This window comes from Sceloporus occidentalis, unplaced genomic scaffold, assembly GCF_023333645.1.
Source record: "Sceloporus occidentalis isolate IW3139 unplaced genomic scaffold, rSceOcc1.0.p SCAF_9, whole genome shotgun sequence".
Classification (NCBI taxonomy): Eukaryota; Metazoa; Chordata; class Lepidosauria; order Squamata; family Phrynosomatidae; genus Sceloporus; species Sceloporus occidentalis.
Genome location: NW_028316989.1, coordinates 44,241,583 through 44,483,488, shown reverse-complemented (window position 1 = coordinate 44,483,488; position 241,906 = coordinate 44,241,583). Strand labels below are relative to the sequence as shown.

The 241,906-nt window shown below is 41.6% G+C and overlaps 5 protein-coding genes and 1 long non-coding RNA gene across 8 annotated transcripts; 1 reads left to right on the top strand and 5 right to left on the bottom strand.

The window, feature by feature from the left end:
* Positions 1–509: 509 nt before the first annotated feature.
* Positions 510–75,539, bottom strand: LOC149307432 (chondroitin sulfate synthase 1). Its single transcript, XM_089539152.1, has 3 exons — positions 74,214–75,539; positions 63,408–63,903; positions 510–3,429 (listed from the first exon to the last, which is right to left on the bottom strand). Exons 1-3 carry the CDS (start codon positions 74,543–74,545, stop codon positions 1,837–1,839), a joined length of 2,421 nt encoding a protein of 806 aa, XP_089395278.1. The 5' UTR covers positions 74,546–75,539; the 3' UTR covers positions 510–1,836.
* Positions 75,540–84,488: 8,949 nt separating this feature from the next.
* Positions 84,489–90,788, bottom strand: SELENOS (selenoprotein S). The gene is made up of 6 exons (XM_089539148.1): positions 90,670–90,788; positions 88,744–88,872; positions 87,777–87,883; positions 86,869–86,958; positions 86,703–86,778; positions 84,489–85,517 (listed from the first exon to the last, which is right to left on the bottom strand). The coding sequence occupies exons 1-6, from the start codon at positions 90,728–90,730 to the stop codon at positions 85,432–85,434; spliced, it is 549 nt and encodes a 182-aa protein (XP_089395274.1). The 5' UTR covers positions 90,731–90,788; the 3' UTR covers positions 84,489–85,431.
* A 1,993-nt stretch (positions 90,789–92,781) lies between these two features.
* On the bottom strand, positions 92,782–100,193 carry SNRPA1 (small nuclear ribonucleoprotein polypeptide A'). Its single transcript, XM_089539147.1, has 9 exons — positions 100,060–100,193; positions 98,641–98,788; positions 98,296–98,374; positions 98,146–98,192; positions 96,685–96,787; positions 95,969–96,048; positions 95,433–95,508; positions 94,587–94,680; positions 92,782–93,018 (listed from the first exon to the last, which is right to left on the bottom strand). Exons 1-9 carry the CDS (start codon positions 100,139–100,141, stop codon positions 92,960–92,962), a joined length of 768 nt encoding a protein of 255 aa, XP_089395273.1. The 5' UTR covers positions 100,142–100,193; the 3' UTR covers positions 92,782–92,959.
* LOC149307428 (uncharacterized) lies at positions 99,974–133,083 on the top strand. The gene is made up of 6 exons (XR_016282383.1): positions 99,974–101,241; positions 102,999–103,066; positions 125,196–125,539; positions 126,367–126,440; positions 130,416–130,532; positions 132,978–133,083. It is a non-coding gene; the product is annotated as an uncharacterized LOC149307428 (long non-coding RNA).
* Positions 105,083–115,287, bottom strand: LOC149307429 (uncharacterized). The gene is made up of 6 exons (XM_089538163.1): positions 115,186–115,287; positions 114,821–114,999; positions 114,111–114,210; positions 111,414–111,942; positions 109,654–109,704; positions 105,083–105,174 (listed from the first exon to the last, which is right to left on the bottom strand). The coding sequence occupies exons 1-6, from the start codon at positions 115,252–115,254 to the stop codon at positions 105,083–105,085; spliced, it is 1,020 nt and encodes a 339-aa protein (XP_089394289.1). The 5' UTR covers positions 115,255–115,287.
* On the bottom strand, positions 125,413–208,278 carry LOC149307427 (proprotein convertase subtilisin/kexin type 6-like). 3 transcript variants are annotated; one of them, XM_089539144.1, is made up of 21 exons: positions 208,154–208,278; positions 189,334–189,438; positions 183,782–183,892; positions 183,442–183,585; positions 182,896–182,972; positions 178,998–179,086; positions 168,702–168,874; positions 166,293–166,505; positions 165,368–165,468; positions 161,694–161,797; positions 158,683–158,803; positions 152,691–152,879; positions 151,820–151,956; positions 148,997–149,176; positions 146,022–146,124; positions 143,361–143,557; positions 141,797–141,884; positions 134,624–134,727; positions 128,654–128,783; positions 126,743–126,855; positions 125,413–125,510 (listed from the first exon to the last, which is right to left on the bottom strand). In XM_089539144.1, the coding sequence occupies exons 2-21, from the start codon at positions 189,343–189,345 to the stop codon at positions 125,413–125,415; spliced, it is 2,484 nt and encodes an 827-aa protein (XP_089395270.1). In that variant the 5' UTR covers positions 189,346–189,438; positions 208,154–208,278. The 3 variants fall into 3 exon arrangements, with proteins under 3 accessions (XP_089395270.1, XP_089395269.1, XP_089395271.1); XM_089539143.1 differs by lacking the exons at positions 189,334–189,438; positions 208,154–208,278 and having other exon boundaries at positions 183,789–183,878; XM_089539145.1 differs by lacking the exons at positions 125,413–125,510; positions 126,743–126,855; positions 128,654–128,783; positions 134,624–134,727; positions 208,154–208,278 and adding an exon at positions 138,546–138,702 and having other exon boundaries at positions 189,334–189,423.
* Positions 208,279–241,906: the final 33,628 nt, after the last annotated feature.

Genomic DNA, 241,906 nt, shown 5'->3' with positions numbered 1-241,906 from the left:
GCTTTGGAAAGTCACATCTTTGGACAATTCCCAGAATCCCTTATTCAGCATTATCAGGGGATGATTTGGGGAGTTCCCATACCAAAAGGTAAGATTTTCAAGCTCTAAATGGTGTGTAGCTATAGGTGTGGCTACTCATCAGATACCCATAACATTTTTTTGTCACACTGACATCCTGCAACATTACAAAACCTTCAGCTGAATCATCTAGAGGCGATCTTACCTGTAACAGGCAACCAGGTGAGTGGCAATTTGAAGAACCACCTTACCATTCTGATCCAAAGCACCACTCTCTTCAGTAGCCATTTTAACAACTTTGCTTCCATATGTAGACTCAATAACTTTATGCCGAAGCACAACCAGAAATGAAGAATGTAGTACAGGAACATATTATTTACTAATTTTCATTTTCTCTGGGGAGAAGTAAAGCTTGCCACACACTGCCAACATGGGACTGTACTATAGACCCATGTTCTGGAGCCACTATAAGGTTGGTTTTTTATTCAAATGCATTGGGATATGTTACGCGCACTATATTTTTAAGTTTCTATTATGATGAGACACAGGTTTTCCCACAGTTTCTATTCCTGAAATCTGAAGGTTTCAATGACTCCTTTTAAAACATAATTCTTAGAAAATAAACAAGAACAATTTTGAGAGACTCTTTGGAGATCGGTTTACTGCAAAGCAAGATGTAGGCTATCTTTAACAGTAAGAAAATGCAATACATTCCTAAGATACATAAATATTAATATTAATGTCTAGCCGTTATTAAAAATAAAAAAGGACAGAAACCTAAAAACAAAGGATATTAAATAAATTAAAGGCCTACCCAATACAGAAAGCAAAAAAACCAAACTAATTACGCAAAGGAAACAGAGTAAATTGTTCCCAATCCAAATACTGTAACTGGTTGGGGGGGGGAAATAAAATATTTTCCCAACACCTTGAATTTGGAGTGTCTCAGATTTATGTTTGTTGCTTTTTGCAGCAAAGAAATATCATTTTTCCCCTCTATAAACTAAAGTGTTCTTCTTTGTCATCCAGGCACCTGCCCAAAACATCGGATTTAGAAGATCTCAGAATCTGCTACGGATTTTTATCTAGACATTTGATCCAAATATGGACCAAAAAAAAGGAAGTACTTTTTCTTTTCTTTCTTTTTGTTAAAACAAAGGTACGGATTATCAAGGTTGTGCTCAATTCCCCTTTCCTTTCTGGTTGCTCCAAATACAAGTGAGCAAAAGGTACGTTTTTAGGTTGAAATGTCAACCAAAATGAATATTCCTGTAAGCAAATTGGCTAACACTGTTACTGTATATCCTTTTCTTTGTTCTAATACTTTTAATTCAAGGAAAAATCCATTTATTCTGCTAGAATCCCAAGAGAGGGGGAAACCCCCCCAAACATTAAGCAAATCTTTTGTGCCACTTTGCATTGCTGGAATAACCCAAGCACCTAAATGAACAGTGAGGTGTCGCATATAGAAAGGGAGGCATTTTTAAACTTTCCTTTAACAAAAAATCTATCTAAAGGGGAAGGGGAGGATTTATTTCAAGTTGTCAGAATCAGGCAATTCATAATACTCAGCCACTGATGTTTGTTCGAAAAGGCAAAGGTTGATCATCACAGTTTTGTTCAGAAAAAAAGGTCTAGAAGATCCTTGTAAGAAAACGATGGTTTCTAAAATATACCCTTGTGCGGTCTTTTCTTTTTAAAAAAATCTACTATCAAAATGTTTCCAAAAAAAGAAATGAAAATAAAATAAATTAGGGCAATAAAAAAATTGAAATAGGTAGTTTTTTTAAACTGTTTTCTGCCCAGCATAGCTGGATATTAGGCTGTCCTCAGGGAACCATTTGCAATGCTGTTCTTCCCAAAGCCCGGTTCGTTCTTTTGTAGCCACAGTTCGGCCAACTGCGGTGCCGACCCATACGTTGACGCTTTGGACCCCAAACACATTTTGTACTGTTTTGGATCAAGATTCGGGTCACAGAAGACAGGATGATGCACATGGACTACTCCAACCTCTTGGCTCCGGAAAGTCTTTAATCCAGCCTGAATAACTTTGTTGAACAAGTCCACATCCTCAAGACCCCAACCTTGGATAGAAACATCAAAACCACCAGCTTGGATAAGATCGCCCTTGTAAATACAGGCAATCCCAAAGCCATAGTTCCTCCAGAAGCCAGTTTTCTGGGTGAAGGCAAAATGATTATCGCTAGGAACTTTTCCACTATAGACAATCTTTGGATCGTACTGGCTAAAGATGACTGGGAAATAAATTTGTCGCCCCAAAACTGTGTTAGCTCTACACCGCTGGAGAAACTCGGCTGTAAACACCAAGTCTACATCACAGAAAAACAGCAACGATTCATTGTTAAACTGAGAGGATCCAACTTCTAGGGCCAGAGCGCGGGAAAACTCGCCAGATACTGGCAAGATCTGCATGTCTGCCTTGGGATACTTCAGGCGATAGTCTCTCATCAGTTCAACTTGCCTTGCCTTGTCCGGGTTGGAGTCCGAGTTGAAAAGCAGGACCACCAGTTTGACATTCTGGTTAGGAATTAGGCAAGTCTTTTCAAAGTTTACCATGAAGCGTGCAAACATGTCGAAGCGTCCAGAGAGAGGAATCAAGATGTTGATCTTTTTATCTTTGGGTTCTTTCTTTTCTGCTTTCGACTTACTTAACTGGAATGGGACGAACATCTTCAGGGAATTGGAGAGGAAAGACAGGGACCCTGATTCCTGGTTGATTTTACTGGCCAGCTCTTTGGCGTCCATCTCTTCATGCTCCATAAACTGAACTTTGCTAAAGGTCTGCTGCAAGTACGCATGCCTCCTGACAGGAACTGTCATTTTCTTCCCCTTGTGCTTCTTGTATAAAAGGAGTAAGTCAAGAACATACTCTGCCCCATACATTGGATTGACCCTACGATAGCCATACTGTATCTCCTTGAAGTCAATGATCCGCCCTCTGGTCTTGGCATTTGCATTGATCATCTCCATGACTTGCATCACAATATCATCCAGTGCCTCATGCTGAGAGGAGTCCATGCCTCGACGCGGTGGCTGCCCATCCGCAGCAGAATACAGATACTTTCCTGTGAGGAACTCCCATTCCAAGACCTCCTCGCGCTGATGTGGCTGGAAGCGCATGAACGAAGGTGCGATCCCTAGCTGGAGATCATCTCTGTGGACCTCTGTATTGCTATATTTGCTCATGAGGACAATTTCTCGGTGCAGTTGTATGGTCCGGTAACGCAGCTCTGCTATTTTGCGACTCAGCATATAGCTATGGAGTCTATACTGGTAGGGTGGGCTCTTGTTCGGGTGCAAGGTGATCGCTCGGTGAATCTTGCTATTACGGAGGTCTTTGATGTAACCTTTTTTGTTCTGCTCATAGTTCTCATAAAACAGCTGCTGCATCTGAGGGGGAGAAAAGACAGAAAAGAATGTTACTAGATGATAATGGATAAATAGCCAATCACTCCACATATGCCTTCCATGAACAGAAGGGCTTTGGGGATAAGCTCTTCCCTGCCTTTAGGCAAGGGTTTTAGTAATATCAGCTGCTGCTTTAAAGGAATTAAGAGGCTTATAGACTGCAGACCAGAAGAAAAAACAAACATCCATCCCACGTTGGGTATTACTGTCACCTGTCACCAAGACTGTCTTTCCAAGAAATTGTACAAGGAGCCTATCACATATCACAGTTTTACCATTTCTGTTGAGTAGTGAGTAGTAATGGTGGGGAAAAAACTCTCAGAATATACAATAAGATAGAAATAGGTAAACAAAAAATCCATGGTATAAGGCCTCCTGTATTTTCTCTCACTTACAGGAGCCAAGATCGAAGTGTGTCTCAAGTTTTAATTCATGGAGGGAGTGAAGTGGTTTCATTGACTAGAAATCTGGGAATCACCACTAGCTTAAGTGCACTAATATCTTAAAAGGGGTTTTCCCCCTAAGTAACTCTAGAAATCAAGATATAGGACATGGATGGTGAGAAGAATCTCAAATACCGAGGGGCATCTCAAATACCAAAGCAGTGCAGGTAGATGCACTCTGCATTATATCCAAGGATGTATTGAGTGTTTTCTGCTGGTATCAAGAAGCAGCAGTGGGAAGCACAGGTATCTCGAAGCCATAAAATATTCATGGGAGGAGATAAAAATCAGGGCTCAGGTTATGCCCAGTGGCATAAATATTTATGACTGAATGAATTTAAACACCTGCTAAGCTACAGCCAGCAAACTTTGCCAGACAAAATGCATTTAAGAAAATACCAGGTATGTGTCTGGCAGCTAAGGCTGTCTCAGGGTGTGATTTTAAAGATAGCATTGGTGGAGCCACAGCTGGGCTGAGATGGAGCCTGGGTTTCTGGTGAGCAGGCTATGTATATGGCACCAGGGCCTTCAAAAACCTAGCCTCTTGGTGTAATTGGACATCCAAAAGGGTCTCTGTTGAGAATCTCCAATTTCAAAAAATAACGGGAACAGAAGGGAAGATATAAATGAAACAACAAATGTGAAAGAGGGGAGAGTAACATGCAGACCTCCCTCTTCTGGTTTGAAAATGACCATCTGGATGGCAGGACAAAAGAGGACATGGGAAGGCATGGAACCTCTTTGTTGTAGTGATGGAGGGCAACAAAACATTATGAAGAAATGCAGGAGAAAAATGAAGAATGGAGGGAAATACACAAAGAACCAAAAGAAAACTCTTAGGTGAAAAGCTAGAGGTTCCTTCCTCTGCTGTTGCTGATGTAGTGGACACAGGGCATCTAGGTGGGAACCTGAAAACAGGCTTGTTGGCTTGCTCTGAAAGCTTCTCACCAGTTCTGCACAAACACAAAGTGTATTTATTTATTTATTTCACTTCTATCCCACCTTTCTCCCAAATAAGAGTATGAGTCAGAGAAACCCTGAAGAAAAAGAGGATCATGCTAAGCAAACCATTACATACCCATGGCCTAAAGATCTACAGAGCCATTGTTGTATCATGGGAAAATAGTGTATATTTTCTTTAACAAAGAACATGTGCCAGGGAGTCTTTTTGTAAAGGACGTTCCTGTTATTTGGATTATAACAATTATGACTATGCCTAAAATATCCAAGACTACATGTATGCAATCATATAGCATACATATGTAAAAGAATACAGTTAGCCCTCCATATCCACAGATTCTGCATCCATGGATTTAACCATCCACTGCTTGAAATAAAGTTTTTTAAATTACAAAAAGTAATATTTAAGGTACACCATTGTACTACACCATTGTATATAAGGGAACTTGGTCACATAATGGACATTTGTATTCTTTAGATCCATTGGGTCCTGAAACCAAACCACAGTCGATACCAAGGGCCCACTGTACCTTTAATCACGTATACGCAAGGGAAAGCCTTTGTGTCAGTTTTGAAACTCAAGCTCCTCAAGCCAGAGACATGTATTTTTATGCTCCAAAAATATTGTCCACATTGATAGTATGAAATCAACAGAATAAATGAACACAACAACCACCCCCCAAAAAAAAAAACAGTTGCAGAGGAGCAAACAAGGCATTTTTATGCTATTCTCCCCCTCCCAAATTTCATTAATTTAGATTACCTACAGCAATGTTCATTTTGGCAAAAAAATATTTTGAAATGCCATTTATGCTTTGCAAAAGAAAGAAAGAAAGAAAGAAAGAAAGAAAGAAAGAAAGAAAGGCATGAGCACAAAATCAAATCCATTCAGCCCTGGAGCACTGCTTCCAACAAGCAGTTGATAGAATCTGCAAACAGTCCGGACAGGAAATTAAGAGAAGACGACGCACTTGTTGATTACACAACTGCATTCTAACAAGCCACTGGTGGATAGGAAATGTCTAGATGTTATGAAACCTGAGAAGCAAGGTTACACCATGGGCAGCTTGCAAGACGTTCCTTTTCACAAATGACAACTGCTGAGCAGGACCACACGGGAAGAAATGAACCAATGACTTTCACAGTTTGGCTTTCCAGATGTTGGCTTTCCCCTTGCCCATGCACAATTTAAGAGGATCTGGAGAACAATTCGAAAGGGTGTTAGACAAAGAATCCCATTTCTCTGAATATGCCAGCCACAGATGCAGGCGAAATGTCAGGAATAAACTCTTCTAGGACATGGCCACATAGCCCGAAAAACCCACAAAAAACTATAGTCCCATTTCTCCTTGGTATCTCAACAGAGAGAAATGAAGTCCACACCACCTCAGAGAACCAAGCAAATTTCGGACTGTTGTGTGCTAATCTAAACAGCCTAAAGACGTGAGATCCTGTCTAATCTTGAAAACTAGGCTGGTTAGTATTTGGATGGGAGGCCACCAATGAATACCAGGTACTGCAGGCTATATTTCAGAGGAAGGATCTGGCAACACCACCTCTGAGTATTCCTTGCCTAAGAAAAAAATAAACCTATGAAATTCATGGGGTCACCATAAGTCGCAGATGACTTGAAGGCTCTCTCTCTCATACACATGCAAAAGCAAAGAACTGCCCTGCAAAAAATTAATTCTGACGGAGTACCAAGAAACAAAGAATTGGGCTCCTATAGTCAATCAAACTGAAACTGAGCAGGGAGACAAAGCATGGTTTTTCTTTTTTGACTAATTTATTCTGATTTTCTATTGTATTGTGCAACGATTGAGCACGCTCTGATCTGTTTTGGCCACAGAGGAGGATGAGGAGCAAAGAACCTTCAACCGCAGAAGAAAACTATTCCATATCCCCTGTTAAATTTCATTTGGCAATTCTCTTATATTTTCAGCCAAAGGACTGGATACATTTCCTCCTCCCTTTCAATGTAATTTGACAATAACAGGATGCTGAATTCTATAGCCAGTACCAGATTCTTCACTCTTGCAATAGTTTAGCACATAGAAAAAACCCAAGATGGGTTACATGTCCAAGACCTAAGTGTTGTATTTTAAGAGAATTAATTATTTAGTTTTTGAAAAGAAGACAGCTGGCCATTTAGAATTTCAGAGGTTTGGACTTTTCTTTTTACTGGAAGGTATAGATATCTTTTATTACCATCCCATAAACGTGACTTCTGGCCACCGCAAGTCCAGCAAGGGAGGAGGAATCAAATGACGTGGAATGCATACAGTTCTCCGCAGACAGTGACACAGAAGCTATTAAATGACTAGCTAGCTACAGGATCCATCCCAGCACAATGTCTTTTCCAGCCTTACACATTTTTGGGAATGCACTTATCCAAATTGTGCAGTTAAAAGACTTGCACATAGTCACGACCGCAACGGAGCTAACAGTCCAACAGAAGGAGATGTCTGGAAAGCATACAAATACAATGAACCTCTGGTCAAAGTCGTGTGGTTTTTCAAATGTTTTATATTCCAGGAAATTGTCTGACACTAATCTGTCTGCCAGAGAAGTCCTGCACAATGGACATGGAAGGCCAGTGTCATGAAGAGGGTTCTGGAAACATCTCAGACAGGAGCTGTAGTCTTTCAGATATTTATGGACTACAACTCCCACAGTCCACAGCCACTATTTCTCTATGTTGGCTAAGACTTTTAGTAGGTGTAGGTCAAAAATATCTGAAGGGCCATGGCTGTCCACCAGAATCTACAGCACACATTGAATTTTTAAAACAAGATCCATCTGGCTTGTCTTAAACATTCAATGTGTGGCCTAGATTCTGGTGGACAGCTGTGCACCTTCAGATGTTTTTGGGCATCATTGCTGATCCATTTGACCAGAATTCATGACCTAGAACAGGGCATCTCAGGCTATCTGATGTGGGGGCTCGGCAATTATTATTTTCCATTGTGCCACGGACTGGCACTAAATTTGTGCCCATTGGGTACAATTGTTTCTTTAATTCCTGGACATTTGCAAGGGAGCAGCAGTCAATGGATCAGGGACCAGCACTGGCCCTTGGGCCACCACTTTGAGTAGCACTGGCCTAGAACAAGATATTCCATGTTCGTCTCAAGATGAGTGGCAAAAGAAGGATGCTCTAGCTAATTGGCATTCCTTCCTTATCTGACACAGAGTGTGTAAGAACAGCAGAACCAGCTGGCTGTCTTGGCAACAGACACAGACCTACTTAAAGGCCATCTTTCTGCCTGAACCCTTTCAAAGCAGCTTACAAAATAAAACAGATAAAATCAGAAAACATAGCAAAAAATAGAAGAAGAAGAAATGAATCTGTAGGCATGGCAGTTAGAGTGGAATCACAGTGTTACAACTGTACAATGAAAAAGGGTCCTAGGAAATGCCCCACTTTGCTCCAGCAACTGACATGGAGAGACAGACCATAGTGGCTGTAAACTTTACCAACAGCCACAGAAAAAACGAATTAAGGCTGCAGCCCTATAACTGGGTACCCGAGGGAAAGCCCATTTAACTCAGCTGGGTTTCTTTCTGTGTAAACATATTCAGGCTTACTCTCTAAATGCATATATGGTGGTCTATCCAGAAGGAAGCATTTCACACCCCACAAACATGGAAACATGGCAAGGCTTCAACTCAGCTGTAGTTATAGGCCAGCTGTCTTCCAGGGATGTTGATCTGTTATTACTAGTGTTCTTGTTTAGAAACTGCTGATAAACCTCTTAGGGTTCCCAGGAACACAGTCTGAAACCCAGTGGCCTAAAGTTTGCTCTTACTGAAGCCTTAATTTTTTCTTCTTCTTACATCAAGACACTTCTCTTTATGACGGCATCATGAGAAACTGAATATTGTTCCTCTAGGAGCCATTGGCTCCAGCCCAGAAAGCTTTATTGGGAAGAGTTTGTGTTATGTTCGTTTCCATCACAAAATTGTTTTGCAGGGTGCCTTAACCCAACCACTCCTCTCCTTTTTATCATTGGAGAAATCAGAGTTTGGGGAAAAACAAGGACAGAAAATATAGGAAACAGAGAGGCAGCCAAAGAAGAGCTCCATATTTTATCTCTTCTAAGGTGTCATTCAGAAGACATCTGAAATCCTGCAGATATTCACTTTCGAACACAAAACACCTTTCTAGCTACCCTTACAAATAAGTTAGTAGCCATCAATGTTTTTCTTGCCTTTCTGCCCATTTGTTGGTAGCTAAATAGGAGCCAGAAAAGCAAATGGGAGAGAATCAAATCTGTTCTCTGCTCAGTTATATTGAGCAGTGCTCCTTGGGTATCTGATGTGGGGGTCTTGCAATTATTTTTCCCAACATGCCAGGGATTTGGGCTCGTTGGCTACAGTCAACCCTCCATACCCACGGGTGGATTCAACCATCTACGGCTTGAAAATATTTTTTAAAATATAAATTCCAAAAAGCAAAACTTAATTTTTGTCATTTTATACAAGGGGCACCATTTTATTATGCTGTTAATGGGACCTGAGCCTCCATAGATTTGGTATCCATGGCGAGTCCTGGAACCAAACCCCAGCAGATATCAAAGGCCCACTGTACACTTCATATCTTCCTGGAAATTGGCCAGAGACTATCAAACCATGGACAATTTAGTTGAGGGACCTCCATTTCCAATAGCAATTGTTTCCTAGAAGGCACTTGGAAGTGATGGGCTTTCCCCCCCCAATGGGTGCAACCCTTCAAAGTCTCCCAAGGGACTAGTATGACTCCTGGCCTCTCACAATTGCCACCCAAGGTATATAAGCATGAAGATTCGTAGCCCCCAACAGCCTTACTCTTTATAAATTTGTACAGAACCGTTTGGAAAGTGTCTAACCTGGTGGCCATTACCACCTCTTGTGTAAAGCTCAGCCTCTTTAGTCCAAAAATTATTCCAAGGGGAATTGTTATAGGTCACCAGAGAAAGAGGTAAAAGATGGCAGGAGAACAGGGTAAAAACCCATAAATGAGCTTTTAAAAAATACAGATAGAGCATGTGTCACATGTATTTGCCAAAGAACTGCCCCAGGCTAGGTGCAATAAAATGCAGAGAACCTGAAACAATAAAAACCTCCAACATTAGATAAAGCACCAGCCAGAATATTCAAGCAGCTGAACTGAAAAAACCAAGTACCAGCTCACACCACGTGAAGAGACGTCTCCATATGACTTCTATAAAGCAAAGTCAGCAGTTTTAGGCTGCCCTCCGAATACTGCGGGATCCAACTCATAGCAAGGTTTTGGAAAGATTCATTATATATGTTATAAGAAAAAGGACTTTAGGCAATGAGCCATGTATTGAGAGTGTGGAGGAGAAAGCAATTAAATGAGCACAAAACTTGGTGTTTGGAAGGAGTGAGCTGTACTTGGCAGAAGAAACGGCTTTTAACAGTAGGCTATAAAACAGCACTGGTGGTTTTCTTCTTGGTCCCTGTAAAAAAGGAAGGCCATCAGGACTTGCAGATTTCTTGAGCTTCGCGGAGTTGCAGCCTCCAGAGAAGGAAGCCAGCTCTCTCTGAAGACACTCTTTACAGTAAGGCAAACCCAAGGTCACTCAATTCCCAAGGCATTTCAAACCCAGCTGTGAATTAGAGAAGCTGAATGAGCTCCAGTTTAATCTTTCGTTCAAATTATTAGGCAGTGACTTCATTAAGCTATAATCTCTCCTTGTCCGGCGAACAAACAGAAACGCCACGGCATCTGCATTTACTTGAAAGCTAATTGCTCAATTACGTTAAAACAGAGTTTGCATCTAGACGTTTCTAGAACCAGAAAAATGACAACAGCGTATTCCCAGTGGATTTGCAGAAGACAAACGTCTCCCTTCCCCTTCAAGGTTAAGCCAGAGGATGCGCTTTCGCTAACGCACACCAATACATACTTCAAGTTATTAAAAAGGACAATTCATGAATCAGGAATAAACTCTTCTAGAACATGGCCACATAGGCCAAAAAAAACACAAAAAAACTACCATCAAAGCCTTTGAATTCATGAATAAATGGTCACTGCTGATCAAACAACAAAACGATGCTTAATTTTTAAAAAGTGCTGTGAAACTTAAATGCTCCCAATGTTAACCTAAACCACCATGAATTGACCCAACGATTTCCCCTGTCTATTATTTACTGTTTGCACCTTAGAGTCAGCATGTCATAGTCCATCTCCTAAACATATGCAATTGAAATATTTAGTTATTTGCCATTTGACTTGTCAAAAAAGGTCTGAGTAACCCAAAGGCTTACACAGTTTAAATCAGCAGGAGTTGGCCTAAACTACCTAGCCAAATTTCCACATCAATGAAAATTTCCACGTCATCTAAAACCAGACGCAGCAGCAACTGTGTCTGGCAATGGAGGAAAACATAACCCATTGCTGGGTTTTTATTATTATTATTATTCTGAAACTAATTCATGCAATGTCTCCTTTTCTTACTTGGACATGGTCTCCAAACTCAAGAGCGAGAGATGAGACAGCATCCAGCGCTCATCAGTAAAAGCTTGGCCGCATTGTGGAAAGTGCCTTTTAAAGAGAAACCCACACCTTCTGCCAAAAACCAGAGTTTGGCAAATGCCAAGATCTGCAAGAGAGGGGAAAAAAAACCCACACAAACTCCCTCATTATGTGGGAGACATGCTTGCATTGTGTGAAGAAACCACACACTTCAGCACCCGCCCGGTGCCATCCTTCTTTCAAAGCACTGCTGACACTATAGTATAATGATTCCATGATGGAAAGCCATCACATTTTCCTTGGCTTCAAATTAGAAACCAAAATTAACATTTGCATATGGTGATGCCAACACAGCTTGGATGTCTTCGGGAAACTAGAGGGAAAGTGGGAAATTCAGAAAGGAGCATTAATCCACTATTTTAGGTATCTGAGGAAGTAGACCAAGTCTATGAAAGCTTATGCTACAATTTCTTTTGCACAGTTAGTCCCAAAGATTAACTTCTGTGCAACCAAAACTACTTTTATCCTAACAACATTTCCACATTGTGAACAGAACGGTTTGTCATTCATTTCAAGGAAATCACTTCTATGGATATTTTTTTATTATGATTGTTTTATTAAAACAGTATGACACTTCCTTGAGCTTTTGTTTTCTTTTCAGGAAATGCCCTTATTATAAACATTAATAAATGACCCCATAACGAATTTACTAGACAAAGGTTTTAGGCAGTTTTAAATTTTGATATCTTGGACTGGCAGAGGGTCAGGCAGTTATATGCAATATATTGCACAACATGTATTAATTTCCCCTTCCTTGGTAGATGAATACGTACGCTGCAGAAATTGTTATAAATCTCCTTACAGTAACTATAAAAGTAGGCCAATATAAAATAAAATCCAGACAGGGCAAACACAGATGTTCAAACCCTGCTTTTCTCCTCAAATGAGTCACCTGAAGTCTGGTGTGTGTGTTTCCTTTTAAAATATGGATCTGAAGAACCTTCTCTCTTTTTCTCAGTTGCCAAAAATTTAAATCAACTCAATTGCTGGACTCATAAAGACAACCAAACTACTCCCATGACTGCTTCTGTTTAGACTGATTAATAGCTATCTACCAAATACTGAGGATATCTCAGGATATCCTAGCTAACTGCTATCCATAGTTAATTAAAATGGTGGTCCAGATGGACGTACCAGCATCACCTGACAAGTAGTGAGAATTTAGCCAGTGTGTACTAAAATGCTACAACAGCCTATAGTTCAAGCCGGAGAGTATCTCACACCAGAATTTGAAGGTGAGAGGTTCCTTCCACCTCTGCTTTGATCAAGAGTCCCTGAATGTAAAAAGTATAACAGGCTCACAGTTATACAGGTTGGATCTTCCTTATGTGAAATGCTTAAGAACAGAGGGGTTTTGGATTTTTTTCAATTTTGGAATACCTGTATTTGGTTACATGAGGTATCTTGGAGATGGGACCCAAGTCTAAATTCATTTATGTTTCATATGCACTTGGAATCTGGAATTCCAAAATCCAAATCCAAACCTGTCCACACGGGTGGCTGAGATAGCGACACCTTTGCTTTCTGATGGTTCAGTGTACACAAAGTTTGTTTCATACCCAAAATTATTAAAAGCATTGTGTACAAAATTACCTTCTCACTATGTGTACAAAACTGTCAGAGCCACATATGCCATAAACATGATTTCATGTTTAGACCTGGGTTCCATCATCTCCAAGATATCTCATTATGTATATGGAAATATTCCTAAATCTAAATCCCAAATACCTCTGGTCCCAAGCATTTTGGATAAGGGAGATTCAACCTGTATCAGATGATTTCAGGTTAACATACAAACAAGATCAATTTAAATGTTTTAAATCAAATTTTAAAGTTTTAAACAGTAGCAGATCATCTAAACTGTCTCAAAATATCACATGATTTAACAATTCAAAACGTTTAAAACCATGTATATGTACAGATTTGGGCAAAATCATTAGCCGCCCCACCTCACCCCACCCAAGCTTTAACAAAAAGACATTTTAACTTAATGCTATAATAATGCTAATGTAGGTTTCCACAACACAGAAAGCCCCTCTCATGTGTCCTCATATGCCTTTAATTGAATCTGAAACCTGCATGAAAAACAAGGGATGCACCAATGATCAGGGCCTAAAATCATATGCTTCTATCAGCCTTTAACCCCTTATGTATGATCTGAGGATCACCAGATGTAAAGCATGAAATGTAGATCATTAAGTAGAAGAGAGAGATACTGGATGCAAAATTGTGATTAGTAAAGAGGAAATCTGATGCATCAGTTTTAAAACCTAGCTTGAACCTTTTGAATGCACCACAACCTGTTTGGCATTAGCATTATAAAAAATGCTTTACAGGATATTAAGAAATATAGATCAGGATATTAAAAGTAATCCTTCCCTTAACTGCTAGCAGAAAAGAGCATAACATTGTCAGACCGCAAACTTAATGAAGCCTAAGAAATAAGCATCAGAACTTAATTTGAAGCATGCTGAAAAAGAATCTTGTACAAATTCCAGTAAAGCCGTTAACCCCTTTCAAGGATACTGATTACTTGCTCACAACTGCGCACAGAGGCAGAAGTATGACTATCATGTGAGGGCATGAATTCGCATACGGACACTGCAGATTTGCACAGCAAGGATACACCATCAGCTCTAAGCACGTGCTAAGCTGTGCGCTGGCCATGAAGTTACCAATGAAGTTCATTTTATCTATAGTGGGTTTATAGTGGAAGCAAAACAAGTAATGTGCATGGACACGGAACATTAAAAATCTGCCTTATATTGAATCAGACCAGTAGTCCCTCAGGTTCTGGACTGTCTAAAATGAACTTCAGGTTTTTTTCCTCCTCCCAGCCAGATCTGCTGGGTATTGAACCTGGGATATATAGAATAGCAAAGTATCTAGTTTTCATGTATTAGAAAACTCTTAGTTCCCACCCCATGGTGGGACTCTTTCCTTACTATCTACCTAGGTACTCTTTCCCTCCACTCACCCATTTTTTTCTTTCCTGCTGGCCTCTCTTTCATTACAACCAAGTGTGCATCCAGCTTTCCCTCTTCTACTCCCTGCTCCCACTCCATTAAATAGCTGAACGTCCGCTATCTATCTATCTATCTATCTATCTATCTATCTATCTATCTATCTATCTATCCATCCATCCATCCATCCATCCATCCATCCATCCATCTTTTTGAGAGGGCCCTGCAGAAGGATGCTCTCTGACTTGCCTAGAGTCTCCCCTGAGAAATGACTATGTTCAGTCCAACTACAGCTTCCTTTGCACTGGTTGGGAAGTCTACCACCTAGTAACCAAAGATTGTACCGCAGGCTACAAAATTAATTAAATGAATAATAATAATAATAATAATAATAATAATATCCCTGATGTTCACATGTCCAGTCTCTGCTTAGTATGCTTACCAAGTATCAGAGAGAGGCCTTAAAGCTATTGCAGCAAGGAGGAAACAGAGACAGATGCACACAGTGTGGTTTAAATGTTCTATTTAAATAAATTCAATTAAAGTTTTACTAGGAAATGGCTTTTTATTGGAACCTGAAACACTTGTAAATATTTTAATAAAGAACAACTTAATAGATTCTAAGGTTAAAAAAACAAAGACACTGAAAGCATACTAATTTTAGCATGACTGAAGAGGTTGGCACATAAATAGGTTTCCTGGGGATATAAAGTGCATTACAACTTTTATTTTAGATTCAACAGATATTACATCCATTTCAGTTGACCAGTTTCAATGATAATGCAACTTGTTCCAATAGAAAGCTTTCCATCCAACATCAGCGAATAGCAGAACATCATACCTGTGGATTTCCCTTAAAAGGAAGGTGAAGATTAATCACCAAGACACCCAAGAGCTTATTGGAGGGATTTCATATACTTCTTTTTAAAGACTATGCGCTGCTGTAAATTAAAACTGGTTTTCTTTTTGTTATTGTTATTGTAGTTTATGACTTATGGCAACCCTAAAGTGAACCTATCATGGGGTCTTCTTGGCAAGATTTTTTCACAGGAGGTTTGCTTTTGCCTTCCACTGAGGATAAGAGTGAGGATGGCAATGGCAAACCCATTCTGAAGAAACCTGCCAAGAAAACCTTATGATAGTCTTAGGGTCGCCATAAGTAAAAAATGACTTGAAGGCACACAACAACAAGGAGACGTGTTTAAGTTCATGCTTGAAGTCATGCAAACAGAACAAGCAGATAAAATGGAAAAAAGTATTAGCTGCCTATCCAAATCACATACAACCTTGCCCACATATGATATCCATATTTTAACATGGGTGACAGCAAGTGAAGGAAGGAAGGAGAGGTTTCCTACCCAAGAACAACACCTGAGCATCATCTTGGAATTGCTATGGATGAAATCTGGGTTTCACTGTTCACAAAGAAGAAAACTGTGTTGATTATCAGAAAATAAATGCAGAGGTTACCAATACAGTACACACCTAGGGTCACTAGAGATATGCAGATAATGGTCCTTCTCTTAACTGCAGGGGAGAGTCTTCCTCTTTCCTTGTAACTACACTTAAGCATTATGTAAGTACTGATGTATGTCAGCTGTGGCTATAAGCTAACCGTGGTCTCTCTTAAGGTATTTTAATCAGCTTTGACCCCATAATTGTAATTAAACGTCACTGGTTTAATACCTAGCTGTCGCTGTGAGTGGGATTCATGTCTGTTAGAATGCCAGAGGGGGCAGGTGAGCTAATCCCGATTTCTCAGACGCTGTTAATAATTTGAAAATCTGTATTTGGTGGCAGCCGTGAGTTACAAGTAATGTTGTTCCCTTTAAAATCATTTTTCTGAGTAGCAATAGTATAATGGGAGTATCATTTTGAAAACACTCCACCAATTACCTTTTTGTGTGATGAGAACCAGTTATTCTCCAAAATTACTTTGAAAAAATATTTTATCCAGCATTTTAGAGTTCTCTACCATTGTCTTACTGTTTTTAAGGTTCTTTCCACTTCAAAAAGTAAAAGAAAGTAATGGAAAAGTATGACTCTGGAGAATAGAGTTTTAATCTTTGCTCATCCATGAAATCCACTGGGTTGCCCTGGGCAAGTTGCATTCTCTCAGCCGCAGAGGATGGCAATGGCAAGCCATCTCTGAAGAAGCTTGCAAGAAAACTCCATGATAGGTTCACTTTAGGGTCACCATAAGTTGGACATAACTTGAAGGCACACAACACAACAACAACAACAACAACAACGAGAAGTGTAACAATTGATATAATAAATTAGCTTTCCCGATCAGTATAATGAATATCAAGTTACTCTTTGAACAGTTGGGAAATCGAATGAATTAGTTTTGAAAAAGTAACTTTCCAAGCCCTGCTCAGCACTGGTGAACCATTAGAAAGATATTTGGAATACTGGTTGCCATCTAGTTTTGCTGAGAGGGCTATTCTTTCTTAGGAACATCCAGGCAAGAAGGCAATTGTCTTATAGATATTTCTGGGAAGCCCAGAAATTGAATATAATAATAATAATAATAATAATAATAATAATAATTATTATTATTCAAGGCACATTACTTCCAAAAGTATCTCACTGGTATTGCTTGTTGCTCACTATCTAACAAATTACTATATAGAACCATATTGTTGGTACTTGCAGCCTAGACTTGAACCTTCCAATTGTGCTGGACTTTGACTGCCATGATTTCCAGACAGCATGAATATTTGTTATGCCACCTGGGGATAGTGGAATTAGTAGTCCAACACATCTAGCAGACATCTGACTTGGTGAGGCTATTTTGTCCCCATCCTATACACTCAAGACAGGTAGTATGTCTTCCAGATGTTTTCCCTAGATTTGATACCATAATTCTTCTTAACAGGAGATGCCAAGGATGAACCTGAGGCCTTTGGAAGCAATGCATTGTTATTCAGCAATAACCACTCCTTTCTTGCCTTGGCCCCTTTCCATCTCCCACATCCCATCCATGCCCCAATGCAGGATCCAGAAAATAAGGCAAAGAACCTTAATGTCTGGACCAGCCAGGCTTTATAATGCAAAACCAATAAATCTCATTGATGTTTCAGTGCACAACTGCATACATAAATCACTCCCCCCCAAAAAAGACAGAATTATCTATAAAACACTATTGTAAAAGTATATCAGAGTGGTTTATTCTGGGTTGCCAAAAAGAACAGCACAATATGTACTATATGAAAGAAAGATGTACATTTATTAGGTGCATCATCCTTTTTAGTATCTAATAGCATCCCACCCACCAAGGCCTCCTGGTGCTAAAAAAAGAGGTTGCCCACATTTATTTTAAGAAACCAAACAGTGAGCCACATTATCCAGAAGGGTGAAGGTAGATGCCCAAAATAATAGGCTTTGCGTACCAATTCAGTTGTGAGATGGTGCACATTTGAGCAATAAATGATGCCTGAGGGACTTGGCACATGACAGCACTTAAAGGCGTGCTTTACAGTCTTGCCTGTATTTAGAAGTACCATAGTGCTTAATATTAAGTGTCACCATTGAGCTAGATGATATGCAGAAATACACATCATACAAAGAATTACTGAACTCCATTGGTCTTTTTGATGGATGCAAGAGAAAACTTCAGTGCCCAGCAAGCCACCGGATTGGGAGGAAGTGGCTACATGGCTAATGAGAACAATATATTATTAATACAGAGCTAAGCAGTATCCATTAATCACTCAAACATCACAAGCCCATTTGAGAAGTATGTACTAGCTCAGAAATAAGAAACCTTTGGCCCGCCAGATGCTCCAGCTCACATAAGTCCCAGTCAGCATTACCAGTAATGATGGAACTGAGGAACTGAAGTCCAACAGACCCATCAGAAGGGCCAAATATCCTATCCTTTCATTAAGTTTTCCATGTGACTTCCAGAGGCAGTCTGCATAAAGCATATTTGCACCAACTTCCCATGGTGCACAAAGGCAAAAAACATGGTACACATAAATAGACAGGTGACATTCCTCTGAAAACCTGATGCAAGCAATAGGGGAAGCCTATCACCTTTGCAGCCAGCTTGTGAGTGCCCTGGGAAATATTCTTGCTCAAAATGGCATACTAAGGGATTGGCCAGATGGTTCCATGTTTTTGCAAAAAGAAATGCAAATGCCCTTTGTGTGTTTTACCGAGATACCAATTACTCAGAAAAATACTGGCCAGAATCCAGCTGGAGATTTATATCTCCATAAGTGGACTGATGTCTGTGAAAATTAGAACTAGGTGGTTCTGTAACATCTGTACCTAGTAAGAGGCTACTGTTATGTTACTACATATGGGAGCCGGCAAAGTGACCGTTGCACACTGGTCTCAATGCACACTGGGACTTGATGTGCAATGCATTGTGTATCGAAATACCAGCCAGGGAGTGTTGCTGTGTATCACAACACAGCACAACACAATGCATATCAGGACACCTTTCAAAGCTCATACATCAAGGAGACTGAGATACAACTGAACACAAAACAGTAAGGTGTTTCAACCTTTTCCCCCCACTTGGGCTCATCCAGCATGGGAAGACCAGCTCCACTGCAGGTCACAAAAATGAAGGGAAGAAACACTGCATGAAGAGCCAAGATTTGAATGTCTGCTTTCAAAACCATTGAAAGATTATGGCATGCATTCCCTACTAAGTCATTCAAGGCTTTTAGACTCATATATTTCTCAACTACTGGACACACTATTTAAATCCAAATGTTTTAATTTTACTCTCGTACAGTCAGCGCCTCTTGCTCCCCCAACTTCTTCAAAGCAGTCCAAGTTGGCAATATAGAAGATTATATGTTCCTCCGGGTTTTTTTGGGCAGGAGGAGGAGAAAGAGTAGCCTTTTTCTTCTATTTTTGTCTTTAATTCACCGTTTTCACTTACAGCAAGGCTGTGGGCAAGTCAACAAAGCCAAACTAGCAGTTTGCTGTGTCTGCTGGTCTTCCAAAATTACCATCTGCCTGATGATGATTCACAGACCAGAATAAGACCAAGGAAGAGAGACACTCACCGGAGAAACCCATTTCCATGAGGACATAAAAAAGAAAAGGAAAAAAGAACACGTTTGAAATGTGGTGCTGGAAGAGAGTTCTACAAATACCATGGACTACTAGAAAGAAAAGCAAATGGGTCCAGGAACAAAGCAGGCCTAAACTCTCCCTAGAAGCCAAACGACTAAACTGAGGATGTTGTACTTTGGACATAATTTGATATGATGTGAATTGCTAGGAAAGACGAAAGACTGCAAAGTGGAAGGCAATAGGGGAAAAGGAAGAGTGCATTACAAACGGATTGAGTCAATCAATGCTGTATCCACACTGCAGAAATAACCCAGTTTGACACCACTTTAACTCTCATGGCTTAATGCTATGGAATTCTGGGAATTTGGTGTGGCACCAGAGCTTTTCTGACATAGAAGGCTAAATGTCTCACAAAACTACAATTGTCAGAATCCCATAAGATTGAGCTATGGCTGTTAAAGTGGTGTCAACCTGGATTATTTCTGCAGTGCAGATGCAGCCAAGGAAGTGACAATTCCTGTGTTTGCAAGACCTCAGCTTGGCAGCTGGTCTCTCACTGACATACTTTTTCAAATCTGACCTGATGGTAATTAATTCAGGAAAGGTATATTTGATTCTGATATAAATTTGTAACTGTAGTGGGCCCTTGGTATCTGCTGGGGTTTGGATCCAAGGCTCACCGTAGATACCATAGATACATGGATGCTCAAGTCCCATTAAATGCAATGGCATGGTAAAATGGTGTCCCTTATATACAATGGCAAAATCAAAATTGCTTTTTGGAATTTATATTTTTAAAAATATTTTCAAGCTGTGGATGGTTGAATCCATGGATAAGGAATCGATGGATAGGGAGGTGTGACTGTGCAACTTACAGGATTTCTTTCTCAGGAGAGACACAATCAGTCACACTGTTTTGGCCTTGTGCATACACTAGGAACAAATGATAGCATAAGCAACCAAAAAATAAATCACAATCCCAGACTGCAGACAGTTTTTACAGTCAAGGTGGTTACCAAGGAAAGCCACAGGTTGGCTCATTGCAGCTGGCAAAGCAGACCACAAGATTTGGCTCTTGGTATTGACCAAGAAGGCTCACCAGCCCTGGATAATGGAAGCACTCCCATCCATTTTTCTGCTTACAATACTTGACAGGGCCCTTTGTCTGTATTTAGTCTGCCCATGAAGCTGACGATTTTGATACATCCCTCGTCTGAAAGGAATACAAAGAAGAAACCTCTTTCCTTTATTTCATCATCTGGAAACAAGACCTTTGGCTTCCATTAAGTTTTGAGAGAAGTTACACCCATCTAAATTCTTAGGAAGAATTAAAATTAGCGACTGCTTTGGAAAAGTCTAACAATTTGTTTCAGCACTAAAGCATTCACCTCTCCCACGGAAACAGTGCTAGCTTCTAGCCTCTCAAGTCAGGAGGGAAATCCTTCACTCTCTTTTGTCTAGACTTCACTCCCCAAACTTCTGGAAAAAGGAACAGGTTTACAGACTTGAGCATCCACTGATTTGGGTATCCATGGGGGGCCCTGGAGCCATACTCCAGTGGAAACCAAGGGCCCATCGTATGTACACTGGAAAAAGAATTGTTAACAGTGGTAGCATATACATTTTTGAAGAAGCATGTGAATGAACCATTGAAATGGACCCAGTCAAGTCTAGATGAAAACCAGACAGGTGAGAATGGGCTGCTTTTTTGGTGATAGCGTGCTGCAATAGAAGATGCCATTTGGCTGATAACAACAGGTGAGCCAACTCCTGATACCTGCCCATATGGTATGGACACCTTCTTGACCACATTTGACCACTTTCCATCAGCAGCTTAGAGAATATCGGCTTCTGCTTGCAGTTGGACGACCCATACACTCAACAAAAGCCAAAGGTCAAAATGCATGGTAGGGGAGCATCATACAAGAATGGACATTTGCCAAGGGGCGAGGATGAAATGAGCAGGCCCAGACGGACACAAACAGAAAAGTATGTGCAAGTCTGGACTTCTCTTTGTAAACTTCTTAACTGGAAAGCATGTTTTTTCCAGCCATCCCAGACACAAGTGCACCCCATGTGTTTGCACCATGAGCAAGACGGGTTATGAGCATTTTGCTTAATCCCTTTGGCAGCAAACACTGTCTGAAGCAAGCAAATTAAATGCACCATGTGCAAAGATCCTAATTTGAAAAGGAAGGGGAGAAAAATCTAGCTTTTTTACATTCAGGACCCAGATTACGATGTTATTGCAGCCTCGCAAATAAATTCACAGAACTCTGCACCCATTTTTACTAGTCTGCCTGCCAGAATATATTAATGGGAGGCAGTGTGGTGAAGGGATTAGAATACTTGACTTGAACCAAGGAGACCCAGCATCAAATCCCCACATAGCAACTGGTTATCCCATCTCTCAACCTACCCAATCTCCCAGAATTGCTGTAAAGAAAAAATACAGATGGGGCACTACACACCCCACTTTGAGCTCCTAGGAGAAAAACAAGGTTATAAGTATAATGAAGCAATTAACAAACGCAAAGTATTTTCTGCTAGGACTTTCTGGCTTTTCTCCAAATTCATGTCAGTCTTCTGCCTGTCAGCAGGATTTCATATGATTTTAGAATGGCTGGATGGCAGAGCAGCTTCCCTGCCTTCAAATGGTCCCAAGTTCAGTCCTTGGCATTTGTAGCTAAAGGTGAGAAAAATTCATGCCTGAAATCTTGGGGAACCAACTTGCTAGTCATGGATCAGAATTAACAAGGGGATCTCCTTGCCACCCTGTTCACCTTCCCAATTTGGTGAACAAGTAGAGCAGATCTTTTGTCCCCTGTGGGCTGGATTCAAGCTTTCTATGAATCAAACATTTCCTTCCCTGATGTCTATCTATACTAAGCCTGATAGACCAGTAGTCCATATGTTCCTAATACAAGCCATTTGTAGCTCCTCAACAGTCCAGGTAGGGTGGGAAAAATTCCCACGCAATTTTCAAAACAGTCCCCTATATTTGCTCATCTGGAAGCAATGATTACTTTGCTCTATTGAGTGGCTATATAAAAGCCTCTGCTATTATGGCCCCATCTAACATCTGATGTGTGAGTAGCGCACAGAGGTATATTTAGAGCTACCCAACTGTAAGCTAAGCAGGCTGTCATGGCTATTATGCATAGCTCTTCCCACAATTATCTTGACCTCTCACATCTCAAAAAAAGTGCCACGTCCCTCACGTCTGTTTCAAAAGGGAAAAAGCAATTCTGTGAAGGCAACCACTCCTAGACTTCTTGCAAACAGTGTGTGAGAGCGATGCATGCTCCTTTTCATGACTCAGATGTTAGAAAAAGAAGAACAGTCTTCCTTTGTAAGTCTTATACTAGTAGTTTGAAAACTGTATTCTGAGGAAACTTGCAGTTCCACAGCAGCTTATCAGGAAAGATCACCAATCGTCAGAACAATTGCCCAACAGAGTGAGCCAATTAAGACAATTGTCACACTACATACAAGCCATCGAAAGGTGGCACTTAAAACAGGAGACTTTCTACAGATTCCTAATTTGCTGTCTACTTTGACGAGTAGTATAACCTCCTCTCAACAAATCTTGCCAAGAAAACCCCCATGATAGGTTTACCTTTGGGGTCACCGTAAGTCAAAAATGACGAAGGCACAACATCATCACTGTTTGTGCACATTTGCAATTAAGATAGAGCACACAGATGCAAAATGAGCTACTATTTTTGTGGCACTCAAGACTGACTCTATAAACTATAAACTAAAGACATTGTCTCCATATATGTTCTGTGGAATCCTAGGATTCCTTAAAACTATATCAGGTATTCCAGACTGAGTAAATCATTCATGACCGAATATGATTTGTCCACTGACACTACCGATTTTCACCTACAATATGCAACCATTAGAAAAATCAGCACAATGCAGTGCTTTGAGCACTGGAGTATGACGCTTCAGATCGGGGTGTGATTCCTTGTTGGCCATGGAAATCCATTGAGTGACTTTGGGCAATTCACACTCTTCAGCCCCTGAAAACTCCATGATGGGATTCAAATTGGAAATGACTTGAAGGCACAAAAGGAGGAGGAAGAGAATGAGAGGTACGCCTAGTATGTGTATTAAGAAGGAGAAAAAATGAAGGCCCAGCAGGCCTGACCATCACCCCAAATTAACTCTATGCTTGTAGGACTTAGGACCCTCTGCTACAATCCTCTGCAATGCATGGCTACCACATTTGGGGCAAATTATGTGTCTCTTCATTGGTTCAAGAAAACTCATCATCAGAAGCGATCCTCTGGAAACAGAAAGCTAATCCCAGTGTTAACAGATCATGTTCAGCCATATCATCAGATCAAAGGAGTTAAGTGTTTTGTATAATCAATAGCAAATCTGTTGTATTGTAATTTATTGCACTGAATATACTTTGCTGCAGCATTTTGGTTTTCAGACTGCAGTGGACTGGTGCTCTTCACGTGACCATTTCACACTCCCATTCTCCTTTTCTCAAGGCAGCCTTCCAGAAACCATTCTGGCAGAAATAACAAAATTGCTGCAAGGGCATAAGATGTACACTCCAACAGGGGCATGACTAGAGGGATGCGGGCTGCTCCAGGTGGCACCATTGCTTCCCAAACATCTGCCTTTGGCAGAAATGGGCGATGGTGCTCACCTGCCTCCCTTGAAAACAATAGAGCTCAGCAGAAGAGATGGTGTGAGTGGGATGAGGCTCAGCGGGAGGAGAAAAGAGAGGCCTTGGTTATTGTTTTTTCAATTACATTTAAAATTTTACAATTTTAACCTTTAAAAAAATTATTTTAAAACATCACATTTTGCCACATTTTCACTTTAACCACATGAAACTATGTACATGTAAATACATTTAGGCTCTGCATATGATATTGTTATCTAAAGGTGTAATTTTAGATTTGCTAATTGTTTGTGTCCCAACTATTTCCATTACATGCAGCGATGTACAGAAACTATGATTTATGAGTAACAGTACAAAAAATATTACTAAGGATTCAGTCTAGTGTGGGATGGGAGGAGGTCAATGGGGGGGTGACACTGTGAGTTATTGCACCGGGTGACGCCAACCTTAGTGATGCCACTGCACTCTAAGATAGGAAACATACAGAAAGATGTACTTTATGTACCTCAGCACTACCCTGGAACAATTGTTCTGAATCTGAAGCCACTTTGAAGCCCAGAAGAGGTGGGAGAAAGAGTATGACTCACATCCTGACCAAGAAGATCCTCACTCACTCTTGAAACCAAAATGGAAAGGTAATAAACTCACAAAGCTGCTTTTTCCTGAGTCAGACACACAAAGACCAAGAGTTTCCAACAAAAAAGCCCAGAAAAGAGTAAAGCGGAGGGTGCGTCTCCAAAAACAACATCAGCACCCAAGCAAGAATCTTCTTGAGAATACAAGACTTCTGTTTAACAGTCTGCAAGGACAAAGGTCTCTTTTGTCTCCCTTCTGGGTTAAGATTACAAAATGTGTATTTAAGGGGCATTATCAAGACTATCGTTTGGATGCAGCTGTGGAAGAAGATAACTGTATCCAGCTTCGCTTTAAGTATTAAAAAATGTATCTATTGCAGAACATTTTAGTGGATTTTCCTCCAGCTGTGTTTTCTCTAGTGCTGCTCATGGAGAAAGATTTCAAAACAGACTGATACGCTGGCTTCGTGAACTATTTTGCTATTGTTGAACTATCTTTTGTGGACAACAAGTCAACACAACCCATTTCATCTAGCAGCAAAGCCCTTCATGAGTTGGCTTAAAACGACTGAATCATGTTGCTTTTTTGACCTTTCAACATTTTAAAAAATGCTAGTCATGTGTTGTTTTAGATTTGGACAATATATTCTCTAGTACACCATTTTTTATTTTCAGGGTGTTCATGCCCGTCCTTTATTTTTTCAGTTCTGGTACTGAAAGCAAATCCCTAGATTTAGGATGTGCTCAAAGGTACCCTTGTTGTAGGTATGGGTTTCTTTTAAGTAGCTCTGACAACCCTGAAGTCTGCTCACTTGTATTATATTGAATGAAACCATTCTCTTACACCTAAAGCAGAGCCATCTTCCAATGCTGGCAGGTACATTTTTCTCTTCTTCTTTCTCTGAGACTCTTACAGGAGCATAAATGTTTCTCTCCATGCATTTTACCTCTAAAATAACTCAGAAGACTTGGGATTTGTTGTCGTCATGTGCCTTCAAGTTGTTTCCACCTTATGGCAACCTTATCATGGGGTTTCCTTGGCAAGTTTTTTCAGAGGCGGTTTGCCGTTGCCTTTCTCTGAGGCTGAGAGGGTGAGACTTGCCCATGGTCACCTAGTGGATTTCTATGGCTGAGCTGGGATTTGAACCCGGGTCTCCAGGTTCTAGTCCAACACTAGAGCCAGCACACTGGCTCTCAAGCTGGTTCAAATAAGACACTTGAACAAATGAGTAGAAACAGTGGAAATCTGAATCCAATCTTTCAGGTATTAGGAACATAGGAAAGTTCATTTTGAACTACAGCTCCCAGAATCCCCTACTTAGAATAGCTTGTTGCCATACTGGTTTTAAAGCTGGTAAACTGTGGGCAAGGCCATGCTGAACTCAAAGAGAGCTCATCGATGGTGACTTCTCATTCTGAAGAGAAGTGACAAGTGGGTGCCACCGGGCCCCATATTATTCAACATCTTTATAAATGATTTAGATGGTGGAAGAAAAAGCATGCTTATTAAATTTGCAGATGACACCAAATCCTGTCTTCTTCTGCTCATACTGCAGAACAGGATCAGAATTCAAAGTCACCTTAACAGATTGGAGAGCTGGGCTAAAACTAACAAAAGGAATTTCAACAGAGGTATATGCAGGCAGGAAAAATGAAATGCACAGATACAGCTTCACAGCTGCAGAAGTGAAAAGGAACTAGGGCAGTGATGGTGAACCTTTCAGAAGCCGAATGCCCAAACTGCAACTAGGAGTCTTAACAGACCACAAGCTAAACATGAATGCAAAGAGTATGTAGCACATTTGAGACTAACTGGAAGAAAGAGGTTGTAGGCCAAGCTTTCCTAGACCCAGTCTACATGTTCCCTCAAGAAAAAGGTCACATATGAATAAAACAAAACAAAACAATAAATAAAAGCAAACCTTGGTTTCTTTGATTGACTTTGGAAGAATTCGTGGTTATAGCAACAAACTGAAGAATCACAGAATCGTAGAGTTGGACAAAAGCCATTTAGTCTAACCCCCCTGCCATAGTTAACAGATTTTGCTCTGTTGTTGTTAATATTAACATTTATATGGTGCCTTTTCTCCAATGAGCTCAAAGCAGCATGCATGCCTCCTTCTCTTTATCCTCACAATAACTCCATAAGGCAGGTCAGGCTGAGAGCGGTGAATGGCCCCAGGTCACCCAGTAAATTTCATGGCTCAGTGGGGACTAGAAATGTGTTGCAACTTTTTTTATTATCCAGTTTTTATCATCTTGTTTTAGCTTTGTTGTAAGCTGACTCGTGTCCCACGTCAGGAGAAAAGCAGCATGCTGAATAAAGAAAGGAGAAATCTGATCTTCCAAATCTCGGTACAGAACTCTAATTGCTACTCTACACTGCTGTCAACATAAATCATGGCTCATGGTTTTCTATATTACAATAGGTGTTTGTGTCCAAGGGAGGAAGGGAAAGAGCAAAAGCACAGTTAACATACCCCTACACATTGCACATCTAGGTCTTGGGATCTGAATATAGGGAATTATTCGGATTTTCTTGTTTTTAACACAGTGGTGCAACCCAATTCCCCAATGTCCCTTTTCAACCCCAAGACATAGAAATGGGATGTAGGAAAGACAAGCCCCATGCAGCTGTTGTGCAGAAGGAACTCGGAAGACTGTAAATCTGTTTGCAAATTAACAACTGTTTTATAAATCTTTCCCAGTATTCATTTACAAGAAAAAGAGCCCATCTTTAAAGCTAAATGGGGCTATTAATCTATACAGCAAATCTTACGCAAACTACCGTACGCACAAAACTGACACATAGCAAGGAATCGCACCTTATATATCGTACCCTATAAAAATATACACAGAAAAATGGGCTGCTGTGTATTTTAGGTCTGGCTGAATCGAGCATCATCTACACCAGCCTGATGTATCAGAGTCCTACCTATGGGGTTACTGGCTGTGGACAGTGAAAGATGGAAGTTGTAGTGCAACATATCATAGGTTGGGGAGGTTTAACATCTTTCTGCTTCTATCATTCCAAAATTAAGCCATGTGCCAACATTTTCCTCATCTATGATTATATCCTTCCAATTCTCTCATCCTAACCCTGTACCTATTTGGAAGGTACAGGGTAAGGATGCTCTTAGAAACTAAGTGGAGGCAGCCCAGGTTAGAACCTGGATGGAAGATTCTGCATGGAATGGCTGTTACATGCAGAGCAGCCATAGGTGCTGATTATTAAAGTTTGTGCAAGCATAAAGGATTTCATCTGTGCCACAGAATAGTTCAGGACCAAGACGATTTTTGCAGGTTTTAAAAAAAGGACAGCAATCCTAAAACACATTTGATAAGTTGTTTAAAAAAAACAACAAGTTGAAGGAAGATGAATGGATACATTTTTGGCAAATGGGGTGCAGATTGAGGATGAGAGAATCGGAAGAGTACAATCATAGATGAAGAAAAGCGACTTTAGCAAAGGGCAAGAAAGCTTATTCCAGGAAAAGCTTATTCCAAAGATCCAAGAATAATGGAACAAACTATAATGATGAAAAAGAATCAGAAGTTGAGACTCATTTGCTTCCCAGAGATTTCCTCTAAGCTAATGCGATCCACTAGGAATTTAACCTATACCTCATTCTGTGGTCTCCATCTCCGACTTTTAAGTGTTTCAGCACTGAGTCAATCTTAACCTTCAGGCTGACAGTTATTTGTACTGTACTCATTTCATCACCACCACATCTTCAGGAAACTTTGACTGTCATTCGACATCATTTCAGAAGATCTAGAGAATGCAGTTCAAGATACAGAATTAAGCAGCTTCAGAATCTCATTCTTCATTTAAAAATGCAGTATCTAACCCTTGCAGCCTGAACAGACAGGCCAAAATAAAGCTGCTTCGGGTCACTTGGGAGGTAAGCTGTTTAAATGACACAGAAATCTTAAGAGGCCAGAAGTTGTGCCAACGCTGCACTCCAGTCTTTAGGAATGAAGCATGGCTTTGGTAGGGCTTCTGGCCTCTTAGGACACATGTATCATTTAAACAGCACACTTCCAAAGTGGCCTGAAGCAGCTTTACTTTGGCCTGTCTGTTTGGGCCCAACAGCTTTAAAAGCATATAGGTAATGCCTGCTGAAATTTCAAAACACAGAGGTATGGGCTGAAGAAGGTTCACTTTTCAATTCTCTGATAATTCCAGACAGGGCAGGAAAGAAGTCTTATGGGAAGCCTCACTTTTAAGCTGATGTATGTAATCCACTCCAAACACAGGTTTGCCATTTAAATGACAAAAGAGCCTCTGTCCTAATTTCCAGGGTTTTTAATAAGAAACACTTTGCCAACATTTAATACAAAAAAATATAATTGTTTTCCTTTGTAGCTCTGTTCCAGACTAAAGAAAACAGAGCTGGTTTAGATAATGGTCTTCCATTTTATGCTCTTGTCCTTGCTATAATTCACAAGAGCACATAACTGAAAGTTTTTCTCAGGAGTGCAGCATTAGAGCAATGCCTGAAGGTCATACATAAAAGATACTATATGTTATGTTAAACAGACACAGGGACAACATATTGTGGGGCTGTCATTATGAAATGGATCACAAGGTTCTTGTGTAGAAAGTCTTAGGTTTAAAAAGATTTCATCCAGCAGAGACTGGCAAGATGCTTTGCCTAAGACCTTCATTCCACCCTACATGGGCTTGGAAATCCCATCTGGATATAGACTGATAGTGTGTTTCTCATCACACTCAAATGAGATAGCAAAGGACTAGGTAGACAGTTCTTGCTCTCATAGTTTTCCCACAGCATTTTCCCACTCATTTTACTACTGAACACACACACACACACACCATCTTAAAACACAACTTTGCATCTAACTCCTCGGTGCAAATGACCAAGAAACAGTCTATTATTAGATCAACTTCAGTTCACGTCAAAGGGCTGAGACTTTCAAGATACACAGGACTTTTCGCTAGCAGATATCTCTGTGCGGCTAAAGCTGGCTTGTTTAGAGAGCCCTGTGGCTCACCAAGGCAAATATTTTTGATCAGATATCTGACTTGTTGTTCCACTTAGTCCTTTCTCCCTCCCCTTACCCCTACGGTCATCTTTTCTGAGCCCTCTTTCAGGGAAAGCCCTTTGCCAACACAACGAGGATATTTTTAAGACGGTGGAGTGCAAACACAAATGGAATTACTTTTATTTCAGTGAAAAACACAACTAAAATAACTTTTATAATTACATCGCTTTCTGTTTTCTGATAGGACCTATTGTCCAGTTCTTGCAGAGAGGGAAACCGAAATGTTACCCTAAGCTCACACATTCTCTATGAGTTTAATCCCAGACTCAATAGCAATCCAATAACTATAAAATGTCATGTTTGGGCTTTCATTTCTCCTCACAGCAAGGGGCATGGCAAGGCAGATAATCGGAGAGCTCACAAATGCAAAGGCTCGCTCTTTTTTCCCCTCCCCATGAACAAGCTGGAAAGGTATGTGTGGCCATACACACCAGTTAAATAGCTTTCATGATATTTTGTTGGTGAATCTGCTCTGGATGTTACTCTAAAATTTAAAGGAACTATCCAAAGGGGTGAACCTATTTGGGAGATTGAGACCTGCCCCTTGGACCGCTGTATGTGCCAAAAAAAGAGGATAATGCATTATGTTTCTATTTCTTTGTATTACTTCAAAATAATATCAGTTTTGGCCCGTCCGTCCCAGGCCCTAGTTTCATCCATACATCAATAATGACAACAACATTTTAGTAAGTAGACCATTATTTCTTGTAATTCATTACTTCCACTTTGTAGCCAGTAATGTTACCCAAAAATCAAATAGCAACTGTAGCAGGGCAATCCCAAAAGTAAAATTACCATAATAAACTTGAAGAAAGCTTTTATTACAGAGGAACCCCAAACTATTGTACAGTTCACATCAGCCTTGTGCTCTTAAAATGTTTATAGCACTGTGCTATATCTTAAAGGGAAGAGTTGCAGATTAGAAATACCAGATAAGTCCCTTTGAAACCATCAATTGCTTCATAGCATTTCCAAACACGGCCTTCTGAAGAAAAGACAGTTAAACCTCTAACGGTCGCTACACCTATATTTTAGAATAAAAGTGGGGACATTTACTTGTTTCAAATTCCAACACACCCGACATGCCAAACCTGTGGTTTCTGCAAGGGATTCCGTAGATCCCTTCATTCTGCAATGCAGTTCTCCAGCCAAAGAAATGTGTACAAAAATGAATGCATTTGTCAAAAACTGCATACAAAAGTGTCTACACAAGGAGAAATTCAACCGAAAGATGCACGGCTAAGGTTAAAATTTTGCTATGTGTGTGTGCATGTACACATATACCAATTTTTATATTATCTGTGGTTACACTTTTTTTTTTCATTTTTAAAATGAAAAACTAGCACCATGTTTCCAGCTGCTCAATGTACTTTGGAGTTACATGGATTGCTCAGTAAAAGGTGCAATGCAAACCTGGCCAGGATACTAAGTTTAGACTTGCTCCCAAGAGTTTGTTCATCCCTGCGGAACGGTGAGGAGTTTTTAGTCTGAAGCAGATGACTCTAAAGTCCTTTAAGTGCCAAGCAGTGTCAGAAGAATGGAGAAGGAATACCAGCCTTTGAACACTTTCTCAAGGTAGCAATGTGGATTGAGCCTAAAAGAAGAAAGTATGCAAACAGAAAGTGATAACAGTAGTAAGGATGAGGTGGGTCCTACAAAGGACATCTTGCCAAAAGGCACCATTCCCCTTGAGCTGGAGCCAAACCTTCTGCAGGCAGCTGCTAGGGTAAGAACCAGGACTGCACAGCATGGGATAGGAAAGAGACCATCCAGAGTCAGACACTGTTAATGTGTTTGAAATGTCATTCAAGTCTAGCTAGGAAACATTCCTGCCAAAGCAAAGAGGGTGTGTACAAGCTGCTACATCATTGCACTCGGAAACACTTGGGAAGGAAAACTTAGCTTCTCTGATAAACTGTGTGGGAAAGACTGCAGAGCAAAAACAAAAGAAGGAGAGAAGAACCACAGACATTTGCAAAGCAAGCAATCTTGTCAGAGTGCTTAAAAATATTTGAGTGACTTTAGGAAGAAGGGGGGGGGAATTGCACAAGAAGTTGCTTGGAAATAATGTCAAGCATCTGACTTTAATACAGAAGAGGTTTCAGTCTGGAATTTCCTTCTTCACTGCTCCTCTCTCCTGCAATCAAGAATTTCAGCGCATGAGATCAACTTGCAACACTGCAAACTCTGTATGTAATGGAATGCCTAGAGCCACAGATTGTGTTCAAAAAGGCAGGGGTGAGGTGGAGAAGAAGAAGGAGAAGGAGAAGCCTGAAGCAATTTTTGTTTCTTTTACCTGCCAGTTCTTGAGGGGAACTTCGTTCAATGACATTTTCTGTAAGGTTGCCTAGCCTAGACCAATGGCTTCCATTCAAATTGTATTGCAAGGAATCCAGAAGGTTCATAGGAAGTAACACATTTGCTCATCTAGTTCATTGATTTCTCTAGCTGTTGTTAATTGCCATCATGTCAACATTGACTTGCGGAGTCCCCATGAATGAGAGACCCCCAAGTCACCCTATCCTCCATAGCCCTGCTGAGACCATGCAGACTCAGGGCAAACATGGCTTTCTTGATGGAGTTTATCCATTTGGAATGTGGTCTTTTTCTTTTCCTGTTGCCTCCTATGTTACCAAGCATTATTGTCTTTTCTGGTGAGTTGTGTCTTCTTGTGATACATCCAAAGTATGACAATCTCAGTTTAGTTATCTTGGCTTCTAGGGGAGTTCAGACTTAATTTGCTCTAGGAGCCATTCATTCGTCTTTTGAGCAGCCTACAGTATCTGCAGAACTCCTCTCCAGTACCCCATTTTAAATGAGTTGGTTTTCTTCCTATCTGCTTTCCTTACTGTCCAGCTTTCACAACCATACATAGAAATTGGAAATATGATGGCACAGACAATCCCAACTTAGTACAGTGGCCCTCCAAGGTCATGGATTCCTTATCCATAGATTCAGTCATCCAGGACTGGACTGAGTAATTGGCTTCTGGTCCCTGACAAGCTTCCTGGAAAGGAAGAAACAGTTGTACCCAATAGGCACAAGTTTAGTGCCAGTCCCTGGCAAAGTGGGGGGAAAATAATTACCAGTCCCTCACATCAGATTGCTTGAGTAGTACTGTTGTAGGTCACCTCTTTGCAACGTAACAATGACGCCCAAGTGTCCAGGCAAGCACCATAAAGAGTTGGCCCTCCATATCGGCAGGCTGGCCATCCATGTCCTTTGACAATAATGGGACTTGAGGTCCATGCTTTCCAGAACAGACCCCCACCCCCCAACATACAGGTCTGACTGTAATATATGAAATGACCAGGCTCACCTTTGGTGTGCACAGGAATCCTGTGGCAGACTTGCAGAGATGCCCAAGCAGAGAGCAGTTGCTCTGGAATGTATTCCATCTAAACCAGGAGGGGATAAGCGCAGGCCCTAGGGTTCAATGCAGCCCTATAAGCTTCTTCAGGCACATAGCACACCCATCTCCTTGGCAACATCCTTTGGTGATTTCCCAGCTTACTTCCAAATGATAAGTTAAAATTTGCTGGTATTTTTGTTCTCACTCTTTTTCCTTTGGCCCACTCACTGTTAGACTGGGATCCCTGAGAACTTATCAAAAATTGAATGTGGCCTTTAGGCTGAAAGAGGTTCTTCACTCTTGACCTAAGCATGAATGTTATAAAACCATTGGTTGAAGCTACTAGGATTCATCTAGCAGTCCATGCTCCAACCTAAGATAAGTCACACCAAAAGTGGTAACTGTTTGTTTGTTTTAAAAAACAGAAAACAGAGGCTTATAGCTACTCAAGGTGCTATTTCCTAGACTGGTTGTGGTCGATGGCAAGTTTCCAAGAAATAAATTAAAAATGGTAACCAATGAGCAGCAATGCAGTGCCAGTCTTTTTGATTCATCCCCAACCCATGTGTTTCGCCCAGTGGGTGAAATACCTCCAAGACTCCTTTCCTTCCACTGCTCTCCTTAGATCCTGTAACTTCATGCCCGTGTTTTCCTTAATAGAGTCCGTCCATCTAGCATGTGGTCTACCTCTCTTTCTACTTCCCTACACCTTTCCTAGCATTATCATCTTTCCTAATGAGTTGTGCCTTCTCCTGATGTGGCCAAAGTACAACAGCCTCAGTTGGATCATCTTGGATTCCTCTCTGGCACTCTGGTAAAATATAATTGTTGGTTCCCCCATATCAGACAACCTGAGATGCACAAGCTTAGGGCACATACAAGCTTAGAGTCCAACCTTAACTACAATTATGAAAACTACAGGAAAGCACTTAGCACCTGCTGGTTTCTGGAATTCCTGCAAAGAATGTTGAACTAGATAATTTTCATCTGGTTCAGTGAGGCACCTCTGACATTCTCTAGCAAAAGCATCATCAAACACTGATTAGTTATGCCTTCCCTGAGCATTAGTGCTTTGCGAATTTAAACACACTCTGTGGGGCAACTACTTTGTTAAAAAGTAAGCAATGCAAGACCAAATTGAGCCCTCCCAATTAAGAACTATTCAGGAGTCTTGCCTCTTAGCATATCTGTTTGTTAACTGCTTTACAAAACTAGGCAAGTCAGCTTTCTCATGTGTTGTCCAGACTTGCTCCCAATTGCTCACCGTGTGCAGGATTGGAAAGGCCTTGAGGAGAGGCCTTGTAAAAGGTCTTAGTAGCCGCAGGGCAAATGAACACCCATAAAGCACAGGAAGTCAAACTCCATCTCAGTGTAGCTAATCAGTTCAGATCATTAATTTTCCATGGTATAATCATGTTCAAGCAGAAACATGTCCATTGCTGATCTCTAGAGTTACTAAAGGGGGGTGAGAAGGGAAAGGAAAGGAAAGAAAGAGAAAGAGAAAGAGAGGCCTATTTGCATACCAAAGCATATACTAAGCATATACTAAGTTATGCTTATGCTGCTAAGCGCTGCAACTATGGCTCTGAGCATTCAATGTAGTAAAATCCAGAACTCAATTATAAAACATCAAACTCTGAGATCCACAGACTATGAAGCAAAGAAGACACAAATGAAATGTAGCAAGAACTGTAACAATGAGAGTTTCCTAAAATGAGCCAACTCTCCAAACAAAACCAGGACTATTTTAAATGTATGTCCAGTACAGAAAACGGCAGAATGGTTGGAGGTGGAGGGAGGACTGCAGATAGCTGAAGCATTCCAGACATACAACATGCATCCTCCCGCTTGGAGTGGGTATAAACACAGGTTTATGTTGCCAAACATGAACACAGGTTTATGTTGCTACAATTTAGAGAAATTTACCATAGTTGCAATTTAATCTAGTCCTCCCAGATACAAAGCTCAGTTTGAAATCAAATGCTGCCTGTTTCCTCCCCTTTCTTTTAGCAAATGCAAATGCAAAAAGACTGAATCTGGCAGTTTATTCATGCAAAGTAAGGCCTCCCCAGACCTTTTTGCACAAGGACCTGGTCCTTGTTCTCTATTATGCCAGCTCTCAAATCTCCATGGGGTGTGTGTAGTGTAGTGTGGTGCTTTTATTTCTGGAGCTAACAGAGCCACTGCAATTTGGAGGCCTGCCTAGAATGCAGTTACACAAGGGGCATGTCTCCCCATTGGTCTGTCCTGTACATGTTATCATGGAGGACAAGAGATTCATCTTCCTGTTCTTGCTCATATCATATTTTGGCTGAAACACTGGTGCTGAGTCAACAAAAAGTGCAGTGAGAAAAGAACATAGAGGGGAAGAGCATGGAGCAATCATATGTGAATTCCTTCCCATGCAAGCATATGCAGACCCCACAGGTAGTCTGAGTACACTTTTTCATGGTGGATAAGTGACTTAAATCTGCAATTTAAATAGGAATCAACAAAGGCAAGTTTAGATATATGCACAAATTACTAGAGCCAAAAAATGAGTTACTCTAATTTAAATAATCACTACAAGATTTCATAAGGATGATCAAAAATGTAGCATGAGAGGAGAGGAACTACTATTCCTTGCCCCCATTGCCACAGTCTTGATTGAAGTCTTTGCCCCACAGAACCACTGACCTCAGAAGATTTCCTTCAAGTTACACAGGTGGGGAAGGGGGATTTTTATTAGGGCTGCATTGCATAAAAAGTGTTACTCCTTATCCTCTGGTCTTGATCTTGCTGGCTGCCCCTTTCCATGGCAGCTATTTAAACTCTGAACATTAATTGCTTTTTGTGCAATAAACATAATGTGCCACTTGATCTTGAGAGGTATTGCCTTCTGATGTGAAGGAGAAGCTCTCTCACAAGTGAGCCATACAAAGATCATTACAAGCTTAGAGTGGGCCCTTTCCATATACATGGTTTTGGTTCTGGGTATCCCTGCAGATGGGAAAAAATGAAGATGCTCACTAGTTCTTCCTAATGCTTAGGTAAAATCTCTTCTGAACAATTCCATCTATTAGATGTCACTATATGCATACACTATCTCATGTGTGGAACGTTCTTCCTAAGCGCATATATATATATATATATATATATATATATATAGTGTTTATTTACTGGTCCTTCTTTCAAATCAATCTTCAGTTAGGAATAACTCTTATTCTGAACTGCGATGTAGTTTTAAAGACTAGCAACTGTATTTTGTAGATATTTAGTCTTGTTGCCCTTGTCTTCTCCATCCCAAACTCTGCTCTTTGCTTTCCATTCAGATTCACAGCTGAATAGGTATTTCATCCTGGGCTTCTCCCACCACAGCCATCTCTAACCACTGTACCACTCTGCATTTTCCTTTTTTTTTTCCTTAGCAAGACTGATAAACAGCCATTGTGAATGGCAGTATTAAGTTTCATGTTTGGCAAATTTTGTATGAAAAAGGCCTTGTATCTCTGCAAGATCGCAACACTGCAGAGTTTGACTCAACCCTAACACCTCTTAGAAATTCAGAAGTCTGCAAATAGTCATTTAAATGGTTCTACTGACTTCACTGGGATCGCAGGAATGTGCCTGCATGCCTGATGACACTAAGCTGAGACTCTCATACATTCATTATAAACCGAGGATGATAAAGATTTCTTCTGTCAAAGGCTCCATTCCTTTTTGGGAAGGCAGTAATCTTTGGGGGCTGCAGGCCAGGAGTGGCTCTAGCTCAGCGATTGCTAAACTCTAGTCCTCCAGGTGTTTTGGACTTCAGATCCCATCTTGGCCAAGGGTCTGGGATTCTGGGAGCCAAAGTCCAAAACACCTGGAAAGTCAGGGTTTGGGAATCAATACTCTAGCCAATGCCAAAAGTGAACGCTCACCCACTTTTCTTCCCTCCCTTTCTGTCACTCCCTATCTCTCTCTTCCTCCTTGGCCAGCAGGCTCCCAGGGGAAGGCCCAAAGAAATCTAAACTGATCATTTGTAGAAAGCATTTCAAATTAGGCCATGGGCCACATGAAATTAAAATGAGAATCTCTGGGACCCAGGTGGTCCACCTGAAGTCTCCATTTTAGATTTCTACGTTCCTTGGAGAAAGAAAACCCTCCCTCCCTCCTGTCAGTTGCCACATACGCTGATGGAGCTGCATAAATAATAAACGAGTACACGCAAGATCACCTTCCAACCAGATTAACTTGGACAGGCCAAAACACAGCACTGAGAAACTTCAGAACCAGGTCCTGCCTCTTTCTGCAAATATAGCTGTGCAAAGAGTTGAAGACGATTTGCAGTCTCAAGGAAAGCAAAAGGAAAGGGCCAAAAGGTGAGTCACAGTGTTGAGGAGAGAGACATCCAAACAGGTGTATGCTCCAAGACCTGGGGGTATAAACTTCCTCCCAAGTCAACTGATGGTTTTTACATTTGCTAGAATGTCAACCAGGCAAACAATCCAATTCAAAATTTGGCAAAGTTAAAGATATCCTCAAGACTTCCCCTGTGGATAATTAATGCATCTTCTCTCACTTCCCCCAACGCACTCAGAAATCACCATCTTCAAACATACGCAAGGACCGGACAAAGCACAATATAACAAAATATTTAAAGATGTCTGGGAAGACAACAAAAGCCAAACAGCTAATGCTTAGCTGCAGAGGGCTTCAGCAGGAGACATCAAATCTGGAAGCATTAGAAGACTTCATAATTTCAGCAAAACAACAAGGGAAAGAGTATCTGCACGCAACAACAAGGCAGAACCTTTGAGAATCCTGGTTTATTGGGGATGAAGCTGCTGGCTGATGCCTTCTGACACATCACCTCCACAAAAGCAGGAGCAGTTAAACAGACAACAGACCTTTCATCCTTGACTTGGTTATCATGACATCCGAACCCAGCACTCTGGCTTGTTTCTTCACTGAGCAAACAGAACAAGCCAAATAAAAAGAGCAACATGCTAATGGGAAGAAAAAAATGATTCAATAAATGCACTTCAATATAAATGTTTATTTGTTTGCTTGTTTAAAAATTAAGATCAGAGACCACTCCCTGATCATCATATACTTGGATAAACCATTACTTAAAAACAAGGCAGACAATGTTTAAAAAGCTGTACAAACGGCTGGATAATGTTTACATAATTATATTTTTTAAAGACGGTGTACACTGTAAGTTATGGTTTAACATTTTGATTCTTTTCAATCTTTCACTGAATCAGTTTGTATATTCAGGCTTGACAAATGCCTTAGAGACCCAATTGAGGCCCTAAAGGCCATTACAAAAAAAATTACCAAAAAAGCAAAGCTTGGCAATACATAATTATATTATTATATTAATAAGTGGGATTCAGGTTTTTTTCCCATTAAAATGTGAATGTTTAAACAAACAAAGGTTTAAACCAACAAACAAAACACCATTTCTCTCAAGTTGCAAAATCCGTTAGACGATCCCTTGCATGCGTGAATTTTGATCAGGGATTGGGGGAAGGCGACCTACGTCAGGGAGCAAAATGTCACAGCAGTCCTTCCTGAGGAATGAATTTGCTCTCTGATTTTGGGGAAAGATTTCAGCCTTGAATGAAGAATAGCAGCTTTTGAGCTGCAGGCGGTTCAACCTCTTTTGGCCCCTTTGATTTTTCAGAGGAAAACCTGCATATTTTGCTTAAGATAATTTTTTCCTGTCTTCATGGACCAGGAAAGCTTCTTAAAAGGAGGTGGCCTTACAACTAATGATACCATTATCTTCTTGGAAGAAGCTTTGCTTTGTGATGGGAGGCAGAAATTTGGAAAGACGCCCATTTATCAACAGCTTTGAGGCTGAAAGAGGAATAAATGGACGAATAGAAGAGAAATCTGCTGAGTTTTTTTTAAAGCTTAATGCATTTCAGCAATGATCTTTTTTTAAAAAAATGCAAAGCGTGTAGCTGACAGAATCACAACAAGACAGAAAAGCTTACGATTTAATGGAGGAAAATGTTCTTATTAAGATATTAAGTCAAAAATACTCCCCCTTGTAGGCTTAAATACCCTAAAGGCACCAGATCCCATCTGATCTTGCAAGCTAAGCAGGGATGGGAAACCACCAAGTAACCAGGTGCTGCAGGCTATATTTCAGAGGAAGAACTGGCAAATCCACCTCTGAAACTGAACAGTCATTATCTTTCTCCTTAGAACTAAAGGGAGTTTAATGTATGGAACAGGAATCTCTTTAAAAGGAAATGAATAATGTGTGGTCCTCCAAAATACTGCAACTTCCAGCATTCCCTCATCGCTGGTTATATGGTTAGGGCTGTCGGGAGTTACAGTCCTTAGTCATAATAGGGTTTTTTGTGTGAACAGAGCTTCTGTTTCAGATTGTAGTAAGGGAATTCAATTGGATCCACATATGTGATATTAATAGTGTCTGATCAAAACTTAAGTGAGTGCCAGGATCTGTATTAGTGTCAATGGACCATTGTAGAGAAAGGTTTAGTGGCTGATGATCACTACCAGCCACAGAATGGGCTGCGAAAAGACAACCTTGTTGACCTAAATGAGTTGGAAATTATTACATAACTGACAGTCTTTGCTCCAAAATTATTTATTATCTGTAGGTAAATTCTTCTTGTGACTTATCCAATTGGAATCCAGCTTAACTATTAATGAAAGAAAAAAAGATAAGGCCAAAATTATTAATCTTCATATTCTTATACAGTGGACCCTTGTTATACACTGGGGTTTGGTTCCAAGATCCCCCGCGGATAACAAAATCCGTTTATACTTAAGTCCCATTAAATATAATGACATAGCAAAATGGTATCCCTTATATAAATAGGAAAAATCAAGGTTTGATATTTGAAATTTATACCTTTTTTTTTTAACATTTTCAAACTATGGATTCTTGAATCCGTGTATAAAAAATCCGTGTATAAGAAGGGCTGACTGTATTTCCAAGTTTCCAAATCTTTGCATATCTCTGAAGGGCTGTAATTACAGTCCAACAAGACCCACAGAACCTTAAGGTCCCAGGGAACCATGATTGAGAAATCTTAGAGCAGTGATTCCCAACCTTCCTAATGCCGCGACCCTTTAATACAGTTCCTCATGTTGTGGTGACCCAAACCCATGAAATTATTTTCATTGCTACTTCATAACTGTAATGAAATAGGTGTTTTCCAATGGTCTTAGACGACCCCTATGAAAGGGTCATTCGACCCCCAAAGGGGTCCTGACCCACAGGTTGGGAACCACTGTCTTAGAGGATCTGTGACAATAAAATTGGTTGAACAGATTGGGAAGACCCAGTAATTTGGTGTCCATTCTCTAACTTGGATTTATTCCCCATCTCATAATGTTAGGATGAAAGGGACGATCAAGACTTCTGCTGAGGCAATGAAGAATTGCTCTAGAGTAGACGATAACTAACTAAACAATGCAGTGACCTGACTCAGGACAAGAAAGCTTCTTCATATGTACTTTTATAGTGATGCTCAAAGGATATACAGTACTGTCCGTTTAGAGGAATACTGCCACTTCTCAGTGTGAAAACACATTACTGCAGGGGAACCCTATAAAAGCCGCAAATACTGGGCAATAAAGTCGCCACCGTTTATGAGCAAAATGGCTGTCCTAGGCTTTGGGGATTTTTAAACAAGATTTATGGCTTCCCCTTGAGCCATTAGAATTAGGCCAGTTTCAGAGTTTCACCAGAGAGGACAGTCTGCATACAGATGCAGATAAAACTGCTCAGAAAAAGACACGGTTGCCTCCCTGTCTGCCCTAGTCACCTTTTGAAGCAGGGGCTGGAAATGGTGGTTGGTCTGGGGACTGGGTTTTCTGCCCCTGAGACCATCCCAGGATACCATATGGGAGAAAAACAGGATATAAACTATATCGATCAATCAATCAATCCATCCCAGGGCTGCATGGACTCCCCAAAATGCCAGAAATGCAAAACCAAAAGTGACAAAAAATCATTTCTAGTTTTGAAAAACAAGGGATACATACATATCTATATCTATACCTGATATGACTACTAAGGGATCTGGATTTCCAAATGCTCTCTCAGTGATAAAATGCACCCCAACAGCCTACCTGCCTAGAAAACTAGTCTGCCAAGGAATTGCCTGCCTTTGAACACACTGTACAGTCTCATACATCTTACTTTTGCTGAATGGATGAATTCACCCTGAAGGACATAATCCACCTGAATGCCTTTCTTTCAAAACAAAGAGATGGGAATAGGTAGCGCACTAAAGGATTTTAGTACAGCCAGTTCCACTGACAGTACAAAAGGCACCACACAAGCTATTTTAAGGGGGCTACTATCATTGTGCACTCTCCACTCAAACATATTGGCTGAGTTACTAGAGAGGAGAGTGTATCGTATTTGCAGTGGGGAGATACTTGGCACTTGAATCTACTCAAACCTTGCAAACCTGAGTTATTAAATCCATCCATCTGAGAGCAGTCCTCCTTCTCTTCTATGACCTTCAGTTTTATCAATTGTTAGCATCTTTTCCAATTGTTAGCATCCTTTCTATCATTGTATGGCCAAAGTATGATAGCCTCACTTTAGTAATTTAGGACTTTATCACACGGGAGGACTTTCTCTTAATTTCAAATGAAAAGAAAGTGGGGCCAGAATGCATTTACGTGAATTCACTAGTTCAGCAAATTGAGTTCAAACTGGCTTCCCGTTGCCCGAAAATAGCATGCCGTTGCCCAAATTTGCGTGTGGTAGTCTATCACGCAATAACGTTAAACCTCATGGTTGCGTTTGGATTGCCATTGGATTATACTTCCAATTTCCCTTGTCTGATAATGTCCTTAGTCTAAATTTAGTACTGCCACTCCCAGTGGTGCAACTGCATATTCCCATGCATTGAGAGGCCATGCTCAAAGTGGCAGTGCTACTGACAGAGTCAACCAAGTTAGATAGGCTTTAGCCGAAGAACCCAGTCAAATGTGCCAAACAGCTACTAGGCAGCAGCAGTACTGCAGATGACAACGAAAGAGGATTTCTCAGAAACAACTGCAATGGCATTTTAGCTAAATATAGCAGAGTGGCGTAATGGCTTTTGGTCTTTCCTGTTTCCTGAGGTGAACAGGGAATGCTTGGGTAGTGGAGGTAAAGGGCCCAAGTCATGCACTCGTGATCCATAAAAGCCATAGCCAGTGCTGAGTAATATATCAGAGTAATACAGTTGGCTTGCCGCATCCACAGATTCATTATCTACAGATTCAACCATCTATGGCTTGAAAATATTCCATATATATATATATTCCAAAAAGCTTCCCAACCCTTTCCCATAAATAAGTGAAGATGTTTCTGTTTTGACCAGGTGGCCTTATACAATTTGCTGGTTTTTCCATTAGCTATTTTGGTTGTGCTGTTGTGTTTTTTATAGTTTATATTTTAACTGATTTTAATGTATTTTGATTGCTGTAATTTTTAACTATTTTTAAAAAATATTTTCTGGGATAGAAATAAATGTGATGATGATGCATGAAAATCAATTATAACCCTGTTGATCCATGGAAAGAATAAACATAAGATCCGAGCAATACTTTTCTCCCCAATGAGACAGCCGTCCTGTTCAATAAACACAGAGCTGTGATTTTTAAAAGACGTAATGAATTTTGTAGCAGAAACCAAATGCTAAAATTGCTACGCACTTCCTGTTAGTGCATACATTTCTAAAAGGGGAACTGTGTTTTCTAAAAGGGTTTTCAGAGTCAACAAAGAGCAAGGTTCAGAAAAGTTGCACAGAGAAAGATTTAACAAAACCCTTCAAGTGCAGGAAATGCCTGCACTTATAAAAGGGGGGGAAAAGAGAAAGAGAGAGAGAGATAGGAGCTCATAAGACAGTCAATCCTTTGTGGTTTCAACTTTAAAAGAAACCACACATACAAGAGAGTTTTAGACAAGACACAAAAGCATCAGGGGCAAAGCTCTCTGTATTTAGCTGTATCTGTTGTCAGAATACAGTTATTTTCTGTCTTTATCACAGGAAGTTTCAACCTAAAAAACCACACACATAACACAAAGCAAGTACACACATGCAAAGAAATCAAGACTGGTTATCGCCTAAGAAAAATGACTCTAATAGAGGGCATCAAAATAAACAGGTAAAATAATAGATTAGATTAAACATGTTCTGCAGTTTTTATTAATGCTTCGTAAGTAACATGATCTATTTAATTCTATGAAAATATACATACTATTACTGTTTAGACTGCCTTAATTTTTATTCTGAATCCAGGGAGTTGATTCATCAATGCAGTACACAGTTAAGATGGTTAAGGGGCCAGCATAGACATAGCTAAGATGTGATGGGTTAGGTATAGAAGCAAGCTGGCTTGACATTAGGAGTCAATACCTCAGGGCCACTTCCAACAGCCTACCTTGCTGCTGGCTCCAAGCACCAAAAAATAATATCCACAGTAGAGATTGGAAATGTTTGGCCTTCTAGACATTATTGGACTATGGAAATTATCACACCGGGGAAAGTGACGGGAGCATACCTGATGCTTCTGAAACTACCGACTAGTGTGCTAAGATTATCAGATGATATTGCACGATGTCACTATAATCCCATCATGATTGGGTGAATAAAGTGGAATTCTATGGCCGCTTTTTACTGATGGGACTTTTTAATTTACAGGACTCTTTATTCGTACGAAAATGACAGGGCTATGGTGACGTCACGCAATCTTGTCTGATAATCTTAGCACTAGCGCAATAGTGATGAAAGCATCCTGGTAAAGTCCTGTTACTTTCCTGGGTGTGATAATCTCCTACAGCTCCCATCACCACCAGCACCTGGCTGGGAGTGATGGGAGCTGGAGTCCTACACCATCTGGAGGACCACAGATTCCACGCCCTATAGCCTATCACCTATCAATATGAGCACCTTTGAGGCTGTTTCTGTTAGCAAATGTTTTATTACAGAGCAATGCTAGGCTAGGGCCCCAGAGGCATTGTGGAAGAATTAAAATAGTGGATGGCACAAGGGATAGTTCTTACTAGCTAGATTAGCTTTTTCCCCCTGAGTACCACATAGCTATGGGAAGTAGATGGTGTCACTACTAAGAAGCAATTCTCAGGGGGACTCTGAGGGTGCTGCCAAACCACAAATCCATGCACACTATGCTAGCGGTTCCCAGCCTTTGGTCCTCCAGATGATTTGGACCTCAGCTCCCATAATTTCTGTCCACTGGCCAAGTTGGCTGGGGCTTCTCGGAACTGAAGTCCAAAACAAATGAAGGTCTTAAGGCTGGGAACCACTGCGCTACATAGTTATGGAGCTATTGTTCCAATTTTACTGCCATGGTTCTATCCCACTGAATCCTCCAATTTGTAGTATAGGGAGGAAAACTGAGAATGATCAGTCAGAGTGTCCTAGTGCTTCATCAAACTACAGATCCCAGGATGCCATAGGCAGTGTTCTGTGTTGACCTCTGTACTAAGGAATCCCTGGGCATTGCCAGGGATACTGGGTAAGAGATGATAAGCAATAAAATACAGAAAGCTGTCTTCTCGCCTATCAGATCATTGACCCCTGTATCCCAGTACTGTTGCCACTGAATAGTGGTAACTATCCAGGATTTCAGGGAAGAATCTTTCCTAATTCTACCTAAAGATGGCACAAATCAAACCGGAAACCTTTTGTGTAGAAGTGCCACTGAAATACAGCCTTATTTTCTTATTGGTGAACCAAAGCTTGGAAACATTACCTTTTTGTCCTATGATTCTGAGGCTCCTCAGCCAGTGGCCACACTTTTGAAACCCACATATAGTGGTTTGGTTTTCAATTATGTTATCTAGGCAAAATGTGCAGCACACAAACAGAGCTGGAAAATCTAAAACTCATTCATGCTTTCTGCTTGGAACTTTATAGAAATGTTTTCTGAATAAGACAGAAATTGGCCTTATCCAGAAAGGTGAACCGCATACCATTTTTGCTGAAATAAAGTCTCACTTCCTGAACAAAACAGTGCGTTCCAAGTCAAGACATGTCCAAGCATTCATAAGTCTTTAATTATACAGAGTAATTCTATTCCTCCATTTACTGTCTTATGAGCCTCTCTGTTGACCCCACTGCTACAAAATGATCATTTGCTACTAAATCCTAATGATCTGCAAATCGACAGGGCTAGTTACTATGAGTTAACAAAAATATTTGTAGTAGGAAACAATACTCACGTCTTCCACCGAGAATGACTGAGTCCTCACTTCATCCTCCCTGAAGACAAGGCTACTGTCTGTTTGACCAGTTCTGCTTCTATGACTTCTAACAGTAGCTTAAAACACTGATATTACTTTCTGTATGCCAGGAAAGTTTCCTCTGCCACAGTTCTGTGTTGGGCTGATTCTTGATCACAGCTTGTTTACAAAAAATACATAAATGGAAACACAAATTTGCTAACCAACAGGGAACATGCATTTTCTTAAACTGGTAACATGGTATTATGGATGCCAAATGGGACCTGTAACAAAATGTTGCAGGATAGACAGCTCTTATTCCTCTATCCATCCAGCCATGCCTTCTTCCAAAATAGTCCACTCCATCCCACACTCATTTGATGTGTGGTTTCCTAACTTCCCCAGCAGTAACCAGTAAGTAGTCAGTTGGTATGTCATGGCCATGAAGCATGCTCAGTCCTTCTTGGGTTGTATCTGAGACTTTTTGCTTCCTTAATCTCCCCAGTACCACATACACATATACATAAATAATTCTTTGTGGGTCTCAAATCCTGCTGATATTTACCTGATGGGCATGAATGCTGCAAAAGAATAAGCACTCTTAAGAATGGAGTTCACTCTTAGTGCACAACCATGGAGGGGCTGGAAAGCTACACAAATGACTCAGTGGGTCACACATGCCTGGTTACCTCTCTTGAAATATATGATACTCTAATAAAAAAATCAGCTTCAGTATGCATAGTGCCAATCCTTTTAGACCACTAATTTAATACACACACACACACACACACACATTCTCCAGATGTGTTGGACTACATATGTATTCCTGCATGGAAGCAGGCTGGATTTGATCTCTTCCAACTCTATGATTCTATTCTATGATTCTATGTCCCATCATGCTCAACCAGAATAGCCATAGGAGAATTCATGATCCAGCACCCTTTGGATATATCACACTGGGGAAAGGTGGTATATGCCAACACTCAGGAGACACACTCATGGTTAATAGTGAAGGTGCCGTAGCTTAGGTTTGCCTGGAAATTTCATCATCTAACTTGGAATCCTCTCTCCAAGCTGACAAATGTGGGCACTGGAGTCACTGGTTACAATTACTCACAGCTTTCTTATACCAGCCAGGTTTGAAGTGTCTAGCCAGTGATGCTAAGGAAGATGATGCTGAAACTCTGACTTAATCCATACAGCCATCACATGCCACAAGTATCAGAGCAACAGAGGATCTCAGAGGCCACATCCCACATGTTTACCATAGTTTCAATTTCTAATTGCCAATAACTAAACCTTAGGAAAGGGATGTCAATCTTTAGGAATGGGAAAAGCCTGTACAACTGCTGGGAATTTCATCTTCAAGAATTGGTTGTTCTGCTTTGCTGGATGCTGAGAAAGTATTACGGCTGAAATGTCATTCACCAGCAGTTAATTTGAGGCGGATAAAGAGCACAGGTAGTCTGGATGTGGTTTTGCTTATTTGCTTTTAAATCTTTAAATTCTTAGGCTTCTTTAAAACACACATTTTAACTCCAAAGAGAGACAATATTTGCAATGCATTTTAAAAGCAGTTTTAAAAAAAAACTTGAGAGACATCTTGAGAGAGAGGAGACAGTTTTTAAAATGCAGCTAAATCCTCAGTCACGTGTTTTCCCTATAAAGGAGGGCTGGCTGTCAGTATAGCAATGGTTCATTCAGGATTCAGGGGGGAGTTTGCTCCAGCTCCGAGGGGGCGGCCGCCAGGAGTTCTGCACAGTAACAGATCTGTTACTCTCATGAATCACCCATCGTCGCGACTGGCTGGCATGACTTTGCATTGGCCAGAAAAGGGACTTTGCAGCCGCCACAGACAAAGACTCTTTTGTATCCCATTTCCTAGAAATCAGTTAGCTAGAAATCGCATTGCAAGCTGTATCCGCTTACAGCTCTGGGGCTCATTTTTCTGCACAAGATCAATGACAGCCTACCTCCACACCTCTGCCTCCTTCTCCTCGGCTGAGACCCACACATCTTCATTTACCACATTTCCACTTGGCGTTCTGTCATAAAGTCTTGCTTATTCCTCACTGACTCAGTGCTTTTCTCCAACTAGCTCACACAAGGGCCAAAATGAAGAAATCGGGGCTAAAAACTCATAGGCCAGTTGCAAGGTTGCACTTCTCCATCTTATGTGAAAATATAAGCAACTCTAGCAAAATGCATCGATACATTTATTGCCCCTTAGAGGTCTTCTGGATTGCTTGTTTTAAATTTTGCTCATACACACACACACACACACACACACACACACACACACACAGAGAATATCAAGTTTTGGTTGCTTGAATTTTAAATAGAACTGACAACATTTCAACATTTCTTTAACGGATATTACCTGCCTCATCCGGAGAGGAGAAGGAGGCTATAAATCTTAGGGTAAATAAATAAAAAGAAATACATTCTTCCCTCCTTCCTCAACCACAGTTAAGGACTATGCTGACCATCACTAAACAAAGTTATGGCTAACCAGAACTCCTGTTTGACCATAATATAACAGTAGGACTTAAAGGTGGTTTCAGATGTTAACACCACCTGCATTACTGGTGCACAAGATTCACAGCCAACAGAATTCTGTTTGGGTGGGAGATCTCCTTTGCCTGCTATGTTAGGCTGAACACAAGGCCTGTTAAGTTATTCTGGCAACTGATTCAATCAAGCACGCATGGCTTGGAAATATTCAAAAAAAAATGTATAAATTCCAAAAAGCAAACCATTTTATATAAGTGACACCATTTTACTGTGCCATTATATTTAATGAGACTTGAGCATCCATGGTTTTTGGTACCCATGCGGGTTTCTGGAAGCAAACCCCAGTGGATACCAAGAGTGCACTGTATTTTAACTCACTCACTCCAACATGAATGGTACAGACTCTGCTCCAGCAAAAATCTTCACCCCACTCTGAAGCCACCTCTGCTGCACCTCAGACTGCTTTGCCTCCTAGGACAACAACACTGCTGTCCTCCTCCGCCTTTCTGTCTCCTTTCTTGGCCCATACCTCAGCAATATCAAAGGTGCCTCGGAGGAGGTGACAGGCAAGTGCCTTAATGGCCTTTGACAGAAATTGTGGTCTGATGTGATAAAAGATTGTGTTGGCTTGAAACATGAGCTTCCTGCAGTTAATAGTGAAGTTGTAGAAATGGGGAAGGCACTTGACTTTGATGACAATGACAGAGACAATGTCCAGGATTTATTGGATAGCTTTGATGGGCCACTAGCGAATAAAGAACTGCAAGAGCCAATGGAGAAACAAAGGGCACAAAAAAGCCCAGGCAATGCATAAAACAATGAAGATGTTATCCCAGAGTGAGTGTTAACAACAAAGATTGTGTCTGATTGCACAAGTGAGACTTCTCGTGCCTTACATGTTTGGTCCGAAATGATCCTGACTTTATGGTAAGGTGAACTATGCTCAGAGCTTTAGCCTGCCACAGTGAGCTGTTACAAGATATGGAAGAAATGTAATGCAGATATCACTGGATGCATTTTGGATGTGGTTGTCAAGTGGTTTCAGAAAGGTCCGTAATGTTTTTGTTCACTTGTGCCAGGTTTATCAGATCTGGTTATTTCAAACATCCAGAGGTGAGCCCCTCTCTGACCCAGGAAGCCTCCTTTTAACCATCCATTAAGAAGCCAAGCCCTTCCTCCAGTCGATCTGCCTTGGTCCAGGCCTCGGAGGTGGAGAAGAACTGCTGGACCTGATCCCATTCCCCACCACCACTCCCCTCTCCTTTTGTGTCGTGTCTTTTAGATTGTAAGCCTGAGGGCAGGGAACCGTCTGACTAAAAAAATTATGTACAGCGCTGTGTAAATTTACAGCGCTTTATAAATAAAGGTTAATAATAATAATAATAATGCATATTGTTAAATGTTGAATAAAAACTTTGTAGAAACATGTTGCTCTTTTTATACAGTTTGAACCTGTTTTTCTCCTACTAATTCTACCTCTGCTACTAAACTTTCTGCTAAAGAAATAACGCCCAGGAACCTTATCTACTTTGTTAGCAGAGGCAGTTGAATTTAGGCTAGTGGGACCAATTTCCTGACCCATTACTTCCAAATTATCTTTTATTCTGGTCTTTTATTCTATGTTGAGTAATTTACTGAATAAGATGCTTTATGCAGGGAAGATTAAAAGACTGCAGTAAAATAAAACAATAATTAAGACTTTGGCACTGATGGGCTGAGTTGGTGTGAATGCATAGAGTAACCAGTAGCTCAAGGAACAAAGAAGCTGAGAATCCAGCTTCTTTGTGGAAAGGAAAAAAGCTGTTTACCTGGAATGAAAACCTCAATATAAGACATAATGAGATCTAAAGAAACATCAGAGAATACAAGGAGGCAAAGAAGAAGCATTTAAAGGGGAAGAAACGGAACAAAGAGATGGAGTAAGCTCTGAATTTTAAAGGAAGGAAGGTTAAGAGAAGAATAAGATTCAAGGGGAAAAGGCAGAAAAGAGAATGGATGGAAGAACAAATTAATGAAAGAACATTGTGGTCTGCTCCAAAGAAAATTCACTGTGCAGGACTTCACTATGTAGGGTAGGAGACAGATATGCTAGAAACTGGTCAGCAAGAGACAAGGCACCTAAAAGAAGTGGGACAGACAGAATGCCCTGAAATTTTAAAAGGTGAAGTAGCAGTAGGTGGTGAAAACAAGCCACTAAAGAAAGAATGAGCCAAGATAAAAGCAGGTCTGAGGCTGTGTGTAATACTGCCAGGAAGGAAGTGGGGAAGCAAGACAAGTTAAAAGGACTGTGGTGGGTTAGTGAACACATTTCTACAAAAGCTGATAAACAATGTGGTTTGAACTGACCCAAAATGCTCTGAAAACATCCCCAAAGGCTTTTTATTTGAATATTCTGCAGTTACCATCACACAACCGAAAACACATTGCTACCACGAGCTATAGATCAATACTGGCAAGACATTGCTTTTCGTGGCATCTTAAGACTTGAAACAAAGAAGAAAAGAGAAAGTATCACTAGGAATTCTGTCAGGCCCAGTCAATTCAAATGCTATGTTCACTTGTGCTGCTGACACCATTCAGAGGCCTACAGCCTAAGAACTGTGGTCAACTCTAAGTGAATGTTAGCACTCCCCCATTTTCCTTTGGCATTTGAAATGCTGGCTAAGACATAATGTTTCAGCAACAGCAGACATTGCAATTGGAAGAGTTACTCTGTTTAGGACATGGTCTCTTGCCTGATAACCATATACCATAGAACAACATTTCAGGAAACTACAGTTTCACATTTAAAAATTAAAACAAGTGTTACATATTCTTATTTCCCCTTTCCAGTTAGAAAAGACTTTGAAATTCATGATAAGAGCATCAGTGCAAGAAAAACATCCACTAAGACACATTGGAATTTTCTTTGCTGTAAAAGGATTGATGTTTGAATCATACATGAGACTTTTAATTAGGCCGCCTGCTTGGCCAAAATGCTAAATTAAAACTACCGTATTAGAGCAATTGACCTTTGGTCCTTTCCATTTCCTCTCATGCATGCATGAGTCTAGGAATAGCAAACCAATCTTCCTAAGCAAAGTTTTTCAAAGCCTTCTGGTTCAACACATGGAGTCCTCTAATATGATCACTTGTGCGCTATCCTAAAATGTCAAGAAGTCCTATCCAAGAGATCTAGAATTCTGCACTAAAAGTGAAATAAAACGTGACAAATTACAGAAACGCATTTCCATAAACCCATTGAACTGGCATGTTTTTACATCACAAAGTCTCACTGGATTCAATAGGACTTCCAGGCATGTATGGATATAGAATACTGTACATCCTAAGTTTTTCATATCTTGGCTAGTGTTTCAGTGTCTGAAAGTCAGTTGGACAGTGTCCATCTCAGAGGCAAGAAAGGCCCAGGTCCGATCCGTGTCATTGCTGCCCATTTTCTTTACTATTTCTGGACACTGTACAGTCAATGATTACACCATAAAACATAACCACAAATGCAAGAAAATCAGAAAGATTAAGCAGGAGGAGATGGAAAAGACCTTTGCTACAGAGCCTGGAAAGCCACAAGTCAAGAGAAGTAGACAGTGGTGTCATTCAAAATGTGTACAGTTGGCCCTCTGTATTGGTGGACTAGCCATCTGTGTCCATTAACAATAATGGAGTTTGAGTTCCTGCAATTTTTAGGATCTGCATTGGGATCCGGAACCAAAGTCCCACCAATACGGAGGGCTGACTGTATATGTTAAGGAGGATGAGGTCCAAGGGCTGCAGGGCGGTTACAGCTAGAGCTGGCACAGAGCTTTATGTTGCAAGCAGTTTTCTTATCAGTAGCAGGGGCTCCTTCATATCTCAGAAGCTTCTGCTGCCCCAGGGTCCAGGAGAGGAGAATCCTCCTGGGCAGCATCTCATTAGCCTTTAGCCAGGAATGGTGGAGACAGAGCAGTTGGGACACAGCGTGGCTCTTTCTCCAGCAAAGTGACCAAATATATTTGTGTTTGATTCCTGATTTAGTAGAGTGGGAGAAGCTGGAGCAGAGGCAAAGGAGCCATCGTGGTTTCTGTCCTATCAACTACTTTCAAATATTTACACATGAGTCATATAACCTTCAATGAATCGGGCTCATAACCCCTATAATAATTTATTATTGTTTTCATCTCACTTAGTCTGTAGAACATTTAGCAAGCTCCCAATAATTTTAACGATTTTGTGTTTTCTGTCCCCAAGTGGTTTGACAAACCCAACACATTTTAAAAACCAGTTTGGGTGAAGTAGTAGAAATCAACTGAATGACTTCAATGGGAGTAGACAGTATTGAGCCAGAAGGATATAAAATGTGACCCAAGCTTGTCCTATAGCAAGAATTGCTCTAATCTATTGGTCTTAAAAGCAGAGCTCTAGCTCAAGCAAAAATCGTTATAAGAGACACTGGAAGGCAGTAAACTTTCTGAATCTCTTTGCAAACTTCCTCAAGGCCATTTGCAAACTCCTTAAGGCCATTTACAAAAACAAAAGCACAAACTACCACTGAAACCCTCCATTGGTGTGTTTCTTTGCCATGTGTGAATGCAATTAAGTGCAGATTTCTAAATTATACAACATTTTCATCAATGCAGTGCCAAGTGAAGCAACAGCTGCATTCGGCATTCCTGCAAGTGGACATGTAGATGACTTTGGGGAACAAATAGTCAGAACGACAGTATAATCTGGAAAGTGTATTGTGTGCATCTACCCCAGAGGAAAGATAAATACATCGGAATTATATTCAGAGATTTACTATCGGGGTGTGTTTAATATATATATATATATATATATATATATATATATATATATAAAATGAAAAGAGCAAGGTACTGCAAACTATATCCGCTGAAAAAGGCAAAACCTCTGGCAGTCAGAGATACTAAAACAGATGTGCAATGGAGCTGCTACAAAAGAGCCTTTGTGTCAATCCCAGAGGAACAAGACTATTTCTGCAAGAGAGATGTGCTTCTCAGTAGCCCAAACAGAGCTGACTGGGACAGTCATTCGTTTATTTTTAACACTACCTCTGGAATGCCTTCTTTTCTTCTGTTCATCAACTTTGACTCCACTTGGCATTAATTTTAAGATTTACCGTTCATGTTCTAGATTTAGGGCCCTTTTGTTCTATACAGTTATAGCACTATATTTCCAATTATAACACTATGATTCCACCCAGTATAAAAGTATTACATAGTTATTATATTCCTCAAGAATGATGCAGATTAATATAATCGTATAATGTCATACCTAGCAGTGCTTTTTTATCTACAGTGTGCCCTCCGTATCCACGGATTCTACATCCACGGATTCAACCATTTGGCCAACATTTCAATTTTGCTTTGTTTCCTTTAAAAAAAAAGTCATTTTAAAAAATTACGTTTTAAATACATATACACTGAACTTAAAACCTGTACAGACAGATCCCACCTTCCACATTCCTGGTTTAATTTTTATTAACAGATTGAAGCAGAGATATGATTTCTTCAGGTTTTTTATGTCTGGTTAAAGGTAAATCCGTGTCTGTCAGTGTGGCAGAGCCATCAATGTTATGCATCTGTTAGTAAAAGATAGCACGCTTGTGCTGAGATTTGCTTTCAAAATCCAATATAAATAAAAACATCCAATTAAAAGAATAATTAAAGCACTGGTTTTAATCCACCCCGAAATTCATCAGCAATTATAATGAACTGCAAAGCAATCGGTTTTAAGTACCACTCTACTCAATCAACCAATGATCCTGGGACCTTTATGATCTATCACTGATTATATATCTGCACAACTTCAAATCCCAGAAAATGACCCTTAGCTGCTGTTTCCTCCCCTAGATATTATGGTGGCACTGATCTCTGCACTAGAAGAACATAGACTTACACTTTCTACGTCACCACTATGCAACAAAGCAAAGATTGTACTCTCAGACAGTCACAACAAAAGCCCCAAAATGTATTTGCCAAGAGAACTACTATCTGCCCTAACATACTACATATACTCATGTATAGGTCTAGAAATTTAGGTCAAAAAAATTGACCCCCAAAAACTGAATTGACTTATCCACGGGTCAATATAAATACTGTATCTTAATTCTTATTTAAAAGAAGGAACCATCTCCTGATGAAAAGCAAACGTATAATAAGTGAAGCACTGACCCCCTCTACTCTCTCATCCATCCAATCTTAAGAATAAGCACATAGAATTAATTTTATAAGTTCTTTGACCTTGTTTTGCTTTGCTTTCTCCTTTAGATCCTTTGCTACGTGCCCCTAAGTTTTACCCTCGACTTATCCATGGGTCATAGCAAAATCCATAATTTTAGCCCCAAAACTTGTCCTTGACCTCATGTATAAGTCAGTCAAGTATATACAGTATGTTCAGATCTAAAGACTGAACCTACAGTTGTTTTAGACCAGGGTAGATAATGATCACAAACTTACCTCTTTCTGTAAATGGAGGATGGGACGCGGCAATTCTATTGGGCCCATGTTATCTTAACAGATTGTTCCTTCACAGGAAATTTGCTCTCTCTCGGCTCATGAGAAAGACAGCAAGAAAGCCACAGCTCAAAAATGTTTCTGAACGAAATCCATTGCCTTGGGTCTTTTAAAATGTACCGTTTTTAAGCATGTGTTCCCAACAGAGATGGGAGAAAAATAAAGCAATTCTTGCTTACAAAAGCTTGGCCGCCAAGCCAGCTCACATGCACACTCATCCCTCTCCCTTCCCCAAATTTCATTTCCAGAAACACTGTTTTTACAATAATGGGAAAGCTAGGACACTTTAAAATACTCCTGAAAAGGAGCTGCATCGGTAGAGTAATGCTTTGCAAGCAGAAAGTCCTAGGTTCAACCTCGGATATCTCCAGTTAAGAGCATCAGGCAGCAGGTGACGTGGAAGAGGTGGAAGATGTCTGTTTGAGACACAAGTTACAGTAATCAGTCGGACAATTGCTGGTTTAAGGCAGATTCTGATACACTTATTAAACTGACAAAACAATGCAGCAGCCACCAAGCTGAGGCTGAGGTTTGAAGCACTGCTAACAGACTTCTGCAGCTGCCATAAATCACTTAAAAACATCCTGACATGCCTATGTTTAGCTTCCTTGTATTCTCCTTTTCCTCCTTCATACACATCCACTCTTGCCACCAATGGTCCAGCCATCTGCTCAATACATCCCTGCTCTTGATAGAAGAGATTCCTTATTCTTAGCCTTGATGCTATTAGCAATATACGCCTCCATATCTCTTCATTTCTTCTTTACTGTTCGCTTTCACATTTGTGTTCCTTTAAAATACATTTATTTATTTCAGACTATCAATTTACTGGTTGATAACTAGAGACTAGGGTTCAATTCCCAGCTTGGCCATGAAACCCACCGAGTGACCTTTGGAAAGCCACATTCTCTCAGCCTCAGTGGAGGGGAGTTAATCATCATTGCAATACTATGCCCTGATTTTGCTCCTCATCTCAAGATTGACTTGAGGGAGATGGTGTTTTGGTCCTAGTACTAAATTACTTTTGGAGGCTGATATTGTCATCCGTAGGAACTGTGCTACGCAGCCAGACTCTTTAACCGTTTCTGGGTCAAGACTATATTCACTATCAAACAAATACCTTCAACAGATGCTGAAGAACAACTGTTCTTCAGCATCCCACACCAACATGATGGGGCAAAGCCAATAGCCCATGCATTTTGGTTTAGTTCAAGTAAGGTTTTTTCCAGGGACTTGTTGCCAAGTAATCATCACAGCCAAACACTTTACAGCTTCATCAGTGTAGAGGCACTATTCACAGAGCAATGGCTAGCCACTACTAGCAATGCATTGCTTCACTAATTCTCTTCTCAAAGAAATCAATGGGTAATTTTAACCATTTTCTTCCTGCTGCAAGAAAGTCTTTGAAAACGACATAGATCCTGAAGCCCATTCGCAATTCAGTTCAACATTTAAATACAGGGGTTTTTTTGGCACAGAAAACAGCCTTTTTTTTTTTTTTTGCACAGAATAATTCTATGCAGAAATATTACTTTCTGTGCAGAAAAAGCTGTTCCCTGCACAGAAAAGGTTGTTTTCTGTACAAAACAACCACATGCAAATTTTATGCAGAATAAGGGTATAATTTCAACATGTTCTGATAACATTCTTATCAATCCAGGATTCTTCTCATCGTGGTTTATAGACACATGAAAATATAGACTTTGTTTTGCAATTAAAAAAGAATATTTTGACTATTCTTTCCATTCCATCCTAGACATCAGTTTTGTTAGTTCTGAGTTACTCACTTATCCAACTCAATAAAAGGAATACTTTCACTGATGTTATTCAAGAGAAAAACTTTCTACTTCCTTTCAGGAAGGCATTCTGACAGGAGGACTTTGATGACCCTCGGTTATTGTTCAAAGGAAGTGCTTTTTAAAAGTGTTAACATTTTTCCCATTCACATTCAGAGTTGGGCACCTGTTAGGAGCAAGGATAAGAAAGAAAGAGCAGGTTTTACTTAGCTGTTGGAGTATAATACAAAGGGAAAGTGAAGAAGGAACGAACCAAGGAGACAGATCCAGAGTTTTGATGCGAATAGAGGGGTTCATTTGCAGTAGGTTTTAGTTACCAGCCTTCATCACTCCACCATTAAACATACAGCTACATTCAAAATCTGCTTCAGTGGGACTATTACAAAAGCTCCTATAAGGATCAGAACTGGATGGTTTAGCAGGATGACATAGTTTTTAAAATTACACAGACGACTGACACCAATAGGGCTGTTCTTATCAAAGTGTCAGTAGGTCGCAAGCTTAGTCGACTATGTATGGTCCCAGCTGAGTCTTTTATTTCATTGCTGTGAATCAGATCTTCAGCTGCTGCACAAAAACACTATAATCTCCCTCAATTTATTACTGAAAACAGGTGATCTTTGACAAGGACACTTGATTTTGTCTATACCGGAATTCTGTATAACTGTTTTGTATCGTGAAATGAAATAGAACTTCAGAAACTTCATACTGTATCTTAGGACGCATACCAGCTGTTGCATGACAGAGCCACACAACACATTGGTACATGAGTCTTCCAAGGGAATGGATGACTTCAGAAGCATCCCAGTATTGGGTATGCACTATATAACATCGGGGTAAGGGCTGCAAAAGAATTATAGTGCAAATTATAGCCAACAGCACTGGAATACATAGACTCCAAAAGCCCCAGAATGATCCAGTGCAACAGTTGTGGAAGGATGGCACAGAGAGCATAAGGAAAAGAGTAGTATTGATTTAGAAGAAATATATTTGTGGGGATGGGGATGCACAATTATGGTTGGCTTGGCAGGAAGGGACAGTCATGTACTTTGTTAGCAACACTAAATGGTGTTATAAATGGTGCAGCATATTCTGGACCCTGTTCTTGGTTCGAATATTCCCCTAGGAAAAGAAAATCACATCTTGCATGACGAAAAATAGGATAGCAAACAGACGCAGCAATAAGAAATAGGCTCAGAAAAAAAGGCTAGCTTAAACTTCCTGCTGTACTATAGGTTTACATCCGAAAGTTGTATTTTGAGTTGTGGAAATGTTTGAATACTCCCCAACTACAACTTGAAGTGACACATCAAGAAATGGAACAGCTTTCCTTGGTGGGGAAAAATGTTTTGGACTATAACTCCCAGAGTCCCCAAGCCAACATTGGCCATGATCCTGTCATTAGTTCACCAAAATGAGATGGACATTATGGCAAAGCTGGTCGGGAGATTCTGCAAACTACTGTCCAAAAAAAGTCTAAGCATATGGCAAATGCAGAAAAAAAAACCTTTCCCCCATCACACTTGATACATAAGCTCTAACCTCACAAAATTTTAAACATCTATTCTGAAAGCAATTTAAGAAATGAATACCTGACCTGCTAAAAATAAATGATGGTTTAAAAATAGCTGTTACCAAAGACTTAGGAAAATGGAGCTTGTCCAGCATTCTCCGCCACTGAAACGAGGCAGGATTGAGCAAAAGTGGGAATATCTGGTATTCGTGTACAAAGGAAGAGATGAACTGTTCATATATTGCTGTAAAACAACAGAACAGATCAAATCTTTGCTAACTAATAGGATTCAAAGGGTCATTATCTAGCAAAATAACTTTTAAATTTGAGACACCCATTACTTCAAACAAAACCAACCAGCTGTTTGAACTTCCTCAAAAGTTCAACCAATATTTGCAATATTCCAGCTTTGGCATCAGAGCCTCCAAGGTCACTTTGTCCCTTTTCCCTTTTACACAATTAGGATTTTTGGCAAGGCTTTGTGAAGGCTCCAGCTGGTTGCCAAGAAAGTTCACACCGTCAGGGGTTCAGATAAGCTTTTGCCCAGAGGAAATTACAGCTAAAAATGCTGCTAAAGTCTTAGAGCCCAATTAAGGATAAACACAGCAGCTCAAGCACAGAAAACACCCAAATTCATTTGCTGAAATCAGAGAGCTCCAAACAAGGCAACCATTTAATCCCTCTCTTGAATTATTTATCAGTCCAAACCACTATCAGGTTTTGTGCTAATTGTCACTGTTATGAGCCTCCAAGTCAACTCCAACTTGCAACTCTCCTATCATTGGGTTTCCTTGGCAAGATTTATTCAAAGGACGTTTGCCATTGCCTTCATGGACAGATGAGAGAATACGTTCTGCCCAAGGTTTCTACTGGGTTTCCACTGCTGGACAAGGATTCAAATCCTGCCTCGCTTCTCATCACTCTTGTCCAATACTCAAACCACTATACCACACTACCAGAGATGTAAAATACTTGGAAGATTTGAAGCTATGGGAGATTATTTTTTCTCCAGGGTGGAAATGGGAAAAATGTGATGCTGGTATCCTTTATGGATTGAATCCCATTTTGCTGCTTAGGTAACATAGGTCCAAAGCACACTGCAGAAATAATCCAGTTTGTGACTGATTTAACGGCTCTGGCTCAGTGCTAGGGAATTCTGGGAATTGTAGTTTATTGTGGCACCTGAAAGAAAAGGCTCAATGACTGACAAAACTACAGTTCCCAGACTGCAGTGTGTTTTGGACCTCTATTGGATACATAATATGATACAATCATACAATTTTGTTTGGCATGAATGTGTCATGTTTGAATATTAAAAATGCAGTTCAGTCAGGCGATAGACAAGGGCTACAAACTGACAATAGTCAGGCAATACAGTAGTTACAAACTGAACTCCTTTGCAAAATTATTATTATTATTATTATTATTATTATTATTATTATTATTATTACAAATGAAGCTACAAGATCCTAAAGTGCAAGGACCTTCTGATGCTCTGCCACTTTATTAGAGGAACTTAAATACTGGATGCAATCTTGCAAAAAATGAAAAGTCTTCCTATCAGAAATAATTTGGGGAAAGTAAATACATGAATGCATAGAGCCAGCGTGGTGTAGTGGTTTGAGCGCTGGATTAAGATTTCACAGATCAGGGTTCGAATCCTGGCCCAGCCATGGAAACCCACTGGGTGACCTCAGGCAAGTCATACGCTCTCAGCCGCAGAGGAAGGCAATGGCAAACCCCCTCTGAACAAATCTTGCCACAAAAACAGGGTTGCCTAAGTGTCCATAAGGCAGAAAATAATTCGAAGGCACACAACAACAACAACAACAAATATATGAACATCTTATCTTAACCTGGGCAAGGAAATCCAGTTTGCCAAAGGATATCCAACTAAACCCACAATTGAGCAAGAAAAGGGATTCACATTTGCAGTAACCCAGTGAGGTTGGGCGACTTCTAGGCCCTCCAGATGTTGGTGGAATCCAACTCCCATCAATGGTCAGGGCTGATGGGAGCTACAGTCCAACAATAAACTGAGTACCACATGATTCCCACTCATGTATTTCACTGAAACTTGTTTAATATATGGTTTGTTGTGATTTCTAAGCCTGCGACTATGGCTTGTCCCTGACTTGTTTGCCCAACAGTCAACCATAAAACAAAAGCTAGCAAAAGAGATGAGAGAGAAGCAAACTAGAAATGGGGATGATAAGCCAGTTTGGTTGGTTATCTACCATGCAATTCACATTTTAAACAACAAACTGAGGTTAACACAAACCATGGGTTGTTGTGATGTCCGAATGTGCCCTGTACAGTCCTGCAAAGAGAACAAAATGTAACCAATGTGGAACAGGAGGAAAGACTGGAATCTAGGAACACATCACCGCACACAGCTTAGCCCTGAACCCTTGGCAGTTCATTACACGGGACTGCAGCGCACTGACTGCTAAGTTTCCAGCTCAGTTCCAGCAACTCTTAAGACTGCCACAACACTGGCAGCAGCTACAGTGCTCAAGGTTCAGTGTAACCTAAGCCTGTGAATGAAGGATCCTGAAAGGGTACAGATGAGTGGATGGGATTCAGTTTGGCAGCCCTTGCACATTTTGCCAGGAGACAGTCTGTGCAAGAGTTTCCATCCCAGTCATAAGGCTCCACTTTTGTGGGAGGGAAGAGAGAGAGCAAAGGAGCTTTTGGAAATGGCACATGCAAAACTGAGAACCCTCACTGCAAAGGAGACACTTGGCCACCACCAACACCTTTGTAAACCACACGGAGGTTTATTTTCAGCAGATTCACTTCCAGCCATTTGTTTCCATTTCCAACTTCAAAATAGTTTTTGGACTTTTTTTTGGGGGGGGGGGGGGAATTCAAAAGCACACACCGCTAAGAAATACAGCATTTAGAAATAGGAACAAACCATTTTCGGTACTAAAAGCTCAGTATGAAGAGGAAGAAACTTACTCATAAGAGCATTGCTTCTCTTACTTTAAATGGGAAAAAAACCCCAAAACAACACAGTTCTATACTATTGTGCCTTATTATTAAACGGCAACATTAAGACAAAGAACATTCGAGACCTGGTCCCTGGACATCATCTGGTCATCCAATTTGATACTTAATAGTTCCCTAGTGTGACTGTATTTAAAGGATTTTGTTATTAGTCTTGCAAAGACTGGAGAAGATTGCATTTTTTGCTTTTAACCCGCAATGGAGATTTTGGTGGGGCCACTGTAGGGTATCTACTATGTATTTGGGGGTATTTTAGACATGCCATGTCTTTTGGATTATGGTGGCCTTTTGGTGTAAAGTTTGTAAGAAACTGATTTACATGATATTAGATAGGTTAGATGAAGAACCATGCACACATGTATCTATATACTTATTGCAAAGCATCACCACTTCATAGTCAATTGTTGTTGCCTTTGCACATACTAGCAATCTCTCACTTCCAACAGCTTAGTCTCTTATGAGAGGTCATTTAACTAACTGGAAGCAGATTAACTGTGCATCTTCTCACGAAAGCCAGTCTCCCCTTCTCCCAGCAATTTACCCCATAAACAAACCCAATGCACTGTTTGCCCTCTCCTTCCTATTACCATCCCAGGAAGGTCAATCATAAGACAATCAAGATTTAAAAGTAACACAGCTGAACTAACACAGAACAGATTGTCTTAAAATCACTGCTGCACAATTCCTTTTATCATCTCTGGTGAAAGGAAAAGCTACTTTCTCAAGACAAAGTTGACCAGATCAGACACCGTCACCAGCCAGTAATATTATAGGCTTGTGTAGAGATAACATTGATGTGACACTGTTTAACCACCACCTGCCTACATTATGCTTCTGGCAGCATGCAGATTCCTTTCGCTACGATTCTTAATTGGCTGTTAGTTAAAATCCTACCCTCTAGTAACTGCTCTTTAACAGGGAAGATAACTCCAAAATAGCCACGCTCTTGTTGCACCAGCCCTTTGTCTCTATTCTCAGTGCTTGGGACAAAAGAGTGAAGAGAGTTCAGGTGCAAGAAAGAATTTGGGGGACTTTTCCTGCCAATATCTACTTTATTTACTGAATGGGTGGGAGGCAGTATATGAATGCTGAACATCCATTTATACCTCATTTGGTCTGTAGAGAGGTTTAACGCCAAAATCAAACTCCTTCTTCAGACTTGCTCCACACTATGATGGCACTGAATATGTGTTTATCAGGCATGCTTTATATATGCTTATTTTCTTCTCTTATTTTCAGATACATGTTAAGAGACTTGCCTACTCTTTGAAGCCTTTCCAGCGAAGTTCAGCCATACCACCAATTTTATGGGCTGTATGAATGTTATGATTCCGTACATTGCTTTACAATTTACATTGTATGTTTTATTCCTTTATGTAAACTTCTTTGAAGGCTTCTAATGCCATATGCTTTATAAATATTCCTAAATAAATAAATGAAGGTTTTCAGCTTCAGCCTTTCCTTTACTACTTTGTTCAAAAAATATGCAACTAAGTGTGGTGTGTACCATAAAGACAAGCCAAAGTTGAAAGACAGAGTATCAAAATTATGTGGTAACTCAGGCACGTTACAGACCGCCAAAATGTGGTGGTCTGCTGCCGCCGCTGGTTGCTACGTCCAGGAACCGCAGCAGCCAAACGGAGCGGTTCCCGGACACAGCAAAGAAGGAGCGCGAAAATTGCACTCCTTCTTGCTCCCCGGAAAAGACGCCGCGAGGCGCTAGTCACGCACTCGTGGTGTCATTTCCGGGGTGTGACATGCAGACGCAGAGCGTCTGTTACGTCAAGATGGCGGCGGCTGTGTGGAATGGCCACCGCCATTTGTTACGGACTCAGTCCGTGGTAGGTTTAGGGGCATCTGGAAGAGACGCCCCTTTCTAACCTTAACACGGACTGAGTCTGTCCTAGGGTGCCCGTTTATAACGGGCCTCAGTTCCTTATTGAATTGTAATACTTTTTCTAACTTGGTCTTCTCCATATGGTTTGGACTACAGGTCCCATCTTCCCTGTCTGGACAGTGATGGGAGCTTTGGTTTAAACATATGGAGGGTGCCAAGAGGGGAAAGGTACTCTTAAAGCAATTAAAACTAAAGGGTAAGAATTATACTAGTCCTTACACTGGATCAATCCTGCCATCATGGACTAGGTATACAAAAGATACAAGGGAAATACAAAAACATTAATTATTAGTCTTCTCCAACCTGGAGTCTCCAAATGTGTCAGATCCGCCAGCTATCATGCCCTTAGGTTGTTTGAGATTTAATATCCCTGTCTTATCCTAAGAGTTTTCATATACAAATTCTGCAGCTAGAACAAACAGCAGGGTTGCTGTCTTCAGCAACATGTCAGTAAAGGAAGCGCAAACTGCAGAATTCTCCTTCAGTTATCCTCTGGGTGTTCCCTTAGTGCTAAAGAGCTTAAGACAATCTAGAGGCTTACTAAGCTCCAATGAACTCTTACCTGAACCGAGTTCCAACAAATCAGAAACAACAGGATGGAGCACAGGGACATGAATGTCAAGCCACAACTTTTTTCCCCTGCTGACAACTGCAGAGAGGATTATTTTCCAGATTCAAATTCAACCAAAATTTTGCAAAACCAAAACCGTGAAATCTGAAAGCAGATTTTCTGGAAGTCCTCCAGCGTCATTCTCCTTTTGAGGAATTTTTCAGCCCACATGTTTTGGGTTAGAAACAAACGAAAAACAAAGCATGCAGATTTCCAGATGACTATGTCACCTAATTTGAGATTTCTCCTAGCATGACAATAGTATTGACTGTTTTTTTAAAAAGCACTGAATATTAAAAGCAGTCTCCATTACCAACGTACCTCGTAAGACCACACACACTGCACTCCTGCAAATCTTCGTACACATCTCCCGATCTCCACATCCTCGTGGGTGGTGTACATCTCTCGAAGGCACTCCCCAATGTGAGGGACCATCCTCCGCAGCACTTCCCGGCTCATGATCACACCTGGGCCCCCCATGCAGAAATTCTCTCCGGGTTCCAGGGCCAGTTTCCCCATCTCTTCGGTGGTACCCAACCCTGTCTGTCCAAGGAAGAGAGGTTCACTACTATTCAAACTCCGGAGGAAGTTCTCCAACTTGTCCCCTTTGACGTAAACATCATCGTCCGCCCGCATGAACCATTCGTATTTGTCCAAGTAGTGGTCATGCATGTATTTGAGCATCATAAAGGATTTCTTCTGGGGTGGGTAAGAGTCATCTACACCAGGCAGTGGCACTATTGGAATTGGAAGAGAGGTATCCGAACCCTCGCTGGAGAAGAACTCAACCTTGCCAGGGATGGTGCTGGACCACGTTCTGCAGAGCAAAAGACCAAAATCAATTAGGAAAAACCTCTGGTTACTTATTAATGAAGACTGCTACTTCCAATTGTTTTGATCTGCTACCGTTTTCCATTTAAGACCAGTTCTCAAATTTATTCTCTAGATCTACTTCCAATGAATTTCCAATATGGTTTTCAATTGGGATAGTCCAATGTTCCATATAGTTTTGTTCTCTACCACTGAATACAAGTATTTTTGAAATATAAGATCCTATATTTTCAGTTAGGAAAATATCAATTAGGAAAAGCCCTCTGGTTACTTATTACTGAAGACTGCTACTTCCAACTGTTTTGATTTGCTACTGTTTACCATTTAAGACTGGTTCTCAAATTTATTCTCTAGATCTACTTCCAACTAGTTTCCAATATGGTTTTCAATTGGGATAGTTCAATGTTCCATATAGCTTTGTTCTCTGCCATTGAATGCAAGTATTTTTGTATGTGCAAATAATGAAATACCTGAAATCCAAAACACTTCTGGTCCTAAGCATTTTGGATAAGGGATACTCAACCTGTACAGTACTCAAGAGATGAACTGAACAACTCCTCTTGATTAAAATCCACCTTTTTAAAATCTGGAAGGCCAGAATTTGGTATTGTTGATCCATTTAGGAAACTGTTGTTCCCCTCCCATACATACGCAAATATTGTTTTGTGGGAGAGACCATACTTCTCTCCCTCCTTCCTCACCCATGCCAACTACTTTTAAATCCAGACAGACAGGGCTACAGTTTACAGCAAGCAGCTAGTAAATGAAAGGAGACGAGAGAGAATTCCTCATTCATTCTTAGGAAATCACTTCCAGGAGATGGGTTCCCCTCTCCTCCAAATTAAACAAAACTAAAACCAAAACAAAACTGCTGCTCCTCCACCATCACCACAAAACCCAGAAAGAGACAAACAAACATTAACTCTGGGTCATTTTTGTTTCCCGAAGTATCATCAGGAATTTTAAAACCTAAGCAGAAATGCAAAGAAGAAGCTGTGAAGAAATGCCGTCCCTCCCCAAATCCAGCACTATACATCCGGTGTTGTGTTTTTTTAATCTGTCCCTGAAAGCTGCTTTCACTGTGGTCGATGCAGCCCTACCTTATACCAAAGAGCACTTCCCCCACCCAGACAGATTCATCTGATAAAGTGGCAAGATTAGGTTCTCCCCAGCTATTCCCGTTAATGACTTCCCTTTGCAAAAGCCAATTAATTATCTGACTTGCTTCCCAGCACCATGAAAGATTAACTGCAAGGGACAACAGTGAGAAAACATAGTCCGGCGGTTTCAATGCACAAACACCACATTCAACCAAGGCAGTTGCTTTGAAAGTTTCAAAGGTTGCTGATTTCCGGTGAGGCACCCCCCACGGTCTGCTATATAACACTAACATACTGCACACAGTTCTGTCACCAAAGTATTGGATGCTCCATCACACGGTCAGTGTAGCTTTCTGCCAGGGTAAGCAGAATGTAGATCTTGATCCAGTGATAGATTCCTGGGTGAGCTGCAGCAAACGATTAGGACTTCTAATTCATAATAGTTTCAGGGGTGTCACTAGGTAGAGGCAGGAGGCTCACAACACACCAGATGACACCCTAGAATAGAATCACAGAGTTGGAAGAGACCACAAGGGCCATCCAATCCGAGCCCCCTGCCATGCAGGAAATCACAATCAAAGCATCTCTGACAGATGGCCATTTATCCTCTGTTTAAAGACCTCCAAGGAAGGAGACTCCAATAATAATAATAATAATAATAATAATAATAATAATAATAATAATTGTTATTGTTATTGTTATTATTTACACTCCGAGGGAGTGTGTTCCACTGTCGAACAGCTCTTACTTTCAGGAAGTTGCTCCTAATGTTGAACTGAAAACTCTTTTCCTGTAGTTTGTATCCATTGCTCCAGATCCTGTTCTCTGGAGCAGCAGAAAACAAGCTTGCTCCCTCCTCAATATGATATCCCTTCAAATATTTAAACAGGGCTATCATATCACCTCTTAACCGTCTCTCTTCCGGATTAAACATACCCAGTTCCCTAAGTCGTTCCTCATAGGGCATGGTTTCCAGACACTTCACCATTTTAGTCACCCTCCTTTGGACAGGCTTTGGACAGGCTTTGGACAGTCTGGAAGCTGCGCCAAAGCTGCTAACCAGTCCTTAGGACTAGATTGTGGCTTTGGGGCAGCTACTGGACTTTAAGGACGCATGCAACATTTAAACAGCATATCTTCAAAGTGACCTGAAGCAGCTTCATTTTGGCCTGTCTGTATGGGTCCAAAGTCCTACATGCTGTGTGTGATGGTCTAAAAACTTTAATATCTTAAGAGGTCTCACACATTTTGGTCTTGTCACCAATTGGCGTTCTTCAGGAGCTATTATAAAATAAATAAAAGTACATTTATTAGAGTGGGTATTATTTTGGGACAACACATAAAATAGTCTTTTAAAAATTTCTTTCTAAAAACATATACACACACACACACACACACACACACACACAGGGTTTTGGCATGCATTGTCCATACAGGACACTATGAGGACAGGGGGAACATGGACCTTTTAGCCTGTGTGGACAGCCCCTAAATCAAAGCTCAGTAAGTAATAAAAACCCTCCCCCATACCTCTAAAAATCGATCTATTTTCATATCCTACTAACCTATTTTCTTTAACACACAATATATATATACTTCTACTACACGATATATTCAAGCTGCTGCTTCAACCCATATTGAATTAATTTAAGTATTCAAAGAATTATTTTTGTACTCCAACCTTTAATAAAAAAAGGGACAGAAGAGATTCATCAGTAAATTCACTCATAAAATTTTTATCACACCTTATCAATTCTAACATCTGCTCTTCCAATTGCCAGTCATTTGCCCCTTCACCTTTGCCTTGTTAATCTAAAATTACCGTAACACCCGACATATTGTATGATTTAATTACTTATTATACTTTTATAAGTATAAGTAACTATATTTTAAATTCAAATCCTCACTCAACTTAACAGTTCTCACTGGGGGGAAACTAAGCTGCCAGATGCAATCTCTCAACTTAATCTACCTAACAGAACTCTCGTGATGACAAAGAAGGGAAGGCATCATTTACATCACCAGAAGCTACTTCAAGTTAGGGCAAAGTAAAAAGTTAAATAATGGAAGAAAACGGGAGGCGGAGGGTTTCTGGTTTGGCACCCTGAGACATTACTAGAATAACAACAGCCTCAAACTGTGGAGAACTGTAGCTACTGCAAATAAATCAGGGCAGGGAACCTGTGGTCCTCCAGGTGTTTGTTCCTGGATTGCATCTCTCACCATTACTGACCACTGGCAAGGCAGACTGGTTCTGATGGGAACTGGAGTCCAACACCTGAAGGGTAACAGGTTCTCCATGCCTGGGTAGACATTGCTGAGCTACATGAACCAAAGGGCTGATTCAAGGAAAGACAGCTTCCTGGGTTAAGTTACTGTAGAAACAAAGGAAGCTGTCTTGCATTGATAGGCATGATGTGGTCCTCTAGTTTTCACCATAGATTCATGTCATGCAACTTTTCCAAACTTGGATCCTATGGGAACAACCAGGGAATCACAGATTTGTATACCACTGTGAAATGCTTTCACAGATTTGCCAGCCTTCCTTTTTACTGCCTTTCATTGGATGGTAAGCATTTCTTTACTCATGCTAACTTGGTTGGGCGAGTTGCATTTTGTATCAGTTTTAGCACTATGAAGTCAAAGGCTTTCATGGCCAGCATCCATAGTTTTTTGGGGGGGGTTGGGCTATGTGACTATGTTCTAGAAGAGTTTATTCCTGACGTTTCGCCAGCATCTGTGGGTGGCATCTTCAGAGAATGATCTGAACATTCTCTGAAGATGCCAGCCTTAGATGCTGGTGAAACGTCAGGAATAAACTCTTCTAGAATATGGTCACAAAGCCCAAAAAACCCACAAAAAACTATAGTTTTAGCACTGCTGGTGCTTGCTGTTTAAAGTATCGGCCTTAGCAGTGCTGCTTTTTTAATGAATGGATACTGGCACTAATTACTTGGGTTTTTCCTGCTTTGATTTTTATTTGAATAATAAAGCAAGATATAAATCTGAAGGTAAAATAAATATGCATACCATTATTTTGGACAATACAGAATTCCCCGCTCTAATTGTCATTCAGGTGGTATCAAACATGATCTGCCTTTGTCTGTGTGCATATAAATTTCACAGTATGACTCAAAATAGATTTTTCATATAAAGGACTTTGTTTTTCAATTCTCTCCTTCAGCTTCTTCAGCAATAATCTATAACCTCGCAATCACTTTTTACTTATTAACCAGAGAGAGAGAGAGAGAGAGAATTGCACATTTCAGAAAGAAAATGCAGAATGCTAATAGCACAGAGGCAGTGTAGTATAATGGTTTCAGTGCTGGATTGGGACTCTGAGAGGCCAGGGTTCAAATCCCCACTCAGCTGTAGAAATCCATCCAGTGATCATGGGCAAGTAATACTCTCTCAGTATCAGAGAAAGGCAATAGCAACCCACCTCTGAAGAAACCTTGCCAGGAAAGCCCCAATAAGTTTGCCTTAAGGTCACCATAAGTCAGAAATAAACTGAAAGCACACACCAACAATAGTACAAACGAGATCAATGGAGGTGAGATGATGATGTTTGATACCAATTTAACTGCCATCTTACAGAATCCTGGGATTTGTCATTTTGTAAAACTACAGTTCCCAAGATTCTATAGAATAGTTACAGCTCTTTAAGTGGTGTCAAACTGCATTATTTCTACAGTGTAGATGCATCCTAAACCACAAGTACGGTCACCCTTCTTTGTGGGGGATCGATTCCGGACCTCTCCACGAAAATGGAAAATTGCCAATATTCAAGCCCCATTGGCTTGAACAGCGGCACACAACCCATTGTGTCTCCCTCCATTTGCTGCCCGCGAATGGGCAAGGGATGCGGTCCCCAAGTCCACAAAAAAGGAGGGGTGACTGTACTTCAGTTACACAGCTATTGAGAAGGAAAAGGGAGAAGGAAGAAACTTTTACTGAAGGCAGAACTGAATACTTTGCTTAAACGGAGCTGCCTTGGAACTGACCTACCAATGCACAGAATTAGGAAGTTGAATCGACTATTCCATTCCAAATAGGTGATACTATTTTTATGCTCCCAGAGCAAATAGACAGACAGACAGAGAGAAATAAAACCCCTGTAACAAAACAAAAAAAAAGCACAGCATGCACAAATTCTATTATATTCAGCCTGCCTCCTGCTTCCTTGAGTTCCAAGATAGATTTTCTCCCCTTATGGTGGAAGGAAGGGGATTTTTAAAAATGTCTTCCATGATAAAGTAGAAGGCAATAGGAAGAGATGAGGAAACGTTACAGATGGTTTCATTCAACTATGTGTTGCAAGATCTTAGCCAGGGCAGTTGGTGACTGGAACTCTTAAGAGGTGTCTCCTTCATAGGACTACCATAAACCAAAGCCAGCTAGATGTCAAAAAATAAGAAACATGCATGCACTGAGAAATATCTCAAGGGAGAGATACACAGTGTTTCCCAAACTTTGATCTTCCAGGTGTTTGGGACTTCAATTCCCAGAGACCCTGGCTAGCCTAGCCAACAGTAAGGCATACTGGGGACTGAAGTTGAAAACATCTGGAAGACCAAAGTTTGGGAAACACTGGGCTAGATAGACCATTTCATTCTGCTCAGGTATAAAATGAGATATGTTTAGGTTCCCTCCTAAACATTAGGAAGAAGTTCTGTACAGTGGGACCTCCACATTCACTGGGGTTAGAGATACAGGAATCCATGAAAGTGGGAAATCGCAAATAAAAAACCCCACTTATTTAAAAACACTGAGAGAACACCTCTCTAGGAATGTTTAGGTCCTCCAATGCAACTTTCTGGTCAACATCCACCAGACGTTGACCAAAGAATTGTGCTAGAGGATACACAAATCTCTATGTCCACCCGTGCAACCTCTGGAAAAATTGGCCATAGAGACATGTTGGAGAACCCAGAGATGCCTAAAGATAACCTATGAATCAAATCTGCAGAAACCAAAGCCACAATTGTGGAGGGCTGACTGTACTGTAGGAGCTATCCGACAATGAAATAGACTTGTTTCAGAGAGTGATAGACTTTCTTTTGCAAGTCCATGCAACAACGGCTGAGTGGCCACCTCTCAGGAGTGCTTAAGTTGTCTATTCCTGCATGGCAAACAGTTGGACTAAATGGCCCTTGTGGCCCCTTCTATGATTCTAAATTCAAGCCATATTGAGAAGAGAGTTCTGGTACAATGTTTTGGGGTTTGTATTGGGATGTGAGCCAAAACCCACCCACAGTTTACAAACTTTTGCTTGGTTTAGACATTGTTGTGGCCTCCAAATCCGCAACAATGGCTAGTCTCTGGATTGTTTCCACAACTGCACACTCTTAAGCAAGGACTGATAAAAGAGGTGAGAGGGAAGTAAGAAAGCAAACCAGAAATGCAGAACACAAGGTATGGCTTGTTGTTTGATCATCTGCCATGCTCTCTCTGACTTATGCAATGAATTGTAGTTAACACAAACCCATGGTTTGTTTTGCTGTGAAAACACTGTAACTCAATGAAAAAGCACCCATTTTGCACCATCAGCCAAAAGAGCTCAGACAACAGAGTTGAGAAAAACCATCTACTACCTACAGTCTTAGCTGTTGCCAGTCAGAGCAGTCAATACATAGCCTAGTGGTACCACATAATGAAGGTTCAAATGTCTGTATATAACACTGTGAACATACTGGTGATGTGTTTATTAATAGGACACCATTTTTAAAAAAGCAGCAGACAATCCTAGGATTGCCGGAAATCCTCCGCCAGCAAAGCAGTTTGTTCCCCAGAAGTGCAACTTTCTCTGCCTGCTGGCTTGCAAGAATAGGGGCAAATAATTTCTCAATCAATTTCATTTAAAAGCTTCCACTTTGTTCGAAGGGGGAAATGAAAATGAGCTGGTTTCAATTACAGACTCATTTGTGCCAGATTTCTTGCCAAAAGTTATAATTCAGTACACGACCATTAGATGTTCTGCGTCGCATTGAGAACAAGGACACATAGTAGGTGCCACATAAATGACTCAGAGCAAAAAAGAACCACCACAAACAAAGGAAACTTTTTAAACCGTTCTTTTCAGGTGACCCACACAACTTTTAACAAGTCAGTTTGTGCTCCAGTATATGCTTGAATAGCAAAGTCCAACCTATTCCTAAAATGAGTTTTCTGCTAAAAACCCATTCATCTATAATAGCTAGACCTCAGCTCTCTGCTACGTTCTCCTAAACTTCTTCATATGACCAAGGGTGCACCTACACTGTAGAAATAATGCAGTTTGACACCACTTTAAGCACTGCAGCTCCATACTATTGAACTCTGGGACCTGTAGTTTTACAAGGTTTTTGGTCTTCTCTGCCAAAGAGTGCTGATGCCTCACAAAATGACAAATCCCAGGATTCTGTAGGACAAAGCCAAGCCATATACAGTGGTGTCAAACTGCATTATTTCTACAGTGTAGTTGGATCCCAGGAAACAGAACCCGAGAGGAAGGTATTCAGACCAAAGCTGTGCACCATTTAAGAGTAGTCTCTTCCACTGAAGGTTTCGCTGAGTGTTTCCTTTCTTCCATAGAAGTGAATGGCTGCCATTCATTTGCATGGGAACTAAACGTCGTGGCAGCTGTGAACATCATTTAAGTAGCCAAAGCCATCACCTGCTGGCAACTTAGCACTGAATCCTTCATAGGAGTGTGATATAGGTCTTCATGCCACAGAGTATACCCATGATAAAGACACTATAGCTAGTATGATCTAGTAGCTGGATTGAGACTAAGGAGATCCAAATTCAAGTCTCTCACTGAACTGTTAGTCGGTGGGTAAATCTGGGAACTCTAAGCTCGATCTCCCTCACAGGGATGTTGTAAAGATGAAGTGGGGAAAAAAGAGAGTCAAATTATTTTGAGTTCAATGGCAAAAAAATGCAGACTACAAACACAACTGAAAAAATAAATCGAACCGCCCTACAGGACATTGTTATGGGAGCTGAAGTCAAGCCAACATCTTTGCTTTAGGGGTTAGGAAACAGATTGGAACTCTCCATCAAATTTTATAGGCCTTTGGCATTTGTGAAACAAGTAGAACACTTCCATACTGTATATACTCATGTATAAGTCTAGAAATTTTAGTCAAAAATTGCCCCAAAGGGTCTGAGCCGAGTTATCCATGAGTCAATGAAAGTACTGTACTTTAATTCTTATATATATAAAAAGGAACCATTCCCTGGTGAAAAGCAAGAATATAATCTGTCCTAGAAACACAGTCCCTCTTCTATTCTTTCATCCATCCAGCCTTCAGTGTGAGCACAAACAGTTATGTCTGCTGGAATTTTGTGTTCTTTGGCATTCTCCTTTGCTTCATCCTTTAGATCAAACCTTTGGGCCTCCAGATGTTTTGGACTTCAGTTCCCAGAAGTCCCAGTCAGTCTGCTCATTGCTGAGGAATACTGGGAGTTGAAGTCTCAAATATCTAGAGGACCAAAGGTTGAGAACCACTGCTTTAGATCCTTTGTTACATGCCCCTAAGTTTTACCCTCGACTTATCCATGGGTCATATCAGAATCTATCATTGTGGGCCCTGGATTTGCCCTCGACTTATAGTCAAGTATATATGGCATACAGACCCAAGGAATACGATGCCTTCCTTTCTGAACAAAATGCCAATTTAACTTTTATATTTTCAAAAACAAGAGGAATGATTTGACCTAGAGCACAGGTCATGCTCCTGTGAACTCCTTCCCAGCAACCGTTTTTTGCAAGAGCAGCCGCCTCTAGACAGGAGAATTTCACAGCTCCAGGTTATTCGGTGTCTAGCCAGTCATCATCACCTCCCACCCAAGCTGTTTCAACTCAGTCATTCTCCTGCTGCAAGCCTCAAGCGAAGGCAGAGCCTCCAACCAAAGAAGTAGCAGCAGCTGGGGGAGGAGGAAAACCCATTCAAAAGAATGTCAGAACGTGACTTCAGTCTGGATTAAAGGCGCTGGGTGCTGTGCATCTGAAATTTGCTCCATTTTAAAAAGGAGGGGACCGGCCAACATTTCAGTCTTTGTATACTCATGTATACAAAACAGTCTGCTTTATTTTTTCACGGATGCAGAACACATACATGTTTCCTCCACCCTTTTCTGACAAAACCACTCAACCTGATGGTCATCCTCAGGACGGATTTATCCATCCAAGGTGGAAGCTATCCATGTAGGATTTCAATCGCATAAAGACGGCAATACAGCATGCGTGGAAACCTTAGAACAGTGGTTCTCAACCTTCCTAATGCCGCGACCCTTTAATACAGTTCATGTTGTGGTGTCCCTCGACTACAGAGGAATGGTGTCTCGGTTCCTAAGACCACAGGAAATATGTGTTTTTTGACAGTCTTAGGCAACTCCTGTGAAAGGGTCGTTCAACCCCCAAAAGGGTTGCAACCCACAGGTTGAGAACCGCTGGCTTAGGACTGGTTGCCCCTCAAGACACAAGAGAGGCCTTATCAGTCATGACAGTCCTCTGTCTGTCTGTGCTTAGAAAGCAGGTATGCCATAAGAAATCCCTCCCACCCGCAAAGATGAATTAGGCTTGAGGTGCTTATTGGAAGCCAGAAGAGGCCTCAAACCAGATATCCTTTGTCTCTAATGCAATCCCTCCTCTTTTGGCCAGACGGAAAGCCAACCAGATGCACAAAGGAGGCGGGAGGGTCTCTTTTTCTACCCACGGCCAAACCCTTCTCCAAATGGGTGTGCGTTGTGCTGGAAGGTAAATGTGTGTCGTGTGAAAGGCAGCGTTCTGTATCCTAGAGATAGTTCTTTTCGAACAAAAGGTGGCCCAGAAGGAGTGGATCTTGCCCATCGAGGAAGAAATAACAGACAAGCATGGGCAAGCCTCAAATCCTGAGGGGGGAAAGGTTAGGCATAGAGGCACTGCTCCCCATTTATTATGCAAAGAGACAGGCTGAAGACATGCCACATAATTATGGAGAAGGAAAGGAAGGCGAGGGGTGCAAATGAGGCACTCCCTGCCACATACAATATGGGCATGAAAGAGAAAAGCAGATGCAGACTAGAGGTGAATGCCAAGGCAGGAGACAGATCCGGGAGAGATGACAAGCCAGCTTTGGAGGTGGCAAAGGGGCTAAGACCTTTTGCCGTTTCGAAGGGGTGTGTGTGTGTGTGTGTGTGTGTGTGAGGGTGTCTTCATGCCAATGCTCACCTGTATGCCGCCACGGCTCGATTCTGCAGGTACTTCTGAGCCGTCATGACCCCCACGAAGAGAAAGTTCTTGGCGGGCCGGATCTCGCCTTGGCGCTGGGTGGTGGTGGCCGCCTCCTGGTGCCAAAGCAATGCCCCCCGAGAGTCCCGGTGGAGCAGGAGCCCCCCGCCTCCGCCGCCTTTGGCCCTGCACCCTTCCAGGCTGGCTTTCCTCTGGTGCCCAGCTTTCTTCAGCTCCGAGGCTCGGGGCAAGATGAGCCGGGAAGCAAGGATGAAGCCCAGGACCAGACCTAGCAACACGCTGAGCCAGGAGTGGCGGCTTCTGCCAGCCATTCCACACCCCCTGCCTCAGCACACCCCCAAAACTCACCCCTGGGGCCAAACACTCTGGGCCTGGGACACCCCAAATGTTGCCAAAACTGAAACAAGAAATCCCCTTTCCTTGGCAAGACACTGTGCGGGGGAAGCTTATAGCTAGAACTAGAGAGGGGGGCTTCTTTCTTGCATCCTCCAACCTCTTCTTTTTGGGGTTGCCCTCCTTCCAGCCCCCCAAGTTTCAACTGCAGGAAAAGGGCCTTCTCCTCACCACTAAGGTCAAACGTTCTGGGTCCAAATGGGGGTCCTTGGGGCCAAAACTGAGCCAACGAAGCCCTCAGCGCATGCGAGGCAGACGCTTATGGAAGTCTAGACTCAAAGACAGGGCCTTCCTTGCATCCTCCAACCTCTTCTTTTTAGGGTTGCCCTCCCTCCTGCACCCCAAGTTTCAGCTGCAGGGAAGAGGGCTTCTCCTCGCCCCTCAGGTCAAATGCTGGGGCCCAAATGGGGGTCCCTAGGGCAAAACTGAGGCAATAACACCCCCAATGTGTGGGAGGGAGGATCTTATGGAAGTCTGGACTCAAAGAGAGGGCCTTCCTTGCATCTTAAACCCTCCTCTTTTGGGGGTTGCTTCCAAGTTTGAACTTCAGGGAGGTTTGGGGGCCCCAAAGCTGGCTTCTCCTCGCCCTTAAGGTCAAATGCTGGGCCTGGGGCACCCCAAAACTAAAGCAACTGTGTGTGTGTGTGGAGGGGGGGAGAAATCTTATGGGGAGTCTAGCCTCAAAGAGAGGGGCTTCCTTGCATCTTCAGCCCTCTTCTTTGGGGTTTCAATTGCAGAGGGGTCTGGGGGGTTCCTAAAGGAGGCTCCTCTCCCACCTTCCCTCCCCAAAGCAACCTTCCTTGCCCCCCCAGGCCTCCTTTTTTTGTGCCCCAAAAGCAGAAGGGGGAAAAGCCCCAGCCCCTCTCCTTCCTTCCTTCCTTCCTTCCTTTGCCTCCGAGTCCAGCTGGCTCCCAAGGCGGAGGGGGGCTGCCTCTTAGCCGGCCAAGCTGGGCTCCCCAGGCGGAGAAGGAGGAGAAGGAGAAGGAGGCGAGGAGGAGGCTGAGGAGGAGGAGGAGGAGGCAGCCATGGGGACCCTCTCTGCTCCTGGCTCCTCCTGCGCCCTGCAGCCAGCGCAAGGCTTTGTTCCTCTCTGCAGCCGGGGCTGGGCTTCAGGGCTCCCCCGATGGCTCGGAGGCTCCTTCCCGGCTCCAGCTCTGGCTCTCCTGGGGGCGAGGTCTCCTTCTGCCCGGCAGCCGGGGAGAGGGGCCGCAGCAGAGCATCCCCAGCCGGCCCTGGCTCCAGGCTCCAGGCTGCTTCACTTCGCCATGGCGCGCGGGGCGGAGAGGGAAGGAGGAGGAGGAGAGGCAGGCAGAGACTAGAGAGAGGAGGAGGAGCAGCTGGAGGAGGAGGAAGGCTCCCACCCAAGAAGAAGCCACCCCCTCTCCCCTCAGAAAGAAAGAGGGCCCTTCCTTCCTTCCTCCTCCTCCAAGCCCTCCTTGCCTCCAAGAGCAAGGGCCACTCAGAGAGGCTGGAGGAGGGCCTGGCCAAAGCCCAAGCCCCCAGCCCTCCTGCTCCATGGCCAGGCCCCAAAGGGGCCCCAAACTGGAGCAGGGCCTGGCCAAGGAAAAGCTCAGCCCCCTCCTAGAAAGGGCCATCCAGGCTGAAAAGGGGAAGACATGGCAGAGAGGCTGCAGGGCCTGGCCAAAGCCCACCTGGGAAGGGCCACTCCTGCTCCATGGTCAGGTTCCAAAGAGAAGGCAGAGCTCCAAGGCCTCCTGGAAAGGGCCATCCCTGGTTCTTAGTCTGACCCAAAGGGGAAGACTTGGCTCCAAGCCCTCCTAGAAAGAAAGTTCCAGTCGAGCTCAAAAGGGAGGACATGGCCAAGAGAATGGAGGACCCGGCCAAAGGAAAGCTCAGAGCCTCCATAGAAATGTCAGCCTCTGCTTCTCAGTTAAAGCAGAGCTCTTGGAAATGCTAGGTTCATGCTTCCTAGAGTCAAAATGGAGGACATGCCAGGAAAACAGGAAGACCTGGCTCTCCAAACCATGCCATGCATGCTTCCTAGTCAGACTCAAAAGGGAGGACATTCCAGGGAAACTGGAGGCCCTAGCCAAAGCAAAGCTCCAAACCCTCCTGGAAAGGTCCATCCCTGCCTCCTGTGTGTTGTGTTGCATGCCTTCAAGCCCTTCCGGACTTATGGCCATGTTAAGGTGGACCTTTCCTGGGGTTTTCTTGGCATTAAACTGGCCAGGAGGGAATGGAAACTGAAGAGGAAGGAGGGCCAGATTCTTGAGGAGATTGGAGAGGAAAAGGGTGACTTGGCCCAGTTGGGTGAAGCCCCATGCCTTGCCCATGATCCTTGGCAACCTGGATGAAGGGTAAACCCCACCCCACAAACACACTCACACAAACCTAAGGTGTAGTGGTTTGAGTGTTGGACTACACTCTGGAGAGGAGGGTTCGAATCCCCACTCGGTCATGAAACCTTCAAGCGCTCTCAGTCACAAAGGATGGCAAGGGCAAACCTTGGTTCTCATATTGGGAGGAAGGTGGGATAATACGTAAATATAGACAGGTCTGCATTTATGTTGGGGATGTGTCCCTGGACCTACAATGTAAATTGAGACTTAAGTTAACAGGGGAGAGCCAGGTCTCCAAAAGGAATCGTTGGAGACCAGGGGGATGCGTTCCGACAGAGATGAAGTAGCCACAAAGTTAGCAGTGTAAACCCACCGGGTGACTTTGGGCAAGTCGCACTCTCAGCCTTAGAGGAAAGCGATGGCAAAGACCAGCTTCTGCGAAAGGCCAAGGCTTACTTACTCTTTGCTGGATCAAAAATAATGACATTTCTGAACATGTCTTGCCAAGAAAATCCACCCCATGACAGCTTCCCCTTACAGTTGCCATAAGCCAGAAACAATTGGGCCCAAAACAACAACAATGCATTTTCTCTTTTCAGCATCAGCCCCTGTGAACCTGCTCTCTGAGACACGAAATATAGCCGGGGGACAAAACCAAGCTGTTGGTTTGGATATTTTATCAGGACGTTATCTCCAAAGACCCTTATCTTAAGTGTACAACACTGAGGTATGATCCTGTGTCTCCGTTCCTGGTTGGCTTTTGGGCACAATGCAGCTCAGAGATTACAACAGTCAGACTCTCGATAGCCTTTCCTTCACCTCTCAGTGCTGTCTCCAAATAAGGTCTAGCATGCCATTTGTTTCGGAGGAGAAGAAAAGGAGTGTGTGTGCGCGTGTGAGAGTAAAAGGGAAACACACACTACAAGATGTGCCCATTTGAAAATAGATTACTTAGAAGCTGTAGAAGAATGGGTCTGGAGTTACTAAGTAACTGATCATAAAATTACGTTGCTTGCCCTTCGGCCTTGGCTTATCGCAGGCATATACAGTTTATTAATAAGGCAGCATGTGCAGTTTTGCATGGATCATAACACCCCACCTTCAGTCTCTTAATTTGGATTTGGTATTGCTCCACTGACGTCACTGTGTTCCCCCCCCCTTTCTGGAATAGAGCTAAACTTTTACTTAGGAGTAAAAGGCACATGTCGAGTAGAGAAAGTGTAGTAGAATTGCAATAAAAATAAACAGCACCCACTTAAGAAATTTCATTATTAGGATCCAGCAAACCGTAAACATGCTTTGGCCTCCCACAGAAGGATGCTATGCAAATCACAGGCATTGGCATCAGGAATCCAAGTTTGTTGACGAAGCTAGAAAGTTTGCATTTGGTGTCAAGTCTTGAATCATAGAGTTGAAAGAGATCCCCAAGGGCCATCCAGGCCAACTCCATTCTGCCATGCAGGAACTCACAATCAAAACAACCCCTAATAGATGGCCATCCAGCCTCTGTTTTAAAACCTCCAAAGAAGGAGACTCTGCCACACTCCGAGGCACGCATCTTCCACCAGCCAACAGCTCTTATTGTCAGGGAATTCTTCCTAATGTTTAGGCAGAATCTCTTTTCCTGTAGATTGAATCCACTGCTCTGTGTCCTAGCCTCTGCAGCATCAGAAAACAAGCTTGCTCCTTCTTCAATATGACATCCATTCAAATATTTAAGCATGGTTATCCACAGGGTTGCCATGAGTTGAGGTCAATGTGAAGAGAGTTAATAACAACATGGGCAGGTTTACTCTTATTTTATTGTTTATATGTACAGTGCTGTGCAAATCTACAGTGCTATGTAAATAAAGCATAATAATAATAATACTAACAGCAACAACAGTCATGTTACATCTTAACCTTCTCTTTTCCAGGCTAAACACCCCTAAGCTGCTCTTCATATGGCATGGTTTCCAGACCTTTTACCATCTTGGTCGTACTCATCTGGACACATTCAAGGCCTGAACTAGAGTTTTCAGGGTACTCTGAGAAGAGATTTGAGGGCTGAATTAGGATCTTGGGGGAATTATAGTTCAGAGGAATGCACTAGAGCTCTCTAGCAGACAATTCTTAAACACCTCTCTATTACAAACCCCCAAATTCTGTAACATGAAGCCACATCAGTTCAAGTGGTTTCAAACTAGTATAACTCTCAATCCACAGGGAAAGGCAGGGAAATATAAATAATAATTTATTATTATTATTATTATTATTATTATTATTATTATTATTAACTTCTGTTGTAATCTGCCTTGATTCCTTTGGGAAAAGGAGGAATATAAATAAATTAATAATAATAATAATAATAATAATAATATAATGCAGATAGACTTTAGTTCCTATTGAACTCACTGGGATGTCTACCCAAATACTATTGTATTGTATACTTAGTGCTATTAATGTTCCGATTAGGGACATTTACAGTGGCGGTGGTGTATTTTTACAGCCAGGGAAAGGAAGAGGTACTTGTCATGGTTTTCCACTTCATATGCCAAAATAAATGGGCTAGATTTGGATACCTTGACTGCAAAGAGGGAGGACCATTTTTTTCCTCTGCCTCAGGCAGCAAAACTTCTTGGGTTGGCCTGAGAATTATCCTTATATAAGGTGTGGCAGTAACACGACTGATGATTAATACCATCCACAGGCTACCTTTATTTATGTCAAAAATATTCCTCAAGTGAAAGCCACTTTTTGGAGCTCTAACCCAGATGACGCAATTGCTCCTGGAAGGCTGATGAACAAAAAAGTGCAACTCTTGCTCTTCTTTCCTTAAGGGGAAAGTACTGCAGCTTTGTGACAAGGCTTGTGTTTTGCATACAAATGCCTGGAGCACAGGTTCAGTCCCTGGAATTGCCAGGTGCAGCTGGGAAAGAAACCCAAGAGCTGGAGTGGAAAACTCAGCCCTCTAGGTATTGGGATTGCAACTCCCATCACTCTTTGCCATTGGTTATGCTGGCTAGGGGTACATATTTGCTAACTCATGCCCTAGAGTCCTTCCTTGGGATGGAAAGGATATTTTAAAAAATGGATAAAAAATGTTCAAACACATATTTTTTGACTTAGTGAAATCCTGAGGAGGAGAATCCTGGGCCTCATTCCCACTTATAAATAAATTACAATCCGAATTGATGGCTTGATTCGACAGCAGAGTGTGGTTCCCACTACATTTGCCTCGATTGCATTTTTTCCCCTGTAAAATAACCCACTTGTGGTTCACATCCACAAATGAATCTATTCAAAATGGACCCGCTCCAGCTGGTCGAAGGCCAAATTTAAATCGATTCAGATCCCCATCTGGTTCACACTTGCACAGAATCAATTTATCCAAAAAGATGCAGAAAAAATCAACAGCGAAAAGATGCGGGTTAAATAATATAGGTCTAGCGCATGGCCCCCCCGTCTCTGAATCACTTCAGTGATTCAGTTCAAGTGGGAACCAGGGTCATTTGAATCGGTTCAAACCGATTTGCGATCTGGTTTAAAAGGTAGTAGGAATCAGGCCCTAGCAGATGAGAATGGGGGAAGAATCACAACCTCACTGCTGCTGGTCAGTACATGCCAGGGTTGGGAAATCTGCAGTTCCCCAGCTATTATTAGACTACACTTCCCATCATTCCTAACCACTGGCCATTATGGAGAGCCAATGGGGGTTAGAGCATGAAGAAAGAGCTTTCCCTTTCTGGTTCAGATAATATTGATCTGCAGACTCTTTCGCATGAGCCTCATTCTTGCAGCAGCCATGCTACTAAAATAAAATTGGGACATACAGTTTATGGCTTGACAGTGGGAGATAGCTTTTCATAGGTTAATAATACATGGAACTAACCTCTTTTTAAGATAGGACAACCTACAATAAATTGCTATGAGTGATAATAGGCTAATTACATATATATAAATTTAATGTGTGTGCGTAACTTTAATTAACACATTATATGATGATGTACTTCCTTTTATTGGCCATATCAATTTATTGCAAGTTCTCATGTCTTAAAAAGAGGTTAATATATACAGTGTGTGTGTGTGTAAAATTAATGCACCTCCTTTTATCAGCCATATCAATTTATTGTAAATGCTCATGTCTTAAAAAGAAATTAATTCCATGTATTAGTAGCCGAGATAAAGCTGTCTCGCATTGCCACACCATACAAAGAAAGTCATTTGTTCATTGCAGTGGAAGAGATCTAAAACTCTGCCTGCTGTCACCTTTCCAGCTCCACTTCCAAGTCGCTGTCTAGAGTCTCGCCTCTTGAGACACACGGATGTGATGCAAAGTTCCCTGAAACCAACTTTGTTATATAATGTTACCGAACTTCTGCTTCCAAGCAAAACTGTCTCTGTCTCCCACAGTGCTTTCCAATCGGTAAAAATCTCCCAACCTATACAAAGAGTCTATTAATTCCTTGTCAGCTTCTTTATTTTTTAAAGGGGAAGAAAAATTAGACTTTCATCAAAAGGTTGCAGTATGCTGAGCTCCTGTTCTGGGTGCCATCCAGCCAGCCAACCTTGCCCTCTTTCGGAGTAGTCCATTCCATTCTCATAGTTTTCCATCCTGACTCTCCAAAGACTCAAATCAGAATTCCATTTGAATCTGCACTGCAGAAATAATGCAGTTTTACACTGCTTTAACTGCCATGGCTCAATGCTATGGGATTCTGGGGTCTGTAGTTGTGTTCACCTTCGCTGTCAGAGAGCTCTAGTACCACAACGAAGTAAAAATTCTGGATTTCTAGCAGTGCCAAACTGCATTATTTCTTTAGTGCAGATTCAGCCCAGGCCTCCTTTGTCTCTGTCTCCTTCTCCATTATTTGGATGTCTCCCTTTGACTCCCTACTATGTTAGTCTGATAGATAGAAAAGAGGTATTAGAGCCCTGGCCATATGAGTCATGTATCAACTGATATTCTGAACAGCTGTCTTCTAATTACTAATTTCTTGCTATCATAGTAAACCTGCTTTTGGATAGGACTACAGTGGGCCTTTGGTATCTGCTGGAGCATCTGTGGACGCTCAAGTCTCATTAAATGCAATGGATAGTAAAATGGTAACCCTTATATAAAATGGAAAAATCACAGCTTGCTTTTTGGAATCAAATAAATTGCATGCAAAATTTTGTATGTGCATTTTATGAGTGCATTCCTTTGGATAATTTTCATCATATTCTCACAGGGACCACGTTCCTCCCAAATGTTGCAATGTGATAGAGAATACTTTCGAACAGAAGACTGTCCTCTGTGGCATAGGACACGTGGCTACTTTATGCCATGCCCACAGCAGCTGCCAGTCTGCTGTCAGCTCAAATAAGGCTTTCCCATGGCTCCGTTCTCTTTTTCCTATGAGACTCAGCCAATGGATAGAGATGCGTTGCCCAGCCACATCCTCTGCTGCCTTGAAAACCACAGTGGCTCTTCACTTTCCATGATCCTGATTGTGCATTTGGTTGGCCCAATAAAGGTATCATTGTTTGGATGTTATTGGATTAAACTTTTTACATTTGTGTTAAACAAAGCTGTGTTACTTTGTTCTTGTTATGTTCCTTCAACTCATTTCTGTCTTATGGAGAGCCTAAGGTGAACCTGTCATGGGGTTTTCTTAGCAAGATTTCCTCGGAGATGATTGTCCTTTGCCTTCCTCCGAGGATCAGAAAGTGCAACTTTTTCCCAGTCACCCAGTGGGTTTCCATAGCCAAGTGGGGATTCAAATCCTAGTCTCCTGGAGTCCTACTCCTAACACTGAAACCATTACACTACATTGGTTCAGAAATTCTTTACTCTATCCAAGTATTATTTTGTTTAAATTGAGAGTTAGAAAAGCCACCTTTTCTTAGCTCAAAAAAATATCGTCAGGGCAGATGTGGAAACGTTCCTTTGGAAGCAGGTGCCTCAAACAGCCCTTTAACAACCATGCAGACATTTTAGTGGGGGGAACATACCCTTTTGTATATTCAAGGTAACAGAGTCACTGTGGAAAAAACGCACTGAGAGAGCAAAAGCAGTTGTCTCTGTCACAAATATTTCCACTCACTCTCTTTTCCCCCCCTGGAAGACGCATATGTCTCACGGCTCCCTCCAGTTTTCCAGCACCCAAAGCTGATCTGGATGGCCTTTTCTGAGCCAGATGTTTCAGAAAGTCTTAGCTCGGCTTGCTGTTGGGCAAGTATTAATCAGCCTTCCCCTTCTTGCATGGCTGGATTAGCAACTGTTGGTGGCACTGAGCGACTCCTTTCAAAATTCAGACCAATGCTGCCCTCATGAGGGCTTAGCATAAAAAGGTACTCATGGGCCTTCAACGAAAGGAGACAAAATATTTCCCTGTAGTGCAGAAAGGAGAGTTCTACAACCTTAAATTGGGACTTGATATTCTGAGGGTTCACTCCAGACAAGGGTGAAATTGGGTTCACTCCAGACAAGGGTGATGATACAAAGATTGCTCGCTAACTATAAAAAGGCCAGTGAGCTTTGCACTGGTTAGAAAATGTTTTCTGAGTTTTGAGATGAGATTGGGGTTTTTTTTATTACGAAAACAGAGTCAAAATGGAGGGAAACTTCAGCTAATAGCCACACCATAATATTCCACATCATAACATTCACTTGCCAGAATTCAGCTACAGAACCCCACCAATTCTTATATTTGTTGTGTGCTTCCAAGTTGTTTCTGACCCATGGTGACCATAAGGGGTTTTCCTGGCAAGTTTCTTCAGAAAGGGTTTGCCACTGCCATCCTCTGAGGATGAAAGAGTGTGACTTGTTCAGGGTCACCCAGTGGGTTTACATGGCCGAGCCGGCATTCGAACCCTGGTCTTGTGTCACAGTCCAATGCTCAAACAACTAAACCACACTGGCTCACATATACATTCTCATATACATGTGTTTTAAGGTTCACAAAAAAGCCCCTCTTGGAAGCTTTCTTCCATTTATGCAGCATGGTTTAGAAAAAGTAGGGAGAGAGAAATCTAATCTGCAGCTTCTGTTAAAACAACTGGCAATCAGAAAACTCTTGGTGACCTACTGCAAGATGCCATTTGACCCATCTGTCCATGTCTCAGATTTTAGGTGATAAGCCACAGACCAGCAGTAACAATAAATATTGTGAGAGTATTTTATACTTGTTAAGTCACAACCTCTGAAGGCCAGGTGGGATTAAAATGGTTTAAAATAACTAAATAAATATCTTCCCCTGGGAAAATTAAAATTGCAAGCTTCCCAGGGTAAATAAGCTTTTGCATGTGTGTGCGCGCATTGATGCTACAGGGCAAAGAGTTAGGAATATCTCTGATGCTAAATAAATATATTTTATTAAGTAACCATTTTGAGAGGGGAGAGAGACCTGTTCAGAACAAGCTGCACACCAACAATGTAACTTGCTTTACAGCACAGTAATATACATGTTTACTGAGAAGTAAGCACACACAGTTAAATATGGCTTACTCCAAGGTAACTGTGTATAGGACTGCATCTTAAGACATGTTCATTAAACTAGAATACATACTTCCCTGTATAGAAAAGAACCACAGAAAGAGATAGGTTTCAAATATTATTTAGTTTTTGTCATACAAAGCAGAAGAAACAGAATGAGGATATGGCAAGAAATGTCCCCAGTAAGCTGTCTAGCTTCAGAGGTCCTCAGTGATGTCTCCACCATTTATAAGGACCACGTCATTTAAGGCTGCTTGTTACAGGGAGTTTTATCAGAGAACTATCACTTCACCTTTATGAGGGGCTGAACCCCATAAGCAAACTCAAAGATTTTATAACATGACCTCAAGGTACAACTGGCTACATCTGCCAACAAGATGAGGGCATGGCACGGCCAGTTTGGACAATGTTGGCAGGAGATATCCAGGGTCTCAAAATCCAGAGCAGCACCATTTTAAATTCTTCTTCCTCCTTATGGAATTGCACTAGCCCGACTACTGGTCATTTTGCTTTCCCTTTTGCTGGGTGTTTGGTTATTATCCTATTTTTGCAAGAAAACCCAGCTTTGCTGTCTAAAACTAACCCCGCACCCCAAAACGAAGTGGAGGAAGAGTGAACTTGCCATTTCCAGCAGGTAAGTCCCTGTAGAGCCCATGGCACTTCAGTCCCAAGCGCTCTGGACAAGATAGTTTAGATGTTCCCATTGCACAGAAAAATAATCTAAGGGAACACACAGATGACAGTGCTTCAGCCTCAAAAAGAAAAGCCGCTTGTACTAACATATTGCCAAGCAAGGGACACAAGGCCCCTCTCACAAAATAAAGGTATCCCTCATGTCACCATTTCCTGTCAGCTTCTAGCATTCTCTCCTACTGCTTTCATGGCATCACCAGTTGTATTTACATTTTTATTTTCATGTCTCTCTCAGGCCACTACAGTACTAACCTAACCCTCCACTAAGAAGTCCCTGTGCCAAGCAACCCATAGACAGCTACATTTATGGGGCCAATTAATACCTGCCAGTGTCCAAAGAAGACACCAGCAGAATTTATCCTCATCCGCCCGCTGAAGGACCTCTGCGTCCTGGTCTCCATGAGCACGTCCCACCACCTTCTCCAGACAAGGGGTTGTAACCTGGGATAAGAGGGGAAAAACTTCAGCAACATGATCATTTAGGAAAACCAGAAAGTTGTTCAACTGTTATGCCTTTATTTTAAATTAAAAATTATACTTCTGTTTTAAATTAGAAAGATGAACTATAGATTCCATAAATAATTAAACAATAAACTCAAGAGAAGTGAACGAAAATCAGAGGCATTCTAGCAACAGCAGCAAAGGCAAATATTGCCGGAAGAGATTTGACAGCTGGATACACCGTCCAAGTCCAAAACAGCACTTAAAACTAATCTCATCCGGGTGATTTTTAAATTATGAATTTTAAAATTTGCATTGCATGTTTTTTAAAACATGCATCAGTTTTATATACTCTTTAAACAGTTTTATATGTCCTTTTAACTGTGTTATATATTTAATTTGCTGTTGTTTCTTGCCTCAAACCACAGGGAGAGGTGGGTAAGAAATATTTATGATCATCATCATCATCATCATCATCATTATTATTATTATTACGGTAGATGGGACCCCTGTAGCTAAAATAAATGGCTACATGTTTCTGTGAAGAAACTGTCCACTTCATCTAAATGTTGGTGATGTAATGCAGAAAATGCTTCTTTGTGGCATATGAAATTGGCATGTCCAGCAGCGGCTTCGTTTTGGGATGGATGTCTTTCACCTTATTAACTCTGTACTAGAAAACTGACATCTGCAGATGCACATTTACTTTTAAATTATGTTTCTGACTTGGAACTCAACTGACAGCCTAGCTGCTGGAAGAAGGTTCATACTACAAAACTAGAAAGGCAAAGGATTTGCCATTTGCTCTGCAGTGGCCAGAGGATGTTATTGCTCTCTAACTGTGCATAATGTGTATCTTAAGAGGTGCCAACCAAAACCAAACTTTTCCTTGACATATGGTCAACTTATATTAATGTACATGCTTAATCCATTATTATATCCTATATGCCTAGTCCATCATTATATCCTCCTCCCCTTATCTTTTCACTTTATTACTGTATTTGTAATGTTTTAAACTTAAAAGCAAAACAGAAAGTTGTGGACCAATACACACACACTGAAGAGGGGGTCTTAAGGAAATATAGACGGAAAGTGACTGGGTAGAACTAACCAAACAGAAAATTAGGAAGAAACCTGAGCACTCCTCCCCAACTCCACAAACAGCCACCCAGATCTGGAACTTACCTCCTTCTCGTAAAGGTTTTCTTTTTGGCTTTGGCTTTGGGACATCAGTTGATGTTGGAGCTCCAGCCTCAGGTTCCTAACATTCAGAAAGAGTTGTTCAATACTGTTTTCTGCTCATCTTCTAAACTAAAACATTTCCTCTCCATTTCTGACCCCAAATACTAACCTGGTTCTGTCTGAGAGTCTCCTTGTAACTCTTGCCTTCCTGCATACTTTCCCACATTGCTATCTTTAGTCTTCTCTTTTCCTCTTCAAGCTAAGAGGCAAACATAGATTTAGAAATTAGACTGATGTGATATTTAAGCCAAACTTGCACAAGCTAGGTGGCCCACTAATTGAATGTAACTCACTAGGGGCTGATCTTTCCAGTTCTGCTGCCAGCCTGGTATTTCACTAAGAGGAATGGTGTTGAGAAACAGATCACCATTTAGCTCTGGATGAAATGGATGGGGAACCTTTTGGACTATAGCTCCCACAATCCCTCGCTACTGGCCAATGCTGAGTGAGTCTGATGGGAACTGCAGTCACAAAGGTTCCCCACTTCTGCTGTATCATCGGAAGATTAGCATGCATTATTTAGGCAAACAAAAAATTTGAAAAAGGGATCCAGAATCAAGACTGTTCATGATCTCTCATGTCCTGAGAACTCTCAATTCAGCACAACCTTCAATTGGTTTTTTCATTGCAAGGAAAAAGAAACATGGATGCTGCCTGTACTTCAATACAGCTATTTCCATGGCCACATAATCAAAGCAAGCATGATCTTTCATAGCATAGCTCAGCTTCAGACTTTCTTCAGGGAGGAAAGTATAAAAGACATTGGCTGAGACTAAGGCAATTGCTCCTTTGGAATACAAACACCAAAAATTCCATAAAGAGAGTTACACAGGTGTAAAATATCCAGGATTCTGCCCAACGCCAAAAGTACTAATCTTTCTAGATGAAGAGTATAAATTAGATTTACACATATTTTGTTCTGTTCATGATTAAGAAACATATAATTGCTGACCATTTGGCCAGCTACAGGAGATAAATGTTGACCTGTACTGGTCAGATGCAAGATTGAACCATTACCTTTTTCTGTTTCTCCTTGAATTTTTCTGCTTGTGCATTCAGCTCTTCTTGCATTCTCAAACGTGCAGCAAGCAGAGCCTCTTGTCGTTTAACCACAGCATCAGGTTCTAATGAATCACAGAAAAGAGTCAGCGCTTCCAAGGAATCTAAACAGACATACACTACCTTATGAACATTTGCCTGTACCCGACATAAGCCAACCCCACATTTTATCAATAACGTTTAAGATATATACCATAGATAAATGCTTCCCACTTAACTGAACATTTCATCCAAATAATCCAAATGATTCTGGCATAGGAAATGATTGTTAATTAACACAAAAGTCTCTCCTTGCCAAAACAAATGTTGGGATGGAAATTAGTATTCTGTTGTGATCAAGAACACAGTGAAGATACCTCTGTACACTTACTGAAATGTTTGGTGTCCCTAACACACATACTCCAAAAAGGTAAAAGTGAGATGGAATGGTGTGTGTGTGTGTGTGTGTATGTGCATGTGTGCACATTCAGGGAGTGCAACCAAAAGGAGAATATCTGCAATGTCTCATGTGGGCAAGTAAAGTCTTTAAGAACACAAGTAGCTTTTTGGATTGCAACAAATTTTTCTGGGGGGAAATTGTAGGAAGACAAGACACTTCAAGTGCTCTTTCACACAAATTCTCTGGGGCAGTAGTCAGGCAACCTCAATGAGGGCACCCATGAATGATTTTATTGCTTATGTGTATGTACAGCCTTTCTTTCAGTTCACAGAATGCAGTGTTCATGACTCACCATGTACAACACATAATAAAATCAGCCCACATTATATAAGCGGTAACATTTGTTGTCCTTCTATGGATATTTTTCATACAGAGCTAGTTGTGTAAAGTCTTGTAACACATACAGAAACCACTCTAAAGGTAAAAGAAAACGAATGGCAAGCTTTCACTGAGGATCAACAAACCCTCTCCCATCCCCATACAAACCAATGGCTGCTGTGTCCACGCTGGGCCTTCTGGTGCCTCGATATGATTTGGCAAGTTTTTGTACAAGTAAATAAACAACAATGAGGCTGAAGAGGATGTACCAGCCATAGTCTGACAGCAGTGAGCCCACTAGAATAAAACACAAAGAGATGCAAGAATTAATTCACAGTATTGAACACACGATGGAGTCTATAGAATAACCATAACATGAACAATAGCAATATCACTACAGTATCTTATGTAGACATTTTCTTGTCCTGTCACTTCTCACAAGCTTACAGGCATATCACAGTTAACAAAGCATCTGATAAAGAAGCATTCATTTAGGAAGTCTTTTCACACCTATGCAAAGTCCCTCTTTCTCACCTTGGGAATTTTGTTTTAGCAACATGAAGAAAGGTAAAGGGGGGAGATTTTCAGTGTCTGCGGTAAACAGCAATAAATCTCAAGCAGGTAAAGAATGGGAGTCTATTCTAACCAATCCCGCTATATGTATGCCTGCCTATAAGAGGCAAGATAAACAGCAGCTGCCTCCAGAACCCTTTAGTGCTCATGCATGAGGAGTAAAACAGAGAGCTCTGGTGCCACACCTGGAATAATTTTGTGTCCAGTTCTGGGCACCACAATTTAAAAAGGATGTCAAGAAACTGGAGCGTGTCCAAAGGAGGGCAACTAAAATGGTGAAGGGTCTGGAAACCATGCCCTATGAGGAAAGACTTAGGGAGCTGGGGATGTTTAGCCTGGAGAAAAGAAGGTTAAGAGATGATTTGATAGCCCTGTTTAAATACTTGAAGGGATGTCATATTGAGGACTGCTCCAGAGAACAGGACCCGGAGCAATGGATGCAAGCTATAGGAAAAGAGATTCCACCTCAACATTAGGAGGAACCTCCTGGCAATAAGGGCTGTTCAACAGTGGAACACACTCCCTTGGAGTGTGCTGGAGTCTCCCTTCTTGGAAGTCTTTAAACAGAGGCTGGATGGCCATCTGTCGGGTATGTTTTGACTGAGAGTTCCTGCACGGCAGGGGATTGGACTGGATGCCCCTTCTTGGGGTCTCTTCCAACCCTATTGTTCTATTATTCTAAGTGGGGAAGGACTTGAAGCCACACAACTGCAAAAAATCTCTGGAAGGGAGCAGTCACCTATCTCTGGAACCATAGAATCAAAGAGCTAAAAGAGATGCCAATGGCCAATCCGCCTGCCATGCAGGAACTCACAATCAAGCACCCCTGACAGATGGGCATCCAGCCTCTGCTTAAAAACCTCCCAAGAAGCAGACTCCATAACACTATGTGGAAACATGTTCCTCTGTCAAACTGCTCTTACTGTCAGGAAGTTCTTCCTAACGTTGAGGTGGAATCTCTTTTCCTGTAGTTTGAATCTATCGCTCTGTATCCTATTCTCTGGAGCACTAAACTACTATTGATGCAGCCTAGGATCGCATTGGCCTTTTCAGCTGCCACATCACACTGTTGGCTCATGTCCAACTTGTGGTCTACTGGGACTCCTTGATCCCCCCTTCAGATGTCGTCTTGTTAAGCCTCTTTGAATCCCAACTTTGGGGGAAAGGGATAAATCAATATACTAATAATATAAAATCAATATAATAATTATAATAATAAAGCGTTGCAATGACAGTGGGTCTAGACCAGCCTCCAAGCATCCCACCAAAGACTGCCTAAAAGCCCTATAAAACGTCCTGGGTTTTGTGGCAAGGCTTTGGATGGAGGGAGAAATCCTTGCCCCCTCCAGCTCTTCTGGACTACAACTCCCATGATCCCTGCACACTGGTCATATTGGCAGGGAATTCTGGGAGCTGTAGTCCAAAACACCTGGAGGACCACAGAGTTGCCCCTTTCTGCCTCTAAGCCCCCGTTGGCCTTTGGAGCTGTGGGAGGTTCCTCCCCTTCTCCCTCCTCCTCACCGGTCTCTAGCAGGCCCTGGACCCCTTCTTCCTCCACTTCCGGCCTCATCCCCGCCGCCATTTTGCGGCTGTCCGCCTCAGCTGCATCCGGGCCCCTCCCGCTGCCTAGTCACCGCTGTTGACTGGCGAACGGGGAAGCCTGACGTCACAAAGCCCTGTTCTCGCCCAATCAGGGATCAGGTACGCTCGGGCCAATCAGGTGGAGAGGGTAGGGAAAAGAGGCAGAGCTAAGGAGAAACAAGGCCAATCAGGAGAAAGGGAGGAGTAATGGGTGGGCCTGCAAACGAACGCCAACGTGGCGCAGAGGTTTTAGCGTGGGATTAGGACTCTGGAGACACGGGTTCGATTCCCGGCTTCGGCTATGAAGCCCAGATTAGGAAATCACATTCTACACTCTTAATTAGTTAATTAATAATAGTAATACAGTTTATTTATGCAGTATACCGCCTTTCCAAAGGATCAATGAGTGTTGTTGGGCTACGGCTCTGGAGACCAGAGTTCGATTCCCAGCTTCGGTCATTAACCCCACTTGAGCAAATCACATTGTAGAAATAATGAACTTTGACATCTTGACTCTTAGTTTATTAATTAGTTAATTAATTAATGAGCATTGGGCTAAGACTCTGGAGACCAGGCTTGCATACCCAGCTTGGCCATGAAGCCCTTTGGAGCAAGGCACATTCTTACACTATAGAAATAATGCAGTTTGAGACCATCTTTAAGTGTTGTAGCTCTTAGTTAATTAGTTAATTAATTAATGAGGGTTGGGCTAGGACTCTGGAGACCAGGGTTCAATTCCCGGCTTCAGCTACGAAGCCCACTGGAGCAAGTCACATTATACACTACAGGTAGGGTTGCCATAATTGTCCACTTTTACCAGGGACAAAATGTGGAACAAATTCAAGACCAAACTGTAGGACAACTGCAGGACAAAACTCAGCCCAAAATGTAGGACATTGAAGAAAAATGGTGGACCTTAAATGTCCTACATTTTGAGCTGAGTTTTGTCCTGCAGTTGCCCTACAGTTTGGTCTTGAATTTGTCCTACATTTTGTCCCTGGTAAAAGTGGACAATTATGGCAGCCCTAACTACAGGAAATAATGCAGTTTGACACCATCTTTAAGTGTAGTAGCTCTTAATTAACTTAATTAGTGTTGGTGGAGGCCAGGGTTCCACTCCTAGCTTGGCCACGAACCCCACTGGAGCAAGCCACTCTACACTGTGGAAACGGCGCATACAGAAACAGCGCAATATAGAAAGAGTGCAGTTTGACGTCACTTTTTAATTGTTGTTTCTCCTAGTTAATTAATTAGCTAGAATCACAGAGTTGGAAGAGACCCCAAGAAGGGCCCTCATCCAGTCCAACCCCCTTCTGCCATGCAGGAACTCTCAGTCAAAGCATTCCCAACAGATGGCCATCCAGCCTCTGTTTAAAGACCTCCACCATCATCCAAAGAAACACCTTCCATTGCTGAACAGCTCTTATGGGGCCTGACCAGAGCAGAATAGAGTGGCACTATTACTTCCCATTCTAGACACTATACTTCTCTTGATGCAGCCTAGAATTGCATTGGCCTTGTTAGCTGCCGCATCACACTGTTGGCTCATGTCCAACTTGTGGTCTACTTGGACTCCCAGATCCCTTTCACACGTCATCTTGTTAAGTCCGGCTTTCCTCCTTCTCCCTGTGCAGGGACTAATTAATTAATTAGTGTTGGGGTAATGCTCTGGGGACCAGGGTGCGGTTCCCAGCTTGGCTGTGGAAACCCACTGGGTGACTGAGCTTCAGGGAAAAGCGATGGCAAACCTCCTCTGAACAAGTCTTGCCAAGAAAACTCCATCATAGCTTTGCCTTAGGGTCGCCATAAGTCAGAAATGACTTGACGGCACACAACCAACAAATATCAGAGGCCTAGCATAAAATCCGGAGTGGAGAATTCATGGCCATCCCTTAGTTATTAAACTAACCGCTGTTCCTTGCCATAATTATGCTGGTTAGGACTGAAGGAAGCTTTGTTATGCAGTTGCAACACTGACACACATGCAGATTGGGAAATAGTACAGTAAGGCTCCATTAGGATTCATTTCTGGATCAAACACTATTGTGCGTTTGCAAAAAAGATTTTTATTTTCCTTCAAGACGTACAGTATAAAATTTACAAACTATAACCCAAATACGTTAATGGTGCTCTTTGAGCAAAAAACTCAACAAAAACATTTTGTCAGCAATAAATCAGAAGGCAAATGGTACAACAGTCTTCTTCAGGACGTAAAGTAGGAAAATGCGTTTTAAGACCCGTTGGCAATTGAGTCTTCCTCCATTTCTTCTTCTGTCTCATCCGAAGGGCCTGAAGAACAGTAACATTTTAATACTACTGACCAACAGATACGGTACTTGTACAAAGTTACTTTTTCATTCCCAATTATGTTTATGGTATCTCAAACACATTTCACTCACTTGCATTAAATCAATTTGCAACGCCTGAATTTGTTTCTTGCCTCATTCTGCAGTTATGGCTCCATTACTAATCACCATTATTAGGAAGACTCAACATTTAATGCTTTTTAATGCTGTAATATGTCCTTATCATATATCTAAGTGCAAGAACTCAGCATCACTTTTTCTAGTTTTAAAGAAGAAGGATGTAAAGCCATAGAGGCATCTCTATAAAATACTATTTTTGTAGTTTATTTTTAAACAATACTACAACAGCCATAATGCAATGAATAAATTGCAATCATTCTCCCCCATTTGTTTCAAACGGACCCACCCCCTTACAAGAATATTATGTAAAATACTATCACGCAATGCAAGTTTCCATGTCTGGATCTTAATAAAATGGCAAATCTGGACCTGCTCTATGCCATATCAGAATACAAGAATTCCCTCATAATTATTCCCTCAACACGGAAACTTAGCACTTCTAAAAGAAGGTCAGGCTAGACCCTTCTCCGCTCCCATGGTAGCTTTCTACGTGGAAAGAACAATTTAATACCATGCAGTATTCAATCATCTAAACCTAGATACAAATCAGAAGTGCTATAGCCCAGGCACCAGATGCCCAGTTCAGTAAACACTAAACTCTGACAATATATTCTGCAGTAATACACTTCAGGCATTGTTCCTTTACTCTAGTCTATTTCTCTGTTCTCAGCTGCGTCCAGTAAACTGGAGGTCCAAAAATCTGGTTGGTTCTGGTAAATAAAATTCACACCAGGATCCTGTCACTGTCTGACACTGCTTTACAAGACCAAGGATGATCTACTTTTCTGCCTTCTTAGAGGAAAGGACCAGGAGGAAAGAGTGGGGCTTGTGTTGATGCTGGACTGGCAGTCGTTGTTTCAGTGGATCTGCTATTTAGCATCAAAACCAGCATGCCCCAGAGATACTTTTATTTTGTAATCCACTTTGATTCCATGAGGAAAAAGCGGAATATAAATAAATCTTTTATTATTATTTATTATTATTATTTAAAGGACATGGATTGCACATGCAGCGACACTGCGCATCCGTGCTTGTCTCCATTCCAGCTTAAAGCTGTGGAGGCGTCTTCGGGCTCCTCTCATCCCCCTTGTCATGGCATGAGTTCTGAACCAATGTATATAGTTTCCCTTATGAATTCACCCTCAGGATATTATATTTCAATAAATGCTCTCCAGAATTACTTTCTCAGTTTCTCCCTTAACTATATGAGAAGTTGCCACCTTCAGCCCCTCTGCAAAAGATCCTTTTTAGTAGAAAATGAACATGTTAATATTTTCAAATGACAATGCCACTACTGAAGAAGCCATCGACTCTTTTGCGTTAGTCACGAAAGCATGAACCTCCCAAAATAATGATAATAAAAACATCTCTGTCACCAGGTTCAAACAACAAGTACAAGCTACAAGTATAAAGATTTGGCCTACTCCTTACCTGCTTTACGGTCTCTACCAGGTATCTGCCCAGCTTGCAACAAGCCTTTGAGTCTCTCTACTTCAGCCAGAGTTGTGGCATTAGCAATGGCATTCTAAAATGGAAAGGTCCAAAGTTACTCAATGTCAACATACAGCCGAATGCATAAGAATGCTGAATCAATGGTCCCATACAGACTGCCAAAATAAAGCTGCTTTGGGTCACTTTGGAGGTATGCTGTTTAAATGATGCATGCGTCCTAAGAGTCCGGAGGTCACGCCAAAGCCACAATCCAATCCTAAGGACTAGAGCGCAGCTTCCGGACTCTTAGGATGCATGCATCATTTAAACAGCATACCTCCAAAGTGACCCGAAGCAGCTTTATTTTGGCAGTCTGTATGGGGCCAATATTTCACAAGGATGTTAATAATAACTTAAGTGATTTAACAGTACTAACTAGATTGGTTTTCACATTGAATACGGTGGCAGAGTATTAAATGTAACCCAGGGATGGGTTTAGTGTCTGTCACATTTTTGCTTTAGTTCCATGTTGGGGACACTTATTTTAACCTTCTCACATTTACCCCACCAATCTTCAAGATGGGCTGTCTTGGCCATTTAAACATTGAATGTTTGCAATAAAAAGCAATATAACCGTGTCTATTCTTTCCATCTGATAAAAAAGCTACACACAATGTCAGTTAACAGAACACCGCCCCCCCCAAATGTTTCATACTATGATCATGAAACAAAATCATTTGTGAAATTCTGGTAGTCAATGGGAGTAAAAGTTTTTATGTCACATCTCTGCCAAAAGCATAGCTCTTCCTGATAGGTTTCTCTCTTTAAGGGGTCTGATAATATCACCTTGATAGCTTCCACATCTCCTGGGGAGGGGCCAGCCTTCTTTTTGTCAGTTGGCAAACCAGCACCTGGGTTGAACCTTTAGAAGGAAAAGTCCACTGTTACATAGATGAAAGCCATCATTTGCTTCTCGAGCTTCCAAAGAAGCTTTGAATTCAATCGAGTGTAGTATCTTATCTTTGTTAACAAACTGATACAGTGAAGTAACAGCTCCTTCAGAAACACCAGCAGAATGATCTTTCCGTATCTCACCCTTTTAGAGTCTCCCAAACAAAAGACAAATTGTGCATACTGTTTAGCTGCCAGCTTGGAAACTGAACAGTTAGAGTTCATGACACATATGTCAAGAAAAGAAATGTTTTGGTTTTGTTGGCTCCGTCTGCAATAGCGTTCTTAAAAGCAGAGCTAGCCATTCATCATTTAGTAAATTTGGTGTCATCTTGGGGCTTAATTCAGTTTTCTGATCGGCAGAAGGATTGCAATCGCCTCTGGTGTTTCTGGAGTGGCCTGCCAGTTTAAAGTTGTTACCCGTATCTTACGTTTTTGCTCTCCTGGCAATATCCTTTGCAAGCTGTGCACCCCGTTTGCCCTTGAACATTTTCTCTGCCTCCTGACGCTCCTACAGCGATACCACACACACACACACAAAGTTAATGAAAACATCAACAGGAACAACTACATACTGCGCATAGCTTTTCCCCAAAAGGAAATGGCATAATGAAGAAAGTATGTTGCCATTAAGACAAAATGTCTTTAAACTTGGGACTTCTAAACCTATTATTTATCCCCCCCAAAGATCTGTTTGTTGCTTACCTCAAGTGGCAAGAGACCCCCTCCCCTGAGATTTCCCCCAAATTCCCTTTCTATTATTTCCATTTTCCAAAAGCTAAAAAACTCAAAGGCACCAGAGGAAATCAAATTGGCACACATGAAAACCTACATTTAATCCAGATGGTTTTTCAATACAATCAGGTTTTCTTCATTAGTCACAGCTATGAGAAAGACGCTAATGTCCCCATTGCTATAAAATATCTTCACAGATGCTACTTCAAAATTAAACTGGACATACTGAATGGTATGTTCAGAAATAACCCAGCATTTTGAAAAGATGGGCTGATATACATTGGTCAGAGGTAAGATAGGCACTTTCATATTTAATAGTTATATAGTGTACGGAGGATACAATCAGGCACCACAAAAACTAGTGCCTAGCTTCTTAAGGGGATAAACACTTCATAAATGATGAAAGACTTACTTTTAACTTCACTTTCTGGAAATCCAGCACTCTGACCTGTGGCACCTTGTAGATTACATACAACCTATAATGTTTCTTATTTGTCACAGGGTTCCTCAAAATGCTGCGGAGAAAGAAGAATGGTATCTACTTAAGTTCACAGATATACAATGCTCCATAAGCAATGTAATAAAGCCATTTATTACAACAGTGGGGGGAAGCAGTGAGAAACAGAATAAAACACTACAACAACCACATAACAAATATAATAAATCCCATGCTGGCATTAAGCTGGGATATAAATAAAATAAATAACTAAAGGATCAATGGTTCACTATCTAAAGCAATAAAATTAAACTGAATTGATTGTTTTACTTATCTGTAAAACACACATTCTATTAATTTTACTGCTGTAAAGAAACTGTCATGTTTTGTTTTAAGATGAAGGCATATCTTTTAAATAACTAGAGAAAACAGTCTTTGAATGAATGCTACAGATACGGCACTTTTATGTGACAATTTGTCTAATTCATGGAGAAGGAGAAAGGCCTAGCTCTTGAAGTGGCAAATTGGTACTATTTCAGATTGTACATGGAACTTTAGATAACTGAATGCTTCAGCCTACTTTTCTCTTTGATATCTACTTTTCTATGTTCATGCATTCACCCATGTGAACCCTCTCCTAATGTAAAATGCTATAGCCCATGCCATTAGATGAACATATTAATAAGAACTAGGTGAAATAACATCTCTTAATAGTCTGTTAAAATAAAATTTTAAGGGATTTTTTTTAAAAAATGCTAAATACCTTCCATTTTTCCCTTTGAGATATATATATATATATATATATATATATATAGGCATGAAAACTAAGCTATTTATAAAATTCATCTTAAATAATCATAGAGTTGGAGGAGACCACAAGGGTCAAGTCCAACCCTTGCCATGCAGGAATACACAATCAAAGCCCTCCTGACAGATGGCCCTCCAGCCTCTGTTTAAAAACCTCCGAAGAAGGAGACTCCACCTCTCTTTAAGGAACCGTCTTCCACTGTCCAACAGCTCTTACTGTCAAGTTCTTCCTAATGTTTAGGTGCAATCTCTTTTCCTGCAGCTTGAATCCATTGCTCTGTGTCCTAGACTCTGGAGCAGCTGAAAACAAGTTTGCTCCATCCTCAATATGACATCCCTTCAAATGTTTAAGCATGGCTCTCATGTTACCCCTTACCCTTTTCTTCTCCAGACTAAACATACCTAGTTCCCTAAGCCACTCTGCATAGGGCATGGTTTGCAGCTCTCTCTCTCTCTCTCTCTCTGTCTCTCTCTCTCTCTATATATATATATATATACACACGTGTGTGTGTGTGTGTGTGTGTGTGTATATATATATATATAGATATATATTAGCACTGCATTTCTTGTTAACTTTAAACTATAGAATAGACATCAGAGGATGAGGCTATAAGAAACAAAGATCTATACCTCAGGTAAGTCAGTGATTTGACAGTTGCCAAAGGATCTAGATCACCCTGAATGAGACAAAAACACATACAATGTTAGTTCCAAATGATACACACACACATTGTCCACTTGAAATGGATGTACGTTTCTTTCATCTTTTACTTTACGTACCAATTCCATGATGTTATTGTTAGTAAGAATGAGTTCCTTGAGGTTTGGCAGGGACTGTTCCAATCCTTCACCTATTCGGCTACAATAAAAAGGAAATTCAAGGAGATTTTACACTGGGTTTGGAAAGGACTAATACAGTGCTGTTTTCTTTCTGAAATCCAAGCTGGTCTTAAGCTTGTCTCGCGTAAATGGAACGAGAGTAGGAGCAACTCATGACTGTCATTCTCTGTTTTGTAAGGTGCCTTGGGTCCCAGTTTGCAAAAGGGGTACAATATGAATAAAGCAATGGCCAATATGGCCAGACATGTATGATAGTATCTATGTTTCACCAATTAACCCACTCACCTCAATCTGTTGTTATTCATTAGCAAAGTTTTCAGCCTCTTCAGCAAAGGAAACCCATCTAACTTCCGGATCTCGTTGTCGGAGAAATCAATAGCGTCAAACTGGTCCAAGGTGGCGCCCAGGTTTTCAATCACAGGAATCTTATATCCTGACGGAGCACCACAAAACAAGAAAGATTAGCCCTTGTCACTATAGGAAAAGGGAGATGTGGGGTATGCATTATGTAACAGTCAGCAACACAGAATCGTAGAGTTGGAAGAGACCCCAAGAAGGGCCATCCAGCCCAGCCCCATTCTGCCATGCAGGAACTCTCAATCAATGCGTCCCCATTGACAGATGGCCATCCAGCCGCTGCTTAAAGGCCTCCAAGGAAGGAAACTCCTCCAAACTCTGAAGGAGCGTGGTCCACTGTCAAATGAGTGAAAACTGAGAACTTCTGAGTTTACAATTATAGGTCCATGATGCAGAACTAATCCAGTTTGTAAAGTGCCTGTTCTCTTAATCTGCTTAATTGCACCTGAATACACTTCACTGTGGGTGCATCTACACACACTGTAGAAACAAGGCACTTTGGCACCACTTTTAACTGCCGGATCCCCATCCTAGAGGACTCTGGGACCTGTAGTTTTGTGAGGCACCTGCACTCTGTGGCAGAGGAGGCCAAAGACCTTGTAAAACTACAACTCCCAGGATTCCATAGGATGGCGCCAAAGCAGTTCAAGTGTCAAACTGCTTTATTTCCACAGTGCAGAGGCACTCTGTATTCTCTTAAACTGTTATCTGTGAGTTTCCTTGGGAGTTCTGGGACAATAAGTATGAATTTATACTTAAAGTAACTATATGTATAAATAGTTACTTTCAAGTAACTATATATATTATATATACTTAAGTATATAATTATATTTATATATATTATATACTTAATTTCAAGTAATTATAGTTGCACATAGTTACTTCCAAGTAACTATATATGTAGTTACTCTCCATACAAATTTACTTTATAGTTTATATCAGTACTAGGGAATTCTGGGTAGTTTTGTGAGACATTGAGCCTTCTGCCAAAGAGAGCTCTGGTGCCACAATGAACTACAATTCCCAGGATTCCTTAGTGCTGAGCCAAGGCAGATAAAGTGGTCTCGAAGTGGATTGCTTTTACAGTGTGTTTTGGACCATAAGCCACTCTCTCAACTCATTCCCTCTTTTATGTCCCAGGGCAACGCGTTTTAGGCTGATTCAAGGAATTATGACCCTCGAGGGCCACCGTCAACTAAGCTCTCCCGCTTTTATGTCCCACAGCGACGCGTTCCAGGCCTATTCGAGGAAATAGGACCCTCGAGGGCCACTGTACCCCCGCCCCTTGGCCGCCTCAGTTGAGGAGGCCCCAAATCCCTCCTGTAAAGTAGCCGCCGGCCTCCTCACCGCGCAGGTCCAGCTCCCGGTCTCGGACGGCGTTGGTGTACTGCGCCGCCTGCTCGATCAGCTCCGCCGTCAGCTTCACCATCTTCGCCGACGACGTCCGAAAGCTCCGCTGAGAAGCGAGTTATACCACTGCGCATGCGCCGGGTGGTCGGAACGCTACGCAGGCCGAAGAGTCGATTTGCGGAACTAGTAGGGAGACGTCATAGCCGAGCGCCGAGCTATCGAGCGGCGGCTTAGAAAATGGCGCCTTTCCGTCGTGGAAAGGCTTCTTAGCCCGATTTAGGCCTGGTTTTGGCCTGGTTAAAACTAGCTGCTGGGAATTTAGCCAACTAGGAGTCCTTTCTTACAACTTACAACTCTGTGTAACACACTGCTGTTGTCTGGAAGCCCTGGGAGAAGTGTAGGCTAGGGTTCAAGGTGCTTTCAGTAGGCCTCACAGTCACAGAGGCTCTGTTGGTTTCTGTGAAACCAAAGGTGAACCAAGGTGCTCAGGACAGAGCTCAATCCAGATCCCAGTTTATCTATCTGCCCAGCAGGGTCCTGGTTTGTTTATTGTTTACCAAGATTGGGAAATGCCCTTTAAAAACATTCCTCCTGCCCTCAGCCTTCAAGGGGGCCTGGCAGTAAGAAGCATTGGAAGGAGTGAGGAAAGAGAAATGGGGCATTACAGCTGGAGGGACCCAGTCCAAAAGGCCACAGGCCTTAGCTTCCAGGATTTAAGGAGGAGGCTTGGAGGAGGTCTCTCGTTCATAGAGTCGCCCTAAATCAAAGTCAATCTGCTGGCAATGAACAACCACGATCTGATACGAAATTTCACATCGTTGTCCACTAAAACCCTGGACAAAACGTAGGACAAAATCTAGACCAAACTGCAGGACAAAACTCAGCCCAAAATGTAGGACGTTTAAGAAAAATTGAGGACTGTAAATGTCCTACATTTTGGGCTGAGTTTTGTCCTGCGGTTTTCCTACCGTTTGGTCTAGATTTCCTCCTACATTTTGTCCCGGGTTTTAGTGGACAATTACGGCAACCCTAACGCAGTGTCTTTTGTGTCTCTTCATTCTTGTTTGCAGACAGATGCCAGCGAAACGTCAGGAAGAAACTCTTCTAGAACGTGGCCACGGAGCCCAAAGAACCCACAAAAGACCACGGATGCCGGCCATGAAAGCCTTCGACTTCGTGGTTTGTTTGCTTTTTTGTTATGTGTCGACTTTCCCAATGGGCATTTCCCAATGTTGGTAAACAACAGGGAGGCCATGATGAAAGTTACTTGTCCCATAAGATTGCAAATCTGTGCATGTCTTTATGGCCACATGGTGGCATACGAGCACCAGATGAATCCATGCTGGTCTTCTCTTTCATTACAAGCTAACCATGTAATAGTAATAACACATTTTCATTGTACAGGTCTCGCAATAGACAGGAATCACTACCGAACAACAGTGTTTGGCTCAGTAGTAGGAGGAGGAGGCATTCCTTGCCAAGAAATCAATCTACAAATTAATATGCAGCACCCAGGGTTTGTTTGTTTTTTAATCACTAAGGCTGCATCCACACTGCATAAATAATCCAGTTTGACATCGCTTGAACTGCCTTGCCTCAATGTTATGGGATTCTGGGAATTGTAGTTTGTTGTGGCCTCAGAGCTCTCTGACAGAGAGAAGGCTAAATGTCTCACGAAACTACAGTTCCCAGAATTCCTTAGCATTGAGCCAGGGTGGTCAAAGCAGTCTCAAACTGGTTTATTTCTGCAGTGTGTTTTGGACTTGAGTTATATAAAATCCTGGAACTGCTGAATTGGAAGCATCCCTATGGGCCATAAGTCCAACCTCCTGCTTAATTCAGGATCTCCATCTTGAGCATTGAGCCTCTTTTTGCAAAAATCCAGAGTAGAGGCCCCAACAGACAGGCCAAAATAAAGCTGTTTCGGGTCACTTTGGAGGTATGCTATTTAAATGCTGCATGCGTCCTAAGAGGCCGGAAGCTGCACCAAAGCCACATTCCAGTCCTAAGGATTGGAGGCCAGCTTTGGAGCAGCTTCTGGACTCTTAAGATGTGTGTATCATTTAAACAACATACCTCCAAAGTGACCTGAAACAGTTTTATTTTGGCCTGTCTGTTCTGGCCCTTGGAGACCCACCGCCACCTCTCTAAGTAACTGGTTCCACTGCTGAATCTACCTCTCTGTTAAGAAGTTCCTTCTAATGTTCAGCCAAATACCTACCTTTCTGTAGCTTAAAACTTAAACCTAGTTCTACCTCCACAGTCAGCAGAGAACAAACCTGTACCCGCCTCTCTGTGGCAGCCCTTGAGGTATTTAAAGATGCCAGTCATGCCACCTTTCAGCCTTCTCTTCATCAAGCAGAGCATGCCCAGATCCTCCAAGTTTTCCTCATAGGTTTTGTTCTCCATACCTCTTATCATCCTTGTTGCCCTTCTCTGAACCTGTTCCAACTTTGTCTATATTTTTCTTAAAATGAGGTGCCCAGAACTGAACATGGTACTCTAGATGGGGTCTAACCAGCAACACTCCATTGTTGGTGCTGTGTGTCTTCAAGTAATTTCCAATTACCTTATGGGAGACCTATCATAGGGTTTTCTTGCAAGATTTGTTCAGATCGGATTTGAGGTTGCCTTCTTCTGAGGCTGAAAGAGTATGGCTTGCCCAAAGTAACCTATGGGTTTCCATGGCAGAGTGGAGAGTCAAACCCTGGTCTCCCAAAGTCCTAGTCTACCACTTAAACCGATACAGCATACTGGTTTGGGATATTCCCCTCCTGACTGCATATTGGTCGAACCATTCTCTTTTGTTTTAATGAAGATTAGCTTGATGGACTCGAGTTGAGAATTTTTTCTCATCTGTGAAACTAAGCATATGTGTAATGTCTCCTGTTTTGCAAATAAATTTTAATCCAAATATTCTCTCCTCTGCCATGTAGATTATTCCGTGATGGAAGATACTTTTGCTGCACAGAAGAGAAATATCATCAGACATAGGATCTGAAAAGTAGGTGTTGTTGAAGTTCAATAAATGTGTTTAAATAATTTCTGCTGTGCCACTGAACAATTTTGTCCTTATTCAAATTGATTTTCTCAGTTCAATCTAATTCTGATCTTGAGACTGTCATTATTTCAAATTCAGATGCATTTCACGCCCTTGTTATCTTTATTGGTGGCCCAATAAAAATGTTATTAGCAGAGGATTTCCGCGGAGATGGCTTCTCTTTGTCAGCTACGAATTTCTCTTTTCTGGTTATTTTGTTATATATATAATGAATACACTTTTATTCAGCTTTTCACATGGGGAAAGTGACAAGGACATGACAGCCATTGCTATGCTGTTGTTCTGAAAACTCTGTGACAAGTATAACATTATTTTTAGGTAAAGCAGGGTGAGTTCTGAGCAAATTAATGCTGCCTAATGAGGGCTTATGGGAAAACATAATGCCAATAGACAACCCAGTGTGTCTTTTCAAACATTTCTCACGAATCACCTTAATTTGTAAATAGGTTCCCTCTTTTTTAACTATGCTAAAAGTGGAAATATTTAACAAGTAACTCAGGTTAATTTTAAAGACCATCTTTGATTGTCAACCCATTAATTCTCTCGCATTTACTGTTCCTACAACTGGGAGGGGGAAAAGACACATTTATCTCCATTCCTTTTCCTAACTGCCGTACGATATAGAAACATGAATCTGCTTGCCTGCCCCACACCTGTGGATTTAATAGGAATATCATGGTGATCATGAAGAGCTTTGTCTTTGGAAAATGGGAAATGATGTCCTTTTCTTCTCTCTTCTCCCCCGAAACATATATACAGTCGGCCCTTCTTATACACGGATTCAAGCATACACGGTTTGAAAATGTTCCAAAAAAGTATAAATTTACCTTGATTTTCCATTTTTTCTAAGGGACACCATTTTGCTATGTCATTATATTTAATGGTACTTGAGCATACACGGATTTTGTTATACACGGGGGATCTTGGAACCAAACACCAGTGTATAACAAGGGTCCACTGTAGTATGGATGGTATAATAGTATGACATATACCTCCCCAATGCAAATCACTCCACCTTTTAAAAAAGATTCTCTTTAACTGCAAAAGGGTTTGGCAGGACATTAGTTTCCATTCTTCCTCAACCTTCTCTTCATGCTCAACTGCCATCAATATGTTGTAAGCAAAAAGTAGGGAATATGTAGCGTACCTTCCAACTGTCACAATTTGGAGAGACAGCCAATTAATCCTCTGTCACTCCACTTTTTAAATTGCTTCTAAAAGGTCCTGGTTTCTCTCTCCTCTTCCTCCTCTGCCCTTTCATCCTATGGCATCCATGTATGTATGTGTTTAATTTTGCATTTTACATCTCACCTCTAAGACAAGGGAAGTGGTCTGTGTTTGAAATCTTTTGTAATCTTTTTTCTGTTAAGAGCTCTAAAACTACCAGATTTAAAACTCACATATGCAACACTTTAATTCTGGCCTGCACAGAGCTAAAAGAAAACTCATAATAACCACCGTTTGCATCTCCCTTTCACTGACCAAAAAACAAATACATAAATAAATAAATAGCCAAACAAGTAACTATAAAAAGCCCACACTACACCAATTAGATCTGTGAAAATACCAATCTTTGTTTTATCATAGAATAATTCAAAATACAGCTGTTTTAATAGTAGTAACAATAGTAAGGAATAATAATAGTAAAGGAAAATATAATATATACATAATACATAAACAACGTATTTACATTTGAAACCAGAACATTGAAGCTTAGCTGACAGGACTAGTTGGACGTCTGCTCTTTGATTGATAAATTAACAAAAATGACCTGACCCCTCCCAGCGGACTGAAACATCCTACTCTGTACATTTGCCATAAGTGGTCCAAATGGCCTCAATGGGGTCACACAGCATCTCTTTTGTCTTGCCCTGCAACCCCAGACTAGTAAGTTTCTGACGTGTCCGGTTCGGATCCATCCAATGGACGCTGCCAGATTATCCAAAGCGCTCCTGTCCCTCACTTCCAGGATCGACTCTGAAGCATGACGGGCAAGGAGGAAAAGGTCCCAGTGTCCCCTGTCCCTTCCCTGCTGGCATTGGGTTTGGTGCCTGGCAAGGGAAGGAGGGAAAAGGCTTGCAGCCTCCCACCCCTTCCCTGCTGGCTTGACTTCGATGCCTGGTAGGAAATGAAGGGCAGGTCCAGACTGGGTGACGTTGCGTTGCTGGACACCATTGGTTCAGACCATCCCATGGCAGGATAGCCCCTAGACGTAGAAGGAAGCAGCCATTGCATGCCAAAACATGTTTCTTGGGAAGGCATCTTTGGCTATTCTATGTACAAAGGAATGCGAGAAAATGGAGGTTGTGCGATGCCAGACATCAAAATATATAGACAAGCATGTAATATGACCTGGCTGGAGGATTGGATTAGATTAAAGGATAAAAATACTTTGAACTTAGAAGGAGCTAATCTTCGTTTTGGCTGGCACGGTTACCTCTGGTATAATAAAGATGGGATACATAAGGACTTTCGTAATAATCCGATTCGGAGGGCGTTGATTGAGACATGGAAATTAATTAAAACAAAGTTCTATTTTAAGATCCCGGGTTGGGTGTCAACCCAGGAGGCTTTTGCAAACAGGTGGGATACGCAAGAAAATTGGCTAAGGTATTATGACTTAATAAAGATTAATGCAGTCCAGGGGGCATGCATTAAAACTAGAGAGGAGTTAATTAAAGAGGGCAAAGAAATAAATTGGTATAGCTATTATCAAATAATGAAAAGATTTAAGGAAGATATTAAGACATCCGGGGTTGAAATAAAGTTATCGGAACTGGATAAGTTAATACGAAATACTATAGTTTATTAAGAGAAAGAGAGCTAGAAAGGGAACCTGTGAAACAATACATGATCGATTGGGCAAAAGATTTAGGAAGGGAAATACCACTCGAAGCATGGGAAAATTCTTGGAAGAAAACTAACGCATTTACTAGATGTCAGGATTTGAAAGAGAACTTTATAAAGATCAGTACCAGATGGTACTACACACCTGCGAGATTAAAAAAGATGCTTAAAACTGACAGTGATGTTTGTTGGAGCTGTAAGAAACATAAGGGGACGATGATCCACATGTGGTGGAAATGTGAAAATGTAAAGGTTTTCTGGAACCAAGTACACAATATAATTCAACAGATATTCGATATAAGATATAAAAAAAGACCCGAAATCTATTTATTAAATATGACGTCCTTTTTGAAGGCAGAAGACAAAAAAAGACTGTGGAAAATCATACTGTATATGATAACTATTGCTAGGGTGATGATTGCAAAGTATTGGAAAGAGAGCCAAAAATTGCAGATTGATGAATGGCTAAGTAAATTAAGTGACATTAGACAGTTAGACTTACTCTCATGTAAATTGGAGAATAAGAAGAAAGAGAGACTGGAAAGGGAATGGGGTCAAATAATGATGTTTCTAAAAAAGAGATGGTGTCTAGATGATAACCTGGTGGGGATGGTTATATAAATATATATAAAGGGAATAAATTTGGGCTAAACCAGGAAATGATGATATGATAAATGTAAACAAGGCTATTGTTACTTAAAACTGTGGGAGAATATCTTTTGTTCTATATAACCCAGGGAAATAGAAAAGAATTATATATGTATAATTTGCAGGTTTTTTTTTTTTTTTTTACTGTGTAACGGTATAAGAAAGGTTAAAAGGTTTGGTTTGGTAATAGAGGGATTGTATATGCTTGAAGGCAAGAATGCAAGTAATATGGGTCAAGCAGCACGAAAGAAGACATGAAAAGACAGGAAGTAAATCCTATCTGCAATACATTGGTCTATCTCCAATACATTGGGCCTTTCCCCTCCTTTCTCGCATTCCTTTTTACATAGAATAGCCAAAGATGCCTTCCCAAGAAACATGTTTTGGCATGCAATGGCTGCTTCCTTCTACGTCTAGGGGCTATCCTGCCATGGGATGGTCTGAACCAATGGTGTCCAGCAACGCAACGTCACCCAGTCTGGACCTGCCCTTCATTTCCTACCAGGCATCGAAGTCAAGCCAGCAGGGAAGGGGTGGGAGGCTGCAAGCCTTTTCCCTCCTTCCCTTGCCAGGCACCAAACCCAATGCCAGCAGGGAAGGGACAGGGGACACTGGGACCTTTTCCTCCTTGCCCGTCATGCTTCAGAGTCGATCCTGGAAGTGAGGGACAGGAGCGCTTTGGATAATCTGGCAGCGTCCATTGGATGGATCCGAACCGGACATGTCAGAAACTTACTAGTCTGGGGTTGCAGGGCAAGACAAAAGAAAGGCTGTGAGGATGTGAAGCCCCCTGGCTGTTGTAGCTTACAGGAGGGGAGAGGTCAGGCATTTTTTAAAAATAAATTTTATAAATAAATAATAAATAACTTCCAAGCTAACAATGATCTGATAGCGATTGCAGCAATATATCCATTTTATCCACTTGGGTAGAGAGTCCTTTAGAAACCAGGTTTCTAATTTAAATATAATTTCTCAAAGGTTACCATTCCTTATAGAATTTCCCCAACATATCTTTTTTCAGGAGGCAAGAATAGCTTATCGATTTCGAAAATCTTCATGACTTTCAGAGTCCATTCTCACATTGATGGGATCGATGGGATCTGATTCGACTTCCAGTATTTTGCCAGAACTGTTCTTGCTGCCACAGTCATGTAGAACAGTACTTTTCCTTTCCCAGAGGTTTTCTCTTCCATATCCAACATGTTGAAGAGATGCATTTTTGGTCTGGGGGCTCCTTTAAGGTTAAAGATCAAATTTATCTCTTGGTGAATTCCTTTCCAGAATTTCTGAACTTTATTACAGTGCCATCAGCAGTGCATATATGTCCTTACTTCTTTCTTACATTTCCAACAAATGTTATTGTAATCTTTATACATTTTGGAAAGCTTAAAGGGGGTTAAGTACCAGCGGAGAATCGATTTATAGACATTTTCCCTAATTTCCATATTTCAAGTAGGTATTCCATAGTCTTTCCCAACTGTCTAATTGAATAGGTTCTTTCAGATCTTTTGCCCACTTAATCATATAGTCTTTTATTATTTCAGTTTCGATTTCTGTCTTACGAATTAAATTATAAAGATTTGAAATTTTTTTTGGGGGGGGTTTAAATATTTTTTCAAGATCTGCATCGATTTCCCCTATTCCACGATTTTTCACACCCATTCTAAATCTCTCATACATTTGCCTATAAGCAAACCAGTTGCATAGGTACCGTTCTTCATTGAGTTCATACATATCTATACCATTTTAAATTTGGTAATGCCAGATCACCTTTTTCAGTTGCGTCATACAATATTTTCATCTTAACTCTGGGTTTTTTGTTGCACCAAATAAATTTTGAAATGTCTTTCTCCCATTTAGTAAAAGGTGAGTCGTTAATTAAAAAGGGTAAATTTTGAAATAAGAATAACATTTTGGGTAGAATTGCCATCTTAATGATGGCAATTGTACCCAACCATGAAGTTTTCAAATTAGACCACTTCTGAATATCTTTCTTTATGATCTGCCATGTTTTTTCATAGTTATTTCTAAAAAGATCCGTGTTTTTAGAAGTCAAATTTATTCCCAAATATTTAACTACTTTTTGTATACTGAAGCCAGTTTTTTCCCTTAATACATCAGTCTCTGTCTTTGTCATATTCATGGCCAAGATGATGGATTTTTCAAAGTTAGTTTTATACCCTGCTAATTTTCCAAATTTCTTCATTAGGCCTAACAATGGCCCCATACAGACAGGCTAAAATATAGCTGCTTCGAGTCACTTTGGAGGTGTGCTGTTTCAATGATGCATGTGTCCTAAGAGTCCAGAAGCAGCATCAGAGGCACAATCCAGTCCTAAGGACTGGAGCGCACCTTTGGCGCAGCTTTCAGACTCTTAGGACACATGCATCATTGAAACAGCACACCTCCAAAGTGACTTGAAGCAGCTTTATTTTGGCCTATCTGTATGGAGCCAATGTTTCACAACTTTCAATTGGATTAGAAATCATAAGGACCGAATCATCAGCATATGTACTTAATTTATAGCGCTTCCCGTTAAGTGTAAAGCCTTCAATTAGGTGATTCTGGCGGATACTCAAAAGTAATGGTTCCAAAGCTAGGGGGCTTTTTCTCTTTTAATCTGGTGGGCCAGTATTTTTCCTGGTTTGTTTGCTGATTCAAAGAATTTCTGTCTTGTGAATCTTATTTCCCCCCCCCCCCCCCCCCAATTCTTCTACCATTAAGATAGAAATTTGCTTTTGCAAGTGTTTTGATTCTTCTAGCGTGCTTTTATTTTTTGGATCATTCTTTAAAATTCTCTCTGTCAATTGTAACTCTTTGTTGAATTTAAACAATTTCTCATTATGTTTTTTTCCTCAATTCTGCTAATTTTTGAATCAACCAACCCCTTAGTACCACTTTAAATGCATCCCAGACTGTTTGCAGTGGAGTTTCTTTAGTTAGATTTACTTCAAAATACATTTGTATGTTTTTATTTAAATCTTTAACTATCTCCAGTGTCTCGATGAACTTAAAAAATTCAATTGGTAGCTTACCTGGTAGGGGCCAGACCTTAATCCAAACGCCTCCGTTTTGCCTGGTCGGACCTGGACAGAACAAGAGACAATAAAAGAGAGGTGTCACTTCAAAAGAAGAAATCTTTTGGCAGTCTTAGGAATTGTGTTCAGGTTGTTCCCCTAAACGCGAAAAGGTATATTAAACTGCCTCCATTAATAGAGTGCTCTTCTATCCCAAGAAACAAGAACCAAATAGCAACCAAGGCTGTAGCTGAAAGCCACACAAACCTAAAACCTATAGCAAAGGAAATTCCTGCATTGGACAAAGATGCTGAAATTTCCCTCCTGATAGGCTCAGATTGCTCAGAGTGTCCTCCTAGTTTCCAACATGTGTTGGAAGGAATGCACCAGTATCTACAACACATGAGAGAAATTTGGTTGTTGGACGACACAAAGTGGAGGTTCCAAAGGAGAAAGTAAGGGCTCACTTGTTATAACAGTCCCTATGGCCCCAATGCTCTTGGCCATCATTGGACTGATCCGCTTGCCGTTTGCGGGATTGGTTCCCCAAGCTGCGTCGAGGCTCCCTCTGTTCCCCGTGCCGTGGCCAACGCCAGACTCTGTTTCCTCTTCTGCGATAATTATATTTTTCATCATGCCAGAAACTTTGTTCTGCCAAACAAAGAAAGAAAGGAGCAAAAGGGCTCAGTGTCTTCTGCAAGTCACCTAGGAATTGAGTACTTGGGAGTAAGTAGGTCCAGAACAGGCATGAATGCAACCTTTGGGGTTCTGCCGCCTAGAGTTGGAAGAGACCCCAAGAAGGGCAATCCAGTCCAACTCTATTCTGCCATGCAGGAACTCTCAGTCAAAGCATCCCCATTGACATGCTGAAAAGGGGCCAGCTAACTGTATTTTATTTTATTTTTATTTTAAAAAAGAGAAAAAACAAGTCTGGAAGGAAGTGTCTTGCTTTTTTGCATCACAGACCCTCCTTCCTCTTTTTTGTTGTTGCAAAAATCCAGAAATGACTGTTTTTGAAAACCTGAGTTCATTATCAGAAGAAATCTACAGAGTAGAGCCCCAGTGTCCATTTATCTGGACTTCTGAAATCTGAATTATTCCAAAACCCAAAACCGACCATGAGAGCATCTGGTCTGACCCCAACTCAAGGAAACCTGGGCATCCTGAAGGTTTAGATCAATTACTGAACTATTGAATTATACAAGGAATAGTGGTCTCAAGGTTTTGCTGACTGCTCAGTGTACAGAAACAACATTATTTTAAAAATATTGTGTATTAAATTACCTTCAGCCTATGTCTATGAGATGCATAAGAAACATACATGGATCCCATCTCCCATTATATCCCATTAGACATATATAAATATACCAAACTCTGAAAAACTCCAAAATACATCTAGTCCTCAGCATTTTGGGTAAGGAAGCCTCAAGCTGTAGTTGATAAGAGATTATTATTATTATTATTATTATTATTATTATTATTATTATTATTATTTACTATATTGTATATGGATATAACTGCTGAAAGGAAAGTTAGAAGTCACCTTTTCTTTCTTTTATATTTCCTTTCAGAAGCTTCCTTACTTCCTTTTTCTTTCTTTCTTCCTTTCTCCCCTTCCTCTTCCTTACCTTTTTCCCTTCCTTTCTGTCTTCCTTCCCCAGGAAGGGACTGAGTCTGGGAGACTTTTATTCTGGCAGAAGCACAGGGGAGGAGGAGGAAGAGTGGAAGGACTGGGATGGAGAGGAAACTGAAAAGGAAAGAAAGAGATCCCGGCCCACTCCCCCCCCTCCCTTCCCCCCCCCCCCTCTGAGCCTGCAACTTAAATTGTCTTTCCTCTTTTTTCCCTGTCCATCTGAGCCCTCTGTGCTTTTGATGGAGGGAGGAGGGGGGAAGGAAGGAGCGTGAAAGTCCCCTGGGCTGAAGGGGGGGGTCTAGACCCCCAACCCCAACCCCCCGGCTACGTCCCTGATGCCAGCTTCCACCTGGTCTCTCACCTGTAGGGCTGAAGTAGCATTCCATAGGTCCTCGTGTCCTTGGAGGAGGAGGAGGGGGAGGAGGAGGAAGGGGAGAAGGAGGAAGAGGAGGAGGAGGAGGAGGGGGAGAAGGAGGAAGAGGAGGAGGAGGAGGTGGCGGCTCCTGGACTTTGTGAGGAGGGACAGGAGGTCTCTTAGGAACAGCAGAAACCTGTCTGGTCCCAGAAGGAGGACCAGGAGGTATCTTACAGACAAGAGAAGCCGGGCTGGTCCTAGGATGCTCTGGCCAAACTGGCTTCTTAACTTCCTTGGTTGTTTCCACCTTCTTCTTTTGCTGTTGGGAGCAAAAGAGAGTAGAAAAGGAAATGTTAGTGAGAAACCTGGCAAAAAGTGGAAAACCCACAAAAGTGAAAAAAACCACAGATAACAAAAACATTCCATTTTTAACTGAGAGAACACCTCCCTATGAATCTAGTTCCTCCAGTGCAACTCTACGGTCAACATCTGCCAGACATTGACCATAGAACTGCGCTGGAGGAGCTACAAATGAACTTCTGTCTAATTTGAAAAGATCCAAACCAGTTAGTTGTCTTACCTGTGCTGTTTAGTTCCTCTCTTGAAATTATTTTTATATCAGTATTTTGATTTCTTTTTAGTAGGTCCTTATATCTTATCCAATTTGGGTTACTTTCCCATCTCCCAAAAAATGCTTCCTGTGTGGATACCTAATGAGGAATCCCTAAATAGAATTTATTCTTTATTATTCCCCATGTTTTGAATAGGGCTTTTCTGATTGAGTGATTATGAAAGTCTTTGTTTATCTTATCCTTGTTATACCATATATAGGCATGCCAACCGTATCTTAAATTAGTTGCTTCTAGGTTTAACAAATGTCTGTTCTTCAAACTTAGCCATTCTTGAACCCAGATGATACAACATGCCCTATAATAAAGTTTAAGATCAGGTAGCACACATCCTCCAAAAGCTTTTTGTCTTTTTAATACATTCTTTTGCATTCTTGATCTTTTCCCCCTCCAAACAAAGTTTAATATAATTTTTTCCCATTCATCAAATACTTTTTCATTAATGAGGATCGGCAGATTCATAAACAAAAACATTAACCTTGGCAAAATGGCCATTTTTATGGTGGCTACTCTTCCCAATATTAATAAATCATATTTCTTCCATTTTGTTAAATCTTTGTTTATCTGTTGCCATGTTGGTTTATAGTTATTCTCAAACAGGTTTGTGTTATTTTCAGTTAACCATATACCATAATCAAAATCATTTCAATTAAACAATGGTCAGCTATAGTTCTTGGATCAATTTCCATCTTTTCAGTTTTAACTGCTAACTGTTGCATGGCTTTGTAATTGGTTGACTGGCCAAACCAAAACGGTGCCCAACAATGGCTCCTTTTCATCCTGGAGAGAAGTGACCAGTGGGGTCCCACAGGGGTCTGTCCTGGGACCAGTGCTATTCAACATCTTTATCAATGACTTGGATGACAGAATTGGGGGCATACTTATCAAATTTGCAGATGACACCAAACTAGGAGTAGTAGTTAATACCTCAGAGGACAGGATCAAAATTCAAAATGACTTGAATAGGCTAGAAAGCCAGGCCAAAGCTAACAAAATGAATTTCAACACAGAAATATAAGGTACTGCACTTAGGGCAGAAAAATGAAATGCACAGATATAGGATGGGTGACACCTGGCTGAATGAAACTACATGTGAAAGGGATCTGGGAGTTAATGTAGACCATAAGTTGAATATGAGTCAACAATGTGATGCAGCAGCTAAAAAGGTCAATGCAATTTTAGGCTGTAACAGTAGAAGTATAATGTCTAGATCAAGGGAAGTAATAGTGCCACTCTATTCTGCTCTGGTCAGGCTCCACCTGGAATATTGTGTCCAGTTCTGGGCACCACATTTTAAATAGGGTGTGGAGAAACTGGAGCCTGTCCAAAGGAGGGCGACTAAAATGGTGAAGGGTCTGGAAGCCATGCCCTATGAGGAACGACTTAGGGAGCTGTGGGTGTTTAGCCTGGAGAAGAGACAGTTAAGAGGTGATATGATAGCCCTTTTTAAATATTTGAAGGGATGTCATATTGAGAAGGGAGCAAGCTTGTTTTCTGACTGCTCCAGAGACTAGGACCCAGAACAAAGGATGCAAGCTCCAGGAAAAGAGATTCCACCTCAACATTAGGAGGAACTTTCTGATAGTAAGGGCTGTTCGACAGTGAAACACACTCCTTCTTCAGAGTCTGGTGGAGTCTCCTTCCTTGGAGGTCTTTAAACAGAGGCTGGATGACCATCTGTTGGGGATGCTTTGATTGAGAGTTCTTGCATGGCAGGGGGTTGGACTGGATGGCCCTTGTGGTCTCTTCCAACTCTACTGTTCGATGATTCTATGATTCTATATTGTTTTCATTCACCGACAAGCATCCACACAACAGTTTATACATGCCCCTTGCACATTCTGATTTTCAACCTTACCTCTTCATCTCTGGCCCGCTTCCTGCATGCCAACTTGTAAAGCCGGTGTAGCGTCTTTGCGTGAGGGTGAGTAAACTTTGAAACAAACAACCACAGGTTCCTGGGAAATGAAATGAATTATAAATTCCCTTTGTGCTTGTCCAATTCTAAGCAGCCATTTGACAACAAAAATCCAGATTACTTTCTGTTGGTTTAAATCTCTAATTCCCAAACTTTGGTCCTTCAGGTGTTTGGAGCTTTGTCTCCCAGAATCCCCAGTCAGTTTGAGCCACAGTCAGGGCAGATGATGGTAGAATGGTAGAATGTTGCAGATCTCATATGTGGTTCTTAGCACCAATAGGGCCATACCTCTGAGACATAAGGAAGGAATTCTATGCATCCAGGACAGAAGCTACTCTACCCAGAGTGGCAAGGAAAAGCAGTTATTGTCACCATCCAGGAATTACTAGTGGCTTCAGTGTCATGGAAGTGTAGAATCAGGGTCATATTTCAGGTTTTAAGGGTTTTAAGTACATAACATGGAAGCTGTGACCCATCATTGCTCTCTTCCCTTTAACTCTGGTCCAGACTGCAATCTGCCTTGTCCATTGGACCTCAAGGGGAGCCACTGAGAGCCAAACAACTCCATTTCTGTAGCCCTGTCTTGGGTTTCTTTCTGGGTCACTTGCTCCCATGACAAAAAGCCTGACAGGAATGGAGGTGAAGCTTACCATCGCCAGAGAGCCCTGTCCTCCTTCTCAGTAAAAACGTCCAAGCATTTGGAAATGTGGTCTCCTATCTTCAATAGGTGAGGTTGGATTTTTTCCACCTGTTCTGGCGTCCAGGGCCCATTGCCCAGTTTTTCAAATTCACGCAGGGCCTTCTTCACAGGCCGCATCCACTCTTTGCACTGAAGACAGGAGCAAACAGAGTGCAAGTGAAAGGTGGGAGGGAAGGTGGGAGGAATTTCTTTAAACCTGTCCTATTACCTTAGACAGGAAAGGAATCAGCTCATCTGAAATGTGATGTTAGAGAAGAGTGCTGTCTGCACCCTGGCCGTACCCTTTCAGTATGCTACGAGGAGGTGGGAACTTACCGTGATGAATGATGCCACAGTCAAATTTTCCTCGCCTTCTCCCATAGGGATGGGCTCACGTCCGGCCATAATGTAGACAGGGCCAATGGGTTCTCTTTGGGTAACTCTGTGAAAGAAGAAAATTGGGCAGCTTAGTCCTAAAGCAAAATCAGGGATGTGACAAAATTAGGGATCTGACCATTGAAGGAAAGGAGGGGAATTTGCTCCATGGCGTAAGAGAAATACCTGAGCTCATGGGACAGCGATGTTCCTAAAATGTTGTTGTGGTGTGCCTTCAAGTCTTTCCCTACTCATGGTGGCCAAAGGCAAAGCTATCCTATTCTTGGCAAGATTTCTTCAGAGGAGGTTTGCATTGCCTTCCTCTGAGGCTGAGAGATCATGATTTGCCCATGGTCACCCACAGAGTTTCCATGGCTAAATGCAGGTTTGAATCCTCATCTCTTATCATCCTAGTCCAAACCACCATACTGTATTGGCTCTCTATTCTTGCAATGCATTCTTCAGATTCTGAAAAGAGGACAAGTTTGCAGGTTTGATGGAAATTCTGTTCTGACTGGATAAGGCCAACAAACACCCTCCACAAGGGTGATACCGGCCACCTGCACCCTATAACTATGCACCCGCCTCTATGCCTTGGAAATCAAATTGAAGGCACCCTCCTGGTAGGTTTTTTCTTGAATTTACTCCCAAATGATATATCTTCTGTGAAAGGTTAAAACCATTGGGTTGCAAGAAATTATATGGGCAAAAAAAGGTACAACAATATCGGTGTTATACAGGTGTCTATTGAAATATTACATGGAAAATGAAATAGTTAAAACAAACATGGTCACCTGGGCACAAGACATTGGGAGACCATTGGTTTTGGAGCAATGGGAGAGATCATGGTTAACGAGAATGAAATACACTTTGTGCCAAGATATAAAAGAAAACTGTTATAAAATGTACTATAGATGGTACCTAACTCCTGTGAGACTGCAAAATATATAGGAAACATTCCAGCAAATGCTGGAAATGCAAATCCCCTGATCAGCATAAAGATGTGCTATTGTAATCTGATGATGTCTTGATCTTGTCATATGTTATTAAGAACAGGGGGAAATTAATATCAAGACGGAACAGAAGTTAAAGAATGAGATGGTAACCAGGTCAAACTGCGAGAGCAGGAAGTTTTTCTTACACTATTTGTTGTTAATTTTTGTATTTCATGATTGTCCTTATGGTAATGTTAAGGCTAGTCTGCCCAAGTGATGTTATGTATGTTTTTTTAAAGCTTAATAAAATTCATTTAATTTTATTTTTTTTTAAAACCATTGGGTTATTATTAAGGAGCAAAACTGTGAAAAAGCATGGCCATAAAAGAGGTATATAATTTTCTCCATGGGATGGAGAAAGTGGAAGGAGATACAGTTTTCTCCTTCTCTCCTGTTACATGATCTCGGGATCATTCAGTGGAACTGGGGAGTTCACGAAAGATGAAAAAGAAACAAAAAAATACATTGCAAACAGTTAATGTACACCGTGGCACTGGGGCATTGAATTTCCATGTTACTGGGGCATTGAGTTTTAGTCCACAGTTCTGGAGCCTAATTCCAAGATAGATTCCGCACCACAAACAGTTCAGACTAAAACACAGAGCAAACTCACCAACCCACTAACATGGGAGTCACCATCTACTGCTGTCTATGTGAGGGTCTGCAGCATACTTTTAAAAAATGCTTATGTTCATTAGAATCATAGAGTTGGAAGAGACCACAAGGGCCATCCAGTCCAACCCCCTGCCATGCAAGAAATCCAAATCAAAGCATCCCTGACAGATGGACATCCAGCCTCTGTTTAAAGACCTCTAAGAAAGGAGACTCCAGTACACTTCAAGGGAGTTTGTTCCACTGTCAAACAGCTCTTACTGTCAGGAAGTTCCTCCTAATGTTGAGGTGGAATATCTTTTCCTGGAGCTTGCATCCATTGCTCCATTGGGTCCTAGTCTCTGGAGCAGCAGAAACTAAGCTTGCTCCCTCCTCAATATGACATCCCTTCAAATATTTAAACAGTGCTATCCTATCACTTCTTAACCTTCTCTTCTCCAGGCTGAACATCCCCAGCTCCCTATGTCATTCCTCATAGGACATGGCTTCCAGACCTTTCACCATTTTAGTCACTCTCCTTTGGACATGCTCTAGTTTCTCCACATCCTTTTAAAATTGTGGTGCTCAGAACTGGATACAATATTCCAGGTGGGGCCTGACCAGAGCAGAATGTAGTGAAATGTGGACTTCCCTTGATCTAGACACTATACTTTTATTGATGCAGCCTAAAATTGCATTGGCCTTTTTAGCTGCCGCATCGCACTGTTGACTCATGTTCGACTTATGGTCTACTTGGACTCCCAGTTCCCTTTCACACGTAGCTTTATTCAGCCAGGTGTCCCCAATCCTATTGTAACAGAAATGTCAGGAAACTTAAAATTCTAGGTTTTGGCAGAGCAAAGAATTAACAAGAGGACTTAGTAATATGAAAATCCATAAGTTTATTTCCATTTGTCGACAAAGGAAACATGAAGTCAGTGGAATTCAAGTTCCAAAAAGCTGAGTTCCCCCTCAAGACAAAATGGCTTAATTTTATAGTTAATTACACAAGGAAGCTCTCCTCCACATCTCATTGTCTAATTACAATTCAAACATACAGAATTCTTTCAATCAGAACAGAGAATTATGCATATATTAAACTGCATTCCTGACTCTGTCCCCCCTCCCTCAGGCATTCAGTATCTTTCCTTTAGCCTTACTTTTGAATATCAACAGTGTCTCCTTATCTATATTGTGTCTATTTCACTGGTGCCTGTTCCTTATGGGTCATGATGCACTCACCACGCTTTTGCTCTAGTTCTTCTCTAGCTTTCAAACCGCAAATTAGGAACTATGTCTTTTCAAACCAAAGTGGCTCCATCTTTCTATAGCTTTTTATTATAACAGGCCACTACACTATATCTGTGCATTTCATTTTTCCACTCTAACGTTACATTTCTCCATGTTGAATTTCATTTTGTTAGCTTTGGCCCAGCTTTCTAGTCTGTTCAGGTCATCTTGAATTTTGATCCTGTTCTCTGGGGTCCATTTGCCAGTTCTTTTATTACACTTGGACGTAGTTCATCTGGTCCTGGAGATTTATATTAGTTTTAGATTAACCAGATATTCCTGTACTATCTCTTTACTTATTCTGTGCTGAAATGTCCCTATTCTGTCCTCTGCTCCATTATCCTCAGGTTGAGCACCCTTTGCCTTTTCTGAGAAGACTGAGGCAAAGAAGGTGTGGAGTAATTCTGCCTTTTCTCTGTCTTCTGTTAGCATTTTGCCATCTTCTCCACGCAGTGAACCTACTGTTTCCTTCTTCCTTTTGCTGCAGACATATCCAAAAAAGCCCTTTTTATTGTTTTTAACCTCTCTAGCAAACCTGAGTGCATTCTGCACTTTAGCTTTTCTGACTTTACCCCTACATGTGCTTGCTATTTGTTTGAATTCCTCTTTGGTGATTTCCCCATTTTTCCATTTCTTATACATGTTTCTGTTTAAAACTTAGCTCAGTTGAAAGTTCTTTAGTCATCCATCCTGGGTTCTTGAGACATCTCCCCTTTCTCTTCCTCACTGGAACTGTTTTAATTTATGCCTTCAGTATCACCTTTTTGAGAAACTCCCATCTGTCTTGAACTCTCTTCTCTTTTAGTATTCCTGACCATGGGATCACCCCCAGTATTTCTCTAAGTTTAGCTGTCAACTCCATCCCAGAAGTGAGAATCATGTCCATTCCCAATCTATGCTACATGAAGGAAAGTCAAGTTCTTCTAACTCTGACCAATCCAGTGGAAAATCTTACCCATGTGACATTGTTTAACTTAGTGTAGTGAACTTGAAATAAACAAAAAAAAGGTTATACCCCCTCTAATTCCACATTCCAGTCATGAGACTCATCCCACCAGGTTTCAGTGATGCCTGTTATATCATATTTGCTTTGTTGTGCTAGGAGTTCGAGTTCATCTTGCTTATTTCCCATGCTCTGTGCATTAGTGTAGAGACATCGCAGACCATGGGTCCCCTTTACTTGCTGCCTGTGCAAGTTTTTTTTTTGCCTCCCACTGTTGGGTCCTTGCAGTATTTGTCTTGTTTCCTCTTTGTCAGTTTGACTATTTTCTCCAGCCCTTTTGCCTTCCTTAATATTGTCTCCCTCCCCCACAAAACCTAGTTTAAAGCCCTCATGTTTGCTTTTTTAAAAATGCTTACGTTCATTCTATATTTTCTATTCTAAACCACCTTGAGACCCACTCATGGGGGAAAGGTGAGATGAAATTTAAGCAATAACACAACCATACAGTTAAGTGAACGAAACTAAGAAGGATGCTATCAGGTGAGCTCAAGGAGCCCACCTGGTTTAAAGCAATGCCTTCACAAAGCAGTAGTAACTAGCATTTGAATAAATAAAGGATTGGAAGCACTTACTATTAAAAGGAGACAGCCTGAGAAGCCGAGAGCTCTCCAAAAAATCAAGGGGACCAGAGCCAAAATAATAATCTGACTCTGGTCAGTTGAAGTCTGCAGCTTCAGTCTATGGTAGACTTCAACTGATAACCTTCCAATGATCCGTTGGCCAAGATTCCATGATCCATGATCTCCCAGGAAACAAAACAAACAGATGTGTTCTATTCTGTTTTGTCCCATCTGACCACTTCCCCACCCGCTTGAAATAGATGGGTCATGTTGCTTTCAATGGGATGATTTCAATTGCGTTTTAAAATTTCAATTGTTTTTAGCTAATTCTTTTGGTGAACCACTTTGGATCCCGCTTGGAATATACAGTCGGCCCTTCTTATACACGAATCTTTTATACACGGATTCAAGCATCCATTTCAAATATCAAACCTTGATTTCCTATTTTTTATAAGGGACACCATTTTGCTATGTCCTTATATTTAATGGGACTTGAGCATCCACGGATTTTGTTTTCCATGGGGGGTCTTGGAAGCAAACCCCAGCGGATAGCAAGCGCCCACTGTAAATGAAATGAAATAATTTCTTACACCAGAAACTGGAAAAGCTGGCTCTCACTCCACAAGAAAGACAGCATATCAGTGAAATTATGATTATGATTGTGACAAACTGGAGTCTCCCTTATCCAAAATGCTTGGGACTAGAAGTGTTTTGGACTTCGGATTTGTTCAGATTTTGAAATGTTTGTTCAAACATCATGAGACATCTTGGAAATGGGGCTCGTCTCATGATATTCATGTCGGTCCTTCTACACATTGACTGAAAGTAATGAAATACACATTATATATATATACATATATATATATATATATATACACACACACACACACACACACACACACACACACACACACATTCATTCATTCATTCATTTATATGCTGCCTTTCTCCTAGGCCGGGAGCCAAGGCAGCTAATACTTTTGTGTATGAAATAAACTTTGTACACGTTGAACCATCAGAAAGCAAAAGTGTCATTTTCTCAGCCACCCGTGTGGACAATTTTGGATTTTGGAATATTTTGGATTTTGGAATCCCAGATAAAAGGTGTCCAACCTACACTAACAGTAGAATTAAAACCATTGAAAACTTGCTTTAAAATCGTACAGCACTATAAAACCCCTTCTCTTGTTAAGCATCTGTTCCCAAAGGGACTTTCCCATTTTAAGTCTCAGACAGGCAAAGCCTTGGTGGGATATTGTATAGCATGGATGAATTGAGTTCTGGCTTGGTAGGTTTCAAAGCATGCACACCAGACCTCAGTTATCTACAATGGGATTTATGTTTCTTTATTTACCATGCTTCCATTTGGCCTTTTTTTCCAAAGAGCGCTGATCAACTTCCATATGTTTCCCATCTGGGCGCCTTCCCTGCCATTTTGCAAACCATTGGAAGAGCTGTATGGGGCCCAGAAGATAGTTTGGGAGCCCTTGGTGCTGAAACCTTAACCAGAGTATAGCAGCCTATGATGGCATGCCATTGGGAACCCTAACTTACTTCTTGTTCTTCTTAATTAAAAGCATTTATACTAACAGTCTTGAAAGATTGAGAAAGTATTATCAGCATGAAATGACACAGTTTGGGACAGTTTTACTGAATTAACAAAAACACACACTGTCACTGTGTGTGCAGGACAGCTGTTTCCAAATATCTGAAGTGCTGTCATGTACAAGTTGGACACGTGTTTTTCCGTTTCCGTTAAGGAAGGCTTAAAAGGAACTGTCAAAGATTGCAAAGAAGTAAATGTCAGCTGAACATTAGGAAAAGGGCGCTAATGACAAAATCAATTTGGCCAAGGAACAGACTGCACTGAAAAATAATGGGTGGTGGATTGTCCACTGGAACGACTCGGGATTAGTTTACACACAAGTGTACTATGTGAACCGATGCGGATTTTTGCACATTCGTGTTGATACTTGTCTTCCTTTTTCTGTGCATATTCACATCTGTTCACTTTCCCTCTGCTGAAAATGCTCAGACATGCACATCTGTGTGAAGTGGATGGACAGCTACATGTCTGATAATGTGCATCTTCATGGCTTCTCTGATAAAAACTGTTTTTTCTCTAGTTTGAGGAGTCCCACCCCTTCCTGCCAAATGTCTGAATTAATCTGAATCATACAAATGTGGAAGGATCACATTCTGTTAAACTAGAATGAGGAATATTTTAATTGTGTAGACAAGCCCTCAGCTTGGACAACCACTGGCCAGGGATGCTACAACTAAATGCTTCATTACAAAACTCACATTGAGGAGGGAGTTGGATTCAGTGACCTTAATGGTTCCTTCTAACTCTAATATTCTGTGAGTTACAGCCCTGTTTGGGCGATCAATTACTTATGCAACAAGGAGGAATGATTCTCACCAGCCCAACCCAGTCCATCACAGTTCCAGTCCCTGGTCCTATTGTCCTCCATGGTTTTGAACCTCATCTAATCTGGTTTTTCCAAATTGTGAGCCCCTTCCTCCTTCAAACCTTCCGTTCCAATAGATGGAAGGCATTGAGACGAAGCAACAGATCAGTCGGAGTGGTCAAAAGTGTGTTCTGCTATCTTCACCCATATAATTGGAATAATGTGGTGGAGAATGGCCATATAGGACTCTTGTGTCTCATACCCACCTTCTTGTGTCTCATACTCATCTTCCACAAGCTGGTTGCCTCCTGCTGTGTTGAAGCATCATTGCAAGACTAGGAATACAAGGGATTGTGCTCCAATACATCTGGAAGGCATCTGGTTGGGGAACACCTCTAAAATCCACGTTCTCCCAAGCATAAAACAATGAACGTTTTAAAGGGAGGGCTGCCTTGAACTGTGTTGTGGTCCCTCAATCTCTTTTGTGGGAATGAGCTACTCAAGACATTTTTAAAGAATGGGCTGAGGCTGCTGTTTTTTCTTTTTTTATAATTGCTTTTTTTCTCTATTTAGGGTTTAAGTTGTTTGATGTTTTGAAGAGTTGAATTCCATTTTAACTATTACTCTTTGTATGTGTTTAGCTGTATTGTCCTGTAATATGAATCCCGATAATAAATAATGTATATACTCGATTATAAGTCCGCCTCATGTATAAGTTGAGGACAAGTTTGGGGGCAAAAATTATGGATTTTGATACGACCCATGATTAAGTCGAGGGTGAAACTTAGGGGCATATAGCAAAGAACCAGAAGAATGATGCAAACCAAAACAATGTCAGAGATCCTACAAAATTCCAGCCATGATGTTTGTGCTCACTCTTATCACTGGATGGATAAGAGAACAGAGAGGGTTGGTGCTTCCAGGACAGATTATACTCCTGCCTTTCCTCCTTTTAAATAAGAGTTAAGATAGGGTACTTACATTGACCCATGGATAAGTTGATTCAGGTTTTTTGGGTCATTTTTTGACCTAAATTTCTTATACAGTCAGCCCTTCTTATACACTGATTTTTTATACACGGATTCAAGCATCCACGGTTTGAAAATGTTAAAAAAAAGTATAAATTTCAAATATCAAACCTTGATTTCCCATTTTTTTATAAGGGACACCATTTTGCTATGTCATTATATTTAATGTGACTTGAGCATCCAGATTTTGTTATCCACGGGGGATCTTGGAACCAAACCCCAGAGTATAACAAGGGCCCACTGTATACTTAATAAGGTTAGATGGCTCTCATGTCAAGAAAATGTGTTTGCATGTGCAAAACTCAATGATAAGTATAGATTGCTTCTCTCTCTCTCTCTTACACACACACACTTTTTAAAAAAACTACACAGAAGTAGGTTATTCTTCATAGCAAAATAAAACAATTTACTTTGGTAGCTTGGGGGGGAAAATAGTACAGAGCAGCTCATCAGGATTATAAACATTTTATTCATGTTGTGGTCGCCTTGTTGATTTCCTTTGGCACTGATCAGAAAGACTGTCAGCGTTCACTATTCATCCAGCCCAGCTTGAGAGCGCATGGCTCTAAAAGCATCATGAGAGTGTCAGTTCATTTTAGCCAGGGAAAAAGAGGTTAGAAACCCACTTTACAGACTCAATTAATGTTTTACTGCCAATTTCACAGGCCGAAGGTTTAACTTATTAAAACGGCCGACAATGCGAATCAGAACAGAACAGAACAGAACAGACATATATATATATATATATATATATATATATAAAAAAACGGAGAGCAGTTGTTTACATATGTCTGCAGAGAAATAAGGAGACATTTTTTTGTGCAGAAGCTTACAAAGATGTCACTAAAAGAGGTGGTGACACATTGAAATATAAAATCCTGTCCCTGTTTGCTTTATTAAAAAATTAATCATCTATGAAGAAAGGCAATGACTTTATAAGTTATTTCTTTTTTAAAAAAAAATCTGTAAGATGACATTGCCAAATATATTTTTACACAATTATATGAACACCACATGACAAACCAAAAATATGTATATATATATTATATGTATGTATGCATGTTTATATATATACTATATATATATATTATGTAATATAGATACTATATTATATATATATATAATACATATATATATATATATATATAATGTATGTATAGTGAATACATTCAGATGCATTGTATAATGCTGTTTCTTAGATCTGGTTGCTTTCTTTCTTTCTTGGTTGGCTAAATGGAATGTGTCTTGGAAGGGATTGCTTACTGAAGTCACTGAGTTGTCATCTGACAGAAAGGTGTTGTCCAGCAAGTTGTGGTAGGCCAGAAAAATGAAGCCATCATCAAAACTGCAAATGCTAAGAGATACAAACGTTCTGCAAGGACTAATCTTGTTGGAGGAAGGAAATTATTCTAGTCTGCATTCAGAATCAAGAGATGGATTTGTTGCCAGCAATTTCATACAGAAGGTTTCACATCCAGTCATTCAGCCGTGTCAGGATATATTGTTGTTGTTGTGTGCCTTCAAGTCATTTCTGACGTATGGTGACCTATCACTGGGTTTTCTTGGCTATTGTGTCTCCAAGAATCACACCAGATCACTTAGGAATGGCCATCTGCTCCAGACAACTCAAAGTTAGATGCACACTTTGGGATCAATGGAGACCTCTCTGACTTTTTCCAGCTGACTCCAGGATCTCCTCTTTGGTCTTTGCTAAGCTTGCTTAAGGCCGCCTTGCTACTAAAAGGCAATCGGGAATGTGCTTATAATTTTCTGTTGCAATTCTGCCGAAACGAAACTGTATTGGGTAGCGATACTGTACAGGAAGAGAATGCAACTCAAATGGAGCCAGTCCAAGAAATGCATAAGCCATCTGGAAAAGTTGCAGTCTTTTATTTTTCCAATGGGAGGAATGTTCTTTTCTTCTTGAAGGTGCAGAAAGAACTGACGTCTGCATGGTCACCCGCACGGTTGTGCTTGGAGGCAATTTGGAAAGGTTGATGACCCTGAATTAAGTTGGGTGTTCACACTACTTTTGCAAGCCATATCTGAGAAGGATTCATGTTGCAATTTGCATTTCTATTTTTTTCCTTTAGAAATTCAATGAGCCAGGTAATGATGTGACCTAACTCAAGAGTTAACCAGACGTGACACTGTAGAAACCACGCCGAAGCCTGCAGATGATATTAAAGCAATCGGAGTTGCAAGCTGAAGCTTCAGCCAACATCAGGCGAAGTTGGGGGGAAATGGGGAGCAAGGGTGTCCTGTCCTGACAACAACCAGGCCTCTAAAAAGTAGGTTTAAGCACTGATCTTAGCCAGCCAAGAGACATGTCCGACAGCAAAACTGTATAAATGGCTTGCGCTCACACAGCTCATTCGATTTCACCATTTCGCAGAAGACTTCATCAGCTGAGAGGGGGGAGAAGAAGAAAAAATAGGTGAACATTTCATTTGAATTAGATCTTGTAGAACTGCAGCAAAAGCTGGTTTGCTACACGTAAGAGAGAATGGAAAACAACATGTCACCCCTTTGTTACAATGCTGCAAGGCGGGGAGTGTCTTCCTGCCTTGTCCTGATGTAGCCTTCCACATACATTATCTATACAGATACTACACAGAGTTTGGGATAGTTGCTTTTTGGGTTACACTACTTAGAATTCAACCATGGAGGGATTTTGTCAATAGACCCGTGAAGGCATACAATAGCTTCAAATTTATTGTATGCAAAAGATGCAAGAGGCTGGACCTAGAATCTCCCCCCCCCCCCACCCCCCCGACAAAGCATTAGCTTTACCCACTGAGCTATGGCTACTCTTCACATGCCGAGATGGTTATGCTATTCTAAAGCCATGGAGGGACAGCAGGTTTCCCCTATATGCCCTCCTCCTAACCTCCAACATATTGTAGGCATAGCAAAGGAAATCAACACTTTTTAAGTATGTCTCTAGACATGTTAAAATGGAACAGCCGGTAAAGTTTGCAATGAGTGGCTGAACCTCTGAATGAACCATAAAAGTGGCATTTAGCATCTTGCACAGATCTGAATATGTAAATTCTTCTCATCCAGCAGAGAAGTCAACCCTTGCAAGAACTCGATTCTCTATCTTGTGTCGGGAGACATTATAGTGATCGTTTTACTAGCACATTTTCAGGTCACTAATTCTTTTCCGCCGTCATTTCCAGCTCCAATTTAATTCCACCAAGATTCATTATATATTCCATAAATAGGAAACCTCAACCTCAAAAGCAATTAAAATCATTTCAGTTTCTGACGCAAGATGGGAATGACGGATGAGGAACAGCTGGATGAAGACATGGATGAGATTCTGGGGAATGCAGGTATGCAGAGAAGTAATGAACCAATTGAAATTTCACTTCCTAAGGTCCCTACACATTTCTTGCCTGGTCTCCAACCTAATACTGAAAGTCTAATACCGTTCCCACCATCATACACTCAGTACCTTCCCCAAGTTTGAAACACTGTCTACCATGGCCGTCTTTCACCTTTCCTCTGCAAGATGGCTCATCTTTCACCTCTGGAGAAAGGGGAAAGAAGCATGCAAGAGACAACCAGGCTACCTGAGCGACTAAAAGCATAATAGGCCCAACTTTCTTTAGTAAAATTCCATGCATGTACTTACCATTGTGGCATCTGTCACTTGCAATACAAGAGCCACTAAGCAGGTTATAGCCTTCTTTACACCTGAGACAGTTCCTCCCAGAGCTATCACAACTTAAACAGTTGTCTTCACATCTGAAGAACAAAGAGAAAGCAGATGTTTCTGGTAACTAACAGCATGACAGTAACATTTTCTAATGTGCAGACCAGGAGTGTAGTACTTCTTTCATCCTGGGGACCAACTTTCAATTTGGGAAAGATTTCACGCAGCACATTCCAGCAGCTGGCAGAGCCAAGGGCCTGGGGTCAGGCCAAAGCAAAGTGGACAGAGGTAGATGTATTTATTATCAATTTGGACATTCCCCCACCAACTATATAAGCCACAGTTCAATGCCCATCCAGGTGTAACCCTGGTGCAACAGCTACCATGTCTACAAAGCACATCTAAGTTCTCACATAGAGCTTTAAAAGTGTTCAAACTGTTGGTGCCCTCTTATCTTGGATCACTGATTGGAGAAAGCAGAGGAAGAAGTTTGTGTCTATACAGGGAATTCCTATGGACCACATTCAGGCTGTGGACTGGAGCTTCCCCATCTCTGGCACAGAAGGAAGGGGAAAGGAAAGACATACCCAACTAGTGGCATATCCACTTCACAATCCAAGCCCTGCTTCCTATGTGCTAAAAACCAGAAATCAGAGACTTTCCTTCAATCAATTGCTATCTCTGATTTGGACAGTTTTCCTCCTGTCTGAATCAATTATGAAAAATGCAAAATTCTGAAGGTGCTGCATCTTTCAGACCAGGGTCTTGCATACACTTGCCAGGATACTTCGGGCTACCCCCAAGAGTATTCTGGCCCCTAATTTCCCCTGAATTTACCCCTTACATGCAGTGGCTTAGTGGTTAAGATACCGATTCTGATGATTGGAAGATCAGAAGGTTGGCAGTTTGAGGCCCAGGTGCTTCATGATGGGGTGAGCTACTGTCACTAGTCCCAGCTTCTGCCAACCTAGCAGTTCGAAAGCATGCAAATGCAAGTAAATAAATAGGTACCACTTCTCAATGGGAAGGTAACAGTGTTTGGTGCAGTCATGCTGGCCACATTCGGTAAATGGGTACCAAAATGGTACCTATGTATCTACTGAGTCATATTTGGACAACGCTCGCTTTTCAGCTTAGTAATGGAGACAAGCACCACCTTCTACAGTTGGTTACAACCAGACATTCAGGTCAAGGGGCTACCTTTACCTTATCTTTTGTGGCTTTTCACCTCTCTTCCCCAGTGAAAACTGGAGGCTGTGTTCCCAGGGTCCCCATTCACCACCCAGAACCACTGCTGAGGTCAGAACAAAGTGCCCATCCATGCTATAGATCAGTGATGGGGTGGTGGAAAGGTCCTGGGGTCGGTGAGGAAAAAGAGGATGGCAAGGGAACCTTCAATCAAAGTACTGGAATGCAAGAAAGACAAGGGGAACCAGCAACCTTTAGGACCATGGTGGGGATGAGGAGTTAGAGCACATGAGAGCTCTTTTTCCCCAGGCATGTCCTCTTTTTCAGACCTAAATTTTATGTCTGAATGGATTTTTTAAGGTGCCTGGGGATTTTTAAAATGTCTTCTGCTGCTTTGCCTCCTGCCACTAGACATTTTTAGTAGCGATAATCTCAGCTTATGTGTCCTGTATGGGGTATTTGAAGTGAGAGTTGTCATAGTGATTGGTGGTTTGAAATTGTTGATAAATGTGTCCTCCTTTTTGATTTTCAAACTATGGTAACCCTAGGCTTGATCAGACACCAGTCCTTTTTCTGTACTGAGAGCAGATATTTTGGGACGTTAAAAGGAGACAATAGCAAGCTGACAAATGTGTGCAGAAACTTAAAAGCTGCACCAGTTTTACAAGAGCTTTAGGACTATGCCGTTGAAACAGATCCTACCTTCTGCAGACTTTGTGCGGGAGTCCAAACATCTCATCAGGGTAAAAGCCCTCACCACATGCGGGGACACATTTCCACTCATGCAAATGGCTGTTCCTAGCACACTGCATACATTCTTCTCGGCTTGGCCCTAAGGAGTGGGATTAAAATATGGCTGTGGTCAGAGAAATAATTTCAATGTTAGATACAGACTGGACAGAGAAGAGGAATCTGCCCCTAAGAAGAACTGAGTTACTAAGCACTACATATAATCAATAGATCCATCATATAATCAATCAATAATCACTGGTGGACAGGAACCATATAGGGCTATTCCAGAGGTATCACTCTCCATTACTGGACTTAAGTCAACTTATAAAACAAATTACAGTCGGCCCTTAATGAACTTATTGGATGAAGGACAATTGCTTTTCTACAGTCCTAATCCAGTGCTCTAACTGTTATACTACACTGCTCTTGAAAAAAAGCAGCAAATCATGACCCCCTTTTGCTCTTTTCCAACCGTTCTCCACACTAAAGGTAAAGTTTGAAGCATACAGAATAAACCTGTTATACCATAAGAAACCATGCGTACCTTGAGCTTTATGAAGTACTTTGAAAAACGCGATCAGAGAGACTTTGGGGCATGTGAGATAACACTGCGCAAAGAATTCAAATGGAAGCACATGAAGGCCAATGGCAGAGCACAGCATGAGTGTACTGAGGAATGTGACTTATGGGAGGAAGAGTTTTAGAGGCAGGAACAGATCGACTCATTCAAAGAGTGTTTCTTAGAAGGAATTAATGCTTCCCTGTTGGCATTTGGCTGTGGACCAGACAATTAAAGGGAAGCTGAAAGAGGAGTGCTTTTGGTAGGGAACGAAATTTTTTGGGGAGCTTCAGATTGTAGGACTAGGTCAGGTAGGTTGCTCAGGTGGTTTGCCGTTATATATAAAAAAACATGCCTGGACATATTGCATTATCCTAAAAAGGGTTACCAGGCAGCAACCAGACTTCTTGAACGGTGGCTTAAAAACAACCAGTTAGCAAAAGATACAGCAGCTTTTCTCAGTTGCCAAATGGAGTGGGCACAGCAGTAAAGGAAGCTGTATAGCAGACTGTGGCATGTATTAGGTTTTCTGGAATTAGACAGGAGCCCAGCAGATTACTCCCTCCCCACCTGTCAGTCCCTCGGATTTTCTGTCATACCTTCTTAGAGACTTTATGTGCTTATAGTATTATTAAGAGCGGATGGTGGGACATGCTGTCTTGTGTTAAAGGTCATGTCGGCTGCTCACGTTCCTAAGGATGGTGACCAAGCAGATGTGGGAGGAGTGGAGATTGTACTGGGAGTTTCAGGGCTGGACTCATGAGACTGGCAGGTATAGTGGGCCCTTTGTATCTGCTGGGGATACCAAAATCCATGGATGCTCAAGTTCCATTAAATACAATGGCATAGTGCAATGGCACCCATTATACAAAACAGCAAATTCAAGATTTGCTTTTTAGAATTTATATCTTTCTGGAATATTTTTCAAGCCGTGGATGGTTGAATCCATAGATAAAGAATCCATGGATATGAAAGGCTCACCGTATGAGATTACAAGGAAAGGGAAAATGCAAATGTGTTTTGTTCTATGGTTGTATGGGATGCACACTCACTCAAAGTTTGAACTGCTATGTGCTTTTACTATGCTGTGTATCTGCGTTTATTTCAGTTCTGAGATCATAACTCTGCGGTGAACATCTTTGGTTTCTCAATTAACTTTTCTTGCTTTACTAGGGAAGCATGGATTTCCAAACTGAAGTGGTCCAGCGCATGACAGGATCACTTAAGGTTAAGATCATCCTAGGGATTCTTCATAACAGAAGATGCAGAAGGATGGCACTCCCATGGGAGGTACGTCTGGCACCAATGTGTTATCCTTTTGGTCACCAAACTAAATACACATGCCTACAGAGCTTTGAATAGACACTGAAAAATAGATATTGTATTTCAAAGTTAAGATTTGTATTAGTAAAAAAAAGGCCATTTATTGAGTGTGAGAAAACATGCTCCTGATAGGGCTGATAGGTGTACCTTATTATTTTAAGGGAAAGCCAGCATGGTGTAGTGTTTTGAGCATCTGACTACGACTCTGGAGATGAGGGTTCGATTCCCTGCTTGAGCGTGGGCAAGTCACACTCTTTCGGCCTCAGAGGATGGCAATGCCAAACTCTCCTTTGAAGAAACTTGTAAAGAAAACCCTATGATTGGTTCACTTTAGGGTTGCCATAAGTCAAACATGACTTGGAGGAACACAACAACAACTCCTATTAAAGGACTGGAAAGCTTTTCCTGTTATATAGACGGTGCAAGATGCAAACCACCACCACCATCATCATCACCATCATCCCACATTTTGGGATGTGGGGCCCTAAAGACAAAAATGTGTATATTGTGTAATTTACTAATGTAAAATCAAGACTTTCCGTTGGTATTTAGGTAGGACACAAACTTGTTCATAGCTGCTTCCTGACTGTTGAACCTACATGTCATGAATTTCAGCTTCCCTTATTGCTGTTTTGAAAAACTGGCAACACTAGTTGGAATGAATGTACAGTTGATGCAAATGTTAAAGAAATACATTTTAAAAATCCACCCTGAATGACCTCTAGTTCTCTTCTCTCATGAACAAGGCTGGGTGCATGGGAAATAAGACACACTGATGCCCAAGAAGCAGTTTCAAAAGCAGTTTGTGATACGGCTTAGAAGTTAAGTATTCAAAGACAAACAAACAAACAAACAAATCTCTTGAAGTTCATGCAAGCCCTTAAGCATACATAATGTAGCTCTTTGGATTGTGGCCAGTCTCTCTGGGGGAGAGGAGGTGCCCAGCTTTCACATGGGCTCACTTTGAGCATGGCACTTTGTTTTCAGTCTGAGTTTGGTAGATATATATTTTAAATGGCGGCTTTGCTTTTCAACTATTACTGGTATGGGACAGAACAAGCTGGGAACGGAAGCTGATTCTCAGTGGAACCGTACGCAGGCTTCCCATGCCAAAGCACAATTTTTGAAGTGCTGACACTTTTATGTACTCAAAAGCTCTCAGGCACTATTTTGCTTACAGCCTTTTATACGGTTCCCTTTGAGCGCCATAAAAAGGTAAGGCTGCTATCTTTTAAGCAGAAGGCATATAAAGAACAGTACTCCAACTTCATTAATAAAGAAAACAAAGTCTTCCTGCAATGCATCCAGAATGTGTGATGGATGAGAGAAGGGAAACTATTATGGCCTTTCATTACAATGACTTTAGCAGGGCAGTTGTTTTGCAAGACCTGAGCAGGGCAGTTGATAACCGGGGATTTTGGAGGTCTCTCATTCATAGGTTAACCATGAATCAGATTTGACAAGATGGCAAATAACAACAACAGTTCTGTTCAAGTAATACTATATTGAACATACCTTCAAGCTTTACAAATAGCACAACAAATGGAATTCAATTGGGCTATAGATTAGCTAACCAAGTTCCCAAACTTGCATCTATAGATACTGCTGGGCTTCAGCTCTTAGGAACTCTAGCCATTGGGGGACCACTGTGCTAGACTAGGAAATGTTGTTTGAATACAGCTGCTAGACCAAAACAAAAAGCATCTTCAAAAGGTCTATGACTCTTTGAAATAAAATCTGGATGTAGACTAAACTTTAAAAAAATAGAATTCAAAGATATAGCCGAGTTAGTCTGGAAAATCGGTATGCCAAGGAATCTTTGACTACTTTCGGAGACTAACTGAAAGTCTACAAAAATTTATGCTACCAGCTTCTTTCTTTCAGTCTCAAAGGTGCTACAAAAGCCCTTTGCATACTTAAAAGATAGAGTTGAACTTTAGGCTTCATTCTTTTTTCATGCTGGCTTTGATTTCTTTTGGAATTTCCTCTCAAGGTGCAACAGGTCCTGGATCAGAAGAGACACTTACCCAGAGCATTCTCAGAGCTTGGAAGTAATGTCTTAAAAGAAACAATGGTACTCTAGACCTGTTGCCTTTCTTGAGTCACAAAGGCCAATGTTGTTACTTGTAAGATTCCAACATAAGAATCATCAGAATTGCATTCTTTTCCTCATAATGAGCAATGTTTACTTGTTATGGTAAAAGTATGGGGGAACTGGCGGATTTAACTAGTGTTTCATGATTTTTAATTATTATTTTTAACATGGATGAATGTGCTTGTAATTAATTACTTTGTTCAGGATTTGCAAGTAATGAGTTACATGTAAAAATGGCAAACAACTAGTGCACTTTTGTTTTAGTTAATATTTCTAAGCTTTGAATACTGTACTAAAATACTGCTTTATCTCCATAGGAATGTGCATTCTACAGAGATGAACTCGATATCTTTGGATATATGGACAGCTTATACGTGAATACATATGCCAGTTCATAACATACCCTATGTACTTTCAGTTATCTCTCTTGTTACTTTCACCTTCTCTTTCTCTCTGCTTCCTTTTTGATCTTACATTTAAACATTCAATAAAAAATAAAACACAAAAGGTTGAAATATTAGCTCCCTTTGAGGAAATGGCTGTGCCATGAACCCTGACAGGAGGTTATCTAACAAATACAAGCCTATGCTTATCTGCTCAGAAGTCAGTCCCAGTGATTTAAATTCTTCTTCTCCTTTCAATTATCTCAATTGCCTCTTCTCACCTAACTTTTCCATTTTCATATCTTGACAAAGTACCTCCATATCAAGCTTATGGAATTAACTGCTGCATGATGATGAGATGATTTTCCAAAGGAGAGGAAATTCACTGAAGAGCAGAAGTTTATTAACTGCTATCTGCCACCATAACTAAGTAGAGCCCCCTTTTTCAGAGGCAGTATACCTTTACCAGCTATTGGGGAGTATTAGAAGGGCAGGGATTTATATATTGATTAACAATAACCAATAATACCTGGCAAAATACATTTAAGTTGTTATATGGTGTTGATATGGGAAGAACAAATAAGTAAACACTCATGCATTCTCCTTCTGATCCCCAACTTTCTGGTTCATGCCTACTATAAGCTTACCGTTACATGACTTTTCATACTTGTGGTTTATACTGACCCTCTAAATCAAAGCCCCAACAAGTCAGGGAGAATAGCGACCGAAGCCTTGCTTCCTCAGGTATACAGTGGAGCAATTGGCTTATTTTGGACTGTAGACCTAATGACCTTATACCCCCCACACAGTGTCCCTGTGTAGCATCAAAGTTGTCTTCAGCTGTATCTGGGAGACCCTGCTGCACATTCTGCTCAATGAGGTTCTGGTTCTGTGCCAATGGGTTCTGTCCCAAGATCTCTGCTGATGGGCATCACTGCTCATAAAATACAAAGCTGTTGACATTACATGAGATTGGTGGCACAACCAGATAATTGTAGCAATAACTGGTATCTTTATTAAGCAAAGTGTACCAGGGCTACTGCAACATGAGCTTGTGGCAGAAATGGGAGAAATGGCTCTGGATGCTCTTCAGGTTCAAGGTATGATGGCAGCAACTCTGGGCATCCTTCCTCCAATTGAAAAATGGGTCAGAGTAAGGGGGCAATATTTTCAGAGATCTACAGCCCTTCTCTTAAAGGAGCATTTTTTCTCTTAACAACTTCACAACAGAAAAGGTTTGTGAGTGTGTGGATGGGACCCAGAACCAGTGAAGCACTTGTTCCAATTGCACCATTGATAACTCTGTCTTGAATGGCTCCAAAATGTGTAGCACCAATGTATCAGACAAGATAGCACCTTCTCTCTTTGTTCTGAAGCCCCAGGTCACTGGGGCTTGGTTGGTTCAGCTCCCAGTGAACAGGCAGGCAGGCAAGCTTTGTCCTCATTTGCAGCCACGGACACTCATATTCCAAGGCACAATTTCAATCAAAAAGTGTATCAATCCCATCTACCATCCCTGCCCCCATATCCACTTCATGTTCAATAGCATGCTTGGAATGGCTTGGTGATTGTTCACATACCTGTACATGTCCGGCAGTTTGAGCGGCATCCTTCACATCGCACTGGTTCCTTGATCAAGTACATGCCCGGTTTGCACCCCATAACGCAGCTGTTGTTCACAAGGCTGTCAAAAAAAGCAAGTAGAAGAGATAGAGCATATCTGCACCAAAGCCTGCAAACATGCCCATACTTCTTGCAACGGGTAAAAAGGGTACCCCTATCAGCAGGGCTGTGAGTCTCCCTAACCAAAACAAAACTTAAAATCCCTTCCTAACAGAGTAGCATTTTCAGCACAACCTCTGGCATCTCATTGCCTTCTCAGGGGGGCAAGGAATTGCTCCTGGGGGAGGAAAAAGAATTGCTCCTTCAGTTACTGAATAACTTCAGTACCACTGTGTATTTTTTCCTGTTCAGGACAAATCTTCTTTTCTGCAGGCATTGTCTCTTACTGGCACCCATACAATATTTGCTCTGTTAAGATTCTGGTCTCTGGATATCTCTTTACCTGCTCTTGCAATATCTCTTTTTCTGTCCAAACAAACCTACCCAACCCAAAGCAATAAAGATTTAGGGGCAAATGAAGCAGAGGTAATACCATAACTAAAATTAATCTTTTGCTCTGGGCAATAAGGGCCAATTTTAAAATAAGACAAACTCTCAGACCTAGAGGAAAGGGACAAAGCCCTTCCTAAAATATATAAGGAGGCAGTCATGCCCAATTCCTCAGAGGTTTGCATCATGAAAAACAGAAACCCCGGCAATAACAGAGAAGATGGCAGGTGAGAGGAGAAAGAGCACAGAGACTCTGCTTCTAGAAGTGGAGACTATGTCCTCTCTTACTAGAGATTCCTACTCTTTGAATTCCAAAAAAGGTATTTCTTGTTTTCTCCAATGCTGATTCTGTCTTACACAAGAGGTCGCTGTGCCTTGGCACAACTGGAGCCAAAAGGGTCCCTTTAAACCTCCCAAGACCATCTAACCCAGCAGACCACAGAATTTAATCCAACCATTCATTAGCTTCACTAATCGCATCCAGCTAAGGTCAACTTATCTTTTGGCAATGCCATGGAGCATTGATCGAGAAACACTGGATGATTGTTTGTGCATTCACTCAAGAAATTAATGCAAAGGAGCCCAGCCATGCCTGGCAGGATGAATCCACCCCAGTTTGTGAACAGACTGTGCAGATTGGTTCAAGTAGTGCATGAAGATCTTGGCAGGAGGCATGGCCACTTTCCCTCAAAGGTGCTAATTTTTATATAGATGGAATACGTGGGCAGTCCTGATGCAATGTGGAATTGCTAAGGTTCCTGAGGTAGTGGATAGTGGATACCTCTCATTATTAGCTGTACATGCTCTTTTGTCAGAGGATTAGGAGCAAAAGCACTAGTTACCATTTCCTTGTTTTGTTTGGAAAGTGTGCTCCAGTTGACCACCTTTATTTTGATGAAGAGAATGGAAGGCAATGGCAAACCTCCTATGAACAAATCCTGCCAAGAAGGTTTGCCATAGGGTCACCATAAGTTGGAAACTAGGTGGCCTCATGAGAATGGATGAAATGGAGAGGCGATCATGGAAGGAGGGAGAAATGGGTTTGTTTGATTTTGAGAGCAAGTGGGGTGCCATCCCTCTGTAAATTTGAATCAATGTATGCTTTAATTGTGCTGTGTTAGTGCTGATGTCTGAGAGCCAGCATGGCATAGTGCAGTGATGGTGAACCTTTTACAGACCAAGCGCCGAAACTGCAACCCAGACCCCACTTATTTATTGCAAAGTGCCATGTCCCTCTGGCTTTCTAGTAAGAAACTCTGACAAACTCTATGCTAGGGCGAGAGCATGTGTGCCCACAGAGAGGGCTCTGAGTGCCACCTCTGGCACGCGTGCCATAGGTTCGCCATCACTGGCATAGTGGTTTGAGTGTTGGACTATGACTCTGGAGACCAGGGTTCGGTTCCCTCTTGGCCATGAAACCACTGGGTCACATTTGGCAAGTCAAATGCTCGCAGTCTCAGGAGAAGGCAACGACAAATCTTGCCATCTGAACAAATCTTGCCAAGAAAAGCTCATGAAAGGATAGATTTATGGTAGACATAAGTCGGAAATAACTTGAAAGCACACAACAACAACAACAACAACAACTAATTCCTGATAGTATACATATGTTGAGAATATATATAGTTTCTGAATAAAGGTCTTCTGGTTTTCATTACGGAAGCCTGGACTTTTGAACGGAAGTGTTCCAGCACATGACAGAAAGCCACAAGTGCAAATCTCACCTCAGCTATCAACCACCCAGCTTTCCCTCCTTGTTGCTCTTGAGATGTGTAGGACTATAACTCCCAGCCATCGCCAACCAATATATCCTATAGGAATCACAGGATTACAAGAGGGCACCGAGTTGGGGAAGTCTGTACTAACACTAGATGATTGTAGAGTTCATCTCTCTCAGCTTTAAAAACTGCATCTGAGGAAGTAGACTCAAGCCTACAAAAGCTCAGCCTAGTCCAGCTTCTTTCTTGCGGATATTCCCAAAGGTGCTGCAAGATCCCTCTGTGTACTGATTTTTTCAGACTAACACGGTTATGTCTTTCAATTCAGCCTGAGAAACTGTGACAATGGAATAATGGTATTGCCTGCCTGCCTGCCTTTCCCTTTTTAACAAAAGCAAGCAGAGACAGAAATGATGCTGCCAACAGCTCCTTGAGGTGACAAAGAATGATTTGGGGGCCAAGCTTGAAAGGCTGGCGAACAATAAAAGGAAACTTCATACAGATTGTACCTGGCAGCCAAAGCCATTTTTACCATTCCTGCGAAGTAGATAATCTTTTGGAAACTTGCAATTTTCTACTTTAGCCAAAGTGCTGCTATTGAAGCAGTCACTTCAGCCCCAATTACTGCCCTATAAATGAATCACGCGAGGAAGCCTTGAGTTCTGCAGTGGAGTGACACATGGCCACAAAGTGGCTTGAGGTGGCCTTGAGACTCCCTCCGAACAAATTGTTCAGATAAAGCTCTTGGTGTTTTGACATTTTTAGTTCCCCTTCTTTCCCGGAGGGAAACTTATCAGTAGGACTCATCTTCTTAAATCCATCTGGAGATGTTATGCATCATCTTCCTTCGGAAGGCAGGTGAAACAGCCAGAGTTTTATTGCCAGCTTGGGAAATGCAACTGGAGGGGGATTATAAAGGCTCTTTTGATGCTCACGTTGGCCAAGGAGATGGCCAGATACAGCTTGGCTGTTGACTCCTGTTACGAATGCTAACAAATACTAGGAGGAAAATGGACACCAAAGGCTTACCCTTCCCTAAAATATTAGCTTCCAGGTTTTTTAGCCTGTTGAAGAAGAACCAGCAAAGAGTCTAGTGTCCCCTTAAAAAGCAACACATTTTTATTTGGCAGAATATTTTGCAGACTGCAACTCATCTGATGAAGCAGGCTGCAGTTCACAAAAGCTTATGCCAAATAAAATTTTTGGACTTACTCAAGACTCTTTGTTCTTTTAAGTATAAAGGCATCTCTTATTTCTAGCATATGATCTTCAGTGTCCTGATATTGCCTTGCCGTTCCTCTTTGTATTGCAAAAGGTCAGACTGAATGCAATGATATGTTAGTGCATTAAATGAATTGCTGTGGATTTTCACGCATTTGCATAGAGGTTTAACTGTTTTCATTTTCCTGTGCAAAGTTGCATTTATTTGCATCCATTCACCCTCCCTCTGCTGAAAACACACAGCCGCCTGAATCTATGTGAAGCAGATGGAAAGCCGCACGTACAATAAAGGGAATTTCTGAGGGTACTCCAGTAAAAAACTACAAAGTCTTTTTCTGTGGAGTTTAAGAAGTTCTCCTCTGCAAAAAGCAGATTCTTGTGAACTTGTGTCACCATCACATTCTATTAAACTGAAATAAGGAGTATTTTAGTCATGCAGACAGCCCCCGAGTCAATCATAGGCAGAAATCTTCATATTGAAGGGTGAGTGTCAATCTTGTTTCTTTCCTTGAACTCCAAAATTTCTGATGCAGACAGTACAAACGTGAGCAGGATGGGCCCTTCATACACCAGTTTTCAGCAAGAGCATTCATTTTATTTTAAGTGTTCTAAAATGTTTAAAAATATGATAAATAACATACAGTGAAACTTTTAAAAGACAATGCTTTTAAATAGTCATAATTAAGCAACCTTACTCTGCATTCTCTCCATAAAGAAATTTAAAACTTCCCACCTAAACGTCTTCTAAATCTAAATCTACAACTTACAGTGCCATTTCTCCATCAACCAAGGATGTATTAACTTGGCCAGTCTTTAAATTATAATCACTTTGGGATGGGGATCTAAGGTTTTTGTTTTGCATATACTATCTGTGTAAGGAATATTGCTTAAATTGATTCGTGCTCTATATTAATAACCTACTAAAACCAGCCATCTGTTGTGCGCATGCACTCAAACAGTTCTCTGGAATGGAGGCATTTTAACTGTTTGGCCATCAAGTTTCGTAAGTGCGAAGTGACTAAACAAAATGGCACGGCTTGAGATTTCCACTAATAAACCAACGCATTTAATGAGCCAAGAAGAGTAGGCCTGTAAACGGGAAAGTTTATGGTGTTGCTATTTCACAGGATCTGTTCCAAGCATCTGGAAGCTCTTGGCAGAGACCCAGACCTGTAATACCTGTCTCTAATGTACACACATCTCTTGAATGGGACAGTCCATCTCGCTGAAGTTTCTATCACACTCTTTCCATCATTAAGGTCAGCCAAATAGCCTCTTCCATCATTTCCTCCCTACAGTGGCCACTAATATATTAATAATCTACTAAAACCAGTCATCTGATTTGTGCATGAACTCACACAGTTCTGGAATGGAAGTGTTTTAACTGGAATGGAGGCACTTTGCATCTCCAGATGCCATTTCAGAGCTACGCCTTCTATAAGACATTCATGCCTTGCCAGACTAGACTACGGCAATATGTTATATATAGGGCTGCCTTTGGAGACAGCACTGGAACTTCAATAGGTTGAAATGCCCACATCAGGTTTAGTGATGAAAATAAATCAGATGAAATCATTTTTTGCTAGTTTTGAGAACTTTACCAGTTCAAAGTCGCCTTGACCGCAGTTAACAGTAGCAAATGATTTCTTGAAATCTGGTATCTTGGGATGTACATACCCACTTGTTCTAACAAGCCATGATATGTTAACCAGTCAGAAACCACATGAGCTATTGTTAGTTTATGAATTATAGCTTGTTTAAATCATGCTTTGTTATGCTGTCCAAACTCTCATCCTGAATTGTCCCTGACTTGTTTCCTCGGATGCCCACATGAAATGGATACTAACAAAAATGGCAAGGGAGGGGGAAAAAACTAGAAATAAGGAAGACAATATATGGTTTGTCTGGTCCAGAGATTCCCAAACTTTGGTTCTCCAGGTATTTTGGACTTCTACTCCCTGAAGCCCCAACTATTGCAACCAATGTCCTGGAGCCCTGGAAGATGAGGTCCAAAATGCCTGGAAGATCAAAGTTTGGGATTCACTGGTCTAGTCAATTTTTATACAATGGACCAAAGAAACCATGTCTAGTCTTCCTTGTTGAAATTTGTAGCTTAAACAACAAATAATGGCTAATATAAATCAGCCCAATTAATTCCTCTCTCAATAAGTAAACACAGCTTGTTTGGAATAATAACTTGCAGAGTACACGATGCACAGTCTGGACTGAAGAAAACATCAGAGGCTGGGCAGGAAAAGGTGTGTTTTACGAGATCCACCCTAAACAAATTTATTTGCTCTCACCCTCCCTGCCTCCAGAAAATGCTTGTACCTCTCATTTCCAAATATATCTGCTGCAAGGCGTCTGAGTTTTAGATGCAGGAAAGAGAAGATAAGTGCTTAGAAAAGAAGCCTCTAATAGGAGGGAGAGAGTCTGAAAATGAGCTGATCCTCTATGCTACAGCTCTACTTGACTCAAAACCAAGCAGATGGGAACAGTTAGCCAAGTTTTATTATAAATCAGTGTGCAGCATGGATAGAGACCATAAGATTTTTCAACATGTTTCACATACGCTGCTTCAACTGAATGCATTGGCTTTCAGAATTATTTATTTATTGTGGATTTTATTCATTTATGATTGGAATATTAGAATCAGTTTTTACATGATTACTGACTATTTTTACATGATTACTGACTATTAGTGACTCCACTGCCTAGGAAGATTGGAGAGCTAGCATGTTGTTGGGGTTTGAGCACTGGACTATGACTTTGGAGACCAGGGTTCAAATCACTGCAAGTCACACTCTCTCGGCCTTAGAAGAAGGCAAAAGCAAACTTCCTTCTGAACAAGTCTTGAATACAGTTGTCATAAGTCAAAACCACCTAGTGAGCTTATATAAGAAGCAATATTTGTGCTTGGGACATCTTGTAGATCAATACATTCAGGGCAGACTAAATTCAATATTAAATGAGGCAAATGCTTTTAATACATCTAGTTTTTTCCCTAACTAAACTATGATTGCAGGACATTTTAAATAAGGATTGCAAACTAGATATCAAGGGAAAGGCATACTAAAGTTTTCCATCTCATAAAGGGGCTTCTTCAGAGATATGTGCTTCGGCTGTCCATCGTATTTGCAAGTAAAGCCCATGTTTACTTTGCCATCACAAAACAAATCACACTAAATGCAAGATACTTAGGTGAGGAAAATCAAATCACACTAAATGCAAGATACTTTGGTGAGGAAAATCCCACAGAAAGACAACTAACAGTTATCGTTTGCCACTTGGGGGAGGACCTCAACAAAAGACAGGCTAAACATGGCACTTAATCTGACCCTGAGAAAAATTATTTGACCTGGTAATGGAACGCCTGAAAGATAACGATATAAACAATTATGTAAGAATGTAAGGTTTGGGGCACTGAATTGCAGCAGAGAGTGGGGAAATAAACACAGAGTTTGAGCACAATGCAATTTCTTTGTTCAATGGTACCATAGCTTTGTATATAAGACAACGGAAACAAACCAAATGGAGAGGGCCATTGCATTTAAACCCTGCCTTTGTGAGTTTTTCAGGTTCATCATACAAGGAGCTCAACTCTACACGAAACTGTTGACCTCTTCTCCAAACTAAATAATTGGGAAGCTTCAGCCACACAATTCCGAAAAGCTAGCAATATTTTTTCCATCAGCTTCTTACCTGAATCCATCTTTGCAGACAGTGCATCTATCCATCTCCCCAATGCACTTTTTACAGTTCTGATGACATTTCTGACAACGTCTTTGACCTTGTGGGAGAATGAAGCCAGAATGGAGAAAAGGAATCAGAAAGAGGGAAAGAATGAATATGAACTGCAGGCTTTTGCAACCTAAATGGAAGTTGCAACCATGGAACACACTCATCATTCTGGAGAAACCAGACTTTTTAGGCATGCTTTCATTAGCATGCCTAAAAATCCAGAAACCTGGTAATATATAAATGGTATTGGAATGTGTGTTTTAGAACCCCACCCACCTTTAAACTGATTTAAAGAGCCTTTACACATTCCTGAGATGGCATCCTAAAAGTCACCAAGACACAGAGAGCTTCCATATGTATGCAAAATGCAGCAAGAAACCTCATGGACCATGATGAGGATTAACTTTGCTTATATCCCAACAGTTTGCTAAGATTGGACTCAGGGAGGATTGTCAGTTAAAATGGCTGTAATATGATTCAAAACATATAAAAAGTGAACATTAAAATAGAATTAAACATGTTGAAATAATTTAAAACATCCACTTTAAAAAGATTTTGAAAACAGATTTTTGTGGGTTTTTTGGCCTATGTGGCCATGTTCTAGAAGAGTTTATTCCTGATGTTTTGCCAGCATCTGTGGCTGGCATCTTCTCTTCATCTTCTCTGAAGATGCCAGCCACAGATGCTGGCAAAACATTGGGAATAAGCTCTTCTAGAACATGGCCACATAGCCCAAAAAACCCACAAAAATCTATGGATGCCAGCCATGAAAGCCTTTGACTTCTCATTTTAAAAACAGTTAAGCAGTTTAAAATGACACAACACCCTCTTACAGCCCTTTTAATAACAGCTATTACCTCCAAAGGTCTGAATAAAAAAAGTCTTCAATGCCAATGGAAGGGCAGCAACGAAGAGGCCATTTCCTTCCTATGGAGGGAGTTCCAAAGTCTAGGGCAGTGGTTCCCAAACTTTGGTCCTCCAGGTGTTTTGAATGTCAACTCCTAGCATCCCCAGACAGCTTGGACAACAGCCAGGGATCCTGTAGATGAAGTCCAAAACATCTGGAAGACCAAAGTTGGGGAAGGCTACTGAGAAGGCCCTACTTCGTATTCCCATCAACCACACCTCTGAAGCCATCTCTTGCAGATTTCAGAGTCTGGGCAGGGTCATGTGGGAAATATAGTCTGCCAGATAGCTTGATCTAATCTATATAAGGCTTAATAGAGGGTAACCGACACTTTGAATTCTGCTTGGAAACAGATCGGCAACTACTACTGCTGTTGAAGCAGCAATGGTATGATCCCTGTAACCAGCCAAGATGAAGTGGAAATGACCATGAGGCAGTGAAAATGACAATTCAGATACAAGCAAAGCAGAGAGTGAAGAACAACTACCAGCTGGTTTTCCCCTGGGGCTGTGGTAAGATACAAAACTGGAAATCAGCTCACAGGTAGCACATGACATTGACTAACTCCTGCCCTTCAACTGGTTAACAGCTTAGCTCATAAACGTTTTTCTTCCTTACCATCATCAGAGTAAAACCCAGCCGGACACAGCGTCACGCATGTATTTGTTTCTAGGTGATGGTAGAAGCCACGCTTGCAGGCCATGCACGAGTTGTGGCTCCTGCCTAGGCAGGCTTCACAGCCCCTGGAACATCTCCGGCACCTCCGCTGAACACTGTCCCCAAAGTACCCAGGAGGGCAGGAATTCACACACTTCCTGGGAAGGGGGAAATCCAACAATATTCAAGTGTACTTCCAATGCAAGTAAGAAAGGGGGGTTCCAGTACAACTAGCATTGCTGTTATCATGAGCGATGAAGCTCTTTCTAGTACTCTCAGTGCCATATGAGTCTTAGAACCATCATCCACCTGTCCCTTCAACCAGCAACTGATGCAAGGATATATTCCCTGTGATTAATATTCTCTCTTGCAACAGGGCTTTCCCCCCCTCATGCCTCAGCAATCAAACCTGCAAACTGAGTCTGCCTTTGGGTTAGTCTGCACACAATTAAAATACTCATCGTTCCATTTGAATAAGATGCAATACAGCCACACATGGTTCGCAGGAGTCTGGGGGTTTTGCAGGGGAGGGGACTCCTTCAACTCTGCAGAAAAAGACTTCCCGTTTTTTACCGGAAATCCTCAGGAATGCAGATTATCACACATGTGGCCATTGTTACACTTTGCATGGATTCAGATGGCTGCACATTTTCGGCAGAGGGATATATAGGTGCACAAAGATGCAAATGTGCACAGGAATGTGAGGACAATAACTGTGGCTGTGAATCTGTGAAAATCTGCAGCAATGTGCATAATAAATTTACGTGTGACTAGCCCTTTATCTTCCAATGACCAATGACAAAACAAAACATACTACAGTAGGCCTTTGGTATCTGCTGCTGTTTGGTTCCAGGGCCCCCTGTGGATACCAAAATCCATGGATACTCAAGTCCCATTAAATACATTGACATAGTAAAATGGCATCCCTTATATAAAATAGAAAATCAAAGTTTGCTTTTTGGAATGTATACATTTTAAAAATATTTTCAAGCTGTGGATGGTTAAATCCATGGATAAAGAATCCATGGATGCAGACCTCCGACTGTAAATGCAAATGACATAGGTAGGGGCAATTGTCTGTTATGAAAGCTTTCTCTTCATCGCTTGAGGAACTATTTAATATATGTAGTAATTGGATCCTCAGAGATAGCCTCTGGGGGTAAGTGCCTAAGGCTGGAGGGACTGCATTGCCATCCAAATCTGCTGCTGCTGCAATTCAACAGAGTAATCTCCAAATCTGCCATGCTCTACGGCATCACAGATGGCTCTCTATGGTGCCATGGACCATAATGCCATGTAGAATGTTGGTACAGATCATTTCACAGCATTCCTGGACTCCAGAGACATCTCTTCACCATGATTTTGGTAGCCAGTTCAGCAGTAGCAGCTGGGAGCAATTGCCAGCAGTTGGGCCCATAAAAAGGGGGTTGAAAAATGGTATGCATCCAATGACTTGCCCATCCATGTTTTACAGAGAGCTAAATGAGAAAGGCATGGCACAGCCAAGGCTATGGCATGCTTAGCTTCAAAAAACCACATCAACAAAACCCATACTCCTGCATCAAATTAAATCCATGTTAATAACCTGGCATCAAGAAACAGATGTAAACCAGGGAGCCCCTGTCTAAATCCTCACTTAGTCATAATGCTTAGTCAATGACTTTGGGCAGGCACAGGTCATCCCTATCTATGAATCTTTAGCACCTTCCTTGGACAGAATGCAAATAATACACGCATATATTTTGCATTGTTGGGGTCTGACCAAGCACCTACTCTTTCCCTTCCACCCTGAAGCTGACAGATCTGGATCGAAACTGATCATCATCAGGCCATTTATGCATTAGTTGCTTCCTCCTCTCAATCTGATCTTAATGCCTGTCTCTTACCTCTTTCTGTCCCCTTCCCTGATCTGCTGATGGTTTGCTCAATTTGAATTTCAAACTCAGATCTTGTTACTGTTTGGGACACTGACATGTACAACTGGGATGATGAGCAAGGATCCTTTTCTAGCTGCAGAATTAGAAGACAGGAATGGGGAGAGGAAGGGCTGGGGACATATCTTGCCCTTTCCTCCTTGCTATCCTGTAACCCTCATGTCACCAGCAGATCTGTTTTCTTCATAGCTGGTGTCAGGGGATGAAATGGATAAGCATCCATGCAGTGAGTGAGGTATTATTATTATTAATAATATTATTATTATCTTATATCCCGCCTTTCTCCCATCATAGGGACTCAAGGCGTTGAGGTAGCTTGTAGTGTAGTGAGGTAGCTTGCACACCATGCCCTCTTCATGGATGAATACCTTGTGACTATCTGAAGTAAAGCTATTTTTCAGAAAACAAATGCAAATCACAAACTGGAAAATGAAAATAAGGCTGCAATCATACACATTGAAAGTTAAATCTATGCAATGCACCTACAGTCAAGGACGCTGAAAGAAGATCACATATCTGCGACTGAGGAATGAATGGGAATCTTTATGTAAACTACACAGCCATTGCTGCTTGAGAAAATAAACTCTTCCTCCACACATACACACACGCACTTACACACACCATACGTACCATGTTCAACCCTCTCAGTGCCCCCCCACTTCTCCCTCTTAATGCGACCACCAGTTACCTGCCGGTTTTCATACTTCCAAGGCTATAATGGAAACAGTTCAGGCACTGGTCAGCGTTGGGGCCATCGCATCCTTGGTCGCCACATTCCGTATGACATGGACCTTAGAGAGATAGACAGTTCTGCTGAAAGAAGAGATATAAAACTCTTCCTAGTTCAACCTACAAAAGTACAGCCAGCGTACTCATATGCTATCAATGGGTCACATTACATCAGAATAGGAATAAAAACAAACCCTAGAAATGTTTTGGCCTGTTTTTCCCCCTTTTCTCCACCAACTCTAATGTATGCAAGATATCAGAATGACAGTCAAAAGCCAGCAGGGCTGTTTTGGTTTGTCAGAATGAAGTTGGAACTGACTCAGTTCTCCCACTGATCTACAGCCTAGTTCTCTTTGGGACACTCCTGCGTTAAAATGAATAAATGAATAAAATCCCTGGATACAGAAGACTAGTTTGTAAGGGCAGACAGTCTGGTGTAGTGATTTGAGTGCTGGATTTTGACTCAGGAGACCAGGATTCAAATTCCCGTTTGGCCATGGAATACCACTGAGTGGCTTTGGGCAAGTCACCCTTTCTCAGCATCAGAGAAGGCATTGGCAAGCCTCCTCTGAACAAATCTTGCCAAGGAAACTTCACGATAGGTTGCCATAAGTCAGAAACAACTTGAAGCCGCACCACAACAAGTTTGTCAGGAAGAAGGCTAGGCTAGGTACGAACTGTCCTCTCTGACATAAGTTTCTATGTGCCAGGATACATTTTACTTAGAAAGCCGCACCTGCTATCTAAATTGATACATCCCTCATCCAGGTTCATAAATTTATGGCCAACCCTGCCCTAGATTTTGCAAGTATTCCATCCACCTATTAACTAGAACAATGGGCACTTATTTTGTCTACCTATTAACCAGAGCAACGGGCATTTTTAATCATTGCCACAAGATCTTAAAACCAAGATCTGGATTTTGCTCAAGTGTATGAACACCATAATCTGGTTTTGTCAGCTGTACAAACTCAAACAGCACTTTACTATGGTGTTGCTTTCCAAATGGGTCTCATAAATGTCTCCAGATCGAGAGAGAGTTGGGCAATGCTATCACCAAAGGCAACTTTTGAATTTTGCAAGCTCATCCAAGGGCACTTCTGGATTCTATACTGCCACCTAGATATTGCCTGTGTGCCTCTAAAGCAATTTTTATGGCAAGCATGAGAACCAGAATTTTGCTTATGACAAAGAAAGCCAAGTATCTCATGTTAAATTCCCAAATTTACATCCACGATCAAGCAAATCTGTGGGATGTGTAAAACACAGAGCTCAACTTGGGGGATAGTTTTCAAAGCTAACGCAAATTGTATAAGGATCTAAATTATTGAGTTCCTCCAACATTTATGAGACCACCTGGAAAACAATACCAAACATCACAGTAAATTGCTGTTTGAATAATTTAATCACACTGGGGAGCAACGTAGAAAGAACAACAAATCTGCATGTGTAACACTTTTTAATCTAGGCCAAGACCTCATTCCAAAATTCAGATGTCTCTTCCAGGATTCTCTTCATTGTCAGATCACAGGAAGGGGATTACATTAACAGTCATGCATGTTGCAAAAAGCCTACAGGATCCAAACACAACCTACAGCAACAGATCTGCATGCTCCCTCTCTACTGCATGCTCCCTCTATAAATAGCCATATGAGGGATGCAGCAGTCAAAAGGTGGGCTTGAAGGAATGAGAAGACATGCTATAATTCTGCCTGACAAAACTTTACAATTATTATTATTATTAGTTTTATTTATATCTCGCCTCTCCAAAGGGATCAAGGTGGGTTACAACAATAAAAAGTGCACAAATGAAATACATAGCTATACACACACACATAAAATTACATAATCCCCTTATCCCCTCCCAATCCTTCTTCCTGATCCAGGAACTATTAGTGATTAAAGCAATAGGAACTCTATCAAGTATTCATTCTTGCAGTCCTAAATACAATGCAAATTAAGACTGACGTCTGGACATCCTATCCATTTGTTTAACCATGAAAAGGGAAGCACTCTGTTACAAGATTGTGTTATATCCCCAGCACTGATAGGAGGAACTTTAAAATTGTACATCATCCCCCCCCTAAAAACATTCTGTTAACTCTGTACTCTGCAGAGATTATTCAAATCAAACATGTTGGCCTTGTTCTAATTTTACATAATTTATTCTGCCGTGTATACCATTTTTCATAATGTTTTTGTAATGTTTAGATAGCGACGAGGAAATGGAAGGAGCGGTGCTGGCTGCCTCTAGTCTGCCACGCCTGCCAGCCCCTGGGATTCTCATTCAGACACTTCTGTAATTCAACAGGCCATTTCCACACCCTTTCAGGCATATCTGTGCAGCCCCATGAGGGCTGGAAACTTTCCCTTTCCCCGTTGTTTTAATTAAATATGTGATTCCCAGAAATTCGAAAAGATTCTTATTTTAACTGAATTTCTATTATTGTTCCCAAGTGAGAACAATCAAATCACAAACTGCTTTTTAACAGGGACAATTTCTTGGCATTCAATGGAGCAGCATCTCCAGTCTTAACGTCTGTGGCGGGACTTGGCAAAAGAAAGATAAATAGTCTTGGCGTTATTGGATTACACATGAATCCAGGAACACTCTTCTAGTTTTTCCAAGGAGGAAAAAGAAACAGCTGTGGTTGTTCATGCAAGGAAGTAGCGCTGGAAGGAAAGGGCTGCTTCTGGATGAGATTTTCATTTTGCAATTGCTCTGCCTCCTTCGCTGAATTGGGTACAGCCTGCTCATGTTTATCTACTGTATCATGCATCTTTTTCTTTAATAGTTTATTCTTAGTAAGGAGGAATAAACCAAATAGTTGCACAATGTCTTTTGACTGGTGGCAGCAATCTTTCTGGAAGCATATATATTAAGAAAAGGAAGGAAGAAAGGAAGGGAAGATGGAAGGGAGATGGGTACTTTACCTGTATATTCCTCTTCCTCCTCCGGCATCTCCATCTGCGTATGGAAGAAAGCAACTTTGGAGATGTCCATGTCGGATGATGGCATCTCCAGCAATCTTGACCTGGAGTGCTGGGAGCTGAAATTAGAGGATGGTGGCTCAGCTGTTCCATACAAGATAAGGCTCCATTCTTTTAACTTCCCTGCAAAATATTATGAATTCAGCAATAATATAAAACCAGCAATAATTTTAGTGGGACAGTCCTCCGCATTAATAGAATAATGAACTGATTCAAATGAAATAAATGTACATATTACCAAAAAAAAGTATATACAGCTGACTTTTTGAGATCCTGAACCAAAAGTACAGTTATATTATTTCAAGTATAAAGGGACACTATCAAACTGCAGGTTGTGGATAATTTGGGGGATTTTTTCCTGGGGAGGGAGAACCTACAAGCAAAACCCAGCACGTGGTTTGTCCATTTTTCTTCGTTCAAGAACTCCTTCCATGCCAAATTCTCTGCTGAGATACATGTTTTAGAAAATGGAAGGCATGCCGTATGAGGAGCGGCTTAAGGAGCTGGGAATGTTTAGCCGAATGAAAAGCAATAGCAATAGCAAGAAGGTTAAGAGGGGACATGGCAGTAGTAAATATTTGAAGGGATGTCATAGTGAAGAAGGAAGAGGCTTGTTTTCCACAGCTAGGACAAGGAGCAATGGATTCAAACTACAGGAAAAGAGACTCAACCTAAATTTCAGGAGGAACGTCTTGGCAGTCAGAGCTGTTCAACACAGTGGAATGTGTTGCCTCTGAGTGTGGTGGAGTCTCCTTCTTTGGAGGTTTTTAAGCAGAGGCTGGATGGCCATCTGTTGGGAGTGCTTTGATTGTGAGTTCCTGCATGGCAGGGGCTGGACTCAATGGCCCCTGTGGTTTCTTCCAGCTCTACGATTCTATGGAGAAAATGCTTTAGGGAGCAATCGCCATGCCTGTTGAGACGCCTCAGAATCAAGATGGACATGCACAACATTCTGGAGTGGTTGCAGATTGCAGAGGAAAAAGAGTTGCAGTGGGCACAGTCCAACTTGGAGAAACTAGCCCACTATCACAAATTTTGTACTGGAAGAATACCAGATAAGTGTAAACTGCCGGCTGTGGCTATGTTGTGGCTATATGAAAACTTCCCTTATTCTGGAAAGGACTGACAAGTTCCATCCCTCCACAATGCTCAAAAGGCCAGTTAATCATGTTGCCAATATTCTTTGTTTGAAGCCAACGTATGAAATCCCCTTAATTCCCAGGAAGGTGTGTGCATTACAATTTGCTAACATGCACAAATCCTTGGCTTTTCCTTCAAGATTATTCTTCTCAACCACTGTTTTAAAAAGAAACCAATCGTTATAAATCAAACTGTCCGAAGGGTTTAAGGAAGATTAAAAGATGTCCTTCCAATAAGGTGCCAGCCATGGAACTCAGGTTTGGCTCTGGTTTTGAGGGCTTTTAAAAAATAAAAAACATATATACCAAGGAGCTTTAGAAGTAATCCACCAGAGTGCAGAACAAATTTGCTTTAAAGACCTCCAGGAAAGGTATGGTGAAATATGTGTTTGCAGGGATTTATAGCAGCTTCCTGCGATAAATATATTTTAGGAGGTGGTCAGAACACACACAGAGAGTGTGAGAGTGAGCACAACTGTTGATGAGGTGAGTTGCATGTGTAGTGATCAAGGGGAGAAAGAAAAACCAGTTCTTACCTATAAAGATTAGGTAAGATTAGATAGGCGAGTAGAGGTAGCTATGATCAGCACCTATGCCAAATGTATAGTAGCTTATTGGCTACCATCTTGCATTGAGACTGCTGGCCCAAGCTTACACAATACTAAGATCCTCCCTGCCTCTGTTAGTTCTATGAAGGAACTAAATAAGGCTATCAAGTTTAAAGATGTACAGAACATTAAAGACATGTTAGTTAGCCATTTTTAAATATTTGAAGGGATGTCATATTGAGGATGGAGCAAGCTTGTTTTCTGCTGCCCCAGAGTCCAGGACATGGAGCAATGGATTCAAACTACAGGAAAGAAGCTGGAACGTGTCCAGAGGCAGGGACGTAGCCAGGATTTTAGGAAGGGGGGGGGGGTCCAGACTAAGTGCCACCATTATAATGGGGCTTGAGTGCGGCGGCGCAACAGCACGCACCATTCATTTTTCTAATGGAAGGGGGGGTCCGGACCCCAAGAACCCCCCCCTGGCTACGTCCCTGCCAGAGGAGGGTGATTAAAATGGGGAAAGGCCTGGAAACCATAAAGCCTTATGAGGAGCGACTTAGGGAGATGGTATATCATGCCTAGTGGGATTTATATACAAATCTATATGCATTTAAACACAATAACATGAGGTGTCCCTGTTCAATGCTTCCATTTGTACAACTCTGCCATCCAGTTACCTATTCCTCTCCTTCTGCTACTCTGATTTTTCTCCAAGGGGGAGGGGAATTATAGTCAAGACCTATAAAACTTAAACATCAGAGTTCTAAAGTATGCACATTTGGAATGTCTGCGCACCATAAATATGTATATATCGCACTGGTTTTCATCAGTTTTATGGGGTAAAACGTATGCGTGTTCTTGCTGCAATCACACCCCCAAAGCAATAAATCCATCAAGTCAATGTTAATTCTACAGATTCCCAAAAATGTTACCATGCCTAGTGGGATTTATATACAAATCTATATGCATTTAAAACCAACAACATGAGGTGTCTCTGTTCAATGCTTCCATTTGTACACCTCTGACATCCTGTAATTTTTCCAAGCTCTGAGAAAAGGACACAATCCAGAGGTACTTACCGTGTATGTTTAGGTTTCGTACATGATATGGTTTATCCTGGATTTCCAGTGACCATTCTCCGGCTGCCTTTTCTCCCCAGCAATGGACGGTCATGAATTCCCAATGTTTAAAGCCTTGACTGGAATCGTCATGCTGTCTGTTAATGGATGACAATATGAAGGTTGATGTATAGACCTATAGATTTTGCAGGGGTGGGTAGATTTAAGCCAAATAGCCCATCTTCCTGCTTAGTGCAGAAAATCCATGAAGTCAGAACAGCCTCAGCAAATGGTTATCCAGTATCTTGCAGCAGTTAGGGGGAAAACCTTCCTGCTCTTCTTCATGGGACGTATCTCACTGCTGAACAGTGTTTTCAAAAACACTATTCAATTCAGACTTCTCTCTTCCTTATCACACCTTCATAATCTTTCCAGCATTTCAACCTTCATTTGGGCTAAAACCTTATCACACATAGCATCCTGCGCAACAAGTACCACCCAGTTCTGCTTGTTTGGCACATACACAGACATAGATCTTCACACAGAGAAATACCAATTGAAAGCAGTGTAATGTTTAACAAAGGGGCTGGACAGATCGCCCCTAAGAGATTGCTCTGTGCAGCCCCTGGAAGTGCTGGGTTGGGGATGAGGGAACTGCACATCATGCCACTAACCCGGCAGGTCTGTGGCGCACAAAGAAGCTGCAAAAAGTGGCTTCTTTTTGCACCATGGAAAGGGCGCCATAGCCAATACCATGGCTCTTCCACAGCTCTTTGACGCAGTGTGTCTACACACTGTGTCAAAGAAAAGCTGAAACATCTGTTAGCAATGTGCAATGACGAAAAACACACAAGAAGACCACTACAAAATGTACTTCACTAATGAAGCTTACCTCCTTCCCAGGAGCTGGGACTTAGTTCCAGAAGGAGATGTTAGGCTGATCTGGAGATCTCCCCGTCGAGGGTGTGAAATAGTAACTCGGACAATAACATGCTCCAGATAAGCAACATGATGGTCAGGCTGGTCAGCACAGGCATTAGTTACAGTTGCTGTCCGCAATGTCTTGTAAGCAGAAAGGAACCTAAAGAATGGGAAATAAAGGAAAGCCAAAGCGGTCAGGCAACCAGAATCCTGAAAGTTTGAGGCATCAGTTGATAACTGAACTTCGCCATGTCCAGTTAATCAGTAATGGCTTGTACCCTTGCCTATTTATTGATAAGCAATATTTCTATAATATTTCTCATTTACAACCCCTCCAAAATAATTTAGACTAGTGCTTCTCAAAATGGTGGTCTGTGGACCAGTGTCACATCTTGAGCCATCAGCTGGAAGTCTCTGGAGAGTTCCTAAAAAAGAAACAGTTGTAGCCAATGGGCACAAATATGGTACCCTGCCACATTGGAAAAAGAAAAAATGTCAGTCCCTCACATCATATATCTTAAGAAGCACTGGTTTACATAAATGAAATGAGCTAACAAAAATACACAGCATATAAGAGTTTGATGTAGTTTACAGCTGGGAGAAAGCCAAGGTGAGAACACTGGTTTTCATTAAATACTGGAGAAAAATCAGCACTGAGGCATGATGTACTGCAAAGGGAAATCATTCCCGAAGACAGGCATTACCTACCACAGAGAAAACCCATCTCTCTGTTTCCACCAAGTGGAAATCTGTAGAGCATGGCACAGAAAACCCTGTCTCCTCTGGAGATTGTACATGTTTATTTTATTTTAACAAGTACATTTATACCTCATTTTTCTTTCCTTATGGAGCCCCCAAATAATAAAATACATCGAGTTTCCAGGAGCGCCTCTCATCCAGGCACTGGCCTAAATATGCTTAGTTTTACAAGAACATATGTTTTCACAAGCCATTATGAAGAAGTCAGTCATAGAATGAATTTCAAGCAAAACAATGTAAGAAGGGGCATGTGGATCAGTCTTTCTAGTCTAGCAGTTCATTCATGCAGTCTGAGAAGCACACAACCAGGGCATGAGTGCAACTGCACCTTCTGCCTCATGCATAAATCCCAGCAACTGAAATACAAAGGAGCACTACCTTCGATATAGGAAGTGACACATAAGTAAGCCAAATTAATAGCCACTGATAGCCCTAACCTTTATGAATCTACTCAATCATTTTTAAAAGCCATCCAAGTTTTCAGTTGTCACTACATCTTGTGGTAATAAATTCCTCAGTTTAATCTATGTGCTATGTGAATCAATAGGGCTGCATCATGTGCCTCCAGAGACCAAAGGGTCAGGTCAGAACAAGATGCTGATGGACTGTCCTTGGAACTTCCTTTTCATTTCACAAGGATGGGTTCAGCCTATGGCTTCTCTCCATAATATCCTTCTTGAACAGGAGGGAAGCGGTTTGCTTCAGCATTCTTGGATCTCTTTGAGCTGAAGATGTTATGCTTTTAAAGAGCAGAGTCCCCCACTGCTTTAGAGTCACCACCCACCAGAAATGAGCCAAATTCCCGCACAGAACTGTGAACATGTTGCTAATGTCCAATTTATTGGGAGGATTGCTTGTCAGTCCACAGACTTGCTCTGGTGATGCTTCTCTAGCATATGCTGGAAGATGCTCATGGGGATTACATCGTCTCTCTTTAATTTTGTCTTACTCATAAAGCAAGAATTTATGAAAGCTATAAATGATGATGTCACTTACCGGGGAGAGAGAGTTCAAACAACAACAACATTGTCATCTGGACTTCAAAACATTACTTACATGCAGATTGAACTGATTTCAAAATACTGTTTTGCCCAAATGTTTGCAGCTTGTAGTTTAAGTAATGTCAGCCCTAGAATCCTGGTCCAAAATAGGAGCAGGTTGCATAAAAGCAAGAAGGTAACATGCTATCATGCAGAAAGCCCTGCCTACTGAAGTGTCATTAATATCCAGTACTTCCTAAATCTGGACCTCCATGTGCGCTGCAAGGCAAAGCACCTGCATGTATGGATTTCCCCTTTGTGGCAATGGAGGGCTTTGCAGTTAAATGTGCAATGAGAGCTGCCTCCATTCAGGGCTGTCTGAAGGTATCTTGCCACCTGGGATAAAGCACAAGACAACACTGGTGGTGGAAGAGGATTCTCCATTGCAGCTGAAGATAACAGCCTAGGCTGCAAAGAAGCCTGTGTTGTGTACAGTTCTCTCCTCCCAGCTCTCATTGCTACCTCACTCTGCCTAGTTAATGGTACAGCCAACCCTATCTCCTTGGCTGAAACAAAGTTTGAACAGAGTTTTCTCAATGTGTAGATCAGATCTCCCATGCTCACTGTATTTCTGCACCTAGGCTACATATCCACCATATTTATACCCAGTGTATTCCTGCAGGCTTCCAAGTGAACAGAGAGGCTCACACCAAGGTGCTGTTCGTAGCCTTTGAATTTCTACTAGTTAATGGGGTTACAACCCAGGTTTATTCAGTTGCCAACTCTGATACCTGGGAATAAATCTGTGAGGTACAGAGTATAACCTTGTGTAACCTATAGAATATTATATAAGAGACAGTGCAGACAACTAGTGACAGGTTAAGTGTGGGCAAAAGGCCTCCTCGAAAGTAAATAAGATAAGAGATGAGAATGCTGATGCTTCTTACAACAGAGTGAAATTTCAACAGATGTGACCTATAACAACCTCCTAGCAGATGTAATGGCTGGCATAATTAGGATGGCGAACAGCCTAAGACTCCAACTGTACTGAAGGTAGGGATATGGCTTTGTGTACCTTCAGGCTGTTTCTGATGTACGGCGACCTTACAGAAAACCTATCATGGGTTTTTCTTGGCAAGATATGTTCAGAGGAGGTTTGCACTTGCCTTCCCCTGAGGACGAGAGTATGCAACTTGTCCAAGATCACCCAATTGGTTTCATGGTCAAGTGATGAATCAAACCCTGGTCTTTGGAGTCCTAGTCCCACATTCAAACCATTATGCCACATTGGGTACAGGGAGAACATGAATTTCTCCAGCCTAGTCCTATATTCTAATCACTCCACTGCAATGGCTTGTGAACATGGGCACAACAATGCCTATGCAGCAGCCATGGCCCTGTTTGGCTACACTGAATAACATTATGTTTTTTAATGTATCTGATCCACACCCCAGAACAGGAGGGAGATGGGAGGAGAGCGGAAAGTTGCTTGCACACTCAGGGAACCTAGATCAAGGCAATGCTGAACCAACTTCCAATCATCGTCAGGGTTCAAAAAGAGTTTATGCAGCTCAGTAATTAGAACCAGTCAAGGCAAAAGCCACAGCAAGCTCTACCAGCAGAAAACAGACTCTTAAAGAAGGGATGGGTGGGAGAGAGATTGACAATGCAGTACAAAGCAAAGAAAAAAGCTTAGGGGGGGAAAAATCTAGGAACATGTCTGTTCTTCACCTCTCTTGAGAATGAACCCATCAAAGTAACCTAACAATCTCTGATCAGTTCCTTGATGGGTGGAGGTTAAACCTTGGTGAGGGTTCTGTAGATTTTCATCTCTTGTCAGTTTTTTACAAACGTACTGTACTTGGGCTTGCATTTTAAGGGTGCTGTCACACTGCAGAATTAATGCAATTTGACACTGCTTTAACTGTCACAGCTCATGGAATCCTATGGGATCCTGGGATTTCTAGCTTGATGTGGCACCAGAGCCCTGTGACAGAGAAGGCTGACTATTTCACAAAACTACCAATCCCAAAATTTTATAGCGTTGAGCCATGACAGTTAAAGCAGTATCACACAGCTTTAATTCTGCAGTGTAGATACAGCCAACTTTCCAGATGGCCCTTCTATTCAAGAGCAGGGAGATGCACAAAATGCAACAGGTGTGACATCCCCCATTCAACGTTCCAGCCACTGCTTTTCTGTTACCTCTGCTTTTCTGTTACTACACCCCTCTCTTCAGGAGTGAGCCAGTGCTCCATGCTGGAGTACTTTGAATCTGCACTGCAGAAATAATGCAGTTTGACACCACTTTGACATCACCCATGTAATCTTGGAAACTAAGCAGGGTCAGGGCCTACACGATTCAAATATTCCTCATTCAAATCAAATAGACTATGATCTGGCCACACGCAGAAGAATTTGGGCTTTTTGCATGGTGGGGGGAATTCCCTAAACTCAGATAAAGAGGACTTGCGATTTTTAATGGAGTATCTGCAAGGCTCTGCATTATCAAACATGTAGCCATGTGTCTGCTTTGGATGGAATCGAATGGCTACACATTTTGAGGATGCAAATTTGTGCAGGAAAGTGAACACAATGATGCAAATGTGAAAAAAAATCTGCAGCAATTTACATATTACACTTATGTGTAGACTAGCCCAAGGAACATCAGGTCCTGTAAGCCAAATTTCAATGGAAGGCAATGGACCCCCCCCCCCCCCCCGCTTTGAGTCTTCCTTTCCTAAGCAACACTATGAAATTCATGAACTCACCATAAGTCAACAACAAGTGCCTTGACAGCACATGTACACATATTGAGTTGCCACCCTTTCCCCTGGAGATTGGAGCAAGGAGGAACCATCCCATATTGTTTCTTTTTTCTCTCCATCTCTTATGCCTTAGGCATTACTGTTTTAAAATTTAAATAGTAAGCCTGAGGGCAGGGACTGTCATGCTAAGTCTCTTTGTAAGTTGCTCTGGGAGCCTAAAAAGGGAGGGATACACATTCTTTAAATAACAGTATGGTAGGAGGGACAGCTTCAAAAGAATAGAAAGGGAGAGAAAGAAAAACATTTTGTCCCTTTCCTCCACATACTGCTCATCTGGAGAGGTTTATTTATTTGGTTTAATTTTTACTTGAAGCCTAACTTAAATAATTCACATAACTTACGGAAACTGCAGATGTTTGGCAGCAAGAAAGGTGGAAACCCACCATGCTTGGAGTAGGTGACACTTGGGGATCCCTTCAGACTTCCCAGTTCTGTGATTCTCTTGTTCTTCCACTTGTATCTCAGTTAGGCCAATGCATCTTCTGTCTTCCTTCAAGGAAGACCTGTGAATAATACCAGCCTTAAGCTGGTATTAGGCATACTTCAACCAAAGTTAAAGTTTCAGGCCACAGTCAGTGCTGATCCTGGTTGTGTATAGTTAGTACCAGGTCAAGAAGGTACCAAAAGAATGGAGAAAAGCATTTCTGACCATGGGTGGGAATACCTTTCTTCCTCAATATATGGACTTGGGGTATTAAGGTACCAGGTCATGGTCAGTGCTTATCTAGGTTAATTTTAGATTGATTGTATTTTATGATGTTTTCTATTTTAATGGGGGGGGGGTTAGGGAATTATGTTTAATTAATGTCACTGTGATTTTATGATTGTTACCCGCCTCAATATTATTTATTTATTATGGTATTTATACCCTGCCCTTCAGCCCTAAAAGCTATCAGAGTGGCTTACAATTATTATTATCAATATTAGTATTATTATTATCCTGGTTGTGTATGGTTAGTGTATGCACGCTCCTATGTATGTGCCTTCAACTGTCGTGTTATGGGGACCCCATTAATTTCATAGGGTTTTCTTAAGCAAAGAAGACTCAGAAGTGGTTTTCCTAGATGTCTGATCCACAGGGTCGCCATGAGTCGAAGTTGACTCGAGGGCAGTTAAACAACAACAAACCAGGCACTAAAAGAATGGAAGATAGCATTTCTGATAATGAACAGAAATACCTTTGCTCTCCAAAGTAAATCAGTGTAAACACATGAAGTTTGGGGTGCCTGTTCACAAGGGAAAGAGGCCATGCCTTTATCATTTTTATGTATCTTTTCTATGGGTTCACTTGAAAAATATCTGAAATCCTTTGTGGAAAAACATGCAACACACTTTTAGCCCTGCAATAAAAGTACTACAGAGGTAGTGGAGGAGAGGTATACCAATTCATACTCACCACGACGGCTTTTTATTTGAAGTTCCAACACAAATGTGCTGGGCAGGGACCATCTGCCATTTCTTTGCTTCAACGACAAGAGCTTCTGCATCCACCAGGCCAAATCCATACAAATGGCTAACTGAAAAGACAGGTGTCTCAGAGATTCACTGGTTTATCAAAGACCTGTTATTGCTCACAAGCTAGAGAGATAGGTAACTGTAACTGTAAACAGATTTTGTTAATCCATAAACTCCCTGGATTTTAGACCTTGTTCTTATTCTGTCCCCTCCTTGCCCATGGATTTCCCATTGATTTTTTTCCTCCAGCTATTCCTCCTGAACCTCTTTGTGGCACAAAAAATGTTACTTTCATTAAAAAGAATAGGATATTTAAAATTTATGTTGCTCTGCCTTTTGGTTGTCAACAGTTCAAATTCCCCAAAGACTAGCAAATACCATCCCTAATGGAACTGGCTGTCTTAGGCTACATTTCATAACATAGATGCTTGTGTGAAACCTTTTCCTTTTACAGTAGCTGTTCCTGTTTCTTTGGTGCCCTTGAGGCAAGGGCTTGCTGGCGGACAAGTGGGTTTTGTGTTTGCAGGACAGAAAGTATCCTGCTCTCCCTGTTGCAGGTTCAGAGTTGGTGGAGGCATCTTTGTGTTTGTTTTTAAAGGGAGGCTCCATGGTGCTATGAATGCAGTAAGTCATGGGTTTAATCCTTAGCATCACCAGCCTCAAGGATATCATAGCTCAGGAAGTCTCGCAGCTCAGAAAGACCTTGACTTCTAGACTTCTAGACTTATACAAGAGTATATACAGTATGCAAATTCTGGATTCAAGTGCATACTGGTGGGCCTACCTAATATTTATCAAACACTTCTGTCTGGAGTGCCAAGCACCATGATTTGTGGCACTGAGCAAAACAGTTGATACGACTCATCCTATATATTCATTTGAGTTTATGTCAAGAACTGAGATTGCACCATATCCATATCGCAGCATGCGGATAAAGTTTGCCCTCTGCCTTATATTGGAAATGTTTCTTATATTAAAACAGAATCCACCTGTATCTGGAATAAAACTGCACAGGAAAACCAAAGCTGTTATTATCACTACTCAAAGTTGGCATTTGTAATGTACACACAGACACTAATACCCTTTTCTCCAGTTACAAAAGAAAAGAAAATAATCATTTTTAGAACAAAAATCCAGAAAATCCAGGATATTATTTTTTCAGAATCAGTCAAAGGTTTTACTGAAAGGATTACTATAAAGTCACTGAAAGCAAACACAGGAGATAGAATTTAATTCTGAAGCTAGCTTGTTCTGAATCTTGACAATGCTTTGATATCTCTAACAAAAAGAGCTAGAGGAGGTAAAATGTGTTGGATCAAGACAGCATTCTGCATTAGTAAAAATAAGTTTCTTCAAAATACTATTTTCTTTTGTGGTTTTTTCACAGAGCTACAACTGGCCATACTGGCTTCTGGAGAGTTGTAATAAAGAAGTAACTTTTCCAAGCGCTGATATTCGCCGCCACTTGGGCTTTGCTTGCTGAAATAGACAGGAGCTCATAAATACTCACTGATAGAAATGGCTTCTAAGAGGATTATCAGACCACAGAACAGCCAATAATAATGTTCCCCAGCAGGTCTGCAGGGCAAGTAATAGAAAGAGCTGCTTACGAACTTTCCAGCTCAGAAGACTTTGGTGGATATTGATTTGGGCTTTTAAATCCCACGGCCACTATATGGGAAGATGGACTTCTCATACTAAGAAACCTCCAAAGATTCACATAGATTTCTCACCTAGTAGTGAAATATCCCCATTAAAAAAAAGCAACTTTGATAAACTTACTAGAGCAGAGTCTACTTCATCCCTTGAACAAGCCTGACCAGGAATGTGTTCAAATATACACTGAAATCAAAGCACTCTTTGTGGATAGTCTGGCCATGCTTTGGCAATCTTGGATATAGGGAATCTCAACAACAGAAAGACTTTTTGCAGCTCTATCAGATGGTTCTCAAGGGCTAGGAAAGGGAGGAGCAGCCTAAGTGGCAAAGCACATTCAAACAGCTAAGAGGAGGGACAGAGATCTTGCTCCCCTGGCACCAAGTGAGGACCAAACACGGCACACAATCTATGGTCAGACATCCCTGCTTAAAAGTAGAAGGAATCATGGAGGGGCAACTGGTTTAGAGCAGCAGAGATGGGAGAAGGGAGTTGATTCCCCACCGTTCAATATATCCCAGTTTGCTTGGCTCCACTGCAGTGGAAGGAGAAAGACAGATACTGTTTTGAAGTGGGATTTTGTCTGTGTGCCTATTGGGAGATGGGAGTATATATACAAGCAGGAGCTGACTTATATTGATCCAGATGACTAGTCCATCTAGTGCAAGGATAGGCAAGTGTGGAAGGCAAGGGGGCTCCATTAGCTCTCCAGGAGACCTGGCGGCAACCCCAACCACATCAGCTCCCATAAAGCAAATTGTTTTGCCCTCAAATTACCTCTAAGGAATATGGGGACATGATTTTCAACCCTCCTGGGCCCCTAGAGGACATTTTTGGCATTTGTAACAATGTATTTTTTTGGGGGGGGAATGAAAAATTAAGACTGGGGAACATAGTTGTCCCATTGCTGTTGGGCTGCATCTCGCATCATTCTTCACCACCAGCTATGCTGATCAAGGCTGATGGGAACTGCAGTCCAATAACATTTAGAGATTCCCATGTCTCTTTAGCCCTGAAAGACACACAGAAAGAATGCACTTTCTTCAAATATTTACAAAATGCTAATGAACAGAAAAGGCAGTTTTTGATCAGGAATGGAAAAGCAGATCGTGAATTTTTCAAAGAGTTCAGTATGGTACCAAGTATCCTCATGGACTGCTATCAACAGAAATCCTGCAGTTACCACCACCCCATCTTTTCTTCTCATTTTGTTAGACAAAATTTTCTACAAAGAAATCTCCTTGCCAGTTTATTGGAAAAGTGCACCAAACCAAAGACACATCCGCATTGCCTCACCTCGATGTCCAGCTCCGTTGGTTTTCCAGTCAGGTGCCATGAGGTGCACGGGTCGAGATGTTTTAACAAGCAAGTGCTGGACGTCTCGCCAGGTCAGCAGAGGGCTAAAGAGGATGAAAGGATGGACAGGACAAATTATGGATAAATAGATATCGTCTATGAAGATAGGAAGTCTTGGCAATACTATTGACGGGACTTTGAAAGAGCCTAGCCAAAGGGTAAAGCAAACAACCAAGCAAAAGAAAACCTCTAAAACAAAGGCATGTGTAGCTCCTGAATCACAACTTTGTGGACCTTGAAGCCTGGAGTCAATCACTTCTAGAGCCTAGAATGTTATTCAATATAAATGATCGACTGTTATCTGGCCCAGAAGCCATCAGCATCCTTAAAAAGTGTGTTAGACTATAACTTCAATTAGCTGGACTTGCTAGAAAACTATGGCCCTATACAGACAGGCCAAAATAAAGCTGCTTCAAATCACTTTGGAGGTATGCTGTTTAAATGATGCATGCGTCCTAAGAGTCCGGAAGCCATGCCAAAGCCATGCTCCACGCCTAAGTACTGGAGCTTGGCTTTGGCGCGGTTTTCAAACTCTTAGGATGCATGCATCACTTAAATAGCATACCTCCAAAGTGATCCGAAGCAGCTTTATTTTGGCCTGTCTGTATGGGTCCTATAGCTCCCACAAATCTGAAGGGTCCCAGGTTGGGCAGGGCTGTGCTAAAGTGACAGGAAGAAGCATTGCCAGCCTCCGAGATGTTTTTGCCCTGCAGGTGTTCTTCAAAGCATCTGAAGCGTTGATTTTATAATTATATCAAGTATTTAGATACAACAAAAAAAGTCAATTCATGTCCTCTCCGGCAATAAAAAAACAAAACATTAGAGCATTCAGCATCATTTAATGCGCTTGGTCCCGGATACTTAATGGAGCATTTTATGTCAAAGAGCTAAACAATTCCAAAATTTACAGGCCTAACCTTCTCCAATTTGTTTGTAATGAACGCTCCGCTCTTTTCAAACTGTGCTAGCACAACATGTGTTTTAAAACGGGGCCAATCTATCTTGGAAGGCAAGGGAGGGAGGCATGAGTGGGTGGGCAGGGATGAGACCGGAGCCGCTAACTCTCTCCACACTGGCAAGACGTTGCCATGTCCTCCATCACAGTAATGTCACAAATTAACTGTCTTTGCCACTGTGCACTCACAGCAGCCAACAATATATTAGTGATAGGAGCCAAAGTCACAGCGTGGGAGCATTAAAAGCAGTCAGCAGTCTGAGCAAAGGGTTTCATTTCCCCCCCTTCCTTATTATAAAAATAAAAAAGGCAAAAAAGAAAAAGTCTGAGGCTATCGTGACAGAGAAGTAAAGAGCTTTTTTTGCTCTATGCAACTATAGCATTTTATAACTGCCTTGGCTGCATCCTGTGATTTGTAGTTTGGTGAGGCATTAGGGTTTTCTGGCAGAGAATTCTAAATACTGCACAAAACTACACATCCCATGTTTACATAGGATGGAGACATAATAGTTACAAGGGAATCAAAGTGCTGTAATTCTGTAGTGAGAAAGAGACCAGAGAATTTTAGCAACAATATGGAAATTTAAATGTTCTCCGTCAGGAATTCTCAGATACCCAGCCATTTTGATGTGTTGGAAATAAGTAACAGCGAGCAAATTTTCTGAATGACAATATATTACAATGGATTCTGTATCTACAGATTGAACCATCTGAACCATAATACATTCCAGAAAGCAAATCTTGATTTTTACAATTTTATATAAGGGACTTTGTTGATGCTGTGTGCCTTCAAGTAATTTCTGACTTATGGTGATCCTAAGGTGAACCTATCATTAGGTTTTCTTTGCATGTTTCTTCAGAGGGGGTTTGTCATTGCCATTTTACTCTGCCGTTGTACATAACAGGACTTGAGCATCCGCAGATTTTGGTGTTCGAAATCATTTTGTGCATGAAACAACATTTGTGTACACTTAATTATCAGAAAGCAAAGGTGTCACTATCTCAGACTTTGGAGTATTTTGGAGTTCTGGACATGGGATATTCAACTTGTAATGATGGCGCCTCCAGTTATCAAAGGCATCATACCACTCAATAGCAGCGGTCAGGAAACATGAATGGACTGGTGCTAATTCATGCATGTTCTTCTTATGGGGGGGTTCCAAAGGCATTTAGTGGGCTATTGTAGAAAACAAGATACTGGATTAATAAAGTTTTGGTCTAATCCAATGTATCTCTTCTTATGAGGCAGTTTAAAGACTAGCATTTTTTCTGGGGCTTGTAAGAGTCTATGGCACTTCATGTGGTTTACCCGATTAAATGGAATTTAGTCCAAGAAAGCTTTTCCCTCAATAAATCTGCTTTAAGTTTTTAAAACATTTTCTTTTTTGCATTTGTTACCCTTAAGATAGTCCCTGGTTTTGTTTGTTTCTGAAAAAGATCTGGACATTTAGTAGAAAAGTCTCTGAGTCTCTAGAAGTTGAGATTTCTGCATGGTAGTGACAGAGAAGTCTTGATAGCAATACAAATAGCAATAAAGACTTATGCAGACACATGTGTTCTAAGTAATGTTCCTCCTACATCGCTTTTCATAATGTCCTGTTCAGCCACAATGAGCACAACTACATTAATACTGAGATCAAACATTTGGCTTTTTTAAAAAACAGAATTGGTTGTGGTCACTTTACTAACCCTGCTGTTTCTTTAAGCAAGTACGGGACAAAAAGAAATTACAATTTTAACCACAATAAAGTGGGTAAATGCCAAAAAGAACAAGCAGAACAGCAGGTTTTTTTTTACAAGGGTTGGGTGTGGAAGAAATATTGCTTAAACAATGATGCTTAGTATAAGAAGAATGGTATTAAAAGCACACAAAGAGAAGGATATTAAAAGCACACATGGCCTTATTTCATCTGTAATGTGTTGCAGAATGTGCTGCTTGAACATTAGTTTTTCATTTCCCTCTGTGTCACAGGACAGTGTCAAAAGCATGTTCTAAGATGTCCTTCTAATTTGGAGTCAGTTGTGAAATTCAACTCAATGGTTCCCAAGGCAAACGAATGTACCTTGAGTATGTCCCCTACCCAAAATCCATAGCAGATGCAGGAATTCCATACCCTCTGATTGTCCCAATTTGGCAGGGATAGTCCCTAGGTTCTTCTATCATTTTTCTTTAGCTGCTTTTAAAATGTCACACTTTCTCTCCTCCTCCTCCCTTTCCCTATTTTTCTCAGCTAACTTCAACACCTGCAAACCTGAGTTCAAAGTGCAAAAGCAGTTTGTACTCAGTTAACTCAGCAGTGGGGAAGAGGAGAGGATGACACAGAATCTTGCCCTTCCCAGTAGGTTCAGGCAAAAGCAAACTGCTGCAGCCTTTTTTGGTTTGTGCCTTCTTCCACATTAATAACTTTTGCCATCTTGACCACACGACTCTAATGTTGCCTGGCTGCACATGTCTCGGTTTTCATGTTGGAGGGTACAGAATTCCACTGGAGAAAAGCGGAGTGGGAAAAGTGTCCCTTGAATGCAGCGCATTTGGAAACCACTGGGCTATCACAATGCCTTTTTTGTGGGTCCTACTATCACCCCATCTGTACTGCTCCTCAACTCAACACAGAATCCAATCACTTACTTTAACAATGAAAGTAAACAGAAGGCTTACTTGGCCTCCAGAGCCAGAGCAATCATCCCTGCCACCATGGGAGCAGAGACAGAAGTCCCAGTGTGGCCATCCGTACAACGTTTCCTCATGTCCGTGGTAACCTACATAGAAAGTTGGCACAACTGTTAGGTGGGGAGGAGATGAGGAAAGCAAGATTCAAATCCATACATCTATTCCTGAAGGAACCCAAAACTTGTAGCTAGAATATAATTATACAAAATAAAGCAAATTTGCATCCAGTATCTCGCTTTACACAGTTCTGTTGCCAACAGTTAGGGTTTTTAAATATATATATATATGTGTGCGTGTATGTGCCAAGCCAATTTTCACCGTGCAAGGATTTTGAAAAGGAGAGAAAAATTGAGAACAGGAAAAACAGAGGCAAGGGAAAAAAGGATGACAGGGCAAGGATCAAACTCATTACTTGTGAGCAAACTGGCTGCCAGCATGCCACAGTTACTCAGTTACAGCAAAACAGTTTTTTAAAAGTCCCAAGAAACAGAGTAAAAGCGACCAATGTGAACCAGCAAATGGATGGGTGCACTTCACAAACATATCAATGAGATGGGCAGATTATGTGCCACATTCAGTATATGTGTGATTTCAATCAGAAGAGCAAAGAGTGAGAAGTGTCAAAATTGTGCAACTGCGGCAAAAAAAAAAGCCACACACACAGAAAAAAATAAATAGCATGTATGCATTACGCAGGCTGAACTTGGGGAGGAAGGCAGGGTCAGTGAGGCAGTGCAGAAGACTGATTTCAGGAATGTACATCACCAAAGCAGCACTATAGCAGAGAATGTGTGAAAGTGGTTTTTCCCCATAGGGGTATGGAAGGTGTGGTAGTGTTTGTTTCCATACTGATATGTTTTGGTTTGAGACAACAGGCGAGTGTGATAAAGGCCTAAGTTTTCATTTTACTTACAATCTGTCGCTCATAGAAAGCCCCGCTGCTGTAGGTGGTAGTAATAGTGGAGGCACATTCCTCCAGGTACCATGGTTTGTTCCCATTCTCAGTGGTACTGCTGACAGAGATCGTGTAGATGCTGTTGGTGTATCCATCACAAGAGCAGTGGTCCCCTTCTCTGCCACCATTCCCAGAGGCCCAAACGTAAATGGAGCCCCGTCCTTGACGGCCCTAAGTTGACAAAGGAAGGGAGGTTGAGTATGAAATGTGATTTGTCCTTGGCTAGTGTCAGATTTGTCTGGATTCCTATGTATTGTTGTTGATGTGTGCCTTCAAGTCATTTCTGACTTATGGCAACCCTAAGAGGAACCTATCATGGGTTTTTTTTTTTTTTTGGCAAGATTTGTTCAGAGGAAGTTTGCCATTGCCATCCTCTAAGGCTGAGAGTATGTGACTTGACCAAGATCACCCAAAGACCAAGAGGTGAACTGAGTGCTAGTCTAACACACAAACCGGTCACTCTCTAATCTGGATTCCTATACTTCCTCCAATATCTGAAAAATCTGCATATAGTATAAGTTTTGGAAACCCGTGTTTCCTCAACATTAAGGTCTATCAACTGTATGTGTGTATTCACCTTCAAATTGCCTGCCAACCTATGGGAACCCCATGAATTTCATAGGGTCTTCTTAGTCAAAGAATACCCAGGGGTGGTTTTGCCAGTTCCTTCCTCTGAAATATAGCCTACAGCACCTGCTACTCTTTGGCTGTCTCCCATAAAAATACTAACCAGAGCTGATCCTGCTTAATTTCCAAGATCAGATGGGATCTAGTGCCTTTACAGTATTTATTCAGTCACTGCTTAGCCTCATATTCCCTCCAGTCTGTCGTACTGTTGTCACCATTGAAAAATAAAAGGCTGCTGTGAAGCGTTCTCAGTTTTTGAAAGGGCAGTTTCATTCCAAAACACCAAACCATACATTTCTAAACAAAATCACTTCTTTGGGAAAGCAGGGTTTCTGAGGCTAATACTCAACCAGATAAAGGGTTCTGTAGGATAATATCATGTTGTTTAAATACAAAATGAGGCAGTGGACTTAACACTCTCTACCCATCCATTAACCTATGTGACATTACCCTTGTTTCAGTCCAAGAAGTGAGTCCCATAACCCACATCTAAAGGGGAATATTGGGAATGTATGAACAGATATATTGGCAGACATTATTAACCTTTAAGATATAACACAGGTTTACATTTGAAAGTTGTGGGGGAAGGCAGACTAGAAATGGGGAGGCATGGTTTAGAGCAGCGTTTCCAACCTGATGCCTTCTGGAAACATTTCAGACTATTGCTCCTAGCATCAGCAATCAGGGTTGGGTTTTTAAAGCAAATATTCCAAATGAGCAAATTTTCCCATGTGGGGAGGAGGAGAAGACAACAACGATAAATCCAAACAAATACAAGACATGCTTTGCTCACATCATGTATTAGTAGTTGTTTCTCTACAGAATTCAGCATTAAAAAAGAAAAGGGGGTGACTAGAGAAGTTTGCAGCACCCCTAAGACTCACTGATCGATTTTACAATGAGCTGTTGTGGATATCAATTCACTTCTTCAGATGTTCAGGGCATCTTAAAGAGTAGGTTGATAACCATGGAAGCATGTGATGTAATAGATCAGTTAGTCTTAAAGGTCTCCCCCCCCCCCCATTTTCATGCTGCAAGAAAGTAACATGGCTATTGCTTGTAAATTCACAGGGACCAATAGCTCTCATCTACTTGTTGCAGTTGTTATGTGGCTACAAATCATTCCTGACCTATGGCAAACTTATGACAGGGTTTTCTTGGCCAGATTTGTTCAGAGGGGCTTTGCCTTTTGTCTTCTGCTGAGGCTGAGAGTTTGCCTAAGATCATCCAGTTGGTGTCCATGGCCAAGCGGGGATTTGAATCCTCCAGAGATATAGTCCACAACTTAAACCACTACACCACACTGGCTCTCTCATCTACTATGCATAGCAGCAATTCATTTATGAATCTGCCTTTGTTCGTTTAATAACAAGACAATGCAACAGCTCATGTATCAAGACAAATCTTGACCTAGTAATCCTTACAGCATTGCCTAAGGCAGCCAAAATGACTCCTGCAGTCTCTACTGGCAAAATTAGTACTTCTGCAAAACTGTGTTCCTCTTGTTTTTTCACCAAGACTACCTGACAATCACCATCATTGAAGTACTTAAAAACTACTTAAGGTGTGTAGTTTTCCTCCCATTTTCCCAGCTGCAATCAGTTTCAACTGGAACACTAAAACTGCACACTAAAAATACATCACTAGGAATGGCAAACCTGAAGTTTCCTAGCAAAAAGGGGGACAACCCCTCTGTCTCAAAGGAAGAAATGTTGTGCACAAAGTCCCAGTTTCGTACACCTTTTTAATGCCTTGCTCAAATGCTTGCTTGGCCAAAACGCCAGGGCCATCCACCGTCCGGCCATCATCATCTGGACCCCAGCTTGCACTGTAGATGTGGATATAATCCGGTCTGATGCCAAGTGCCTTTGCTTCTACGACGTCCGTCACATCGCCATCTAACATACGGATGCCTAAAAGCAATCCCCACAGTGTTAAAAAGGAGAACAAATAAATAAATTGAGGCACAAAGACTTTTTGCAAAAGCGCTTAAGCACTACAGTCAAAGACTTTTAAGACAGAGCTGATGTCTGATCACATTTTAGCACTGCTGAAGTAATGTTCTTTCACAAACAGCAGGAAACAGAATTATTATCACTGTGGTTCCACGTGGCATTTCATAAAGTGCTCCATTCCCCCATTTTAAGCCTGCAGGGCAAAGCAAAATGGGTGGCATATTGCTGATTTAAAAAGACAATGATACATGAAGTGATTACCATATAAGCCAGTTCTACATGGTTAAACAGGTCCTTTTAATCAAAAATGGACTTTTAGTCCAGGGTGGACAACTTTTTGGGAGCCATTTCTATCTTTTCCCTGATCATGATGGTCCACACGCTACATATTGCTCCCAGAATGAATACATGCAAGGATACAACTGTGTGAGAAGGGAGTCAAAACTTAGTACATCCCCTGCTTGTTTGGCATCTGAAAAACATTTGGTTGGGTACTGAGAGTCAAATGCTACATCAGATAAGTCTCTGGTTTGACTCACCAACTCTCCTTACATTCCTAAGCGTTTGGGCAAATAATACTGTAAGGAAGGAATACATCAAGTGGGTGAGAGGTATGTTCCTCACCACACAGCAGCAATTTGGATCAACCCACTGGGAGAAGAACTATGGTATCATTACCATTATGCCTAGGTAGTTGACACTAGGAAAATCCCACCTTTGGGAGATGGAAGTCAGAAATGAAGTTTCCTACATGTCAATACTGAAAAGGTAAGAGATCTTTTCATTGTTGTGTGCCTTCAAGTTATTTCTGACTCACGATGACCCTAAGGAAATCCTATTGTGGGTTTTTCTTGCCGAGATTTGTTAAGAGGAGGTTTGCCATTGCCTTTCCCTGAGAGCCTGGGACTTGCACAAGGTCACCCAATGGGTTTCTATAGCCAAACAGGGATTTGAAACCTGGTTTCCGGAGTCGTAGTCTAACACTCAAACTGCTATGCCACACTGATTCTCCCAGCCCCAAATTCCACCTTCAACAGACTGTCATTCTTAGCAACCAGGGGGGGGAAAGTTTGTAGTTGTAAAGTGGTCCCTTGGTATCTGATGGAGTTTGGTTCCAGGGCTCCCCATGGATACCAAAGTCCATGGATGCTCAAGTCCTATTATATATAATAGCATAGTAAAATGGTATCCCCTTATATAAAATGGCAAATCAAGTTTTGCTTTTGAGATATATATATATATTTTCAAGCTGGAGATGGTTGACTCTGCGGATGCAGAATCCATGGATATGCACGACCAACTATACTTGTCTTTCATTAGAAGTAAACAACAAAATATAAAACTACTAGGAACCCCATGCAGGAGCACATGGAGATAAGACACAGAACCATATCAACAACCAAAGCAGTGACTCCTTTTTCCAGCAACATCTTATCGCAGTCCCTTGTCCATCATGCCTTGCCAATCCATGTTGATCAGGGTTTCAGTATCATTCTCTCCTATCATGCTGTTCATTCTCTGAGGTGGTTTCAATGGGTTCTGAGATCCACCAGAAGACCACCACAAGTAGGACCTTTAGAATATCAATTTGGGACCTGTGGGATGCCCTTCCAACTGATGTTGTGACAAACATTTCCTGATTGCTAGTATTTTTTTTAATTACCTTATCCTTTTAAACTATGGCACATTAGCTCAAGTTGTGGATGCATTAAAACATTCATATTCAAACAATTTAAAGTCATAAAAATGGCCACAAGTTAAGCCTGAAAATAGATGGGAAGAAAACGGAGAAATGCGGTTGAGTTGTCAACATATTCCACAATAAGAGAGTACATGGGTGATGCCCAATTTAAGAGAAAACTGCTACAGTTGAAGAAATCTGAATCAAGAGGAAAAAACCCACGAAATCTGAACCAGCTGTTATTTCCAAACCATCTTCAGGAGCAGCCTCCGACAGACAGCATAGTAGTGCAAACTGGAGGTTATGAAGTCACTGAACAACTTTAGCCAAAGTCTGGTTTGGCTCTATCTGCAGCTGGCCCCATTGTGAAACAGAACCATCCCTATGAAAAGAGGATATTTCCGATGGGCAGGAGGAATAATCCTGGCACGAATCAAGCTATATCTTTAGAAAGAAACCAACGGAGGAAATGGCATCTCTTGCACAATAGAAACCCAAAGGCGCCTGGAATATTTTGCAGAGAAGCGAACCGTTTGGTACCAAATTTCCTAGGTTCACTTTGAATTTCACCAAGCAGTCCTGGAACAGGATGAAATGGGGAAGCAGGCTGCACAGCGTGATCCACGAGGAACATGATCCATGGGGAAGCAGACTGCACAAAGCTGATCAAAACCAAGCTAAATTTGGTTCTTTCAGCAGCTGCTCACGTTGGGTTGCGACCAAAGCTTTACTTGTAACTGAAAGTTGTTGCAATTTTTTTTTTGAGAGAGAAATACCGTACAGCCGAGCTCAGAGCAAACAGGAAGATATAATTAAAAAGAAAGTACCCAACCTTGAATGAATGAACACACACACACATGCACACACATGCACACATATTCATACAAACCAATCACAGAAATTCTGGAGGCCTGATTCATCATTTTCATAAAGAAGTAAGGCTGATTATTTCACGCACTTTAGAGGACTTCTGTGGGTGGCAACGCATTCGGAAGAGGAAGGGCAGCGGAGTATAATTTCAAAGCTTAATTTAGCCAGGCACAAAAGCATCTATTTACCTTTTTTAACCTTTCTTTTCATATATATATCCTTTCATATATATATCCACATATATATCTCCTTAAGAAAAACAAAAATAAAGGGAGAAATGTAATTAAGGTTGCAGTTTGCGTGCAGAAAGCACTCAAATAGATTTCCGCGCACAGATTGCCCTGTGCTAGCAAAGAAAGCTCTTCAGCATAATGTGAGCAGGAACAAGGTTGTTCAGCTTAAAAAAATCTCCAGCAACAGCTGTGATCTATGCAACCCTTGGAAACATCATTAAGGAATGTAGTTTGGTAACATTCTGAAGAGGTGACATTTTGCATTTAAAAACATCCGAAGTTCCTAGAACTCACGGTAACAAATGGTGGCCTCAGTTCAACATCCCCTCAGTGTAGCTTCAACATCTGCATGATGATCAATGGTACACTGAACGATGCGCTACTCTCAACTTAGGGTGCATCCTCACTGTAGAAATAATGGAGTTTGAAACCACTTTAAGTGTTGTGGTTCTATCCTATGGAATCCTGGGATCTGTAGTTTTATAAGATCTTTAGCCTTCTCTGTACATATTGCAGGCAACAGCTTTATGATACCACATTCAGTTCTGCCAAAAACTCTTGTCTGTCTCAAAGCACTTGAGGTTTACAAATGCACAGGAAAAATGGTTCTTGAATGCTTCTTTCTCTCATAACAGACCCCACAGAGTCCAAGGACCAGTCAGATATAGAGAGGTCTCTGGCTCTATATGATGGCTCCCCTTCCCTCAGAATCTGAGTGGCTAGTGGTCAGGGCAGCTGATGAAGACCTTTAATACAGTGGGCCTCCACCACAGCTGGAATTGAAGGCCACTAGGAAGATACCACCATTATCTATGGAATGTAATCAGGAAAGTGGGAAGGAGCCAACATTTCTTAAATAAGAAACAGTAAGCAATCAAGCACCTGGTGTCCCAAGGTTAGGCGGCTATAAATCTTGCAAAAGCTGTTTGGTGTTTCTTGTTTTTGAGATTGTTTGGTCTCCGTGGGTTTTGGTGCTTACTGCTCATGGATTTATATGAATTCTTGACCTTTGGATTGGCTCATGATGTACATCCCTTTATCTTTTCCTTGTGACCTCAGTTATTATAATGGCTGGCTTCTCATGAAGGATTCTGGCATCATTTGCTACTGTGCCTCAACAAACTCCCTTGATTATCTATGTATGGATTGAATAGTCTCAGTTCACCCAGAACGGCTTCTCCCTATTATAGCCTGCCTCTCCTGGTACTTACTGTCTGTAGGCACATCACATTTTCCATGTATGGACTCTGAGATGATCAGAAGAGACTCTTTCCCCATATATAACTTCATCATCCAAGGTTGGGGAAAGTACTGTCTAGATTGGCCAGGAGTCATCCAGCTCATGAGCCACTTGCCCAATTTGGAGTCTATCTAAAACCTTAAGATAGGCCTCAGCTAACTCTTATAGCTGCTTCTTGATGCCAGCAGGTGTTTTAAAACTGCTTCAGTTCGGTTTGACTTCAAAAACATTTCAAGGGCCCTTGTAAATGGAAAAGGATCCATTAAAAGAAATAATCACTCACAGAAATTACCATGTGCACTTGGCTTCAAGTGCTTTCATATCATGCAAAATGATGTTCGGAAGAGAAACATGCACACAAAAACCAATTACAACCTCACTCCAACAAATCTCTAATGGGGCTCTTGTAACTCATTGACTCATTCAGTCCTATGACAGCATTCTCCATTAATTTTGGTTTCCAAAACTACTGTAAAACCCACTAGGAGCCAAAGACCCTTGCTTGACAAGTAATCCAGTGCATAGCATTACTAACAGAACTCAGTACTTGGGGAGGCACACTTAGGTAGAAACATTCCCTCAGGTTTCAAGGTCTGAAGCTGCTTAGGATTTTGAACATCATCACGATCACCTTGAATTCAAACGGGAAACATATTGACAGCCAGTATAATTCTTTTAAAGCATTATATGTTGTTTCTATGGTATTTCAGTCAGCAATCAGGTTGCTGCATTTTGCACTAGCTTTCCAAATCTTTTTCAAGGCCAGTCTTATATAGAGCACATTCTTCTTATTGTTGTTGTTACGTGCCTACAAGTCGATTCCAACTTGTGGTGACTCTATCATAAAGTTTTCATGGCAAGATTTACTCAGAGGAGTTTGACATTGCCTTCCTATGAAGCTTGCCCAAAATCACCCAAAAGTGGGTTTCCCTGGCTGAGCAGGGATTTGAACCCTGGTTTCCTGGAGCCCCAGTCTTAGACTTAAACCACTGCAACAAGCTGGTTCTCACATTACAGCAGTCTAATTGTACGCAATACCAATGCATAAGCTAACTTATCTCTGCCCAGGAAAATATACTACAAAGCAGCCACAGTTGGGCAACTTACAATGACTTTGCCAAAGCACATTGCACATCTTCATGCTTTCAAGGCATAAAGCAGGTGATGACTTCAACTGTTGCTGTTGTGTGTCTTCAAGTTGCTTCTGACCTATGGTGCCCCTAAGGCGAGCCTATCATAGGGTTTTCTTGGCAAGTTTCTTTAGAGGGGGTTTGCCATTGCCATCCTCTGAGGCTGAGAGAGTGTGACATCTGCAAGGTCACCCACCGAGTTTATATGGCTGAAGTGGGATTCAAACCTAGGCTCCATAGTCACAGTCCAGAGCTCAAACCTCTACACAATGCTGGCTTTCCATACTAGCCCAGCAAAAAATTGTGCCAGATCCAGTCGCAGATCTTGCAGTCAGTCAAGTTTGACTCCAATCTAGCCTGAGAAAAGATGTGTCAGAAGAAAAGCTTTTTAACAGGCTTTCTGCTTTATGAAAGAATATAGATATGAGGAGAGAAAGTGAGGTCAGGGACATTTTAGCTCTGCAAAGCCCATCACTGCTGTCCTTAACACCACTCACATGTCAACACCCTTCATGGGCTGTTAACTTCCAAGTGGAAGTTAGGATGGCTCTTTCTTGGCTGTCCTTTCAGCCAAGCTGAACAGCAGATTAATACCTTTTTGTTCCAGCAAGCCTTTTTGGAACTGATTGTAAACAAGAGAAGGGATATATATGGTGCAGTGCTGTTTTTAATCTTTGTTTTAAAGTGACATTTTAAATGGTATTAATTCTGTTGTTAGTATTAATCTATTTTAATCTAAATGTTAATGTTTTTAAATGTACAGTATGTGCTTTTATTGTAATTTCCTTCCTTTTGTAAACTGCCTTAAAGTGAAAGGCAGGATACACATAAAGGAATGGATAGATGGATGGAGAACGTCTGCAATGAGAAACTTTTTCTGTCCATGGAGGTTGCTCTGGTGACCCTAAATCTTGATTCTCCAAGGTTCTGAACCAGAAGGCAGCAAAGGTGGTGTGCTCTCCTCTTCTTGATATGTGCCTTCAAGTCATTCTGACTTATGGCAATCCTAAGGTGAGCTTATCATGGGGTTTTCTGGGGCCGAGAGAGTGTGACTCCGCCAAAGCCACCCAATGGGTTTCCATGGCTGAGCATGAAACTGAACTCTGGTCTCCAGAGTCATAGACCAACACTCTGCTATGCTGGCTCTCCCTGTCTGCATGTTCATTATCCTCAAAAGCATGAGATCTAAATCTGACTCCACCCCAAAGTATTTCTATTCCAAACTGGTCCGTGATTCACCCACTGCATCCTCTGCCATTTCTCCCACTCCTAGGCACACTTCATTTCCTCCCAAACAGCCCTTCAGTGCCAGGCAGTCAGCAAACAGGGGCACACATAAAAGAGAGAAACCCATCACCTTAATTCTCAAGCCCATGGCATCGGATGCTGTTAGCAGAGCCAACAATCAAAGCAGAGAAGGAGCCCAACTGTGGAAGGAATCTATAGGTTGTCAGAGAGAAGGAGAGGTTAAAGAGAGGAGATGGGAAAGAGAAGGGATAAATCAGCCACTTCTTACAGTGTAAGCAATAAAAGCTTTGGAAGGTGCACAGCGTTAAAGAGAAGTGGAAGGGAAGAAAGATGGGCTAGCATCCTCCTTTTGTTTATTGAGCGGTAAATGTATTGTGCCCTGGGCCAAAAAAAAAAGGGGGGGGGAGGGAGAAAATGCAAGGGCAATGAAAAAGCAAGAAGTTAAAAAAATAAATTAGATTGTACCTTTTGGAGTGTGACGGATAGGACTTCCCACCGAGTTGAGCCCAGACCTCACCAACTATGTTTAGCAATCTATTTGCTTGCTTCTGATGAGCCTACAAGAGCCGTGGGATATTTCTTCCTACACCTTACCAGAGTCCCTGAGCTCTCAGTTCATTAAGAATTTTTAAAGGCTGCCTGGATACTGCCGATGGTGGCATCAACAGACCCTGGATCTCCCTGACATGTATAAATGTGCCACAGCAATCAAAGGGTGCACCATCTAAGTCAACTGCGCAACCAGGAACACACTGACATTTGGCAGAGAACTAACTTTGGTGGAGTCGGACACAAGCATGTAATTATCCTTAGTCTAACAAAGTGGATGCTGGGCTACAACCTCCCAAAACCACAGATTTTATGGTGTGATGGAACTGGGTATACATCAACACTTAGGCCTTTGTGAAAGAACCTCAGGACACCATACACAGTAGATAGTGTTTTTTATGGGTTTTTCAGGCTATGTGGTCATGTTCCAGATGATTTTACTCCTGATGTTTCGCCAGCATCTGTGGCTGGCGTTTTCAGATCTTCTCCGAAGAGGCCAGCCACAGATGCCAGTGAAATGTCAGGAATAAACTTTTCTAGAACATGGCCACATAGCCCAAAAAACCCACAAAAATCTATGGATGCTGGCCATGAAAGCCTTCAACTTCACAGTAGCCATTGTTCTGCATTTTACTGTACTGTGCATATATTTATATGTGTGTGCGTGTGTGTACTATACTGTACATATTCATATGAAAAACATATTATAGATATTATATATAAATTCAACATGGACAACGAGGAAATCGAAATAGTTAAAGATTTTTCATACCTTGGATCAAACATTGGTCAGAATGGAGGCTGCAGTCAAGAGATAAGAAGACTAGGAATGAGAAGGACAGTGATGAAAGAACTGGATAAGATCTTAAAGAGCAAAGATATACAACTGAGCACTAAGCCAGAATCATCCAAGCCGTGGTAGAGATGTGAGAGCTGGACAGTGACAAAAGTGGAGGAAAAGAGCATTGACGTATTTGAGATGTGGTGCTGGAGAAGAGTGCTGAAAATACCATGGACAGCCAAAAAGACAAACAAAAGGGTCCTAGAATAGATCAGGCCTAAAATACCCATAGAAGCCAAGATGATCAAATTGATCATCTTGGCTTGATCACCATCTGTTGTACTCTGGGCACATAGTGAGAAGGCATAACTCACTAGAAAAAACAATAATGCTAGGAAACAGTAGTAAAGAGAAAGAGACTGCATGCCAGATGGCAAGATTCAATCAGGGAGGTCACAGGCATGAATCTCTGCAGGACCTGAGCAGAGGAGTGAGGACAGGGGGTCTTGGAAATATTTGAAGGGATGTCATATTGAAGAGAGAACAGGCTTGTTTTCTGTTGCTCCAGAGAACAGGACCCAATGGAGCAATGGATGCAAGCTCCAGGAAAAGAGATTCCAGCTCAACATTAGGAGGAACTTCCTGACAGTAAGGGCTGTTCGACAGTGGAACAAACTCCCTCGGAGTGTAGTGGAGTCTCCTTCCTTGGAGGTCTTTAAAGAGAGGCTGGATGGCCATCTGTCGGGATGCTTTGATTGAGAGTTCCTGCATGGCAGGGGGTTGAACTGGATGGCCCTTGCGATCTCTTCCAACCCTATGATTCTATGAAATGTCTCATCCATAGGGTCACCATGAGGCGAGGTTGACTTGAGGACAGTTAACAACAACAGCTATATTACTTTATTTAAGCCCTTCTTTCCCCCCAAAGCCAGGGCTCAATATGTCTTGTAACCTTGTGAGTGTGTTTGGTTTACACGGGTTTTTACTTACCATATATCTTCTTTATATATGTAAAAACCTATGTAATCCAAACACACACAGGGTTATGTTTAAATGTCATTAAATCCTATAAAAAATTAAAGCCATTTAAAACCAGCAGTGGGGAGTGTGACTCATTTCCAATTATGCCACCCCAAAAGCCTCATCAGTTTCTCAGAATTATTTAGTGGAAACAAAAGAGAGCCCCTTCTCAGTGGTTGCTCCCAACTATGGAACTCAATCCTCAGGGAGGCTAGGATGGCTCTGTCCTTTCTCTCCTACCACCAGCAAACTAAAATATTCTTTATCCTGTCAGGCATAACTGACTGGGATGGAAGTCAGCCATGGAAACCGTCTGGGTGACCCTGAGCAAGTTATGATATCTCAGCCCCAGAGGAAGGCAAAGGCAAACCCCTTCTGAACAAATCTTGCCAAGAAAAGTATTCAAAGGCACCATATAGACTGCCAAAATAAAGCTGCTTCGGGTCACTTTGGAGGTATGCTATTTAAATGTTGCATGCGTCCTAAGAGTTTGGAAGCTGCACCAAAGCTGTGCTCCAGTCCTTAGGACTAGATCTTGGCTTTGGCGCGGCTTCCAGACTTACGATACATGCAACATTTAAATAGCATACCTCCAAAGTGACCCGAAGCAGCTTTATTTTGGCAGTCTATATGGGGCCAAAGATATAGCCATGTTAGTCTGTAGAATCAGTATACAGAGAGATCTTATAGCACCTTTGAGACTAACTGAAAGAGAGAAGTTGGCAGCTTGCACTTTCGTAGACTTAAGTCTATGAAAGCTTATACTGCCAAGATAAGCCCACAGCTGGGGGGGGGTCCCTCAAATGTGGTGCTGAGCCTAAGTGGTGAATGCATTGGCAATTTTTTGCTCACATTGTTCTTTTCTTGCTACAACACAAGTATGCTCATTTACCATAAGAGAAAGCCAGATCCACATTTAATGCGCACAAATCAACCAGACTCATGTCTCATTTGGCTCAGAGTCAAACACTTCTTCATACATAACAACTTGGTTGGAAAAAAATAGGGAAAATAATAATCATTTTAAAAATGATGTTATTTTAAAAAATTATTTTAAAGGTTTATAAACTTCCCTCTAGCAAAGCTTCCAGGTGGGCTTACAATAAGCCACAGAAAATATGTAGCAGAGGTTAAGAAATGGAACAGTTATGGGCCAGACTCAGCCAGTGGGAAGGCAAATGCTAAAGGCTTGGCAACATTTGTAGTAGCGGGCTTTTGTTAGCAATGACACCACTGCTTTTATCCTCAAAGTGGTCCTCCAGGAAACCAGTTGTTTGGCAGAAAATATACACTTTCAGTTGTACATTATAAAAGAAATGTTTTCCTTACCTCCAATTCTTGCATTGTACGCAATTCCCACTATGCAGTTGGAGTTGTTGGCTGCCGCCGCCACTTCTCCAGCACAACGCGTGCCATGCCTAGGAAAAACAATTCATGGAAAGGTGTAGCAAACAGCGCAAACACTGTTAATACCTCAGATGGGAAGAGGCAGAGGAGCAACATTGACTGTCTAGGTAACTCTGATTTCTACTGATGGCTACAGAAAGCGGACACCTTTCTCCATCCTTCTCCAACCCTTAAACCGGTGCACTACACTGGGTCTCATGAACAGACCTTATTTCAGAGCAAATAAATTTACAGTGGGAGCATTAATGTCAAATGCAGTGTTGTTTTGTATGTTTCCTCTAACCTGTGAGACAAGGCACAAACCATATGTCCCCTTGGTAAAATGTGCTTTGTCCTACATATTGAGATATCTGTGTTCACCACTATCTTATAAATCCCTTTTTATTTTATTTTTTTCATTTGTTGATGCCACCTTACCGTAAGACCACTTCACATATTATATGGCACATGTTTTTAAGAGGTAGAAGCATGGGTTTTTATGTATTTAAGTATTCAGATATGCCATTTACAATCTCAACTGGCTCAATTCGAGGAAGAGATTTACCAATGAAGTCTTTCGGATGTATACATTGGCAGTTATTGTGGTTTCAGAGGGGAAGTTTGTCAAAGGATGAACAACCCAGGGACTGGATGGTGAACGTTTCCCCCCTTCTGCTCTCTTTGCTCAGGCCCATGCTTTCATGAGTTTCAAAAGTGTGTAAAACCTTTTGACAAGTAATCCATTAAATTAACGAAGTGCTCAGAGGATTAGTATCATTAAAAGGGAAAATTCACAGAAGGACTCCATTTTATATATATATATATATATATATATATATATATATATATACACACACGAATTCCTGGCTTATGCCTGGAAGTCTAGAGGCCGTATTTGCATGCAGGCAGCTATCTGCAGATTTCGCTGCACAATTCTCCTTGTTTGTCAGGCCTGAAAGACACAAGAGGCATTGTTTCCACATCAGGTTGTATGGGCTGATGCTATTTTGATGCAATAACCACAGTGTTCATGTTTTGGCCCAATGGCCCGATTAACAGATTCCAGCATTTGTTCCACTACTGGAGCATATTGTACATAAAGCCTGGAGCACTAAATGGAGAGACAGCGTGAGCAGACAAAACCAGCTCTAAACCCTGGGTTTGCCCTTAATCTTATAATTATACAAGTTGAGTATCCCTTATCCAGAATTCCAAAATCCAAAATGTTCCAAAATTGTCCACATGAGTAGTTGAGATAGTGATACCTTTGCTTTCTGACGGTTCAGTCTACACAAACTTTGCTTCACGCACAAAACTGTTTTAAAATGTCATGTATAAAATGACCTTCAGGCTACGAGTTTAAGGTGTATATGAAACATAAGAGGATTTTACGTTTAGACTTGAGTCCCATCCCATCTCCAAGATGTCTCATTATGCATTTGTAAATATTCCAAAACCTGAAAATAGCTGGAATCCAAGACACTTCCGGTCCCAAGCATTTCGGATAAGGGATACTCAACCTGTAAATGCATTATAGTATTAATACCATAACATATCTTAACTTATGAACAGTTTGGCTGAGATCCTGCAGAATCTGATAAAGTGTAAAGTTCTATCAGCTGGAACTCAGCCCTGTTGCCTCTTTGTGCAGCAAAGGTTGCCAAAGTGCTGCTCTCAGTGATGTTTTTATGGCCCTCAAAACCTCTAGAGTCCTCAAACCAACCTTTTTGTGACCAAAACCCCCAAGTGAATTGCTGGTCCTGGAAGCCTCCAGGTACCTTCTAAATAGACTGCAAGACCTCCCTGTACTGTTCAACAACAAAAGATAACTATTTTCAAGAATCGAGAAGTGGACTTCTAGCCATTTTCAGCTATTTTTATGTTATTTTTCAGAGATCAATGCAGCCCTAGAGTATAGTTCCCAGATATCTCACAGTTGTCCAGCCTTATTCTACAGGGAGAACTCACCATCGTCTTGCACTCCGCATCATAGTTGTTGTTTCTACAACCAGCTACGCAAAGAGAAAGGCATCCTCTGGACATCCTGGAGGATGATGATGTCATAAATCCATTCCTATGTAGGAACATAGCCAAATACTCCTTGGCCACCCTTTGCTCTACTTCCAGGCTCTAAATTAATGTGTTCTCCATGTGGGGGTCATTGTATAAAGGAATACTGAATAACTCCTCCTTCAATGACCACAAAAGGACATGTTGTTGCTGTGTGCCTTCAAGTCGTTTCCAACTTATTGTGACCCGAAGGCAAACCCAGAAATCAATCCCAGCGGGGAGATGCAGCAATAGAAAGTTTATCTTGCTCACCTTGTTGGTTTTGGTTCTCCTCCAAACAATTCATCATCATCATCATCATCATCATCATCATCATCATCATCACCACCATCATCATCATCCTCCCACAAACTGTGATTCGAAGCAGTTTACAATGTAAAAGAACAATAAATCTAAAAACCTTTCCTTCGTAACCCATTGTAAACATACCAAACTCTCAACTTTAGAAGCAGTGGCAACACTAGGGTAGGCATCACTTGGTTCAGTAATTCATGGTGCCACACACAAACCGACTGCCCTCCTCCCATACTAAGGACAGAATCCTTACTAATGTTTTTGCACTAATGTTACTTCTAAATTGCAATTCCCATATATCACAGAATGTAATGGTAATTGTTGCTGTTGTGGACCTTCAAGTCATTTCCAACTTATGGCAAACCTATCATGGGGTTTTCTTGGCAATTTTCTTCAGAGGGTGTTTGCCACTGCCCTCCTCTGAGGCTGAGAGAGTGTGTGGCTCAAAACACTACACAATGCTGGCTCATATCATGGCAATAGTTGTGACATAAACAACAAGCAAAATTAAAATTATATCTTTGGATTACAATATCATACGCACAGTTTAAATTATTTAGTTTACATATGTTCATATGGTTAATGTGAAAATTTGTTAAGATGTGATGGTTTAAAAGAAAATTTTAAAACAGTTAAAATATAAGGCTTTCACAGCCGGAGTTCATAGTTTTTGTGGGGGTTTGGGGTTATGTGGCCATGGGAAGAGTTTATTCCTGGTATTTTGCCAGCATCTGTGACTGGCATCTTCAGAGAATGCATTCTCTGAAGATGCCAGCCACAGATGCTGGCAAAACGTCAGGAATAAACTCTTCCAGAATGTGGCCACATAACTCCCAAACCCCCCACAAAATACTAGTACAAACAGATTTTAAAACCCTGAGGCATCTCCTTTCTCTTCCCACTGAGTCTTGCCCCACTCATACCATCTCTGCTACTAGGTTCCAGCATTTTAAAGGGATGTAAGGTGTAGGTGAAGGCAGATATTTTGGGGAGCAGTGGTGTCACCCCACTTAAGGTGTCACTAGGTGCAGGTCACATCCCTGTACCCCTTAGTGATATCCCTGTTTAGAAGTCGCAATAGGCAGTACTGATATAATCTATGCAAAACAAATGCAGATTTACCTGCTTTGCATTTTTGCTCTCTACAATTTGAATTTCCCTTTTATGCATAAAATAGTACTTTTAATAATCTTCTACTTTCAAAAGGCTGGACACACTCTCTAGTAACTGAACTAGCTAGCTACTTTGCACAACTCGGGCGAGTTACTTTTGAGACTGCTCCTCCCAGAATCCTGCCATAAATATGACTCAGGGATTCTAGGAAGTAAAGTCCAAAGAAAATAACTTTCCTCAACTTTCCGATTTTGACAACATGGCTCAGTGGGAGATGCACTAGTCAAGCTCTGTAAAAACAGGGTTGGAATAGTAAAATTCTCCACAGTGCAAGCATTAATTTCGCATTAAAAATCAGACACACTTGTTTTCATTGCTGACATCGTAGCGGGGAGTCGGATCTGGATCATTTCCATTGATATCATAACTTGCAAGAGGGTCCTAAAAGAGAAAGAGAGAAGAGATTTTGATATATTTATCAATCTAAAAACATATGATTACAAACAAGAAATAGTGCTCAGAGGTGAAAGACAGAAGAAAAAAGTGTCTGTCAGAAATGAGCTTTTGACCATAGCATGAGACTGGCAGATAATACATGGGCTGCATCCGTACTGCAGAAATATGGCCTTATACAGACCAGCACTTTGTGCCAGCCTATGAGCAAAGTCAGGGTGCAGCGTCCTGACACTGGACACCCTGACTTTGCTCCCAGGGTGTCATGGTGCTGCGCACCGCTCCAGACGCAGTGCGGCATCATAGCGTGACTCCGGTGCCGCACTCACATGATAAAGCCATGCCGCCATGGCTATGGCACTCCTTGGATGGCGCAAAAAGGAGCTGCTATCTTCTTTCTTAACTGTCCAGGTATACCTTTATATTAAAACAATTTCTATGCTCATGCTTTACTTACAAAGTTTTGGATAAGATCGGGGTGATTCTTCTCTATCCCATCATCGAGAATGGTTACGACGACACCTTTGCCGGTATATCCTCGCTGCCAGGCTGCCATGATGTTCATTTCTGACCTGCATTCACTATCATTGTCTTCACAGTGCTGAGGGGAAAGATGGCAACAGACTAGTTGTTTTCCCCCTGAATCATGAAACTCCTAATGCTCAAATCTTTGTATCATGCTGACCTAGCCAATGAGTTAAGGCACTATATTTTCCCAGCTAGTTTGAGAGCATAGGTGCACTGCCCACGCATGTCCGCACATGCACACACTCGCACACGCACAAGTGTATAGTTACCATGTACCACATTTCAGGCCAGAGTGGGTCATTGAAGGAAAGGAGGTTGTGGTTTCGTCGAACGCGTCTTTTGACTCTTCGTTTAACCTCTTGCTGCTGCATCCATTTTACCTAGAAAATAATATTAAAATAACAATATTTGCAACTGTTTTCTTTTCTTAATGTCTACAGAAAAGGAAGATTTGTTTGCTGGTACATTTAAATCTTGCCACTGGGTTTACCAGAGGTCTGCTAAAATAGGTCCTTAGAACTGAAATAATCAGTTAATGAATACAAACACACAAATATTAAGAGAGCAAAATAAACCTCGTTGTTGGTTGTTGTGTTCCTTCAAGTCGTTTCTGACTTATGTTAACCCTATCATGGGGTTTTCTAGGGACGTTTCATCAGAAGTGGGTTGCCACTGCCATCCTCCGAGGCTGAGAGAGTCACTAAGTGGGCTTACATGGCCAAGGTGGGATTCAAACCCTGGTCTTCAGAGTCATAGTCATAGTCCAACGCTCAAACCACTGTACCGCTCTGGCTCCCAAAACGAACCTACTAACTGTAGGCAAAACCTTTAGTAGTACACGTTTTAAAAATGTTAGCCTACAGACCTAGCAATACTAAAAAGATTTTCTCATCTGATATATCTCCCAAGGAAAGGAATGCTAGAGGCAACCACAGTAAAGTCCCTTTTCCTCCTGACTGCTGTTCTTATCCTAAGGAGCAAATACCTCTCCGTTTTATCAGCCGTGTAATCTTATCATTTCTATGCAATAAATACCACTGAGTTAATTGAGAATTGTTCCCAGATAAGTGAGTCTAGCATTATAGCCTAAGGAGCCTAAATTCACCCCAGAATAATGCTGGCAGACATCGACTGCTTATCTGGTGAAATATGAATAACTCCCCACTCCGTGAATATCATTTTTCTAAGTAATGGCCAGACTTGTCCTGTTTCCCCCCCCTTTTCAGATGGCTCTCCCTTTTAAAATCTGAACAAACTCTGGAACAAAGGAAAAGCAACTTAATTATTAGTCCACTTAATGCCAAAAAATCTATTGCAAACAAACACCGCCAGATTTTTATTTATTTCTTTGCTTAAAAGGGCTTGAGTGAGTTTTGATAATGAAAATCAAGATAAAAATTCCAGAATGCATCCCTCGCCATTGAATAGCTTTAATGGAGCAGATGTCCTACAGCTGTACAGACCCCTTTGCAGAGCATTAATGATAAATCAGATTATAAGCATGTGGCGCACTGAAAGTATGAGGCTAAAAAAATGTTTATTCATTATAAACAGAACAGGATTACAACAATTCCACTGCAAAGATGCAAACCTCGCCACACAAGTGCAGGGGAGGGAAGGGAAATTAATTTTGTTTCTGTTTTCTCTTTCTGGGCTTCTACAAAGACAGTTTCTTCAGGAAAAAACAACAACAACCATCAAATCTGGGATTAAACTCCAAGGTAGGAAGGGTCCCTGGGGGAATTCAAAGAGCCTTTAGTGGAATCTCAGCAAGGGAGGTCTTTCCTATATGAGGATTAGTCAAACATTTCGGTAATAATAAGTAGCAGTCCCAGGGTGAGGAAGACCAGATATGACCTTTTCAAAAGATGTATATGTCGTGATTGCTGAGAAACAAGATGCATCAGAGATTTAATGTGCTCATCCAACTCTTGAGCTATTGTATTAGGGGACTAGCACATAGATTTTCCTTCAAGCCTCAGAAACTTAAAGAATGTATTTCAAAAAACAAAACAAAACAAAACAAAAAAACCCCTATGATTTTATTGTTGTGTTTAAAACCAGGGGATGTGTTCGCATGTGGCTGTTGGTGAGGATCCTAAAAAAGGAGTATAGGTTTTTCCTGCTGACATACTCATCTGTGTCTTTTCCTATCATTGTACAGCTCCTGTCAAGCTAGAAGACAAAGTGGGAACTGAGATAGGTGAAGGTGAAGCAGGGCAACAGCAGCCTATATCATGCTAAAATGCATTAGCACCAGCATCCCAGCAGCCTAGCTAGTCAGGCCTAGCAAACAAGCCTGATCCAGAAAAGTCAAAGAGAATCAACCTAGTGGTACATTCTGCAGTACTACTGTCCCTTCCTGAGGCCCTTTCACGCTGTGCAATAGTGATGTATTTGTGTCTTTTAGTCCAAGTCTCAAATCAAGTCTCAAGTCCCTAGCATCAAGTGACAGTCTCAAGTCCTTGCAAGATACTTTCAAGACAAGTCTCAAGCTAAGTCTCAAGTCCCTAGCATCAAGTATAAAGTCATCTCAAGTCCTTGCATGATACTTTCCATGTCAAGTCTCAAGTGCCTAGCTTCAAGTCTCAAGTTGAGTCTCAAGTCCTTGCAAGATACTTTCAAGTCTCAAGTCAAGGAAGAAACTATTAACAGCAAAAAAAGGAACTGGAGTTCATTTCGTGGAGATAACAGCAAGTGTGTTAACCAATGGACTTGAGGCAGGGGTTGAGGTCTGCTTGGAATCTTGTCCCTGCTGCACATCAGATGAGCATGAAGTCCATTGCCTAATGCATTTGCTGTTCCCTTCTCAGAAATGAGCCCCACACTTTGGGGATTGGTCTTGCCTGCTGCTCAGACTGAATTGCTCCAGCAAATCAGTCACTCTCCATCTTGCTTGGGCCTACTTATAAACTCTGGTCCTGTTCAGGTGCTGCTTATTTGGCTTGAATCAATGCATGGAGAAGAGAGCACCTAGCCTTATCCCCCATCTTTACTTTCTTCACATGGAAAGCAACAAGTCTGAAGAGGCTGTTCATGGGCAGAGTCAACATATGAGCCAGAACCCTGATTTTCTCATGTTCTTGCTTGCATGGACAGCCTTGATGTGAAAATGTCTCCTCTTCAGACTTACCACTTTCCACATGAAGAAAGCAAGGATGGAGCAACTCACTTTGTCAGTCACAGCTGAATAATACTTTGGTCTCTTAAGCATTTGTCTGCTTCAAGAAGGAGCCTGAAATCATGCCCAAGAGAATGGAAGCTTTGGGTAATTCTATGCTACTAACCTGAATGCTGATTGTAGGGCAACTTCTAACACCACCTACATGTTACAACACACAGGCCAGGACATGTACCAACCAGCAGAGTGATTCAGTTCACTCGAGGCAAGAGAGCAAAAACACCGAGCCAAGTCAATATTGGAAACTTAAATAAAGCATCATTTTCTAGCCATTAAAATGTAATGGCCTCATTCATGATGTAATGTTAATGAGAAGCATCCTTTGGGATGTTATGATTTGCCAGCATGGAGGATGCATCACACTTGCAAACAGATTAATCAGTTTGATCCCCTTATACTACAACTCCACACAAAGAGAAGCAGGCTGTTTGTGCAGTGTTTTCTCTCCTTGGGAGGGTTGGAAGGAAACTGGAAGCAGGACTGTGTCACTCCTAGTCTTTCCATAGGGAGATGTTTCCAAAGCACTGTCACTTACCTCTAGTATCAGAAGCAATGTGCTTCTCCACAAAGGTTGCTCGAGGCCATGCATTGCTCTCATATCCTGTTTGTGGGCTGCTCAAAAGCATGTTTGTCTACTATGGGAAACAGGATACCATACCCTTCCCAACTGTGGCAGGGACTGTCCCAATTAATCTACTGCTGTCCCACTATTTCAGACACCACGTCCCCAATCTGGCCTTTCTAGGGCACAAAAAGGAGCTGCCTTTTGCATCCTGGAAAAGGCATGATAGCCACGGCTTTAAGCAGCGTCTTTGGCACTGCATCATGTGGATGCAGCATCAGAGGAGTGCCGTGATGCCGCATGACATGTGGAGTGGCGCCAGTGTCACATCGCCCTGGGGGCAGAGTCGGGACATGTGTCATATGGATGCCACACCCCGACTTCACCCCCAGGCTGGCCTTTATGGCTTGTGTGCACAGCCCCATAGTCTGCTCTCAGTTAATTCATCAAGGGGGAGAGAAAGGACAAACCTTGCCATTTCCAGAAGGCTTAGGTAAAAGCAAACTGCTGCAACCTCTCTTGTGTCCCTCCGCATAAATAACTTTGGCCATCTCAACCACACTGTTTTTGTTTGGCCACATGTATCCTAGTTTGTATCAGTGAAATGTTGGAAACTATCCCTCTCATGCACAGAAAGAAGGGGTGTGTGTGTGGATTCTTATTTACAGAAAGCCTTCTTTTCTCATCACTTTTTGCATATTCATGTATTGCATACACCTGTGAAACAGCAAAGTGATCAGCCAAGGCAAGGGAGATATGTACTTAAGGATTACGAGTCCAAGTTAACACCAAGTGCTATTTTTTTGCCAGTGCTTAAAACAGCACACACAGCTAGGTAAATGCCAACAGAATGAATGAACATTTATTTGGCTTGAATCAAAGAAGACTAAAGCACCTGCCTTTCTGCTGCAGATATGGATTTGTCCTCCTAGCCATGCCAAGTGTTTATCCAGCTTCCCTAAGGCTTTGAAACTCAACACTGAGGAATTGTTAGCCAATCGTTTTCTGGAAATGGGTAGAAACTGGCACCGGGTCCTTAATTTTGTATTTAGTATGGTTTGAAAGTACGGTAAAAAGGGAATCTAGTTTTAAGTGTGCTACTCAGTTTCAGCCAAAGTTTAAAAGTGAGGTTCTCAGCCATTCACCTCTTATACCTCAATAATATTCTGTCAAAGGACCTAGGTCCTGGAATTATGAATCCAAAACCTGACCTTTTCTGAGAACGATGCTTATATATTTACAAGCATTCTTTTATCATATTTATCATTTACAGCAGAGGTGGGAAAGACCACCTCTTTCCCTCTCTACAGCAAGAACAAATCCTTCAACTATCCTCATTTGAAAGGAACAAACCCAATTCATCATCTGTCATCCAAAGTTTTCAGATGACTTTTAAATTCCTCAGTTTCTCGTTCCTCCTTCTGCTTCCCCTTCTAGTTTCAGCTTATCTCAATTGCTGCAAATGCAGTTCAAAGGGCAAAAGTAGTTTGCAATTCAGCACGAGGTGAATGCAACGTCTTGCAGACTCCCTGTAGGTTCAAGCCAAAGAAAACTGCTGCAGCCTCCTTTAGTTTGTCTTACTCATTAATAACTTTTGCCATCTTGACCACACTCTGATGTTGCTTGGCCACACAAATCCCATTTTTCATCTCTGCAGTGTCAAAGGGTATGAGTTAATCCATCAGAAGGGCCAACGTTTTATTAGCATATGGAAAGTAGGATATGAGTGGGCAGTTGCTGCTAATTTTTATAGCAGCCACCACAAATGAAGCAATGATGCTGGTAACCATCCTAAATTAGATGGCAACTTGGACTTGCACCTCCCAACCCTGCCTAGCCAGGAGTAAGGCCAACACGTCAAGTTCTCAGTACAGAACACAGGGATGTAGAGTATGATTTCTATGTAGATGGAGAAGAGAGAGGTGCATATTTGCATCTACATTAATCATAGAATCATAGAATTGTTTGACAGAATATGTGATTGATTGATTGATTAATAGAATATGTGACTGTAATGTCTCTTCATTCTGGAACCTGAACCACCTGCAAGGTAGCTATGATGCCAGTAGCAGACTTACCTTTGGATCCATTCTTAGGAAACTGTGTGGCCCTCTGCTGCTGAATGTTGACCTTTTAATGGTCTTGCTGTGATGAAAATGGTAGTAATCTTCTAGGTTCCCAATCTGCAACAAATGATATGAGGAAAAGCGTCAGGACTGGTGCCAACTAAGGCAAATAAGGGACAGTTGCATATTCCTCTGTAGTGCACTAAAATCAGTGCCAGAGATTTTACAGAAACTACAGAAATAGCATGTCATGTTAATGGAATGCTTTACAAGCCCTAAGCAATAATTGGTAAGATTTTTTAAAGCACACACAAAGTGGCTTAGATGCTATAGTGTTCCCCTGCTAGTCATAGAGCATCCTCACTCTTGGTTTAAATTTTCCTTTGATTTCTCAGATCTTGTGGAAGACGTCTCTTGTTCTTCCTTCTTTGCTGTCATCTTTTATTTCCCTGCATGGATTACTATAGTAGTTCTCTTTGTTCCTGCATACAAATCGCTGAACAACTACATTCAGAGTTCTGCCCCTACTTCTGGCTGCATCTGCATTGCTGAAATAATCCAAGTTGACAGCACTTTACCTGCCATGGCTGTGCCATGGAATCCAGGTAGTTTGTTGTGGCACTACAGGTCTCCGAGAGAGAAAACTAAATGTCTCACAAAACTACCATTCCCAGAATTCCATAGCATTGGTAGCTGCCAAGGAGTGGAAGCTAATGACATGGTGACTGGCACTAGTCCAGGGACCACCTCTGTGAGTAGCACTGCTCTACACTAAAACAACCCAAACCCCTAAAAATATCAAGCCTTTATGAAGCCTTTCTCCAAATCTTCTCCTGTCTGTACATGTTTTATAACATGTCCACCTCCTGTCTGCTGTATCATACAAATGTTAATATCAGCAACCACATTCAAGTCAAGGCTATAGGAAAGCAAGCTTGAGTCACTGTGGGACACAAAAGATACATCCGTCCCACCTGTCTCTTCTTCCATTTAAAGAAGGCATATGGTATGTGCATGAATGTGCTAAGGGTTTTTAATCTCTTATAAGCTGCCAGAGCCAACATAAAAGAACATTAAAAATGCACTTTAGGAATGCCTATGATATGGCATGGACCTATCCTTCCTTCTTACCAAAGCTCTCTCTTGCTGGCAAACGCAAGAGAAGGCACTTAATCCAAAACAGCCCCTAGAGTTCCATAGGAGACACAATCTTGGAAGCAAAACCCTCTGGAAACCATCTGCCTTTCGCAGGTGCACAGACCATAAAAACAGACTTGGAGCTGTTGCTACATCGCCAGAGCCATTCCTATTTCGCCACAGGAATAGTATTGATGTGCTTATTTTGAGACCATACACTTTGAAAAGCAGCAAACATATACCAGTTTTAGATGAAGAATTGTTCAAAGTGTTAGATTAGAACGATTTCTTGGAATGATACCAGACTTAACTTTCTCAGCATACTCTCCAACTATTTCAGTTGGTCACGGATAGTTCTGAATAATATTTTGCTGCCACCACCCTTTTTTCCAGCTGCATGTAAAATGTCCCAGTTTCATTCTCCTCTTCTCACCTTCCCTCTTTGCTCTCAGATTACTTCAAGTGCTGCAAATTGAATTCAATGTGTAAAAGCACTTCACAGTCAGTTAACTCAGTAGATCTCTTTGCATGCTGATATTCCAGAATAACACAGCTATGTCTCCGAAGAAGAAGAAGAAAGGCACATATGCACATACATGTTTTGCACTGAGGCTGAGCAAGGTGAGTAATGACAGAGACATTTATATTATGCTTTGGAGCTGGCCCAAGAAAGTTATTACCACTTGTGGATTTGAGATTTTGTATTTCGCTGCATGGCCAACATGGCTAGCCCTGAATATTTGTCATGGATTTCAAGATATCAAATGTATATCCCAATAGCATAATCCTAAAGAGGGAATCAAAGGACTGGGACCTAACTGTTTGGGGTTTTCTACCTCCAACAAAGGAAAAACTCAACCGGGCTATAATTTGGAGCTACAAATTGACAAGTTTTACCTATACATCACCTAAAAGCTTTTCCAGATGTAACAATAACAGAGGTTCCTTAAGAAATTCTCTGCCTAAGAAAGGTGCAGTTAGCTTTGCACAGGACAGGGACAGCTGGATCTCAAGAGAAGTTACTTTTCCGTTGCTAATGGTGATGAAATTTCATTACCTGTGTTTTATTGCTCTTTGTGTCTATTAGCCCTGACATGGCCATGAAGGGGAATGACCTGTCTGTATTGAAATCCCTCAATACCATTTTAACTGACAATATCTTAGGCCTTTGACTCGAACATCGCCACTATTTTTCTCCTGTATGATTTTGTAACATCTTTGCCTGATGAAGAAACCAATGAAGCTGACTTCTGTTTTATTTTTATTATTCCTTCCTTCCCGCTTTGTGTATGTGTTAGGCACACACTTGAGCTTGTACCTCTCCGGAATGACCCAATGTTTTCTGTTGTTGTACCTGTAAAGCGTCATGTAAATTGATGGCGCTATATAAATGAATGATAATCATAATAATGATGCTTCGGAAGCTTGCATAAAGTATTTTATGCTTTGGAGATGGCCCAAGAAAGGTATTGCTGCTTGCAGGAGAGAAAACCCTCTAACCCTGCTCTGGTAACTTGTTCGGGTTTCTGCAGGTAAAGTGGAGAGGGACAAAACCATGAAAAGAGATGACAGACTCGAATGAAAGTCAATAAAGGAAGCCATGGCTCTGAGTTTGCAAGACCTGAGTAGGGCTGTAGTAGTCTCTCATTCATAGGGTTGCCATAAAGCAAAGTTGACTTGACGGCTATTAGCAACAGTAACATTTGGGCAGACAGCTTACCTTGCTCTACACACTTTGGTCGGTGTGTTAAATTATTCCGCCTTGGTTGGAACAATACATTTTGGACTACAGCTCCCAGAATCCCCCACTAGCTAAGCTGGCTGAACAAAAACCCCAGCTTTTCCAAACTTAGCTTGGCTTCATATGTTTTAGCCTAAAGCATCATACCTCATTTAATTCATAAACTGCAGCTACACTGCAGAAATAATCCAGTTTGACGCCACTTTAAGTGCCATGGCTCAATGCTATGGCATTTGTAGCTTTGTGTAATATTCTCTATAAGAGAGCTCTGGTGCCACAACAAACTACAAATCCCAGGATTCCAAGCAGTGTCAGGCTGCATTATTTCTGCAGTGCAGATGTAGCTCTAACCTTAGTTCTCATGTTTGTTTAGGATGCGATCCAAAGCACACCTACTCCAGAAAAAGAGCCAACGAATTCAGTGGTACTTCTGAGCAAACACACATAGGACTGGATTATTAATCTTTTTAAAGTTTTGTTTTCTCATTTGCATGAGTTTCAGATTTGTTCTGATATCATTAAAAAAGGCCTTAAATTATTTATTGGGTGACTACCACACGTTTTCTGGAATGAATAATCATTTATCTGCATAATTACGTCGAGAGAGAAAAAAATATTTTGGTGATGTTTAATATAATCTTAAGTATTTATTTAGACATCCTCCTGATGGAGTACCCAGCGCCACTGCCATTATTCTAATGAAATTTGTCTTCTCCACCTTTGGGGGTTTCTTTTCCCCCCTTTTCTATTAAAATAAGTAACATTCATTTTGAAAGCCTGCCGCAATTTTAGTCTATAAAAATGGTTTTTGAATTGATCAGTCCAACCAATTATGCAACGCAGCCCTAATCTTCCTAGAATGCCTCTGAATCAGAAAGGAAGAAACATCTGCCCAATACCTAATGCATTTCCACCACAGAGGCTGCAGGCTTTCACCAATATGCGCCAACTTCTGCATTTCAGGCTCCATCCCCACTGGAGAAATAATCCAGTTTGACACCACTTTAACTGCCATGGCTCAGAATTCTGGGATTTGTAGTTTCTGTGAGACATTTAGCCTTCTTAGAGAGCTCTGGTGCCACTGTAAACAATAAACCCCAGGATCCCATAGCACTGAGCCATGGCAGTTCAAGTGGTGTCGAACCGGATTATTTCTCTAGTGCGGATGCAGCTTCAGCATTTCGGGTTTCATGCTTTCCTTTTAAGCAGTCGCGTAAATATTTCAGCCACCAGGGCAGACAAAACACAATTCATGGGTGCCAAGAACCGTCACTATATAGTGTTAGAAGCATGTTTGATTCTTGCATAGACTTGGCTTCGCCTCCTCAGGAAGTAAAGTCTATAAATAAGCTCAGAAACAACATCTATATTTAGTCTGCAGGGATGGAGGATAGGGAGCACTCAAAACCTAAATCCCAAAAATGTGTTAAGAAAAACAAAAAACATATGCAGTTGCCTTATGCCAGGTCAAACCATTCGTTCATCTAGCCAGCCTCGTCGATACTAACAGGGAGCAGTTCTTCCGAGCTCCAGACAGTCTACAAGACAAGATCCTTTTCACTGGCAATGCTATCACCTTTCTGCTAAGCTATCTAGATTTTTGCTAACCCTGGTATTGGAATAGTTAGGGATAAACCCCAACACCCAATTCAAAAGCATTTACAGCAACAAAACCCAATGAGCAGGATTTCCAACATGTTAACATTTCACAGCGCATGAAAAACAAGGGGATGCTACAGCAGGGGTGGGACTCATCTGGCTCTCCAGATGTTCAAAGATATAGCCATGTTAGTCTGTAGAATCAGTATGTAGAGAGATCTTGTAGCACCTTTGAGACTCACTGAAAGAAAGAAGTTGGCAGCATAAGCTTTCGTAGACTTCAGTCTACTTCCTCAGATGCTTTTGGGGAAGTAGACCAAAGTCTACAAAAGTTCATGCAGTCAACGTCTTTCTTTCCACTAGTCTCAAAGGTGCTGCAAGATCTCTCTCCAGATGATGTTGGACTACAACTCCCAATATCCCTCACCACTGGCTGTGGTTAATGGGAGGTGTAGTTTAGCAATATCTGGAGAGAGATATATATACGATTTCCATTCTTACACTGTAGAAATTTTTGCCTTCCATTGTTAAAGTTCCTTGCAATAGCTTTCATGAAATGAACATCAAGGTTCTAGCTCTCCTGCTATTGAACTGTACAATAACTTTAGAACTAAGTAAAAGAGTAAAATCAAATGCTAACTTTAGTTTATGGTTCAACTCTTCTGATGGGAATCGCAGTCCACCAAACATCAAGAATACCAAGTAGCTTGTTCTGAAGTTACTTTGACCTGGTCCACCAAAATTCAGAGGGTCACTGCCCAGGAGGCCTCGGGGCTACTGAATCTAGAAAGCATATAACCTGTTGGAAAACAGTTTTGAAACAACATTCATAAAATGGTTCGATAGATGGCTGTTGTCACATCTGCTTTGGCTCTTGGTCAGCATATTACCAGAAGCCCCTAGGAGCTCTCCTTGGTCCTGCAGCCTTTGATTCTGATCTCTTTCATGCTACACAACTCTAGCCCAATTGATTTCACTTTGACTGCCATCACGCCAGCCTATGGAATCCTGGGATTTGTAGTTCTATGAGGTTTTCAGAATTCTCCAATCGTGTGCCTCGCCAAATTACAAATCTCACAGAGAAGTTCCCAGGTTCAATCCTTGGCACCAGGTAAACGGCTGACTATATATAAAGCATCTCCCTCCCTCCCTCCCTCCCTCCCTCCCTCCCTATCCTTACTGGGAAATGTCATTTGCAGCCAAAGCTGCAACTCTAAACACTTGCATTGAAAGCACCCTCCCAAATTTGGCAGTTGGATGAATTCAAAGTTCTGCCTAGACTTCCTAGACTATTCCAGCTGTTCTTTTGCATTTTCCAGGTTTAATGGCATCACGGACACTTGGCTGTCCCATCCATTGCTGAGCAAGCCAGTGCGATCAATTCTGTTGGGCTGTCATTGGTATACCTTCTTTCTGCCTTACGCCAATTTAACACAATACTTTATAAGGTAATAGGAGATCCGTGCATTTCAATTAGCAATATTTTGTCAAGTATCTATTTACGCTCGCCTTTGCCTGTCAGCAGTTATGCGCTCTCCTCCTTTTTATGATACAAGACATAGATATTTCAATTTGTGTACACACACACACACACCTGAAGTGCAATCCAGATCTTTGCATTTCAAACGCATCTCTCTTCCTGGCTCCAATCCCCGTGTCAGTTAGTGATTTATTTCTGCAGTATTACCCTCGCTCCCACTGTAAAGAGTTTACATTTTCCAGTCTTTATTATGTTCATTTAGTTCTAAACTCTAAATCTAGTTCTAATCTGCAATCCCTGGGGGTCTTCATTTTTAGTATAAATTAAATTCATAAACAAGCCCGGCAAAGGAAGCGCTCAGATTCTCCACCACCCACGAAGAGATACACGCTCCCCTGTGTTTGTCATTTGTTAAAATCTAAATGCAAGATTGGAAATGCACCACTAACAAAAACAGCATAGGAAAACAAGCAGCTGTTCAGGCAGAAAAGGCAAAGGGATTCGAGGCCAAAACATAAAGAGAGTTAAATTATGGAAAGACAGTTTCCTTCAGGCATGGAAATATTCCAAGGACGATTCCCTGCCAGCCCAAGAAAACACACCTGGGGAATTATTCCAGTTTAACACCACAAATTACTTCCAAACTTTGTCTGGGAATCGTCTTTCTCCTTTCTTCTAAATACAGGGACACCTCGGCCCCATACAGACTGCCAAAATAAAGCTGCTTCGGGTCAAAGCTGTGCTTCAGTTCAGTAAGCAATGCAAAAATGTTTGAGCCGGAAAAGATTGGGATGCTGCTCTGTTGTGTGTGCCTCCCTGCAAGGTAAATATCAACTCCAAAATCTCTCATTTCTGACTAACGCCAGAATCTCTCCATTGTGGATGAAGTCTCAGGCACCCAGCTCTTGCACAGCAACTTCAGGTTTAGTACTTTAGGTAATCGTGTAACTATTTCAGCCACCAGACAAGACACAATGCATATGTGTGAATGGCAAAACAGAAGAAAAGGGGGGAAGGCAGACAAAATAGCTGGTGATGGATGGATGGATGGATGGATAGATAGATAGATAGATAGATAGATAGATAGACAGATAGATCCTTATGTTTGGCCAGAGGCTGGTGGAAGAAAAAGTCCTCCCTGGATGTATTTTGGAAGGAGCCTTCAAGTTTCTACAAGACCCAAAGTGCTTTTGTCTATTCATGCAACCCTTACCTACCTAGCGGCTTCATTTCACAAGCACATATTGTGGGTTGCTAAAATACGCTGAAGTACTCTACATTTTTATAGTTAGGAAACTATTCCTACCCTTTCCATGTTATTTCTACCTCCACTGCCAAATCTTCTGTTAAAGAAGGAATGCCCAGGAACCCATCTAGTTTGGTAAGTGAGGTGTCTTTTTATTGTTCAAGCCAGCAGCTGGTGTGATATAGAGGATAATCTTAGACTTTGAACCTGGGTTTCCCCAATCTTTTCCATATTCAGCCATTGTTGAAGACCTTGATATATATTTATCAAATTACACCACTGGTTTGTCTAGACCAGTACTTACGACTCCGAGTGGCACAAACACTCCAGGGTCTTGCTCAGCCTGACCTAGAGATGCCAAGGATTCAGCCTGGGATCTTTGGCATGCAAAACATAGATCTTACCACTAAGCCATTGTTTTCCCCTCAAGTTATGCCCCTTGAGACAACTGCCCCTCTTAGCATAGCGTATCTCACTTCTTAAACCTCAAAATATTATAAGTTTTTAAACCGAGGCTGGATGACCATCCGTCGGGAGTGCTTTGATTATGTATCCCTGAATGGCAGAATGGCGTTGGGTTGGATGGCCCTTGGGGTCTCTTCCAGCTCTAGGATTCTATGAAATTGGGAATGGGTGAGAACTGTGCATGTTCCTTGGGTAAGTAAAAAGAAATGAAGGGATTATTCCCCTGTCATGCTTTGTTATTTCAACATTCCTCCATCAAAGTACCTCAGTGCAGAATACTTCAGAGTTGAAGGGACATTTAAGGAAGGTCACCCAATTGCCCAGCCAAATCACTGGGAGATTTGTACAAAGTGAGATTGGTTCTTTGAATACATCACCGCTCCCCTGCAACTGCAGGGCAAGCTAACAGTATAAAATGTGAAGAAGCCTCGCCAACTTACTTTTGCCAGAACAGGCTGTCTCAATACACAGAGATAGCCTGTTGAGAATTTGCTAACCTTCTGGAAGATTCCTTGCCTCCAGTGCAAGAAAGAGACAATGGAGGCCTTCTGCTTTGTTGAGGCTTCTGTAATTGGTGTAAAAGTCACCGCCAAAGAAACTCCTGTCTTTTCTCTTTGTGAATCAAAGCCCATATACGCAACATGTACAAAAGCAGCGGCTGATTCATCAGACAGAGGCAAACAACACATCCACAGTGTCTAATTTTTAAAAAGTCTATGCAACAAAGCTCCAGCTATTCTAGTTTAGCTGCACAATTTATACAAAGAGTCAGTCTCATAAATATGAAAACTCCTGAGACCGACTCTATCTCACAGGTGAAGAAAGAGGGAGAGTGGTTCTAATTTTCATAAGAGAATGAGACAGAGTTGCATCTCTAACTGAAAGTAATGGGTACTCTGTCTTCCATTACTCATCTTCTCACTGAGGAACTCTTGATGTGTTTCCAAGAACTTTCCCAAGTTCCAAGTAACGCAGTTTTTAAAAGAGAACCCAAGCAACTGTCAACCAGTCAACTTGGTGTCAATACCAGGACAGGTTCTAGAACAGATCACGAAACAGTCTGTGCACACTTGAAAGAAATCCTATGATTACTAAGAGTTTCTCAAAAACAAGTCGTGCCATATATCTTTTTTGACAGAGTTACAAGCTTGAGAAGTCACAGACGTACTGTGAATGCAGCATACCTTGATTTTGGAAAGCCTTTTAGGCAAGATCTCCCCTGCTAGTCTTGCAGGTGAATTGTGGGCTACTGTGCTAATGTTAGGTGCATTTGTTATCAGTTGACAAAGTAAATCTAGACAGTGCTCACCAGTGGCTGCTCTTCATCCAGGAGAGAAGTGACTAGAAGCCTCAGGGTTTCTGTCCAAGGTGGCAGCATTGTTTAACATCTTTATAATCACTTGGATGAAGGAATAGAATGAAAGCTTATCAAATGTTCAAATAACACCAATTTTTTTTTTTGGGGGGGGTATTGAACACCCCAGAGGACAGGATCAGAATTCAAAATAATCTTGACAGACTGGAGAGCTGGACCAAAATTAACAGTAAGGATTTCAGAGGGGATAAATATAAAGTACTACATTGAGGCAGGAATGAGTGATAGATATCTATTACGGGTGACATTTCCCTTGAAAGCTGTGCAATTGAAAAAGGTCTAGGGGTGTTAGAGCACAAGCGAACATGAGTCAACAGTGCGCTGTGGCAGCCAAAAAACCCCCAATGCAATCCCAAGCTGTATCAACAGGAACATAATGTCCAGATCAAGGGAAGTAGTAAATCCACTCTGTTCTGCTTTGGTCAGACTTTAGCTGGAATACTATGTGCAATTCTGAGCTACACAGTTCAAGAATGATATTGGCAAACTGGAATGTGTCCAGGAGGTCAACCAAGATGATCAAAGGTCTGAAAACCAAGCCCTATGAGGGAGCTGATTATGTTTAGCTGGAGAAGAGAAGACCGAGAAATGACATATTGGCTATCTTTAAATATCTGAAGAGATGTCCTGTAGAAGATGTAGCAAGCTTGTTTTCGGCTGTTCCAGAGACAGAACATAAACCAATGGATTTGAATTCCCCCCAAAAGAGAGATTCAACCTAAACATTAGGAAGAACTTCTTTATTGTTAGAGGAATAGACTGCCTTGGAGGGTGGTGGACTTTCCTTCTTTGGAAGTCTTTAAACAGAGGTAGGATGGCCTTCTCACTAGAGTGCTTTAAAGTTTGAGTTCTTGCATGACATGGGTTGGACTACATCAGTGGTTCCCAAACTTTGGTCCTCCGACTATTTTGGCTCCCAGAAGTCTCAGGCAGTTTGGCTAACTGTCAGGAATTACTGGAGCTCAAGTCCAAAACATCTGGAGGACCAATGGGAATCACTGTAATAGATGGCCTTTTCTTTCCCTTCCAACTCTGTGATCCTAGGCGTATTAGTCTACAACCTCATCATCCCCATCCAATGGCTGTGTTTGCAGAAGATGGGGGAATTGTAGTCCAGCCCATTTGGAGTAACCCAGGATCTGGAAGAGTGCTTTAGATGACATCAGATGCTTCTTCTTGAGGATTGGTCCACCTCTTGGTTTGAGGAGCACTAAAGAGAAAGCTTCCGCTTCCCCAACAACATCTCCTATACTCTCAAGCCCAGCACCAAGTCCACTCCATAGAGTGGGAAGGTGCCCCTTTCTGAATTCCCACCTAGTTGCTTCTTTTCCTTCTCTTTCTCCTTCTGTTTCTTTTCAAGGACTGGACAGTAGTAGCACTCAAATCAGCAGCACAGTTATTTGGTTATTTGTTAAAAGTAGCAAACAAATGCCAGACTATGGCAAAAGCTGGAGCAATTAGGCTTTCCAATTTGTGCCAATTAGGATTTTATGCACAAGTTTGCTCCTTTTTTGAGCCTGGATTTGCACATTCCTGCTTTGATGTCACAAAGCCTAGGTTGGTGACGCTTGGCTCAACATGTTTATATGTCTGCAGCAAGCAAGTCCCAAACAATGAGAAAGTGTTCTTTGCCTTGCAGTGCCCCCCGTTCGTATATACGGAGGATATAGATTACTCTGTTTCCATAGAAATAAGGGCCTGGCCGTTCCATCCGCCTAAGTGTTAACTGCCAGAAGCTGAAGGCGCCATTCATCACTATTTAGTGAAATTGGACCAAGGACATTATGCATCACAGACTGGCCAAGCTCAGGAGAAGTCATAATGGAGAAGGATGGTCTAGGAGTTGGGAGGTCTTCCCTATATTCTTCCCACCATGGACAGTGAGAAAAGACAGCAATGCAGAGAAAGGAAGTGTCTTGCTGAAGGCACTTTCTTCTGTGGACAGAAGCTTTGCCATTTCTATCTGACAGTCATTTGTCAAGATTCAAACCTGTAGCATCTCCTAAATCTAGGAATGGAAGCAACCCAGACAGTGATTTGGTTTCTATAGTGCTACCCAGCTGTACCCCAAAAGAAGAGACCACAGTCTGCTTGCCAACATTTATGATCCTGTGCCTTTATGTTGCATGCCTTTAAGTCATTTCAGACTAATGGTGATCTTAAGGCAATTCTATTGCAGGGTTTTCTTGACCAAGTTTGTTGAAGGGGCTTGCCATTGGCTTCCTCTGAGGCTGAAAGAGTGTGATTTGCCCAAGTGGGTTCACATGGCTGAGTGGGGATCTGAATCCTCTGACAGTCCTAGTCCAACACTCAAACCATTGCACTACATGCCTTTATTAATCTCTTCATCTATAGAGTGATGACGATAGTGCTCTCATCTTAGAGTCAGCATCCATCAGGATAAGAAGCAATCACGAGGACACTTTAAAATGCAGATGACGGGCAAACTCACTCAAATGTAAATGACTTACAAAACCTAAGATATGGAAGTGCCCTGGAGAACCTTCATATGATTGGTATGAGTAAGAGAAACGTCATGTAATTGGTATGACTAAGAGCATCTCCTTGATGTTGGGGTTATCAACATCAGTCTACCTTCCAAAGAAAAGTTGCTTGAATACAAGAAGTGAGTTGTTCAATCCTCTGCACAACGTCATGGTGACTGGCACCTACTTATCTTTTTTGGCCCCCCAAAAGAACTTTCTTTTTCTCTTGGGTCTTTTTAATTCCCTTCTATTTTTCTGTTGTATCGTGTTTCGAAGAAGTTCTGTCTCTGGCAATTTTCTGCTTTCTTGTGATGCTTGATTTAGTCTTTTTTGCTTTTAGCCACTGTTCGATAGAGCTTTAATTATGCTGTTTTTATTTGTGCTATAAGGACTTCATAGCTTTAACTGCATCCTGCCATGCCAACTACAAGGTACAACATGACAAATAAATATTATAAATATATAAAGAGATGTGCAACAGATCAGTCCAAGGTTGATCACTTCCACCATCTTTTTCCACAACCACTATTTCCAGGAAGCCCATATCAAGCCCATGTTGCTGATCTCCCAAACAACTGCTATTCTATGGATTGCTGCTTCTAAATATGGAGGTTCCATAAGGCTTAAGGGTTTTAAGCCAAGAGCAGATTGTCTTCCATGGAATTTGGGGCCATAAGAATGACAACCCCTCACATTAAAAGTTGTGCAAACAAATGAAAAGGATCAGTTGATCTTATGCAGAACACAAGAACATTTGTTCATTACTACAATGGGACAAGATTCGTGATGCAAAGACAAATTCCATTTAAATTAAAAACACCTTTCTCTTTACTGGTTCCTGTCATGGATAATTTTGTTCTAACAAAGCCCCACATGTGGAAACACTATCCAGCACAACACTGTGGTCTGAATTACAAACAGAGCTTATCTTTAAATTCGACTTGATTGCTTGTGTCTGTAGTTTGCATACATTTGCTAACCACAGCTTCCCCTGCATCTACCTATGTTCTTTTAAGCTCATGGAGGAACCATTTTACGTGACCAGACCATAATAACTTACTTATGCCTTTGATGGAACACATTGATCTTTTATTTTTATTCCAGTTTTTAAAGATCCCCCGCTTTCTATTCACAAGTGTAGCCTTGTTGTGTTCATTCTTGGAGGCTTTCCTGGGTTCATTGGAAGGCAAAGTTCCATAGGGGAGGAAATTAACAAGACGGATGGCAGCAAAGCCATACTGTTCACTAAGGGAACTATTACACAAACCCTCTTCTCTCACCGCAATCACACCAATTAAAGAAACTGGAAACATATATACACTCTTCCATACTCTTCTTTAACTCTGCCTCCCTGCACTATGCTCTACCCAGAGTGCCTTTTGGGAGGGGTATTTTATTTTCATTTGTACTTTTTAATGCAACTCTAGAGTTACACTATTGTGATTTAATATGTTTTTTGTCACAACTGAGCACTTATACTATTGACATCTCATTGATGGGTTTCCCCCATCAATGAAAAGAGATGCTCCGACCACACTTGGGAGACACAACAGCTTACGGGTTGAAAGCTGTTTATGTGACAAGTATCGCCAAAGATGCTATTTTACAACTATAACTTAGGTTGCAAAGCCGTGTGTGATACTCTCCTACGTCAGACAATAGTAGCAGCCAGGCAGCACAGACTATGTGCAGAGTAAGCAAAGAAACTTAATAGAAGTTTCATTATACTAGAGGTGGGAATCATGCCACCTTCCAGGTGTTGCTGGACTGCAAGTCCCAGAAACCCTAGCTAGCAGAAGCAATGTTGACTTATGCTGGGTGTTGCAGTCCAACACCACTTGAAGGGCTGCATGATTCCCATCCCTACAGTATATATCCATAATTGTTGTTGTGTGCCTTCAAGTTGCTTCTGACTTAAGGCGATCCTATCATTGGGTTTTCTTGGCAAGTTTGTTCAGAGAGGGTTTGCCATTGTCATCTTTTGAGGCTGAGAGAGTGTGACTTGCCCAAGGCCTCCTACTGGGTTTCCATGCCCAAGCTAAGATTCAACTCCTGATCTTCCAGTGTCCTGGTCCAATACCTAAACCATTATACCACGCTGACCCATAAGATATAAACCCAACTCCAAGACAGCAGTGTGATCACTATATTCCATAGACTATATTCTTCCTTTCTTGGTGTCTCAAGCTTACTACTTTAGATTGCAACTCTGAATGCCTGCCAAAACAAAAGCAAAGTAAAAAACCTACAAAATACTGCTACCTATGCCAAATGATCCACGAAGCAGTTGTTTTTCAATCTGAAACTGAGATGTTATTAAAATCCACAAACACGTCAAACCTCAGCTACTGACAAGTCATAAAAAAGGGAAAATCCCTTAGCTCTCATGTTCCAGCTATGTAGTCATATCCAAGGTTTTCTCACTCCTTCCCAAACATTTCTCCACCCTTCACACCTGACTCCCTCCACCAAAAAAAAAAAAAAAACACCCACAGAAAAATCAATTCATCTTAGATACTGAGGACAGGGAAGAAATATATAAACGGCTTTACAATTGGCATGAAATTGATAAGGGCCCATTTTGCTGGGCAAAAATTAAATATTGATTCATTTCTACCAGGCAGTTCCCTCCAGAGTCCGCCCAAAATATTCTTTTTCTTGTCATGATTTAGTTAGCTAATTATCTTTTGGATCCATCTGTTTTCACATCTCAACTCAACCATTCAGAAGGGACTATGAAGCAAGAGTTGGTGGTGCTGAAAATGAATGACTCGGTGAAGGTTGCGGAGGGAATGGGACTTTCGGAGCAATTCTGGAGGTAGGACTTGACCTCAGGAGCTCAAAGTCAAGAGACCCAAAATCTAGAGAAGAGTGGGGGATGAGAACCCAGAAAGCAACAGTTTACAGAAAAGAGCAGACAGAGATCTGTAAGCAATCAGAACTGAAGATGAATTTCATACAATCACAGAATTGGAAGAGATCTCAAGGGCCATCCAGTCCAATCCGATGCCATGCAGGAATACACCATCACAGCAACCTCAACCGATGGTCATCCAGCCTCTGTTTTAAATCCTCCAAGGAAGGAGACTCCGCCATCGTCTGAGGGACCATGTTCCACATTCGAACAGCTCTTGTGGTTAGGAAGTTCTTCCTAATGTTTAGGTGGAACCTTTTTAGCTTTGGCCACATTTCAAGTTGCCTCTTTGATCTTGGACTATTGACTATTGACAACCTAGTATGTGTTTGGAAGGCAACCAAGGGCTAGCCTACACATAACTGGACTGGAATGAACATAGAGTAGCTTCAAGATGGTAAAAGGTCTGGAAACCAATGGCTTAGAGAGCTGGTTAGGTTTAGTTTGCAGAGGAGAAGATTAAGAGGCGAGAGGATAGTCAGGCATATTGAGATTATTGGAGGGATCTCATGTAGAGCAACCAGTGCTCTCCAACCCTGAGCCATTGGCTGGTAGGTTTCCAGGAACAAAGAAACAATGTTAGCCAATGGGCACAAGTATGGTCTGGTCTTTGGGATACTGGAGAAAAATATTTGCTGGTCCCTCACACCAAATAGCCTGAGAAGCACTGATGTAGAAGCAGAGCAGGCTTGTTTTCTTTTGTTCCAGAGAGCAGAACACAGACCGATGGATTCACATTACAAGAAAAGAGATTCCACCTGAACATTAGGAAGGACTTTTTGAGTGTAAGAGATGTTCAACAGTAGAACAGACTGCCTCAGAGAGTGATGGAGTCCCCTTCGTTGGAGGTCTTTAAACAGAGCTTGGATGGCCATCTTTGGTAATGCTTTAGGTATTCTGCATGGCAACTGGTTGGAGTAGATGACCCATGCAGCCCCTTTCAACTCTGTGATTCTGTGATTCTAGATTAGATACCCATTGACTTGCTTTTCCTGACAATATACAGACAATATACAGATTCTCTGAAGATGCCAGGCATAGATGCAAGTGAAACGTCAGGAATAAACTCTTCTAGAACATGGCCACATAGCCCCCAAAACCCACAAAAAGCTATAATATACAGATGTCCTGTGTAACATTTGTATTAGACGGAAACAGATCTCATTTTTTTTTTTGGTGGGGGGAAAGCTAAAAGAAAGAATCTGTTTTTAAATGTCCTTTATTTTCTTATCGCTCCTGCTTCCAGCAAGCCTGAAGTGCAGTTAGGGAATAACCTGAAGACATTAATTTGGCAGTCTGCAGACTTTTCTTCCCATAACATCTCAATACAACAGGTAGACATTTCCCACAACTAGTGCAATAATATCCAAAATCCACAAAAAAATAATACTTTCACAAAAGGCGCTTCCTTTGAGATCCACATTTTGTGCATTTTGGTTGGTCTAATAAATGCATTTATGGAATTTGGATGTTATTGTACTTTGCAACATGCCTTGGATATGACCCAAGATTCACACTCCACTGCTCCCTCCTGTTTCAATCTCTTTTTGTTTTCACCTGATGAGGAAACCTATGGTTTAAAAAGCTTGCATAGAGATTTCCATGTTGTTTTGTTTCAGCCCAATGATGCCATTGCCCCAGTATGGACTTTGGAATTTATTTAAGGGGATCAACGTTATACAAACATTCCAGTTTGCATTAAGAGGAGGAGGTGACATAAACGGGACTCGGAGGCACACAACAACAACTAACATTACCAATTGGGATCAATGTTTCAGATAGTAAAGAAAAGTTGTGACGCGGCAGAAAAGCCAGAGTCACCAAATTCATGCTGAAGGGGGGCTTGAAGGAGAAGTGATGGCGGGAGCTTGGAATAGTAACTTTTTAGACAACTCCCCAAATCCTCACCCACGCTGGATGGGGATTCTGGGAGTTGTAGTCTAGACAGTCTCGTCACTAGGTGTGGTGTCACTTGGCCACAGTGTCACCACCTCCTGGCATACCACACCATACAGAATCCGTCATCATGTTTTTGTGCTAATGTTACTTGTAAATGACTGAATGCAATGGCAACAGTTGTGCCATACACCACAAGCAAAATTAAAAGTATACCTTGAAAAGATGAAGGAGAATGCCATAAGCCATTTCTGCTTGAAGGTGGAATGCAAAGATATAGCCATGTTAGTCTGTAGAATCAGTACGTAGAGAGAGACTAAAGAAAGAAGTTGGCAGCATGAGTTTTCGTAGACTTAGGTCTACTTCCTCAGATGCATCCAAAAATGAATAATAATAATAATAATAATAATAATATTGAAAGCAGGGTCAAACCGGGTTATTTCCGGTGGCCACAGTTGCAAAGGCCAAGCTCTGCTGCAAAGGGAGTGCATTTTGCACGTCTCCAACTCCAAAGGTGTGCCTCACCTGGCAAAAGACATCCCTGGGGCTGAGCTATTTGGAAACTGGCAGCTGGCACAGAGATCAGTGTGCCCTTGGGATGCCAGGGGCCCAGAGACCCATGATGCCAGGGCAGACAAGGCGGCTCATTCATCCAAAGGTGCTCTGCTTCTCTCCAACCTGTTGCTGCTGTGTTTTAGCACAAGAAGGATGCGATTCTGGATTGTTTTCTTTTTGGAGGGGGGCTTGCAATTTGGCTTTTCAAGACACCCCCCTGACCCACCCCCAAAAGAACTCCAAAGAAAAAGAAGTATTCAGTCTGACATTGTTTGGGGGGAGTTCGTTGCAAAGCAAATGAAATGCATCTTTGGGAAAAGAAGAAAAGAAAAGCAAGTCAGTGTGTCACTTTCCCAGGTCTTAGATCCCCTGCAATAGAGAGCCGTGGGGTGACCCTAGGCAAGACACACTCTCTCAGCCTCAAAGGCAAAAATGCTGGGAACCAATGATGCAAACCTTCTGCCACTGAAGAAACGTGCCAAGAAAACCCTATGATAAGTGTGACAAAGAACTAAGATGGGGAGTAGGGGCTTGAGTGTGGGAACAGGACTCTGGAGATCTGAGTTTGAATCCCTGCTCAGCCACAAAACCCCCTGGGTGAGCTTGGGCAAGTCACACTCTCTCGGCCTCAGGGAAAGGCAACAGCAAAGCTCCTTTGAAGAAATGTGCCAAGACAATCCTGGCTGCGGTTGTGTGCCTTCAACTCATTTTTCAGACTTCTGGCATCTCTGAGGCAAAACTTCTACACGGGCTTTTCTTGGCCAGAGTTGTCTTTGCTGTCCCCTGAGGCTGAGAGAGTGTGACTCACCCAAGGGTCCCCAATGGCTTCCCATGGCCAAGCCAGGACTTGAACCCTGGTCTCTAGGGTCCTAGTCGAACTTGAGAGAGAGAGAGAGAGATGAAAATACAGTGAGATCAATGTTAATATGAAAACACAAGTCCCACTCTGCCTCCTCCTTGGAGTTGGGTGCCTTCGAGTCGTTTCTGACTTCTGGCGACCCTATAGATAAGGTTTTCTTGGCAAGGTTTTCTTCAGAGGTGTGTGCCCTTGCCATCCTCTGAGGCTGAGAGAGTGTGACTTGCCCAAGGGTCCCCCAGGGACTTCCCATGGCAGAGCCAGGATTTGAACCCTGGTCTCTAGGGTCCTAGTCTAACCTTCAAAGCACTACTGGCTAACACACAGAAGGAGAGAGAAGAAATAAGCCATGAAGGAAGGAAGGAGGGAAGGAAGAAAAGAAAAGGAAGGAAGGAGAAGAAAAAAGAAGAAAGGGAGGGAAGAGGGAGAGAGAAAGAAAGAATAGAGGGAGGGATGGAAGGAAGGAAAGGGGAAAGGAAGAAAAGAGGGAAGAAAAGAAAGAAAAGAAGGAAGGAAGGAGAGGAAAAAAGAAGAGAGGGAGGGAGGGAGGAAGAAAGAGTAGAGGGAAGGAAGGAAGGAAGGAGGAAAGGAAGAAAAGAAAGAAAAGAAGGAAGGAAGGGGAGGAAAAAAGAAGAGAGGGAGGGAGGGAGGAAGAAAGAGTAGAGGGAAGGAAGGAAGGAAGGAGGAAAGGAAGAAAAGAAAGAAAAGAAGGAAGGAAGAAAAGAGGGAAGCAAAGAAAGAAAAGAAGGAAGGAAGGAAGGAAGGAAGAGAAAAAAGGCAGGCAGTTTAACAGAGAGTGCAATGACTGGGAGTCTGGACGCCGCTGGCTGAGGCTGATCCCTGGCTGCTCTCTGCCCCAAAGAATCAGCCTCAGCGGCGGAGCTGGTGCCAAGTCCCGGGGCCTTTGTGTCGGAGGCTGAGAGAGTGTGACTCCCTTGCCTGCGCCAAAGGGGCGAAGGAAGGCTTGGAGGGGGGCAGAGACAGGACACTCCCCCCGAAGCCCCCTGGGATCCGGGCTGCTGTCTCCTCTCCTCTGTCCAGGTGTGCCCTCCTCCCTCTCCTTCTTGCTGCTCGCTGCTCACCTGTCCGAGGTTGAGGTAGCCGTAAGCGGAGGCCAGTCGGTCGGCTTCCCCGGGGCCCCCTTCCACTCGCAGGGCCCAATGGTTGGTATAAAGGGGCCCCGAGGGAGAGCCCTTCGTCCGGAGCAGAAAGCAGCAGGAGAGCAGCAGCAGCAGCAGCAGCAGGATGGCTCCCGAAGGAGGAGAAGGAGGAGAAGATGCCATGGCCAGCAGCAGAAGGAGCAGGGGCCAGGCGAGGCAGCCAGGCAAAGGCAGAGGAGGAGCAGGAGGAGGGCGGAGAGGCGGGGGCCGGCCGGCCTGCCTTCTTTCCCTCCTTCCCTCCTTCCTTCCTTCCTCCAAGCCCAGCAGGGACCCCGCGGATGGGAAGGGAAGGGAAGGCAGAAGGAGGGAGCCCAGGACTCTCCTCCCCAACAAGGAGGCAGGCAGGGATGAAGTCCCTTAGCACCAGGGAGGAGGTCTGGAAAGAGAGAGACAGAGGTGATAGATAGAAAGAGAGAGAGAACAGAGAGAGAGAGAGAGAGACAGAGACAGAGAGAGACAGAGATGAGAGAAAAGGGGGATAGAAAGAGATGTTAGATAGAGAGATAAGAGAGAGAGATGATAGGAAGAGAGAGATGATAGAAAGAGAGAGAGAAAGAAAGAGAGACGATAGAGAGAGAAAGAAGACAGCGAGAGAGATGATAGAGAGAGAAAAGCTAGAAAGAGAGAGATGATAGATAGATAGAAAGAGAAGACAGAGAGAGAGATGATAGAAAGAGAGAGAAGAGAAGAGAGAGAGAGATGATAGACAGAAAGAGAGAGAGCAAAGATTGATAGAGAGATAATAGAAAGAGAGAGAGATGGTAGAGAGAGAGAGAAGATAGATAGATATGAGAGAAACATAGAGAGAGAGAGATGGTACATAGATAGATAGATAGATAGATAGATAGATAGATAAATATGTATAGAGAGAAGATAGATAGAGAGAGAGACGATAGAGAGGATGGATAGATGGATAGATAGATAGATAGATAGATAGATAGATAGATAGATAGAGTGAGTTGTGTAATGAAGTATGACCTGTAAGACTCTAAAGAAGAAGTACTAAACTAGGTGAAGATAGACAAATCATATATATATATATATATATATATATATTCATTCACCTAGGCACAGAAGTGTCTATGTGTGTGTTTGTCTGCATGTGGATGGACAGATAGATTTTTCTTTTTAAAATGTCTTTCTTTCTTTAGCAGAGTTTGGGACAAGTTCACTTTTTCCATCCTTGCTATTTGCTGCCAGGTCAGCTTCATCCTCTGGCAGCCCTACGGACGGAGGAGAGGCCTCCAGAGCGATCCGCTTGTCTGGCTCAGGTCTTGCAAATATAGAGCCGCCGCCGTGGCTTTCTTGATTGAATCAATCCCCTTCTAATGCAATCCTTCCTCTTTTTAAACATCCATTCCCTTTTACAACTCACCATCCTCTTTTGAGTCATGCCGTCTCATGGTCTGTTCAAACTTTGTCCAAACAAAGTAAAGCAATCTGGCTTTAATCATTTTGGCTTCTAGGGAGCTCTCAGGCCTGGTTTGTTCCAAGATATATCTGTTTCTCTTTTGGTGGTATAACTTTCCTCTTCCGCCGTATTTCAAATACGCTGGTTTTCAAATGTATAAACAACGTTTAGCAAACAAACCATGCCGCATGAATGTTTAAACGGTATTAAACACTCTATACAAACCTTGCACCATTTTAGTTTCTAAAATTGTCCCCCTTCGCCCCTTTTCCTGGCCTCAGTCCCGCTTACAAATAAATCAGATCGATGGATCAATTAAACAGCGGAGTGTGGTTCCCACTACGTTTGCCCCGGTTGCATTTCTCCCCTGTAAAATAACCCACTTGCGGTTTACATTTGTGAATGAATTGGTTCAAAATGGACCCGCTCCAGCCGGCCAAAGGGCAAATTTAAATCGATTCCGATCTGCATCTGGTTCACACTTGTGCAGAATCGATTTATCTAAAAAGACACAGAAAACATCAGCGTCAAAAAGACACGGGTTAAATGGGTCTAGTGCCTGTGCCCCCCTCTCCAAATCGCTTCGGCGAATCGATCCAAGTGGGAACCAGGGTCATTTGAACCGATTCAAACTGATTTGTGACCCGGTTTAAAAGGTAGTGGGAATCATAGAGTCAGGCCCCTGTTAAAAGGACTTCCCACATCTTCATAAATGTGACTTTAAACGGCTTTAAAGGATCACCTATTTACACCTTGAGTCTTCATCCCACTTTCTTGCTAGTCAAAAAATATTATTATTACCTATCATGTATCTCTCTTTCATATACATACATTAGATTTTGCTTCTTTCTTTAAAAACAATTAAAATGTATACATATTGACTGGTGCTTCTTGTTGGTGTTGTGTGCCTTCTGGTCCTTTCTTACTCATTCCTATGTAAAGGTTTTGAATGCAAGGACAGCAGAAGGGGACACCATTTTGTTCCTGCGGCCATGATGTAATTTCAGTTTAATTACATCTTCGCATGGCACCTAGTAATTGTGTCGTAATTAAACCATAGATTTCACTCCCACAAGATGTTGAGATGGCCACCAACATCATGGGGATTAGACACATTTATGAGCTGTAAAGCTATTAATGGTTATGATATACGACAGACTCCATCCAAAAGTCTTAGTTCCAACAAGGGTACACCCATTGAATCAATGAGATTTGGAAGGTTCACACTTACATAAGTCCCTTTAATTGAGTGGCGCTACTCTAGTTAAGGCTGCCAAAGAAACCCAGCTCAGTGTTATTTATTATCATCACCCTGATGTTTAACATTAAGTATATTACGGAATTAAAATCAGGGCTGGCAAATAATTTCTTTTGCTCTCTTTTGGTCTGACTTCGGGGAGGTAGGATAGTTGTGTAAAAGGTTCAGGTCTACAAAAGTTTATGCTGCAACTGCACAGTTAGTCTCAGAGCTGCTACAAGATCCCTTTACTTACTGATATTGAAGACTAATACTGCTGTATCTCCAAATTCTATTCATTGCACCTAACCCTTCAAGAGTTTCCAAAAACTAGTTGGAAGAGGAAAGTTTTCATTTGCTGATGAAAGGACAGCAAGCAGGGATTCTTTCAAACCTTTCCAGGGAAGGAGCTCCAAAGCAATCACTGAAAAGGCCTTCTCCCAAGTTCTTCCCAAATGTGCCCAAGAAAGTGGAGGGAGAAAATAAGGGCAGATCTCTCCCAAAGGTCTTAAAACCAGTCACATAAAAAAGTGGGGAGGCTGATATAGGAAAGCACGGTCCTTCAGCTAGCCTAGAATCAAGCCTCATAAGATTTTAAACATCATAAAATCCTGAATTATGCCAGGAACCAGACTGGCAGGCAGCAGAGCGGCTGCAACAAGGGAATTGCATACTTCTGGTAGCCAGGTCCGGTTGACAGTCTGCATGCAGCTCTTTGCACCACCTGAAATGCCTTTGCAAAGGCAACAGAGTGCATTACAGCTATACAAACAAGATGGACATAAGGCATGTCTGAGCATGACCAGATCTGACATCTCCACAAATGGATGCATCTGGTGCACTAACTTTAAATGTGCTAATGTGCACCTGGACACTGCAGAAACCAGAGCTTCCAGCCTCAGAGTTGAATCCAAGAGTACAACCCGGAGGTTTCTAGCAGAGTGTAACTCCATCTGAATCCCTGTTCCCTGATCTGCTTTTGACTTGTCTGGAATAAACTTCAATTTGTTCCTATCCAACCTATTACTGATGACAGAAACCAAAACAGCATATGTGTTGTATTTGATGGAAAGGAGAAATAAAGTTGAATGCCATCAGCTTACTGTTGACTCTTAGCTCTGGACGGCCTCTCCAAGTAGCTTCATGTATATTTTAAAACAGACTTTTTTTCCTGAATCCCTGATGCTGCTGGGAATCTGGAAGTTTAGGCTTATAGGACCAAAGTTTGTGCAGAGCCAATTTCTTGTTAAAGATCTACCCATTCCTCTATTTCACACTCTTATATTTGATCCTGGATATCTGCTCTGCACTGAAATCCTACCCACTATACCCCTTGGTTACCCTGACTTTCCTTCCAAAATTCACCCCGACTATAATTCTTATTCCCCCAAAGTGGACTAAATTCAGGTTGAGAAGGACCTGGATAGTCCAACTCATTCAAGACAACCTGGAGTTGGGTATCAGGTGTTGCTGTTATGTGCCTTCAAGTCATTCCTGACTTATAGCAAACTTATTATGGGGTTTTCTTGGCAAGATTTGTTCAAAGCATGTTTGCCTTGGGAAACTGGGCTGGGAAAGTGACCAAGGTCACCAAGGTTTCCATGGCCAAGCAGGGATTTGAACTCTGGTCACCAGAGCTGCAGTTCAAAACTCAAACCACTACACTATGTTGGCTCTCTCAGGCTTATATGTGTGTGTGTACCTTCAAGTTGCGTATCAGTTATGGTGGCCACATGCATTTCATAGGATTTTCTTAGACAAGGAATACTCAGAGGTGGTTTTGCAAGTTCCTTCCTATGAAATCTCACCTACAGCACCTGGTATTTGTTGGCAGTCTTCCATCCAAGTACTAACCAGGGCCGACCCTACTTAGTTTCCAAGATCAGACAAGATCTGGTGTCTTTAGGGTATTTCGCATACCTTGGTTTAAAAAAAGCAAACCATAGGTTATTGACCTAATGGCTTTTGGGTTGAGCCTGGGGTGGCTTGGGGGGCATTGTCCTTTGTCATTTCAAAAGGAAGTGTGATTTAAAGTGGATGGCTGTGACTGTAATGAGAAGTCACACCATATTGTCAAATACAATGGGAAAAGAGGATGTGTGGCATTGTGTATTGACTGAGGTGCTAAGTGGGTAGGAGGGCTTCTGATTATGGTTTGTATCAAATACACAAAGCATCTAAGCTATGCTTGCAACCCACGCCACTTCTCCTCCACAAAGCATTTCCAACATAAGACAAGGATTTCCCCTTAAAGTGATTGCAAGACATCTATATTTTATCAATAGTTTCCTAAAACTTGTTTCTATAGAGTTATAGAGGGATTATAGAGAAAGTGGGGAGAAGAATGTCTTGTTCTTAAACAGAAAATGTTGAATACAACTAAGAAATGTGTCTTTAAGGAAGCTCAGGAAGCCATTTATATGTGTTGTGTGCGGTTTATCTGTCTTCTTATCTTTTCTTTTTCTGTAGTTGTTACTACTACTGTGTTTTATGTTGTGTTATATATAGGTGTGTTTTAATGAATGAATAAAAATTAAAATGGAAAAAAAAACCTTCAACATAATAAGCAAGAGCACAATTCTTATGTATTAACTTGGAGGTAAATTTGGCCTTAGATCATCTTTTAGTGGCTCATCGCAAATCTCCGTGTCCTGGATGGATCCTCTCTTCCAGGCAAGGCTCTGGATGCAAAATCATAGAATGCATATTTATTGCAGTCACTTTTTCTCCCTCTCTGTATGAATGTCTTAATTCAAACCTGAAGGCAGACTTGTATGATGCAAACAGCTCCATGATATTAGTGAAGCCAAGCAATTAAGGGGAAGGAGAAACCACTTCAAATGGCTCACTAAAATGGGGAGGAGGGAGGAAAGACCAAGGTGAAAGAGTTCAAACCGACAAGAAATGCACCCTTTCTTCATTACGCGGTTCTTTTCCTTCTGTATTTCTCCGCTCTCCTCCTTCCCATTTTCCTCCCAACTTGAAAATTCCCCATAAACCTCCAACATAGGATTAACTGGAATTGTTGCAACCAAACTGGGACAGTTAGACGGTGTGGATAATACTCTATTCCTGCTACTCATTCTCCCTAGCTACGGTTTTGCAAAATAACTGTACTTGAGGTTCATTACAAGAGGGATGAAATTTAGCAATATTCATGTAAAGATCCTATATCAGGAAGCTACGGTTTTCAGCAAAGCTTGGATGACATTTCCCAGAATCCCCCAGCCAATTTGGCCCCAATACAGTCTTCCCAAGCTTTGGTTTTCAACTATGGCTTTACCAGATTCCCCATGTTGTGTGAGCACTCGCAGAAACCAGGGCTTAGTCTTATCTAAAGAATTGGTTTACATTTTGCTTTGCTGATACAGAGATAGGATTGTTGGAATAACACCATGCTGATCCTCTTATCTTCCCCTACGATTAGATTTCCAAAAAACACGTGCCTTGCGAGGAAGAGATCTGTCACGTCTCGTGATATTTACCAAGTCCTTGCAGTTAGGAAAGAACTGAATTTCCCAACAGGAAAACATCCATTCTCAATCCAGCTCAGCTTTTTCCCATCCTCAGCATCATCCTGATTTCTGGTTAATACTCACAGGGTCAAATCCAGGACAGGAAAGTGAGTTTACAGTCATCTTCCACATCCATACTGTCCATGATCCCTGATCATTGCTTCTCTAACAAGTGAAACTGGGGCAAAACAGACTGGCTGCATCTACACTGCAGAATTAATGCAGTTTGGCATTGCTTTAATTGCTATGGCTCAGTACTATGGAACTCTATGGCAGGAGCCAAAGATTACTGCCACTCTGTAGACTATATCTTCCAAAGCTTATATTCTGTCCAACACATGATGATCTGCAGGAAGCTTGTGACAACTCTCTGCAGGTTTATTGGTTTGTAATTGAAAAGGAACCAGAGGAGGCTACTCTGGTTTCTGCCTAAATTAACACAGTGTCAAACTGCATTAATTCTGCAGTGTGGCAGCAGACTTAGAAATGGACCTCTTTTGGCCAGACTCTGAACCTTGTTTGCCTTTGAAGGAAAAAATCCTGAGCTGCCTTTTTTACAGTTGTAATAATTAATCATTTATTTGGTTTATTAGATCCATTTATATACTACCCATCTTCCAATGAAATGGAGTATATATGCTTTATATTTACAACTGTTTGAAGCCGTTCTGGCTGAGACTGAGTGGTCCACCACAATAATCCCGTGGGTCTTGCAGCAGACTGAGGTTTTGAACTCGGATGTCCCATTGGGCCCACTTTAACACTGGTTCTTGTGTGTCCTATGTTCCTTCTGTCCCACTCAGTGAATGCTGCTGCACATGTGTTTCAGCTGCACATCAAAACTCCAGCCAGATCCTGGTCTTGATCATAAATCCAGTAAGACCAAGCCAGATAACAAGATGGGGCTCTACTCACATTCCAACACAAAAACCATCCCAACCAGCAATTGAAATTTTTCAATGGTGGTGAAGGGCCAGCAGTTTATGTAGGCAGGAAAAGTTGTGACTAATCCTTTTCTGCTCCTTTTAAATGTCCTGGTTTCTCTCTCCATCTTTCCTCTGTCATCCTCAGCTCCCTTTAGTTGCTGCAAACTAAGAAACTCAGCAAATGGGGAGAAGAGAGGGGAAATCTTGCTTTTCCCAGTAGGTTCAGGCAGAAGCAAACTGCTGCATCTTCTCTTGGCTTGTGTTTTCTCCTTTACTCTCATGTTCTTTGGCCACTCATCTCCAATTTCTCTTCTGTGAAACGTTGGAGGATATGAAATAGTACTTAGATTTGTTTCATAAAAAAAGCTATGGAGAGAGGCAGGTTGTGGGCAACTGTACATTTGGTAACTTGAGTTCAATAAGTTAAACAAATAAAGGGGGGAACGTGCTTTATAAACAGAGAGCTGTCTTGCTATGTATTCCCTTAGGCGCATGGAAAAAAAAGATCGGACTCTTTGCCCCTTCACTTCTTCCCCTTCATACAAATATACAGTGTGTATACTACAGCCTCTGTGGTTCGGGTGCCAAAAAACCAATATATTATTGAAAGAAAGTAAACGTTTAAAGTCTTTCCCCAAAGTCCTCCCCTTCAGAAATGCTACAAGTCTCGCTAGAAATGGGTATGGATGCAAATCCAGTGGAAAACCACTGAGTGAGCGCCTGTTGCAGCAGCATGCAAAAAGCAGCATACATCTTCTTTAGATGTGGCTCCAGTCCACACTATCAACTCATCGTCTTTGCTACACCTTGGAGTCCGCAATATCTTGTGGTTCTTGAAACAGCAGCCTGAAAGGCAGAAATTAAACAGGTGAAGATTTTCTTGGCATAGGCCCCATACAGAAAGGCCAAAATAAAGCTGCTTTGGGTCACTTTGTAGGCATGCTGTTTAAATGATGCATGTGTCCTAAGAGTCCAGAAGCCGCACCAAAGCCACGATCCAGTCCTAAGGATTGGAGCACAGCTTTGGTGCAACTTCTGGACTCTTAGTACGCATGCATCATTTAACCAGCATACCTCCAAAGTGACCCGAAGCAGCTTTATTTTGGCCTTTCTGTATGGGGCCATAGGGGCAAAAAGAAACCACACAAGCTTTACCTGTTCTTATTTCTTCCCAGCAAGGTAAGGGCAGGAACAAAAAGCAGTCAAGGGATGAAGCCACACTGCAAACAATAACAAACCTGCCAAGAAGAAACATATTAAACCCTTACTGGCCAATCTATTCTCCCCAATGTCCTGCAGTTTCATCCTCTTTGCACCTTTAATATTTTAAAAATACGGTGCTTAATTTGAGATCCAAAGTAGAGATGCAAAGTGTATGTGTGTAATATAAAATATTGGTGTGTGCCTCTCTCAATAACTGTAATAGGATTCAAATTATAGCTATTAGGGAGTGAAAAAATAATGTCAGTTTTCACCCAGACGGTATTATTAGCCTGGGCAGCTCTTTTGGCAACGCGCAGATGGAAATGTTCACAAAATTCATGGACTATAGCTGACATACATTGTTGGGCTCGATAAATTAAGCCCTCGATAAATTAAACACCAATTTTTCCTTTCAGGGAAGGAAGGGGAAGGGAAAGTTAAATTTGTACCTGTTTTGAAAATGACTTATTAGTCCTTGTTAGACATAATTACAGGGGAGCCTAAAAGGAGGCGTTCCGAATCATTTTTTAAAATGTTAATTGAAAACTAATATATTTTAATTATTATGGAGAATGAGAAACTGCACTGAATTTTTCGCACAATTCAAGTGTAAAGGTGACCGCTTCTGTACACGTCTGGGTTGCAGATTTGCAGCCTGTGTCAGATTAGCAAGCTTTCTTCATAACCATTTATTAAGAAAACAAAACAGTCTTTTTAAAAAAGTAAAATTGATTAATTATAGCCTGTGAACAGTCTTTCCCATTCAGCTGCAAAAGTTACCACTGGCTGCATCCACACTGCAGAAATAACCCAGTTTAACACCACTTGAACTGCCACGGCTCCATGCTAAGGAACTGTGGCAATTGTAGTATTGTGGGACATTTAGCCTTCTTTGTCAGAGAGCCATAACAAACTAAAGTTCCCAGGATTCCCTTGCACTGAGCCATAGCTGTTAAAGTGGTGTCAAACTGGATTATTTATGCAGTGCAAATGGCCTCATTATCCACCAAAGCAAGATCATTTGACTGTTATGACCTCTCCTGAGGATAGGTTTGCTACTCTAGTCCTAGGCAAACTTACTTAGAAGTAAGTCCTGTTACAAGGCTGTGAATAGGTGTAAAGCTGATTGAATACCAAAGTTACCATTTTGCATGCCATCGTATTTCCAGGGCAGCGATGAAAAACCAGACAGGATCCAGAAGGGTAAAGATATATCACCGAATACTAAAGTTAGGATTATCTATACCATTTTATCTCCCATTTCTATATACGGTTCTGAAAGCTGGACAGTGAAGAAGGCAGATAGGAAGAGAATCAACTCATTTGAAATGCAGCGCTGGAAAAGAGTACTGAGAATACTTTTGACTGCTGAATGGGTCCTAGAGCAAATCAAGGCTGATCTCTCCCTAGAAGACAAGATGACTAAAGTGAGACTGTCATTTGGACATATCACGAGAAAACACAACTCACTGGAAAAGACAGTAATGCTTAGTAAGGTAGAAGGTAGCAGGAAAAGGGGAAAAGTGTATTACAGTGAGATCAAGGAAGCCGTGGTCCTGAGTCTGCAAGACTTGAGCAGGGATGTTGGTAAACTCATAGGTCTCCCATTCATAGGGTTATTATAAGTTGAATTCAACTTAAAGGCAATTAACAACAGCAAAGAGGTTCACTGACATTCTCCATTTTCATGTTCATATTAGACTGTGAGATGGGGGCAAGGGAGGGGTCCGTATTATTATGAATTCATGTGAATGTGTACATTTTTAAAGGTATGCATGTTAATAATATCTTTCTCCTAATTAAAATATGTCTTTGTGCATTGTGTACATGCATTTATTGTTTCATGTATGTTTTCCAAATACTGTATATGATTTTTGGTATACTTTGACCTGTTGTTGCTGTTTTGTGCCTTCAAGTCGTTTCCGAAAGCCAAACCGATCATGGAGTTTTCTTGGCATGTTTCTTCAGAGGGATTTGCCACTACCCTCCTCTGAGGCTGAAAAAATAGGATTTGACCTATATCCAGTCCTACAGTTTCACTACTGTGCAAGGCCCATTGCTCTATTGATTAGACAAGGGTAGTATCCAACACTGTTGGTGCAAAGTATTTATGCAAGACGTTGTGCAATCACTTTTGCAGTGCCTTGCACAATCAGTTTTGCAACATTTTGCACAAATGCTTCATCAACCCTTTGAATCAGCCTCTTGCACAACTGCTTGTCCCAATTGCTCATGCAAAGGTGTAAGCCAGAACAACGACTTTCATTCATGCAACATTAAATCGGATTTAGGTCATTTCTGTTTTGCATAAATGATATCACAAGCTTGGAAAGGCATTTACTTTAGACCACAGATTGCATTTTGTGGCTAAATTCAAATCTGGGAATGGCCAACTGGAAAAAGTGTGGTCTGGAGAAAATCTGATAAAATATCTCATTTATCCTTAGCCCAGTGAACACAGTGGATTTTCTTAAAAACCTCTGCAAAACTGATTGTGAATAAGCCCCACAGCACTCAGTGAGACTTATTTCCAAGAAAGCATACATAGAACAGACTGGACAGACAAAATTGCTATTCTCCTGTTTCAATTTTTACTGGCCCTGCTCCTATCCCTTTAACACAGAAATCCTTCCGGGAAAGCCATTTTTCCTAGCAGGGATAGATAAGCTGGAGAGGAAAGTTTTGCAAGCTAAATCCTGTGTGTGTTATGTTGCTATTAAAGGCATTGGAGTCTTAAAACAATGTGGAAATTGGCACTGTCAAAGATCAAGTGTCTGCCAAGAGACAGGTTGAGTCAGCTACCTGGTTGTGTATTCATTACAGCTCCGATTGCGTCTCAGACACAGCGCAAACCATCTGCCCTGTCAGTCAGAATGAAGATCAGGTGGAGTATTGCTAAGAAGAGACATTCCACATCTAAGCAGACAAGTGTTTGCATACGCTTCACTCCGAAATTTATTTATATGCACGATATAGTGAGCGTGTGAGTATGTGTGTGAAATAAGTAAGTAAATAAAAGCAACAGGTTTTAGCTGGCTGAATTCACTGCAAATGCAGTCTTCCTTCTGACTCCATAAATCAGGAATGGAGAAAATGCACCTCATAGAACACATTAAGTCAAAATGCCAAATATTCTCACATTTCTAAAGATCATCTCTTCTGGCTTCCCTACAGAGAACTCAGAAGCTAAGTACGAACATTACAGATGAAAGGATGTAGTGAACCATTCCCCAAAGCAGTACATGGGCATATGGCATCTTCTAGTCTCATCCACTTTAAATAAAATAAATCATGATATGTACCCAAAGGAGAGAAAGGGATGCTACATTGCAAATTTAAGGACACCTAAAAGCATGTAGGACAGGTTGCCATTATCCAGCATCTGTTGTAACTTGTAAGTCACACTGGCATCATACCTGGTGAGGAATTCCTCAGAGGATGTCTTCAGCTGCTAGGAGTGACAGAGGCAAGGATTTGAAACAAGCAGATGGAAGGCCCTATATTTGTATACCTGTAATCCTCAAGATTGGGAAAAGGATTCCTTGCTTGCTTTGCTTGCATTGAAGTCACCAATCTATCAACAATAAATGTACTGTCCTTGCCAACAGTGTACATCAGGGAACTGAGAACGTGAGCTGTTGCTCTCAACAAATGTGTTGTACACTTCTGTCTCACAGCTTTTTGGAAAGCCAGACCTACCATTAGGCAGAATGAGGGCAACTGCCTCAGGCAGAAGAGTAGGAAGAGACCCCAAGGGACATCCAGTCCAACCCCATTCTGCCATGCAGGAAGACACAGTCAAAACACTCCCAATGGATGGCCAGCCAGCCTCTATTTAAAAACCACCAAAGAAGGAGACTCCATCACTTTCCGAGCTGAATGACAGTTTCCATGGTCCCGGTTTGGCAGGGACAGCAGTCCTGTTAATCCTCAGTCATCCCACTTTCAGGGTGACCAGACGTTTTGGGAAAAGTGTGGGATGTAAATAAATATTATTATAATAATAATTCCTCCCAGACACAATGCTAATTGTGGTATTCATGTGTGGGTAGAGCCAGCATGGTGTTGTGGTTAGTGTTGGACTACGACTCTGGAGACCAGGGTTCGGATCCCAGCTCGGCCATGTAAACCCACTGGGCAAGTCACACGCTCTCAGCCTCAGAGGTTGACCATGGCAACCCCCCCTTCTGAAAAGACATGCCAAGAAAACCCCATGATAGGTTCCCCCTTAGGGTCACCATACGTCAGAAACGACTTGAAGGCACACAACAACGAACAAACCCAGACAGAAGGTTGAAACGTAGGACATGTCCTGGAAAAGGAGGATGCCTGGTCACCCTGCCCCCTTTATAAGTTTTTAACCAATGCACTCAGATCTTGCAACCGCCTGAAACAAGCTGGAGGAAGCTTCACAGACAGGCATGGCAGCGGACTGAGCATGCATCAGTCTTCCCTGAACCAAAGTGCCTGGAAAAGGCAGGCAGAAGAGAGATAGATCAAGTGTCTCCTTTGTGGTCAAGAGAAGAGGGTGAGAAGGCTCATTACAGCCAGCACTGAGCAAACTGCCAGCAGCGGATGGATGGGAGAGCAGCCTGAGAAGCTCAGAGGGCAGGATCAGTCACACTGGAATTGGACACAATGGCTGTGAGCGAAGCAGCACTTGATAAGATTTAGCTGTGAAGCAAAGGAGGGAGAGATGAATGGAGAGACAGGCAAGGCAGGGATCACACTTGTGCAGCCTAAAAGCATTAAGGCATTTATTTATTGAAAGACGTGTGTGTGTGTGTGTGTCTAATCCCAGCTCAGCCATAAAACCCACTGGGTGACTTTGGGCAAGTCACACTCTCTCAGCCTCAGGGGAAGGAAAGGGCAAACCTCCTCAGAAGAAACTTTCTCTTGGAGCAAATGGATTCAAAGTGAAAAATTGCATTCTGGAATGTAAACTCATTAGTATTTTTGACAACATATCCAAGGATAACCAAGTTGGCCATATAGCAAAGTACGACAACATCCCAAATGCGCAAAGCAGTGATATCTTTATGGGATCAACCAAAATGCACAAAATGCATGTTGCAAACAGTTGGCACTCCACTAGCTTCTTCATTGGGAAAACTGAGAACAACAACAACAGAATCTTGGCAAAATATAATCCTGTAACTAACATATATATTGTACTATATGAATTTTAACACCTTTGCCTGATGATGAAGAAGGCAATGGAGCTTCAAAAGCTTGCAACATATGTTTTGTGCATTTTGTGCATACTGTAGGTATCTTGAAACAGACAGATACCAGAAGTCTATAATTTGTATATTTATTAGCAGTACAGTATCTGGATCTCTTCCCCTGACAGTGCATCTAGCCCTTTCATTTCCCACAATCCCCCAGAAAGACACCAAGTCAGGGGCATTCTGGGAGATCAAAAGGATGGCTAGATTGGGTTTCTTGGTAAATTGGTAAACACTTGGGCAGCAGATCTGCTCACAGTTTTCTAAGCAATAATGACTTGGATTGTATTTTAATTTTGATTATAGTACTTGTTTTTAAATCAGCTTTTGGGCCTATGAATTGGTATTATCCAGGTTGATGCAATCCTCCGTCCTCTTTTCTTGGCAATATGTATCCTGTCTAGACCACTTGCAGGAGCCCAGGGGGTGCAGAACAGGCTGGATGTTGCAAGACCTGGCCAAGTTCCCAATGAGCTCTGGAGCTCAGCTGGGGCCTTTTGCTTTTGCTCTCGACCTACATCAGAAATGGGTTTTGTGCAGGCCTCCAGTTATTATTGAACTACAATTCCCATCATATCCAGCCAGTGTAATGAAGGGGAAACTAACATGGCTTCATATGGGCTAACCTAGCAAAATGCTTTCGTGTTCCTTTGGTTTTCCTTCTCAAGAACAAGCTGACATTGTGAAGGTTGCATGTTATAAATCGTTCTTTAGCAGGCCAAGGGACTGGAGAATGGGGTCATGTAGCAAAGACTGAGGAATGGTGGTTTAATGCCTGGGTTATAATCAAACCATCTATTGAGTATGTTAGCTTGATGGAATTTTCCCCAGCATATATCCATTGCAACATGCAATTTGGCAACCTTGACTAACTATATTAATATATGAGATTATGGCTCAGGGCTCCCATTCTCTTCAGAGCCTCCAATTCTCCAGGGAGGAGACAGAAATGCATTTCTTTCCCTAAGTAAAGCTGGATCCTTGGTTCAACTTTACTTTCTCTAAGTATAAAACTGGATGCTTGATTCCTGGTGTTTCAATGGTGTATCTGCACTGCAGAAATAATTCTTTCTTAGCACCGACAATTTGCAGCGCCTCAGAAACCCTTTGGTTTGGGCACTGCCTGGCTGAAAAAGTAGAGGTTTTGAGGTCACATTTGGCTGTTAATGGCCAGAAACATGAATCCCATTAGGTTCAAGATCATAAATCTGGTTTACGTATTCATAAGTACTGAACATGGGCTGCATCTGCACTGCAGAAATAAAGCAGTTTGACACCGCTTTAACTGCCATGGCTCCATGTGATGCAATCCTGGGATGTGTAGTTTGTTATGGCACTAGAGCTCTCTGAGAAACAAGGCTAAATATTCCACAAAACTACAAATCCCAGCATTCCATAGCATGGAGCCATGGCAGTTAAAGTGGTATCAAACTTCATTGTTTCTGCAGTGCAGACGCAGCCTGTATTTTAAGTCAGAAACACATTTGGTCACAGGGTGGGAGGTAGGATGGGGGATTATGGTGGAAAACAAAGCCTCAAAAGAATTAAACACAGGATGAAGGAGAATATATATATATCACAAAGCCACAAGCTGTTTGATGAGAGGAGGGCAATCTTCATTCCAGGCTTCTGTCTAATCCTTGAGATGGTATCAAGAATGCAGGAAATTGCATCTTTTAATGAGACTGGGCTGCTTAAAAAATGTAAATCGGAGGAAATACTTCAGTGGGACCGAACAACAGAGAGATAAGGATGTACTTTCACCATCCAGCCCACCCGCTCCCCTGCAATCCAAAGGCGACTGAGCCATTTCCATGCAACCAAATCCCATTTAAGCCAAGGCATTTACCACATGAGCATAGCCCCCAGGAAGGGGACATTATTATTATTATAGACCCATAGGTCATTGCCCACACGAACCCTACCAAAGTGGAAAGCAGGAAAACAGCCATTCGCCAGCGATGGAGTTACTTACGCTGAGTTACTGTCCTTATTAATAAGGGCATTTGAAATGTAACTTCATAAGGCAGAATGACGCCACTCCGCTGGTGCAACGAATCACATTTTTGAGTTACCTTTTAAAGTTACCTGTACATACTCAACTATAAGTCGACCTCATGTATAAGTCGAGGACAGGTTTGGAGGCCAAAATTACGGATTTTGATATGACCCTTGGATAAGTCGAGAGTAAAACTTAGGGGTGTGTAACAAAGGATGCAAAGGATGAAGCAAAGGAAAACAGTGCCAGAAAACTTACAAAATTCCAGCAGCAAATAATGGAAAAGTAAAGTGAGGTGAAAAGACTTTTCTTTAAAGGATCAAAACACACAATGATAAAATGTAATGTAAATGAATTGCTTTTAAGTACTCTTAGATGTACCGTAACAAACTGCTGTATAAAAGTCACTTTCCAAGCTCTGACAAAGGTCCAATCCACACTGCAGAAATAAAAAATCCCAGCTTTTAAAAAGCTAGGGACCGAATTGTCCAAAGGCATTGTCATATCTTCTTTTTTGGCTAAAGCCACTCTCGCAGCTTGGGCTTGGCTTTCTAGCCTCTCCGTTGGCAGTCCGGCCAAGTAGCGAGAGAGACTGCTCCTGCACAATGAGTTCCAGTTATCGCAAACTGGTCCATTGTTCCATGCAAAGAATGGATTCCAGGACAATGGGTCAGAGAAGACACTTCAGTCAGTCACTGCCAGGAGAAAAATGTGAGTCATCTGGCAGGAAGGGCCAAAGCATTGCCTTTCATGGATGGAAAGGAGGAAAAACTGTGTTGCAAAAGTCTCTGATATCAAGAGACAATGGAGCCTGGGGAAAGTTACTTTTCGCATGCCCTCCAACTGCCCAGATTTGGCAGGTTCATATCCAATGAATCCTCTGCCCTCCCGCTTTTCCTCCTGCTTTGAAAATGTCCCATTCGTTCTCTCCTCTTCCCACTTTCCCTCTTTGTCACCACTTACTCCAGTTGCAGCAAACTGAGTTCAATGTGCAAACCTAGTTTATACAGTGGGCCCTTGGCATCCAAAAGCTGTGGATGCTCAAGTCCCATTAACTATAATGGCATGTAAACTGGTGTCCCTTATATAAAATGCCAAAATCAAGGTTTGTTTTTTTGGAATATACATACATACATACATACATACATACATACAAGTTTTGGATGCTTAAATCCAAGGATTAAAAAATCTATGGATATGGAGGACTGATTATACTTAATTTGTAGGTTGTACTGAATTTGTACAATTAATTCAGTGGGAGGAGGAGAAAAGGCTTGGTCTTGCTCTTCCCAGTAGGCTCAGACAAAAACAAACTGCTGTAGCCTCTTCTAATTGTGTGTCATTTCGCATCAATAACTTTTGCCCCTTCGGCACACTCAAGTGTTGCTTGGCCACATGTCTCCGGATGTGTATTCTGGACAAGTGGTTACCATCAGCTCAAAATACAGAGAAAGAGGGTCAGGCAAGGCTGCCTCTTATCACCTTATCTGTTTAACTTGTACACTGTGAAACGTTGGAGGGATTTTCAGGACCAAACATTACTTTTTGTACACAAATTAGACCATGCTATGAGTGATGATGGAAACTGTCATCTAAAAAGTAACTTCTCCACATCTGCATTTGTTGTGTTGTTAACTGCTGTCAAGTTGACTTCAACTTATGCTGCTCCTATGAATGAGAAACCTCCAAGTCACCTTATCTATCAGGTCTTCCAGACTCGGGGTCATGGCTTCTTTCATTGAATCTATCCATCTGGAATGTGATTTTCTCTTTTCCCTACTGCTAAGCATTATTGTCTTTTCCATCAAGCCATGTCTTCTCACAATATGGCCAGAGTACAACAGCCTCAGTTCAGTTATCTTGGCTTCTAGGGAGAATTCAGGCTTGATTATTGCTATAAGACCCATTGATTTGTCTTTCTAGCAGCCCATGTTATTCACAATACTCTTCTCTGCAGGGGTTGTTTCCCACTCACTCACCCAGTCCAAAAGGTTGCAAATGAATACACCAGACCCTTGGTATCCCCTGGAATTTGGTTTCAGGGCTGTGGATACGAAAATCTGTGGATGCTCAAGTCGCATTAAATACAATAGGGTAGCAAAATTGTGCCCCATATATAAAATGGCCAAATCAAGCTTTGCTTTTTGGACTATATACTGTTTTTTAATATTTTCAAGCCATGGATGCTTGAATCCGTGGATTAAAAATCTGTGGATACAGAGAGCTGACTGCATATGTACACGTATATTCACTTTTGCACAAGTACACACATGCATGCACACACACACACCTCAGTTTGTACCCATTCCTTATCGGTCTCCACTGACATCACTGTTTATCCAGAGCTACTAACAGTTCCAGTTCTGGTGCATATGAGTCCAGATACATTTTTAAAGGATTTGCGCACCCTCTAGTGGCGTTAGTTTGAAAATGGGATGCGACTCTTTCCAAACAAGGGAAGCCAAAAGTATTGTCTCATGCTTTACACACAGGCCAACATTTAACCACTGAAAACAGGGATAGAGCCAAGGAGACCCCCCCAGAAGAGGAAGTCAATCTTGCCTAATATTAAACTGTGTTTTTGATAGATGCTTATTTAATGGGCTAGTATTCCAGGTCCTGCAGAGTGCAAAGAGGCATAACTGAACACTAAAGTTAGGATTGTCCATATCATCCTAATTTGCATCACTATGCATGGGATGCATGTGACAGCTGGATGTTTAAGAAAGCTGAAAGAAAGTCTTAGCAAGACATTGACCACATCCTCTATCCACTCAACCACTACCTCTCTAGGTTTTTCAACCAGCCAGGAAAAGCAAGGATCTAGAAGACCTGTGGTGGCTCTCTTCTCTCCAAGAATCCTGTCCACATACGCATGTTGCACATGTTGAATAGTATCCATTGTCAGTGGACAAGCAGGGGCCAGAGTTACGTCCATCGGATCTGCATCAACCATAGCATCCAAGTCAGAGCAGATCTAAACTACTTTATCTGCAAAGTGCCAGGAAAGGTGTTTGCAGTGGGCTTTTGAGTGGTCTAGAGTCTCCTCTCTTGGACCTTGTGTAAAAGAGCCCAACCACTCCGCTGGCTGGCTTTCTGCAGATGCAACAGAGGCAGAAAAGAAATTTTCCTTTGCTTTCTTTATTGCCCCAGAGAAAGGAGACCCAGCATAGTGTAATGGTTTGAGCATCGGACTACCACTCTGGAAACCAAGGTTTGATTCCCAGCTCAGCCATGAAATCACTGGGTGACCTTGGGCAAGTCACTCTCTCTCAGCCTCAGGGGAAGGCAATGGCAAACCATCTCTGAACAAATCCTGCCATGAAAACCCCATGATAGGTTTGCCTTAGGGTTGCTATTTATATGTACCATGGTTTTTGTCTGTGCAATATTGGAAGTCAGGCACTATCTGCACCTGAAATTAAGTAATGCCGTTTTGTTATTTGCCTAATGTGGAAAGATGTCTTTCACTAGACCTATAAGCAGACCAAGAAGGAAACAGCTCAGACTGTTACCTCCTGAATTATGATTATTTTATTTGTGTCTTAGTTACATTAATGTCTCATCGTTCCTTTAATCTGCTCAATATTAGTCTCCTTTTTTTCCTCCTGTTTGATCCTCAGGATAATCTTCATAACAACTGGAAAAACTCCAACCCAAGGAAGTTAGCTTGGCTCCATTCTGCATTTCTGCCGGGCAGCCAGTGCTATTCTGCATGGTTTTAATGTTTGAAATAGCTCTGTTTTAAAGTTGTATTTTACAATTGCTTTGAAAAAAAAATGAAAATATTATTTTAATGTGTGCTTAAAATGTTTTATCTGTCTATTGTTTTTCTTCTTCTTCTTTGTTCATCACCCTAGGAGCCATTCTGGGATGGGAAGAGATATAAAAAGATCTCAAATGAATAAACAAATAAATCATGTACAGTAGTTCACAGTAAGGATGATATCACATCAGCCTGCTGTCCCACCACAATGTTGTTGGTGTTGTGTGTCTTCAGTCATTTCCAACTTATGGTGACCCTAAGGTGACCCTATCATGGGGTTTCTTGGCAAGTTTCTTCAGAGGGGATTTGCCATTGAGGCTGAGAGAGTGTGACTTGCCCAAGGTACGACTTAGGGAGCTGGGGATGTTTAGCCTGGAGAAGAGAAGGTTAAGAGGTGATATGATAGCCCTGCTTAAATATTTGAAGGGATGTCATACTGAGGAGGGAGCAAGCTTGTTTTCTGCTGCTCCAGACACTAGGCCCCTATGGAGCAATGGATGCAAGCTCCAGCAAAAGAGATTCTACCTCAACATCAGGAGGAACTTCTTAAGAGTAAGGGCTGTTCGACAGTGGAACAAACTCCTTCCTTGGAGTGTAGTGGAGTCTCCTTCCTTGGAGGTCTTTAAGCAGAGACTGGATAGCCATCTGTTGTGGATGCTTTGACTGAGAGTTCCTGCATGGCAGAATGGGGTTGGACTGGATGGCCTCTGACTTCACCACAGTTATTGTATTGTTTTTAAGTATGTTTTATGTTTTAAATTCTACATTGTTTAATTGTATTTTAAGGGGTGGGTGGTTTGAGGGTTTGGACTGTATGTTTTAATCTTGTAAGCTGCCCCGATTGCATTTTGTAGAGAGGCGGGATATAAATAAATTTTATTATTATTATTATATTCCAACTCTATGATTCTATGATTCTAAGGTCACCCAGCGGTTTTAGATGACTGGGTCAGGATTCAAACCCTGCTCTCCAGAGTCACAATCCCATTAGTTTAAGAATGGAAGTAAACCAACTTGGTACTATTTCTTATCACACTTCCCCCCACAATAGCACTTTGGCAATCCATGGTTGTGAGGTTTTTTTTGTACTGCCAAACACTGTTTTCCTTGAGGAAGTGGGAAAGGCAAGCTATTGCCACAGCCAATTGCGTTGTGAAGCTGGCTTCACAATGGTGTTGGCAGCCAGGGCCACATCTCCTCCTCATTTGCAAAGCTCGGTGTTGTTGTGTGTACATATGTATGCATTTACACAGCAGCCCTGCACTTATTTGGGAAGCTACTGGTAGCTATGATCACTGTAATATGTAGGAGGGAAAGAGCAGAAGCATGCCCACTTACAGAACATGACTACCTGATAAGTGGAACTGCAGTGGAAGGAATCTATTGCACCAAGGCAGAAATGGAACTGGGAGTCTATTGATGGGTTTTGACATCAATGAAAAGGTGCATAATAGTAACAAACGCCCAAGAAGAAGACTTTCAAATATGAAGACTCACTGGATGTTTGTCCCAGTTGAGAAAAATTCCACAGTGAAATCACATTAAAATCATCCAAATGAACCCCTATATATTTTATGAATTTAACATGTGGCTTTTTATATACTACCTTATTTTATTAAGAGCTGCATTTCATGACCCTCTTTAAAGCAGACGTGTGGCATGACTTTCTGCAATCCTTGCTGAACTGAACAGTATTAGTGTCTTAATATTTGCACTAAAATGTGCGATGCAAGGCCAGAAAGTTATTATTGTTCTTTCCAATATGTTCTGTCTACTTGATCTTTATGCAACAAATTGCATTTACTTATTACAATTTGCATTTTGCAAGGCAGCAGCTGGACAGACACAACATTGTATGGGAAATCCCAGCCAAAAACATTTTTATTCTGTTAAAAATTCCGCTTTCTAGCCTCATGTGACAAAGTCCTAAGAGCCAGAGTTCCTGGCCCACTGAGTTTCAATCTTAGAGGAAACTTAAACAGGGGTCTCCAAGCCTAATATGCCAAGCATCACACCTCACTGACTCTAATGTCTATTCTAAACCAGTGGCGGTTGTCACGTCTTGTTCCAGCCAACCCTTCAACATAATTAAGCACAGTTTAATTAGTGCGGCTGATGAGCTCACAATCTGACAGAGAAATGCAACATTGCTCAAATACGGGAGCCAACACATTTTGATTCCAGGCCAGTCCATAAATCATTGTGGCTGATCATCTTTGTAAAAGTGACATCTCCACCTTAGCCACAGATTATGAATTGCAGCACAAGCTCATCTGGTGATGTTTCTGCATTCACCCACCTGCTTCTCTTGCCATCCTAAACAAGCTTTTGCTATTGATCTAAGACATGGTGACACTTAATGAGGAAAAAGAAATCATCATTACGTTTTCAAACGAACTGGAGAAGAGAGCTATTTTCCACATTTCCCTCTGCAACCATCTTACCTGTTTTCATTTATTCCTGTTCAGAACTGAAGTATTCCTCCTGGCTCTTCAATAAGAGGCATAACTGAAACACATTTCATGTCTGACATGGGATATATCTTTTATTCTGTTGTCAGCTAATTTATCCCTACTTGCTGCCATTGGGGAAGACACATTTATCATTTGTCATATTTGACATTGGTATGGAGGAAAACATATACATCTGTTGTAACTGTCTATAAAGTTCTCTGTGGAAGATTGTTTAAGGGGTTTGATGTTTCTTTTTTATTAAATATATTTATTAATAGTTTTCATAATAAAACTTGCATCTGGCCATGTTCTAGAAGAGTTTATTCCTGACGTTCGCCAGCATCTGTGGCTGGCATCTTGCCACAGATGCTGGCAAAACGTCAGGGATAAACTCTTCTAGAACATGGCCACAGAGCCCGAAAAACCCACAAAAAACCATTTTTAATGTGTCTAACTGTTACTACTTATTGGTTACTTAACTGATAAGTTAGTGCAAATTTAATGAATGTTTAAGCATTTGATTTTATATGTAGGGTGTTATACACAGGTAGTACCAACAATGGCACTATTGTTCCATAGTGGTGGGATTATGTGCTTCTGTAAGGCAACTAGAAATGGTCCTATAATGTGTGAGTATCAATTTTTCAGGGAAAGCTTTTTGAATGCATATATCCATTGCTGTCCCATTGTGTCCAACATTTCACAGATGAAAACTGGGACAAGTGTGGCCAAGCAACATCAGTGTGTAGTCAAGACGTTACTAAACGTTACTAAAAAGTATGAAAGGACAAGCTAGGAGAGGCTGCAGCACTTGGCTTTTGTCTGTGTTCACAGGGAAGAGGAAGACTCTGTTGCCTCCTTTCTTCTCCTCTCTGCTGAGTTACTTGAATGCAAACTGCTTTTTTCACTTTGAACTCAATTTACAGTCACTGAAATAAGCTGAGGACAAAGCAGGAAAGTGGGAGGAGGAGAAAGAAACGGACATTTTAAAAGCAGCTGAAGAAATGGGATGATGGGGGATTAATTGGGAGAGTCCTTGCCAAATGGTGACAGTCGAAAGGCATGTTGTCCTAGGAATCATTCAGACGTTGTTGTTTTAAAGCGACAACGTGAATCATCTCACTCACTCATTCCGGGTTTGTTATTCATACTAGGGAACTGCATCAATCCGCATTGATGAGCATCTCTGCGAGTTCAGTTGCTCACATGCGCCAACATTTGAATAAAGATGGCATTGACTATGCAAATGCATTTACAAACCCCTATTTTGGGTATGCAGCATTTTATCCTGCGTTGATTTGCATCGGTAGTTATTCACACTACTGACGATGCAGATCTTTTTTTAAAACTCGGGGGGGGGGGAACCCCGATATCAGTTATCCCAGAGTTTTTGGCAGCCCCGCCACAACTTAATCGAGTGCATTCAGGACGCGTGTGAACAATGGAGATTTAACCCGGATTCATCCTGGATTATTTTCACAGTGTGGATAACCCCTTCACCTTGATTATTTCTTTGCAAATAAAGCTATAAAGTTAGATATAGCAGTAGGGAGGGGGAAATGTAGGTAGAGAGCCTACATGAGCTGCAGGATTACCGCTGGAGCCTGCATTAGCCTTATTTAGAAGGCAGTAACCAGGCAGCAGAGGAAACAGGAAGCCTAGTCCCGTCACCTACAGTACGGGATTATTAAGACTTTCCGGTAAAAGGCCAGGCTTCCGTCCCTTGTGAAAAGAGCCATAACTAAGAAGCTTTCCCTTGTGACATTCTGGGGAACACAGCCGACTGTGTGTGCTGCTTGCAATGACAGAAGCATTTATTCCACTTAGGAGGGAAAGCAGTATCAAATGAGGAAGCCCTTCACGACTGAAGGAATCAGCGAAGGACGGAGAGGCACGAAAGGAAGACCTCTTGCTATTTATTTATTTCACTCGTAGCCTGCCCTGTAAATGGGGTTCACTCGCTGAATTATCTGCACTGGTTTGCAGATAATGTAGGTAAATTGAAAACCTGAAACACAACATGGTTGACAGTGACAAAGACAACATTTAACAAAACCAGCAGAGGAGCAGCGAGAGGAAAGCCTCCGCTGCTCCAAAAGTCTTTCTTTATGTTCAGCAAACCACAGTTGTGTTGGTCTCTGAGAAACTATATCAAGTCTTGTGACACTTCCCTCCCTGCATATACAATGGCATGAAAGATAAAACCTTCATGGGAAAGGGTTTTCGGTGCTGCCCAGCAAATCCATGTGTAATCCACTTTATTCTAACCTACTTCTTGAATTAAACCAAGGCCTGGGCAAACTATGGCAAACAGAAATGTGTCATTTCGGGCTGTTCGACAGTGGAATACGCTCCCTCGGAGTGTGGTGGTGTGTCCTTCCTTAGAGGGCTTTAAACAGAGGCTGGATGGCCATCTGATGGGGATGCTTTGATTGGGAGTTCCTGCATGGCAGGGGGTTGGACTGGATGGCCCTTGTGGTCTCTTCCAACTGTATGATTCTATGATTTCAGACAAACACGGGATATTTTCTGTACAGTTCCGGTTTCCAGATTGCAACTAACTTAAAAAAATGTTGCTTGAACAGAAAAGGGTATTTTGGACAAATAAATGGAAGAACTTCGCACGGGGCATAGTTAACCTGTGGCACTCAATAGTACAAAGATATTGTGGTGGCCAGTAAAGTTCACTAGATTTAAAATAGAATATCAGTTTATTAATTGATTTGTTCCATTTTAATCTCACCTTCTCTCCATTAAGCTCAAGGCAAAAAGTACACAGTGCGCCCTTAGTATCTGCTGGGGTTTGACTCCAAGACCCTCACCATGGATACCAAAATATGTGGATGCTCAAGTCCCACTAAATACAGTGGACTAGTAAAACTGTGTCCCTGATATAAAATGGCAAAACCAAGGCTTACTTTTTGGAATTTATATATTTTTAAAAAATATTTTCAAGCTATGGATGGCTGAGTCCGTAGTTAAGGAATCCATGGATATGGAAGTCCAACTATATTTGGCTCTTTCCCCCCCAACTCTTATAAAGATTTGATTGTGTTATGACAGCATTATATGACTTCCGGCTCAGGTTGAGAAGTCCCTTTACTTGTCCTTGTGTTTTGCATGTAGATTTCTAGAGACAGATAGGATGACTCCTGTGAATGAGAAGCTGGATCCTGCACAAGGTTAAAGCATCTTAGGGCCTGAACAGACAGGCCAAAATAAAGCTGCTTTGGGTCACTTTGGAGGTACGCTGTTTAAATGACACATGCATCTTAAGAGGCCAGAAGCTGTGCCAAAGCTGCGTACCTCCAAAGTGACCCACATCAGCTTTATTTTGGCCTGTCTGTTTGGGCCCTTACTTTATCAAAGACAAGTCCTCTTTTGGACAGGTTGTTTAATTCAAGTCCATTTTAAGGATAAAGAACCAGAAGAAGGGAAAACAGGTGGGGACCTGAAAGGTACCATGAGCAAAACTTGGGGAGCAGACTAAGTAGCAGACATGCAAATTACCTAGTTAGCCTTCCCCAAAAGTGGGGTGTCCACTTTCACCAACTAAGTGTCCTACACTGGATGGATATGCTGGGATGTTGGGAGTTGTAGTCCAACACATTTGGAGGGCACTGAGTTGTTGAAGGATGGTCTAGACACGCTAATTTATTCTGCCAGAGTACTGAAGGTCCTAATTATATTAGCTTAATTTGACTGAGAAAGTGTATCTCCTTGGGTACCCATGTTTATTCATAGTGCAGACACGCTTTTGCTCTCAAGAGACTGCCTAAATGCCAAAATGGGACTCCGTGGATACTATTATATCCATCCACCCCATTGCTCATAGCCAATGAGTCTCTAGCAGGACAGAAATGGCAGATCAGATTCCTAAAATGAGAATATAATGGCTCAGACAATGGATAATATTACTAACACAGGCCAATTTAAACTACGAACATTAGAAAGCAAAGACGGTTATTATCTTTTGGCTAAGGAAAGTATAAAGTGGAGAAGTGATTGCATGACCTGCTCCAGACCAGGATGAGACTGGTAGACTTTGAGGTGATACATAGTGCATCACCAAAGGTGACTCACCCCCAAAAGAGGAAATGTCCTATCTGAAGAATCCAGAGACAGATCAGTGTACTTTTTGCATATATACTATTTTGTCAATGGAGGGAATGTGGAATATTCTTACTGAATATAGCTAGATCAAATAAGGGTAATAACAATTAAGAGAGGAGTAATAGGGTTATTAAGCAGGATCACAATGACAGAATGTGTGGTAAGTCTTATATATATTTTCTCTTTAATTTTTTTTCTTTGTAACTGGAGGGAGGGAGTGGGGCTGGGATCGAAACTTTAATAGTCATGTGTTTAGATGTTTAGATATGTGTTGTTTGGTTTCTTTTGTGTATGTGTGTTTGTCTACGTCTATGTATTTAGTTAACTATTGAATAAAATATACTTTATTTGGCTCGTACGACATTAGATACTCACAACAACCCTGTAAGGTAGGTACTGTATTTGCAGGACAAGGAGCGATGGTATGGCTTTGGCTGTGAGAGACTGACATCCAGTTCCTTGTTCTCCAAGAAGCTCAATCGGTTACTATATAAACAGGCATGAGATTCCACATCTATTTAACTTTTGGCAGCTGTAATGGCCTTGCTTTGTAACCAGAGAGAAAGAGAGGTCCTTTTGTGAAAAGATGATGTCACACGTCCCTGAAATTCCACTTCTGAGACACCAAATTGAAACGGCTTGGAATTATGCAAACTCCATATGGCATTTCCGGTGGGGTCCTCCACTCAGCAAGTCATTTTCAACAAGGGATGTATTTTGAACCAAGGGAAGGCTGAAGGGTCAGCAACATTTGGCTTCGCCCACTCTCATTCATATGATCCAAAGAGGCGCCCCCGCCTTCTGCATCCTCATTCCAAGCCCACCGAAACGGATGGCTAAAATGTGGGAGTTCTTCTCATTGCATCTCTGTGGAAGAGGAAAAGAGAAACCACAGAAGCTCAGCACCCCTGAGCAGTTGCAACAGGCACACTTCCTCTGCTTGGGTTCGAGGAGGTGGCATTGCTTAAGAAGAAGAAAAAATATTACAGTTTATTTTAAGAACCCACAGCATTTCAAAGTCTCCTCGCAGTTCCTGCTGCTTGCGTTGCACTTGTGACTATTTGACTCCAAGAGCTGCCATATTGTCAATCCTGTGATGTTGTGTAAGCGCTGAAGTAATGGGCTATATTCCTCCTCTACCCCTGACCCCAATCCACTGTGACCCCAATCCACTGTGGGGTTAAGTCTTACCCTTAGATCCCGGGATGAACTAGGGACTCCTGTGGTCCCCATCTGGGCCTCTAGGATTCCCCAAGTACATGGCCATGCCCTCCTACTCATTGCTGTGAGCGTTCACATCATTTCGGACTTCTGGAGATCCTAAGGCGAACCTGTCACAGGATTTTCTTGACAAGATTTGTTCAGAAGAGGGTTGCCCTTGCCTTATTCCCAGGTTCAGAGAGTGTTACTTGCCCAAGGTCACTCAGTGAGTTTCCATGGCTGAGCAGGGATTTGAACCTTGGTCTCCCAGGTCCTAGTCCAGTACTCTAACCACTATGCCACACTGGCTCTTTCTACTGTCCTATGACACCATTGTTTGGTGAATTCCCAATTTCAATATGTTTACTAGTGTGATGCCTTAGGCACCTAGGCCAGGGTTAGGGTGGTAGACTTTCCTTATTTGAAGGTTGGATGGGCATGTTTCAACAGTGCTTTAGTTGTGTATTCCTGCATAGCAAGGAATTAGACTAGATATCCCTTGCAGTCTCTTCCATCTCTAAGATACCCTCCATCCTAAAAGACTGAAAAGCCACTCTTAAGGGTGAGTTACTGGTAGCAAAACCTACACAACTAAAATATGCTGATATTTCAAGGCATCCCCAGCAGGTATCTATCCAGCTACCTTTTGAAGACATCCAGAGAAGGAGATGCCATCCACCTCTCTAGGCAACTGGTTCTATTGCAAGCAATAATGTAAAACAGCACCTTCCTCTAAGAACAAATTACAGGAATAATCCATTGGCCTTATAATATTTAAAAGTTGACCCTGAAGGGACGATAATGTAGCGATTCAACAGGCCTTCCTGAGAAAGACAGTCCATGGTGTGGAGACATAGATGTAAAGTACCTCTAAATATTATCTTTTGGTTTTAATGGGTGTTAACAACAAAAGACTACTGCTATAATGTGAGTGACGCTCTTTGAACCTTGAATGATACCATATAACTAATCATTATTGCTATATTTATATTTCTTTTTCCACCTGAAAGATTTTGTCCTTTTGCAAAGGACCACCCTTCATAAATATATTTAGGCTGGCCTTTCCAGTTGACTTGCCTCACAAAGTCAAAAAGGACTCTACTTCAGATTGAAGAGCCATGGAGACTGCAGTGCTGACGTGATCTTGGTGGTGCATCGATAATTAGGGGACGGAATGATGAGGCCGCTGCCTTGAGGTTAATAAAATCAGAGCCGTGATTTATACTTCTGTATCATCTTAACCTTGTTTAGTGGAAGCTAACCCCGTTTTATTGTCTCTGTTATTAGCTTGATTTCAAGCACAAATACAGACAACTGCTCATGTTGCTCGTGACTGCCCCAACGTCCTACAGATACCTGCTTATGCAACTGCCTTCCTATGTTTTGCATGTTGTTTTGTCCATCTGGTTTCTCCAAGGCAGGATTATCTCATGGACTAACTAGGCTGAAGCCCATGACCCACCATCTGAGGGGTTCTGCTACTGTTCTGTGCTCATGCTCATGTCCATTCTTTAAGTATAGTAGGCTAGACCTATAGTCCTTTTTTGGACTATAATGTCCAGGAACCCCAAGCAACCATGGCCACTCTTCCAAGTTTTGATGTCTGCAACAATATACTCATCCCTTCTTTACGTTTATAATTTACTACTCTGTTTTTGGCCATCGTAACATATGCCTTGCTTACCTCCTGGTAGAATCCAGAGAGATAGCCATGTTAGTCTGGAATATCAACATGCAAAAGGTTCTTGTAGCACCTTTGAGACTAACTGTGCAAAAGAAGTTGTAGCTATAACACCTTCTTTTGCGCAGTTAATCTCAAAGATGCTACAAGATCCTTTTGCATATTGCTTACATCCTGTTTGAATTACTGTGAAGTGTTCTACAAGGGGCTGCCTTTGCAAAGTGTTCAGAAACTTCAGCTAGTCCAAAGAGCTGTAGCTAGACTGTTAACCTGGGCTAGCTAAAGGGAATATGCAGTTCTCTTGTTTTAACAGCTCCACTGGCTGCCAATCCATGTCCAGACACAATTCAAAGTGCTGGTGATGAGCTATTTGAACTGTCAGATGTTTTGGAGAGGCCCTTCTCTTTCTCTCATTACCTTCTCAGAGTTGGTAAATACTTGAATATCTATTTATTCATAAGTATGCAAAGGATCCAGCATGGTTTGGGCATTGGACTATGACTCTGGAGACCAGAGTTTGAATGGAAACCCACTGGGTTACCTTGGACAAACAACCTCTCAGCTTCAGAAAACCCTGCAATAGAGTCACTTTAAGGTCTCTGTAAGTCAGAAATTACTTGAGCTCACACAACAACAACAAATAACATACAAGGCAAGGTTCAGATTAGGATCAAGCAGATATCCAGTGCATAAATATATTGAAATCATTAAATCCAGCATCACACACACATGCACCATGCAAAGAACATGCCTTTGGACCACTCTGCCTCCTCCTTACCCAACTGCACAACTCGCACTGCTTTGTTGGCAGATCCAAATTGTTAAACTTGTTTCTCTTGGCTCTGAGCTGAGCATGACAGATATGTTGCTAGCTAACAGTCAGCAACCATCAAGAGTTATGCTCATTTCAGCAAGCCATACTGGTTAAAGAAGCTTCTTTTGCCTTCAGCCTCCAGAGAAGCCTTGAGGAAAGGTCATCTCTGCATGGCCAAAGGGATACAGTATAAAAAAGCCATCTCCAGGAATCTGTGTGACATGCAGGCGTAACGGAGAGCTAATTTTGCCCATCAATGAACAAGTGAGTGGCTGGCCAGAGTGACATTGAAGGAGGAGAGGAATCGAAATCTAGATCCAATAGATGAGGATGAGAAACAGAATAGTCATACTCTCTGTGTAATGTAATCACACCCTTGGTCTGGAGAGCCCTATGTCAGCAGATATGGAAAAGCTTTTAATGCTAAATGAACCCGTCACTTTTGGGAATGATCGCTGAAAATTTATAGTTTTCAAACTCCAGTATTTAACTAGAAGGAATAGTTTCTTCATTGATTCATTTCACAATGTCAATTCCTCCTGCACATTTGCCATGAAAGTTTTAACTATAACCTGTATAGTGGTAGAGCAGTGGCCTACATTGTCCACTGTACCTCTTATCATCCTTGGCCTGTTACAGACAGCCAAAATAAAGCTGCTTCGAGTCACAGTGGAGGTATTGTGTTTCAATGATGCATGCGCCCTAAGAGTCCAGAAGCCACACCAAAGCCACGCTCCAGTCCTTAGGGCTGGAGCGTGGCTTTTGTGCAACTTCTGGACTCTTAGGACGCATGCATCATTGAAACACTATACCTCCACTGTGACTCGAGGCAGCTTTATTTTGGCTGCTTGTTACCTTTCTCCAAACCTGCTCTGACTTTTTTATAACCTTCTTAAAATGAGGCAGGCAAAACTGGGTGGAGTACTCCAAATGAAGTCTGAGAAGTGCAGAATATAGTGGGACTCTTACTTCTCTCTCTACTTGGAAACTATACCTCTATTAATGCAGTCTAAAATGGCATTCACCTTCTTTGCTACAGCATCACACTGCTGGCTTCTGCTCAAGTTATGATCAACAGGTCTTTTTCATATGTAGTACTCCTGAGTCATATATCCCCCATTCTATACCTCTCCTATACCTGAGCATTTGGTTTCTGTGGCCTAAATGTAGACTTTTGCATTTACCTCTGATGAATTTCATTTTATTTTTATTACCTCCACTCCATCATCTAAGATATTGATAAAAATGTTGGAAAAAGCATAGTGTAGTGATTTGTACATTGGACGATGACTCTGGAGACCAGGTTTTGAATCCCGGCTTCTCCACCTAAACCCATTGGGTGACCTTGGGCAAGTCACACACTCTCAGCCTCAGAGGAAGGCAATGTCAAACCCACTCAGAAGAATCTTGCCAAGAAAACCCCATGATAAACTCACTTTATGGTCGCCATAAGTTGGGAATGACTTGCCATAGACTAGAACCTGTGGCACTCCACTCGAAACCTCCTTCCAGTTTGAAATGCATCCATTGATGATGACTCTTTGAGCACAGTTTTCCAAACAATTATGGATCCATCGGAGAGCGTTCTCTTTCTTTGGAGGTTTTAAAATCGAAGTTGGCTAACATCTCTCAGGGGTACTTTAGCTGTATATTCTTACATGGAAAAGCTTGGACTTGTTGGCCTTTGCTCTTCCTTCTAGCTCTATTATTATTATTATTATTATTATTATTATTATTATTATTTCAACTCTTTTGATTCTTTGAGCTTTCTTCTGAGAACACTTTTGGTTGTCAAATTGCTGAGCTCAGTAATTCTTTGAATCTACCTCTTTAACTCCTTCTATCTGGTGGACCTTGGGGTCTAGTAGAAAAGAAAGTACTGTACATCCCAACTGTAGATTCCAAGTCTATTTGTTTCCCCCCTGAGAGAGTTTTGAATGCTGGAAAAGGATGCGAACACCTCGGTCTGACTAAAAACTGAAACAATATCCCCCGTGGGCATATATAAAAGACAAAAATGGAAACAGAAAAATAGAAAATAGCCCTGCTGAACAGTTGCAGTTGGAGTGTATGCAGAAGTGAAAACTGAGGGAAGGCTACTTCTGCATCCAGTGCATAGAAAAAAGCTGTTAGGTTTCTGAACAAAAGTAAATTTCTGTCCTTTTTTGTATATTGGGAGTCCTCTGACATCATCTCCGAGGCCTTAAATATTATAGTGCTGAGCAGCAGTCTCATTGTTGTTTCTACACACTGGACTGATAACGGAAGTCATGTGGGAATGAGTGCGCAAACACTTCCCCAAATGGAAACTGATTTGGATGATGTTCCCGTAGAAAAACATTTTAAACTACAACAGAAATCACTTCTTTTGACTCCAGAAATCTTGACCTGAGAGAGATTCCTGTCATCAAGCTAAGAAAGATTGAGAGAAAACGGGTATCTCAGTGCATGAAAATATCTCACCAAAATTCTTAATAGTATCAAGTGAGCATGTTTGCATACCACAATAAGCAATTATTTTAGTTAACCATGGTTTGTTGCTAAAGCCATGAACTGCATGGCAGGTGCCCATTTGGGGTCTGTTTCTCTCCTGGCCCTTTTGTCAGTGGACAGCTTGGGAAAAACAAGGCAGTGACAAGCCACAGTTATGGGCTTGGATGTCATGATAAGCCATGATTATAGGCAGAGTTTATAAGACACAACAAACCTATGAGTTATAATTGTGGTTTGTGGCTGGCTAGTAATTACATGTCACGAAAGGCCAGATTTCAACAACATTGTTCTCATGAGATTCCTGACCTTGCAGGCACAAACTGCTTGATATGGGCTTTAATTTTCATACAGTGGGTCAGCTTCAATTGTGCAAAAGAGAGTCCGCAAACTTAACACACTGAGTATGCCTTAACTAACCTCAATGGTCGCACATGTGTGCTGTCTAAAAATGTTCCCTGATTTTCTTTTCTTTGGAACTGGTTAATATTTTCCAGGAAAGACAATCCCATTGGCCAACACCCCATATTTGTAGTTGCTCATCCATTATTTCCTCCAGCTGCGCTGTTCCAAAGTTGGAGCAGAGTGTTTCGAAAGATAGATGAGTCGGAGGCTTCATCCTATTACCACTAAAAAGAAACAACACATGAGATTTGAAACTGATACGGAGAGAGCAACTGCTGCCTGCAGTGTATTTGCAATCTTTCTTCCCTTTTTCCTCTTCAACCACTGCGTACGATCAAATAGGCTTTAATAAGATGACAAAAATTAGGAAAAGGTTACTGAGAGACCCAACCATGGTGGCTTTTGCCATCCTATTTGGATAGCACGCTAGCACAGCTTTAAAATTGCCATGTTCTGTTCAACTTGTATGCAGAACATATTATAAGGAAAACAGGCTTGGACACAGAAGAAGGAGTGAAAATAGGAGGAAGGAATATCAACAATCTAAGATATGCAGATGACCCCACAGTACTAGCAGAAAACCTCACAGACCTGGAATATAGTTTTTTGTGGGTTTTTCAGGCCATGTTCTAGAAGAGTTTATTCCTGACGTTTCACCAGCATCTGTGGTTGGCATCTTCAGAGAATTCTGAATATCTGATTTATGTCCATTTATCCTCTGGCGCAAGGACTGGCCTGTTTGCCCAATGCAGAGTGCTGAAGGGCATTGCTGACACAGTATAGTATATATCTCATTGGAGAATGAGCACATGAAGGTCCCCCTGATATTGTGGGTGATACCGTTAGGTCTTGCGATGACATTTCCTGGATAAATGTTGTTGGCAGAGTTGGCATCTTGGTTTGTGGCAAGGTTTAGCCTCTGTGTCCCCATCTGTGTCGTGTGTTGTCCTGTAGGTGAGGACCTGCTTGAGGTTTGGAGGCTGTCTGTAAGCGAGTATAGGTCTGTCACCTTCTCTTGAAAGAGAAATCAGAAGAAGAATAAGAATGGGGAGGGTGGCTATGGGGATTATCACACGAGTCACTTACCGCACTGGAATCGTTGCCCAAATGCTTCAGAAGTGCGGAGATGGGATAGCCGATCTCGCATCTGAAGTGTCACAGAAGTGTATCCCGGTCTTCTCCTGTCAACAAATTGTTTGCAGAGCAGTTATTACAGTCCGTTATTACAGAAAAG

What these genes read in the sequence shown, in the direction of transcription:
- LOC149307432 (XM_089539152.1), bottom strand. Translation starts at nt 74,545, where the DNA reads ATGGCTGGCAGAAGCCGCCACTCCTGGCTCAGCGTGTTGCTAGGTCTG. An exon ending in CGAGCCGTGGCGGCATACAG is followed by an intron (nt 63,904 to 74,213) that starts GTGAGCATTGGC and finishes TTTGCTCTGCAG; the next exon opens with AACGTGGTCCAGCACCATCC. An exon ending in AGTGTGTGTGGTCTTACGAG is followed by an intron (nt 3,430 to 63,407) that starts GTACGTTGGTAA and finishes TCTCCCCCTCAG; the next exon opens with ATGCAGCAGCTGTTTTATGA.
- SNRPA1 (XM_089539147.1), bottom strand. Translation starts at nt 100,141, where the DNA reads ATGGTGAAGCTGACGGCGGAGCTGATCGAGCAGGCGGCGCAGTACACC. An exon ending in ACAATAACATCATGGAATTG is followed by an intron (nt 98,193 to 98,295) that starts GTACGTAAAGTA and finishes TGTCTCATTCAG; the next exon opens with GGTGATCTAGATCCTTTGGC. An exon ending in GAGATGTGGAAGCTATCAAG is followed by an intron (nt 94,681 to 95,432) that starts GTGATATTATCA and finishes TTTCCATTTTAG; the next exon opens with AATGCCATTGCTAATGCCAC.
- LOC149307429 (XM_089538163.1), bottom strand. Translation starts at nt 115,254, where the DNA reads ATGGCCGGACGTGAGCCCATCCCTATGGGAGAAGGCGAGGAAAATTTG. An exon ending in GACAGGGCTCTCTGGCGATG is followed by an intron (nt 114,211 to 114,820) that starts GTAAGCTTCACC and finishes TTCATTTCCCAG; the next exon opens with GAACCTGTGGTTGTTTGTTT. An exon ending in TAAGGTCTGGCCCCTACCAG is followed by an intron (nt 105,175 to 109,653) that starts GTAAGCTACCAA and finishes TTCCCTTGCCAG; the next exon opens with GCACCAAACCCAATGCCAGC.
- LOC149307427 (XM_089539144.1), bottom strand. An exon ending in ACGAAACCTAAACATACACG is followed by an intron (nt 149,177 to 151,819) that starts GTAAGTACCTCT and finishes AATATTTTGCAG; the next exon opens with GGAAGTTAAAAGAATGGAGC. An exon ending in AAGTGACAGATGCCACAATG is followed by an intron (nt 125,511 to 126,742) that starts GTAAGTACATGC and finishes CCCCCCTCTCAG; the next exon opens with CTGATGAAGTCTTCTGCGAA.